At 38.6% G+C, this 288,358-nt stretch overlaps 8 protein-coding genes across 20 annotated transcripts; 5 read left to right on the top strand and 3 right to left on the bottom strand.

Annotated features, from left to right (window-relative positions):
• Window positions 1-32,914: 32,914 nt before the first annotated feature.
• Window positions 32,915-38,608, top strand: LOC306860602 (aldehyde dehydrogenase family 3 member B1-like; the record flags this gene model as incomplete). 2 transcript variants are annotated; one of them, XM_079402378.1, is made up of 10 exons in its annotated part: window positions 32,915-33,107; window positions 33,998-34,170; window positions 34,251-34,361; window positions 34,558-34,678; window positions 35,551-35,636; window positions 35,771-35,852; window positions 35,941-36,333; window positions 37,172-37,338; window positions 37,421-37,520; window positions 37,603-38,608. In XM_079402378.1, 9 exons carry the CDS (start codon window positions 34,009-34,011, stop codon window positions 37,800-37,802), a joined length of 1,422 nt encoding a protein of 473 aa, XP_079258504.1. In that variant the 3' UTR covers window positions 37,803-38,608. The 2 variants fall into 2 exon arrangements, with proteins under 2 accessions (XP_079258504.1, XP_079258503.1); XM_079402377.1 differs by lacking the exon at window positions 32,915-33,107 and having other exon boundaries at window positions 33,985-34,170.
• Window positions 38,609-38,809: 201 nt separating this feature from the next.
• LOC306860617 (ATP-dependent Clp protease proteolytic subunit, mitochondrial-like) lies at window positions 38,810-43,517 on the bottom strand. Its single transcript, XM_079402399.1, has 8 exons — window positions 43,468-43,517; window positions 41,719-41,801; window positions 41,284-41,385; window positions 41,058-41,129; window positions 40,861-40,957; window positions 40,248-40,435; window positions 40,066-40,171; window positions 38,810-39,966 (listed from the first exon to the last, which is right to left on the bottom strand). Exons 2-8 carry the CDS (start codon window positions 41,728-41,730, stop codon window positions 39,740-39,742), a joined length of 804 nt encoding a protein of 267 aa, XP_079258525.1. The 5' UTR covers window positions 41,731-41,801; window positions 43,468-43,517; the 3' UTR covers window positions 38,810-39,739.
• Window positions 43,518-49,213: 5,696 nt separating this feature from the next.
• Window positions 49,214-63,744, top strand: LOC306868778 (histone-arginine methyltransferase CARM1-like). Of its 2 annotated transcripts, none has more exons than XM_079415148.1 (16): window positions 49,214-49,449; window positions 51,650-51,775; window positions 52,191-52,297; window positions 52,509-52,613; window positions 53,001-53,111; window positions 53,913-54,090; window positions 54,188-54,278; window positions 54,468-54,549; window positions 55,570-55,655; window positions 55,770-55,859; window positions 58,695-58,832; window positions 58,923-59,012; window positions 59,092-59,204; window positions 59,319-59,417; window positions 60,364-60,432; window positions 62,055-63,744. In XM_079415148.1, exons 1-16 carry the CDS (start codon window positions 49,308-49,310, stop codon window positions 62,192-62,194), a joined length of 1,767 nt encoding a protein of 588 aa, XP_079271274.1. In that variant the 5' UTR covers window positions 49,214-49,307; the 3' UTR covers window positions 62,195-63,744. The 2 variants fall into 2 exon arrangements, with proteins under 2 accessions (XP_079271274.1, XP_079271275.1); XM_079415149.1 differs by having other exon boundaries at window positions 49,285-49,449; window positions 59,319-59,399; window positions 62,055-63,743.
• Window positions 63,745-67,290: 3,546 nt separating this feature from the next.
• Window positions 67,291-73,295, bottom strand: LOC306868797 (protein YIPF2-like). Its single transcript, XM_079415176.1, has 9 exons — window positions 73,011-73,295; window positions 72,866-72,923; window positions 72,641-72,783; window positions 72,449-72,529; window positions 71,557-71,644; window positions 69,869-69,985; window positions 69,377-69,543; window positions 69,115-69,297; window positions 67,291-68,083 (listed from the first exon to the last, which is right to left on the bottom strand). The coding sequence occupies exons 2-9, from the start codon at window positions 72,894-72,896 to the stop codon at window positions 67,979-67,981; spliced, it is 915 nt and encodes a 304-aa protein (XP_079271302.1). The 5' UTR covers window positions 72,897-72,923; window positions 73,011-73,295; the 3' UTR covers window positions 67,291-67,978.
• LOC306868800 (mitochondrial import inner membrane translocase subunit Tim29-like) lies at window positions 72,678-75,348 on the top strand. Its single transcript, XM_079415179.1, has 3 exons — window positions 72,678-73,314; window positions 73,695-74,019; window positions 74,350-75,348. The coding sequence occupies exons 2-3, from the start codon at window positions 73,923-73,925 to the stop codon at window positions 74,949-74,951; spliced, it is 699 nt and encodes a 232-aa protein (XP_079271305.1). The 5' UTR covers window positions 72,678-73,314; window positions 73,695-73,922; the 3' UTR covers window positions 74,952-75,348.
• Window positions 75,349-93,472: 18,124 nt separating this feature from the next.
• LOC306869130 (mitochondrial adenyl nucleotide antiporter SLC25A23-like) lies at window positions 93,473-103,769 on the top strand. 3 transcript variants are annotated; one of them, XM_079415747.1, is made up of 11 exons: window positions 93,473-94,092; window positions 94,217-94,493; window positions 96,658-96,781; window positions 97,719-97,806; window positions 98,011-98,122; window positions 98,208-98,366; window positions 98,534-98,680; window positions 98,788-98,901; window positions 99,716-99,883; window positions 101,588-101,738; window positions 101,891-103,739. In XM_079415747.1, the coding sequence occupies exons 2-11, from the start codon at window positions 94,293-94,295 to the stop codon at window positions 102,070-102,072; spliced, it is 1,446 nt and encodes a 481-aa protein (XP_079271873.1). In that variant the 5' UTR covers window positions 93,473-94,092; window positions 94,217-94,292; the 3' UTR covers window positions 102,073-103,739. The 3 variants fall into 3 exon arrangements, with proteins under 3 accessions (XP_079271873.1, XP_079271872.1, XP_079271874.1); XM_079415746.1 differs by having other exon boundaries at window positions 93,691-94,493; window positions 101,891-103,769; XM_079415748.1 differs by lacking the exon at window positions 94,217-94,493 and having other exon boundaries at window positions 93,734-94,092; window positions 101,891-103,688.
• Window positions 103,770-105,252: 1,483 nt separating this feature from the next.
• LOC306867481 (BUB3-interacting and GLEBS motif-containing protein ZNF207-like) lies at window positions 105,253-129,835 on the top strand. 6 transcript variants are annotated; one of them, XR_013784025.1, is made up of 15 exons: window positions 105,253-105,559; window positions 106,315-106,441; window positions 106,542-106,680; window positions 107,832-108,008; window positions 108,097-108,172; window positions 108,272-108,342; window positions 110,022-110,164; window positions 115,004-115,225; window positions 115,543-115,699; window positions 117,699-117,883; window positions 118,081-118,159; window positions 119,073-119,127; window positions 120,912-121,137; window positions 126,259-126,603; window positions 129,732-129,835. XR_013784025.1 is itself a non-coding variant. In XM_079413149.1 (11 exons), exons 1-11 carry the CDS (start codon window positions 105,519-105,521, stop codon window positions 117,857-117,859), a joined length of 1,401 nt encoding a protein of 466 aa, XP_079269275.1. In that variant the 5' UTR covers window positions 105,442-105,518; the 3' UTR covers window positions 117,860-118,460. The 6 variants fall into 6 exon arrangements, 2 of the variants coding, with proteins under 2 accessions (XP_079269276.1, XP_079269275.1); XR_013784024.1 differs by lacking the exon at window positions 120,912-121,137; XR_013784023.1 differs by lacking the exons at window positions 120,912-121,137; window positions 126,259-126,603.
• A 3,065-nt stretch (window positions 129,836-132,900) lies between these two features.
• Window positions 132,901-207,848, bottom strand: LOC306868772 (trinucleotide repeat-containing gene 6C protein-like). Of its 4 annotated transcripts, none has more exons than XM_079415120.1 (22): window positions 206,911-207,848; window positions 192,632-192,734; window positions 192,079-192,100; window positions 168,172-168,462; window positions 150,040-152,415; window positions 146,048-146,242; window positions 144,867-145,024; window positions 144,712-144,789; window positions 144,454-144,511; window positions 144,222-144,370; window positions 142,913-143,044; window positions 142,622-142,765; window positions 142,370-142,489; window positions 142,167-142,250; window positions 141,797-142,043; window positions 141,194-141,358; window positions 140,919-141,104; window positions 139,824-139,973; window positions 138,728-138,943; window positions 137,684-137,757; window positions 137,452-137,591; window positions 132,901-137,348 (listed from the first exon to the last, which is right to left on the bottom strand). In XM_079415120.1, exons 2-22 carry the CDS (start codon window positions 192,692-192,694, stop codon window positions 136,970-136,972), a joined length of 5,427 nt encoding a protein of 1,808 aa, XP_079271246.1. In that variant the 5' UTR covers window positions 192,695-192,734; window positions 206,911-207,848; the 3' UTR covers window positions 132,901-136,969. The 4 variants fall into 4 exon arrangements, with proteins under 4 accessions (XP_079271246.1, XP_079271248.1, XP_079271249.1 ...); XM_079415121.1 differs by having other exon boundaries at window positions 132,907-137,348; window positions 137,684-137,754; XM_079415122.1 differs by lacking the exon at window positions 168,172-168,462.
• Window positions 207,849-288,358: the final 80,510 nt, after the last annotated feature.

Raw genomic sequence — 288,358 nt, 5'->3', positions numbered from 1 at the left:
CCTTTCAGAAAGGCAAAGAATATCCACATAGCTTTAAAGTGAATCTAATATTTTAATCATATCAACATTAGTTATTGTTATTTTCAAAGTGTAATTGGTCATTTAAATGTGTTTTTAAAAAGTATCAGTATCAGTATCGGCAATACTGGCCCTGTATTTACTTGGTATCCGATTGTAAGGATCCCCCCGCCAGCCCAAAAAGCGGAATCCAGCGGCCTGGTTGAAGGTTTAAGTGAGCTGCGCCCGCATACTCATAACAAAAAGTGTATTTGTTTCCTATGACCACGAGAGCTACACCGTGTTAAGCCAGTGACAGTCAGAAATCAGAAGCCCCTAATGATGTTCCCCATGGTTCATCCGTCTGCGCTTCCGTATGATCTGTCCTGAATGCAAAATTTGCATAAATACCTTTACACATTAATCTACCTGAAAAATGATTTCAGAAGAGATCAGAATAAATTAAATATAACAATTTATTATTAGTCAGGTAAAAATGTGACATGCAAGCTACATAATTAAACAATAAGAAGCCAATTCAAAAATAAGAAAATACATAACATCAGTTGTTCAAAGATGAATCTAAGTGTAAAAATATATACCTGACTTCAGGAAGATACATAGTATGGAGCATATAAGATAAGATAAGATAAGATAAGATAAGATAAGATAAGATAAGATAAGATAAGATAAGATAAGATAAGATAAGATAAGATAAACTTTGTTGTCCCGAAGGAAATTTGGGTTGGACACATACAATGCAATATCTGCTGTTTTACACAAATAACATACTACGTACATTTAATACCTACAGCAACCCCTCTCTTCCCTCCCCATGATATATAGTGAACCACTAAACTGCACCCTACCTATTGTGCTGCACACCTATGTCTTTATATATTCGCACACACCAGATAAAGAAAAAAAAAATATATATATATATATATAATTGTTGACCTCTAGCTAACTTATCATTTAATGCTTTAATGGACAGTGGGACAAAGGAGTTCTTAAAACGATTAAGCCTACACTTAGGAACTCTGAAGCGCCTTCCCGAGGGAAGAAGTTGGTACTCAGAGTGAAGGACATGAGTGGGATCTGAAATAAGTTTTTGAGCCAGTATAGAAACTGTTTCTTCAAAAAGAGCCTGAAGTGTGGGATACTGCTTAACTCCCATAATTTTCATGGCTCTCTGTATTAGGCGCGTAATCTGGGCTTTCCAATGTACACTAAGGTTGCCAAACCAGGCTGAGATGCCGTATCGCAAAATGCTCTCGATTACAGCAGGATAAAAGAGAAGCAGCACTTTCTGGTTAACGCCAAAGACCCTCAACCTGCGAAGAAAATACAATCGCTGTTGGACCCTAATGCAGACATTTTCAACCTGGACACTCCATGCCAGTTTATTATCAATGTGAATGCCCAGATATCTGCAAGAGTCCACCTGGGCTATATTCTGACCATTAATGACCACTGGTAAGTGGTCACCAATGGATTTGGGGTCAAACATCATCTCCACTGTTTTTTTTTGTGTTAATACTAAGAAAATGTTTATCACACCACTGAACAAAGTTCTGAACCTCCTGTTTGTAAATAGTAACATCTGATGTTTCAGATATGAGACCTAAAATAACGCTGAAATACGAATAATAAAATAATAATATGAAATACGCTACGGGCTGATCTGGCTACAGAATCGCAATGACTGATTTGCAACTTTCCCTTAAATACTAGCAGAATAAAAGCAAAGAAATCTTTAAATCAGTTGTATAAACATAAAAAACCTTTTGGTTTAGGTTCCCGTGCTCCAGGGTCGCACCTGGCAGGAGATGAATAAACATTCTCACAGACCCCTAAAGGAAGACACACCCCTCAGCAACAGAACACAATTCTACAAAAGTTTTTGATCTTTCTCATAATATAAGTGACTACTGTGAAATTGAGACCAGTTTACCAATAGCACAGAGACCTTTAAAATGATACCAAACATGAAGGGGAAAAACAACAAGGCCCGTATTCATGAAGAATTTTAGTGCTAAGAGTTGCTCCTAGTAACAAAATTCTAAGAAATGTGGGTGTTTCCACTTAAAATTAAAGAAAAGATCCTAGTAAAGAAAAAAGTAATTCAGAAAGCATCTTAACCCTTAAAAGAGGTCTTAAGGTCCAAAATTGTTAGGAGTATGGACAAGGACTTTTAAGGGGCTTAAGAGTTCTTTAGCAGCGGAGAAAATGGACGAAACATGGCATGCATGACAGTGAGTTAATAAGACGCTACACATTAGATCGTGCAGGGATCATGTTAGTGATGATCTTATTAAAGACACGCTAACATCTCCGACACAGCGCTGAAATGCCATAGCGCCAGAAATGGATGTAATCACTACATTAACATATTTGGCAACTGGAAAAATGCAACTATGCAGCAGTGATGATTTGGGACTGTTACAGCACTTATTAGGCTTATATGTCTCTGTTCATTTCTTATAAAACACGGTAAGTATGACAGCATGGTAAATAAAAAGTAAAGAATATATATACATATATAATGTGTGTGTGTGTGTGTGTGTGTGTGTGTGTGTGTGTGTGTGCACCTGGTATTCATCACGTCCTGGGGACCAAATGTCCCCACAAGGATAGTAATAGCAGTAAATCTTAATCTTGTGGGGACATTTTTTGGTCCCCATGAGGAAACAAGCTTATAAATCATGCAGCATAAAGTTTTTTGAAAATCTAAAAATGCAGCATGTTTCCTGTGAGGGCTAAGTTTAGGTGTAGGGTTGGTGTAGGGCAATAGCACATACAGATTGTACAGTATAAAAACCATTACGCCTATGGGATGTCCCCATAAAACATGGAAACCCAACATGTGTGTGTGTGTGTGTGTGCATGTTTATGTGGTTTATGAGGACACAAATTTGTATAATGACATGGGTATGACAGAGCTATTACAATATGAAGGTGGTTTATGAGGACACTGCCTATGTCCCCGTAATTCAAATGGCTTAAAAAACATACTAAATGGTGTTTTTTTGAAAATCTAAAAAGTCTCCTGTGAGGGCTAAGTTTAGGTGTAGGGTTGGTGTAGGGCAATAGCACACACAGTTTGTTCAGTATAAAAACCATTACGCCTATGGAGAGTCCCCATAAACCATAAAAACCAATGTGTGTGTGTGTGTGTGTGTGTGTGTGTGTGTGTGTGTGCGCGTGCACCTGGTATTCATCACGTCCTGGGGACCAAATGTCCCCACAAGGATAGTAATACCAGTAAATCTTAATCTTGTGGGGACATTTTTTGGTCCCCATGAGGAAACAAGCTTATAAATCATACAGCATAAAGTTTTTTGAAAATCTAAAAATGCAGCATGTTTCCTGTGAGGGCTAAGTTTAGGTGTAGGGTTGGTGTAGGGCAATAGCACATACAGATTGTACAGTATAAAAACCATTACGCCTATGGGATGTCCCCATAAAACATGGAAACCCAACATGTGTGTGTGTGTGTGTGTGTGTGTGTGTGTGTGTGTGTGTGTGTGTGTGTGTGTGTGTGTGTGTGTGTGTGTGAGAAAGAGAGAAAGAGCGAGAGGAAAAATTCCGCCTGTAATTTCAAAGTGAAGGCTTATAATATACCCTACTCTTAAAAGCACTCTTTTATTTCCTTCTTGACAACCAACCAATCACAGTCTTCAAAAGACTGTGTCATTCCTAGCAACGAGGTCAGCCCCGCCTTCTCACTAAGATATAAGTTTTTGTCTTTTCCTCGCTCAGAGTTGCTCTCAGATTGGTCCTGAATCACTCTTAAGCTAAGACTCCTAGTTAGAATTTTTTAAGATAAAATAGGAGCTCTCTGAGAGGATTCTAAGAATCTTTATGAATACGGGCCCAGGTTCACAAGATACATGATATGTGGTATATACATATTCTTAATGAACTTTGAGTGAAACCTTTTGGAGGAAAAGAGGGAGAGGCAGAGATGGCAGGGGGGAGAAGAGTCTCGTAAATGAGCAAGGAGAGAGAGGTGTTGTTTGCTCTCTTTGGAGATCTCCTCTCCAGTTTTATTGCTTTATTGCCTGGTATCTGTGTTGTGTGAGTTCCTGACGTTTTGAATTCATGAGGAAATATTTTAGGGAATCGATATCAAAATTTGCAGTATCACCCACCCCTAACATGCAGTTAGGTAAGGAGCCTCTGCAGATTAAAGAATGGACGAGAATGGATCACAGCATTTCGTAGCGTGCATGCATAAATCAAACATAGCTCTGCAAACACATAAAGGTATGTATTGGAAACACTGCACATTTAACATTGCACATTTTTAATTACAACCTAACAAAGTTAGAATGTGCATTATAATTGAATATATATATGCAATGGAATGCAGCTGATCAGTCAATATTCATCATCTGTATATGTGAATGAGGAAGTAGTTTTTGTATACTCTTCACCCATGACTGTGTTCCTGTTTATGGCTCCAACACCATAATCAAATTTGCAGATGACACCACGGTGGTAGGTCTGATCAAGGATGACGATGAATCAGCCTACAGGGATGAGGTGCAGCACCTGGCTGTATGGTGTGCCACCAATAATCTACTGCTAAACACCCAGAAGACAAAGGAGATCATTGTGGACTTCAGGCGGACTAGGAGTCATGCACACACACCCATCTACATCAACGGAGCTGAAGTGGAGCGTGTGTCGAGTTTCAAGTTCCTTGGCATCCACATCTCTGATGACCTCACCTAGTCCCATAACACCTCTACTCTGGTCAAAAAGGCACAGCAGCGCCTTTACTTCTTAAGGAGCCTTAAGAAAGTTCACCTGAATCCCAGGATCCTTGTGGAATTCTACCGCTGTACCATTGAGAGCATACTCACGAACTGCATCTCAGTATGGTACAGCAATTGCTCCGCATCTGACCGCAAAGCACTCCAGCGGGTGGTGAAAACTGCTCAACGGATCACCGGCACCCAGTTAACTTCCATTGAGAACATTTATTATAAGCGCTGTCTGGGCAGGGCAAGAAACATCATCAAGGATGCCTCTCACCCTAACCATGGACTTTTCACCCTCCTTCCATCCGGCAGGCGTTACAGGTGCCTACGCTCTCGCACTAGTAGGCTCAGGAAGAGCTTCTTCCCCGAGGCTGTGACACTTCTGAACGCCACACCACCAATCTAACCTGCACCTGCTTATTACTGCACTGGTCACAGTACTTTACACACATGCATTTGCACTACTCATATTTTGCACAGACTGCACATTGTCAAAGTCATTACACTATAAACTGTCTAAAGTTGTTACTGTACAAGCACAGTAAACTATTTCTATAAAATATTGCACTACTGCTATTTTGCATAGAATACATTGTTCTATCAATATTTTGCACACTCATCCAGCTGTATTTATTTATTACCACTGTTCTCACGTTTCTGCTGTTCATAATCTATATAATCCTACATTGCTCTGTTCATAATGTACATACAATCCCTACATTGCATTCCTATTTATATTCTGTATATACTCTGCTCAATACTGTATATAGCAATTCCACTGTATATTCTGTAAATCATATCTTCACTTACTCTGCACTTATATGTATATAAAACACTATATTCTTGCACTTCTGGTTAGATGCTAACTGCATTTCATTAGCTCTGTACTTGTACTCTGCATAAATGACAATAAAGTTGAATCTAATCTAATCTAATCTAATCTATTGGTGTTTAAGCAGTCAGCTGACATCTCTTACAGACCTCCTGGACTGACATCACACAGACAGAATAAGCACTTCAGTTCACTGACTGACACAGATCTGATGACGAAACCCTCAATGCTGCTCAAACGATGCTGAAAACGACTGTATCATTTGAGACAACAGCAAAACAGGGTCAAAACAAGCTCTATCAAAATGCACCTTTATTGACCAACAGACTTTCTAACCTTATGGGAAGAGAGCAAACTGATGCAAAATATAATGGATTTTTTTTACTTTCTATTGAAACATAGTTTCTGATTATAATGCTTATTTTAGCTAATTAATATGTGTTTTTTATTAGGTAGTTTGATGTTTTTCAAACTGATTGGATGCATATTAAATTTAAATATAATCAAATTAAGTCCAGCCATGAATGATGAACATCAGTGAATATCAGTTGTAAAAACATGATAATACTGCAATGTGAATATAATATTTTTGTACAGGGAGGCTGTTGGTGTCTGTCACTGTGTGCGTTTGGCACAATAATACACAGCTGTGTCTTCAGCTTTCATATTCTTTCCTTGCAGTGTTATTGTGTTACTGGAAGTGTCTCTGGTGATACTGAACTTGCTTTTCAGTGAATCCTTGTAAGCTAAGCTTCCATCACTCCAGATCACTCCAATCCACTCCAGAGCTTTTCCTGCAGGCTGACGAATCCAGGCTGTAGCATAGCTTGTAACTGAATAGGAGACTTTACAGTTGATAGTGAGAGTGGCATCAGGACGGACAGTCAGAGACTCAGGCTGAGTGAGTTCATATGAATCAATACCTGTATCAAATCAAATAATACCAATTAAATAGAGAGCATGACGTTTAAAAACTGTTAACAAGCTTTTTAGCAACAAAATGATGTATCAGACAGAAAGTAGACTAAACTTACAGGATATCACTGCCAGAAGAAACACTAAAGATGAAGAGATCATGGTTTGTTTCACAGCACAGTTTAATGAACTGAAGCGATTCTTCACTTTCTCTAGTGATCAGATGAATGTATAAACTGACTCATGCCTGCTGTTTAAATATGCAACAGGAGATTTACATAATCATACAGAGCTACTAATCAAATCTACATGCAACAAAAATTATTAATGTTAGGGTTCATATCATTTATTGCTCTCATTAGAGACTTTAAGACATGTTTTGTTGAGATCGTTTACTCTAGTGGACATTAATTGATTTTACGTCATTCTTTCCATATTTTCTCATTCTTTTTGTGGGCTTGACATAACTGATATACTGTATTGATAAAGAATTTTTGACAGCAACCATAGCAGTAGTTAAATAAGCATGTTTCTGTTGTACCTGCATCATTAATATTGCAAACTTGTGCACTGAAAAAAAACAATCTCTTGAAGTATGATATAATTCATATGCACGTTTATATTCCTGAGGATTTCTTTGACATTTGCTCAAGATGTTTTAGATCAGAACTGCTTGTAGGTTATCACTGTGTTCATTTTTGTGCATCTTAAGACACTGTTGTGTCCTTCATTGTCATATTCTGTCCTAGTTATTTTGCTCTTGTAAGAGTCTCTGGTATTAAAAATCAGCTTTTTAGTTTGTCACTGTAACATGTATAACCACTACCACAAATCTACCCATCAAAAGACACAAGTTGTGTTAAAGGAATCAGACATGCCTTTGTGCTGTATAATGTTTGAGCTTTTATAGTGGACTTTACTGCATACTGCATAAACTTCACTGCATACCATCCAGCGATAGTATATAATCTCATTAGGCTGCATTTTATAGATTTTTTATATTATTATTCTCTGCTGCCACCTTGTTCTAGAAAAAAACAGCCAGTGTGGTTTTTGTTCAGTCATCAGGTCTGTTAGTTTCAGATACACCATACTCTTTGAATTATCTCTGGTGATTTCAATTCGACCTTTGAAGAATTCAGAGTAGTCATTGCCACTGTCGTCTTTATGAACACGTCCCATCCACACAAGAGGTTTTCCAGCTTGTTGTCTGATCCAGTGCATGCTACAGCAGCCAAAGCTGAACCCAGATCCGCTACAGGACAGAGTCAGAGTTTCTCCAGGCTTTTTCACAACTTTCAATGGACTCCATACTTTGACATTTTATACCTGAAAAGAAGATTGAAAAGACTGATTTCATTTGGAAAATCATGACTGAAGGGCCAAACTATACAAAAACCTTTTACTTGTTTATTGTTTTTAGACTGCTAACCAAACATTATAAATATATTAAATACACTTATTTTTATTATAATGTTGTTTATGTACATGGAGGCTGTTGGTGTCTGTCACTCCAATCCACTCCAGAGCTTTTCCTGCAGGCTGACGAATCCAGGCTGTAGCATAGTCAGTAACTGAATAGGAGACTTTACAGTTGATAGTGAGAGTGGCATCAGGACGGACAGTCAGAGACTCAGGCTGAGTGAGTTCATATGAATCAATACCTGTTGAAAACAATTATAAAAGAAATACAAAACGGCATTCAGATCACTGATTATTACCAAGGTTCATATAAATCTGCAAGAAAATTATGTTAAAAATGTATGTTCCCAAAAAAATACCTTACTGTTTACACTTACCAGAAGCAAGCCAAAGGATTTAAACTTTTTTTATGTGATGGCCATACAAAAACAATTCTCAAAGATTCTTATGACATGTCTTTTAGGACGCATAATTTGCTAATAGGTTTGTCTAGAATATTGTTCTTTGTTCTCTATCTCGGCGTACATACCCTTTGCTGTCCAGGAATGTCTCCACAATTCGACCTGAAGGCCAAGAATTCCGTAGTGAATATTGTCGATAATGAGAACAACGTCGCCAGTTTTACGGTTTTATTTGGTTTTGTTCCACTTCTGCATTTTCTGCAATAACGGGAGGTACTCTATAGTCCATCGTTTCCAGAAAAGATTGCAGATGTACTGTACTTGTTTCCATCTTCTTCTGGAATAGATGTCCCCTGAGCTCTCTGACCCTCCCATAGACAGCAAGGGTCCTTACACGATCAAGGTCCAGAAGCGTAGCAAGGAGATCTTTAAAATAACCCATGTGACCTCAGTGTATCAACCATAATTTTACGAAGCTACGGGAAAACTATTTTGTGCGCAAAAGAAAAAAAAAACGACTTTATTCAACTATTTATCTCCTCCGCAATCAAAGCAACCTGGGCTTCCATTACATCTGAGCAGTGCCACAGGCTGATTGCCTCCATGCCACGCCGCATTGATGCAGTAATTCATGCAAAAGGAGGCCCAACCAAGTATTGAGTGCATAGAAATGAACATACTTTTCAGAACATTTCTTGACATTTCTGTTTAAAATATCCTTTTTTATTGATCTTATGTAATATTCTCATTTTCTGAGACACTGAATTTTTGGTTTTCATTATCTGTAAGCCATAATCATCAAAATTTCAAGAAATAAAGGCTTGAAATATTTCACTCTATGTGTAATGAATTTATATAATATATGGGTTTCACTTTCTGAAATGAGTGACAAAAAATATTGACTTTTTTCATGATATTCAAATTTTTTTAGATGTACCTTTACATACACCACAGATGTGAGGTTATGTTTACATATGCTGCCTTTTTTGTCTTTATGTTGGACAAGTATAAAAACAAGCACACAATGTTTTACCACATTATAGGTGCATGACATACTTTCCCATAATGCTGATTTAAGGGTCTCATGAAGGGTTGACAGTGCTATATTTCAGTTTAGTAGCATAAATATATTGTATTGGGCTATGAAAAATTCAATATTACAAACTTACTGTCAGGTCTGGCTAAGTGTCTGTGTTTCTGGAAGAGACAATGGTCATTTTAAATCTGCTTTTCAGTATGTCACCTCTACCATTCAACCATCCAACACAGCATGATAGAGCAGCCTGTTATGTCCAGTGAACGCAACTCAGAAAAGGAGACTTTAATGGCCAGAAAATATTTTACACGTAATGATGGCAATAATAATTTTTATAAGTCATAACATTGTTGTATAACAAATGTCTGTATGAGCCCTTAAAGGGATAGTAAACTATAAACATCAAAATGATCTCATCATTTACATTTACATCCTTATAAAACTGTATGTACGGTATGTATGTATTTTTCAGCTGTTTTTATCCATATAATAAAATTTCTGTATATCCAAAACAACAATGGATATCACTGGCCTAATTAAACAAAAATATATTGAGACGTTTTTAACAATATATTATTTTGTTCACGTTTAATACCTGTATGACTTTATTATGATAAATCAGTATTAGTAAAGATGAATGTGTATAAGTAGAGATAGATTACATGTTATGTCTGAAAACTATGAAAATATACCCAAAACTTCCATTTTAAATCTACCTGTCACTAAACCTGAGGAATACTTCTGTTCGTTAAAGTCAGACAATGGAAGATTTTCAAATTGAAATTCCAGAAATTGAAGCTCCAGAAGGGGACTTTTGTGATGTTGTGGAGATGGATTATGAATTTGAGATGGAGGATGATAATGGGGAGGGCTTAGAAGATGAAGAAATTGTGACTAAAAAGACCATGTGTCCAAAAGCTGGAAATCCAAAACACCAAATCCAGTACAACTGTCAAATGCAGCAAAACTTCCAAGGTCCTCGCAAAGTCCAAGTAAAAGTGAAAGACTACTTACGCTGTTCTGTGTTCACCATCACCTTCTGCAACTGCTTGTTTCTGGGCATGGCTGCATTGATATGCTCCTTGGAGGTAAGGAATTTTGCTACAAATAGGCTACTAACACACTGTAAGCAATGGCTCAGGTCAAATCTGACACAGAAAATTACTTTTTGACTCAGAGAGCCATAATTTTGCCATATATTATGATCAAATTGCAATTAGGTTGTTGTGTAAAAAATGTGTTTTTTTTTATTCACAGGCAAAACATAGGAAGTATAGGAGAGACATCAAAGGAGCAAAGAAATTCAGCCGCCGTGCTCGGGCTGCCAATATTTGTGCCATCATTACAACAGTCATCACCATAATTGTTGTTTCTGTTGTCACTGCAATTGCTAAGAATGAACCTGGTTACTATTACCATAGAATATGTTATTTCATTTTAATTTTCAGATCTAGCCATTACAATGAAATATCAACAGCAAAACTTGTAGCTCTGGCTATATGAAAGGCTATATGATGCAATCTACATTCATCTTCATTAGTTTTGCATCAAAATGTATTCTTTTCTTGTTATTGTTTGCTGCTTGTTATTAAACATTGCGTTCAACTGTACATCTTTGTCTTTTCATTGAATGTTTGTTCATGAGAAGTATACTGACTTTTACACTTTCACACACAGATTATTATATAGTTACAGCTCTTTGAAGCTGCGAGCTACTGTATGAATTTACTTTTGTGCTGAACAAGCACTAGGCTTCAGATCAGCAGCACGTCCTGAAAAAGGGGCTTTTATTGTATGTACACACGTAAATAAAGCTCATATAGCTTTCATGAATTTAAAGGAGCAAAACTAGTACACTTTGAATTACAGTGTTTGTGAAGTGAAGAGGAATCTTGATTGTGAATAGACTGTCTCAAGTTTTGAGAAGTCTAAAATGAAGTATTCTGTGACTGTAGTCACTGTGTAGTTTCTGTGATTGTGTGAGTCACTATGTAGTGGACGACTTCTTGTGTTCCACTGCAACCTACTGACACAGATGAGAACTGCAGTTTTAAACTAAAAGTGTGTCTAGACCAGTTTTTGTATCATTTACACACACATTAGTGTCACTGTGATTCTCTTGCACAGAAATACACAGCCGAGTCCTCTTCTGTCAGTCCAGACAGTTTCAGATACATCATGCTTTTCGAATCATCTCTGCTGATTTCAAGTCTCCCTTTAAAAGGATTCTGCTTTATGTCCACTTCCAGAACTGTAGCCCAGACCCATCCACACAAGAGGTTTTCCAGCTTGTTGTCTGATCCAGTGCATGTTACAGCAGCCAAAGCTGAACCCGGATCCTCTACAGGACAGAGTCAGAGTTTCTCCAGGCTTTTTCACAGCTGCGCTTTCAATGGACTCCATTTTTTAACATTGTAGGCCTATAAAGAGAAAGCAGGAGATTTTTTTAGAAGAAAAATCTATCTGTCTATCTGTCTATCTATCTGTCTATCTATCTATCTATCTATCTATCTATCTATCTATCTATCTATCTATCTATCTATCTATCTATACACACATTTTATTAACTCACAGTTTAGGGTGAACAAAGTTAGCAATAAAGGTATATTCTTCATCTTGTGAGTGTTTATATGACTCTACAGCTTCACTCGGCTCAGATATAAATACTTGCAGCCTATCATAGATTATTTTGAATATGCATAATGAGGAAATGATGGAAGATCACTGAGATGATCTTTTACACTTACAAAGAGGATAACCAGAATCCAGTGTTTGAAGGGCTTATTAACATTCATTTCATTGATTACATATTTTAATGTTTGATCAGTATGAAATATTTATATCTACAGTATATATTTAGTTGTTTTTTATTCACATAAATGACCTTTATATTCTATAATATAAAGTAGAATGTTTGTGAAATTAACGTTATCTCGTGACATTTTTTTAAGAACCATAGAAAACTATAATGATGTTGATAGAATGTCTGATTAAATGTTGAGAAGGTGTTTAAAAGAAAATACTCTGTGATTGTGTGTGTTACTGTGTTGTGGACTTTACTTGTTGGATTCTACTGTAACCTACTGTCACAGATGAGAACTGCAGTTTTACGAATGTTTGTACAAACCTGTTTTTGTATCGTTTGCACACAGGTTTGTGAAACAGTGCTTGTCTTGCACAGAAACACACAGCTGAGTCCTCTTCTTTCAGTCCAGACATTTACACCATGTTGTTTTTTTAATTGTCTCAAGTAATTTCTATTTGTCCCTCAAAACTTTTGGCATAGTCTTGTCCTTATCCATTACCCCAAACACGGCCCATCCACACCAGTGTTTTTCCAGGTTTCTGTCTGACCCAGTGCATGTCGTGGTTTCCGAAAGTAAATCCAGATCCTCTACAGGACCTTCTCCAGGCTTTACCACTGATACAGAAGAAATGGGCTCCAAATTCTGACCTTTCACTCCTATTGAAAAATAAAATAGAAATAAGAACATAACATCAGGTAGAGTGAATGTTTACTGTTACAGTTTGAGATGGTGTAAGGTTGCACATTATGACACACTTGTAAAGGCCAGTAAAAGCAGAAGGTGAAGCAGGTTGTTGCACATCTTTGATTCAGTGAAGTGACCTCATATGAGATCCAGTGGAGAAGGACTGATCACATATATGTTTGACAAATGGAGGGTGGTGACGTCATACAGATTTAAGACAAAGAGGATGTTTCAGAATATTCAAACAGGCTAATTTGTTCAATTATCTCAATACTGGGCGTATGTACAGTTAAAATTAAAACATCGGTTTGAGTTGCTATTGACCTACATTTCTAAAATGCCATTTACATTTTAAATATACATTTATGAATAATAACAACATGATTTCACAGGTTATCATTTTATATACAGTAGCTGTTTAAAATGATATATGTTTGGCCACACCATTAGTGGATGACACTTATTTAAAGAGCAGCTTCTTGACCATCGTTCAACAGAAACAAAGGAGTTTTCCCTTTTTGTCAAAGTATTCATTATAACACAATTAATGACTATGAGTTTATTTATTTGTTTGTTTGTTTGTTTGTTTATTTATTTAAGATTAATAATGTAGACTTATTATTAGATTAGTAGACAAGTAGATACTTAATATATCATTTCAAAAGACTACATCTATCTGTCTTTAAATGTAATGCAGTAGATGTTTGGTACAAATTTAAACTTTAATCAGATTTGATTTAAATGATGTTTATTCATCAAATTATCTCATAACATTATAACTATTAAAGTAAAAATGCCAACATTTATAACTACTTAGTAAATGTTTTCTTAAGACTTTGTTGTGTTCTGAGCTGCTCCTTGGCAGGCATTAAAGTCACAGACTCTTTAATACAGACATCCGACTCTTTAATAGGAAATCTCTTTTTTCATAGTCACGAGCTTAAGAATAAATCAGTAAATAAACAATACAGTATCAGTAATAATATCTATACTGTCTGAAAGATTTTAAAACCATAAAAATAGACTTCACTATCATGAAATAATGATACATAATGATATTTTTTAACTGGAAAGCAATGTGGTAAGTTTTTTTTGAAGAAAGTACACTAATGTTTGAGTCATTTTTATGAATGTTGTATTTAATCTGCATCTGAAACTGAATCAGTAATTAGAAGTAGCTTAGTAAGGATTCTTAGCACAAAGCTGTTTATTTGTGTGCCGAGTGTTAGTGTGGTTTTTGAACAAGGCAGTAACTGCTCTGTGTCACTGTGACTCTCTGGCGCAGTAATACACAGCTGTATCCTCAGTCTGCATATTCTGTCCTTGAAGAGTCACTGTGCTGCTGGAAGACTCTCTGGTAACTTGAAATCTACTTTTCAGTTTATCACTGTAATATGTGCTACCATCACCACATATGCATCCAACCCATTCCAGAGCTTTTCCTGCAGGCTGCCGAATGAAGTGAGTGCAGTAGCTGCTGTCAGTCACTGAATATCCAGAGATTTTACAGGACAGTGTCAAAACCTGACCAGGACTTAAGACCATAGAATCAGTCTGTGTCAGTTCAACACAGTGGACACCTGAGGGGAAAAACATACTGTAACCATGTGCAAGAAAACATTTTTTTAAGAGTTTCTATAGAGACTTACAAGAAACAGCTGCCAGCAGCAGCAACAACCAGAGAGACGAGGAGATCATGGTTTGAGACGTGTGAGAACAAGCTGCAACTTTTCATCTTAATACTCAAATAAAGAGGAGGAGGAGGAATATTTGCATACAGTACTGCATATGCAGTAAATGAGTATCTACGTGTCATATTCTTATATATGATTTTGTATTATGGGCTTTTTTTTTTACATTTCTTTCAGAAGACAGCATTGACAGGGATGGATGGGTGTTGTGCTTAGGGAATATTGAAATATTATCTGTGACATTAAGAATAGAACTTGTGAGTGTTTATATGACTCTACAGCTTCACTCGGCTCAGATATAAATACTTGCATCCTATCATAGATTCAACTTGATATTTTTTTCTAATATATTCACTTAAGGTCATTAATGGCAAATTAATCAGCAATCATGGCATTTAAATAGCTTATATTCTAGGTACATATGGGCCAGTATATCATCCATTAGGATAAGATGTCTTTGGTTTTGTTGGATCAGAGTTGTACTGTGCTGCAGGGTAATATGTTAATAGAACTTTGCCTTCATATCCTGGGCTGCTTGCCGGCATATAGTTTGCATCATCAGTAAGATGTAAACTGAATTTGGCCTTTTAATATTTTTTTCTTTATAACTCTTTTCTATGGGAGGAAAATGTTTAACATGAAACTTTTTTAGCATTGCTTTCATATTCTGGCTTCTCTGCTTGCAGAGGAGTTCTCCTTTCAGAAAGGCAAAGAATATCCACATAGCTTTAAAGTGAATGTAATATTTTAGTCATATCAACATTAGTTATTGTTATTTTCAAAGTGTAATTGGTCATTTAAATGTGTTTTTAAAAAGTATCAGTATCAGTATCGGCAATACTGGCCCTGTATTTACTTGGTATCGGATTGTAAGGATCCCCCCGCCAGCCCAAAAAGCGGAATCCAGAGGCCTGGTTGAAGGTTTAATGCATGTTCGGTCTTTTACTTGCGCCTCTGAATTTATCTGGATTTAGTTTCAATTTTCAATCTGACTCCAATTTCAAGTGATCATTAAATTTAGGCAATATTCTTAATTAAAAACTGATCACAGATATCGATCGTATATTAATTTAGATATTTGATTATTCTGGAAATCCCATACTTTCAATTATTCGTTCATTAGGGACCAGGTATCGCACAGGAATTACACTTCGGCCGATAGTGAACCCACGGACACAAACTTCTCTTAGAACAGTTTTGAACTCAGAGGATGCAAAGTGGTTATAATACCTTTAAGTGAGCTGCGCCCGCATACTCATAACAAAAAGGTTATTTGTTTCCTATAACCACGAGAGCTACACCGTGTTAAGCCAGTGACAGTCAGAAATCAGAAGCCCCTAATGATGTTCCCCATGGTTCATCCGTCTGTGCTTCCGTATGATCTGTCCTGAATGCTAAATTTGCATAAATACCTTTACACATTAATCTACCTGAAAAATGATTTCAGAAGAGATCAGAATAAATTAAATATAACAATTTATTATTAGTCAGGTAAAAATGTGACATGCAAGCTACATAATTAAACAATAAGAAGCCAATTCAAAAATAAGAAAATACATAACATCAGTTGTTCAAAGATGAATCTAAGTGTAAAAATATATACCTGACTTCAGGAAGATACATAGTATGGAGCATATGAAATACGCTACGGGCTGATCTGGCTACAGAATCGCAATGACTGATTTGCAACTTTCCCTTAAATACTACCAGAATAAAAGCAAAGAACTCTTTAAATCAGTTGTATAAACATAAAAAACCTTTTGGTTTAGGTTCCCGTGCTCCAGGGTCGCACCTGGCAGGAGATGAATAAACATTCTCACAGACCCCTAAAGGAAGACACACCCCTCAGCAACAGAACACAATTCTACAAAAGTTTTTGATCTTTCTCATAATATAAGTGACTACTGTGAAATTGAGACCAGTTTACTAATAGCACAGAGACCTTTAAAATGATACCAAACATGAAGGGGAAAAACAACAAGGCCCGTATTCATGAAGAATTTTAGTGCTAAGAGTTGCTCCTAGTAACAAAATTCTAAGAAAATTCTTAGAAATGTGGGTGTTTCCACTTAAAATTAAAGAAAAGATCCTAGTAAAGAAAAAAGTAATTCAGAAAGCATCTTAACCCTTAAAAGAGGTCTTAAGGTCCAAAATTGTTAGGAGTACGGACGAGGACTTTTAAGGGGCTTAAGAGTTTCTTTAGCAGCGGAGAAAATGGACGAAACATGGCATGCATGACAGTGAGTTAATAAGACGCTACACATTAGATCGTGCAGGGATCATGTTAGTGATGATCTTATTAAAGACACGCTAACATCTCCGACACAGCGCTGAAATGCCATAGCGCCAGAAATGGATGTAATCACTACATTAACATATTTGGCAACTGGAAAAATGCAACTATGCAGCAGTGATGATTTGGGACTGTTACAGCACTTATTAGGCTTATATGTCTCTGTTCATTTCCTATAAAATACGGTAAGTATGACAGCATGGTAAATAAAAAGTAAAGAATATATATACATATAATGTGTGTGTGTGTGTGTGTGTGTGTGTGTGTGCATGTTTATGTGGTTTATGAGGACACAAATTTGTATAATGACATGGGTATGACAGAGGTATTACAATATGAAGGTGGTTTATGAGGACGCTGCCTATGTCCCCGTAATTCAAATGGCTTAAAAAACATACTAAATGGTGTTTTTTTGAAAATCTAAAAATGCACAAAGTCTCCTGTGAGGGCTACGTTTAGGTGTAGGGTTGGTGTAGGGCAATAGCACACACAGTTTGTTCAGTATAAAAACCATTACGCCTATGGAGAGTCCCCATAAACCACAAAAACCAACATGTGTGTGTGTGTGTGTGTGTGTGTGTGTGTGTGTGTGTGTGTGTGTGTGTGTGTGTGTGTGAGTGTGAGTGAGAAAGAGAGAAAGAGCGAGAGGAAAAATTCCGCCTGTAATTTCAAAGTGAAGGCTTATAATATACCCTACTCAAAGCACTCTTTTATTTCCTTCTTGACAACCAACCAATCACAGTCTTCAAAAGACTGTGTCATTCCTAGCAACGGGGTCAGCCCCGCCTCCTCACTAAGATATAAGTTTTTGTCTTTTCCTCGCTCAGAGTTGCTCTCAGATTGGTCCTGAATCGCTCTTAAGCTAAGACTCCTAGTTAGAATTTTTTAAGCTAAAATAGGAGCTCTCTGAGAGGATTCTAAGAATCTTTATGAATACGGGCCCAGGTTCACAAGATACATGATATGTGGTACATACACATATTCTTAATGAACTTTGAGTGAAACCTTTTGGAGGAAAAGAGGGAGAGGCAGAGATGGCAGGGGGGAGAAGAGTCTCGTAAATGAGCAAGGAGAGAGAGGTGTTGTTTGCTCTCTTTGGAGATCTCCTCTCCAGTTTTATTGCTTTATTGCCTGGCATCTGTGTTGTGTGAGTTCCTGACGTTTTGAATTCATGAGGAAATATTTTAGGGAATCGATATCAAAATTTGCAGTATCACCCACCCCTAACATGCAGTTAGGTAAGGAGCCTCTGCAGATTAAAGAATGGACGAGAATGGATCACAGCATTTCGTAGCGTGCATGCATAAATCAAACATAGCTCTGCAAACACATAAAGGTATGTATTGGAAACACTGCACATTTAACATTGCACATTTTTAATTACAACCTAACAAAGTTAGAATGTGCATTATAATTTAATATATCTATGCAATGGAATGCAGCTGATCAGTCATATTCAGCATCTGTATGTGAATGAGGAAGTAGTTTTTGTATTGCTTTGACACTGAACTCTTTCACTGTGACTCTCTAGCGCAGTAATACACAGCAGTGTCTTCAGTCTTGAGGCTGTTCATCTGTAGGTACAGTTGACTGCTGGAATCATCTCTGGACACTGTGAACCTGCCCTGGACTGACTGGGAATAGTAGATTGGAGAACTAGCTGTGTCGATGTATCCAAAACACTCCAGTCCTTTTCCAGGGCTCTGTCTGATCCAGCTTAAATAGAGACCGCTGAAAGTAACTCCAGTAATTGTACATGTAAGTTTGTGAGCTTCTCCTGGTTTTTTAACCACTTCTTCAGACTGAGTGAATGTCTGGCATTCAATACCTGTGGAAAAAGAAACAACATTACATGTAATGAAGTATATTGTTACAGTTTTGCACTATTGTTGTTCATATATTGACTTACATGGTAAAACTGTCAGAATTACAAATATAAACAACTTTTTTAACATGGTGTATGTTAAGTTTAAACCAACAAGAAGCCTTTGGTTCCAGAGTTCAGATGTCCATTCAGATCACAAAGATGCACCGTCACATTTAAAGAAGTAAGCTTATTTGCATATTCAAATCAGAGAACTGATGATATTCAAATCAGAGAACTGATGATATTCAAATCAGAGAACTGATGATATAAAATGCTGACACCTATTAGGTCCAGATTAATATTTTTGTGGTTAATGTTTGATCTATATAAACAGACCATTATTTTTGTAATATTAAAATATACATTTTTCTGTTGCTAGAGATAAATGCCATTTTGTGCATTGTATTACTTTTAATTTTATGTTCTTTAATGGATTTAATATAATTGCTTTTCATTTCAATATAAAATTAAAATATGAATATCATAAAATATGAAATTGCAGAAAATTATGTCTTCAGAGTACAAATGTGAATAGCATAACGTGGAAACTGTTTAAAATCAAAAATCTATTTAGAAAAAATCAGTATAGGCCTACGACAGGATAAATTCAAGTGATGGATTACTGCCATCTAATGGTGTTTAAGCAGTCAGCTGACATCTCTTACAGACCTCCTGGACTCACATCACACAGACAGAATAAGCACTTCAGTTCACTGACTGACACAGATCTGATGACGAAACCCTCAATGCTGCTCAAACGATGCTGAAAACTACTGTATCATTTGAGACAACAGCAAAACAGGGTCAAAACAAGCTCTATCAAAATGCACCTTTATTGACCAACAGACTTTCTAACCTTATGGGAAGAGAGCAAACTGATGCAAAATATAATGGATTTTTTTTACTTTCTATTGAAACATAGTTTCTTATTATATTGCTTATTTTAGCTAATTAATATGTGTTTTTTTATTAGGTAGTTTGCTGTTTTTCAAACTGATTGGATGCATATTAAATTTCAATATAATCAAATTAAGTCCAGCCATGAATGATGAACATTAGTGAATATCAGTTGTAAAAACATGATAATACTGCAATGTGAATATAATGTTTTTGTACAGGCAGCCTGTTGGTGTCTGTCACTGTGCATATTTGGCACAATAATACACAGCTGTGTCTTCAGCTCGCATATTCTTTCCTTGCAGTATTATTGTGTTACTGGAAGTGTCTCTGGTGATACTGAACTTGCTTTTCAGTGAATCCTTGTAAACTAAGCCTCCACTATTCCAGATCACTCCAATCCACTCCAGAGCTTTTCCTGCAGGCTGACGAATCCAGGCTGTATGCTCACTTGTAACTGAATAGGAGACTTTACAGATGATAGTGAGAGTGGCATCAGGACGGACAGTCAGAGACTCAGGCTGAGTGAGTTCATATGAATCAATACCTGTATCAAATCAAATAATACCAATTAAATAGAGAGCATGACGTTTAAAAACTGTTAACAAGCTTTTTAGCAACAAAATGATGTATCACACAGAAAGTAGACTAAACTTACAGGATATCACTGCCAGAAGCAACACTAAAGATGAAGAGATCATGGTTTGTTTCACAGAACAGTTTAATGAACTGAAGCGATTCTTCACTCTCTCTAGTGATCAGATGAATGTATAAACTGACTCATGCCTGCTGTTTAAATATGCAACAGGAGATTTACATAATCATACAGAGCTACTAATCAAATCTACATGCAACAAAAAATATTAATGTTAGGGTTCATATCATTTATTGCTCTCATTAGAGACTTTAAGACATGTTTTGTTGAGATCGTTTACTCTAGTGGACATTAATTGATTTTACGTCATTCTTTCCATATTTTCTCATTCTTTTTGTGGGCTTGACATAACTGATATACTGTATTGATAAAGAATTTTTGACAGCAACAATAGCAGTAGTTCAATAAGCATGTTTCTGTTGTACCTGCATCATTAATATTGCAAACTTGTGCACTGAAAAAAAAACAATCTCTTGAAGTATGATATAATTCATATGCACGTTTATATTCCTGAGGATTTCTTTGACATTTACTCAAGATGTTTTAGATCAGAACTGCTTGTAGGTTATCACTGTGTTCATTTTTGTGCATCTTAAGACACTGTTGTATCCTTCATTGTCATATTCTGTCCTTATAGAGTTATTTTGCTCTTGTAAGAATCTCTGGTATTAAAAATCAGCTTTTTAGTTTGTCACTGTAACATGTATAACCACTACCACAAATCTACCCATCAAAAGACACAAGTTGTGTTAAAGGAGTCAGACATGCCTTTGTGCTGTATAATGTTTGAGCTTTTATAGTGGACTTTACTGCATACTGCATAAACTTCACTGCATACCATCCAGCGATAGTATATAATCTCATTAGGCTGCATTTTATAGATTTTTTATATTATTATTCTCTGCTGCCACCTTGTTCTAGAAAAAAAACAGCCAGTGTGGTTTTTGTTCAGTCATCAGGTCTGTTAGTTTCAGATACACCATACTCTTTGAATTATCTCTGGTGATTTCAATTCGACCTTTGAAGAATTCAGAGTAGTCATTGCCACTGTCGTCTTTATAAACACGTCCCAAGCACACAAGAGGTTTTCCAGCTTGTTGTCTGATCCAGTGCATGCTACAGCAGCCAAAGCTGAACCCAGATCCTCTACAGGACAGAGTCAGAGTTTCTCCAGGCTTTTTCACAACTTTCAATGGACTCCATACTTTGACATTTTATACCTGAAAAGAAGATTGAAAAGACTGATTTCATTTGGAAAATCATGACTGAAGGGCCAAACTATACAAAAACCTTTTACTTGTTTATTTTTTTTAGACTGCTAACCAAACATTATAAATATATTAAATACACTTATTTTTATTATAATGTTGTTTTTGTACATGGAGGCTGTTGGTGTCTGTCACTGTGTGTGTTTGGCACAATAATACACAGCTGTGTCTTCAGCTCGCATATTCTTTCCTTGCAGTGTTATTGTGTTACTGGAAGTGTCTCTGGTGATACTGAACTTGTTTCTCAGGGAATCCTTGTAGTCTAAGCCTCCACTATTCCAGATCACTCCAATCCACTCCAGAGCTTTTCCTGCAGGCTGACGAATCCAGGCTGTAGCATAGTCAGTAACTGAATAGGAGACTTTACAGTTGATAGTGAGAGTGGCATCAGGACGGACAGTCAGAGACTCAGGCTGAGTGAGTTCATATGAATCAATACCTGTTGAAAAAAATAATAAAAGAAATACAAAACGGCATTCAGATCACTGATTATTACCAAGGTTCATATAAATCTGCAAGAAAATTATGTTAAAAATGTATGTTCCCAAAAAAATACCTTACTGTTTACACTTACCAGAAGCAAGCCTAAGGATTTAAACTTTTTTTATGTGATGGCCATACAAAAAAAATCTCAAAGATTCTTATGACATGTCTTTTAGGAAGCATAATTTGCTAATAGGTTTGTCTAGAATATTGTTCTTTGTTCTCTATCTCGGCGTACATACCCTTTGCTGTCCAGGAATGTCTCCACAATTCGACCTGAGGGCCAAGAATTCCGTAGTGAATATTGTCGATAATGAGAACAACGTCGCCAGTTTTACGGTTTTATTTGTTTTTTTTCCACTTCTGCCTTTTCTGCAATAACGGGAGGTACTCTATAGTCCATCGTTTCCAGAAAAGATTGCAGATGTACTGTACTTGTTTCCATCTTCTTCTGGAATAGATGTCCCGTGAGCTCTCTGACCCTCCCATAGACAGCAAGGGTCCTTACACGATCAAGGTCCAGAAGCGTAGCAAGGAGATCTTTAAAATAACCCATGTGACCTCAGTGTATCAACCATAATTTTACGAAGAACTTAAAAACTATTTTGTGCGCAAAAGAAAAAAAAACGACTTTATTCAACTATTTATCTCCTCCGCAATCAAAGCAACCTGGGCTTCCATTACATCTGAGCAGTGCCACAGGCTGATTGCCTCCATGCCACGCCGCATTGATGCAGTAATTCATGCAAAAGGAGGCCCAACCAAGTATTGAGTGCATAGAAATGAACATACTTTTCAGAACATTTCTTGACATTTCTGTTTAAAATATCCTTTTTTATTGATCTTATGTAATATTCTCATTTTCTGAGACACTGAATTTTTGGTTTTCATTATCTGTAAGCCATAATCATCAAAATTTCAAGAAATAAAGGCTTGAAATATTTCACTCTATGTGTAATGAATTTATATAATATATGGGTTTCACTTTCTGAAATGAGTGACAAAAAATATTGACTTTTTTCATGATATTCAATTTTTTTTTGATGTACCTTTACATACACCACAGATGTGAGGTTATGTTTACATATGTTGCCTTTTTTGTCTTTATGTTGGACAAGTATTAAAAAAAGCACACAATGTTTTACCACATTATAGGTGCATGACATACTTTCCAATAATGCTGATTTAAGGGTCTCATGAAGGGTTGACAGTGCTATATTTCAGTTTAGTAGCATAAATATATTGTATTGGGCTATGAAAAATTCAATATTACAAACTTACTGTCAGGTCTGGCTAAGTGTCTGTGTTTCTGGAAGAGACAAAGGTCATTTTAAATCTGCTTTTCAGTATGTCACCTCTACCATTCAACCATCCAACACAGCATGATAGAGCAGCCTGTTATGTCCAGTGAACGCAACTCAGAAAAGGAGATTTTAATGGCCAGAAAATATTTTACACGTAATGATGGCAGTAATAATTTTTATAAGTCATAACATTGTTGTATAACAAATGTCTGTATGAGCCCTTAAAGGGATAGTAAACTATAAACATCAAAATGATCTCATCATTTACATTTACATCCTTATAAAACTGTATGTACGGTATGTATGTATTTTTCAGATGTTTTTATCCATATAATAAAATTTCTGTATATCCAAAACAACAATGGATATCACTGGCCTAATTAAACAAAAATATTGAGACGTTTTTAACAATATATTATTTTGTTCACGTTTAATACATGCATGACTTTATTATGATAAATCAGTATTAGTAAAGATGAATGTGTATAAGTAGAGATAGATTACATGTTATGTCTGAAAACTATGAAAATATACCCAAAACTTCCATTTTAAATCTACCTGTCACTAAACCTGAGGAATACTTCTGTTCGTTAAAGTCAGACAATGGAAGATTTTCAAATTAAAATTCCGGAAATTGAAGCTCCAGAAGGGGACTTTTGTGATGTTGTGGAGATGGATTATGAATTTGAGATGGAGGATGATAATGGGGAGGGCTTAGAAGATGAAGAAATTGTGACTAAAAAGACCATGTGTCCAAAAGCTGGAAATCCAAAACACCAAATCCAGTACAACTGTCAAATGCAGCAAAACTTCCAAGGTCCTCGCAAAGTCCAAGTAAAAGTGAAAGACTACTTACGCTGTTCTGTGTTCACCATCACCTTCTGCAACTGCTTGTTTCTGGGCATGGCTGCATTGATATGCTCCTTGGAGGTAAGGGATTTTGCTACAAATAGGCTACTAACACACTGTAAGCAATGGCTCAGGTCAAACAAAAAAAAATTACTTTTTGACTCAGAGAGCCATAATTTTGCCATATATTATGATCAAATTGCAATTAGATTTTTGTGTAAAATTTTTTATTTTTTTTTATTCACAGGCAATACATAGGAAGTATAGGAGAGACATCAAAGGAGCAAAGAAATTCAGCCGCCGTGCTCGGGCTGCCAATATTTGTGCCATCATTACAACAGTCATCACCATAATTGTTGTTTCTGTTGTCACTGCAATTGCTAAGAATGAACCTGGTTACTATTACCATAGAATATGTTATTTCATTTTAATTTTCAGATCTAGCCATTACAATGAAATATCAACAGCAAAACTTGTAGCTCTGGCTATATGAAAGGCTATATGATGCAATCTACATTCGTCTTCATTAGTTTTGCATCAAAATGTATTATTTTCTTGTTATTGTTTGCTGCTTGTTATTAAACATTGCGTTCAACTGTACATCTTTGTCTTTTCATTGAATGTTTGTTCATGAGAAGTATACTGACTTTTACACTTTCACACACAGATTATTATATAGTTACAGCTCTTTGAAGCTGCGAGCTACTGTATGAATTTACTTTTGTGCTGAACAAGCACTAGGCTTCAGATCAGCAGCACGTCTTGAAAAAGGGACCTTATGTGTGTTATATTGTATGTACACACGTAAATAAAGCTCATATAGCTTTCATGAATTTAAAGGAGCAAAACTAGTACACTTTGAATTACAGTGTTTGTGAAGTGAAGAGGAATCTTGATTGTGAATAGACTGTCTCAAGTCTTAAGAAGTCTAAAATAAAGTATTCTGTGACTGTAGTCTCTGTGTAGTTTCTGTGATTGTGTGAGTCACTATGTAGTGGACGACTTCTTGTGTTCCACTGCAACCTACTGACACAGATGAGAACTGCAGTTTTAAACTAAAAGTGTGTCTAGACCAGTTTTGTATCATTTCCACACACGTTAGGGTCACTGTGATTCTCTTGCACAGAAATACACAGCCGAGTCCTCTTCTGTCAGTCCAGACAGTTTCAGATACATCATGCTTTTCGAATCATCTCTGCTGATTTCAAGTCTCCCTTTAAAAGGATTCTGCTTTATGTCCACTTCCAGAACTGTAGCCCAGACCCATCCACACAAGAGGTTTTCCAGCTTGTTGTCTGATCCAGTGCATGTTACAGCAGCCAAAGCTGAACCCAGATCCTCTACAGGACAGAGTCAGAGTTTCTCCAGGCTTTTATTAACTCACAGTTTAGGGTGAACAAAGTTAGCAATAAAGGTATATTCTTCATCTTGTGAGTGTTTATATGGCTCTACAGCTTCACTCGGCTCAGATATAAATACTTGCAGCCTATCATAGATTCTTTTGAATATGCATAAGGAGGAAATGACGGAAGATCACTGAGATGATCTTTTACACTTACAAAGAGGATAACCAGAATCCAGTGTTTGAAGGGCTTATTAACATTTATTTCATTGATTACATATTTTAATGTTTGATCAGTATGAAATATTTATATCTACAGTATATATTTAGTTGTTTTTTATTCACATAAATGACCTTTATATTCTATAATATAAAGTAGAATGTTTGTGAAATAAACTTTATCTCATGACATTTATTTAAGAACCATAGAAAACTATAATGATGTTGATAGAATGTCTGATTAAATGTTGAGAAGGTGTTTAAAAGAAAATACTCTGTGATTGTGTGTGTTACTGTGTTGTGGACTTTACTTGATGGATTCTACTGTAACCTACTGTCACAGATGAGAACTGCAGTTTTTCACTGCAAGTGTATGTACAAACCCATTTTTGTATCGTTTGCACACAGGTTTGTGAAACAGTGCTTGTCTTGCACAGAAACACACAGCTGAGTCCTCTTCTTTCAGTCCAGATAGTTTGTGATACACCATGTTTTTGTTTAATTGTCTCAAGTAATTTATATTCGTCCCTCAAAACTTTAGGCATAATCTTGTCCTTATCCATTACCCCAAACACGGTCCATCCACACCAGTGTTTTTCCAGGTTTCTGTCTGACCCAGTGCATGTCGTGGTTTCCGAAAGTAAATCCAGATCCTCTACAGGACCTTCTCCAGGCTTTACCACTGATACAGAAAAAATGGACTCTAAATTCTGACCTTTCACTCCTATTGAAAAATATAATAGAAATAAGAACATAACATCAAGTACAGTGAATGTTTACTGTTACAGTTTGAGATGGTGTAAGGTTGCACCTTATGACACACTTGTAAAGGCCAGTAAAAGCAGAAGGTGAAGCAGGTTGTTGCACATCTTTGATTCAGTGAAGTGACCTCATATGAGATCCAGTGGAGAAGGACTGATCACATATATGTTTGACAAATGGAGGGTGGTGACGTCATACAGATTTAAGACAAAGAGGATGTTTCAGAATATTCAAACAGGCTAATTTGTTCAATTATCTCAATACTGGGCGTATGTACAGTTAAAATCAAAACGTCTGTTGTAGTTCTCTTTCATCATCTCGTGTTTGAGATCCACCTATGGGAAAGGCATCCGCCCCTGACCTCTGCTGAAGCATCCAATTGCACCAAGTCTGGCTTGACAGACAGGAGCGTGTGCCCAATGCCAAGTAAGGAACGACCACCTTACCTAACGCATAAATGGACCTGTACGCGCTACCCTTCCTCAGTTGATATTCGCTTCTCGCGACCTCTCGTTATACAGCCTTATTGTTTTTTGTCTGACTTCACTAAACAGTCTACAGGAGGACATATGATGATCAGCCTCCGCAAGGTGTGATTTTCAGGCTATTATGGTTAGTCGCTGTTTGTTTCTTGGTTTGCAAGCCACCCACGCTCGTGACCTCTATTTTTCTCAGGCTGCCCGCCTGCTTCTATGCTTTTCACTCTCTTCAATGGATAAGGCTAAACCCCCCGCTCCGGCTAATCCTTCGGACTCGCAGTTGCGTGCATGCCCTGCCGCCTGTGGTTCTCTCATCGCCGCTAGGGATTCTCATCCTTTCTGCGTGGTGTGCATGAGTTTTAAGCACGCGGAAGAACCTCTTTCGCTTCCGGAAAACTGCAGCCATTGCTTCACTCTTCCGAAGAAGCTTCTTCGTCGCTGGCTTAAGGTTGCTTCTACCCAGAGCGCAGATGATCAATATCAATTCGGATGTCGTAGCGGGTGAAAGTGTTGCATCCCTGGGGGCCTCCCAGGGCATGCCTGTTCTCAGTTGGGCTGACCAGTCTGACGAGGGTTTACTCGAGGAAATCCTGCCCGGTATTTCCTGGAATATGAGCCACATGGCTCAGGCGAGGACGAGGATCTTGTTTTACTCGAGGGCTCGGACGACGAGGATACCACTCCCTCTGCCCAAGTTCCCCCGGTTAGCGGCTCTGCTGCGTTACCACACGCTATCCTTCTCGAGGTGTGTGAGCGAGTGGCTGCTCGTCTCAATGTCGAATGGCCGGCTCTCCAGAACACGGCCGATCAAGAGAGGGATGTATATGATGGTAAACTCCTAGGGCCCCCACCCGGCCCTAGGAAACAGCTCTTGCCTGTACTCACTGTGTGAAACACATGCGCCGCTACTGGAGGGACCCGATTGATCTTAAACATGGCTTAACGGGTCTAGAGGTTAAAGACATGGCATCGTGTGGTCTGGGCAACCCCCCCCCACCATCGAACCCTCGATTGCCAGACACCTTAAACCCTCTCAGGGAGGTCTACTGCCCCCCCACCCACCAAGCCAGTCCTCACTAATAAAATGGACCACTTCTCAGCCTCCTCTCGGCCTACAAAGCTGAGCTGTTAAAGGATATGAGCAAACATCTGGAGAAGGGCTCCCCATCGCCTACGCTTTGGAAGGAGATTGTGACAGTTAATGACTTGGTCCTTTGCAACACCCGTCAGGCCGTCCAAGCCAGCGAACGTTCTATGGCCCTCTCTGTCGTGGGAGAACATGCTCTGTGGCCGAATCTCTCTGGTCTGCCCGACAGTGAGAAACGGTGCATAGCAGGAGCACCAGTGGAACCAGGCCAGGCTCTCTTCGGTCCCGCCGTTGCCCTCATGCAACAGCGATGTGATAACAAGAAGAAAGAGGATGAGGCTTTTAAACTCTGCCTGCCTAGGAAGGCCACACCAGCCCCCCTCACGGCCCCCTCAGACCCCTGCGGGACGACTGTATCAGAACACAGCTAGGCCCAAGGCTCGCAACAGGCCACCAAGCCAGCAGCCTAGCCAGCAGCCCAACCAGCCGTCTAAACCCTTGGGTAAGATACCTTTCGATGCGGCCACAGCTAAAAAACCCCCCCAACTCTACCCCTCTCAGTCCTGGTTCTCAGGCTGCCAGCCCATTGGACCCAAGTTTGAGTTTTTTTCCCCCTCCACACAAGAAGAGGAAGTTCTCAACCCAAGGGCCCCCTTTCCCTCGTTCGGGTGCCCACCCTCAGTTCACTGTGAACAGGCCACAGGTTCAGGTGTGGCCAACAGAAAATTTCCCCCCTCAGTTTCCAGTTTCAAGGCTAGTAGGAAATTCACCGATATAAAGTGCTCAACCACTGTCACCTCACAGTTCGCACAAATCACCTTTCACACACTCAATAAAGGCTCTGTCCCCTTTGTGTGTTCCAAAACAAAAAATAATTCCAATATTGAGAGCGACCGTACAGTCGCTTCTCAGGAAACCTACATGTCGCGCCTTGTCCACTAGATGGCGCCATTGTACCACAAATGAGCGAACCGGCAGTATTAGCAGCCCAACGCAATCCTCCGGTTTGTGTGGGGACTCTAGCGAGTCACGTAACAGCATGGCAGTCTGCGTCGGACAATAACGAATCTGAGAACAGCGGGTCTCAAGATCCTGATTTACATAGAAGATTGGCTGATTATAGCCGATTCAAGAGAGAAAGTGATGCAAAACACTGCCTGTGTGCTCGCTCACATCACAGCGCTCGGCTTCAGAGTGAATGTGAGAATTTCATTCCGGCCCAGAATGTAAATTTTCTAGGTCTAGAGCTGAATTCCATCACAATGCGCGCACGCCTATCGCAAGAACGCATTCTCTCCTTTGTGAACTGCGGTTCAGGGAAGGTGCGAGAGTACAGTATCGCACATGTCTCAGATTACAGGGTCTCATGGCTGCGGCTATCCATGTCCTGCCTCTGGGCCTTCGGAGAATGAGGGCGTTCATGAAGTGGGTTTTATCTTTTCATCTCAGCCCATTATGCGATCTTTGCCGCTCAGTCACAGTGACGTGCTCGTGCAAAGCAGCGCTGCGGCACTGGAGGAATGCAGAGTTTGGGACCCCCCTGGGGGCCATCATGTTGCGGAAAGTGGTAACGACAGACGTATCCTTGACAGGATGGGGAACAACCCAGGAGAGCAGAATAGTGAACGGTGTGTGGCCAAGCACAATCCACTTATCCCGTATAAATTATTTGGAGCTCCTCACTGTTTGGAAGGCTTTGAATAATTTCCTACCCCGCTTGCACTCTCTGTGCATCCCTCGTGCACTAAATTCTCTTTTAGTGGAGACAGGGTTTTTCTAAGGCCTAACCCGGCCTTTATGCCTAAATGCTTTCCAGCATTCACCTGTGAGGTGATTGAGCTTTCTGCCTTTCATCCTCCCCCTTTCTCTTCTGAAGAGGATCAGAGGCTGAATGCTTTGTGTCCCGTTCATGCCCTGAGGGTTTACATCAATACATTAATGCCCTTTCAGAAAAAGTGACCAGCTCTTTATTTCTTAGGCCCCACCGAACACGGGGAATTCCATTTTTAAGCAGTGGCTCGTAGAAGCTATCTCGTTGAGTCTAGGGGGTCTCAGAGCACAGTCCACGAGAGGCATGGTCACCTCTTGGGCCCTGTTTAGTGGGGTTCCTTGCAGGACATTTGTGCCGCTGCAAGCTGGACCTCTCCACGTACGTTTGTCAGAAACTACCGGCTCTAAAGTTACCCAGTAGCTCATTCTGTCTTAGGTGTGGGTTCTTCTATTGTGCATTTACACCCGTCACACCTTTTAGCCTGGGTTATCCAGCCTGGGTTATTCATGTCTTTTAAGCATGCCTTCCATACCCCCAATAAAAAAATAAAAAAAAAGGGAATATGTATATACATTTCATATTCCTTCATGATGTGTATTGTCAGACTTTAGGTATGCATTTTACCACATGGCATTCCTTTATGGTCAATTGTGCACTTCGTGCGGGGTTGCTACTTTGTGACGTGTCATGCACCGCGTGTCAGGTGACCGTCCTCTGGCTGTCAGGGCCTCACTGTGAGTGTATTGGGCAACTGGGGAGCTGTCCATATCTCCCATAGGTGGATCTCGAACACGAGATGATGAAAGAGAACAATAGGTTACTGTTCGTAACCCCGGTTCTCTGAAATATTGAGTGAAGAGATCCACCAAGTTTGCCCCGCTTGCTGCATTAGAAGCAAATATGAGAGAGAACCAGAGAACCAGGGTTACGAACAGTAACCTATTGTTATTGGTTATTGACCTACATTTCTATAATTCTATTTAGATTCTAAACATGCATTTATGAGTAATAACAACATGATTTCACACAGTATAACTTTATATACCACAATAAATTACTATTTAAGGTTTATGTTTTTTATTTTATTTTATTTATTTATTTTTGTAAAAATAAGCTTAATAATGTAGACTTAAGTATATAATTTCAAAAGACTACATCTATCTGGTCTTTAAAGGTCCAAATGTTGTAGATGTTGTAGTAGAAATTTAAACTTTAATCAGATTTGATTTAAATGATTTACTCATTCATCATATTAACTTATAACATTCAACCTATTAAAGTATGAAAATATCAACATGTATAACTACTTAACATATATTAATATCATATCATTCGTAAAATTATTTTAATGTGAAAATGCACCTGCAGGAGAAGGCATATCGTTTCATGAACACAGAGACAGCTGTATGACAATGCAAAACGAAACAAATGTCAGCCCACTCGAAGGATGAAAATGAAATTCCCTCGAGCAGGTCCTGAAACCGTTTACTCCCAAGAGAATATATAGCCAAAGCTTATTACAGCTCACTGAAACACCCTTAAAACTAGTGAAACTTTCAAGCGTTAAACCGCCTTGTTTTGTTAGTCAAAACATTAACAGCTGCGCCATGCACCTGTGCATTAGCTTTTTTCCTGTCAACGTTGTATTTTGGGTTTATTTTAATACGTGCATATTTTCATAAAATAATATACATTAAAATTTGTAACAAAAACAAGAAAATCATAAGTTGTGTAAAACAAAAGATAAATAATTAACATAAAATTAATCAAACTTAACTTTTTAAAATGTATACCCAGGATACATGCTTTTTATTACAATGCAATGCGTAAGGACATTTCTTATAGCCACTAAATGGCAAACATTAAGCCATTTAGCTTGTACACCTCAAAACAAACAAACAATAAATAATTTAATATCTGAATAACCTTTGTGTTATTTACATGGTTTGAAAGAATACATGGATCAAAATTCACAGAAACCATGCAGTAGTAATATGAATCACTTCCTTTCAGGATTCGCAAGATCACATGCCTGCAGATAATAAATTAATGCACCTTTTGAAGTATTACATTTGACTTAAATTTACATCCATATATCAGGGGTCTTACATATATTAAAACGTTCCTTAAAAACATTAATTCACCTTCCATAATTTAAAGACTTAAAAAAGTCTTAATTCAGAGCACAAAGTCTTAAATTCATAAATTCAGGGCAATAAATGTTGCATGAATATCTTCTCCAGTATTTTTGTTTTCAAATACAACTATCTAGACATCATTAAATCAAGATACATTTACTTGAACTGCAAGTGTAAAATGAAATCTTGAAAAACTTATTAAAATTAAGTGAGTTTCTGCTCAAAACAAGAACAATGGGGTGCATAGAAACATCCCTCTTAATTAAGTTGGCATTTATGAACACAATGGCAAATGTTTGTTCTTGTTTTTTTGTTTTTGTTTTTTTATCATAAATTCACTTTTATTTTTATCAATTGATTTGTATCACTGATTAAATATCACGTTGATTGTATCTTGGTTTAAGACTTTTGCACTGATTTTTTTAAGTAAAGGAGATTGGTAACTTTTATTATATCTATATTTAAAGTTACATCGTATATTTATAGTATATTATATAAGTTTTTCTAATACAACTCAATTGTGTGCTCCCTAGACATCTGCATTTAGAGAACATGCTGGCATAGCCTATTATTGTGTTCCCTTCAATTTATTCCTTAAATTTTCTTTACTTGGTATTAAAAAGGTTTTAAAAACGTTTTCATAAATCTTCATAAATCCTGTAGAATCCAGTTATTGCAACAGTTTCTGTGTTTGAGCCTCATATCTTCATCAGTCTTGCTTTAACAAAATTAGTCTAATATAGAAGCTTCAGAGCCTGATAAGTGCATTATTATGTGCAAATTCAATATAATTTAGGAAAATATTTCTCTATATCAAAGTATTATTCAGAATTGCATAAATACTGTGTTAGATTAAATATCTCGTCTTCACATAAATATATATATATATATATATATATATATATATATATATATATATGTATATGTTTTTATCATTAGCAGTGTTTCCTTGTTTCTGTTGCAATAAACTAAACAACAGGTTTTTCGGGCTGCAGTATGACTAGAACAAGGCTAACCAAACTAGACAAACTTGAGTTTTCTGAATGAAACGCGAAAACCCGGAACTAGTCTTCACTCTTCACGTGTTACAGTGAAAAACACTGGGCTGTACCTGTAACTGGTGTTATTTTATAAGAAAGGTACGTTTATAAGATTATTCTCGTTATGTAAAGTTTGTAACACTTGGGTGATCTTGTAAAGGGCTTCTGATATATCATGCACGTTTTATAAATAAGCGTGTTTCGTTTGTTTAAGGCTGTTCTCTAGATTCCATTTTACAATGCATTGTTGTGGCTTGTAATAAGCATAAAGTAAATACAACAGCTTTGAGTAATTTATTAGGCAGAGCTGAGAGACGAGCAGTGGTCAAGTGACATGCGATACCAAAAACCTCTGCATCTCTCTTCCTGTGTTGATGTGCTCGTAAGAAAAAAAAGAAATGGGATTTTAATAGAACAAACAACTCCTGTTGTTATGTGAGGTATCTTGAAGCCAAAGAATCAATAGATAAAAACAGAAATGCGGGTGGAATTAGACTAAATGGGCGAGGCTTCGTGGTCTGGACGTTGTGAGGTGCGAACTGGCCTAAAATTAAAATGGTCCTTTTTTAACTATCCACTCTGTTTTCGCTTCGAAATCTGTTAAAGTACACCAGTGTCGTTTCATTCGTTCATTTATTTTCCCGACAGACAACCGCTGGATATCAACGGTGTTTGGTTTGTGTTACTTTTCTCAGCGCTGGTCAGGATGAACTAATAACAGTCGTTTGTGATTGCTGTGTAATCATGATGCAGATTTGCATTTGTGTGTGGGGGAAACACATTTAAATTATTGCACTTCAAGTACAATAAATACAAATATCACTGGAGGATTTGGTTTTCAGGGCCTCATACATTGTTCCGTGGAAAAACCAACTAAGCGCACACAGATTTCTGAGACGTCTGTTAAAAATAGTGTTTTATCTAAAAAGCTCATGCTCTAAATATTGTGTACACACATATTTTGAGTTCCTCTGCAATGTCCAGCACAGGTGTTCTCACTATGGAGGGCCAGAAACAGGTGCTGGAGAGGGTGCGGGGTGCTTTCCGCTCAGGTGTGACCCTTCCTGTCCACTTCCGGTTGACTCAGCTGGAGGCCATGATGTCACTGTTTGAAGACAATGAAACCCAGATTATAGAGGCAATGCATGAAGACCTTGCTAAGGTATGAATATGCACAGGTCGACACACATGTTCTTTTAAAATCAACGCACAAGTGATGCTTCAATCTCATCTGTCCTGCAGCCCAAGTTTGAGGCAGTGCTATCAGAGATTGAAATTGTGGTGAATGACCTTTGCTACACCATCAGCAACCTACAAACCTGGATGCAGCCCACTTATGTGGGCACAAACCTGGTGAGATGCACACTAATATATAATTATATAAACATTATTGCACAATTAACACATGCAGCAGCTATAATATGAACGAAATGCTCCAACGATATTATTCAACAGAAAACCTTCAAGGGTCTGGTCAATGCAGATGTGAGATTGATCTCCCTAAAAATGCTTTAATTTGTTTCCTCTCCCCTTTTCATTTGTATTCCAGGCAACAAAGTTGGATGACTGTTTTGTACGCAGGGAACCATTAGGTGTTGTTTTGATTATTGGAGCATGGAACTATCCTCTTCAGCTAATTCTGTTACCTTTGATTAGTGCAATTGCTGCAGGTACTATCTATATCTTATTCTGTTATATACCCCTTATATACAGGGGCGTCATGCACCTAGTTTTTATTTTGAAGGGAGCACCAGTGACAGTTCTGGCACTTCTTCCTAAGACTGTGTGTCATGATAGTCCAGTTGTGTCATTTTATATTAAACATAGTGGTTGGGTTCGAATCCTGGTATAATATTTTTTTTTTACTATAGACCAAGCAAAATTGCTACTGAGCTTGACTGCCAGTGAGCTTCATGCGATGTAATGTATGGAAAACAGAGGAATTGACTTTGCAATTAAAAACTCAACCCCAAATAAAATAACTATTTTTTGTTATAATAAAACATTACTTCAGGTTTTCACTGTAATAATTACTGCAATATCTTCACACCCAATTATATGGACTACTTTTGAATTCTGAACTGAGAACATACATTAATAATGTTTTACTTCGATTAGTCTGCTAGGGCAAACTGCACCTTATTTCGATGTTTGGAAACACATTTTGCAAAACACAGATTCCCTAGCATGCTTAATTTTAACAAAGGCTTATATTTAAATGGATATATAATACATATTATGTGCTAAAATCCTTTGGTTGTGTTGTTGATTTTGGACAGATTCCCCCAACCACCCGCACACAAAAACCTAGAGTTTCTACACAAATTTCAAAGGCTAAAGGACATATTTGGGCTTCAAAATGGCAAAATTCACCAAAAGGCATCTACTTTGGGAAACTACTAATTTTGTACCTGCAATCATCATAGAACTTAATTATCAAATATAAAGAAAAAAAATTTGTCCTTTGGAAATCCATTGGCTCAAAAATCTGAGGAGGCACCACTGCAATATGTTTAACTCAATCACGTATTTTTTTTATCAGGTAACTGTGCTATTCTGAAGCCATCAGAAATAAGTCGAGCTACCGAAAAGCTTCTTGCTGAACTCATTCCTAAGTACCTGTCCCAGGTAACCCTTGGGAAAAACCCATATGATCTAACTTAACATTTCTTAGTCCCATGGTGCTACTGTGTTCATGATAAGGTTTGTAATCCCTCTCCTGTAAATGGGTTTGTTTGTGCCATGCGTGTTTTGTCTTGTAGGACTGTTACGCAGTCATTTGTGGTGGAGCAGAAGAGACCAAGACATTGCTGGAGAATAGATTTGATCATATCTTCTACACAGGTTAGAGTTTGCATTATCAATGACAGATTAAAAAAAAGTTGTCACCTTTCTATATTTGCTTCAGCATCTCATGTCTTCTCTCCTCCAGGCTCGCAGTCAGTGGCTCGTTGCATCCTGCAGGCCGCAGCAGTGCATCTCACCCCAGTTACTCTGGAGCTGGGCGGAAAGTGCCCCTGTTTGATATACGGCCGGCTAGACATGAAAGCTGCTGCTAAGAGGCTGGTGTGGGCCAAGTTTTTCAATGCAGGGCAGAGTTGTGTGGCTCCAGACTATGTTTTATGCACTGCTGAGACGAGGGACATGCTGTTACCTTTTATAAAAGAGACTCTGGAGAGTTTCTATGGATCTGAGCCCCAGCAAAGCCAAGACATGGGCCGTATTGTGACAGACAGGCACTGGGACCGACTGGTTGAGCTGCTAAAAAAGTCTGAGGGAAAGATAGTGATAGGAGGAGAGAGTGACAAAAAGACCAAGTACATTGGTAAGTCAACAAGGTTACATATTCAGTATATACGTATATACTCAAAGTTTGGTGTCAGTAAGATTTTTTTTAAAGAAATATTTGTTCAGCAAGGACACATTAAATAGATAAAAACAGTAGAGACATGTACAGTATAATGTTACAAAAGATTTATATTTCAAATAAATGCTGTTATCTTAAGCTTTCTATTCATCAAATAATCCTGAAAAAAATGTATCAAGGTTTCCACAAATATATTAAGCAGCACAACCGTTTTCATGGATAATAATAAGAAATGTTTCTTGAGCACCAATTAAGCATATAAGAATGATTTCTGAAGGATCATGTGACACCGAAGACTGGAGTAATGGCTGCTGAAAATTAAGCTTCGCAAATCACCAGAATAAATTACATTTTAAATAGATTACAATAGAAAACAGTTATAATAAAATTGCAATAATATTTAACAGTATAATTGTTTTTTACTGTATATTTGATCAAATAAGTCTAAAAAGGTCTTTAAATTGCATTTTAAAAATATATTCAGATAGAAAACAGTTGTTTTAAATTGTACAATTTTAAATATTGTATTCTCACTATCCCTTTTTAACGATATCTCCGTATTTTTGATCAAATAAATGCAGCCTTGGTAAGAATAGGAGACTTTTTGCATTGTATCATACTAATATCTTACTCTTACTGTTGTTGCAGTATGCATTTTCAGAATGCATAGGTTTCTGCATGACCTACTGAATTTCCTAAAATGTGCAGTATATATTCATATAAAAAATGAGTAGGCAGCCAAACTGGTATTGCATTCTGAGCTTTTTCTCTTTTGCTTTTTCATGAACTATCTCAGCCCCGACTGTGCTCGTGGATGTCAAGGAGTCAGATGCTTTAATGCAGGAGGAGATTTTTGGCCCCATCCTCCCTATTCTAACCATCAAGTCTCTCGATGAAGGAATCAGTTTCATCAACGAGAGGGAAAAGCCTCTGGCACTCTATGCTTTCTCTGATGAGTCTCAGGTAAGGAAGGAAAAAACAAAAGTCCTTAACATGAGTAAAGTGCGAAGTAAGAGTAAAGCGATGCATATCTCTATTTGTTAAGGTTGTGACTACAGTTCTTGAGAGGACCAGCAGTGGAGGCTTCTGTTCCAATGATGGAATAGTTCACATGAGCCTCTGTGGATTACCTTTCGGAGGAGTTGGTAATGTAGCAACTGCAATGCTTTTATTTTTTAGGTGAGGGAAGGTGAAATCTGATTTTTCTTTTCTTTGTATTTGGCCCAGGTGCCAGTGGGATGGGCAACTACCACGGTCGCTGGGGCTTTGAGACGTTCAGTCACAAGCGTGGCTGCATGCAGAGGAGCTGGCTGCTGGAGCGCGTCAATGTGCTGCGCTACCCCCCCTATAATGAAAGCAATCTCAGCTGGCTGCGCTGGGCTACCACCGCCAAGAAGAAGGGGTGGGTAGGATGTTCTATTATGTGAGCGCTGAGTCTGACGCTCACATTGAGGATGGCCAATTTTTAAATTTTTTTCAATTAAGCAGATTGCAACCAAGGAACAAAAACAATATGGCTTGGCATTCACCAAGATTTTACAGCGAGTTTGCTCAGCAACAAACTACATGTTTGGATTTTCAATTGTGATATCATTCAAAACACCACCAGAGGTCAGCATTGAGAAGTTGCTTCTGTTTTGAGAGAAAAGAGGCCATTTACTAGCAAAGAATGACCATTGTTCAAATACACTACTCAACCTTTTATGTGCTTATTTGCATCTGAATAAAAAATCCAATCTTTCATAAGATAGATCATCCATACCTATCAAACACTAAGGTGAAAAGCATTATTTTACTTAGTAAGGTAACATAGCATCTTTACTGTTACATATTTTGCTATATACAGTAGCTCATATTTTAGGGTTTTCTATTTAGTGAAAATATCAAGTAGCATTTCTAGTTTATGAGTTGTATACTTGTCATTTTCATCTTCAAAGTTGAGTACAATAATATAAATAAAGTCATGTTTACCTGCAGAAAGCATAATGTGTATTTATTTATTTATATTATTGTAAATGCATTTCTTCTTTTTATTTAAGAAACAGCTAAAAAACACAGAAACTGGTTTCCATACCAACCATGAAGTCTTTAAAAAATAACAAGACGTGTAACATGATGTTGCATAAATTTTGGCATACAGTACAGTTTGTAAGATTTTTTTTTTCAAGAAGTATCCTATGCTCACAAAGTCTGGATGAATTTGGTCAAAATGCAGTAAAATAGTAAGATTCTTACCATTTTGTTTTTGTTTTCTATTTGAATATGTTAAAATGTTATGTATTCCATTACTGCGGTCTTCAGTGTCACATGATCCTTCAGAAAGCATTCTAGTATGCTGATTTGCTGCTCAAGAAACATTTATCTATGTTAACACTTGTGCTGATATATTATTGTAGAACTCATGGTACATTTTTTCATGATTCTGTGATGAATTGAAAGTTCAGAAGAACAGCATTTATTTGAAATAGATATATTTTGAAACAACATGTAAGTCTTTACGGTCACTTCTGATCAATTTAATGCATACTTGCAGAATAAATGTACATATTTCTTTTTAAAAACACAGACCCAAAAGTTTTGAACTTTAGTAAACTATTAAGATTTCATGAAAGTTACAAAGAGGTAAATGCGATTTCACCAAGTGCAAAATGTTCCTGGATCAACATCTTTGTTGATCCTGGAACAAAATTGCATGCAACCAATCAGAATTGGGGGGATAGGTTTACAGGAAATGTCCGTTTTAGCCTTTCAACCAGAGTTAGGTGCTTCTACACCCTTGTAATTATGGGTAGGGGAAGGGATAGGGTTAGGTCTATGTTTTGGACAATAATGTGGATCCAGGATCAACAAAAAATGTTAATCTAGGAACATATCTTACTTGGCAAAATCATGGTGACCTTACAAAGACAGGAAAACCATCCTTATTTTACCAATGATTTATTTGAATATTTATCTATAAAATCTCTTGATTTAAATCATTCTGACATGAATTATATTAAACGAGGGGCACATTTACAATTCAAAAGTAAATTGTGTGACATGGTAATACACTTCATCCAAATAATACAGACTTCAAACCATGTGCTATTGTGTTCCAATCTAGTTTGCTTGTTTACAATGAACCTAATTCTTGCTAAAGAAATATAAAGGACTACACGGAGTCTCTTTACACTTGCATCTGTAAAGTCCAGATTCCAGTACTGTCTTCAGGATTAGGTTTAGTGATACTCGATAAAAGGTACAAAAGGATGGTCACACGGTTCAGATATGATGTTTGAGCTGGTGACGGTCCCCTCAAACATCTGCCAAAACAGACACTGGACCAGTGACGCAGTAGTTCACTCGCTCCTGCTGGGAGTCTCTTTCAGGGCTCAGGCTTGTATGAGGAGGGAGGGTTGCTGCCGGACTGGCCCGGCTCTGAGGCTTGAGGTTGAGGGGAGGTGGAGGCGCTTGCAGGGCTGATGGGCTCTTTTTGAATAAGTTCTGGCTCATCCTGCCCAGCCTGTGGTGGATGAACCAGGACTTTGTCGATGATCCCGAAATCCTGCGCTTCCATTGGACTCATGTACCTGTCTCTGTCCATCACACTCTCTAAGCGAGGATAACAGAACACAGAAACTTGATGTTAGGAAGTCATGCAATATGAAGTTAATTACCTAATATTTTAAAGATTTGTAACAGAATAATTACCTATAGTCTCAAAAGGCTGCCCTGTGTGTTTGCTATAGATGTTGTTGATCTGTCTTTTAAGTTTGAGAATCTCCTCAGCCTGGATGGCAATATCTGTTGCTTGCCCCTGAAATTACAAATATTGGCATTAAAGTTGAAAAAGCAGTTCCCTATATTTGTCTTCTTTTGTCCCCCATTCTTACCCTTGCTCCTCCGGAGGGCTGGTGCACCATGATTCGGGCATTGGGCAGGGAATGCCTCATGCCTGCGGTTCCTGCGGCCAGAAGCAGACTGCCCATACTGGCGGCCTGACCCACACACCAAGTTGAGATGGGATTTAAGATGTACTGCATGGTGTCATAGATCGCAAGTCCAGCCGTAACCACACCACCTACAAGACAGAGAGACAAAGAGAGAGAGAGAAAAAAAAAACAAAGAGGATTGCTGGCTTCAAAACATTTCTGTCTGGAATATCAAACTCTGAAAAATAAGGTACTGATTCACTTTTTTTATACTATTTGGCCTATATGCTAAAGCTGTTAATTTGGAGCTCATACTTGAGGAGGAAAACAGTACAATTTCATTTAGAAGCCCAAATTGAGCAAAAATATGAAATTTGAAGGTATTTGTATGTTTATATGGCCAGCATGCAAAGTAATCTAATGGATTCCCATACACGCATCAAGCAATCTCATATTAGCAACAGAAAACTTCAAACTGGACAGATTTAGACCATGAATTGCCAGCTGAATAAACAACGATCACAATACAAAGTTGCGACAATCTTTTTTTTCTGTTGATGCAGTTGTTTCTCACCAGGACTGTTGATGTACATGTGAATAGGCTTGTTGTTGCTCTCAGACTGGAGAAAGAGCAGCTGAGCGATAACCAGAGAAGCTACAGAGTCATCGATCTAGATGAGAAGGACAGAAAAACAGATAGGAAACACCTGAAAAGGACTTTCTGGAAATCGTTTAAGATCATTTTGTGTCCTTCCTTGTGTTTTAACGTACTGGACCCATAACACAAATGATTCTCTCTCGAAGCAGCCTTGAGTAGATGTCATATGCACGCTCTCCTCGGCCCTGAAACAGAAAAGACTTTTAAAGTAGCTGTCAAGTTCCTGCAACACTAAGAAGCTGCATTAATTGAACTATTGAATTCACAATAGGCTCTAAAAGTAACTTCTTGATACTAGATGATCAGTTTAAAGTAAACCATCAAGAAAAGTGCTCTTACCGTCTGCTCCACAACTATTGGTATGAGTGGACTTCTCCATGGCGTAGTCTGATGAATGGACCGACTGACTCTGAGAGCAGAAACACCGCTTTGTAAGACCCTCTATAAAAACAACAGTCATGAGGATGATGAGCAGTGGTCGAAAACAGTCAGCATTATGTATCCAAGGTCGTTGGACATTTCAGTGGCGAGCTTGACATCAAACAGAGGACAAATCATTATAAGTGCCAGTTAAAAATCTAAGTTTTGTGAAAACGAGCAAAACTTAAAGATACCTCAATTTAACATAAAGCACTCCTGCTAGCAAAAGAATAGTTGTACAATAGCGTTTATCATAACTGCCATTGCTGCTGCACTGCTGAGTTGTTTCACACACAGAGACATATTTCTATTTAGAATTAATGTTTAATTTACAAAAGGTATTTTAATACTTACACGTAACAACATGTTTCTGTTGAGCAATCCTCACGCGACCCCTATTGACCCGGATGTGATATTCAAATAAAGCCAGAGATTCTCTAATGAAGAAAGAGATGGCGAATAGTTTGCTGATCCAATACAAGTGTCGTAAAATGAAGCACAAATGTCGCAAATTTGTCAGTAAAAAAATAAAAATCTTATTATTATCAATGTTGAAAACACCTGTGCTGTTTTATATTATTGTTTAAATCATGATACTTTTTTCCCATGATTCTTTGATTAACAGAAAGCTCAATAGAACAGCATTTATCTGAAATAGACTTATTTTAAAACAGTGTGAAAGTCTTTACTGCCAGTTATCTTAATCCTCGGTGAATGCACATTCTTTTTTTTCTTTTTTTTTAAATCACACAGACCCCAAAGTTTTGAACTGTAGTGTACCTTTAGTCAACTGTTCTGATTTAATGAGCTTGAAACATGCAGTTTGTAACCATTTGCAATTTGAAGTGTGTCCTTCAAGTTTAGTAATATTATTAATACATTTTAGTCATTTTAAAAAGACAGGAAAATTGCTTCATTCATTTTAAAATTAGGGGGGGGGGGGGGCTAATACTTTTATAGTTAATGGCAGGTTTTTTTTTTCATATCACGGTGTTAATGTTATTATTTAATCTAATTTTTCTCTCTGGTAAAAGAGATTTTCGATCTGACTGCTCGGTAAAATAAATAAACTGACACATCTCTTCCACTGACTTTCCTTCAAACAGAAAACAGAACAGAAAGGATCCCGACGCGTTTAGTTGATTTTGGAGTCTCCACTTGCGGAGGGGCTCTGGTGAAGCACATCCACTGTCATATATTAAAACAAGGCTAGATGGCGCAACTCACCGCATACTCAGCTAGAACATTTTATGAAAGTAATGTTGTGAAAAATACTGTAATTGTGTCTTATTAGCATGAATATTAAGTTACTAGCAATAAAAATGCATCTCACCCACTTAATCCACCACAACACACACACACACACACGTGTTCATTCATTTGTTAGTGAATCCTGAAATTACCAACATTGTGTGGAACAGCCAACGCACCCAACAAGGAAAAACACATCCTAATTATGTCTGAATAAAAATGTAGGTACGTTTACAGTGAGGGTTCTGGAAAATATGATAAGCTCGTTATATACGATTGAAAGGGATTTCTTCTGGAGATAGTTATTTGTATGTTTGTTTGCTTCCTTTTAAATCCCATTCATTCATTCATTCATTCACAGGTGAAGAAACACCTCCTGCGCCGTCGCAGTCTGAAACCAATCGTTGTTTTCGACTATAGGGGCGCATTTGAGCCAGTTACTGCCAAAGTCAGTCTCGTCTTGACATTGTTCAAACTTTCTCGGTCACTCAAGAGTCATGTCTAATAACAGCGCCGGCGGTTTGGTGAGTCTCCAGAAAAGCGTCAAGCAGCTGCGGTTTGAAGCAGGAGTCCGCAGAATTAAGGTGAGCATAAGAAAATAAAAACCAAAAAGATTGGAAATCTTTGCTAACAGGGTGTGACTACACAAACTTGTTGATCTTGTCCGAACGTCCTGCTACTTTGTGTAGTTTTTGTACTTTTTTTTTTTTTTTTTTTAGCATTTCTTGATTCCCGTGAGAGCTCTCACAACATGTCTCATGCAACTGAAGCGTAATAAACATTGTTATCTGTTTGCCAGCTTTTACCATGGCCTGTCTGTACCCAGGCTATATTATGGCAGGTTGCAATTACCTTCGTTTTCAGCAGGTGACAGCTTGCTTTTAATGAAATACTAACACACGTTGTCATCCAATATATCAATGCATTTGTGAGGTGTATAATAATCGCAGTTCGACATAAAAGGCTGAAATCTTGTCGTCGCGCGCAGCCGCATTTGAAGTGAAACTCTGCCGGCGGTGGCGCACACTCCGCACAGTGCAGCTCTTTGTTGATTGTGAGCTTGTCACACACTGTCACATTGTTGCCCGGAAAAATCCAAATCTATATTAGTTCCCACTGGCCCCAAACACGCTATTTTAAAAACAACTCGAGGCTTTGTGTGTTCATATTGAGTTTATCATGAATCAAATAAACTGTAAGACTATGTGAAAACCAATAGAGTCTGTATTGCTCCACAAACCCCTTTTATCTGTAGATGCAAAAGCCTCTTAGTGCCGTTTGAAATTGTCTTCTAAAATGAGTATTTTTCTCAGACTTGTATGTGTAGGTTTTAGTAATTTCACTAGGTTCTTTTCATAATTTATTATAATTATGTATAATTTATAGATTATTTATTTAATCTATCCTAGGTTTCTCAAGCTGCGGCAGAGCTGAAGACATTTTGCTTGCAAAATGCCCACAAGGACCCTCTCCTCATGGGGGTGCCATCAAGCGACAACCCCTTTCGACCACCCAAATCATGTGCACTCTTCTGAGGTACCAACAATCAGCTCCGTGTTACTTTTTTCTTTGAAATGGCCTGAAATGTGAACCTCTATCTCTCTCTTCCCTCTAAAGGAGTCATGAAGAATGTGGAGAAACCTCATTCCTCTTTTACTCGAATGTTTTCACTACACAACCCTCAGATCCCCTTTACATTACAGCAGAGCTGGATCATCACTACTATCACACCAAATTGTTTATTTTGTAAGCTGCATTGTGACTTGAAGTCTTTCACATTCAGTGATGAGAGTTATGAAGAAAACCTCTGAGAAGTGATCTAAAACTATTTAATTTGTATATTGTTAATAAGGACATGGTAGTGCAAAAGTTACACTAGTAGGAGGAAATTAAAGTGTTTAGTTGGTCAAACAGTCCACTGGAAATGTGATGACAAATATGCAAAAATAATTGATGCCTTTTTTTTTTTTTTCTTGTGTAGTTAAGTCCATTTGAATACCAGCCTTACACAGAAAAATTGCTAAATGCTTTCTTGTTGTAATGTTTAGTTTAGGATGAAACACTGAATTTATTTGTTATTGATACAATTTGGCTTATACACAGGGATTGTTGTTGCCATGAAACTCATGTATTTAATCTCATTTAATTGTATTAACCGTATAGCTCTATTGAAGGAGAGCCTTGAATCTCAGGTTCTTTTTGATAAAGATCGATGCTGTGTTTCTGATATAAATTCACTTTTCTGAATACTGAATGAGGTACTACTTTTTATTCAAATGTACTTTCTCTAATCTAGTGGGTAAAGGTTTCTGCATCATTTTGACATTTCTTAAATGTTATAGTGTTAACACAAGGCACGAGTGCAGAATTATATCTGTTTTTAGTGATATTTGCTGGTGAAAGGGTGCTGCCTGTCTGTTATGCTTTTACTCTAAGAATTTGAACACCAAATGACTATGAGCGTATCAGCTGGACTGTTTTTGCATGTACTCTCAGCCCTCACATGCTTACTAATCTCATATCTGTACTGTATTTTTATCAGTCAACCACTGGACATTCATGCAAATGTCATTTTTACTGCTGTCCTGCATTAACTTTTTCAGTCTGTTTACCTCATGTGTGTCTTGCGTTTTAAGTTTGATTGTGCCTACAAGAGCAACATCTGATTTATTTGCAGCAAGATATACCTTTCCTTACAAAACTGAATCAAGATGTTGTTTGTATAAGATGTCATTGATAAATAAATTAAAATGACTGCGCCTGAAAAGCTTCTTGCACTTTTTGAACAAGTTCACAATTTAATTTTCTGTGATTGAATATGCTGGAAACCTCTATAGTATTTGTAACAGGGTTATTATTAACTAATGCTAAATCTTAAAAAAAAAAAAAGTTAATTGAAATAAAGCTGAAAAACAGCATGAAAAACTTAAACTAAACAAAAATGAGAAATTTTGCACTCGAGTACAGCTCCGTACGTTTGGCCTCTTTTTGCTGATTTTTTCATTTTGTTTTAAGTTTTATTCATTGGTATCACATGTCAGTTGTTCAGTCGCTATGCTCTAAACTGGATCTTCTTACAAGGGAGATGAGAGAATAAAAGAAAGTTGTTGCAGATCCCGATTGGCGAGTAGCCGCGCTCGAGCAACAGGTTGTGGACTTACAGGATCACAATAGGCGCAGCAATCTGTGTCTGCTTGGATTGCCTGCTACCGACGTGGCTCCCGTCTCTGGCGGGCAAAGAGATTGAAGTGGAGCGAGCACATCGCGTGTACACAAGGCTCTCCTCAGATCGCGCTAAACCACAGGTTTTCATCTTTAAACTGCTGCGGTACACGAACAGGGAGCACATTCTGTGGGCCGCCAGACTTCATGCCCCGGTGAAAACTTCTGACGGAGCAACGCTGTCTTTCTTTCCAGATTTTTCTCTGGTCACCGCAAAAAGAAGTGCATTTGCGCCAATTAGGAAGGAGATGAGAGACGCTGGCATCTAGAATTTTCTTCTTTATCCTGCAACTCTGAAGGTCATTCTCAATCAAGGTGAACCTAAAATGTTACACTCTCCAGAAGAAGGAAGAGATTTTTTTCAGATCCCATTCATCCACCAACTCTCAGTGAACTTCAGCTGGAATATTAGCTGTCTAATCGGAGAAGAGATGCTCTAAATGGTGTAATAAGTTTTATGAAGTGGTATCTCACTCATCTTCGGATACTAAAACCAAGGGTATCCTAATATTGGTGAGGAGGACTTTAAATATTACTATTTTAGTGAAAGGTTGTGATACAATTGGTAGAATATTGTATTTCTCTCAGTTTATGCCCCTTGTACTCCTGACCCTACTTTTTTCTATGTTTTGTCAACCTCTCTCTTGAAGTTTTCAGATTTTGAAATTGTATTGGGTGCAGATACGAATTCTGTAATGTCGCATATCCTAGATAGATCTGGACCAAAGGAATCACACTCTCAAGCTTTGTTCTGACAAACTGTGGCAATGTGTAACCTCATCCTTATTGGTGGACAGTTGGCGTTCTTTCTTTTCTGCTACTCATAAATCCTATTCGCGAATTGACTATATTTTAATTTCTACTTCTTTATCCTCAGCTGTTCGTGATGCCCATATCTGTTCCTTATCTCTGTCAGCTCATGATGGAAATTTGTGCCATTATCTTTGATCCCTCGGCCATCTCGTGCCACTAGATGGCGATTTAACCCTAAATTGTTACAGGATGAAAACTTTTGCAGTCAATTCAGAAATAAATTTGCTGAGTTTATTGAAATTAACCAAGGTTCAGTGGATGATCCTCAAACACTTTGGAATGCATTAAAGGATTTATAAGGAATAACTCAATTTCATATGCCTCTTTCCTTCAGAACAACCGACACAAAAAGATAGTTGAACTGGAATCACAGCGTTGTTTCTCAGACAATACACTCAGTAAAATCATGGCGATTAGGTCCGAACTCAATTCATTCATCCAAGGTAGAATTCCTGATTCAAAGATCCAGGCAGAATTATTATTTTCAAGGAAGTAGACCAAGCCACCTTTTAACCCTAAGATTACGCAACTATGAAAAGTTTGCTAATATTTCAGCAGTGAAATCCCAATCTGGGCTCGTTATGACAGACCCAAAAGACATTAATATCAATGGTTCTTGAAGCACTGACTCCAGCTGCAGTCCACTCTTTGTGAATCTCCCCCACATTTTTGAATGGGTTTTGTTTCACAATCCTCTCCAGGGTGCGGTTATCCTTATTGCTTGTGCACTTTTTTTCTACCACATCTTGTCCTTCCCTTCACCTCTCTATTAATGTGCTTGGACACAGAGCTCTGTGAACAGCCAGCCTCTTTAGCAATGACCTTTTGTGTCTTGCCCTCCTTGTGCAAGGTGTCAATGGTCGTCTTTTGGACAACTGTCAAGTCAGCAGTCTTCCCCATGATTGTGTAGCCTACAGAACTAGACTGAGAGACCATTTAAAGGCTTTTGCAGGTGTTTTGAGTTAATTAGCTGATTAGAGTGTGGCACCAGGGGTCTTCAGTATTGAACATTTTCACAATATTCTAATTTTCTGAGATACTGAATGTGGGACTTTCATTAGTTGTCAGTTATAATCATCAAAATTAAAGGAAATAAACATTTGAAATATATCAGTCTGTGTGTAATGAATGAATCTAATATACAAGTTTCACTTTTTGAATGGTATTACTGAAATAAATCAACTTTCTCATGATATTCTAATTTTATGACCAGCACCTGTACATGGATCTAACGTAAAAACGGTTAATTCGTGGCATTCAGCTTTTAATGTTGTCTTCTTTTCTAAAATCTATGTAAAAAATTATTTTATTGTTATTTGCTTATCTATTAATATTAATTAATATATTTTTTATTATTATTATTATTTTATTTTTTTAAGTCTACCAAGGGGTGAGATGGGTTGGGGAGGGTTCTAAATGTGTACAGCTGCTTTTTGTTTTGTACTACTGTTCCACAGAATAAAATTAAATAAACAGTTCTTAACAACAACAAAAAATGCACATGCATATAATCAAACATACAAAGCTATTAATAAAAACTATAATACTTTATCTCCAGTAGCACCAACATACACCAAACTTTCAAGTTTTATTCCTATCTATATTAAGGTTTTTACATAGGTATTTATTTATAATTCGCCTGATTTATATAACATTTTGTTTCTTTTTTTGTGTCTGTTGAATGTATTTTCTGATTTATGGATTTATAAAAAAGGTAACCAAAATGCCCTCTGTAAAAATGTTTACCTTTTAATATGTAAACAAAATGACATATTAAAGGCTTTATCCGATATTCAGATTTCTGTTCTGGAAGTGTATGTAAATTAGCATGCATTTAATTAGATAACGCCTTGTCTGCATATTTAAACAACATTTCAGAAATCTTCCAATACAAAACAATTGTTTTATTGTTCTGTGACAATCATATGTGACTCTGGACCACAAAACCGGTCAGAAGTAGCACGGGTGTATTTGTAGCAATAGCCAACAATACATTGTATGGGTCAAAATGATCGATTTTTCTATTATGCCAAAAATCATTCGGATAATAAGTAAAGATCATGTTCATGTTAAGTAAAGATATTTAATACATTTTCTACCATAAATATATATACCGTAAAACTTCTTTTTTTATTAGTAATATGCATTACTAAATTTGGAATTATTATTATTATTTTTATTTTTTTGCACCCTCAGATTCCAGTTTTTGAAATATATCTCGGCCAAATGTTGTCCTATCCTAACAAACCATACATCAATGGAAAGCTTATTATTCAGCTTTCAGATCATGTGTAAATCTCAGTTTAAAAAAAAAAAAAAAAAAAAAGGTTTTGTGGTCCAGGGTCGCATGTATTGGTGAGGTCTATAAGACCAAGTTAATTTTTTTTACCCTGTTCACTTGTGTTGTCTCTTCTTCTTCACATTGCCTCCCGTACAATAAGGTTTCCAACCCACACATTTAATGAATGTTATTAGTGTACTCAAGATACACCTGCCTTTTCTTTGCAGCCCATAATCATGTCTTGAAATTGAACTACAGCTGGGGAAAAGCGAGATGTGGCCATATGGAGGCAGTAGTAAGTCAGGCCTAGCTTGACCGCTGACTCCAGGGGAGATCTGAGGCGCTGAGCTGCTGTCTGACTCTGCCCAGATCGAAGATGGCGGTGTCGGTGTTCCCAGGCGTGCGCCTCCTCTCCATCGGAGACGCCAACGGAGACATACAGCGACATTCAGAGCAGCAGCCTCTGCGGCTAGAAATCAAAATCAACCAGGACGTGGCTCTCATAAGCCTCTCGAACAGTGAGTAGATGCTGGCTTTTAAACGCTTTGCATCCGGCCTCAGTTGAGCGGTGTATCCTAGCTTAGCCGAATGAGAGGTCTGTGCGTGCGGCATGTGCGTGCGTCGCGCCGCCTGATCGCCGGGACACCGGCGGCTTTTGAGTTATCATCTCTAACGCGCCTCTTGCTCCTATGCATGCTTTCTAAAATATGTAAAATTGCCGGAGCGAGGGGTTTTGTTTCAACACGCATGCCAGCACAAACCACGTTGATCGTAGCATGTTAGCATCCGTAAACACTTCGTATTGTGTTAAGCTGCTTATAGTTGGCTAACCTTACTGTCCAGCTAAAACGCACGGCAGTCCAGCACTGAATGTGCTTCTACACATTGAAAAATGCATGCGTGTCTTTACATGCGTGAGGTTTCTTTTAAGGTTTTCATCCAGACTTTTAGCAGGACAGTAAGGAATGGCTTTGGATATAATGTGGATTGGCGCCTATAAAGTTAGCCGCAGTCTCTACCTTCAGTCATACTATTGAGCTTTAGAAAGTGTTATAGAAACGTGTTTATGTTTTGCATTGGATTTTATTTGCGTAAACATTTGATATGCTTGTTGAAATCGTTTTAACCTGGTTAGCTGTTGGTTTGAATGGATGCTGAGTTTACTTGATTGATTGATTGCGCACACCCAGGCGCGCAGTTCTGCGTCACCTCTCCACTCTTACTACACTGTAACTTACTACACCGGGTTATTTTTGTCAAAGTGCAGCAAGCATTGCTAAAGTAATGTGAAATTACGCAGAGGTTTCTTGTGGCAGCACCGTTTGGGCATTCATCTTTGTTCTGCGGGGAACAATAGCGGGTCCCCCGCCTCATTTTCTCCAGTGTCCCGCCTGTTCATTCAGCGCTCAGGGCTTTTGTTCGGAGTTCATGCTGCCGATGTCCCGTAGATGAGATGAATGTCTGACTGAAACAGATGCGCGACCCACATCGCATTTGAGAGGTTTTTATTGCTTGAGACCCAAATGCCACACAATTTGTTACTTTATTACTTACTCGAAAGCCTAAGTTTATTCATAGAAATTCATAATAGTGTCAGAGTGATCTTAAACATTTTATTGTTGTGTAAACATTAAGATCCAATAAAGGTGCTAAAAGTTACTTTTTCTTTTTACAAATAAATTGAGACTTAATGGAAGTATTAAAGTGATTTATACTTGTGTTGGATTATGATTTGGTGCCTGTCTGTTCGCCTCTTCTGCGTCCTGCAGTGTTGACGTCACATGGCCGACCTTGTGCAGTTGACAAGGTTGCTAATGATAGCAGTAATAATATTAATAGTAATAACCGTCTGTACTGCCTGTAGTGCTTCAAACCAGTGTTCTATGTGCTTTACAAAGTCAACAAAACATGTATCAGCATGTGTGAAATTCATTGTTCCAAATAAAAATGAGCGTGGGTTGGCCAAATAAGTGCTATTATACTGTATGTTAGCCAGTAAAAACATACTTAGTTTACCTGTCTTTTAAGATGTTTTAGGAGAGTTCAGTTATGAACAGTAGATGCCAAGTGTCACTCTAAAGCTCAGATTTCCGTGGCCTTATTCACCTGCCCTCTGTTTAAGAGGTACTTTCTTGAGCTGCTGTAGAGATTGTACTTGTTTTCAGCTCAATTATATAAATGAATACTAGCCCAATCTGCCTGTGGAAAGCTTGACTTAATCCTTCAACAGCTGGGCAGATAGATGACAAAATCATCCTCATCCTGGCTTCACCATTTACTGTTGCAGTGGTTAGAAGGCCAACTTAATGTTTATGAACAAGTCTAACTTAATTTGATTTGCTTGATTTATGTTTAGATGGTAGTAACCTTTAAGGACATAGCGTAAAGCTGAAATGCAGCTTTAAATTGGTAAATATAATTTATCCTGTCCCATCTTAAAGCAATAGTTTACCTAAAAATAAATGTTTCATTTCAAATCTGACTTTTTTTTTTTTTTTTCTGTGGTGCAGAAATGTTTGCGGAAAGTCTTGTTTTGTGCATATAAGGAAAGTCAAGGGGGTCCAGTGTTGCTTTGGACCCCATTGATTTCCACCGTATTCAAAAGAAAGAAATTGAGTTTTTGTTCATTGAAAATTGTAAACCGTGGGATAATACAAAAACATTGATCTGTTTTAGGATGAGGCTTATTAACACCCATGCATTTGCTTTCCTCCACAGATGAGGAGACGTGTGTCTTTAAGTGTTCAGTATCACGAGAGACAGAATGCAGTCGTGTTGGGAAGCAGTCCTTCATCATTACTCTGGGCTGTAACAGTGTCCTCCTGCAGTTTGCATCTCCAGCAGGTAAAACTCACCTTCTTTTACAGGCACATCAGCTTTTATGATAATTTAGCAGCTTGCTGAGAGACATTCAGACAAGTGAAGCATTTGATGGACTGTGATGTCCATTAGGTGTCTTTTCAGTTTCACTCTTTTACTTTTCAGTTGCCTCTAATGAAAATGAAGTGAAACAAGTTTTAGTTTTAGAATTTTAATAAAAGATAAGTCTATCTTTTTTCCCATTTTCTCACCATGAACACAGTCATGGTAGCTGGCATGCTGTTTAACTCTAAACAGACAAACATTCAGATAAGCACATCTGCAGTCACTCAATGTGTACAAACTTTTAATTTAAATGACTGTGGGCAAACCTGAATGAAGAGATGATGCTATGACGCTTGTAATCTCGTAATGTATTCACTGGTGTTGTGTTTGCCAGATTTCTCGTCGTTCTATAACCTCCTGAAGAATTGCCGTGGGCATGGGGGTGAACACTCAGTCTTCAGTGACAGGACGGAGGAGTCCTCAGCTGTACAGTATTTCCAGGTGTGTTTGGCTTCTAATTAACATACTTAAACAACACCCATTGTCATTTGAAAAACCAGTTTTATTCTTGTCTTACAAGATATTTTAAATGAGTTTTAAAGGTATCCAGACTACCCTTTATTTCTAATGGAGAAATTGGACTTTTTAAAATTTGATTTGCATGAACAGAAGTGGCATGATATGAGTGCCCTCTTTCTCTTTTTTTCTTCAGTTTTATGGCTACCTCTCTCAGCAACAAAACATGATGCAGGATTACGTGCGAACTGGAACATATCAACGGGCCATCCTCCAGAATCATACTGACTTCAAGGATAAAGTACTGTTATTTCTCTTGATGATGCATCTGTTACTGTATAGATTGTAGGTTGTGTATTTGTAGATGCCATGGAGTTGAGTAGTTTCAGAATTGCTTTCTCTGTGCTTATTGTAGCATTTCTTGTTCTCCATTTAAAAAAAAAAAAAACTCCTCAGTCAGGTATTTTGGCTACTATGACCTTGACTTTTAGCTTTGCTGTTGTATAGACCACTGAAACAGTTGGCTTTTTATAACTAAGGGAAAACAGACATTTGAGTCCGCTTCATGTAAAAAGGTTATTCCTTGCGAATGCTTCTCTGAACGAATTGCTATTAAATTAAACCTGCAGTTTGGACTTGGTTGTCACATCATGTGATTCTTGTTCTCCGTCTTCCCTGTCTGTTTCAGGTGGTGCTGGATGTAGGCTGTGGCTCTGGGATTCTGTCATTTTTCGCAGCTCAGGCTGGTGCTCGTAAAGTTTATGCTGTGGAGGCCAGTACCATGGCTCAGCATGCAGAGGTATGACAGATTCCTGAACACCACTGTTCAAAGATTTGGGTCAGTAAGATTTTTAAAATTATTTTAAAAGAAGTATCTTATGCTCACCAAGGCTGCATTTATTTGATCAAACAAAGTTAACTATTACAATTTAAAAATAACTGTTTTCTATTTGAATATGTACTAAAATGTAATTTATTTCTGTAATGCAAAGCTGAATTTTCAGCATCATTACTCCAGTCTTCAGTGTCACATGATCCTTCAGAAATTATTCTAATATACTGATTTATAGCTTTTCTTACTATCAATGTTGTAAATGGTTATGCTGCCTTTTATTTTGTGGAATTTTTTTTTTTTTTTTTTTTTTTTTTAGGATTCTTTGAATAGAAACATGTAACGTTGTCTTTACAGTGACTTTTAATTAAGTTTCATTTCTTTCCAAAAAATCTCACTGACCTCAAACTTTTGAATGGTTGTCTATTTCACAAGTATGTAGGGTATATTTCACATGTAAAATCACTTTTAATCATTTATAAATATGCAGATAATTGAGTGACGTGGGATATCTGTACCAAAAAAAACGATATATAAGTGATAGTAAACTTTTATATTCATAATTGTTGGATTTTTTTTATTTTTATTATTCTCCTTTAAAAGGACCTGAATACTTGACAAATAGATTTAGTATTGATACCAAGAAGCTAGTATTGTGTCAAATGCAGAATTTCCTAATAAGAGATGTAATAAGATGGCTTTTGGCATTGGCTAATTGAATGTCATGCGTAGTAGTAGTAGTAATAATGCTAATAATTGTGTCCACAGGTTCTTGTGAACAGTAACAGGTTGTCAGAGCGTGTTGTGGTGATTCCTGGGAAAGTGGAGGAAGTGTCTCTACCTGAGCAGGTGGATATAATCATCTCTGAACCCATGGGCTACATGCTGTTCAACGAAAGGATGCTGGAGAGCTACCTGCATGCCAAAAAGTTCCTCAAGCCCAACGGTACAAAGGTTTTTTCAGTAAAAGCAACCAAACAACAAAAGACTAATGGATACGCAGAGTATCAATATCTTTACATATCACACCTCTGTTCTCTCAGGCAAAATGTTTCCCACAATCGGAGACGTGCACCTCGCCCCTTTCACAGATGAGCAGCTTTACATGGAGCAGTTTACAAAGGCCAATTTCTGGTGAGTTTATTAAAAAGAGGATAAAGACATTGTGTGTAGAATGGGTGTGAGTAATTAAGCAGGCGGTCATTTAAGGGGTAGCAGATAATAGTATCAAAGTGTAAATAAACAGTCATTTAAGGCAATAGTAGAAGATGTAACTCTGGATCATTTCTTTTGTGCTTATGCTTACAAAACTGAATCTTTCAGGTACCAGCCGTCTTTCCATGGGGTGGATCTGTCTGCGCTGAGAGGAGCTGCAGTAGACGAATACTTCAGACAGCCGATTGTGGTGAGAAATGGGAGGGAATGAGTGGCGGATTGGGTGTGTGTGCAAGTTAATTCATAAGTGCACGCTCGCTTTTTAGAGTAAGCCACAGCTTGGAAAGTTGTCAAGTCAGAAAACCGTAAACACATTGGCTTGTGTTTGTGCCTTCAGAGGAAAGAGTACGCTGAAAAATTGTGTGTAAAGTATGAAGGTAACTGGAGATTGGTCTCCTCACTGGTTGTAGATGAGCGGTGAGGGCTTGGGGATAAATACGGACAGGATTGGGTTACGAACTTGAGCCCGAATGAGAACGGTGAGGATCTTTCTGGGAAATGGAGAACGGCAGCAAGGTTCATGGATTAGGAAAATGGATTCAGTGGCAGTTTCATATAGGAGATTCGAGTGTAGTATGTATGCTCGCCTTTGTGCCCGTGATGAAAGGCTTTACTTCGTGGTCCGGGTTTCTGTGCTCACTGTTTGTGTGTGGTCAGAGGGTATGCAATGAATTTAGATCTATCAAGGAAGGTTTATGAAGCACATCTTTATGTGCACAAGAACTCTATACATGGGTAATTTTGGTTGTTGATTTTTATTTAGGATCCACAGTGTTTTTGAAATCCGTCAGAGCTACATTTTCTACATTTGTTCACTCGAGAAGCCAATTAAGCTGTCAATTGTGTGCTTGATTTTCAGTCCATGGATTTCCAGACATCAAAATTGTAGTTTAGTGTCTGTGTGTGTGGTTTATGTCCAGCGGTAGTCAGCTGTTCAGGCATTCGCTGTGTCTGTAATGGTGTTACGCTGCTGGGACAGTGACCGGCTGTGGTCTGGCTCCAGGGGGCGCTGTTGTAGCACCCTTCAGAGTTCAGGTCGAGACGGGAGAGCCCTCTGAGCTAGGACTGAGTCTGATTTACTGTGGCTCAGCCCTTGACGAGAGGCCTCACAGCACATCAGTTTGTTTTATTCAGATTTCTTCATCCTCTTCTGCATGTAGGACTGAGCTTTGATATCCTACCTTTTCTAATTTTTTCTGATTTCGTTCAGGACACGTTTGATATCAGGATCCTGATGGCCAAATCAGTTAAATATACAGTGAACTTTTTAGAAGCTAAAGAAGAGGATCTTTACAAGTACGTTTCCACCAAATGCTTCATTTTATTGTATTTAAACAGCCTTTTGGTATTTGGGAAAAGTACAAAAAGAACATTGTCAAATTTTTATGTATCCTTTTCTTGCTTTTGCAGGATAGAAATCCCCTTCAAATTCCACATGATGCATTCAGGGCTTGTACATGGGCTGGCTTTTTGGTTTGATGTCGCATTCATTGGATCAGTGTAAGTTCCGACATATTCTCTTCAAAGTTTTTTCACACTTGAGTCCTCTCTCACAGAACCAAATTCAGACCATTTTAAATAGAATAAATATGAACTAAATGAAAGAACCTGGTTTTCTGTGCTTTCACTGTGTAAGTGGTGTGATCAGATCAGTTTTTTTTTGTTGCTGTTTTAATGTTGAACCAATTGTAGGGTTGCTCCGATTGCTCGGGTACTGATCTTTATTGGCCGATAATCGCGTTGGGATGTTTGATCGGCGGTCTCTAAAAAGGCCGCTCTCAAAAAAAACGATCTCTAGCTGATGACGCGTGTGCAGTGAGAGGTTTAGCACGACATGCAGCGGCACCGTCTCTGTCTGGCGCGGGTGAAATAATTATAATGCTGCAGGTGAGGTACAATTCATATTTATTCATTAAATAACATATAAAGTCATTTGAAACTTTCTGTGAGACATTTCATAAACGGCCTGTGTGAATCGCTGCACGCGCTTTCCCTCTCAAAATGCGCACATGGCTTCAAATCACATCGCGTCTGCATTATAAGCGAGTTGCACGCTGCATGGTTGACACAGGAATTGTCACTCGCACAATAGAGGCAGTGTCGCATCGTTACTAAAGTTTATAAATTGCTTTTCTTGTTAATTCTTTCCAGTGTTTAACCATTCAGTGCTCGTGCGCTCTCCTGGAGACCATGCGCTCTCGCAGCACACACACATAATACCAGGTTCACGTTACTCTGTAGTTTGCAGTGCGTATTTTTCCGCGCTCATCATGTTAATGGATCAGAGTGTTAACACTGCATGCGGTTGCAGTCCGGCAGTGCATTCCAGGAGCAGTGCAGCTATTGTTTCCACCGAGTCTATCTTTGCTGTACTGCACACACTGAATTAAAGTGACAGCACATTGTTTGCGGTAAATATGAACTTGGATTGACACGAAAATGTAGTAATTACACTATAAATGCATATAATTAAAGTCTACTGTGTTTCAGAGTCATCACATGTGGCTTTATGGCTAGGTTTAAAGGAAAAGCGCACTTTTAGATAAACAAGGCAATAATAGATGGCACTCATGGAGGTATGGAAAGCAAAGTTCTTTATAAACCGCACAGGATTGCTTGTGTTAAATATTTAAATGCAAAAGAAAATCAGTCGAGCTGACTGTTTCTGCCAGTCATAAGTTAATTTAGAATGTTTGTGATAACATAAGAAAAGTAGTTTAAATGCCACTTGCTTGAGCAACTTAATATATAACTTTAGAAGTTGCCTAAATGCAAAAGTAAAAAGCATTGAATAATGTGTTTCTTATATTTATTGCATTTAAACACGTCTATAAAGATTGTATAACTGTAAAAGAAAAAAGAATCCCAATGAAAAGGCATTTTCAGTAACAATGTTTGGATCTGAAATCAAAATACTGTATAAATGTTGTGTTTGTGGTAAACGGATGGATCAGTAGTGAACTCCATGTGTGAAATCAGGCTTGTGCTGTGTGTAAGCTTTTCTGCAACAATTGCACAATTGTAAAAACAAAAATTCACTGGATGATCAAACATTTAGGTGAGATAAATGTATATTTCTGAAAAATGTCTAAAAAATGCCCCCCTCCACCCCTCAAATTAAAAAATCATCTCTCACAAGAGTCACCTAAGAGGGGAATTCCCCCCATTTTCAAAAGTGTAATTTAGGCACTGAATAAATGTCTAAAAATACTGATTGGAGTATCACTATAAATAATTCTACATGATAAAAATTTGGCTTTAAAAAGATTGATGATCGGATCGGCAGATAATGCTTTCTGTGATCGGCGATCAGCCTCAAAATTCCTGATCAGAGCACCCCTAACCAGTTGAATAACCAATTGTATTATTGTTTATTATTATTATTATTATTATTATTATTATTGCTGTTATTTAAAATAAAAATGGAAAAATATTAGTGCTGTCAAATGATTACTCGCAATTAATTGCATCCAAAATAAGTTTTTCTTTACATAATGTATGTGTACTGTGTGTATATAAGTACAAACACATGCATGTATATATTTAAGAATTTTTTATATATTTATATATAATATGAAACATAAATGTATTTACATGTAAATATGTTCTAAATATATTGTATGTGTGAGTATTTACATATACATAAAATATGTGTGTACTTTGTATATTTATGTAAACGCAAACTTTTTTTTATTTAGGATGCGATTAATCATTTGACAGCACTAAAAAAATATATAATGTAGTAGTATTGTTGTTGTTGTTGTTGTTACCAAATTCAGACTACGTTAAATTAACCAAAACTTGAAACAAGTGATAGAAATCAGGTTCTCTTTGCATTCACACTGGCGTGCTTGGGTCTTGTTTTGGTCCATTTCAGTCTATTTTTTTTTTTTTTTTTTTTAATTTATTATTTTTTTTTGCAAGATATGCAAGTTATAAAATGACTGTGGGTTTGTTTTGAGGTGTTCAGTTCATTTTTAAAAGTTTTAGTTCATGTGTAATGCTGAATTTGTAGACCACTGAAATTAACCGTTACCATTTTTTTTTTTATTCATATTGTCTGATTTTAAAGACTTTTTTAGACCCCTGAAATGAAGTTACCGTTGTTTATTTAATACATATTTTATTGTCAGATTTTAAAAATACTTGTAAGTGATACTTGAGTGATGACTCCTATTCAAAAATTGTGCACTAAAAGCATACATCAATTCAGATTTTAATAATTCCACCAAATACATTTGAATGAACTTAAGTAGTCATGTGATCATTTATATTAATTTCCTCTTCATAAGTTTTTCAACGTATTGTGCTGTGTGTCTCTCTCTCTCTGAACAGGATGACGGTGTGGCTCTCCACGGCGCCCACAGAACCCCTCACTCACTGGTACCAGGTGCGCTGTCTGCTGCAGTCACCTCTCTTTGCCAAGGCAGGGGACACGATGTCAGGCACTGCAATTTTAATCGCCAACAAGAGGTTGGGACGCACAGTGCTTTGTGTTTTAACCTGCAGGCTGTTTCGCTTTTTACTTCTTGTGGTCTCATTTGTTTCTACTTCCTCTCACAGACAAAGCTATGACATTAGTATTGTTGCTCAAGTGGACCAGACAGGCTCCAAGTCCAGTAATCTACTTGACCTCAAGAACCCCTTTTTCCGGTGAGTGAACGCATTGCTTTGGAAGGCAATAAGAGGATGTCTGTGACATGCATTGCTGACGCTGTGCTGTATTCTGCAGGTACACGGGCACAAACCCGGCCCCTCCTCCAGGTTCACACTATTCCTCGCCCTCAGAGAACATGTGGAACACAGGGGGAACCTACAGCATGAGCCAAGGCATGGCTGTGTCGGGTACATCACCAGGAAGCCTCTGATGAAACCATTCCTGACCACTTTTTAGAGATAAAAGTGTGATGCATAACTGGAGTGATGCCACTAATGTTTGGCTCTGTCTGTGTTTGTCAGGGATGCCTGCAGCCTATGATCTCAGCACTGTCATTGGCGGCAGTGGGACTACAGTGTCCCACAACAACCTCATCCCCATTGGTACAGACACGCATGCACGTATGGATATTTACACACACGCTCACAAATACACACATATGAGGAGTGAAATTAGCTCTGTGGTGTTTTTAAAGTGATTTTGCATCCAAAAATCTAAAAAGTTTTATTGGTTCCTCGCCCTCATGTCTTTCCAAATCCACAAGAATTTAGTTCATCTTTGAAACGCAAATGAAGATTTTTTTTTTTATTATTATTTCTTTTTTTTTGTTCATTCATTGAAAGTTTACACAACAAAAAGGTATGAAAAGACATTAAGTAATCCAAAAGCTCAAATCTCATTGGCTTACACATGCCAAGCAAGCATGTTTATTTGAGCTTCCGTTTATACCATATTTTAGCTTTAAGTATGTGATGATCAGTGTTTCTGTACTTCTACACCACCAAAACCTTGATGCTTCATGGGATGGACAGAAATTATGTGAGAGTGTTAATATTTTAATGTTCTGATGAAGGGATTTTGGGATTTTTTTGGATTTGGGTGAACTATCCCTTTAAGAACCAAAGGCTGAGGTTAATTTTAAAATTAAAACGGTTATTATATTAAAAGGCCTCATCATGAAGGATCAAATGTTTAATTAGATTTGTTTGAGATGAGAGATTAATGTTATGAAAGCATCAGTCCCCAGTCCAAATAGTCAAAACAATGACCGCTTGGTGCAAAAAATGTCATTGATAATTGTACCTCAGGAAAAAAATAGTGTATGATATGACCCCTTTAATAAGCATTAAACATGCTTATTTTAATCTCTTCTAAAACCTTTTATAGTACAATTACTAATTGTTTTTGAGTTTAATATATACAACAGTACTACAGTTTAAGATGATCTATATCACAAGCCTTTCTCCTTTAGCTTCATTTCAAATATTCATGTGTTTCATGTAGATCACATTTTGTTCTTGTGTAAATTGAAAAGCGATGTCTTTTTTTTTTTTTTTTTCCCTCCAGTGAACACGGGGATTGTGAATCACACTCACTCCAGAATGGGTTCTATAATGAGCACCGGAATCGTCCAGGGTGAGTGTCTCTGCTCTTACAGTCTTCACAGAGTAAACAGATCTAGACTCCTACAGATAAATTGATAGTTCTCCCAAAAAATGTAAATTCTGTAATTATGTGCAGCTTATTAATAGTAAGGTAGTAGTTAAGTTTAGGTACTGGATAGGATTAGGGATGTAGAATATGTGACCCTGGACCACAAAACCAGTCATAAGGGTCAATTTTTCGAAACTGAGATTTATACATCATCTGAAAGCTGAATAAATAATCTTTCCATTGATGTATGGTTTGTTAGGACAATATTTGGCCGAGATGCAACTATTTGAAAATCTGGAATCTGAGGGTGCAAACAAAATCAAAATATTGAGAAAATCATCTTTAAAGTTGTTCGAATGAAGTTCTTAGCAATGCATATTACAAGCAAGTTAATGCAAGTTTTGATATATTTACGGTAGGAAATTTACAAAATAACTTCATTGAACATGATCTTTAATTATTATCCTAATGATTTTTGGCATAAAAGAAAAATTTATAATTTTGACTCATACAATGTATTTTTGGCTATTGCTACAAATATACCCATGCTACTTATGACTGGGTTTGTGCTCCAGGGTCACATATGGTCATGCAGAATATGTGCTTTATAAGTACCAATAAACAGCCAATGTTTTAATATTAGGCATGCTAATAAGCAACTAGTTAATAGTGAGAATTGATTCCTAAAATTACATAGACATAAATGAACTTTTTGTAAAAGCTTTTATTCATGTATAAATACTAATCAGCGCACATTAAATAGAAGCTCAGATGTGCTTGCTTATTTGGTTCTCATGTATCAAGCAAGTTTCTGTGATTGATGTGAGAATATAAAAAAAAAAAAAAAATTGTGTTCTGAAGATGAACGAGATCTATGGGTTGTGGAATAACTGGTGAAAATGACAGAATTACCTTTTTTTTTTTTTTTTTTTTTTTTTTTTTTGTCTGCCCATACTGAGTAGACCCAGGAAACTGATAATATATCAGTAAAATAACGTTTTTAAGTGTGAAGGTGTCCATTGTTTAATATTGCACTGAACATTTGTGCTCGCTGTGATATGAATAGGCCTTTACAGTACTGTTAGTGTGTGCTGAGTCCCTGCAGATTAATATCTTTATCCGCCACCGTGTGAATAGTCTCATTGTACTTATTCTCAAACCATGAGTGTTGTATTTTCGATATGGCGTGTTACGTAAAAAAAACAAAACTTTTTCGTTCTCTTCTAGTCTCTCAAGTTAGATTTTACAGTGTCTTGCGTAAAGCTGATCAGGTTCAAATGAACCTGAAACTACGATAATTATACATATTCTTTGACTACTGTGTTTTGAACATCCCAATGTTGATTGTATAATTCAGTGGTCACACAAACACACACAGTCTTTCAAAATATACTCCATTTGATTGTGTGTAAACACAGGCACTCAACACATGCACACTAGGAAGTTTCCACCTTGTAGACAAACTTATTGGTACCAAAAATTTGTGTCACACACTATAAGAGGAACACAGCTTACACATAAAAACCAAAGCATACTTTGAACCTCTTAGAAAACACACACTCATAAATACAAAGGATATAATTTTGCTTTTTCTGTCCTCTCAGGGTCCACAACTGCCCAGCAGGGTCCCAGCAGCAGCAGTCCGTATTACCCCGTCACCAACCAGTTCACCATGGGCGGCCCGGCTATCTCCATGGCATCTCCTATGGCCATCCCCAGCAACACCATGCACTATGGGAGCTAAGGCCAAGGGACGGCCTCTGCATGTCCAGTCACCCCCCCCCCCAACCCCTACAAACTGACCGCAGCCAAATTCAGAATAGCAAAACCAATGCACCAGTCTCTGACCATCACTTTATAGCCTCTCTCTCGCTCTCTATATATAGATATACATGTATACATATGTATATATTCTAAACTGTTTCTCTCACTGGTGTTTTATTCTATACATATCCGTCCTGCGGCCCTATAACGTTAACGTGCGCAGGCATTCACCTGGTTCAACACATCTGAGGTGTATCATTGTTACCCCCTCCCCCAACCCCACACAGCACCTGCTCCACAACCAGCCACTAGGAGGCAGCACTAGTCTGTAAGCATGCTGAAAAAGCACAAACCAGAGACTCAATGAAAAGGACTCATTTGGAAGAACGCTGACGACGGGACACTTTTTTTTTTTTTTTTTATATACATATAAATGCTTTACAAATGTGCACATGTTCCCCTTTACTTCATGAACTCCCACTTTTTAAAAAATAAATGCCATCATTGACTATTGATATGAATTCGAGATCTATTGCAGGATCTTGCCACTGTTTCTAACACCTCCAGCTCCATTGAACCTACACTTCACCTTCGGCACTTCACCACGTTTCCAGTGACATCATCTATCGCATCTCGTTTCTCTCAGCATGGGCTTCTGATGGCCATCTCGACTCGCCTAGATGTTTGCAACCTCTCATCACTCGCCAGAAGAAACGGACACGTGCTGTAGATGCTCACAAAGTTCATTACGACTACTAGCGCAGTACTGCTGGATCCTGCCTGTAGACAACCATAGTGTTGATAGAGATCGTCTTTCATTCCATTTCTGACTGTGTGTTTTAATGTAGTGCAGTCCCAGATTTATGTCGCCTGGTGTTCCCTGAGATGAATTCTGAGCATGGATTATCGAGACTGCTTCTGTCGACCTCCGACTCCATATAGACGCAAATCTGACATGGAAATTGGAGGATTCATTGTTAGTCAATTATAAGGACACAAAGGTTTTAGGAATAAGAATACCAGCACCAAAACCCTCCATTATCAGACAAGGAGGACGGTGGAGTGCTGGGACAGTCGGCACAGGGGGGAGGAAGACCGATGGATGAACGACATAAAGAGTGAGGTCTGTGGACACACACTGACCGCTGCAGCAGGAATTGCAGTATCCTAGTTTACATCCCCTGAACCCTTATCTAGTCAACTTATGTGTGTTGTGAGACCTGTTGAGGAAAGGAGGAGATCAAGTGATGCCTGACTAGCTATAATTTTCCTCCCTTCTCTCTCCTCCCTCTCCCACACCGGGGATATGATATGATAGCCCCATCCAAGACTTTGAAGTCGTATGCACCGCTTCCAGTCACTCTTTTTTTCTTTCTTTTTTTTTTTTGTTAATTCAGTTTGATTTAGCAACTATCATGAGATGAAAACAACCATGTCTGCTAGTTTGTAGAATTAAGTTTTTGTTTTCTTTCACAAAAAAAGCAACAGACAAAAAAAAGGAGCAAATTAAATGTTGATGGAGAAGTCCCTAAGTGTGGCTGCTTATAGTAGCATTTGTTTTGTTTTATGGATGATCTGGGAAATGCACCCCTGGATGGGTTATAGATGGCAAAACGGATGTCTTAAAGGGATAGTTTACCCCAAAAAATGTAAATTGTCATCATTTACTCACCCTCATGTCATTCCAAACCTGTATGAGTTTCTTTCTTATGTTGAATATAAAAGAAGATATTTTGAAGAATTCTGAAGAACCAAGCAGTTGTTAGTCCCCACTGACTTCCATAGTATTTATTTGCCTACTATGGAAGTCAGTGGGGACTAACAACTGCTTGGTTCTTCAGAATTCTTCAAAATATCATCTTTTTGTGTTCAACATAAGAAACTCATACAGGTTTGGAACGACATGAGGGTGAGTAAATGAGGATACAATTTTTGGGTGAACTATTCCTCTAAACTATTCCTCCCATTTTTGGTATCATTAAATTTATTTTTACAGCATTTATTATGGTTAATGTCAATTTATGAATATACTTTTGATTATTAATTGTTTAAAATATATTAATGTTAGTTTATACAACTTGAAATGGATGAGAAATTATGTAGAAACGAACCTTTAACCAAGATAAAAGCTGCAAAAATATTAACGTTATTGTAAAGTGTTATTGAAAATTCTGTAATATTTCATATTGTTGGACACCCATATGACTTTGGTCTTTCATGAAACAAAAAGGAGAAATTCTGCTGCCTAAGCTGCTCTTTTCCATATAATTAAAGTGGCCAGTGCACCATTTCAACAATTACTTGTTGAACAAATACTTTTTCCTAATACAAAAGTGTTGTATTGTTTCAGAATACTACTTTTAGTCATATGAACTCATTTTGAGGTCCTGTTATGTCCTTTCTGATTGTTAACCACTGGGCACTGTCCATTTTTTTTATTTATTTTTTTCATGAAAAAGTGCAGATTGAACTGGATTGGTGGAAGAATAAAAGTCATATAGGTGTAACATGAGGGTTGAAAAGGAGATAATTTTTGGGGGAGTATCTTTTTAAATGATACTTGAAAGATAGTTCTACCAAAAATAAATATCACATTTCAAAACCATATTAGTTTCTTTTGTGAAACACAAAAGATATTTTGAGAAAGTGTTTGTCCATACAGTGGAAGTCAATGGGCACCAAAATAGTTTGGCTACTAACACTTTTCAGAATAGCATATTTTATGTTCCACAGAGCAAAGTTACATAGATTTGGAATGACATGAGGATGAGTAAATGATAAAAGTTTCATTTTTGGTTGAACTATCCTTAAAAGATTGACTTACAGTCATGGCCAAAAATATCGGCACCCTTGGTAAATATGATCAAAGAAGGCTGAAAATGAATCTGCATTGTTAATCCTTTTGATCTTTTATTTAAAAAAATCACAAAAATCTAACCTTTTATTGGATAATAAGAATTTAAAATGGGGGGGGAAATATCTTTATGAAATAAATGTTTCTCTCTAATACACATTGGCCACAATTAACGCCCTTTTATTCAATATTTTCTGAAACCTCCATTTGCCAGTTTAACAGCTCTAAATTTTCTCCTATAATGCCTGATGAGTTTAGAGAACACCTGACAAGAGATCAGAGACCATTCCTTCATCCAGAATCTCTCCAGTTCCTTCAGATTCCCAGCTCCATGTTGGTGCTGCTTCTCTTCAGTTCATCTCACTCATTTTCTACAGGGTTCTGGTCAGAGGACTGGAATGGCCAGCAGAAGCTTGGTTTTGTGCTCAGTGACCCATTTTTGTGTTGTTTTTGAGGTTTGTGTTTGGATTATTGTACGGTTGGAAGATCCAAACATGGCCCATTATCAGATTTCTAACAGAGTCAGTCACTTACTGATTTTTTATCTTTTGGTATTTGATAGAATTCATGATGCCATGTGTCTAAACAAGATGTCCAGGACCTCCAGCAGAAATATAAGGGGAAGGGAAGTGGTGTGTGGCCAAGTTTGGTGACCCATACTCTGAATTTGTGCTCTGCATTTAACCCATCCAAGTGCACACACACAGTAGTGAACACCCACCCGGAGCAGTGGGCAGCCATTGCTGTCGCGCCCGGAGAGCAGTTGGGGGTTCGGTGCCTTGCTCAAGGGTCTCACCTAGGGCTGTGCAATTTGGGGAAAATATCTAATTGCAAATTTTTATTTTTTTTTTTACATATTGCGATTGCGATTTGATTTGCGATTTTAAATTTGTAAAGTCACGCTTCAGCTCAATATTGTCAATAATGTGCAGGACAGTATGAGTATCGTTGCCCTGCTGAAAAAAAACAATAGAAACCATCACAGAAATTCGTATAATTTCCATAAAAACCAATACAAAATTCCGTTTTGTTTTGGTCATTATTCCAATAGGAATTACTGTTGTTCTATTGCCATCTGCTAGATTACATCAAAGACTATATAAAGAGACTTAGATTACATCCCACCAATAGAATGCATCAAATACCAGCAGACACCATTATAGTTTACATTAAAACCAATACAATTCCCATTATAACCCTTAAATCCATTACATTTTCTATTGTGTTTTGGGAGGGGTTCTACTGTTTTTTGTTTGTTTTGTTTTTTCTGCAGGGAAGATTATAATGGTATTACTACTTTTACAGAATTACTGAATTTCACAGGAAAGATTTGTTTATTTTTTATAAATAAAGAACTGTATTTAGTCGATTATTAATGTATGTTACGTGGGCTGATTCATTCATTTTTAAGTATTTGGGATTTTAAGAACAAGTGAGAAATGTGCTGAATGTTTAATTTCATCCAAGTGAAATTGTCAAGTAGTTATTTCCATTCGTTTTAAACGCGGAGCCAGGCGCGAGTGGACACAGGTTGAACGAGAGCGTCAGGCCTCGTCCATATCGCCAGATGCGCTCGTGACAGACTTGCGGAGCAGAACCGGGCGCGAAACCGTGAGTATAAAAGAGCATTACGACACAGGCTGCGTGTAAACGACTCGTCCGTGAGACGCGGGCAGTCATGCATATGCTCTGGAACAAGAGTAATATCGCGTCCACATCCAGGCTTTGCGATTAGCAAAGCTGTGGTACTTGGAGAATCTTTGGCCACTCAAACTCTCCTTCTCACCGTGTATTAGGACGATATAGACACACATCCTCTTCCAGGCAGTTTCTTAACATTTTATGTTGATTGGAAATTCTTAATTATTGTCCTGATGGAGGAAATTATAATTTTTACTGCTCTCTCTCTTTTCTTAAAGCCACTTCACTAATTTGTGAAGCTCAATTATCTTTTGCTGCACATCAGAAATATATTCTTTGTTTTTTCTCATTGTGATGGATGATATATTTCTGTAAATATAAGCCATGGCTGGATAATTTCATGTTCATAATCACCCTGGAGTGCTCAAAATTGGGAATATGATCGGGAATATGCTTCAGAGATATTTTACTCATAAGAATTTCTAGGGGTGCCAATAATTGTGTCCGTGTATTTGAGAAAAACATTTCATAACGATACCCCCCCCCCCCCCCCCCCCATTTTAAATTCTTATTATCCAATGAAAGGTTAGATTTTTTATTATAAAAGGATTAACAATGCAATTTTCACAGCCGTCTTTGACCAAGGGTGCTGATATTTTTGGCCACGACTGTGTATATTAAATAAATGCAAAGCATACCTTCTTAAAAATTTGTGGCCTAAGTAGGAGTGGTGATGCGTCTGTCCACATTCATACCAAACAAGCTCAAAAAGACAAGTTTGACCCTGACAAGAGTGATTTTAATCCACAGTGTCGAGCAGAAAACTGAAAGCAACATTAAATACTTAATACAGGTACTTCCTCTCAACTTACAGAATAATGAGAGAAAGTAGGCAAAGCTCAAATCAGTTCACTGTAATACAAGATCACTCTTATAAATTACTCTATTTTGATTGAAAAAAAAAAACACAAGTGACCATAACAATTGAACAAAATATTATCAGGCAGGTCACTAAATATTAAAGAAAAATATTACAAACTAAAGTCATCATTATGTTAATCACCATTGTGATTTTACTTGTGATATGAGGGAGGTTATTTTATTTGCAGGGTTAGCTACAAACTGGAAACACTTTCAATGTGTTTGTTGGGAATGCTTGTGTGCACCAAGCATCAGTACACTAATCTGAACTCCTTCATTGGTCAGTTATCATAACTACGACATTCATGTCCTTTGAATATAAAGACTCCTAGGTTCCCATTCAGTTGGTCATTGATGCTTTCCCACAGCAAGTGTTGTGTGATATGTGGCTGAGCTAGTCTGTTGTCCAGAGTGCGATGATCCTGTGTCTGTTGGCTTTTTGAAGAAGTAGAGCTTAAAAAAGAGAGATGGAAATGTATTAAATACTAAAGCTGAGTGTTTGTTGTATGGATGGTGTCATTTTACCAGAAAGAAGAAACAAAAGCAGTTGGAAGGGGAGGTAAAGCTTATGCTATTTATTTCAGTCCTTTGTACAGGATACACTATCGTTCAAATGTTTGGGTTAGTAATATTTCTAAAAATACAGTAAGAACAGTAATATTGTGAAATATTACTACAATTTAAAATACCTGTTTTCTAGTATTAATTATTTTAAAATGTCATTTATTCCTGTGATGGAAAGCTGAATTTTCAGCATCATTACTCCAGTCTTCAGTGCCACATGATCCTTCAGAAATCATTCATATATGATTTGCTGCATTTCTTAGAGACACTTATTATAAGACATGTTGAAAACAGTTGTGCTTAATTATTTTGTGGAAACTGTAATACATTTCAAATAGAAATCTTTTGTAACATTGTAGATGTCTTTACCTTTACATTAGATCAACAGAATGCATTCTTGCGGATTAAACACATTAAAAGTGTGTTTATGTGTGTGTATATATGTGATATATATATATATATATATATATATACACACCCCAAACTTTTGAACGGTCGTGCATGTAACATAAATCATTTTAAGCCCTATCTGTTGTTGTCAATTACCACAAAATTTTATATGGACTCATCCTCTGGTTTGTAAAAATGAAATTTCTTGAAAAGTTTATTTGCTGTGATATCAAAATAATTGTTAAGTCATATCCAATCTCTCAAAATGCCATAACCAGCTATAAAAATAACGGAATACAAGGAGTACTTACGAATACAAGGCTACTTGTGCCTTGTATTCACAGAAAGATTACAGGAATTATGGTAACACATAACAAACAGTTGCTCCTAAAAATATTTTCTCCTTAAAAGGCTAATTTAAAGAGTTTTATCAAAGAGGAGTCAATTATTTTCTGTAGTTATTAACAGCATAGCTGGTAGTGTTTAAGGTGTATTTGATTTGGAATATTCCTTTGAAGACTTTCTCTCACCTTAAAGCCAACAGCCAGAAGGGTATGAAGTGACACTATTACTGCCATGGTAGCGAATGCTGTTAGTCTTGTGTCATCGCAAACAGCCGGCCAGAACGTCATTACCAACACTGAGCCCGAGATCACCATGGCAATAACAATCAATAGCCACTCGAGCCAGTCGACGGGAATGGTCCATAATATCTGAAAACAGAGATGGAGTTATCTTACCCGTCTAACTTCAACAAGTCTGACCGTGTCTTAAACATCATCTCAAACTTACCGAGGTAGGGATATAAATGAACAGAGAATAACCATAGACACACGCAGTCTCTAAAAACGTGTAACCGCTGATGTGTCTCTCAACACTTTGACGCCACGTTAGGAAGCCCCAAACTCCTAGAGGCACCAGCCATGCATAGAGGAACACAGTGATGGCTGCAATCGAGACTAAAACAGAACAACATCTTCATTTAGTATATTCATAAGGGACTGACATAAACAGCACTGTCTGCTACATCTTATAAAAATAAAAAAAAGACTCAAATCTTGAATCTGGGTTTAAATCAGTGGTTGACCTTTAAGATTCACTGAACCTCAAATCTGATTGGTTGTTCATATAATAATATTTATATGAAGCATATATAAGACTAAAACAAATACATAACCAAAAAGTTGTGTTCTTTTATATTTGTAAAGTATATTATTAGGTCAAATTACTCAAAGTACTAAAAGAATTGTTCTCCACGAATTTCCATGCCTACTGCCGCCTCACCTTTGTTGAATTGAGGTCTGTAGTGAAACCCCGGGTTTTTCATATTAATCAGAATTGTGTAGAGGTCTCCACTGATGGCCACTGAGAACACTAGAGTCACACAGATCCAGAAAGGACCTGACAAGAAGAACGATAACAAAAACTAAGATGTCTGACAGTTTTATGATAATCCAGATTCATTCAAATATATTGCAGGGGTTCTGCAGGATTTTTAAGATCAAATTAAATACTTTTTTAAGACCTGCACAAATGAACACCATATAAGCGGGGTAGGGTAATGTCTATAGAACCATATTAAACTGTAAAATGACTGTAAAAAGCATGATTTACAATTCAGATACAAGTTTCCACACAAACAAAGAGTTTTGTAAAATTATAAACTTTACATTTAAGCCTTTAAAAGTCAAAAGTATTAATAATATTGATTTTTAACAGTTATTATCAATAAATTATAAATTAAATAACATGAATTAGGGGTGTGCGATATTGACAAAAAATGATATCTTGATATTTTCTGGGATTTTATCGATTACGATAATTAGGCGATATTTTGCTGCGTTTGTTATTGTGCAGGTATCTTAAAGATTACAATGCACAGCTGACTTCTGATTTGTTTGATATTCTTCATATTCAGTGTGGTCAGTTCACAGCAGTAATAGAAATTAATCTTTTCCAATACGTTTTATGGGCATTTTTACCTTTAAGCCATTTTTTTCTAAAAGTGTGCATCATCTTTTGAGTCAAATTCTTGCATTTGGGCTATTACCAAGGAAATTAAATCAGAATCAACTAAATGTATCTTTGCAATGCGTCTGAAATGGCATTTAGATGTATTTACACACTCTTTAATGCAGCTCAGAGGGACATAGAATGCTAACCTACAGTTACAAATGCATAATAAATGTTTTGATATTTGAAACATAAAACGTTGAAAATTGATATTTGAAATTATTTAAAAAAATGAAGATACTTTAAATGTGAAATTAAACCCGCCAGTAGGTGGCAGTAAGTCAGCAGTGAATCGTTGCGATTGAATCGAATCATTTAAAAGGTTGATTCATTCAGGAACGAATCACCGTCATGTTGCTCAGAGAAGCAAAACAGTGCTGTGGCTGTGTTTGGAATTATTTTTGTTGGAGAAATAGAGCAAAAGCAGGAAATATGGGAACACTCGTCCTGTTATATTACCTATATGAAATGATATATATATATAAAGGCTATACATTTTCTGCCCCCATATCTTAAATTAAGTGATCATTCTAAATGCATTTTAATAGACTGAATCGTGCAGTGAAAGAAGGCACTAGTTTAACCTCGGTTAACTGATTTATTCTCTGCCAGCAAGTGTCACGTTTGGCAGAAATATAAAGGTTTTCCCGGTAAAGACAGAACACAAAGCAGCGCAGCACCCGACTGAACTTTCAGCGCTCACGTTATTTCATGAAATCATAGCCTTTTGAAGTTTAATCGTCACATTCAGCCATATCGCAATTCTGCTCTTTCCGTCTCCAAATTTAAGACCTCTTGAAATCATAAAGACTTTCTTGTACAATTTAAGACTTTTTAAGGCCTTAAATTTGATACAACTACATTTAAGACTTTATAAGACCCCGCGGAATCCCTGATATAGACATTGTTTGGCCGTGTTGAGAGGTGCTCTGCAAGATTCAAAATAAGATCTACATTACCATAGAAATCAGGGTTATTTCGAATGTGGTGTTTGATGAAATTCCGTCCAGGCAAAGGCATGACTGAGCCCTTTATCCTATCCAGCACCTACAATAATAAAGATAACAGTAAATACAATTACTGGGGCACCAGAGTTGTTGATGCTTTAATTTGAATGTGGTAGTTCCAAGTAGGTAAATGACCAAGCAACCAGGGTCTTCCTTTAAAATATTTGGAATTAGTTTAAATTTACCAAGATAAATTGAGAGTGAGATAAAGACTAAAAGTTTTCTATTACTATCAGTATTATGTAAATTTTGTCAAAAATACTGGTTAACCTGTTTTTGTTTTTTCTTGATATTTTGTGACTTAAAAAAAAAAAAAAAAAAGTTTCTACCATGTAGGTCAATCTGCACCTCGGCTACGCCTGAACGCTACTTACATTTGTGACCCTGGACCACAAAACAAGGGTCTTTTTTTTTTATTGAGATTTATAAAGTAAGCTTTATATTAAAATTAGCTTTCCGTTGATGTATGGTTTGTTAGGATAGTACAGTACTTGGCCGAGATACAACTATTTGAAAATCTGTAATCTGAGGGTGCAAAAAAAAAAAAAAAAATCAAAATATTGAGAAAATCGCCTTTAAAAGTTCTTATCAATGCATATTACTAATCAAAAATTAAGTTTTGATATATATACGGTAGGAAATTTACTAAATATCTTCATGGAACATGATCTTTTTCTTAATTTCCTAATGACTTGTTTTGTGGTCCAGTTGACGGCATACATTTTTGTCAGTTCATGCAGGTGACTTAGGCCTATACCAAATGCAATTATGTTATTTTTGACCCACACATAGTGATTGCACCAAGATTCATAACATAATACGATTAGCAAGAAAACAAATGTACCTGCATTGTATCTACATTGAAGAATGACTGATAGTACTCAAACGTCCAAAAACCACCACTTTGTTTTTCATCTCCAAGTAACTGTGGGAAAATTCAGAGAAAATGGCTTATACCAGTGATCTCTAAACAAAGATGCATGTGAAATAATCAGCTTTGTGTCGCCTCATTTGCCTGTTTGGTTTCGCAGCTCACCTCTGAACTCTCTTGCTGATTGTCTTCATCGTCTGACAGATCAACTCTGACATCTCCAGAGGAGGCTGCTGCGCCGGGGCTGGAGATGCTGAGGGTTGAAGCTCCAGGATTTGAAGACAGGAGATCTGCGGCCTCCTCAAACTCTAGAAACGTGCAGAATGAAGATTAAAGCAGAAAGACAGAGAGACACAACAAGAAAGAGCACACAAGACACATAAACCTTACCCTGAAACTTTAAATCATCTGGACTAGCCATGACTGGAGATCACAGGATACTCAGAGACTATCGGCGCGGAAACAAGACAACAGACATAATATAATCAAACGAAAGCCGTCACCACCAAAATCATGTTTAGACTGATTTGCTCACCTGGCTGCTCCAAGATGATAATCCTGCGCCAGTCCTGATCCTGGCAACTTCAACAGTCAAGCTTGTTTCGAGCTAGCAGGTACAAAAACAACTGCTTCGTCAGGCCGGATGGTATTTAATAGTATATTTTGACTAACCGAGATTTAAAAAACCATTAGTCTAATCGATTGTAGCTAGAATAGGTTTGATACCGTCTCGATACACAGGTATTTATCGTTATCGTCCACATATTCCACGTCACCTGCAGGGTACCGATGCGTCAAAACAGAATCACGTGACCGGAACAAAGCCGGAACTAAAACTGGTACGTTTTTACCTGTTTACCTCTTTTCCTACTATATTGATGGCTTAAAGTTAAGAATAAGCAAGGCAGGTTGTGTTATATCTAAGACAAAAGTGTTTTTCTCTCTTTTTAAAATAAAAGACCCTCTTTATTGTTTATTTTTAGTTACGCTACTTCGATAAAACAATTCCCTGACTGTTATCTAGTAATAGTTTCACATATTCGACAGTCGTATTTATTAATACATACGCATATGATATTGTCAAACGTGTTGTGAAAAAAAGCGCATAAGAATATTTGCTTGCGAAATTCCATATTTACAGATCCAAATAATTCTAGACCTCTCTTTTTCGTGTGAAATAGAAACTTTAAAAACATCTGTTTCTTGTGTCCTGTTTTAGTGACACGGCTCATAAGAATTCATGGTGGAACCGAAAAGGCAGTACTTTGTTTCCCCACCGGACCAATAACATTACACGTACCGTGCTCCTCGCCATTTTGGCTCAACAGTTTCACCAGCCTCCGTTGTTACGTTGAGCCAATTTTGGAAACTGTTGGCCGGTAGCTCTTCCGGTGCTGCATCCACTGTGAACTGTGAACTCTCACACTTCGTGAGTTCATTTGCTAACATGGCCGCCTCGTGGCTGCTGAAGAGGTGGTGCTCCACAGCAGTTACAGAGACAAACAAGGGCACAAGGTGGCAAAGACTGATAAACAGTCGCGCAGGTAAGACTAAGCCACGGTTATTCATTTTCCTTTAGCCATAAGTATGAAAACACTGTTCGTATAATGATTAGGAGGTCAGTCACGTGAATCAAGTGTACATTTAGTTATTTTCTGAATTGAGGGCAAGGCGTGTTCATTTCTTTATCAACGGAAATACAGCTGTATCAGTTTGCTAGTTAGTTTTTATAAAAATCTGTTATAGTGTAAAATATAATTTCGTATTGCTTTAGTTTTTTTCTTACTGCATCATCTCTCATACAATATGTGGCAATTGCAAAATTGTATTAGCTGAACATGAATCAAGATCTGCTATTTCTTCACTGTTTTCAGGTGTTTGGTGCCAGAGTCTTTTAAGCGATTATAAGGAGGCTTGTCGTGAGGCAGTGCTGGGGGCCCGGGAGCAACCCCTTAAAGCCTCGGTCTACTTGGGTCTTCTGGGAGGAATGTACGCCTGCTGTTACACCAACCCTGATGATGCCTCCTTTGAGACCAGCCTTCTAGAAACCTCCAACCGTCTGGCTCTGCTGTCACCATGGATACGCAGTGGCACCTCAGATGGACACGTCCAGACCCTTGTGAAACTGCGAAACGAGGGCAGGCTGCGCTATGCCAGTTTGGGCATCGCATCTTTGACTTATTACACAGACTATGACCCCGAGTCCAGCCTGTATGAGGCACGCTGCTCGGCGATCTCTGTGCCCTGGTTAGAACTGCCAAAGCGTGTGCTGGATGTGGGCTTTGCGGGACACTGGTGGGTGCTTGATCATAAAATGAAGGATTTTGATATAAATGAGGAAGAGTTCAAACATCTTCCCCCTGCTTTGGTGACAACAGTCCCACCGTCACCCCTGATAACAGAAAGAAACGAAAAGCTGCATCAGGAATCATGGAAAGCTGTGGTGATGGAAGATGAGATTTGTATATCTTTTTGATATACAAAAATACATGGACACCCCCGTTAAAGAAATCGAGAGCAACGCATTATACAAAGCACAGGCTTCTTAATCAACATGTTAACTTTAATGCTATAGCTCTCATAAAGATGACCCTAAAGAAACATGCTTGCAAGAGTCAGCTGTTGATAAGAAATGAAAAGTAAAAGATATGTACAGGAATCATTATTATATTGTGTTTATGGAAATAAGTAACATAATAATGTAGTCTATTATTTTTACTGCAAATAAGTGTAACTGGTTGACTGTAAATATATTAAAACAACTGCAGTGTGTGCTGACCTGGTTTTGTGTGACAGAAAAGCAATATATTATCACTACATAAACTGTTAAAAAAAATATAACTTTTTATACTTATTAAATTTAACAATATTACAATTTTTATAGAATAATTCTCCATTTTTTTTTGGTAAATTAAAATAATGGCGCAACACTAAAAAAAAAAAAAAAGGTTGAGCCAACTTAAAATTAAGGCAACCAGCTTCAGCAGATTTTTGAGTTTTCTCAACTTGATGTTTTAAGTTTATACAACAAAAAGTTGAGAATCTCCTACAAAAATAAGTTGAGAAAACTCAAAAATCTGCAAAAAGTTGGTTGCCTTAATCTTAAATTGGCTCAACTTTTTTTTCTTTTTTCTTTTTTTACAGTGAACGCATCACACAAATACGTTATAATAATATGAATAAAATATAAAATTAAATTAAAAATGTAATTGCTTCAAATAAATGTTGTTCTTCTGAACTCTATTCATAAAAGAATCCTTAAAAAAAAAAGTGTCCACAAAAATTTTGAATTGTAATAAAATGTCAGAATATTCCTGTTTTAACAGTATTTTATACAGAATTTATGATTAAATAAATGCCCTGGTAAGCATGGTTTCTTGGCAACTAACCAATGATATTTTTGCTGCCTTTAAAAAAAGAGTTAATTTTAAAAAGAGTTGAGTTAATTATGTCCATTAATCCCTTTACCTTTGACCTTCTATTCACTGGCTGACTTTGATTCATTTTCAGGGGAAATCCTCTTTTACATTAATCTCTTTACTCTTCCACTCTCTGGCTTGTCTTCCTCCATTAGTCTTTCGTTCGCTCCCCCATGCCGTCCTTTCTAAGATAGCTGATATTGATTCGCTGGCTCCTAGAGCTGCATTCTGCTTTTTTTTTCTGATTGGTATCTCAGCTCCTGGAGAGGACAGTTTATTCTGATTGTGCGGTTCCTCTGCAATAAGGCATGCGAACGCCGTGCTGACCCGTTCGTGTCAAGCTGGACGAGATCATGTTCTCAGTAAAAGGCCAAATAATGAAAGTAAAGGATAGTATGCACTTAATGATGAAAAGCACTTAAGATGCGCTAATGAAAGTAGGAGCCCATTCGAAGACGTCTGTAACAGTGGCAGACTGCAGGGGCTTATCTGTGTGTAACTTAACCCCGTTACAATCAATGTTGAAATAATGTCATTAGGGTGCATTTACAAACTGCCTAACAGAAATATTGCATGTCACTCGAGATGTGCATTAATGAGAGAAGACCTATGGCTTGCTTCAGGCGAAGGCTGAACCATCTGAAATCCTAATGATTAACTTCTCTGCTGTTATAAACGACTCTTACTGTTGTATTTTGAAATGGTCACTTAGCATTATCACACCGCTGTTATCCAATCACTAAAGATTTTCAGCCGGTTGGGAGGATGTAGCTTTAGCCTCGGGCAGCGGTATCTGATGTGCCTCGAACCTCATAATGTACTGAAGCACTCTGTCTGTCCATCAGGGTGTCCGCAGGGACTTGCTAAAATGGAGGAGCTTTTCTAACAGTGTACTGTCTCTGCAAGACACTCCTAGCTCAGACACGCCACCGCTGCGTCCCAGTGCTTTTAAAGTGCTGTCCCTGGCCTGTCGTATTGCCTTCAAGCTCACTGATCTGAGATAATTAGGCAGTGGGAAGCAATGGAGTGGAAACCTACCATGTTTTTCAGGTAGTGCCGCTGCTGTCTTGTTTGCTTTTTACTTGGCTAAATGATGAGGGAGGGGAAACTGGTACTCATTCATTTTTGGATTTGTTTTGCCTGTAGATTTCATAGATCCTTGGGTCTCCATTGTCAAAAACAACCTTTTTCCCACAACCCCAGGAAACTGAAATACAGTCTTTAAGGTATTGTTCAGGCAAAAATGAAACGTCTATCAGCATTTACTCATCTCATGTTGTTCTAAACCTGTATGACTTGCTTTGATTTTAAGAAACACAAAAGGAAATATTCTGAAGAATGTTTTTGGTCATAAAATGTCTAAAACAGCTCTGGACCCTATTGGAATAACATGAAAAAAAATATATATTTAAATTTATTTAGTTATTGCTGCTTGTTCAAGTTACTTTGTTAAAATGAACTGAAGCTGTTGTACAAATCTAAATTAATTGTGTGGAAAAATGTTCCTTAATGCAATTAAAGTTCATTCATTTAACTATTTTTGAGACATTTTTCAGAATATCTTCTTTTATGTTCCACAGAAGTAAGTAAGTCATACAATGCTCTAAACGGCATGAAGGTGCGTAAATGATGGCAGAATTGTCATTTTTAGATGAACTGCCCCCTGTATCGCTACAGTCTCCTTCCTTGTTCATCCTTCGGCCGACATGGATCCTCTCAACCCTCCACAACCTGTGCTGTATTGACTATTGACTGTCACTCTATCCATCCTCAGCTGCCAAACGGATTCGGTGGCTGAGGCCGATCGGTGGTCAGTCTGGAAAGGCTTGGGGTCAGCAGGGACATGTTGGGAGAGGGGTGGGGGTCATGCGTAGGGGTGGGGGAGTCTAGCCATGGTGCTGACCCCAATGACCACAACTCCTCTACCCCCTCCCATTATGTCTGATCAATATGTCACTATGAAGGGAGAGAATATGGAGAGCGTAAGGGGGAGGAAAAAAAACCATGTCGACTCAACCAGACACTGGATCCCTTAATGCAGCGTCTGAAATTAGTGTGTCTGTGGGGAAAATACTTTATACAATTCTTTCTCGATACCACACGTACATCACTCAGACGTCTATGTGATGGCAAAGTGTCATGCATGTGCCACTCTTAGATTTTTAAATCAAGTGAGATTTTAAAACTTTATGATTATTTTTGGTAGAAAATGTTTTGTATGGAACACTATAGCTGAAAACTCATTTGTTGGTATTTGTATAATGTGGCTCTAGCACATGTAAAAATTCATATGTTTGCATAGACATTGAAACAAACAATATAAACGTCTTGAAAGCAGCTAAATTGTAAGCACTTAACCCACAAACATTTATATAATGTGTTCACGGTGTGTGTGTGTTCACTGCTGTGTGTGTGTGCACTTTGGATAAATGCAGAGCACTAATTACCATACTTGGCCACATGTCACGTTACTTTCACTGTCACTTTTTTAAAATAAGATATTGTGTGCTTTTATCTGCCTGTTACATTTTTAGGGTAAGGCCCTTAATTTGAGATTAGAATGTAACTATACAAAATAATTATAATATCTGTGAATGTTATGTGAATGCCATGAAGTAAAGGTTCTACAGGCACTAAAGGTTCAAAAAAGCAACAAAAAAAAGTAGTTATCAAAATATCAAAGCTGTGTTTTTTCCCCAAAGTTCAGTTGCTTGGTTTATTTAAAAAGTAGATGAATGTTATACAAATATATTTGTGTGCGTGTTTTCAACCAGCAAATTCTTCAGATTTTTATTTTCTTTTTAGAAAAAAAAAGTATTACTGGTTTGTAACAGCATAAGTGTTAAAAAAAAATCATAACGGAATATAATTTGTTTAATATTCCCAAATTGAACTTACCTTAAACAGTTAAATGTAAATTTTAATAGGCATTTTTAAGGCCAGTTACTGAAGACCTAAACCTAAAATATGGATAATATGTGACAGTGATCAAAACACACACATGAAGACCAAAACACTGAATAAACACTGAGACTGTCCGACACCAAGATACATCAACTATATTCAGGGTAGTGGCTCACAGAACACGAAGGGTTAAGTGTCTGGCGCTCAGTGAGGAAAGCATAAATGTGTGTGCATGTGTTTAAATGTGGAGGAGAGAGAGAGTGAGTGATGAGAGAGAAAAAGAGGGGAAGGGGCTAAGTATAAAAATATAAATGTCTGTCTGGGGTGTGAAAATATTTGAAGATGGGAGGGAATACAGACAGAACAGGCACCCAAAAGAGGGTGAGAGGAAAAAAAGAGTGCGCAAGAGAGTAGGGTGGGGATGAAGGGGGAGGGAAGGAAACGAAGAGTGAGGGAGAGAGAGAATGAGAGGGGGAGGAGAAGGAAGCAGAGCGCATTCACAATTTTCATTCAAACTGACACAGCCTGTGTGTCCCGGTTTGCACTCCCTACTCCCTCTCTCTCTACACGCACACACACACACACACAGAGCCAGAAACACCAGACCGTCTGCAGTTAAGTTAACAGCGGCTAGAGGACAGCTTCAAGAAGAGTGAGAGACCGGGACGAGAAAACCCGAGGAGACCGGCGGAAAGGGTGAGAATAGAAAGAGGAGGTATGGAATTCACAAAGAGATGTCAGGGTGGAAGGTGAGTAGGGAGAGGATGAAGAGTTTTAAAATAGAAGAGAGAAAAAGGGAGGTGGAGGAATGCAGGGGTGGAACGGCCGAGCTCGACGTATGGAGGGGGCAGAGATCGACTGGAGCCAGACTGGGTGTATGCATCTGAGAGAGTCACTGTGGTAAGTGTGTTTTTATTCTCGAACCCCTGCCACCTCCCTAAATGAAGAGCCTGTGATCCACTGTGACTGTGTGAGCGCATACGAGAGGACTTTCCATTAGGATGCATTGTCATGCTATTAGAATGTGATACAAATTTGATTTGACAAATGTGACAAGTGTTGCTTATGCGGTCAGACATCACTGCAGGACATTTTAATGTGATGTTATCTACCAAGGCATGCATGAGTGTTGTGTTTGCATTTGTTTGTATGCTAGTTAAGGCTTTGGGACATCTTCGGGGCTTGTATTTTTACTTTTTGTTTTTTTAAGAAACAAATATCTTTTTTTATTCATTTTCAACTGCTAACTTTGACTAATTGTTGGTTGTAAACACTACTATGGAGAGTGTGTCACTATGTGTTGGACATAATGGTCTCCTAATGGTGTGTGTGCGTATGTTTATGTATGCATGCGAAGTGATATCAATCCCTATGGAAGTGAATGGCAATTGGATTAAACTATTGATTTAGTCTGGAGCAGGTAGACATACACCCAGTCGGCCAGACGAGGGGGAAGGGCCATCCACATTACTGCAGACATCTTCATCAATAATCCTCTCGCACCCAAAACTAAACCAACAGCAGTGACCGGCACAATTATGGCATGTCAATGCATGGACGTGCTAGAAAGGACCAGCTTTTGCACATACAGACTAGCATGTGAACTTCACAATGTGCTACTTCTGCTAACTTTGTTCTTCAAAAGAAATGTGAGGTCAGTGTTTTTGTGTTACGACTTTTTTTGTATGCCTTGATGTCAGTTTTTATTTTAAAAGGACTTTTATACTCTTGGAAAAGACTGGATTCTCGTAAAAACGCTTTAACGAGTTCGTCAGCTATGCTAGAGTTTCCCAATTACGTGTTTCACACCCCAAAATCCAGTTTGAAAAGTTTCCCAGCGAACTTGCTGGATCCTCAAAACAGGCTGTGACGCCTATGAACTCATTCACCAGGGGGTCATGAGTTCAAGTCCCAAGTGGGGGTTGGGGGGGGGGGGCTGTCATGGTAGCCTTATTTTTCTTTGCAGACCCTTCCCCCACTTCTTTTTCGCATCTCACACAGCCGTCATTTCGACGGCTGGACAAGCGCACACATGAGGCCATGATACTATTGCCTGCTTATATAAAAGTTCGACCTTCATCTCATAGGCCAATAGCTGGTCTTGCTTTGTACAGATGTGGGCCTTGAGAAAAGTTTTGATGCCAAATAGTTGTTATATAAAGCATAACTCACTCCAATAGTCCTTTCAAACTTGCTTTCACGTTTGAAATTGCGTACACGCCACACCGTCTGTTTGCACGTGAATACGTGAGCGCGTTCCAAACACATCAAGTGGACAAACGGACGAGGCGCGTTTCAGACAGCCCCTCTTTCATAGGAAATGAGACCCTTTGACCTTTGCCATTCAGTCTGTCTGGAAATGCCGAGCCTGGAATCGATCAACACCCCCTTGCCCAGACATGCACTCACCACCTCCACTCTTCTGCCCGCTCCCTCGATTCCTCCTTCCCCCTTCCATTTTTCTCTTTCTTTCCAATCGGCAGCCCCCTGTTCCCGCTCACTCTCAGCTCGTGCTCCCTTCCCCCCACCATCAGATAATAGACCCCACAGAGCTCATGCTATACTGTGCCCGCTTCCCTGTGCGTATGACCAGATCTCCACTGGCCCCAGTGCTCACACAAAACTTCCCCACAGAGACTGAGTGCACAGTCCCGTATGGCCAAAAACATTTAAAATTAGCTATATATGGGCTGGAAACTGCATGGATGTTTTTTAAGAAGCCTTCAAATGACATATATTTTACAACACGTACTACGAGAGGCAATATTGTTGATTTATATATATGTGCATTGATATCGTTAACACACACTAAAAAACACACACACTATATTTATATACTTGTGTGTGTGTGTGTGTGTGTGTGTGTGTATACTATATCTACAATACAAGTGTTTATACAGTGTGTGTGTGTATGTATGTATATATACATATATACAAACATACAGTTGTGTACATATATTTTAGACATATTTTTCTTTTGTGTATCTGCATATCGTATATATTTTTGCTGTATGGGATGGATCGTTGATTTGTTGATGTGCATTAATGAGGTTAACGTAACAAAAATGTTGTCTAAAATATATAAAAAAAATATACACATTTACCATTTAGATTAAAAATATGTACAAATGGCAAAAAACATGGGAGAAAATGTAATGAACTAAAATGAATTGAATACATTTGTATCAATACAGTTGTTTAAATATTTTTCTTCTTTTATATATGAGTCTGCAATACTATTTTTGCTGTATGGTATGGGTCATTGATTTATTGATCATAATGTGGCTAACATAATGAAAACTAGTTGGGGCGGGAATGTTAACAATAACACTTGAGGTACATAAATGTGTTGATGTCAGTTTTTGGTGCGCATGTCCAAAACCACACAATTCCAGCAGTATCTGAAGTGCCCAGGCGAGTCACAGTGAACATTCAACGCTGTCGGTGAGTTTACAAGTGAGAGAAACCATCGAGTGTTGAGTGTACCCTGCCTCTCGAACGTACTCCGGCCACACGGACCTTCAGAGTGCCAGCGACTACATGTGTGAGTCCATTTTGTTGCTGAGCTGGCCAAGATGGCTGCTGTAGCGTCTCTGAAGCTGTCCCAGCTGATCAGTCAAGCAAGAGACTGTATTCTGCATCAACTGTCACAGCTCTGGGTCCTGATTCACATTCATTGCTGTCGGTGGGTTTTATCTCTTCGACTCGCCGGACAATGAATGAGAACTATGGCCCCTCCTGCACTAAAACGAAACTATGAGTTGTGAAAATAAGGACTGTTAATCTTGTTCATTATTAGACATGTCACTCAACACATGTACACCATAGAAGGTCAATAAACAGGATGTGAAATGATACTTGGGAATCTGTTGTTGTTTTTTAAATGCATGTTTTATGAGTTAATTAACTAAACATCCACTCATCCTCACGTTGTTGTATGGAACACAAAAGAAGATATTATTCCGTATTATTCAAATTATCTTCTCTCAAAGAAAGTCATACAGGTTTGGAATAACAAGAGAGTGGAAAACATGACAGAATTGTTATTTTTGGGTCTTTGAATACTACAGAGCATGTCTTTTTTTCAAAAATGACTTGTTTGTTCATGGTGCCAGTGGTTTGGAATGAAGTTTCACAGTGTCAAAGGGAAACCCTAGAGCCAGCAAACCGGCTCACTGACCAATGTGACCCGCGCAGACAAAGACAGAGTCAACATTACTCACAGCACAGTGTTTCTCCTCAGGCACAGTGTGCATGTTGCTAAAAATGGTCTGGTGAATCTGGATCACCAGGGAAACTGTCATGACTCTACAGAGGATATACAAGTGTATTGAACTCCTCAAAAGACAAAGCTTTGAATTTTGAGACTAAATAAAGGAGCTCTTGAGGAACCGTGTGCTTTTATTAGGTTCCTTGTGTGCAAAGAGAGCACAGGCGTTAATGAATGAACCCATATGTTTTGGGGTTCTGTGCAGAGCTGTTCCTACACTGTGAACAAGAGCATCACTTTACCTCCCAGCAGCAAGCCATTAGAGAACTACAGCTAATAGCAAGAGGGAATCACAATCTTCAACCAATTACCACCACAATGGCCCAACCCAAACAATAATACGTTTATGCCGCATGCTGTGTTACATCAGAACATAACAACATATAGCTGTGAGTCTTTGACCCAGTGCATTGTGCCGGCCAGTGGGGTCGGCAGCCAATTAGAGTGTGACTCCAGTAATTGGATTGGTCTAAAGGCAGGGCGAGGGAAACTGATTGGAGCAGTCAGCTGTCTGATCTGATTGAAGACTCCACTGTAATCAGCAGCGCAGGACTCTCCACTGCACTCTCAAGAGACTGTTCTCTGCCAGTCAGGAATATATGAAACTTACACTACTTAGTTTACTATACAGAAGCATTGTTGTTCCCTCTGAAATGCATTCATCTCTTTGTTACAAATAGTGTTTGTCTAGCTTACAAACAGCTCCATCAAAAAAGAATGCAGTTGCAGCTATATATATATATATATATATATATATATATATATGCATTTCTTTCTTTTTATTTCTGTATCCTCCATTGTTAATTCTTATGTCAATTTTATTCTCTTGTATTCCCTAAATTAATCTTTGTAGTTAGTACACAAGCAAGATAGTCAGCCATTTTTAGAGTCAGCATGAAATTACATCCATTTTACTCATTTTTGACTGCTAGCTCACATTCATTTTCTGGCGCTATGCCCAAATCTCAAAATCCAATCAACAACCATGTCACAGAACCAAGTCTTGTCTTACATTTCTTTTATTTTTTCATAAACCTTTACACTTGATTTACGTCACACTATAGACCAAAAGATCTGTTGCTACTTTTGTTTCATCACATCTTTAAGGCTGTTCCAAAATCACAGCAGAAATGTTTGCTCAGTAGAAATTCCCAGAATGCACTGGTAAAAAACAGATACCTCTAAAAAATCCTTTAAAATATATTGTTTGTACTAAAAAAAAACATGGCTAATGTCCGTGAAAGATATTAAAATGGTTTTAAAAAGTTAAATAAGTTTTTTTTTTAATTATTATTATTTGCTTTTTAATCTATATTATGCAATTTATTACTTGCCAATGCCATAATGTGCAATATCCTTTTTGCTTAATTAAAATAATGCACCACAAGGACGTTTCATGACTGTAAATTTTAACTGCTACAGTAAGCATGCATGTGTGTTGTAGCAATGTTTTCAATAAATGCCAGCTACGCTTTAATATAAAACCTCATCAACAATGTTTAGTAGATCTGAGCCTTTGCTAGTGCCTAAATTCATGTTAACTGTATTCTCATTCATAATAGAGGGAAAAGAATTAAACACAGTCATACATTTAAAATAAACCTATTTTCTCTTCCAAACACACAGTACTCATTATCTTCTTTCATATCTTCATATTTTGTACACTCTCCACTAGTTATTATATCATTTCTGTTCTCTCTGGCAATCTCCAGGTCCTTTGTTACCTCTGCTTGCACCCACATTTCCCTGGTCAATGTCGCTATCATCCTGTGAGCATTAGACGCTGAATGCAGGTCGGAAACACTTAGTCTTGTCATCACATGCATTCATATCTCAGACAGCGTCGAAAAACACTCCTGTCAGTAGACACTTTTCTGGTGTGCCACTTGTAAGTAGCAGCTGAACACAGACAATATAGAAAGAACATAAATACCATCAGAGTTTACTGTCTTTAAAAAATGTAGAGGAAACATCACAAAGTCTTAAAACTTTGCTGCACAGAGATCTAATCTGAGTTCTACAGTCTCAACACAATGAGAGCACACAGTCTATGGGTTTCAACTGCAGTGAAGGTACAGGGCTCGAGGAATTTGAGCCTCCTGTGAATTCTAGACGCAAATCCTCTCGGACCCCATATAGAAGCATATGTCAACAACAAGGGACTGTCTAAAATTGGAGCCATCATTTCAACTTAGCACGGGGTGAGAGTAAAGCCAGAAAACAATAAACATTCATAAGATGGTTTCATAGTGACTGAGCACCACATGAAAGCCTAAGTGAGAGCGAGAGAGAGGACAAAAAAGCGGGTCACTCTTTAACTGTGCAAACACAAAAACAATTTTTGAAAAGGCGATTGGAAACATTTCAAGAGACTGTGCTGCTCTGACACAAAGCTTCTGCAATTTTGAGCAATACACTGAGGCTCAATCGCACAAAGTCGGATAATAGATTTGTATTCATTATCATGGCAACAGAGTCCTGGCGAAGAGAGAGAGAAATTGAGACCGCGATCTGGGCAGGCCTGCAGGGCTGTTACTTCTGTCTGCACTGATGATGAACAGTCACTCGGTCATCCCCAGTCTGCACACGCACCAGAGACCTGCATCACAACACGGTGCGGGCATCCGTCACAGGCACGCAGTCATAATTCATCCCGCTGGCAGCTTGCAGGGGTCATCGCAACATAAAACGCTGCACATGAGCGCTGTACAAAGGAAACATTTTGTGATGGCTGGAAGATGTGCATTAGAAACTTATTCCTTCAGAAGGGCTGCTCTCTCTTCACTCCTGAGGGAACACCAATTTGTCTTGCGGTCAAAAGATAAGAACTGCTCACTGCTTTAAAATACAGGTGTATGGGCAGAGCAGGTAGAAATATAGCAGGTATTTAATCACAGAGATAAGATAGGGACCTTCACGCGAATAAACAAAGGGTTTTAATGCAAATCGTGATCATTAGAAAGCCTCTAAATTGGTCTGAAGTAGATCTAATATTTCTGCAAATACAGTGGCACTTCATTTAGTGAAGTGGTGCAGTAAAATATAAAAGATATAGCCTGTATATAACATAACACCAATCTTTTTGACTGGTGTTTTGTCAAATTTTACTTTCTAAACTATCTAGTTTTTAACTTTAAAAGGTGTGCTGCTAAACAATTAACAAAAAAACCCAACCCAATAAAATAAGAAAATGCAACAATTTTACCTACTTTTCAATTTGTATGAAAAAATTGTAAAAAGTATGCCTGAAGGTCCACCCCTAAACCTATTCGCCAGTGGGACATAAACAGATTGTACAAAACATACAAATGAGATTATAATTTCATATGAATTCAGCACCAATTCACCACAATATAAAATAGTTACTAATTTTCATGAGTGTGTTGAAAGTATAGCCTAAATATGAGTAACACTTAAATTAAGCATTGTATATCTTCCACTACAACATATGTAAATTAATATTAATTATAATAATTTAGTCAGGGTAGGCACTATATGTAATTTTACAGCAATGAAAAACTCAGTATTTATTATAAATGATTTACATTTATATTTAATATTTTCTGTAAGATAAGGGATTTGCCTTTTAAAAACTACATATACTCCAACAACAACAATATCAGAAGCTCAAGCTATGATTTGTCTCATTATAGGTTACATTACCTCAGTCCTTATCTCAGTTTCAGAAGCGTTTAGTATGATTAACCAGTCTTGAAGAGTTGCTGCAGGTGTTTACCTATAGACAATTAGTCTCAAACTGAATGTCTTCGCAAACGCTTCTGTCAGGAACTTCACTGTTTGTGCGTCACCTTTCCCTATCATTACAGGGGAAATGAAAGCCTCTGTGGCATGTATACTGGGGGAGAGGGGCCCTGAATGCTGAAAAGCAAGCATTTATCTCCTTGAGAGAAAATTACATGTTTGCTGCTTCTCTCTTGTTGGAAAAAAGCCTGAGTATTTATTTAGGGTTTAGATCTCAATACATTTTATTTCCAGTCTCTATCGTACTTAAGGTGCAGTGTGATCATGATAATAATGTGTTAGATTTCCAGATGAAGATGCTCAAAGGGGTGCAAAAATGAGAGAAATAAAAGACTTGGGGCTTGAACAGAATACTGATTTTATGGTAATATTAGAAACCTCCAATAAAAACCTTAAAAAAAGGTCTGAATTTCTCATAAAGTGCATATTGAACCATGCCATTCCAGCTCATTATAATAAATGTTCCTAAGCATTGCAGTCTAATTATGTATTTATGTCCACAGGCAGGATTCAATAAAAAGAGAGAGGGCAAGACGTCGTGCACTAAACAGATGTAAACCCGCTATCTCATCTCACCCACATCTAAAGCTTACAGGGCTGCAGTTTGATAGCTTCACAGTAAGCTCTCTTATTACACTGTAAAAAAAAAAGAAAAGTTGAGCCAGTTCAAAATTTTAAGGCAACCAGCTTCTGCAGATTTTTTAGTTTTCTCAACTTATTTTTGTAGGAGATTCTCAACTTTTTGTTGTATAAACTTAAAACATCAAGTTGAGACAACTCAAAAATCTGCTGAAGTCCAACCCTGAGAATCATCTTTACAATTATATATGTAAGGGATAATGTGCAAATCAGTTGGTCAGTTTTGCAAAATAAACCCCAACAATGTTACACTACAAAAAAGTAGTTTGTGACAATATAATAAATAAATAAATAAAAATCCTCTGAGGTCATTTTCACTACAGTCGATAACTAAGACGCAATATGCCAGTTGGATTTGTATGAAACAGAAAGCGAGTCTGCAGTGTGATACTAGAAACAAGAAAGTATCAGTGGTTACTATATGAGCTATACGAGTCTGAATGTGCAGACACATTTATTGTTGTTCAGAAGAGTAAAAAAGAGTAAAAGTAAGAGAAAAAAAAATTCCAATGCAGATTTCTGCAATGACCACAAGGTCACTTGGTTTAAAAAGTTACTTTAAGTGATCTGTGCTTCATAAATCACTACATGCACTATTGTCAATAGACAATGAACCTTTTTGTCTAATTTCACACTAATGTGGCCACACCATGCATCCACGATTGTTTCTGACATTGCGCACTGTGATATAGCTACAGCATCATCATGGGGTGGATATACTGAATATTTGATATAAATTTGCCATGTTTTGTGATTTAGGACAAATGAAGCTGCTAAAAACTCAATTGAAACACTCAAGCCATCAATCAATTTGTAGCTGATTATACCTGATGAAAAACAACGTTGAAGATTCACCCCACGAGAAAGCTTTGGAAATTGCTTACTTGGCACAGGAACATAGAGGAAATATAATTGCCACTGTGGTGCTGTTATAAATCTGGGTTTCTACAGTGTCTTTTTCTTACCCATTCTGAAAAAAAACAGGATATTCATCAACAGACTATGAATAAGCCATAGCAGCATTAAGCAGCACATCTACCAGGCACAAGCCAATCTGATTGTGAGCTTAGTCAACCCTGACAACACCCTGCCAACCACAGTCTGTTTGTGTCGGTTATGCTTTCACGAAGACTCCATTTCTAACCCCAAGAAATGTCACAAACATACTGAGTTGATGACACCACTCATTCACATCATAGCTAAATATGATCTATTACATTAACACAATGCCATTCATGATGAAAAGCCACTTTATAAATGTGATGTCTCTCGGTCATCTTTGATTTATAGTTGGCTATAGATTAAACATTTCCAAAGACTGGAAGTGAATTAGCTATTGATCCCTCACTGGGCTGGGTCACATATAGTGCAAGTTGTGATTTGTGAAGTGTGAAGTTTTCGCTGGTTAAAGAAATGGAATTACTGTATCCTATTAAGGTTAATAAGGGAATGATGTAGTTGAGTTTGCTCAGATTTCGACTGACATGTGCTCTTGCTGGCTTTCATGATATGAAATCCTGTTTTTATGTACCTCATATTTGGACGCCTCGCTAAAGGAGAATTTAAACTGGCGGCTGTCCAAACTAAACAGACTGGAGACACGGCACTTCTACCTGACAGCCAAGGTACCACCTGTTTGTCACGGCCAGCACACATACTCCCACCCGTTTCATCCTCTCGTTCTCTCTCTTTTCCTCTCTATCTCTCCCCAAGCTTTTGGCGTGCGTTCTGGATGGGCATCTTGGAGCATCTGTGCCTGCCTGAGGCACTGGACTGTGGTAGATGTGGGTCAGAGCTGTAAATCCTGTGTGGTCTTGTACCAAACAGCCATTGTAACTTCAGGAGATGCAGCAAAGCCAGATGCCAAGCGTTGCTGATGGATCGCAGAAGCAGCATGCAAAATAATAAAGTCAATAATGAAGGTCATAAGTCAACTTAATGGTTTGTCTCGTGCTTGGCCCTCCCTTTCATAAATGAAATCCACAGCGGACGCATCCAAGTGAGGAAATTCCAGCTCATTACCGCCACCTCCTGGGCATTTTTAGACACTTTACTGATTTTATAATATAGGCTACGTGTCTCAGAGGCGCACTTTTACCCCATGAAAAACATAAGATCAAGTGGCTTCCTCAATCGCCAAAACTTGTAATCCATAAGCACTGGATCTCTATTTGAGCTTTTATGGGTGCACTTGGCATAATAAAAAGTGAGGGCTGTGAGAACAGAGAGCGTGGAGAGCCTGCAGTTGAAACAGTATCTCACCCACTCACGCTGAGGAGCTTCGAGGGCCGAGGGCTGTTAAATGAGGAGGGAGATAATGAGAGAGAGGCAGCAGCATGGTAATCAGCAGGCCTCAATTTCCTCACTGATACTCCAGATTAGCCCAGCCTCACAGGCTCCCTTAGGCATGTTTCATCTTCCCTCTCCCCTCAGAGAACATTTTGGATGAAAGGCAGAACTTCTCCATCCAGTCTGCTGACGAACCCCATGCTGAGGCCACTGCGCAACACGCTGTTGATAATCAAGAGGGGTTTTTTCTCTCTTCTCAATTCATTATCTTTTCCATTGCTCTCTGGTCCATTTGCCACACTTTATGCTCTAAAATAATTGTTTATGTAGCGTGTTCCCTGTGTTTTATGTCTGCAAATACACACCATTGATTTTAACTTCTACAGTTTCCACAGTCTTACTAAAAGCAGATGAAAATCAAGTTTTATTACAGTTTGTGTCCTTGAAGGATCTGTGTTGAATATGATCAACCACAAGTTGGCAGGCATCTTCAATCAAAATACTGGCAATTAACAATAAACGTATTATATTATACTGTTTAAAGCTTTGAGGTCAGTAAAAAAAAGTAATGCTTTTGAAGAAGTCCCTTATGCTTGCCAAGGTTGCATTTATCTGATCAAAAAACCTACATTAAAAACAGAAATATTTAGTAATATTGTTGAATTGCTTGTCTATTTTAATATATTTTCAATCATATTTTATTCCTGTGATGTTAAAGCTGTATTTTCAGCATCATTACTCCAGTCTTCAGTGTCACATGATGCTTCAGAAATCACTATAATATATGATTTGTTGCTCAAGAAAGACTTCTTATTATCATCAATGTTGAAAATTCTACTGTTTAATATTTTGTGGAAACGGTGATATATTTTCAGGATTTTTTGATGAATAGAAAGTTTAAAGTACAACAATTACTTGAAATAGAAATCTTTTGTATCATTATGAATGTCTTTATTGTCACTTTAAAAAAATGTAATGTATTAGTATTAGTAAAGTATTAATTTCTTCTTCAAAAAACTGACTTCAAACTTTTAATAATAAATAATAAATCAAATATTTTAATATTGTGTTAAGCTGTGACATTATACTTGATGTTTGTTGATGGAAATTGCTTAAGCTTTTTTTCTCTATATTTTGTCTGTCTATCTTCTGAGCTTTTACTTTGATCGAGGAAATTGAATATTTGGATCCCCCTTGTGGCCTTTTGTGTAATAACTATTACTATCCTAGAAAAAATGAAACACATTCTCAATTGCAGAAATCGACTGGTTGTTGATAACCACTTTTAGGTTTTAAACAAATGATGTTTTATTAACAAAGTTCGGGAGGAGCACGTCAGATACTTAGCCTAATTAAACACAAGTGGTAGGCAATCAAGTCAATCAACTCACGGACATAAATACAGCTGACATACCTCCACTCATTTGACGGTCTATCAGCATCCCTCCACCACCCCTCCTCCACCAATATCACCAAGTTCTCTCCATACCACGGGGGATACTCTGGGTTCGGGCCATTCCCGAGCTCAGAGCCCTTCCCCAGGACAGCACGCCAACTACGTATTACCATACTCGCCAAATACGCATTACGTAACTCGTGCTAAATATATGTAAGTGTGAACTCGTGAATGTCTAATTTAGAGGCATTATGAAGCAGCATGAAACTGATCCATGTGCCCTGAGAGGTGGATGTGAGGCATGCAAAGCAGCCATTATTTTCATTTCATCCTGTTTTGAATGTGGCCAGGGATGTGCGGCAGTGACATCATTTTGACCACAGTAAACAGCAGTAATTTGTCTCTTCCATAAAGCTATTGTTAAGTAATAATTTTAAACACAACTCTGTTACAACTGTTACATATGAACAATATTTAAGAAATATAAATTATGTAAATGAGTTACTTGTACCAGGAAATCTGTACCATATTAGCCCTGGACCATATTAGTAAACATTAACTTAACATTTGTTTGCTAAAAAGGGATTGAACTGGAAGCAAATTAATTTTATAACTATCATGATAAGATACATAAATTGACTGTGAATGATTAACACATTTATGAATACTGATATGCTCTGTGTTTGTTCAGTCTCTGGTGATATTCAGTGCCAGAGGAGGTTGTCCTGGATACAAAGGAACAGACAAAATAATCTCTGCATGCTTGCCTGCAAAGCACTATGGGACACTTCATGTTCCTTGTCTCTCTGTCTATTAATGTGACCTGAAGTGTGGAGAGTCTTAGATCTGTCTTAGATGACAACCATGACAAGTCAGAAAATACTGGACAGGAGAATAAAGTCCCTTAGATGGTTTTATGAGGGAGTTGAGAGTGTAATTGAGTGAAATCATTGTTCATAGCCAGAAAACTTCTGTGTGGGCTGTGCCAAGAATTACCGTCTGGGATTGGCTACCTTTGTACTTTCTCCTTTCAACACCAATCTAATAAACATTTGTAAACGAGAGCTTGGCTCAGAAATACACAGCACAAAAACACCCCCTACTTTTGTTTCGCATCACAGCACTGCTGCTGGTGACAGGTTCCTGCCAAAGATTTGAAGTTTAGTTCTCTGATGTGTTTTTTTTAAACCATGAGTAGGCTGTTGTTTGGAGTTGTCTTGTAGTCTAGTGGCCTGAGCTATACTGTAAATGAATAGAGCTGCAATACAAGCAGAGCTATTAACTTGACTTGACACTGCACTGTTAATTATGACAGAAATTTAAGAGGACCGGGTAAAGACCCTTTTTTCTATGTTGCACATATGATAAGTAATTGAATGCATACAACTATCATGCATAAATGTTTATCTGTAAATATATTTACCATTAATAAAAAAACAAATAGTATATTAACACAAATTCCATTACATTGATAATTAAATTCCTTTTATATGAATCCGTTTCTTTGTTTGAGGTTGACCTTAAATTCAACGCAACCCATGAGGCATCTTTATCGTCATAACAAAATCCTTGAATGGGTTCCCTCTAATCTTGCATATCCTACAAGTGTTGACTCGGTAGTTTCCACTCATCCCACAGCATCACACTACAAAGGGTGCACGTCACCTGCACCCGAAACCCACCCTATTCAGCAAAGTGTTGTGCATTTCAATTGTCTGATAAAAGACAATAAATAAGGAACTGTAGGCCTAATTGTTCTGAAAATGCAATTGGTTGCAGTTTTTTTGAGATTGAACTTGAAATACCTGGATGATGCGCTCAGTTCCCTTACGAAAACTAACCATGGTTTTATTATAGTAAATGTGTTGTAACCAGGTTTTTTGGCGTATTGATTACCATTTGTATAACCACAGTTTTCCCTTATAAAAAATTAACCATGCTTTTACTACAGTAACCATGGTTTAACTGTTTTTTATAGTAAAATCATAGTAACCACAAAATTAACCATGGTTTTACTATAGTAAAATTATAACCATAAATTTACAGCTTAACTGTGTTTTCTAGTAAAGTAATACACAAAATTAAATAGGAGGTTGTACTATAATAAGTGAGCTGACACTTTTAAAATGGGAGATTTTTGTCAATCAACCAAGGGATGGATGTGAAGGGGGGCTTTTTTTTTTTGCATATACGCTACTCCATACAGGTATAATATTTTAGCGTTGTAGCTGTTTACAATACAAGGTTTTAGAAAATCATAAGAGTAGCCTAATAAAGATTGAAAGTTAATAATTTCGGCGCGTTCACCTGAGGAGGTTACTATAGCAACACGCTGCTCAAGCACTTTTCGTTAGGAAAAACCTAAAACAAGATAGCCTAATGTAATGATTTATGACTTTATTATAGCTTTAAATATCAGAAACATCTAAACTGACCGTTCGCGAAATGTGCGAGGGGTACAAGAAGAACCCATAAAAACAGACCGACGTAAAAGCCAGTGAATAATTAGCACACTGCTAATCCATGACACGCTATCGCTCCTCAGGGCGCTTTAATAGAGTTGGGACACCCAGCCCTTCCCTTCAGATCTGAGCAGCGGCGACGGCACTCATCCCGCACAGCACGATCAAATGAGCAACAGACGCGACTCGTGAACCTAGAGCGGGGCTGGATGCGGAGATCTCCGTCGCGCTGCGATGCGGTAACCGGTGCAGGCGACGCTTGCTCTTCATGTGATCTGAGCCCAGAACTGGACAGTTTTATAGGCATGAGCTGATGGAGCTGGCTTTGAGAGAACCGGTGGAACAGACACGGGGATTATTATTCTAGCCAGAGGGGCAGAGGTTTAATACTTCCTGGATTAACTCTGCAGTAATCGGCCCGGGCTACAGTGGAGCAACACCCGTTTAAACGCGTTTTTGTGGCGGGACTCTGACAGGTGAACGAGGCTATATATCAAGATTAAGCAGTTGTTGTTGTTGTTTTTTTTTATTTACCTCAATCCACAAATCCTTAAAGTGGTCTTTCCTGAGGAAGTAATTTACCTGTATTTTGGGAGGTAGGATGCAGTTCTTCTACCTAATACAGCTCTGAGTCTGGAGAACAAATCTGCCCCGTATTCACCGAGAGCTGTTTCATATGGGCGAAGCGAGGAGTCGGTTCCCTTCGTGTTGGACATGGGCTCGCTGTCAAGATAACGGGGTGTCCGATCCAGAGCGGGAGAAACGATGGGCCGAGCTATTCGACCAGCTGGATCTAAATAAAGATGGGAGGGTCGATGTGAATGAGCTGCGCACCGGATTGACCGCCTGGGGGGTCGTTCGCGGTGAGGTGGACGAGGTGGGTCGCTTGGGAAGTTAATAGCTGTTCATCACAAACATGTTCATTTCTGGGTGATGAGCTGTAAAGTGCGGTGAACTGCAAACATATGAAACCCCAACATATCAGGTCTGTGTGGATTTTGTCATGCTTACTCTTAGCAAGAGTGAAACTTACCCAGTAGAATACTGCCGTGTCTGCGGCCAAGGACAAATGATACCGTGTCATTTATTTAAGAGTTAAGGTCACTGCACACCGACTCCGAAATTGTCGCATGCGTTTTTCCGTTTTTTCGTATTCCCCATCCTTTCTTATCAAAATGCATGCTACGGATGCAAATCGAACCTGATCCGAATTTTTTTTTTTTTTGACGGACGAAAGTTTCGACCTTTCAGTGACCTCTAGACTTCTCTTTCCACGCTGCAAAATTGACCTCCAGACTAGTTTCGTTGCTTGGGTCGGGAGACTGGAAAGTGTTGTAGCTCAGGGTGAGATGTGAGGTCAGTGGTTTGTACTGAAAACTGGATATAACTTCTGACATCAATATATCAGCGTATATACCAGCAATATATTAAATTAATTAAACAAATTATTGCAATATATTAACAAAAAACAAGCTGCTTTGTCATAATTATCCTAAGGGAAATTCTTCGGAAATTGAGTTGGCCTTCGGGTCAAAAAGTTTGAGAACCACTGGTTTATCCAATTTTTACCACTGGTGGAACCATATGAACTCCATCCTTCACTACATGTGTAATACTTACCTGAATATGTTCATTAAAGTTAAACTATCAGCAGGATCTTTTGTTAATGTGATTAAATAATGCGGTCACACACTTTATTTTAAGGTCCAGTTCTGCCTATTAACAAACCATTAACTACGACTTTTTCCTCAATAAATTCCTAATTTGCTGCTTATTAATAGTTAGTAAAATAGTGGTTAGGATTAGGTATTGGGTAGGATTAGGGATGTAGAATATGGTCATGCAGAATATGTGCTTTATAAATGCTATAAACAGCCAATATGTTAATAATAGGCATGCTAATAAGCAACTAGTTAATAGTGAGAATTGGTCTCTATACTAAAGTGTTACCAATAATGTTTTTATACATGTTCAAGTTCAATTATTAGGCTATAGCATGCACACTGTCTGTTATGTTTTTAGAGAGTATTTGCATATATAAGAACAATTATTTGTGGTATGTATATTTGTGGTAATATTTCAAAATACTTTAATATGTAGCATATAACTATGGATGTTGGATTGTTATATCAAAAATTGAGGCATATAGCGCAAAATAACACTGAGATACAAATGTTGGAACAAAATGTGTTACACAACTCCCCATTCTCCCCTACTATTTTAGAAAGTGATGTCAAGGGTGCTGCAATCAAACTGCAGAAATAAATCTGCACCACTGGTTTAAGCTGCTTGAGTGGAGGATTGTAAGTGCTACTGACGGACAGCAAGTGTACATGATCTGCAGTTTATTTAGCCTACTGATAATCTTTTGTATAGTCTGTATAGCTGTATTGGTTCCACTGAAACCATCTTTGTAAGTTCTCATACAGAATGAAGATTGAGACCTTATCTTATTCTATGCATTATTCTATAGTGCAATTTAACGGACATTTTTTTCTTTAACTTGCAGCACTTTAGGACACGGAAAAACTGTTTTACAACATTTAGATTTTCAGTTTTGTAAACAGACTCCTACTTGCCAAAGTGACTTACAAGCCAGTGCAAATGTTGTGTTGTGACGATTACTTCAGCAAGTAGCTAAGGATGCTAAGATGAAACCATGAAAGTGCCATTATGAACGTAACTTGGAGACTCCAAGTTTCCTTGGGGAGAGCGACACTATGTGCCAGTGGTATGTCTGTGCTGTTGGGTTGTGAGACTGTTAGTCATGTAATGCGATGCAAGAGGAGAGATTAGCTCTAGTTCACAATGTGTTTGCGATTGGAGTCACCAGACTGCTGGCAGGGCTTTGCACACAAACAGAAACCTTGCATCTGTAAGTTTAGAGCAATGCCTCCTCTCTTCTTTTTGTTTTCTTTGAGTTTCTCTTTGTTCCTCATTCTACATAGGCATGGCTACAGTAAAAAAAAGTTCACTATAACTCCTACAAGCCTCACATTCGTGCTCTTAAACATGCACTTTTCACTTCCTCCACCCCTTAGATTGTACGTGTGAGTGACACCAATCATGACGGCCAGCTGGACATTGAGGAGTTCACACAGTATCTGCGCACGCACGAGAAAGAGCTCAGACTCATGTTCCGCAGCCTGGACCACAACAACGATGGTCTGGATAATCTTTTCACATATTATAATCTTACCACACAACATCACTGTAACTGTAACCTCACAATAGTTCCCTGAAAATGGCATATTTCAACTTTGCACGATTGCTTTTAATCGTCTTGTAGTATATGTTATAAGTTTGCAGTCAGGAAGTTTACTTTTGTTAGAGAAATTAATATCTTTATTTAATAAGGATGCATAGAAGTGATCAAAAAGGACAGTAGAGACATTTATAATTTTATAATGTTACAAAAGACTTTATTTGAAAATAACTGCTGTTCTTTTGAACTTTTTATTCATCATTGAAACCCCCCCCCCAAAAAAGTATAATGGTTCCCACAAAAATAGTAAGCAGCACAAATGTTTTCAACATTGGAATGTCTTTTCATCAGCAAATCAGCATATTAGAATGATTTCTGGAGGATAAAGTGACATGAATGAGGACTGGAGTAATGCTGCTGAAAATTCAGTCCCACTTTATATTGTGTGCCTAATACCTGTGTACTTACATAGTAACTAGATGTGTATGTAGTATGTAACCACAGTGTAAGTACATGGTACATAGTATCTACAGCTCTAATTTTTGTGTAACTACACACATGTAACAACCCTCAGAATGGCATGTGTAAGTACAAATGTGTAACAGGATATTGGTAACAACACTTTTTGGTAATGCAAGTACAAATGTGTAACAGGACTAACAGCACTTTTTGGTAAAGAAAGTGTTACACTTGGATATTAAGTAGACAATTCCTATGGATTTACCATGTAATTACTCTGATGTTACACATCAGCGGACAGTAAGTTAGGCTTTACATATAAATTGTGGTTGGTGTCCAGGAGGTCACACTTTATATTAAATGGACAGTTCCTGAGAAGTTACCATGGAACTACACTGGTATTTACGGAATAAACATAGGATAATTTTATGATTTTAGGTCACATAGATGTTGGAGAAATTCAGCTCTCCTTGCACAGGCTTGGAGTGAATGTATCCACAGAACAGGCCTCCAGAATCCTGCAGAGGTTAGAGCACTTCAACTTTTCACAAAACACTGTGTTTTTTTAGTACTTAATCAATGTCATGTACACGCTTACCTCCCACTCTGACTGTGCTTTCAAAAGAGTTTGAGTTGTTGCTGTGAAGCACCCACATGCTGAGTCAAACATAGTTTCAATGGGCATAGAAAAAGCTTGTTTTAACTGTTTTATATTCCTTTTATGTGTCAGCATAGACAGAGATGGCACTATGACCATTGACTGGAAGGAGTGGCGGGACCACTTCCTGTTTAACCCCTTGCACAACATGGAGGACATCGCCCACTACTGGAAACACTCTCTGGTCTACTTCCAGCTCTTTTCAGAAATTAGATTGTAGGCCTTATATTCATAGATATTTAGGAATGTAAACTTTAACTGTGTTTCAGATGTTGGACATTGGAGAGCAGCTGACTGTGCCGGATGAGTTCTCAGAGAAAGAGCGGTGTTCAGGTGTGGTGTGGAGACAGCTCGTGGCCGGGGCAATGGCAGGAGCCGTATCGCGAACGGGAACTGCTCCTCTCGACCGTCTTAAAGTTTTCCTTCAGGTTCGGTCAACTCTTAAAAGTATTTGATTGAAGCTATATTGTTTCTATCAATTATTGTTATATCAAATAAACTCAACAGAAATAAATAAATCTTGTGTTTGCAGTTCTGTTGTGAAAAGTACAATACTCATAATGAAAGGATTGTGATCTGAGTGGATTTTCAACAGGTCCATGGCTCCAGTGGTGTGAGTTTGTTTGGTGGCTTGTGGGGAATGGTGCAGGAAGGAGGATTGAGGTCCCTTTGGAGAGGCAACGGCATCAATGTCCTCAAAATTGCGCCGGAGTCAGCTATCAAATTCATGGCTTATGAGCAGGTAAACAAACCAGAATCCAGTAGCTACAGAATAGCCACTCTGTTTTGAGCTAGGCCTGAGTGGCGGACTGTCTAATGCAAGTTAACTATAATAAATGTCTTGTGTAGATCAAATGGCTGATCAGAGGCAGTAGGGAGGGCGGCTCTCTAAGAGTTCAGGAACGCTTCGTTGCTGGATCACTGGCAGGAGCTACAGCTCAGACTATCATCTACCCCATGGAGGTGAGAGAGGAGGAGGAAGTGAGAGACATGAAGAGACTTTCGCTTTTCAGCTCTATAAGTAATGTAACCACAGAGCTTATGCCATTCATACTGTAAATCGAAAACTGGCTTTCTAAAAGCCCATTAGAAATTCCTGAGGGAATCCTTGGCAAATTAGCCTTCCAGGTTGGCCTACAAAATGACGTCATTACTAAATAGCTTGATAAAGATAAGACCTGAAGAATTCAGTTGCCTGAGTTCTGTACTTATCACCTTTTTTATCATAAGCACTTCTACAGATATTGTATAAAGTAGATGGATATAAACAGAAAGATCTGTCCCAGTGTAAGAAAATGGATATGGAAACTTCCGAATAAGCTGACAAGTGGATGTATATAAATTATCATTTGAATTACAATTATATATAGACATTAGTACATTAAACTAGATCATTATAATGTTACAAAGGTTTCTATTTAAAATAAATGCTGTTCTTCTGAAGTTTCGAAAAAAAAATCATGGCGTTGACAAAAATATTAAGCAACACTACTGTTTTCAACATTAATAATTAAAAAAAAAAAGTTTTTGAAGGATCATGTGACACTGAAAACTGGAGTAATTACTGCTGAAAATTCAGCTTTGCTATCAAAGGAATAAATTACATTTTAAAACATAGAAAATAGTTCTTTCAAATTGTAATATTATACTCTTTATTTATGCTGGAAGGAGCTGCTGCAGCTTGACGTTACCAGTGACCTCCAAATGTATATACTGCTCTATACTCTCAATTTTTTGAAATCTCTATATTGTTACTCTATTCCTCTTTGCTTCCCAGGTGTTGAAGACGCGTCTGACCCTGCGGAAGACAGGACAATATTCTGGCATGGCAGACTGTGCCAAACAGATACTGCGTAAAGAAGGAGTGCGCGCGTTCTACAAAGGCTATGTGCCCAACACACTTGGCATCATCCCTTATGCTGGCATTGATCTGGCTGTGTATGAGGTAGGCTGTGTGTGTATTTAAACACATTTAAATGTTTGTGAATCCCTGCTGTCACTGTCAAACTCTGGGAATTCATCATTCTCAATTGCTATGTTTGGTTAAATAATAAGTTATGTATTTACGTTGTTGTGTTCTATGGTCTCCTCCTACAACTCACAGATCTTTTCAGGTGATGGTCTTGACAAATCTGTTAACCCCATTTCATTCTTTCCCATGTGGCAAAAAAAGCAATCATTTTATTGGGCCAAGGATGCAGTTATAATGTTACAAAATATTCATATTTTAAATAAATGCTGTTATTTACACTCTATTAATTAACAAATCCTGAAAATAGTACCAAGGTTTCCACAAAAATATTAAGCAGCACAAGGCAGAAAATTAGAATGAATTTTTGAAGGATCATGTGACACTGAATTCAATGCAATGAAATAAAGTATACAAAAGTAATATACTAAAGTATATTACTGTAAAATATACAAAAAATAAAGTAATAATATACATTTTTAATGCAGTTTTTTCAGCTGCTTACACACATTTTCAAAACTTTGCCTCTTTTTTTCAAACCTTTACACAAAATCCAAGAATTGGATTGCAAAATGCCTCACATCTCTTGCAAAATGAAGCACTGCATTCAAAATATCACAAACACATCTCAAATGCAAACACCTTTGCCACCATATTCATTCCTGTTAGATTTATGTGAGTTACATGGAGAATTGTGTGTTGTGTTTTGCAAAAAGTATTTTATGATGAGTCAAAGGCTGAGAATTAGTGTCTGGTTTTGCAGATTTGGTGTGTGCTTCTGCTGTTTGAGTGTCAGGTTTCAGAAATTGTATGACCAGTAAAGATTTTGTGTGTAAGAAGTTGAAAAAACTGTAATAGTTCACAATATTGTTTATTTTTATTTATTTAGTTTTTTATTATTTTTAAAATCAAATTACTGTAATACAGCCTTGGAGAGCATAATAAACTTATTTTGAAAACACTGAAAAATATTACTGACCCCTTTTGAAAGTTAGTATATATACAATAATCCAAACACAAACCTCAAAAACAACACAAAAATGGGCTATGGCCATTCCAGTCCTCTGACCTGAACCCTGTAGAAAATGAGTGGGTGAACTGAAGAGAAGAAGCACAAACATGGAGCTGTGAATCTGAAGGATCTGGAGTGATTCTGGATGAAGGAATGGTCTCTGATCTCTTGTCAGGTGTTCTCTAACCTCATCAGGCATTATAGGAGAACATTTAGAGCTGTTAAACTGGCAAATGGAGGTTTCAAAAAGTATTGAATAAAAGGGTGCCGTTAATTGTGGCCAATGTGTATTAGAGAAAAACATTTATTTCATAATGATATTTCCCCCCATTTTAAATTCTTATTCTCCAATGAAAAGTTAGATTTTTGTGATTTTTTAAAATAAAAGATCAAAAGGATTAACAATGCAGATTTATATTTACCAAGGGTGCTGATATTTTTTGGCCATGACTGTATGTGCGTGTGTGTTTTGGACAATTTCAATATTTTTAGATTGAAAATATTTTCTTAAAAAATGTCAAAAATATGAGGAAATATAATTAACTAAAATGTATCAAAAATAAATGTATGCAAATATGGTCTAACATATATTAACAATATATTAATTGTATATTTTGAAAAAAATATTTACAAATCTATGTCAAATCTATTTTCTATGTTTTTAACAGACTCTAAAGAACGCTTGGCTACAGCGGTACTGCATGGGCTCGGCTGATCCTGGCATCCTGGTGCTTCTTGGATGTGGCACTGTGTCCAGCACATGTGGGCAGTTGGCTAGTTACCCGCTGGCTTTAATCCGCACACGCATGCAGGCTCAGGGTGAGCGAGACGAAACAGAATCACAGAATTCTTATGACGTATCATTCTGCTTATTTTGTGATTCTTTAAGAAGCACAATATGTTCACAGCAAAGAAAACACACACAAAAAAATAAATTATAACCTCACTTTTCCTTCCTTTCTTCCTAAAAGCCTCAGCAGATGGCACTCCTCAGCTGTCAATGGTTGGCCAGTTCAAGCACATTGTGTCCCATGAAGGCGTTCCTGGACTTTACCGTGGCATTGCCCCCAATTTCCTCAAAGTCATTCCTGCTGTTAGCATCTCTTATGTGGTTTATGAGCATATGAAGAAAGCACTGGGAGTGGGATCTTAAACTAAGACCGAATCAGAGTGAAAAAGAAAGAGAACCTGTATTGAAAAGAGGACGATGAAACTTCTGAACCTCGTAAAAAGAGCCTTAGGGAGGCACAGAGGACCCCTAGAGAACAGAATAAGGAAGACATAGTCAATGAATGACCTAAAAACCTCTACATTGTACGCAATCACATTCCCATGGCAATTTATACTTTAATAGGATGGAAAGATATTTTTGGGCTAAGGTTGTGTTCAGAGTGTTTCTCTGTGATTGGCAGCTTGGAGATCTCAGGTTTATTGTATTACATCTATTTGCATCTGCAGTTACACATAAAAAACTTCTTTTTTTTTTTCTTCAAAGGTGAACACCATTGAATAGTACTTCCTTTTACAAGGTGATAAATGTGGGGTAATTGTGTAAAGAAAAATACCTGAAGACAGGGAGCCCGGAGAGGTGGTGATATATTAGGCCTATTACAGTGTTTGTAGGAGGATTAACAAAGTTTTTTTTATTTAATTTTTTTTTATTTAAATGACAACCAAAGTTTCCCTCGTAAAATTGACCAAAATGTTGAAAAAGCTGTTTCAATGTACACACAGGAATTGGATATTTTAATTAGCCTCTTCTGACGGATGTTTCATAACATTTCTGAATGATTTATACGGCATGTTTTCAGCAGGGATTTACACTGTTGTACAGCTCATATATTTTTGTAAAGGTCAGTGAGAGGTAAGCATGTTATTTGCTACGCTTTAATGATCAAAGGATTTGCACTCTTCAAATGATTGTTGAATTTATATCTTAAACTGACTTGTGATGTTCTTTTATGACATCTCTGCTGCTTTGCTACCTTTTTACAGTTTTAGCCTTTTCTGATATTTCAGTCTTCATTGTTAAAGTGTAGAGTCAAATACAGGATTTAGTGTTAAAATGAAGTAAATGGTATAAATAACTGCCTTGAATAGCTTGCAAATGGGACAACAACAAGGGTATTAGATCAAAAGGGGAGTTTATTATATTAAATTTGGAAACTTTGTGTTTATTAAGGAATGTGCTGTGGTGAATGCTAAAACATGTGTCTGAAAGTAATTTATGAATCTATACACAAAGGGCTTTTGAGCCACAGGTAGTGCATGATGTCAGTGATTTAAGTGGTTTTGCAATTTGCATGTTTTATGTGTTTGGAAAGCTCTAATCCATATAAGAAATATGCAAAGCACGGTTAAAGCTGACAAGAAATATGTGTTTAGCATAAATCATGACTGCTGTTACCCGACTCTGTTTATCAGAAACACATTATACATATTCTATTTATTCTTTTTTTTTCCCTACAATTAATTAAACTGGTTAGTTGCATGTAATGCAGATTTAGTTGTTGGAATATAAAAATGCCTGCCTTTAAATTTGAATATGAAATATGGTTTTAGGTTTTGCTTGAATGCATTGAGAGTAGTGTGCCTTGACATGCTGTATTCACTTTATAAGATGTGCATACTGTTTTATTGAGCCAGTCTGGCAATGATTCCCTGCTTTCTTGAAGTATAACAGACAGTAAATAAATGTAAGCTTATTAATGATAAAAATCTGTGAATCTTGGGTTACAAATAAATAAAAAAATCTTATCTTTTTTTCTCAAATCAGGCTTGTTTTTAATAAAACGTCAAACATGCTGAGCTTTAAAGTCTAACAAAATAAAATAATAAAATGTTTTACTCATATTTGGCTTTATCTGAACCAATATTTGTTTTCAGATGATGTCATCACAATCAAAAGGCTATTAAAAAAAGATAACACTGACTAAATAATACCATAAAACAATGGTGAGGTCAACTCAGAACTATGTATTTAAGTTCTATATTCTTCCTATTTTGTTAAAGGGTGACTAAGTGATGAAGAAGGAAAGTGAAATAAGGATTAATGTGCAGTTATGCAGAATTATGAATGACGTAAATTATAAAAAAAAAGTTAATTATTATTTATTTTTTTAACTGTTGCTTTCATTTACAGTTTTTTTCAGTTGCTAACATCCTTTTGTCCAATCTGTAGTCACATTTTCAAAACTCTAAACGCAATTAGCACAACATCCGTCTGTTGTCACAGCAAACCCGATTCAAAATCGAGTCATTCGGTCAAAACATTAGCACTAGTTTCTATCTAACAGAAGCATATAGTCAATCATAGCACAGTGACTATCGAAATACTAACAGTTGATGGCTTTACAAAAACTGCATTGCTTGTCATGTTTCAGTTCTACCTGCATCTAATAGACAATATAATTTTTTTTTTTTGTAAATTAGCCTTCAGTTTACCTTCAACTGAAACCCATTGTACAAGTATGGAATGTGTTTGTTATTGGCAACATACTATCTAAAACTGAATGAGTCATTACTTTATAGAATGTTCAACAGAAAAAATAGGGTCCCCGATGCAGAAATGGAACCTTGACTGAGATTGCTTTCCAGTGGGTGGGGGTTGGATGTGGATGGTACTGTAAATTCACAATTGCAAGAAAAAAGTCAGAATTCTGAGATAAAGTCACAATTACCCTTTACTCTTTATATTCCACGGCAGAAATAAGCTTTCATAGGTTCCACATGTGGGGAAAAACAAACAAACATAAAAATGCACAGTCCAACACACATTCTCTACCTCTTCTCCCTTTTTCTGATCCAACTATTCCTCTCCCTCTCCCAAGCATTATTTCTCTCTCTCTCTCTGATTCTGTGTTGTTCTGCATCCCCAAAACAATTCAAAGAGGTCTGTTTTACTCTATGTTGTTGATACTCTATGTCTATTCCTCCAAATGAGACTGGAATCAGCTATTTCTAAATATTTCAGTGATCTTAAAAATGCTCATCAGTTGCTACAATATTTTATATAGAGAGATTTCTTCAATACCTTTGAGCTGCTGTTGCAGAAGTAGAAGCTGTATCCTATATTTAAGGTTTGCAACATTAGGTCGATCATTTCTGACATGCTGTGTTTAAGCATTTGTAAATAAGACTAAAATGATCCATGATTTTGGTTTTGGGTAAGCTTGTATGAAAATAAAATGTAAGCATTTTAGAAACATGGAAATTGACGGCATATTGTGTGAAAACAACATGAATTGTGTTAATGGTCACATATGGTTGTTAATTGTGTGGTATGGTCACAACAGACGGATGTTGTGCTAATTGCGTTTAGAGTTTTGTAAATGTGACTACAGATTGGACAAAAGGATGTTAGCAACTGAAAAAAAACTGTAAGGGTTGGTAAATGCTAGAAAGTAATATTAATAATAAAAAACTGTAAACATCAACCAGACTTGTGCGCCTCCTGTCCAGTTGGTGGCGGTATTTCCTGTGATGTGTTGTCAGTGCGTGGAAAAAGCCGTCGTCATGTCCTATTTACTCCATTTTAGTTGTGCTAATGTTTTGTTAGGCGTCCGTGTGCTGTTCGCGGAATAGACTGGTAAATAAATCATGGGGAGAAAAAAGAAGAAGCAGATGAAGCCCTGGTGTTGGTATCCTTCTTTAAAAGCGACCTTACCGTTGTTTAATATTTTTCGAATTGTTTATTAGTAGGGGTAGACCCACTTCCTGTTTAGGAATGGTTCCTCTGATATCAAGGCCGTGTCTCTAAACACACTGAGCCGCCTCTGCTTTTCGAGTCGAAGACGCACTTAATGAATCAGAATGAAGTGAAAATAGTTGTTTTTGTCTCTCTATACATGTGGATTAGTTTCACGCTTCCACTTACAAAACAGACCACTATATTGATAGCATTTTTCAAGGAAATATCCAGTAACGTTAGTTAAAAAAATTAAACAAAGAAATTTCCCACTCAGTAACTCACCTCGTTAACAACTGTTTTTTTTTCTTTGCAGAACCAGGATTCCCAATGTCGATTTTTAATACATAATTTTTAAATAAATTCACGTAAAGTAATAACGTTTTGTAATTTTGTGAGATTGAAAAACGTAATGACCTTTTTTTGAATATACAAATTTTGCTCTAAAAATTTTCTCAGGTAGAAGTTGAGATTGTGGAAAAAAGAAAAAGAAAAAAGTCCTTAATCATTAAAAACTGGAACTGTCATGGAGCCTCTGAATATTTTTGGGGGGGCCACAGTTTGAGAACCACTTTACTAGGGTAACGTTATGATAGTGAAAGTGTGCAAAACGATTTAAGCTTCCTTTTGCTGACAGTGTTGTAATTTGTGTCACTTCTGCTGTTCTTGGTGTTTTTCTTGTTTATATGGCTTTAACTGTAAACTCAGGTACTGTAACAGGGATTTTGATGATGAAAAGATTCTCATTCAGCATCAGAAGGCCAAGCACTTTAAGTGTCACATATGTCACAAGAAGTTATATACTGGTCCTGGTCTGGCCATCCACTGTATGCAGGTAAGTAGGCTACTTATTTTATATACTGTGTGTGTGTTTGTGTTTTATATATGTTTTATTTGCCGTATGTTCAAAACTGTTTTTGTTTGATTTATTTAAGGTTCACAAAGAAACCATTGATGGTGTCCCTAATGCAATACCGGGAAGGATTGACATAGAACTGGAGATCTATGGAATGGAGGGTATTCCAGATAAAGACATGGAGGAGAGGAGACGTGTGCTTGAACAAAAAACACAGGGTAGAACATTTAAATTCCTATTTATTAGGGGTGTAACGGTACACAAATATGATGGTTCGGTACGTACCTTGGTTTTAATGTCACGGTTCGGTATGGTTTCGGTGCAGCAGGGGGAAAATCTAAACTTTTATTTATTTATTTGTTTTCTAAACTGGTTTACTGAACAAGTTGCTCTTTCTTACATTCAGCTATAGTTTAAATTTTCTTAGTGATAAAAATCTACCTCAGCTTATGCTTAAAACTATAGGGAGCCCTTTTACAATATGAGATTACAATTAGGCCTAACAATTTAACCCAAACTTAAATTTAATTACTATTTATTTTTAAATGGATGATCAACACTCAACTTTAAAAATAAATTGCATGCAAACATGTAAGTTGTGCATAATACAGTTTTTAAATTAAGTAACATTTCTAGGCTATTTGTTAGAATATATTCAAATACACGCTGGCTGTCATAGCATGTTTCACAACAGATTAATTTAAACATGCATTAAATAATTAAGACTAACAGGTTTAGTAAAATATAATGTGTATGGTGTAATATTTCGCAAAATGTTCCTCTCTAGACTTAATTTCTCTAGTGAACTAACGAGCTGTGGACACGGATGACTTGATGAGGTAAATGAAGTGCTATGTGGCGGTTTATTTCCACGCTGTTTTGTTGATGTCTTTCTGCGGTTGAAACACTGATATAGCAATTACATGAGGCATGAGAGGTTAAGTCATGTTTTTTCGCGTTAAACTAGTAGTACAGAGGAAGGAAAGATCGTGTTCACACGTGCTCCGCTCTGCACAGGTCTGCAGTGCGTCACGGCTCAGACACAGGACCCGGAGCTAATCGCGGCCGCTTGAGTCAATGCTTGTGTTGGGTTTATACCAGCACGCTTCTGAACCGTCCCAGAAGCGGCTCTCCAAGGCATTTATACAGCGATCTGTCATGCCACATCAAAGAGTGTCAAAACACCATTTATTATTTGAATTTCCTGGGGAAAAAAAAGAGATACTGTATTCGTTTGGTACACATGCGTACCGAACCGAAAGACCTGTACCGAATGCGTGTACCGTTACACCTCTACTATTTACTCATCTGTTCTTTTTGTTGCCCGAGTAAACCCATAGTAACTATATTCTCCCTTTTATGGGAACAGAAAATCAGAAGAAAAAACAGCAAGATGACTCAGATGAAGATGACGAAGATGAAGAGGCTGGTCCCTCCTTCCAGCCGCCAGCAACAACTGTACAGCCTCAGGCAGCCTATGCCCCTATGACCCAGCCAGGAATGGCCCCTGTCCCAGTGCCAGGGATGCCACCTGGAAGATACTCAGGTGTGTTTTGTAATGATACAAAACACCCCGTTTAAAATGTTATGAATAATACATTTATTATGTGTCTCTTAAATGGTTTCTCTCAAAGGAATGCCCCCAATGATGCCTGGTGTCCCCCCTATGATGCCAGGGATGCCTCCTATCATGCCCGGGATGCCTCCAGGGTAAGAGTTAATAGAATTGGAATAGTTTTATTTGTTAATGTTTTGTGATTAATCCATAATTATTGCGTTAATTTCCTTCCTGTTATTTTTAACTAATAGCATGATGCCAATGAGTGGGATGATGCCACCTACACACGGAATGCCCCCAATGATGCCAGGCATGCCCCCAGGTAAAGGAACCTTTCATCTCATTACATACAGTGGGGATTTTTCAAGTTTTCCCACTTACAAAGAATGGAGAGATCTGTCATTTTCATCGTAGGTACATCTCAACTGTGAGAGACAGAATATTTAAAAAAAATAAATAAATAAATCACATTGTATGATTTTTGAATAATTCATTTGATTGCATTAAATAAGTATTTGATACAATATAAAAATAGAACTTAATATTTGGTACAGAAAACTTTGTTTACAATTACAGAGCTCAGACGTTCCCTGTAGTTCTTGACCAGGTTTGCACACGCTGCAGCAGGGATTTTGGCCCACTCCTCCATACAGGTCTTCTCCAGATCTTTCAGGTTTTGGGGCTGTCGCAGGGCAACACGGAGTTTCAGCTCCCTCCATAGATTTTCTGTTGGGTTCAGGTCTGGAGACTGGCTAGGCCACTCCAGGACCTTGAAATGCTTCTTACGGAGCCACTCCTTAGTTGCCCTTGCTGTGTGTTTGGGGTCATTGTCATGCTGGAAGACCCAGCCACGACCCATCTTCAATGCTCTTACTGAGGGAAGGAGGTTGTTGCCCAAAATCTTGTGATACATGGCCCCATCCATCCTCCCCTCAATATAATCCCCGGTGCAGTTATCCTGTCCCCTTTGCAGAAAAGCACCCCCAAAGCATGATGTTTCCACCCCCATGCTTCACGGTTGGGATGGTGTTCTTGGAATTGGACTCATCCTTCTTCCTCCAAACACGGCGAGTGGAGTTTACACCAAAAACTTCTCTTTTGGTCTCATCTGACCACATGACCTTCTCCCATGCCTCCTCTGGATCATCCAGATGGTCTTTGGCAAACTTCAGACGGGCCTGGACATGTGCTGTCTTGAGCAGGGGGACCTTGCGCGCGCTGCAGGATTTTAATCCATGACGGTGTAGTGTGTTACTAATGGTAACCGTTGAGACTGTGGTCCCAGCTCTCTTCAGGTCATTGACCAGGTCCTCCCGTGTAGTTCAAGGCTGATCCCTCACCTTTCTCAGGATCATTGATACTCCACGAGGCGAGATCTTGCATGGAGCCCCAGTCCGAGGGAGATTGACAGTCATCTTGAATTTCTTCCATTTTCTAATAATTGCACCAACAGTTGTTGTCTTCTCACCAAGCTGTTTGCCTATTGTTCTGTAGCCCATCCCAGCCTTGTGCAGGTCTACAATTTTGTCCCCAGTGTCCTTAGACAGCTCTTTGGTCTTGCCCATAGTGGAGAGGTTGGAGTCTGATTGATTGAGTGTGTGAACAGGTGTCTTTTATACAGGTAACAAGTTCAAATAGGTGCAATTAATACAGGTAATGAGTGGAGGATAGGAGGGCTTCTTAAAGACAAACTAACAGGTGAAACTAACAGAGCCAGAATTCTTGCTGGTTGGTAGGTGATCAAATACTTAATAAAATGGAAGCTAGTTATTTAAAAATCATACAATGTGATTTTCTGGATTTTTTTTTTTAGATTCTGTCTCTCACAGTTGAGGTGTACCTATGATGAAAATTACAGATCTTTCCATTCTTTGTAAGTGGGAAAACTTGAAAAAATCGGCAGTGTATCAAATACTTATTTGCCCCACTGTATACGAGACCAATATTATTGATTTATTTTTCTTTAATATTTGTATATATTTATGTCATTGTTTTGCTCAGGAATACCACCTCCCATGGGTCATCACCCTGGCATACCCCACATGGCTCAGGCCCCTCCTACCACCCGGCCGGCTGTGCCTGTCACAACAGTGCCCACGCCACAGCCAAGTGTCTCCAAGCCACTGTTTCCCAGTGCAGGACAGGTATGATGCCTTTTCTCCCTACATTAAACAACTTGGTTTATGAACTTTTTTCCACTATGAAATTGCTAGTAAATATCACAAATAATAAAGAAATGGCAAATAACACATTGAATTAAATGTTACATTTTGAGATAAAAAGAGTGAAAAAGTATTATCTTGTATAATGTTATATTTGTTAGCTTATCATTTTGAAAGGCATCAGAAGTAAATTTAAATGGTTTAGGGGCCTAAATTTCTTATTACATCACATTCCAGGACTGATTAGACTCTGGCTATGCAGTATTTTTTTCTTTGCTATGCAAGTTTTGTTCACCAAACATCAATTATTTGGATAGGAAGAGAGAGTAGAGAAGTGAAGTGCAGTGAAGACTTGAATTAATCAACAAAAAAAAAATGTAAAAAACTGAGTGTGTTAATCGTCAATGCAGGAGAATATTTACTAAATATTTGGTAAAGCTAAGCTCTACTGACGTATTTGTCATCTTTCCTTTTACTTATGTCATTAAAGCAGAATCAACGATTATACTCACAGTAGCTCTGGTGACATTTATAGCATAGCAAGTTTTGTTTTAATACATAAATGTAAGTTGATTTAAAAAGAACATTTCAGAATCAGAAATTGGATTGATGATGATTAATGCATGTAAAGAAGCCTATTGTTGTGTCACTTCACGCCACCGACAGTGATGCTTTCAGGTTTGCAGATGTGCTCCTCCTAATACAGAGGTTTTAAATTTTAAATTGTCTAAGACAGTGGTTTTCAATCCTGTTCCTGGGGACCCACCGCTCTGCACACTTTGCATATCTCCCTTATTTAACACATCTGATTCAATTCATCAGCTCGTTAGGAGAGAGCTCAATAAACTCAGAGAAGGGAGACATACAAAATATGCAGAACGGTGCGTCCCCAGGAACAGGATTGAAAGCCATTGATCTAAGAGCTGCTAGTGAAGTGCTGTGTTCTCATCAGAGATTAGCCATTGGTTTCCCATAAGTGTATTAAGTATTATATTGTTAAAAATCGTTGAATTTCTGATGCATATATAAAATGTTGCTTTATATAAAAAAATATATATATTTTTAGTTGGACCAATGAAAATGTTGGCAGACAAAAAAATTAACTACTATCCTGACTGGACCAGCTGTTAAAAAACTGTTAAACCCTATGAGACCAATGAAACCAGGTTCTGAAAAATGAATTGACCTATCGGTAAGCCCCTCCCCTTTAACGCAGATGAGCCAATGGCAGTCGAGTATCAGTTGCACGGGGAGCAGAACTTTAAACACATCTTTAGACATCTTTAGTTTTCAGCACCATAGAGAAACACTGGAGGGTCCGAAGCTCGCATCGGTTTGATGGTGTTTATGCTACAAAAATGGAAAAACAATGTGCCCGGGGTACTTGTGACACTGATTCCAGGTATCCTGAGAGGATAGGCAATAGGATTTATTTTATTCTATTTCCTAAACCCAAACAAAACCGCAAAATGTCTCTAAGCATTCAACCCCAATCTCAGTGAAGACAAAAACGTTCAATTTCTTGTTGTCATACTCATTGTTACAATTTTCATCTGCTCAAGCAGAACGGTAATGTTATCTTGTGCTTCAGCAAGGTATCTCTGGCTAAAACTAATGTTAAAGTTAGTGAGTCCATACTAACGTACAAACCTAAATAGAGGACTGTTCTCACGTCATGTACAGTGTAGGTCAAAAACGCACAAACGAAGGTCTACATTTCAGTGCCTCTCCAAAACTGGTTAAATGTACATTAAAGGTGCAATAGGTGATTGTCTTCAGAAACATTGTTTGTTATTCTGGTTGAAAGTCTCTTCACATCCCGATAGCAATCATTAAGTTAAGTGGTCTAAATGTATTTATATATTCTGTGGAAGGTATAGGACCAAGAAATGTTCGTCCAATCAAAAAAGCTCGGTCCGAGCGTTTTAATTGTCTTTCCTACCTGCCTGTCAACGTATGTATTTGCATACCTCTGCGCACCCTGTTCACGCAGACACCATACATCATCAGCGCGTTCACGTACGCTATGCAGTCAGAGCGAGAATGACAGGCAAACATCAACAACCCAATCTTCCTTCCTGGTATTGTACTTTTACTAACTGTGCTATAAAGTTTTCTCACTGGTGAATGACACATGATGTAGCCCAGCGGTTCCCAATTCCAGTCCTCGCGCCCCCCGCTCTGCATATTTTGCATGTTTCGCTTAGTTAACACACCTGATTTACATAACCAGCTCGTTAGAAGAGAGCTACCGTATTCCTTTTAACATGCTCCCTACACAGTGTTCATTGCTCCCTACTCCCTGAGCAGGGAAATCCGTTGAAGTTTATTTCACTTCGGCACATTAATTTCATGGACTTACGCTGCGCAGCGTCTTCAAACACAGATGAAACTTACTAGAGAAGTGTGACATAATATACCTCTGTAAATAAATACAATTTAAATTCACGTCTCGCACACTTTAATGCCCTTTGTATGGAACATATACGCTCACTTTGACCTGGAATCATGGTGGAATATCTGGTGATGTCCACTTCGCAGGGCACTTATGACTTACGGTCGAACAGAACAAATGTCAGACGTGAAAAGATATACATATGAAATGTGCAGAGCGGGGAGGGTGCGAGGACTGTTAATGGGAACCGTTGATGTAGCCTTTTGTAGTAATTTAATGTTGTCTCTGGTATGGCTTACCGATAGGTCAATTGTGGGCTGTATTAATACATGAACTTTTAACACCTGAGGATCCATTTAAAAAAAAAACCTTAGAGCTGGTAGTTTTAGAGCATCGTTTTAAACCAACTGAGGTCCAGTGTTAAGTGTGTTGATGATAGTTTGGTGAGCAGCAGTCATGTCCAAAATCAAACAGCTGAGGGTCTTTATTGTGTGCTCTTTCTCCATGCTGCAGATGGGGACTCGAGCTCCAAGCACAAGCTCAGGCTCAGGCTCCTCCAGTCTGGACAGTTTGTCAGCATCCTCTAAACCGCTGTCCCAAGTATGCAGTAGCTTGCTTACTCTGTGAAAGAGCTGCTTCATAAAACTTTTGATGGCATGTAACAGCAGACAGACCTCAGACTGCCTCTTAGAATAATTGACTTTGTTCTAGAGCAAGGGTCGGCAAGTAAGTTTGGCATCGGGCCAAACTAAAAATTTTTGGGCCAGAACATAGTTAAAGGATAATTTAAGATATTAATTGATGAAAAATGCAACCAGAATTGCCTGTGACTGACTGTTACAGTGTATTTTGTAACTGGTAGTGAGTGACCTTTTACTCTGTGTAAAATCCTGCAACAGTCATTAACAAAAAGCCACATTTGTGTGGCGGTGTCCGATCAGAGTATGTGAGTGGAGTGGAGTGTCAACAATTTCCACTCCGCACTCCGAGCATTTAATAATTACTCCGCTCCCGCTCCACTCCGCGCTCACTGTTATCAGAAACACCGCTTCGCATCTAGTATTTCAGTATGTTTGAAATATCACAGTTCTATGGAAGCCCGTTTCCGCCACTGAATTAAAAAAGAAAAAAAAAAAAGGTTATTGCGACTTTCTCACAATTCTGACTTTTTTGTCACGGAATTGTGAGATATAAACTCGCAATTGCGAGTTAAAGTCCGGGGGGGGGGGGGGGGGGGGTCAGATATCAGAATTGCGAGTTTATATCTCAGAATTATGACTTTTTAACTCGTGAGTTTATATCACGCAATTCTGAGAAAAAAGTCAGCTGAAAATATTCAGAAGGAACAAATAAATTCCTTGAAATAAAACTTCCCGCTCATGTCCACTGCAGTCATCATAGCCTTCACACTCTTTCTGATTTGAGGGATCCTTTTCGATCTAGCTAGCTAAATATGTTTAATGTGAATTTTTGCTAAATATGCAGTTATATTACAGGTCGTTGGCATGAATTGTACTTGTGATGGAGTGGTGATGGAGCGAGTGAAAACCACGATGCTCTGACTTTTAAAAAATCCTTTCCTAGCTCCATTCAAAATCACACCGCTACACTTGCACTCCGCTCACTTACCCTGTGAGTAACTGTTGCTGTCATGACAGATCTATTTCAGAACCAGCCGCTATCAAAATAATCTGGCTACGGGCGCGGGCCAGATATTATTGCCAGTTTTGGCCCGCGGGCCGCCTGTTGCCGACCACTGTTCTAGAGGACGTCTGTAGTGCTTCGAAAGAGATTGATTTTAATTAAGGCTGAGAAATGACAGACTGCTTAATTATCTTATTTAAACTCAGTCTGTTTCTCTCTCCTCTGGTTTTTAGTTGTGTAAAATCCACCTTCAGAATCACGTTGTCACTGTATGTAGGCCCCAAAAAAGTATTTGGACACCTGATCATGATCTACCTAAAGCCTAACTAACCTAGCTTTGTTGGGGCAGACTGATGTTAAAATTATAATTCTGATCAGACTGAATGTTATGGCTGATAGTAATTCCAAGCTGTTTTTTAATTGAAAAATAAGCTAATAACGGAAATCAATAGTTTTTAATGCTACATGTGAATTTACATCACACCATTACAATGTACTGTATGAAATGTATAGTCTTATGAAATTAGTAATGTTTTTAAATGTTGACTGAGTATTGGACTGCACTGGTAATATTTAGTATGCACGATTCAATATTTAATATTGGCCAGTACCTGATTCATATCATGTATATCATGCATTTCAATGTAGGGTTAATAAAGGGTTGCCCGATATTTCTAGATAAAGTAAATAAAACATCAAATCAAGTGGTATATTGGCCAAGATGCACCTAAATGCAGAATTAGTTGAATCACTGAATGCATCTAATTGGTCTCTCTCTGCAGGTCCAGCAGGCTAGTTCTGGTGTAGCGGTGAACTCCTCTGCACCACCTTCTACTGCCCCCAAAGCAACATTCCCAGCTTACACCCAGTCCTCCGCCACTGCTGCGGCCAACACGAGCAGCACTGTGGCCAAACCGGGCACCCCAGTCACAAGTAAGCCTGCCACCCTCACCACCACCAGTGCAACCAGTAAGTTGATCCACCCCGATGAAGATATATCACTGGTAAGTGAACGTGTTTCTGTGCTTTGATCTTTAACCTTTGCAGAAATAGCTGGTCAGCTTTGGAACGGTGCATGCTTTCAATTGATAAAACACCTGTTTCATTATTCCAGACTGTCTTGTTCCAAACCTGAGACTTTTCTTCTGCGGAACATAAATTTGAATAATGCTTTTTTCCATACATTGAAAGGCAATGCCACTAAAACAACACTAGATCACACTGAGGCCACAAAATCTTTTGTTCCACAGAAGAAATAAAGCAAAAAAGCCCATATTTATTATGTCTTACCAGCTTGTGCGTTTTGCATCGTGTTTTACAGGAGGAGTTGCGAGCACAGCTGCCTCGCTACCAGTGTAAAGTCCCTAGTGCAGGACAGGCTCGCGTGACTTCCCCACCAGTTGCACCGATGGGGGGTGTGTTGCCCCCTCAGCAGGGCATTCCTGCACAGCAGCTGGGTGTTAGGCATCCCATGCAAGGTAGGGTGCATTTGAGGGCTTTCAGACTTTTGGAATGCCCCCTGGATTTCCAAAATAAGAGAGGAAACGTCGTGTTACACTACTGTTTAAAAATTTTGGGGCAGTGAGATTTTTAACACTTTCATTCAGCAAGGATGCAATTAAATTGATCAAAAGTGAGAGTAAATACATTGATGTTAGAAAGGATTTTTATCTCAAATAAATGCTGTTCGATTGAACTTTCTATTCATCAAAGAATCCTGAAAAAAGGCAGTTTCCATTAAAATATTAAACAGCACGACTGTTTTCAACATAAGAAATGTTTCTTGAGCAGCAAATCAGCATATTAGAATGATTTCTGAACCGTGTTAATTTCATTGATAAATTATTTTCGTCATAATTTTTCAAGCAGTGCTTCAGACTGCTTCAGTGCGGGCAACAATCAATGAATAGCGCACATTTATGCCTAGTGTTTGCTTATGAACTAATGTTAATGAATTATGACCATGTTTACTATACAATGTTCATATGGTAATGTTTTAGACGGTTGTAAGAATGCATATTTTATTTCCCTAATCTGAATTTGAATGAGACATTTCAAAATAAGAGTCATGTTGTATTTCAAGATTTTTTCCTGGTCATTATTGATATTTTGCGTACATAAACTGTATTTAATTTAATTTCCATTTAATTAACATCTATTGTAGCTTCTGTCTGGGATTTCCCATCACAGGATGGACAGACTAAGAACATTATTCAAAATTGTATTCAATAAATTTAGTAGTATCAGGTTTTTATAATAAACTAAAACCATAAAAATATTCTCTCTCTCTCTCTCTCTCTCATATACATCCAAGTATAGCTGAAATCACAGCATAGCTATTGTCTTTATCTTATGTGTATTTGATTTCATCAGACAATGGCTCGATTATAAGGTTTTTTGTGCAGATTAACATCTTGTAAGGGAAAGCTTTTTATGTAGTCTTAATGCGTCGCGTTTCAATCACTGTTTCATATTATACAGAAACGGTAGAAAAATATATCAATGAAAACAGTTTTGATAATTTAGCTGCATCAAAATACAGTATGTGGGCACAGAGAGGCAGACAAATGTAGTAATAAATAATAAATGTACATTTTGCATGCTCAGAAGAAGAGCTGCCCTGTCCAGGAAAAATGTTAACGGTTAGTGTAAGTAAATTGCTCCGTGCAAAGAAAGAGAAGTAATGGGAACCTGATATTTCTTTTTTCATGTGTCTAATAGACATGAACAAGTTCTTTGAAAAATATCTGTGACCTTTTGAAACATGTCTAATCTTCATGCTCTGTGTTGACTGGTTTCAATAATAAACATACATTTGCATACAAAGCACATTTAGAACAAATAAAAATGTGCGATTTAAGTTGTGATTAATCATGAGTTAACTCATGACAATCGTGATTAATCACGATTAAATATTTTAATCGATCGACAGCCCTAAAATAAATATATAAATTACATATATTAACTTATTTAATTTAGTTTGAGCTTTAGCTTAACCTGACGTACTAAAATAACCGAAACAGAAAAAAATAATGCATTACAATTGAACTAAACCCTTTGGATTTTAGTCGACTAAATCTACTTTAGATTCAAAAGAATGACTAAAACTAAATCAAAATTTGCTGTCAAAATTAACACTGTTTCTGAGGGATCATGTGACACCGAAGACTGGAGTAATGATGCTAAAAAACTCAGCTTTCCATCACTGGAATAAATAGCATTTTAAAATATACTCAAATCGAAAACATTTTTTAAATAGTAATAATTCACAATATTACTGTTTTTGCTATATTTTTTTATCAAATAAATGCAGCCTTGATAAGCATAAGAGACTCCCGTCTTGCAAAAATAATGAAACAGTCTTACCAACCAACCAACTTTTAAACAGTAGTGAATATTAGTGAAGAACAGCGTAAGATAAAACCAGATTTTTGAATCCCTGTTGCAAATGCAGCTAATCAATTTCCTCTCATGTAGGGCCGTTTGGTGCTCCGCCGCAGGGAGTGCCCGGGTACGTCCCAGGAGGAATGCCTCCTTATGGACAAGCCCCACCCATGGTCCCTCCCTACCAGGCTGCTCCCCCTCGGCCTGCCATTGGCATGAGACCTCCTGTAATGTCTCCTGGAGGCCGATATTGAAGCGTCACCACTGGTCTTCATTAGGTTTGGTGATTCAACAATTTTACCATCTAGTGGCGTGCTTAACAATCCAGATCAGTAACCATAACCCTTCTTGCAATGAGGAGATGGAGTAATCAAACTGTGTAGCGCATGGGACATTTGATTTTACCAAGTCTATTATTTGGACCTACCCTTTGTTGCAGATCATACAGTCTGGCTTTTTTCCATGTTTTGTTTAGGTTTTTAGAAGTGAAGTGTAGTAAATATGGTTCGTAATAATTTGAAGCGGCTGGAGTATCGTACAGCACCTTTAACAAGGCAAGTCACTGTAAATATACTACTGTACTAAAAGTGTGAAGCCTTCGCAGCACCCATAGGTGCTGTTGGACGTCCCGTCCCCAGCGTTGCTTGGTGAGGGCTTCAGATAGCTGTCACTGTTGGATTTATTTTTCTATGTCTGCTTGTCTACATTTACAGTGTTCTCTCTGTAGGGCCAATAACATAAGACTCCTGTGAATGCTATCTGTACTGTTCCACTGTTAATTGTAATAAACTATTGAAATCTAACGACTGTTTTTTCATTAGCAAGTAAAGGACAACCTCACAAGGTTTGTACTACAAATGCTCAACGTGATGGCTGTTGTATATTTGTACGAAAGATGTGTGATTGCAGTGTTTGTGGGTGAGAGGGAAACTGAAGCATCTACCGGTCCTTTCATATTAAAGTTTGAATTTAAAGGGGTCAAATCACAAGGAATCAAGTTTTCCTTGATCTTTTGCGTTAAATGAGGTTAGTACCATGTCAACTTGATGTAACGGTTACAACTCAAAACACCCTCCTCAGTCCAAAAAGACCATTATCATAACATCATTATCAACAACTTCTGACGTCAGTGAAGAAAAGACAAACTAACAATATAAGAGTTTGTGCTGCAACAAAGTGACAAGGTGATAAATGATCATGGAATGGACATGTATAAGACCCCTTTAAGTTTTCAGCTTCTTATGCAAGGACATATGGCTGCTAGACAAAAACTAAAACAACCATTCAGAGAGCAGTTTCCTGAAAATCACAGTCTTGAGAGACTGAAATAACCCTTGTGAACCTGAGAATCATTTATGTCCAGGCTAAGGCTCATTACTTGTGATTTTCAGGAAGAGGCAGGTAAGAAGGTGACTGTAGTTCACTGTGGTTGTTGTCCTAAACTGAGGATTTCTCTTCTCCTTGTAGCAATGCCATGGGACTGGCTGAGGCAGAGTCTCAGTGTTGCCCTGCACAGGCTTAGGCAAGTCTCACATTTTCTCTCTTTCTTCTCTGTATTCAGGGGGCCTCACAGCCGTTTGGCTGTTGGATACAAATGTCCCCAAACTTAGAGCAAGTTTGGCGATGGCCCCCGGGTTTATTAATACTGTATCAGGAGAGTTTTCTTAACTAACTCCTAGTTTTAACTAACGTGTTAAAAATAGATACACATGCTTCAAATTGTTGAGGCCAGTAAGGTTTGTAATGTTGCAAAGATGCATTGAATTGATCAAAAGTGACCGTAAATACAGTTGTTACAGGATTTCTATATCAAATTACTGCTGTTTTTTAACCTTCTGTTCAAGGAATCCTGAAAAAAAGTGTTACCGTTTTCACAAAATTATTAAGCAGCATAACTGTTTTCAGTGTTAATAGTAACTGAGCATCAAATCAGCATATTAGAATGATTTCTGAAGGATTGTGAGACAATGAAGACTGGAGTAATGATGCTGAAAATTCAGCTTTGCATCACAGGAATAAATTCTATTTTAATCTGTGTTCACATAGAAAAGTTCCTTTAAATTGTAATAATATTTCACAGTATTGCTGTATTTTGAAATAAATAGTGTTGGCGAGTATGAGACTTTTTCCAGAATGATTAAAAAATCTTACCAGCCTCAATCGTTTGAACGGAAGTGTTTATTAAAGTAATCTGTTGAGTTTTCAACCACATATGGCATGCTGTTGATTACCACAGACTATGATTTTGACTCGTCTCTCAGTTTGTAAGAAACCAATGGGAAATGGATATGCAGTAATTACGATGAAAGTTTAGCAGTTATGCAAACTAGAAATAGCACCTTGCTAATAAACATGTTAGCATTATACTTGGTGTGCTAACCAACTGTATTTGTGCAGTTACATGGAGCTGAGGGTTTAAACTTCACAATTGCATTCATAAAACACGAGTTCTTCCACCTTAATCATATTGACATTTTATTGTTTGTTACTTTACTCTTTTTACAAACTGAAAGATGAGGTGAAATTATTCAGTGTACCTCAGATTCTTTCCATGAGCATTGTTGAAAATCCAGAGTATTATATGTGGTAAGATATTTGTGTGTGTATATAGTTTGCTTTTGATGCATCATAGAAATTTCATAAGAAAAGATGCAGTTGAGCAGTAGCACTGGGGAGTAATGTGTGATTTTCTTTAACAAGCTCTTCTACTGGTTTTGGAAAAGGTTGGCATGTTTCTTGGCACTAATGGTGTATTTGATGGATTTCTGTCCACAGTTTGGCTTTGATATCAATCCATAGAACTACTTCAAGGTTTCATTTAGTATCTAGCTGACCATATAAATCGGATGGTTTGTGTTTTGTAAAGTACTTTCTTTGAGTAGTTTGTGGTTATGTTTCTTTTATCTGCCCAGTTGCTACTATTCATTCACTCTTGGTTTTAATGAAAATGTAATCCAGGACCCCCTTTACAGGCTAGACTGAGCAAGTATATAATTATTCCTCGTTTGTAAATCTCCGTTTACCTTCTGTTGATGGGTAGAGATAAACAGGAGTCATTGCTTTCCTGTTCGCTGTCAGCTAGTTCTTTGCCTGGTCGCCTGGTAAGTTTAGAGCTTGTATGTGAATCAGTAGTCCTTGTTCTTGAGTTATTTCAGAGTTTGAAATGGCCTGTGATCTGTCTGTGCAGAGTGCAGCACTGAGTTTCCTTTTCTTTTTGTCCTGTTTTAATATAATAAAAGCTGAGATAAAAACAAATGACCTGTGTATTCTTTGGTCATGCCAAATGCTTTTCTTCTCTGAAAATAGTGTATGTGGACTTTTATTACGAAGCGCCAAACACATACAGACATATGTCTGCTGAACTTCCTGTGCATTGGGTGGAGCTCTGTGGAGATGAAAAGGGCGATTATAGCAAGTGCAGCACAAGCAACGATTTGAGGAGAGATGACACTTGTCTTGGAGATTTAAAAACGTTAAATGTGCACCATGAGAGCCTGCTTATTCCTCTGGATTTTATGGGAGCAGACTTTAGGTAAGTCACATTGAACTGGACACTGTAGGAATGTTTTGTGTTTATGCTGTATTAGTACCAGTTCAATTTACTAGAAAAAAGTCAAAACATTTATAATTATTTATATATATAAACATCGTCATCTTTATTTATAGGTTAGTGCTTTATAAAATACAAGTTGTCAAAAATGCTTTTACAGTGTTAAATAGGAAAAATGTAGACCTAATATTTTACATAAACACAGATGGGCAGAATTGTTGTTACCCTTGGTAAATATGACCCCCCCAAAAAAAGATGTGAAAATAAACCTGCATTATTAATCCTATTGATCCTTAAAAAAAAAAAATCTAACCTTTCATTGAACTAAAACAATTGAAAATGGGGGGGGGGGGGGATCTCATTATGAAATGTTTTTAAAATATCTGTGAAGTATATTCCCATTCATATTTACAATTTTGAGCACACCAGGGTGATTATGAACATAAAATAATCCAGCCATGGCTTGCTGTTTCACAGAAATATAAATAGGAGGGAAAACAAAGCCCAAATTCCAAATTAATCATCCATCACAATGAGAAAAACCAAAGAATATATTTCTGATGAGCAGCAAAATATAATTGAGCTTCACAAATTAGTGAAGTGGCTTTAAGTAAAGAGAGCTGTAAAAATTCCCATTTCTACCATCAGGGCAATAATTAAGAATTTCCAATCAACAGAAAATGTTACAAACTGCCTGGAAGAGGACGTGTGTCTATATCGTCCTAATACACGGTGAGGAGTAGAGTTTGTGTGGCTAAAGACTCTCCAAGGACCACAGCTGGAGCATTGTAGAGAAAGGTTGAGTTTCGGGGTCAGAAAACCTTTAAATATATATATATATATATATATATATATATATATATATATACACACCACATGTTTTTTGGGAGGGTTTCAAGAAAAAAAAAAAATCAAAAAAAGAAAATTCTCATGCAAAAACAATCTCCAGCATATTCAGTTGTCAGACACGACTGGAACTTCAAATGGGACTGGCTTCTATGGTCAGATTAAACTAAAAAATTTGTTTTTTAGCAGCAAACACTCAAGATGTGTTTGGTGAACACAAGGATAAAAAAGTACCCCATGTGTACAATTAACTATACTGTTGTATTTTTAATGTTCAATTTTAATGTTCAATGTCCATCTTGTTTAGACACATGGCATCATGGATTCTATCAAATACCAAAAGATAAAAAATCAGTAAGTGATTTTAGAAATCTTATAATGGGCCATGTTTGGATCTTCCAACCGGACATTAATCCAAACACAAACCTCAAAAACAACACAAAAATGGGTCACTGAGCACAAAACCAAGCTTCTGCTATGGCCATTCCAGTCCTCTGACCAGAACCCTGTAGAAAATGAGTGAGGTGAACTGAAGAGAAGCAGCACCAACATGGAGCTGGGAATCTGGAGTTATTCTGGATGGGGTCTTAAAAAGTCTTAAATTGTACAAGAAAGTCTTTAATCATGATTTCAAGAGGTCTTAAATTTGGAGACGGAAAGAGCAGAATTGCGATATGGCTGAATGTGACGATTAAACTTCAAAAGGCTATGATTTTATGAAATAAACGTGAGCTCTGAAAGTTCAGTCGGGTGCTGCGCTGCTTTGTGTTCTGTCTTTACCGGGAAAACCTTTATATTTCTGCCAAACGTGACACTTGCTGGCAGAGAATAAATCAGTTAACCGAGGTTAAACTAGTGCCTTCTTTCACTGCACGATTCAGTCTATTAAAATGCATTTAGAATGATCACTTAATTTAAGATATGGGGGCAGAAAATGTATAGCCTATATATCATTTCATATAGGTAAAGGGTAACTAAACCCCTGGTGAGAGCATAACTCCACCCACTGGCAATATTTGAGAAATGTTGGAAAAGTGGGCAGAGCCCAGCGGAGACAGAGGAGACGAACCGAGGGCGGGGCTGAGCGGGGGGCGTGCACTTGAGACCCGCAGTGACGGAATGATTGAGCTTGTGCAGGGGCGTGCTTAGTAAGTGCCATCATACGTCACAGGGGTATGCAGTAGCCACCGTTTAACCTGCAGAGGGCAGCACTCAGACGTTTTTACACCATATATTGTAGAATTAAAACACTATAACCAAATGTCAAAACATTTACTCGAATCAATGCACAGCACTAATAAAGACACAGTCTTACAGATCATTAACTCAAAAAAGTTGTTTTAGGGTTTAGTTACCCTTTAATATCACACGAAGAGTGCCATTTTTTTCTCTCCAAAAGTCAGCATGATTACAAATGTGATATTGATTTTATGCAACAGTTCAATAAACAAGAAGTTAATATTAAGAGACTTTGCTTCTCTGAGCAACATGACGGTGATTCGTTCCTGAATGAATCAACCTTTTAAATGATTCGATTCAATCGCAATGATTCACTGCTGACTTACTGCCACCTACTGGCGGGTTTAATTTCACATTTAAAGTATCTTAATTTTTTTAAATAATTTCAAATATCAATTTTCATCGTTTTATGTTTCAAATATCAAAACATTTATTATGCATTTGTAACTGTAGGTTAGCATTCTATGTCCCTCTGAGCTGCATTAAAGAGTGTGTAAATACATCTAAATGCCATTTCAGACGCATTGCAAAGATACATTTAGTTGATTCTGATTTAATTTCCTTGGTAATAGCCCAAAATGCAAGAATTTGACTCAAAAGATGATGCACACTTTTAGAAAAAAATGGCTTAAAGGTAAAAATGCCCATAAAACGTATTGGAAAAGATTAATTTCTATTACTGCTGTGAACTGACCACACTGAATATGAAGAATATCAAACAAATCAGAAGTCAGCTGTCCATTGTAATCTTTAAGATACCTGCACAATAACAAACGCAGCAAAATATCGCCTAATTATCGTAATCGATAAAATCCCAGAAAATATCAAGATATCATTTTTTGTCAATATCGCACACCCCTAATTCATGTTATTTAATTTATAATTTATTGATAATAATTGTTAAAAATCAATATTATTAATACTTTTGACTTATCCATTTTCTTAAAAATGGTTTAAAGGCTTAAATGTAAAGTTTATCATTTTACAAAACTATTTGTTTGTGTGGAAACTTGTATCTGAATTGTAAATCATGCTTTTTACAGTCATTTTACAGTTTAATATGGTTCTATAGACATTACCCTACCCCGCTCATAAGTAAGTAAGTAAAGTTTATTTATAGAGCGTTTTCACAGATACAATCACAAAGTGCAATCATACAAAATAAAACTTAGGTTTATACAATTTAAATTAAAAGGCAATAAAGCCCAGTCAACTAAAAGCTTGTTGAAATAACAATGTCTTTAGTTGCTTTTTAAAAGAATCGACAGAGTCGGCCACACGGAGGGACAGGGGCAGAGCATTCCACAGTCTGGGGGCTACAACCTGAAAGGACCGGTCACCCCGGGTTTTATAGCGAGTCTTTGGGACCAATAAAAGACTCTGGCCTACGGATCGAAGGGCACAGCCTGGGGAGTAGGGAAGCAACAAATCAGCAATGTATTGTGGGGACTGACCATTTAAAGCTCTAAAAGTTAAGACTAATATTTTAAAATCAATTCGAAATTTGATGGGTAGCCAGTATAGGGAAGATAAAATGGGTGTGATGTGTGTCCTTCTGCTAGATCCTGTTAAAAGCCTTGCCACGGCATTTTGAACCATTTGAAGACGGTTTAAAGCAGATTTGTTGAAATTAGTAAAAAGAGAGTTACAATAATCTAGACGTGACGAAATAAAAGCATGGATAACCATCTCAAGATCAGAGTTCGATAAAATTGACCTCAATTTAGCAATATTTCTTAAATGATAAAAACAATTTCTGACCAGAAGTCTAGAATGGTAGTCCAAAGACATTGACTGGTCAAACCAAACGCCAAGATTTCTGAGACTCGACTGGACAGTTGAGCTCAGAGAACCAAGGTGTTGGAGGATTGATGGGATTTTGTTATCTGGGGCAACAATTAGAGTTTCAGTCTTTTCTGAATTTAATTGGAGACAGTTACTAGCAAGCCACGATTTAACACAAGAAATACTATCCAACAAATCTGTTAGTTTGTGGAACTCAGTGTCATTAAACGAGCAATACAACTGTAAGTCATCAGCATAAAAATTATATGACACATTCTTAAAATGGCTCAAAATTTTTCCCAAAGGGCTAATGTACATTACAAACAAAAGTGGACCTAAGACAGAGCCCTGGGGTACACCATGCAAGAGTGGAGTGGCATCAGACAGTATACCATTTACATAAAGAGAAAATGTTCTGTCACTCAAGTAAGAGGAAAACCACTTTAAAACAGACCCAACAATACCAAACTCTTGTTTCAATCTATTCAACAGTATTTTGTGGTCCACTGTATCAAAAGCTGATGATAAATCCAATAAAACCAATACAGTGTACCTTCCAGAGTCATGGTATTCATTGTATTTGTGCAGGTCTTAAAAAGTTTTTAATTTGAGTTTAAAAATCCTGAAGCAACCCTGGAATGGTCTCTGATCTCTTGTCAGGTGTTCTCTAACCTCATCAGGCATTATAGGAGAAAATTTAGAGCTGTTAAACTGGCAAATGGAGATTTCAAAAAGTATTGAATAAAAGGGTGCCGTTAATTGTGTCCAATGTGTATTAGAGAAAAACATTTATTTCATAATGATATTTCCCCCCATTTTAAATTCTTATTATCCAATGAAAAGTTAGATTTTTGTGAATTTTTAAAATAAAAGATCAAAATAATTAAAGCAGATTTATTTTCACAGCCTTCTTTGATCATATTTACCAAGGGTGCCAACAATTCTGACCACGTGTGTATATTACACATTTGAAGTATTTTATAATATCTGACCATTTCAAGTTATTCTTATGACACGTTAACAAAAGAATAAAAATAATGCTGTCTCAGTAACAGCGGCCTACATCAGTGAACCTATGTATTTTACCTGCACTGAGCTGAATAAAAAAAATTGCTTAATATTAGGCTATAAGGCCAGCAATGCACAAATGAACCAAAACCAGTTTCTAAATATTTCATGCGACGATAACGTTACGTGATTTAATTTTAATTTTATTTTACCAATACTTTTCAGCATCTGAAGATTTTCATTACATCCAAAGGCTGGAGGGTGAATTGGTGGACATAGATTGTGTTGCAGAAGCCAATGAACCCCGGCCATCGCTTCTGCACCTGAGACGAAGGTTTGCTCATTCAGAAAGTGTGCTGAACATCTCTGAAGATGAAGAAGTGCTGAGAGCAGATCCAGAGACTGAGGAACGAATCAATATTTCCGGACAGCTGAATTTACGCACAGTTACTCTGACTCTTTCTCATTTACGAGCCACAGACACGGGGCTTTATGTCTGCGATTTCTCAGGAGATCCATCATTTCCGCTCTCGGCGAACACAACTCTCTTTCTGCTGGTAAAAGCGGCAGGTTGGTGAATACTTTGATAAGATAATTAGATAATTACGTCGTCATTGCCAATTAACTTCAGAAATGGCAAATAAGGGACAATTGTGATTCTTTAGCTTTTATTGTTTAAGAAAATGAGGGACAGAACAAGGGATGCTCCAAATATTTGTACTGTACCATAATACCCATGCGCCACCACTAGCCTATCTTTTTAATCTTTCTTTATCTACAAATGAAATTCCTTCTCTCTGGAAAACTGCTTATGTTCGGCCATTATTTAAAGGGGGTGATCCAACTGTTTTGAATAATTATAGGCCTATTTGGGAATTGTCTATTTTATAAAAGGTTTTGGAATCCCTTGTGAACGATCAATTAAAAGAGTTTCTATCTTCTAAAAATGCCTTCGAGTTCCCATCTGGTTTTAGGAAAAAACACAGTACATCCAGAGCAACTATAAAAGTATTAAATGATTTAATGGTTTCATTGGATAATAAAAACCACAGTGCTGCTCTTTTTATCGATTTATCAAAGGCTTTTGATTTCGTAGATGATGAAATTTTGAAGCAGAGGCTACTTGGTGTAGGTTCATCAGTAAATACTGTTGGATGGTTTGTTAATTACTTATCGGATAGATCTCAATGTATAAATATTGAGGGACTCACTTCTAGTACTCGGAATGTAAAGATTGATGTACCACAGGGATCAGTCCTTGGGCCATTATTATTTATTTTATGTATTAATAATATTGGGAATAACCTTGCACATTCAAGTTTTCACTGATATGGTGATTTACTCCTCTGCATCAACACTGGATCAGGCTGAGAGTCATCTTCAATCTGATGATGATACAGTTCATCATACACTGACTGAGCGATTTAAAACTTGTTCTAAATGCGGAGAAATCTAAACTTATGTTTACAAAAAGAAAGTCTGCACATTCAAACTCATATCAATTACTACTCTTCAGGGTTTGGAGATTGAAGTAGTATCTAAGTATAAATACCTGGGGTTTTTAATTGATGATTCTCTTTCTTTTGGGCCTCATATTCAGTACCTTGTGAGAAAATTAAAGTTGAAACTGGGCCTTTTTTAGAGTCAAGTATTGTCTTTCTCTTGCAGCAAGGAAGAGATTGGTACCAGCTACATTTTTGTCAGTGTTGGATTACTGTGATATCATATATATGCAGGCACCTAAGCATTGTTTACAGGCGTTGGATTCAGTTAATCATGGAGCATTAAGGTTCATCACAAATTCAAAAGCCCTTACTCATCATTGTTTATTGTACTCTCGGGTTGGATGGCTGGCGTTGTCATCCCGTAGACTTAAGCATTGGTACTTATTTAAAGTCATTTTAGGTTTACTTCCCTCATATTTACAGCAGAATATCTTTCAAAAAGGTATAAAGAATTATGGGCTTCGCACACAGGACTATTATCTCTTAAGCATCCCTAAAGTTCGTACTAATATGGGTAAACAGGCATTCAGTTATGCTGCTCCATTACAAGATAAGTTATGCTTAAAAGAGTTGGTATCACTAAATGATTTTAGATATATTTTAAAGGATCTAGTTGTAGAGTCACCTGATTGTAAATGTTTTGAGTGAATTATGTTTCTGTGTATGTGAACTAATGTATTTTGTTTTATGTGTAACTAAATGTGCTGCCTATCTTGGCCAGGACCCTCTTGTAAATGAGATTTTAAAATCTCAAGAGTTTTTAATTCCTGGTTAAATAAAGGTTTAATAATAATAATAATGTAGCCTGCAGTTAAAAAGTTCTCAGAAATAATCACAATGGTTTTGTATAACCTATTTATGTACAATTATTCTGAAAATAATTTTAAATGTCATACAAAAATGTCATTGGCCTGAGTAAATTGTACCATTATAGAATTGTGACTTCACAAGTGTAGTAATTTAGTGAAAATACTGTGAAATGACAAATAGCATGAAAGTTGAAAGCGTAACAACTGAAGGTCTATGAAACAATCAAGCATTTTTCTTAAACAATGGCACTTAAAGTTTTGAACTAAAATATTATATAGCCTTTGAATGAATGAAAATAAAAAAATAAAAATGACATTAAGGAAAACTTAGTGAGTGTGCGAGTGCCGCAGAGGATTCCGCTTGGTCTTAAAGCCTTGCTCAAACCCTTACGTTCACAATAAAACAATGACTTGTGCAAAAAGAATGATTATCAATTGAGAATGTGTTATTGATATGGTCTGGTTAAAATAATAATATGGACTGCAAGAAAATAATAAATAAAAAGAGTGGGGCTGCTATGCAGGCAGTCTAGGGACAACATCCATATTTCAACCCAGTGGCATGACAACACCGGCCCTCTCGGCCAAAAAAACAGACCGGCCCACCGGGAATCCTCCAGGTGCTCCCGATTATCCAATCCGGGCCTGTTTAGTAACAGAAGCACACGTTCAGTGATATTATCGATATCACACTGACCCCATCAGGAGCCTAAGTTTAAAGCCAGGCTTTTCGGTTAGTCTAACTTATTTTGAACCAAACCTACTGACAATATGTCAGACTAACTCAAATAACCTGGCTTATTTGGTAAACGTGTTTTATGAAACAGGCCCCAGGTGAGAGAAAAAAATAAATAAAAACTGAAACAACATTAAAAGGAATAGTTCACCCAAAAATGACAATGGTCATCATTTAAACCTTTGAGTTTCTCTCTTATGTTAAACACAACAGAAGATATTTGGAAGAACCAAACAGTTGTTGGTCCCCATTGACTTTCATAGTAGGGAAAGAAATACTATGGAAGTCAATGGGGACCATCAACTGTTTGATTACCAGCATTCTTCAAAATATCTTCCGTTATATTCAACATAAGAAAGAAAATCATACAGGTTTGGAACGACATGAGGGTAAGTAAATAATGACAACATTTAAAATTTTGGGTGAACTATCCTTCAAACTAACTCAAGCCCAATAACCACATTGCTGGCTTCTGGAGGTCTGCTTACAGGCCTACCTGAATTCAACTGGTTTCAAAATACACTGTTCTTGAACTAAATAATGACACTATTGCCTTTTTGAGCTGCCTTGTTATGACCCCTTATATATGTTTGGCAGTAGCAATGGAACAATAAGCCCACATCTGAACACATAATCTGTTTGTTTCAGGCGAGTCGTGCTCCTGTAGGAGGTATTCTCTGCTCATCTATACCATCTCAGTAGGAGTGAGTCTGCTCCTACTCTCGGCCATCGCTTTCTTTGTGACACATTATGTAAGGTTCCCCAACAACACAGCTGAATACTTCATTTAACATAAAGCAAGCAATACAGTGTCATTCCTAATGTGAAAATACTCGTCCTCAGAAAAAGCCATATGCTCAGCCAGAGCGTCAAACCACAGCTCCGATTTATGAAGACATGTCAAGTGTGAAAGGAAAAGGAAGTCATTGGATCCATCCACCAGCCCCAGAAACATCTGCTATGCTGGAGAAACTCTACGGATCCCCCAAACGGACAAATGTGGAACAGCATCAGGAAAAATAATCATAAAAATCAGCTTAGTTGTGAAATACGTTATGTTATTGAAATACCCATTTCCAGGGACATGCTAAAATCTATAATGTATACATGCATATATTTATATATATAAAACCATTTGGGCTGTCTGTTTTTGTCCCTTTTTTTGGAAAAATGACAAATGTGACAAATATATTTTAAAAAGAACATTATGTCGCCTCAGTTAATAAACGCATAATTACTAGCATAATTGCTGTAATCGTAACTAACAATAAATAGTTGTAGTTCTTCCTTAAAACGGCATTTTCCAATTATTCTTTAACCCATTTATTTTAAATGCGTAATTTTAGATAAAGCAGGGTGAATACAGGCTGGTTACTTTCTGATCATTTGTCAGGGGCCTTTTTTTGTGTGATCCAAATAGCTGTTTGTCATCTTGCACTACTAAAAACATGTTTTATTCCGTCAGAAACAAACAAACAAAAAAACAGGTTATTAAGACTCCCACTTTACCTGTATTCATCCTGTAGCCCATAACTGCAGATTACTGATGTCTACTACTAATAAATGACCAAACCATATTCATTACAGCCAAGAACAAAAATGCAATTTATTAATTGTTTGAAAGAAGCTCCATAGTTCAAAACATTTGTTTTTTTTTTCGGTGCATGTCAACAATCACATTCTATGAGGAGAGAAAAAGAGAGAAAGAGAGAGAAAACAAAAACATTAAAAGCCACTGACTTCTTAATCTCAGTACAGACATATTCCTTAACATTTAAAATCAAAAGGCAAAAGCAACCCAGTATCTCCATCCACATATCCCAGAAACACACTCGGTCGCTCACACACACACACACACACACACGCAGAACACAGACAACCTTGAAAGACATGGGCTACAAAAAACCCCCACAGTGCTTCAGAATGAGACGTTCATTGGTTTAGAAATACACAGCATGGCGATGTACTGTAAGAAACATGGTAAATGGGAAATAAGATGGGGTCGGTGGGGGAGGGAGACAACAGAGCAAATGAGCACAATAAAAAGACACAGAAAGAATCCCTCTAATCCCAATGAGAGATGGGTCACAGAGGCTTTAAGAAGCCCACCCCCTTGTGCATAGATCATGATCCGTATAAACCAGCTTTTTTTTTTTTTCTCTTGAAATCGTTCAATTTGATACAGAAGCCCTGCCCCCCAACCCCTCTTTTTAATTTCTCATTATGTAATACCCGCCACAAGAGACAGAATGACAAAGAGGAAAGAAATATAGTAATGCACAATGGTCCTGATTTCAACAGGAAGGGACCTCATGTTAAGAAAATACAATAAAGATTCAAACATACAGCATTTGTATGTTCTTTCACCGTCTTTTGAACAATCAAAATCATTGATCATTTTGTTTAAAATGTAAAGCAATTTCAATATATAGATTTATATATAAAGCACTCCATTTTTTAAAGTTCATTAAGAGTTCATTATTTGGTAAATAAGTAACTGCTACGGATTTAGAAACAAAGGTATTTTCTTCTTCTGAAATCCATAACCTTCAGTGCTTATTGTTTTTTTTCTGTTATCCTCCTCCTCTAAAAATGAACATTAAATGGCGTGGAGTTGGTACTCTGGAACCCTTGCCTTCCTGAGACATGATCCACTTTTTGTGTGTGCAAGATAGTGAACATTTATGTCTTCTTCTTTTCTCTTTTTTTCAACAAAGGAAATGTTTTTTTTGCTTTGAGAAAAAAAAACAGGCAAAAAAACAGGCTTTGATAATATATGAAAGTAACAGCCAACATAAATAAAAAAACAAAAACAACACTGATCAATCCCAGAGTTCTGCAAGTAGCACAATAATCTTCATTCTGTAAAGTGTTTTTGTTATTCATTTGATGGAAGTATATGTCCTTTAGGATTTTTCTCTTCTCATGACAATGCCATCGCAAAATTTAATTTCCTTGAACTTCAGAAAAACATGAAATGCTTGTAAACTGTTGGTGGCCTTGCACAAAGAAGATAGTGAACAAAAACTAGAACAGGTATGAACATTAACGACCAAAAAAAAACAAACAAACCAGAAAGGTAGGCACCTCTGAAATGAGTCTTGTAAGAAACTCTTCTCCAGATGTCTATCCAGCTCATCATGGTGTAACATGGGGAGTTACAAGTTCCTCTACATCGATCTATGGCCACAGTTCTTCAAAAAAAAATCCCCACATTTTATATTTATATACTTTTTTTGTTAGCATTTTGCATTTTTTCTGTTTATAATCTGAAAAACAAAATGGTGCAATACTCAAAATAATTTCTTTATCACGGATTATTCCACAATAAAAGCCACTATAAGGTAGATAATCGTATTACAGAAAAAAAAAAAAAAAAAAAAAAAACACTTGTTATTTTTCTCAATAAATCCTTGAGTAAACATTAACACATGAATTGTCACCTTGTCCTCTTAGTACTTTAATATCATGTACGATTCGCTGAATGAGGGGAAGCAGACACTCAGTGCAACTCTAATAACAAAGCTAATAACAAATACGATAACAATACACATACGAATATATTTTTGACTAGCCAACAAAAGACAAAAACAAAACTAAGATGCTTAAAATGAAACAAAGGCGCAAACAAATCCACTGTAATCACTAGCATACATTGGTTTGAACCCACTCACACAGGCAAATGAACGCATTCATCCGTCATACAGTACACGCAATCTTGTGCAAACACTCACATACAACCGATGTCACTTTGCGTTGTTTTTTTTTGTTTTTGTTTTTTTGTTTGTTTTTTTTAATTAAGTTTTTTTTTTTTTTTCGTTCAGTTTGAACTGATGTTATCAAAAAGCTTCGAAGTGTATGAATGACAAAATTACAAAAAAAATTCACATTACATTATTGGCGCTTCTTATGATTCAAGTATTTGTGTTTTTTAATTTGTATAATTTTTGATATGTATATGCTATATCATCTAGGTAAATTTATGGAGAGAAGGAAACAGGGGGTTACTCGGGCCTGAAAACCAAAGTAAATGTAAATAAAGAAAAAAGATAACCAGTTATATACATACACAGGATTTCAGATGTACATGTATATCAACCAGCATGTGCATATTCTAGCCAGGACCCTAAGAAAGAGGATTTGTGTTTCTTAGAGCTCATCTTCACCCAGGCCCTGTTATTTTGTACGATCGAAGCAGCCTTTTTATCTAAACAAAGTTGCATCTGAGCCAGGGTGCATTAGTCCTATCGATAAGACCCAGTATATGCCCACAAAGGAGGACACAGTGGGCACTTGTTGGCTAGCTAGCTAGTCTGCCAGGCAATCCTCTGGATTTTAAACATGTTTTTGGACAATTGTTTTTTTGTGGTCTCAAGTACAGCTTAGAGAAAGGCAGTTAAAAATATATATATCTTCAAAAACAGGCAATAGTGATTGTTGCTAGTGTCACTCGAGTGTGAAAAAAAATCATCTTCCAGAAAGGGATTTTCCCCTTTTAAGACTTGGTATCAACTGGCATGTGCCTCAGGCCTCCTGATACAATAGGTCCACATGGACCTGGACCTGTTTAAAAAAAAGAAAAAAAGAAAAGAAAAAATAATCTGCACCGTTCCCCTACTATCGGGTCAGGGCAGAATTTAATACCATCAATACAGCAACCCCAGAGTCATCTGTCCGCCACTTCAGGGCGTCAAAGGCTTGCAGAAAGAAGCACTTCAGTCAAGAGTGTACAGAATTAAAGTTTCCTTTTTCAACAATATTAATAATAATAATCAGACATAAACCTTTTTTTGGTTTAAAAAAACAGAAAAAGAAAAGATGTACCCAAATGTGAACCATCTACAGTGCACCTAAACATTCTGGATTCCCTGTTTAATTCTCAGCAGTCCTCCCAGACGTATATATTCGATACCCGGGACAAGGTGCAACCTGTCTTTCTTGGTGCCAACCTGCATTCTACCTCTCCATCTCCATGTGCTCTTTACAAAACCAAACATCAAAACAAATTTCAAGAAAGTTGTTCCACTCTGATAGATTCATGTCTAGGTTAGGTCTAAGATCGAGAATAGATACATTAGGATCTAGAAGAAAAAAAACAGAGGGACTTCCTTCTTGGAGTCCACTCGCCTACCCATTTAGCATCTTTAAAGCCACATTGGATAATGCGATAGCGCCCTCCTCGTAACGATAAAACAGTTTGGGGTTCTCTGAGGCTGCCCTGAGACTGCATGTACGTAATGTAAGAGATCATTCAGAGAGTGAACAGTGAGGGCCTGGTCATCGGGCCGGTTTCTTACTTTAGGCCACACCGTAAGGAAGCTGCCTTCTCACAATCACCTGGTGAGCTGAAGAGTGGGCTTGGAGAGAACTACAGATTGAAGGCCGTGAACTGCACCTCTCGTCGGTCTTTGCATAGAAGTGGAGAACCAAGTCTCCGTTATCATTTGCTTTTATTACTGTGAGAGGAGGCGACCAGGTAAAGTAGTGTACTCTGCCTGCCCTTTGTCGTAAGCACCAGTGTGAGTGTGTGTCCTGGCAGGGTTGTGACACCGGAGCGGAGGAAAGTGCAGAGGAGAGGCAGAAGACAAACTGAGCACCATTGACCTACTCTTCGTTTCGCCACTACGTGCGCTCTGTCCTCAAAACAACCCATTTCGTCACTACGAGTGATTCCGGATCAATCGTCGCTGCCATTTACGCTGAGGTGTGCCTCTTAATCAGAGTGTTTCTGCATATGCGCAGCAAGAGGGGCTGGTGAGAGCAGCTACCATAGAGACCACTGCATTGACACACACATAAACCCAAAAAGCGCAAAATAACGATATAACATCAACAACAGCAATGACGATAACAACAGCAATGTTGACCAAAAAACAAAAACAACACTGGCAATTCCAGAAGGGAAAAACCCAATCAATCGTAAAAAGTACATAAAACGAACCTGTCCACTTCCAGCTAAAGTGATCTTTGCATGAAAGGAAGAAAGAGAGTCTATGAGAGTGAAGATGAGACGAGGTCGAGTGCTGGCGCAGTAGTAGTACGTACTGATTGGCCAGGTCTGAAGGAGCCACTGCTCCGGCCCCAGGCGGGTCCGTTCTGGCATCTGGTGCGCCGGCCTGGCACAGCGGGTCAAAAGTCAGAGTGTGGGCACCTGAGGCGCCACAGCAGATAGGCACTCAATGGCCACACTTATCATACAGGTAGGCGGGGCCGCCAGGGCAAGGGGCCCCTCAGAATCCATTAGAAACATTACAACACGTCTAGCATCTCCAGACAAAAAGGCTAATGATTTTGGAGTACTGTAACAGTGATATTTACTTTGATACATATCATCTTAAAGAAAAAACAAAGAAAAAAACACCTAAAAACACGTGAACGCTTCAGTCTTGTTGTGGTGGTGGTTTTTTTTTCTCATCAGACATCCCTTCATTTTGCTACCATTTTCGAAATGTCGGACTTCAAAGTCAAAAGACCGTGGAAAGACAAGGACGAAGAAGAAAAGAAACGGCAAAATCCGTTTAGAGTATGGAGGAGAAGTTCGGTAGATTGCTTTTCATCGTTGCTTTTTGTCAGTGTAATTTGTTGGCATTGAATCGGAGCTTGACGCTCTTGCTAAGTGCTATGAAGAAACCACGCCTTCTTTGTTCCATACTTTTGTACCAAATACAACAACGAAAAAAAAAAAAAGCACTTTGTCTACTGGGTTACAAGAAACACCTCTTATTTGGTTTGAAGCCCCTGTTGCCCCTGTAGTCACACTTGTCCTTGAGTGTGTAGAGGAAGTGCTTGTGAGTGTTTCATCACCATGGGCTTGCACACTGAGAGAGTCCTCTTCTGTTCAGTCCCACGCTTGGTGGACACGGCAGGAGACGAGTCTTTGATTTCCCCCCCGTCCCCAGGCGAGCTCCTACCGTTTCACCGGCAAAAAAGCACTGCGTAAAGATGGACGGAAGAGTCTGTGGCATATATTGCACTTCAGATGAACGACAATGAGGGCTTATGTTTTGTTTGTTTTTTAGAGAGCGAGAAAAGAAAAGTAGTCCATCTGAAAAAGTGTTTCCTGTACAGTTTTTCGTGAGCAGTGGTTAATATATTCCTCAGCTGTCCACGTGTCCTCTCAGCTTAAGAATAAATGCCTCAAATGTGCAGAGGGGTCAGATACCTGTCCGTCCTTTCGAGAGTTACGAGGACAGGTGACCGAGGGAAACAGGAAGGACGAATACGCGTACATTGCGGCTGAGATCGAAACCATGACAGTCCTGGCTCAGAAATGAGAAAATGTGCAATTCTCAAGATGAGTTTCTTCAGAGTACAAATGGAGTGGGACTGATCAGCAGTTAAGGCTAAAGTTTAGTGCTGTTAATTAATCCAAACGATCCCAAGGACAACTGAAAAAAGCCATGGATCCAGTCTAAAGGACAGGGAGTAGGGGAAGCCGGTTTGGAATGACGCACGTTTCGTCGGGGAGAGGGCAATATGCTGTGATTGGGCTGACAGAATGTGCTCGTGCCAGAGGAATAAAAAAAAAAAAATGGCAGCTTGTCTCGTCAGTTTGTAGTAAAATACACTTTCACACTGGTATCAGTTATTAGAGAAAAGTCTCGGTAAAGGTTCACTTCTCTTTTAGTTACGGTTCTTCGTAAGAAGTCCATAGAATACTGTAACCCAAGCCTAATGATCAAAATAACACAGATGAAGAGACGCAAAACAAAACAAAAAAGTAGAGGAAGAAGGTCAGCAGCCTCTTTGCAAGTGTGGCCTCAGCCTCCTGTCTCTTGGTTTTTCACAGTTCCACTGACGTTGATTATCGCCAAATGATTTGCTTGGTTTTTGCTTGTTAAGTTTCATATTTCGCTACGGTTTAGGGGTTCGAGCGCTTGGTGCTCTCACATGGACTCTCCACTCAGCAGGTCTCCAGGAAGCAGCGTATTGATTTGGGTGGGGCTGCCCACCACTCGGCCGTCCTCGGCGCTGGGCGGCCCCCACAGGCTGGAGTACTGCGGTACACCCCCCCACAGCAGCTCGTTGCTCGCCTTACTGCCGGACCCCATCCCGCCTGCTCCTCCTCCTCCCAGACTGCTGCTGTTCCAGTGGCCAATGGGGTGTGTGGCCGCCGCCCCCCCACCCCCCATCCGTGTTTGATTGGTGCCGGGGTTGGCCTGCCAGCTGGTGGTGGGCGTGAGGGACTGACCCTGTGCAAAGAAGCGGTTCACCTCCTCTTCTCCAGCAAACTCTGCCAGTATAGTGGTGTTTCCCAGAACACACCTGGAAAGCAGGTATTCAGAGACAAAGAACGGATGACAGTGATGATATAGCTGAGGTTGTTTTGTTTTTTTTTAAAGAAGACATCAGTGAAACATTTACGTACATGTGTAGGGACTTTTGGGCTTTGGCAGCCTCCTCTCTAGAACTGTAGCGCACCACGGCATTGCCCTGTGTCAGGTTGAGATGGAATGTGATGAGCGGGCCGTGTTGCATGCACAGTGTCCGCAGTGTTGAACCATCAATCTAAACAACACAGAAAACAAAGGGTCATATAACACTGCACATGATTAACCAAGAAATTAAGTCAATGAACATAACAGTAGCCACAAGGATACCTGTGGAGTGAGGTTTCTCAGAACCAACCAGCTAGTGCTCCTGCTGGAGCTGTCTGTACTCCATGTGGTACCTACTTAGAGAGAGAAAGAACCATTACAACATAGTCTAAGCATTAAAGTACCATGTACACTAATATTCAAGAAAAAAATTAAGAAATTAATACTTTTATTTAGCAAGATTGTATGAAACTGATTAAAAGTGACAGTAAAGACATTTGTAATGTTGCTAAAGAACTATTCCCCAAATCATGTGACACCGGAGTAATGGCTGCTGAAAATTCAACTTTGCCATTACAGGATTCTAAAATTACATTTGAAAATATATTGAAATAAAAAGAGTTATTTTAAACTGTAATAACATTTCACAATACTACTGTCTTTACTGTATTTTTGATAAAAATGCAGCCTTAATGAGCATAAGAGACTCTTTCAAAAACATTGTTTCTTATGTAGAAGGTCACCTCTTTAAACATTTGTTTTTATTAAAATTGTATCTCTATTTATTTAGACTAAATAGCATTGCATTCAATATCAACCTAAACCTGAACAGCTTATCAGTATTGACCAGAACTTTACTTCTGGTTCATTCGTTTTTGGATGAACGATGCTCTCCCTTCACTATGATTGTATTAAAAAATAATTTATATATTTCAACATCACATTTTTATTCAAATTAGTCAAGTAAACAACTGTGCTACAGTTAAATGTCATGAAAGTGTTATCAAACAACTGTGGGAATGTTGACTAACACACGACACATGTGAGACCACAAAACAGCACGCTCGCTACACTGCCAGAGCCCATGCTCGCGAATGCTCCAACCGTTCCAATCCTCACCTCACCCCCACATTTTGACTAGCGTTTACACCCACATAAAAGAGTCAACTGACATTTCAACTGCCATTTCGAAACACCCACACCTTTGCCTACGAATAGCTGCACAAACACACATATCCGCCTGGACTTAAACTGCACCTTTTACACACACACACACACACACACACACACACACACACACACACACACACACACACACACACCTACCTGAAGAGTAGGAGCTGCTCCAGCCAGCCACCAGACCCAGGGTGTTTCCGCCCCATGTGGACGAGGGCTTGGTGTTGGTCAGGCCTGGAGGCGGCCGTGCGGGAGCCGTTGTGTTTCGGGGTCCTTGTGGGACTTTCCAAAGCTCGTGAGAGAGAGAAGCCTGGGTGTGCGAGATGGGCCCCGAAGACCAAGTGGACTTCATGTCAGACAGCTTTCCTGTAGATCAGATATGTAAATGTGTGAAAAAGAGTAGAGGAGGAAACACTAAAAGAGTATGCTAACTGACATCTTATCTCCTGTTTCTAATTCTGTGTGCCCCAGAATTAGATATACAAGTGGTGAAAGGTGTTCTCAAAGCAGTCACAGTCACTGAGGTGCCACCGCAAACAGGAAAGAGTTTATGTCTCACAAATAAAAGAGTGCCTTCTCACCACTTCCACCTCACAAAAATCACAGATAGCCAGTGACCATGCTGCACAAAGGGACAGTGTATGACTAACACCACTGAGGGAGATATACAGATGAATGTAGGCGGGACAGAGCCCTCTACAGGGGACAGGGCTACATTTGAGTTGGATGCACTAGATATACAGGAATGCGACCACCGTTTGGGGCCCCATACTAGGTTGAACAGTAAGTATTAAGAAAAGAGTGTGATGAGCAGGACTGAGGGCAGGAAGGGGTTTCTGGGAGTTGTACCTGTGCTGTCTGCCTCAGGGGAGGACAGACTGAAAGAGCTAGAGACTGCCCAATCGCTGGAGGGAGGCAGAGCCTCGCCCTGTGAGGAAGTTGGGGTGGAACCTACGATGTGTCCCGAACAAAGCAGGCAACAATTCAAAGTGGAAATCAGAAAAATAACGTACGTAGAAAATACAAAGAAAGAAAAAATAACTACCACATTATTAGTGGTTGTATTATGTGAAAAACATTAAGACATTCTAAATAAAAACAGTACTGCAATATGCAATACCTTTTATTCAGAATATATAAAACTATTTAGCTAGACACGGTGTTATGGGATTTATCCAGGCTTTGTGCTTTCAGTGTCATCTGACAGATATTTTCTTCGAGGGGAAAAAGAGATTTGTCCTCTTACCTCCACTCCTGTCTCTCAGCAGGTAGCGGTTCACATCCTGAATGTTGGTATTGATGGTGGGCCCACTGGGAACGCTCCCTGGGGTCACATTGGGGTCAGTCTCAGGGTCAATATTCTGCAGTCCTTTCCAGGGCACTCCTGGACAAAACTCTAAGGGATTTCATACAAATCAGATCATTTTGAGACCTTGTCTAATAGACACATTAAAAATGGGGGTGGAACCGAACGGCTCGGCTCACGAGGCAAATTCCAAATGGAAGTGATCATCCCTATCCCCTTGGAGTGGGGACTTTTGAGTGAGCAGGGCACATGTGTGCCATTATGTAGTCGTTCGGAATGCACTTGGCAAAGGGAGAGATGCAATTTCCTCATTATCTGCAGCTGGGATGTTCCCGTGACAACGCAGCACATAAAAAAAAAAAAAACTGCTTACCGTTCCACCGCTACATTAAAAATGTGAGATTGTCTTTGCGTTATATAACATTTCTTCAATCTAGGAACTCCAAAACTGTTTCATCAGCTGAAACGGTTTGACCTAAAATATTTACTTGAAGCCCCATTGAGATTTCAAGTTAATATTTTAATAATTTAACAACATATTTGTATGTTCACAGTTCTCTGATGTCAGCTAAAGATAACATGACATGCAGGTAAACTAATTAACTTTTTTCTTTTTGATTGTTTTCATATTAAAATTTAGAAATTCATTGCAATTTTGATGTTTTTATTATTTGAAAATGTTTTTGAATGCTGCAAAACCACAGTTTTGGAAACCCTGAACCAATCAAAGGCATTTATTAAAAATAAATATATAAAATAACAGAAAAACTAAATATTGGATTATTTTCACACCATTACATTCAAAAAAGAAAATATCATTTTGTCACGCAGTCCACATTTAATCTGGTGAACTACACCTCATTTTGAAAATTATTTTTTTTTTTGCAGATGCTACTTGGTTTGATGTTGTTTTAATCTAGTGCAATGACATGCAGTTGTTTTATTAGTGTAAAAATGTCCAAACAACTTTAAATCCGCTTAAAGCTTTCATAAGCCTACTAGTACAAAGAGATCTTAGAGATGCCAGTTAGTCACCTGGAGGCCAGTTGACATTGGTCCCATTGGAGATCTTGTCATTGTTCTTCCCCTGACCCCAGCTATCATGAGGTGCCAAGGGGCTGGCAGGAGACTCGGAGCTGGGAATCAGATTGTAGGGACTGAAGGAGTCATCCAGCAGGGGCTTACTTGGGGGACCCAGACTGGGGCCTGCAGAGATGGCACCTGTATAATATTGGTGATATGGAAAATCATCAGTATCAGGCCTGATATTAACTACTATGTCACATGTTCACAATAAAATTTATGTGTACCATGCTTGTTGAAGTTGGCCTCCATTGGAGAGGAATTGCCAGAGAGGTTATCCATGGAGTTTGGGTGTGTCCACTGTGACAGGCGTGACTGAGGCTGAGGAGAGTCCTTAATGGACAGGCCACCCACCTCCATGCAGTTTACATTCATGTTAGGGTTCAATCCAGCTACAGAGAAGCACATATGCAAGAATCAGCGGGGTTGAGAAGATAACTTTTTGAATCATTTGTTATTGAATGGGGTTTTTAAAAAAACATTGTGATTCAGACCTATTTTCCAGTAAATCATTTGGTTGGATTTGTGAACCAGTTTGACTGGCTCGTTGGAAAGAAAAGATTAAGCAAAAAAAGATTTGCTCACAAACCAATTTATCTATATCAGTATCTAGCTAATGATACATTTTAGAGCTAACTTGGAAAAAATATATTCACTATAGATATGCGCATGACGTTTATCAAGACTTTAACAATTCTGTGGCAATTTCAGGTTCAGGCAGTTCCAGGCAATTCCCAGACAATGTATTGGGAACAATGTATAGAAGAATATTTGGATCTTCACTAGTCTGAGCAGAAAGAATGCAATAACAGACAGTGCTGGTAACTCACAAATAGGGTAGGGTGAGAAGGAGTTTGGAGAAGACTGCGGCTCTTTGGTCTGAAGGTCGGAAACAGAGAGGCTGGAGGCCTGGTGATGGGCTGGATATGTGTCCAGAGCTGATTTGCCTGCGCTGGGATGCAGGCCCGGGTGTGAGGCGGGTGGCTGCTGCTGTTGTTGTTTCAATAGCAGAGCCTGAGCCAGCTGCCGCTGGTGCTGCTGGATCTGTTGCTGCATGTTATTGATTGTACGTGCAACCTGTGAACACATGAATACCTTTATAGAAGTGTGATATTAGAACACACAAACAAATCAGTATTGAGAATTGTGAGATTTCAATTGCATCAGGGTGACCCTAAGCTGTGGGAAGGAACTGCTCACTTGCTGCTCTTGCTGTCGGATGGGGCCAGAAACACTGCGCTGTGCCTGCAACATCTGCTGCTGAATTTGTAAACGCTGGTACGCCTGCAAGATCAAAGTTTTCATTACAACAAGAAATAAGGAGTGAAATTTAAGCTTTCTGACAAATAAAAAACATATTCTTTAATTACAGATCAATAAGATGTCAAAAGACTGGAACTTACCAGTTGCAGCTGATAAAGTTGGTTCAACAGGGTCATATGCTGAGGGTTTATTGGTGAGGTTAAAAGTGCAGGGTTGAGACCAATGTTTTTTGCTGCGAACTGTAAAAGCTGTGCTTGAACCTGTCAGTAAACAAAATGGTCAGATTTCATCACTCCCACATATCCTCAAGTGGTGAAAAACTATGCGTCACCAAATGAAGTCAGTGTCACAATAAGGTGCTAAACTACATGCGTCTGTGTATCTCTGCACACCTGAGGGCTGAAAAACTGAGGCACTTGAGCGCGTAGACTAGGCTGGGACGAGTTGAGAGGTGGCACTGACGGCTGGGGAGGAGGCTGCTGCTGCAGGGCCCGGGCTTGTGCTGCTCCGCTACTACCAAAAACTCCACTCTGCATCTACACAAACACACACAAAACAACTAATTTGGAATCTGACTTTGAGGACAGCTGTCATCCCCACATACTGCCAGTTTAACAGGCAAGATGGTCGATGATTAACACAATACTGAAATACAAAATACACATAGATCCTCATAGACCCACCTGTCTGTTGTTCAAGTTCTGCATCGCAACTCCAAGGCTCTGGCCAGGGAGTACAGCACTACCCAATGGGAGCTTCAGACTCGGAGAAGGCATAAACGGTGAGGTTTGGGCATCATCTGCTAGCCCAGCATCCTAAGGAGCAGATAACAAAATAAATGAATAAATAAGACAAACAAAATTCAGCACAATGTGAAGTCTTCTAGATACAATAACTAAAAGGTGCAGTAGGAGATCTCGGAAAATGCTAACTTTAGCCTGATAGCACTGAAAGCGAACGTCCCACCCTCCCTGCAATCGCCATGCAAAGCCACGCCCCCTGAACGCACATACGCTCAAAGAGCAGAATACCAGAGACAACATTAAATTTAATTAGTGCAAAAGGCTACATCAACGGTTCCCAATTACAGTCCTCGCGCCCTCCCCGCTCTGCACATTTCCTATGTATATCTTTTCACGTCTGACATTTGTTCTGTTCGACCATAAGTCATAAGTGCCCTGCGAAGTGGACATCACCAGATATTCCGGCTTGATTCCAGGTCAAAGCGAACGTATATGTTCCATACAAAGGGCATTAAAGTGTGCGAGATGTGAATTTAAATAGTATTTATTTACAGTGGTATATTATGTCACACTTCTCTAGTAAGTTTCATCTGTGTTTGAAGACGCTAAGCAGCGTAAATCCGTGAATTAATGTTCCGAAGTGAAATCAACTTCAACGGATTTCCCTGCTCAGGGAGAAGGGAGCAATGAACACTGTGTAGGGAGCATGTTAAACGGAATACAGTTCATGCACGTAGCTCTCTTCTAACGAGCTGGTTATGTAAATCAGGTGTGTTAACTAAGCGAGACATGCAAAATATGCAGAGCGGGGGGCGCGAGGACTGGAATTGGGAACTGCTGGGCTACATCATGTGTCATTCACCGGTGAGAAAACTTTATAGCAGTTAGTAAAAGTACAATACCAGGAAGGAAGATTGGGTTGTTGATGTTTGCCTGCCATTCTCGCTCTGACTGCATAGCGTACGTGAACGCGCTGATGATGTATGGTGTCTGCGCGAACAGGGTGCGCAGAGGTATGCAAATACATATGTTGACAGGCAGGTAGGAAAGACAATTAAAACGCTCGGACCGAGCTTTTTGATTGGACGAACATTTCTTGGTCCTATACCTTCCACAGAATATATAAATAGATTTAGACCACTTAACTTAATGATTGCTATCGGGATGTGAAGAGACTTTCAACCAGAATAACAAACAATGTTTCTGAAGACAATCACCTATTGCACCTTTAATTGTGAGAAGCTCATACCTTGTCCATGAAGGGGGGACGATCTGAGGAGGATTCTTTGGAGATGACTGAAGGCCTGCAGCCCATTGGTTTATTGACTAAGCCATTGTTGTAGTCAGAGATTCCCATCCCCCGTTTATCTAGTTCGGTCTTTTTCTCCAACAGGGCACCTACCATACAAATAATATTTGAATATTATATTCTAGCAAAGATGCTCGGAAGGAACCGAAGATTTTGCAGGTATAACACCTACTCATGGCCTGATCCAAGTTCATGTTGTTGCTCTTGAGAGCCTCTTCTGCAGGGTCTCTCTGCAAAGGCAAACAAAAACATACAGTAAACACCATTTGTATTAATCCTTATTACAAAGACTTGATTTTAATAATTTAATTCATTTGTGCAACTGGATAATGTACAATTAGCCAGTCAGTACCGTAAAACTAACCCCAGGGACAACAGTCAAATATACAGAGGGAGAAATGCTCCTATATGAAAGATAAGCAGTACTCACAGGGAAGCCCATGTCAGTCAGCTGCTTGATGAGACGATTCATTATCCAAGTATCATCCTGTTTGTTTGGGACTTTTCCCTTTAAAGAAAAACACAGACAGATGAGCTGCAGAATGACACCTACATTAAACTTAAGTATTTTTTATTTTTTTTTACCTTTGGTGGGCCCTTTTTGGGTGGGTTACCCCAGGAGCTGCAGGAGGAGTTGCTCTCTTGAGATGCAGTGCTGTTCCACATGTCACCCTCATCCTGCTCCCATTGCCCTGCAGCCATGTCCTCTCCACCACCCCAGCCATCTTGCATAGATTTGGGGGCTGTAGGAACAAAACACACATTATTAGATACCAAAACATGTATAATCGTGTAGTGGATTATTTACAACAATAGGGGGCCCTGTTGTTACACATTTCAAAGCTCTGATATACTAGCCTGGTAATACCAAACTCTGCTACTTCGATTTGCTTCGTAGACAGAGTTTGGAAGGGCATAATTGACAAGCGTTTACTTTCTCGTGTGGGGGGGCTTGTCTGAAGTTTAAAATCATTGGTGTACCCGTAGGCCTATCAAATAACTGTGATTGGCTCAGCCGCCTCAAACTTCCACTGTAAACACATGTATGAGGCAAAAACAAAACCATCGAGCAAAATACCGGAGTGAAGATGGCTGTGAACGACTTTTGCAGATTACGTGAAGTAAATGTACGCATCCACGGTACAATTAGTGCATCTAAATTCATATTTGACAGTAGAGACAAACAAGAAAATATTTGCAGCCAACTGTCAAAGTTAGGATTAGTTCTGTTAAACACAGCTCTTTGTTCATTTCGAGTCTGTCGGAAATGCTGCAATTTAATTGCAAGATTACAGCATGACATGGCAATATTCAAGGACTGGAAAAGAAAGGAGACACTGACCTGGCAAATGCCGGGAATATTCTCCACAACAGAGCGAATAGCATCCTGTCTCTCCATGTCCGCTGTCGTTTTAGATCTACCTAACTTAAACTACAATCTTAAATTCGGCGCTTAGCGTCTACGTCACGGCTCTCAGCCCGCCCTCTGTTCGTTGGTTGGACGGCTGGTGCGGAGCCAGAGATAATCTGGGAGCTGGTTTGCTATATCAGACTGAGTACAGAAGCGAACTGAAATTGAGCGGAAGTACGAAGTCTGACGGAGTCAGGCTACTGATATACCACCTGGTCAACATTGATTTCCAACATAATTCTAATGCAACTGAATAACTGCATGTGATTATTTTTAAAAATCACATGAAATCATTTAGAGCAACTAAAAATTTTTTATTTAAATGAATAAATAAAAGTGCATTCATAAAACTAACCAGGTTTGCAGGGGGCAGATCCAGGAGGTGCGTTGCCTCGACCATAGACCTCAGGGCCATTATCACCCCAGCTGCCACAGCCACCTGGGGGTTTACCCCATGCTGAAGTGCCATTGTCCACACTTGCTGCAGGGGTGGCTGGCTCTCCCCATGAGGGCTCAGGTTTTGAGTGGACATTTGTCATCTCACCCCATCCTGCAAAGTAATACAGCAAAACTTAGGACAAGTGCACCTTTAGTTTTCACTGCATCATAAGTCATATACGAAATGCCCTTGAGGCTGGCAACACGCAGTGCAGGGATACTCAAATCTGGCTCGCGAGATCCACTTTCCTGCAGCGTTTAGCTCTAACCCTAATCAAACACACCTGAGCATGCTAATCAATGTCTTCAGGATCATTAGAAAATCACAGGTAGGGGAGTTTGATCAGGGTTGGAGCTAAACTCTGCAGGAAAGTGGATCTCGCGAGCCAGATTTGACTATCACTGATGTAGTGTATACAGTCTGGTCCAAAAGTTTTTTTTTCAATTTTGCATTTTCCTGCAACAAATAATATTATTAGAATAACAATTGGAGTACAAAGTTGAATAAAAAAATATATTTTTAAGAATTTATTCATTTTGAGACTTTCCAAAAACAAAAGTCTCTTTGTAGGCTCCTCTGTCTTAAAATGGAATAATAAGCAGTAACATTAAATGTCTGTTTAGTTATTGGCACCAGGGAGATCTGATGATGCCATGTTAAATACAGCTTTGGCAGAGGGAGCGCAAAGTTACACACAAACAGCAGAGGGCGTCAGATTTGTTCCAAGTATCCTGCTAAGGCCTAGTGATACTCCCACAGATGGCGACCCAACTCTAATTACACACTTTCTCCTGGCTCAAACACTATGCTGAACTACACTTGCAGACAAAATGTAAACAATATTCTGTTGACTGATTTACGTGAACATTTCTATTTGTTCTTGTGTTCTCTTAGCATGATCTGTCCATTTTTTTTCTTCACTTGTATGCCGAAATTATCAAACAAAAGTAGAGTGATACATTTTAACCAGGTAAAGGTCATTGTAGTGTTAATTTTGGCAGGCGTTTTTGATTTAGTCAGTCTTTATCTTGAGACGAAAATGCTTCAAAGTCATTGCATTTTTGTCAACTTAACATGCATTTATTTAACATCTTTTGTTGGTTAACATTGATGACATAGGTATTTAATTAGGAATGCTGTCCATTTAAGACGGAAGGTATGCATCTAATACTGACACACATTCAGTTTTGCAACATCTCAAGTAAATACGTTTTCACCCACCTGTTTACGTTCACTTAAGCCATAACTAGGGTTGCCACCCGTCCCTTAAAATATGGAATCGTCCCGTATTTAAAGGTAAAACAATGCATCCCATATCAAATCAATACGGGAAGCGATTTGTCCCATATTTTACAAATGCCAACATATAGTTGAATCAACAAATAAGTATTTTGCCCTGTTTACAATACTAATAGCAATTATAATGAAATCAATTTCATAAGAGGTATTAGAGAAGCTCATTTGCGTGTGATTGCATTTTGGCGTCTTTGTTTTCATAGCGTTGTTTTCATAGGCTGCGTTTATGCACAGATCCGATCTTCTGACAATATCCGATTTTTTGACCCGTCTGTTTACATTAATTTTAGACACGACTGGTCTTCGATATCTGTGTTTACATTAATTCCCGCCCAAAAGGATTGTCTGCAGTGATCGCTTTACTATGCACATGGTAAACCCTTGGGTTTTAAATGGCCGTGCTATTAAAATTATTTTAATAATTCACGTCAAATGGCCATTATTATTTGCCAGCAACGGCTGTCGTTGATGTTTTGCAGCACAAAATCAGATAAAGACCGGAAAATAACGGTAATTTTAATTTGTTAGACTATTTTATCTACAGCTGAGGTAGAATTCTTTAGAGAAATACACATGATATTTATTTTAATGAATTCGAATTAAATAATGAGAGAGAGAGAGAGAGAGAGAGAGAGAGAGAACGAACGCATGCATGCACCCACGTGCGAGCGGAGTAATTGTGAAGCAATGCGAACAAGCTTTTCGGTTTAATTACAAAAACTGCCAAGTTATCACCTCTGCGGAGAAATATAATGTTGCTTTTAGCTGTTGTATTTTCAAAATTCTCGGGGCAGGGGTTGAAAACCAGCTCCTGAATGTGCGATTTCTTACCTATATAAAGTTTCCATCTCAATAAAATGCGAGCTGATACAGAATGTCGGCATTAAAGCACCATTAAAAATTGAACAAACGTGTGGCCCTCGCATTGGGAGTTTTGTGGAGAATCGGATATGTGTGCTAAGACGTAGGTTGGATGTCCAGATATCGGATATGCATCCGATTTAAAACCACATTTGGAAACGGTTCAGATATGAAAAAAAACGGATCTCAAGCGGATTTGTGTGTTTATACTCGTGCATCAAATTCCGATCTGTGTCAGATATGGGCAAAAGATCAGATTTTTTTCTACCAGTGTAAATGCAGCCATAAAGTCTCCAGAACGCACGCCGTTAAAGCCCTTTCACGTGAGCACAGCATGTGCTAAACAAACTTGCCGGTCCGCCCTTTGAACACAAGGCTCTCCAGATGTAGGGCTGAATGGGAATTATCAATAGGTCTGTCCAGTAACTAATGATGAACGCGCAGTTTGCAGAGAAGCATTAAAGGGATAGTTCACCCAACAATGGAAATTTTGTCATCGTTTACAAACTAACAAGTTGTTCCAAACCTTAATAATTTCTTTCTTCTGATGAACATAAAAGATGATACTTTGAAGAATGTGGGTAACTAAAGAGTTTCTGGTCCCCATTGAGTTTTTTTTTTTTTTTAAGTTACGGACCAGAAGCTGCTTGGTTACCCACATTCTTCAAAGTATCTTCTTTTGTGTTCAACAGAAGAAAGACCTTTATGCAGGTTTAGAAAAACCTGGGTAAATTATGACAGAATTTTCATTCTTCATTTCATAAAGTGACAGACACATCTGTGCTATACCCTATAGGCCTATTGTTTTATTAAAATTTGGATCTGTTAATATAATATTCCATACATTATCAGAGCTTGGTAGACAATTATTATATTTTTAGACATCATTTGACAGATGAATTAATGGATTATAATTAATGTTAGACCTAATTTATTAATAATAATATATATTAATATTATATTATATAATAATATAATTTATATTAATCACAAATATATACATAATCAAAAATGTCATATACAATTTGGCATTTTAATAAAAAAATAAAATAAAAAAAAGCTAAATTTACATGAAAATGGGACAAATAAATGTAGCCCTAATTTGAGCAAATAAATAAAAATAAACAATAAACTGTCAAAAAGACTAATAATAATTAATAGTTATAAATAATAAAATTTAAAACAATATTAATATGTTCTGTTGGAAGTTTACATACTTGAGCATGTTTTTTTTTGGGGGGGGGGGTGTGAATGGGTGTCCCTTATTTTGCCTCGCTGAAGGTGGCAACCCTAGCTATAACTGATGTATTTGCGTGAGATACTCTACACAATAGACATTTGTATTTTGGACTGCTATGTGTGTACTTGAGCATTGAGCACTAATCGCGTGCTGAACGAGACTGAAGAAGTGGAGCGTGCACAAGAGAGAGCACTTCTATATCAGCGTGATTCTGCCTATCGCTCCTTCGCTAACTTTAAGGTAATCGACAAACGAATTGTGACTCCCGGGAAAAACAGGACGTCTGGTCACCCAATCCCTAACCCTACGGGTGCTGAGGCCATTGTTTCAGATCGCTAGTTTGCGTTTTGGTAGCCTATCTGTCTGCTGCGGCTGCCATACTGAGACTAGATATGCGAACACCCCTCATCTGATTGTAATCCAATGACAGGGACGCACATGTTTCTTCGTTGACAAAATTAACACTGAGTCATTGACAGTGTATGTTAAAGTAAAAAGCCTTATTTCTTACCTGGATTGACAAGGGTTGTTCTATTGTGAGGTGGCCCTGTTTGATGTGGGCCAGCGTTATCAGGGGAAATGTGATTATTGTTTGAATTTGGCCCTCCATGGCTGTGGATCTGCATGGGAGGCTGGTTATGGTGGGGATGATGATGATGGTTGTTGGGTACATTGTTGGCATTGCCAGGTCCTGGTTTGCCTTGCATCCCAGGGTTATTCCTGTCCCAGAGATTGACTGTCTTCTTGTAACTGCTTGGGTCACCCCAAGCTGAGGTACCGTCATCGATCTCTATCTTACGTCGGATGGAGTGTGGAGAGGGCTCCTCCCATCCAGTGGGCTCTCCAGTGTGGTCAGGTTTAGCACCTCCACCATTTCCTCCTCCCCATCCAGAGCCACTCTGCTTTACAGAGTTAGAAGCTCCCCAAGAACCCATGCTTCCACTGCCACTATTGCCATTGGTGCCCTCCTGGGGCTTGTTATTCCATCCTTGTGATGGCACACTGGAGTGTTGTGCATCTCCCCAGTTTCCTCTTACTCCCGGAGCAGGCTTTCCCCATCCTCTGGAGCTCTCGTTCCAGCCGGTACCCTCTCCCTCCCAGGTAGAGCTGGAGGGACCATTTTTCTTTCCATCTCCAGGTTCACCCCATTCTCCTCCAGACCCACTTTCTCCACCAGGTCCATTGCCCCATCCGTGAGAAGTTTTGGGCACCTCAGTCCAGCTCTGTGGTTTGGCTTTAGCGTGACTGTCTTCCCACGTAGGAGACTTCTCCTCTGAACCCCAAGTCTGACCACTTTTCTGCAGGTTGCCACCTTGCCCTCCAGCTGGGGTACTGCCCCAACTTCCAGGACCACTGGAAGGTTTCTTGTTGCTGGTAGGATCTGCCCAACCAGAGCTACCTTGCGGTGATGGTATGGCTGTGCCCCATCCAGGTGCAGCTCCAGTACTGGGGCAGGGGCCCTCATTCTTGCCCCCAGAGTCAGGTCTGGATGTAGTGCCAGAGTTTGGGTTGGCACTGCCAGAAGTTGGTGTTGGTCCTACATTGGCTGCATTTGAGGACGAGCCCCAGGCTTCAGTTCCAATGTCATTCTTATAGTTGGAGCGTGCAGCTTCTTCGGTCTCCCAGGCGGTGTGCTGACGCACCGGTGTTTGACCCCAGCCTGTGTTACACAGAACCCGAGGGTCCATTTCCTGGTCAGGCAGAATAGGGGGAGCCTCATCTCTTGATGAGCGGACTCTCCTGTGAGGATGACATTCCATGCTATCACCGCTTCCCTCGCTGGCTGGGGCATTGGCCCCACGGACCCAAGAGTTGGGCTGCTGCTCTTGGGTGGGAGAGCCTGAGGAATCCCATCCTTTGGCCTCACTGTTGGAATGCTTACCCCAGTCTCCAGTTGAGGCAGCTTGTCCCCATCCAGAAGTGCCCGAGGCCCCTCCTTGTCCCCAGCTGCTCCCTGAGTCCCAACCAGAGTCTTTTGAGCCACCACCAGACTTGGCATCTCCATTACCCCAAACAGGTTCTTCATCCCCATTGACCTGCGAGGCTCCTCCTTGGTTTTTAACAAACGAGCCCATGCCTGCAGGTCCAACCCCCCAGTTAGGCAGGCTGTGGCCAGGGCTTCTAGGCTCTTGCTTAGTGTGATTTGGTCCATCAGTGTTAATGTTCTGAGGTTCGGAGCTGAAAGACACATTCGTGGATGGGGTGGAGTGTGGCTCTGAGGAGTCACTGGGCACAATGCTACCCCATGTGGTGCTGCCATTGCCACTTGCACCATTACCTGCAGAATTTCCATTGGCACCACCTATACTGCCACTGCTGCTAGAGCCCTGACTGGGCAGAGTGCCCGGTGGGCTACAGCGATTAAGAGGAGGAGGGTTGCTTCCTCCAGAGCTGCCACCACCCATGCCGGTCCCTTCATGTCCCAGAACTGGCCAGGCAGAGGGGTTGGCGTTGGGGTTTAAGTTCAAGTTAAAGTTAGAGGAGCCCCAACCCCTGGCTCCCACTGATGTGCTGGAGACTTCATTCTTCCCTTCTCCTCCAGATGGGCCAGTGCCCCAGCCTCTGCTGGCCCCACCCTGACTAGAGAGTAGACCTCCTGAGTGGCTGGCATTGGCTTTGCTGGGGTGATTGGTGGAGAAATGGCCTTGCTGGCCAGCTCCTGTGGCCATGCTCATGCTGCTGATGTCACTGATACTTTCAGTGTCCAAAGGGCATCCTGCAGGGGCGTGGCTTTCTTTGCATGAAATGGAAGGCCACGCCTCCGTATCGTGTTCGTCAATAATCAGTGAATCCCAGCCGCTGCAGCTGTTGGTAGAGGCTGTAGTGGCACTGCGATTGGGGGATATATTCTCATACCGGGCTGCCAGGCCACTCTGTGGGGGCAGCTCTACAGAAAGAAAGAGAAAAAGAAAGAGAAACTATTGAAATAATGTGCATATGACCTATATTAATTTCATGCACTCATATGACCTCTCAAAGCATTTTAGCTTTTATACATGTTATGATAAAATACATTATATGTATAAATGCAATTAACAACATTGCAAGAAATTTTAGATTACAAAAAATGTTGATATTTAAGAAATTAATTAAATCTATACAAATACAGACAAATGCAAAGTTCTCAGATGATTTACATTACACTTGAAAAAAAAAATATTCATCTAAAATGACCATTTACTGAAAGATCTGGCTAGATCGATCAAAATATCTTTTTCTTAGCTTGCTTTAAGAAAAATTATGCTTTACATCAGCACGGTAACTAGTCAAAACAAAAAATATAATATAATAAAAAATCAACAATAACAGCATGTGTTGGGTTATATGCTATCCTGGAGTCATTATTTTTCACTGCTGTCACCGCAAAGCCTTGCTTCTCCCAACCACAACCATCTCCCTCTGCTGGACTGACAGATTACAACCACAGACTTTGCTTTCAAAGAAATATGTTCATTCTAAATATGACACATTGATAACAACATTGAAAGCAGCGCAAATGCCCACATATGGCTACCAGGATCCTGTTGTGTTAATTAGTTGGCAATGCTGCCCAGCCTCTTGGCACTCGCTTAACTCTGTTGTTGTTGTTTTTGTGTGGCTTTACATGCGCAGGCACAGCTCAGTCTGTGTCAGATCTGCGCAAAGCAGCAGTGCCTGTGCACACCAGGCTTTCTGTCACCAACCACAGAAAAAAGCACTTTCAACTAAAGACAAGAAAAAAGGAGTCCATGAAAGAGATGATAGTGTGTTTCCAACACAAACGCTGTCCTTCTGTAGAGTCACTGCGTAGTAAAGGACGCCATTTTATCAAATCTGAACTGAAGCCAAAAAAGCTTAGGGCTGCCGTCAACATCTTACAGTATCTCGCTGAAGAAAGCTTATCAGATGAGCGCAGCAAACCTCTGCCCTGCATTAATCTCTAACATGCAATTCAATAGCTTTAGGGATTTGCGTTTTATTTGCAGTTATATGAATGCTATGCTTCTATATAAAACAGCAGCATTACAGCAGAGAGCAAAGCAAGGGAAAAGCCTGTTATCAGCGCGTGGAGGATCATACTATGAGGTTGGAGGGGGTGGGGTCGCAGAGAAGTGGAAAATTACCTGAAGAGAGATGTCGCCCGACCATCCTGAGAGAAGCGCTAAGCTGCGTGCAGAGCGCTGGCCATCCCTGTTACAATATGTCTGCTGCTCGCGAGGCTTCTGAAGTTCATATTTGAAATGCTGCCAAGGAACTGCAGAGCTCAGAATGCGAGCGACCGCCCCGTTCGTCCCACACGGCTTCGGCAGGATCTGATCTCTCTTCCCTCACCCGGGCTTTATTTATATCTACCGCTATTCCTGATTCGGAGAGGAGACTCTCTAGTGAGGGAGGGGAAACGGGGTTGCATGGGAGCTGAAGGTTAAAGCCAAGAGCATTCCTTTGTGCCATTAGGAGGGAGGAAAAACAACAACAACAAAAAAAGAGGGATTCCTTTTCTTGTGTGTCCCTCTTCCCTTTCATGCTTTCAAACTGTCACAAAACATTTAGCCGAGACCATTCAGGCTGCAATTAGCACCGCTGCTCACAATAGGGCGAGCTGAATAGATGCACAAAAGCAAGCCAGCCTCAGAGCATAGGCTGCACTGCAAGGACTGTGTACACACAGAAACACACAAACACACAGCTCCCTGTCATACTGGATGATTTTACGGATACAGTTTTCTTGTAATATTAAAAGAACAGTGGGTGTGTGAAGTTGAAGCTCTGCATACCAGAGGTGTGGTCCCAAGTTTAGAGGAAAACAACACTTCAATGGCTGAATGGGAAACAGGATAAACACACCAAATGGGGCTCACATGGAGGCGGGCACGTGGCCAAGGGCTAAATATCTGTGCACAGTGTGCCCGTGCTTTAATGATGCAGAGGAGAGAGAGAAAGACGACCGGAAAGCAAGCATGCTGGGAGGAAAGAAGGGATGGCTCCAGTACTGGAGAGATAGAAACACCGAAAACGAGATGAACACTTACAAAATCACACTAGCTCTTGGCATCAAGGAAGGCATTGTTTACAAATGATCCCAGCGCCTCCCATACACACAATACACCAAAGTCCAAAGAGAACAGACTCTTATTATACTCCAACTCAAAGCCAGCTTTTTCCTGCCAAATATGCAATGATGTAATCAAAGCCTCATTATTGATTATTCCCTTGCTTGCAAATGACCCTTTTATGAAAACTTCAAACAAGTAAATCTAAATGCTGGCTTTGGGTTTCACTACCTAAACAGTTATTGGTTGGTTTCTTTTGTGTCTTTCTATAGTAACTCTTACTAAGGCAGCAGATACACTGGGCAACTTTTTTTGAGGAATGATTCTTGGAAACTTTCCCACTGAGAATGAGTAACAAATTTCTATTTAAATTTCGGATACTTTAGATCGGCTGTGGGCCCTGTGCCTCACATGGTTGCCCATCGACGGCAACATAAACAAAAGTTGCCCAGTGTATCATCAACCTAAGAGTCAGAGTGCCAGAGTACTGTACAGGCAGCACGAAGGAGTTTACCATCCCTTGTTGGAGACAAATTAATCCAGACAAATGCTGGACCAATTTATGCCCAGTGAACATTGAGCACTACAAACATCCAAGGACACAGCAACACCAACTATACTCAGATTTATCTAAAACAGCAGAATGTGCTTGGAAACACTGAAGAACATCCTTTGCAACATTGTTATTTTAAATCTTGTGAGAAATATACAATTAAAAGTTGAGCCTAAAGTTAGTTGTGCTAATCTCAAATTCAACTTCCAATTAAATTTTTTTCATATATATATTTATATAGTATATATTATTATTTATTTGATTCCTCAGTGTTTGCTAAACATTCTGTAATTCATTAGTCGGTATATAATACAGCATGTGTTGTGTCCTATGCCATGCCTCGTCTTACTCGTTTTTGTTAATAAATGTTATGTAAGACAGTTTGTCATTGCAGCCTACTGTTTTCTTGTAGTTGTGCTTTTTAATTAAGAATAACAATGAATCCATCTTTTGTTTTAGTCTTAAAAAGTGAACGGTGTATAGATAAGCAAAACAGACAATTATCTTTTCTTGTAAAACATGACACCAAGATCGCAAATTTGAAAGTGAAAGCGCACAAAAAAAAGGAATTCCTGTTCACAATTTAAATCACAAATAATATTGATGAAAAAGAACGGGTTGAATGTGTATTCTGGTATTCATTCTGGTATCGTAAAGAAGCCAAAATTATGGTATCGAGTCATCCCTAGAGGTAAGTACTGCTGCTCCATAGTATTCACAGAGTAGGGGTGATCGCAAACTCAAAAGTTAAAGTAAAGCAAGCACGTATTCAAAAGCGATTTCATTGCCCTGCATATTAATAATGGCTCCCTGATGCCCGCAATTTATATACAGTAACAATATAATTGCGAGAGAAAGTATTGAAATAGGCTATATTTTTTCCCTTTAGGGGTTCCATTTTTTTTTTTAAATGGAAATGTCCTAGCCTTATGAGCAGTTGATTTATAATAATCAACGGACTTATATAAACAAGTTCTGTCATTCGATTATGTTTATTATAGGCTATTGATCTGTTTCAGCATTTTACAATCATTAAATGGCTTGAGTTAAAATAGCCTATCCCCTAATGAATTAAATAGCTTGTTATCATACAGATTAAAAGTGTGAATGGTCTCACTCCCTCTCTCTCTGTTATGGGTGTATAGCCCAGTGTTTCCCAACACTTTTTCTGTCACGGAAGTTTAGATATGTAAAAAAAAAAAAAAAAAAATCCCACAGTACACCACTGGGTATTATAAAAAAAAAAAGGAAAAGTTTTTTTTCTTCTATAATTAAACATTGCATCATCAGCGTTGGTATTTTGGCTTTATATATGATCAGACACTTCATCAAATCATACTGAAATGGAGTTAACAAGGTTTTTGATGACCGAATGACGGAGATCTGCGTTTTGTCAATCATTAAAACGGCCGCATCTGAGGCAGTTAATCGCATTACGTTTGCAGGTTATAAAGTTTATCGTAGCTATATGGGCACTCAGTTTCTCTTGTTGTTTAATACATTTGGCCAAAATCTCATGATATAAAAGACGAACCGCTATGCACAGGATATTTAAAACGTATAAAAGTGCATTGGCTACAACTAGACAGCAAATGCTAAGACCCTTCTCTGCTCTTTAAACACACAAAAACATTAGGCTTTATAGACAACGTTTCTTGAGTAAAGGAAATGCTGTACTTATTCAAACATCAGTTCTTTATTTACCCTTGTATTGTGAAGAAAGTAGACGTCTGTCTTTAAACTGCGTGTCGTGGCACTTATTCTGAATGGAGGTGGGGTTATGAGGTTTGACTGACAATTTGAGAATCCAATGGCGTTACGAGGTTTAAACACAAGCTCTTTTGAGTGCTTTTCATTGGTGAAATATTTGTAAAACCCAAAAACAGACAGAATGATGACCAATAGCACTGATTTAAAATAATAATAACGAAATATAGAGATGCATGTGGGGGAGGGGTGCGATTTTCGAATAATCGAATAATTCCCAGCTACCTTCAAATTTTATTTTTGCTTGAAATGCCCATCCCTAGTTTGAATCAGTGTTGTTTTAGTATTATTTATATATGCTTTTAGTTTTTATATTAAATAGCTTGTATTTTTATATTTTTGTTTTATTTTAATAAACCTTTGAAACATTTTTCCATTTACCTTAGTTTTGGTTTTAAAATTTTTCTTTTAAGAGTCTTATTTTTATATCAGTTAGTAATTTCAGAACTTATTACTTCAGTCCTTTAGAAGCGTTTAGTTAGTTGCCAAGGCAACATTTTTAATTATTTCATTTACGTTTATAGAGTATAATATTTATTTTATTTCAGCTGAATTTCAATTAACAAAAGCTTTTTATTTTAAATTTTTTAGACACTCTTAAAGGGTTAGTTCACCCCAAAATGAAAATTCTTTCATGAATTACTCACCCTCATGTCGTTCCAAACCCGTAAGACCTTCGTTCATCTTTGCAACACAAATTAAGATATTTTTTATGAAATCGGAGAGCTATCTGACCCTCCATAGACAGCAACGCAACTGAAATGTTCCCAGGTCCAGAAATGTAGTAAATAACTTGCATAGATAAAACAGTCCATGTGACGACAGTGGCTCAACTTCAGTTTTGCGATGCTACGAGAATACTTTTTTTTGCGGAAAGAAAACAAAAACAACAATTTACTCAACCATTCTTCTCCCCCGAGTTACGTCGTCCGCCATTTTAGAGAGTATCACAATGCATATGCACACTTTCGTCTACGCGTAAACAACGCTTATTACGCAGCTTTCCTACATGCGCGCGCTCCCCCCCCCCCCCCGAGCGTAAACAACGCTAATTACGTCAAATACGTTCTTGGGTACTCTCCAAAATGGCGGAAGACGTAACTCGGGGGAGAAGAATGGTTGAGTACATTGTCATTTTTGCTTTATTTGCGCAAAAAAAAAAAGCATTATCGTAGCGTCGCAAATCTGAAGTTGAGCCACTGATGTCACATGGACTGTTTTACCGATGCATTTACTACGTTTCTGGACCTGGGAACATTTCAGTTGCGTTGCTGTCTATGGAGGGTCAGATAGCTCTCCAATTTCATCAAAAATAACTTAATTTGTGTTCCGAAGATGAACGAAGGTCTTACAGGTTTAGAACGACATGTAGGTGAGTAATTAATGACAATTTTCTTTTTGGGGAGAACTAACCCTTTAAAATTAGCACAGCTAATACATTCTGCACCTCTCTCTCTTTTGGCTCAACTTTTAATTATATATTTCTCAGATTTAAAAGTAACAATAGGAGACATTTAGTTATGATAACAATGTTAAATATTAAATACATAGTTAAATATTGCAATGCATTTTACTAGTTTTTTAGAGATAAATCTCATGTTTCTCAAACCCTGCTTTCTATTTCTTACCACTGCAATCCGTCTCACTGTTTCAAAAAAAAAAAAAAAAAAAAAAAAAAGTATCCTTTTTGAATAGAAGCATAAACTATATCCAAGAGAACAACACCATATGCTGTCTATGTTTGTATATGCGTTCATGTACAAATAAACAGCAGTGTTACCATTGGGCAAAGAACAGGGGGCTTTGCTGACGTTACTGTTTGTCAGTTGGAAAGATGCTTTGTGGGATAATGAGGGGAGGAGCTAGCATACATGAGGGTCTTGTGCAACAACCATCATTCTTGATGTACTACGCCACGCTCTCACTCATTCAGGGCAGGATGTGACATCAGGAACAGACAGACACTGGGCGACCATCTGCACTGAACAGCAGGGGGTGACTTCAACAGATGATAGCAGAACTAAAACAGGCATAAGAACCCAACAACTAATCAAGACGAGGCCAAAAATAGCATAAATAGAGCATGTTATTGTTATAGTTTGCTGACAAATCCTATGTTCTGGATCTCAATGCCTGTATCTGCAAACCAAAGAAAATGAAAGTTAGCCATTTTGGCTTGAAGCAAACTAATCTGCCAGAATCTTTTTTCTTACTTTGGGAAAAGAGAGAGGCCTCACGCCATTGTACTTGGGGAAGTCCTCATTATTATTCCCTGAACTGGGCCCTCTCAGCCCGGTCAACTTTACTTCCTGGTCATAACAGTGTTGGCGTTGATAGGATGCATGTAAGTGTGTGTGGGTGTGACAGGAAAAGAGAAAGAGCAAAAGTTTTTGTGGCTGGGATCAGTGCCAGCACTGAGGTCTGTTTGATGGCTTGGGGGAAGAGAATACAGGACTCACTGAGGCAAACAGGGCCATAATGAGCTGATAATTCCCTTGCAACAGCATGCCTGGAAGCTGTAATGCACTCCAAAGAGCAGCTGACCATACTGAGCAATGTAAACCTCAAAACAACATGCAGAAACAAATACACTAGACCTTAGGTGAAGTGTGTAATGCATGTGGCTCTAGCATCAACAAACGCTACTGCAAAATAACAACTGTATTCAGATATGCACAGACTAGCTGTTTGAAAGGATGCCCCCTAAAACCTCTAATACTCCAATCCGGCATACCGAGCGCTATCCCGGACTGAAAGACACTGAATACTGCTGACGCAAACCGCTGTCTGATGAATCACACCACAAGGACAGAAATTATGTGATAAGAGACTTTATAATGTTGAGATGCTCCACCGCTACATTTATGAATGAAAGAAATAACAACACTCAACATGACAATGTTTCTGCCTTACAGTTTGTTTAGATTTAGAACGCACATGCACTTGCATGGCCAAGCTTACGTGTTTGTGCTTATAAATATGGCCACTGAGAAAACTGACTGGCCTTAAAGTGACTTGACTTTAATTGTAACTAGAGATCGACCGATATATCGATTTACCGATATTTTCCCCGATATTTAAGCATTTTTCCATAATCGAATATCGGTTTTGTAATATCGGATTCCCCGATAAACACCGCCATCTTGTGGACGTTTTCAGAATTGCGCGCAGGATCGCAATTGCAGCGCATCTGAGGGGAGACGAGACAGCAATGGCATGCAGGTACTTGATTTGCTGTAGTTAGTAAACTATTTAATATTACAGGCATTAATGCACAAATTAGATGTATTACATAAATGCCTGATATATAGTTTAAATGCAACTTGGCTCTAAGAAATATGATAAATAAGATACTCTGTCAAGCCCTGTCCCTATAAAGATAGGCTATAACTTTGCCTGAAATAACACAGCCATGAATTAGCACATGGTGGAAATAAAAGCGCTGAATTGAATTCTCTCTCTGTGGTCTATTAGTCTCGTGAAGTCGGAGTCACATAGATAATCCGTCAAGTCCTGTCCCAATAAAGACGTAACTTTGCATGAATTAAATAATACAGCCATGAATGATTGCATGTTGGAAAGAAAAGCATTGAATGTAATTCTCTCTCTGTTGTCTATATGCTCATCATTAGTCTCGTGAAGCCGCTTTCATATTGCTGTTCACTCAGCGGGTTGATGCTCAAGAAATGCTCCAGCTCGGACACCGCATGTAACTTTTAACAAGATTCACTTTTTTGAAGCACCCTAAATTGTATTAACACTTACTATATAACCATTATTTCGTTTATAAACATCTAAATTAATACAACTCTATGGAAATTATTTATTATCTCCGCGATTGATCGCAGTTTGAGTAGCCTATAGTTCTGTGTAAAAGCATAGATAAACCGCGCTGTCAGCAGCATAATTTAGAGCATGCCAGTTGAGAAATGCAATAAAATACAATGCTTGTTATATTCCAATATTCCAGAGAATATTATTCCGTGAATTAACATTATCCAGTGAATTATTCTTCACTCTTTATCCTATTAAACAGCTTATAAACCTACTAAAACTGTAGTTAAAAATGAAGTTGATATGACTCCTTTCCTTTATTTTCTCCATTTGAAAACATTAGACTTTCTATGTTCATTTTGCTTACTGCTAATATTAGTGTTGCTGCTAAAGCTTTTTATAAATAAAATGTTTTTTATTGTTGTAATACGAAGATTAAATTTAACATGACAGGGCTCTAGACTGCGACCAAAATGGTAATTGTTTGCGAGTTAAAATTTGACGTGGTCGCATTTGTACGAGTGCCAGGTCTGCGCTACTCCAAAGCGTCTGCTTCATACAGCGCGCACTGCCAGCCGCAGCACATTATAGCAGGAGTCAGATTTCACTGATTACGTGAAGAGAGGTGCTTTCAGCACGAGCGCTTAGTGGGTAGAGCCTGGTTTATACTTGCCGCGTCAGCACGAGCGTGAAGGTGCGCGTCGCGGATGGAGCGCAACGGATGGATTTGTTTTCAAACTAAAGTAAAAGACCGCTTCTTAAACCAGAGAAGGTGAACATGGTGGTGTTCTTGTAGAAAAAACATGCAAGTCCTGTCAGCTACAGCCAGTTTAGTTTTACTTTTCTTTTTGTTTTCGTTTTGAGAAGCTTGTTATCTTTGCTGTTTACCTCAGGTTATGCTATGGAGGCTTTCCTTAATTAAAAAAATATATATATTAATATTTATTTGCTTCCTCAGAGTTTGCTAAACATTCTGTAATATACTCTGTATATAGTACAGCATGTGGTGTGTCCTGTGCCATGCCTCGTCTTATTCGTTTTTGTTGATAAATGTTATGTAAGAGTTTGTCATTGTCAACGTACTGTTTTATTGTTGTTGCGCTTTTTAATTAAGAATAACAATGAATCCATCTTTTGTTTTAGTCTTAAAAAGTTAAAGGTGTATAGATATAAGAAAAACAGACAATGATCTTTTCTTGTAAAATGTGACACCAAGATCGCAAATTTGAAAGTAAAAAGCGCACGAAAAAAGGAATTCCTGTTCACAAAATTTAAATCACAAATAATACAGATGAAAAAGAACGAGTTGAATGTTGAAAACTTTCGTTACCATATAACTATAAACTATGATAAAAGTTCATCAGCATGCATTGATTAATCAAATGTTGTTGCAAAAGTGAGATCAGTGGGAAGAATGAGTCTAGAGCCCTGCATGAAAGACTGCTAATTCTCAAAACATTTTTTGTTAAGATGACTGAAAGGAGGAAAAACCAAAGTGAAGTATGGACTTACTTCACGCAGTAATTTATTTACTCTATAACAGTAAATAAATATCGGTTCTGCATATCGGTTATCGGGCACATAGACATGCAAATAATTGGTATCGGTTATAAAAAATCAATATCGGTCGATCACTAATTGTAACCAATCGCCAAAAAATGTTGTGTTGACAACACTAATAATAATCATCTATTATTAGAACTACTCTAAAATGCTGATTTGGTGCTCAAGAAACATTTCTTATTATTAATGTTGAAAACAGTTGTGCTTTTAGGGCTGTATACCTTGGAGAACCTGGCGATACGATGCATACCTCGATACACAGGTCACGATTCGATACGTACCTCGATACAGAGCTGTCTCGATACGATTTGATACAATGTGACACGATTCGATTCAATAAAAATACATGGGCCAGAGCCAATTAGTTAATGCTGAACACATTTACTCAACAAACAGAACTCTGCATTTTTCTTCAATTTAATGAAGACAAAAGTGCATTATAACAAAGTGCATTTTGCTTAAATATTTGCAACTTTAAGTGCTCTGATTAATTGTACACAAATTGTATTAATCTGGAAATTACCACAAGTCAACATTTAACTTTCCAAGGGTACAGTCTGAGCTCACACAAGCACAAAATCTTCTTCTTATTATTCTTAACTTCTTATTAAGTCTTCTTATAATTCTTTTTTGTGACACCATGTACTGCCATAACATATTTCACTATGAAATCACTTAAAGGTGCCATAGAATGCATTGATAAAGTATTTTAAATTGTTCTCTGATATCTACACAAAAGGTATGTGGCTTAGGTAAGGGCAAAAAATCTCCAGAAACGATTTTACAAGTGCATTTACAACCCTAGGATTTCTCCCTAGAATGAAACGGTCTGTTATTGGCTTATTTGGCAGGGTCATGAATAATAATGAGCTCTGCTCTGATTGGCTGTTTCACAGTACGGCTCATCAGCAAGAAGGAAGCACAGGGAGGAAAATATATATTTAAATACTTTCTCTCGCAGTTATATCGTCGGGTAATTATACTGTATATAAAACGCGGGCATCAGGGAGCCGTTATTAATATGCGAGGCATTGAAACTGCTTTTGAACGATCCATCGATCGCTTTATAGTTCACTTTCAAGAGACGCGATCACACAAACTATGTTTACATTATGGAGCAACAATACTTACCACACATTTCACAAGATCAGATGCTTGTCAGTGGTGCTCAGGATCTGTAAGTCATTCGCCATCATCCTCATCTCTCCTTACTGAGAGTGAAATCGTATGTACTGTAACAGGCTACCGCTAGCAAGGAGCTAACCATGTCCCTTTAGTGGCTCGCGTTATTTGCTTTCTGTGCCTTTCTGAATACAGACACCAACCCATCCCTGCACTTCACACCCCCTGCACGGCCTGGAACATAACATTTATTTTGTTATTTTCGCTGTTGTCCGCGCTTGTTTATTTACAATACCTGCAGAGCTTCTGATGGTTCGGCCGGCTTAGAACAAGGACAGGTTTATGCAAATGTTGGGGGCGTAGTGATCCCGACTGTTGCGTCACAGTCGGCGTTATGTTCTGATTCGCCTGTTTTTCAGTGGTCTTTTTTAATCACGAGATTTACATATGAAGGAGGAAACTATGGTGTTTGAGGCTCACTGCATGTCATCTCCATGTACAGAACTGTTATTATTTAAATATGCCAGGGTAAAGACAGTTTTTCATTCTATGGCACCTTTAAATGCTACATCTTGCTTTAACATTTTCCATGAGTTTTTTTGAAACTCGCGGGCGCCGCTGCGCCCCCTAATGGCTGGGCGGAGTATCGATACTAAGGGCTAGAATATCGAGACTGTATCTTTTTTTATTATATCGGTATGTATCTAAGAATCGATATTTTGAGCACACCCCTATGTGCTTTCTAAAGTTTTTGTGGAAAACAATTTTTTTTTCAGGATACTGAAAAAGAAAAAGAACAACGTATTATAAAAAAACAAAAAAAAAAAACATCAGTAACATTTTTAAATATAAATGTTTTTTTACTATCACATTTGATCAATTTAATGTATCCTTGCTATAAACATAATACTTTCCATAAATATTCTTACTGACCCCAAACTTTTGAACTGTATAGTATGTACAGGTACATCTCACAAAATGTGAATATTGTGAAAGTAAATTTTTTCTTGAAACTTATTTCAAAAAGGGAAAATGTCATATATTTTAGATTCATTACATGTAAAGTAAAACATTTCAAAAATTTTCTGTTTTAATTTTGATGATTAGAGCTTACAGTCGTGGCCTAATGGTTAGAGAGTTGGACTCGTGATCCAAAGGTTGCGGGTTCGAGTCTCGGGCCGGCAGGGATTGTAGGTCGGGGGAGTGAATGTCCAGCGCTCTCTCCACCCTCAATACCACGACTGAGGTGCCCTTGAGCAAGGCACCGAACCCCCAACTGCTCCCCGGGCGCTGCAGCATAAAATGGCTGCCCACTGCTCCAGGTGTGTGTTCACGGTGTGTGTGTGTTCACTGCTGTGTGTATGCACGTTGGATGGGTTAAATGCAGAGCACGAATTCCGAGTATGGGTCACCATACTTGGCTGAATGTCACTTCACCTTGCGGTCTTACATATCATGCAGATTTGACACGCTACATGTAAATGATATCCTTTGTTGTATTTTCTTGTCAAAATAATGGAGTTCCTTTGAAATTCTTCAGCTTATAAGAACTGCCGGGTGGGTGGGACTAATGCACAAACGGCAATCTCATTGGCTGGGCCTCACCTATTATCCTCCCGGTTTTGATTTCAGTGAATCGGTTCAAGCGAACGCAGACAACGTGATTAATATTCATGAACCTGGCAGCGCAATAATCCTTAGTGTGTTTTATATTGTTCTTCTTAGTAGTAGAATTCGTAGTAGTTTTATCTTATCAGTATTATTTGTAGTCCCCCCCCCCCTTTTTTATAGAAACACTAAATGACAAACAATATCTTAAGCACCACCAGCAGACCTAAGTTCAGTCAACATGACAAATATGCATTCATACATGGTTATTCTAATTACTAAAGTTCTATTATCATTTAATGCTAAATTATCATAATATAATATAATGTTTGACTGAGACTGATGCTAAGTGAGATATAAAAAAAACAAGCATATATACACATATATATATATATATATATTAATTTAACATTGGGGTATTGATAGGAGGCAAAGTGTTTCTTTCCCTTGGGCTGTTTTACATTAGATATCCATGTGACGACTGTAGGAAAGACAGGGGGAGCAAAAGAGACAAACTAAATGAATACAGCCTCTGTTCTGTTGCTGCTGATGGCTTAAAGCAGAGCTGTGGGCCATTCGGCTGCATTCCAGCGGCTTCCTGTAAAAACACACACTCACACAGAAAGCTGGGAGCTCTTATTACTCGTTGGGCTTCCAATGCATGTTAAGTAACATCCAGTGGAACCACAGCTCAGTGCACGTGCCGGCTCAAAACATACCCAAAAGCAAACTCAACCGGGGGGGGGGAGAGATAGAGAGAGAGAGAGAGAGAGAGAGAGAGAGAGAGAGAGGAAAATAAATTCAAGTGTATGTAGATTTTTAAAAACCACCAAAATGCATTTTGGGAATGCTATACATGTAATGCCGTTTTAACATAAGCCATCTTCAATAATAATGCTATTATTGCTCCCTATCCCTTAGGGGTGCTAATCACAAGGATTTGAAAGATTTCTGTTCCAGTTACCATTATGCTCAACATTTCTACTTCCTTAACGGCTCCAATATCAGCTAGTAGTTCTTTGAGGAACAATTATTAGGGAAAAAGAAACGTCACTGTATTACTAAATAATGAAATTACAAAAATAAATGCCATCTTCAAAAGGTGTCTTTATTTACAGACTTCTTGATGACTTTAGTTTTTCATTAGGTTATGGATTAAGAACACTACACAAAAAATTAGTAACTTTATTCAATTATTTTCATAAACATTACTGACAAAACTGTGTCTCTTTAATTACACACAGCGCTATGTGAACAACCAGACAGTAACTATACTGATTTAAGTCTCACAATATGATAAAAGTTGTAAGTGGTTGATTCTATAAAAAGAACTGACTCAAAAGATTCACTCATTTAGGAATTGGACTACACTAGTCACAGTGTATTGTTATTGTTTTGATTCACTATAAAAGGAGCCCATACAAGTTATTTGTTTGGAATCAGACTACACTGATTGCGATTGTGTGGTTTTGCATCACTACATTCTTCATCGTCTTCATTGAGTGCCTAAGATTCCTAAAAACATGATCTAGGAAGACCGATTGCTAGAAATAGAAACAGGGCTCTGGTCTTGCTCTTAACTAGGACTCCAGAGCTGAGAACAACACATGATTCATTCAGACCACAAATAAGAGCCAATCAATACTCTGGGAGGAGAGAAGAACAGTCCATGAGCCAGCCCATTTTTGCGCCATGCCAATCAAAGGAGACTCCTTCTGAATCACGCACATTTACTGTAAGCTGTGAATCACCCCTGCCCACAGAGCTGATCGTCTGCCATCTCTCCCTTTTCCTTTCTAACTCGTTCTTTCGCTCTGCCACTGCAATCAAGAAGCCACAGACAAACAGCAGAAGATTGCCAAGTCCACGTACAAACTATAACACTCTTGGCACACCCACACGCCTCCAAACACAGGAAGTGGCAAAGCACAACTCAGCAAGAACATTTCTCTCCATCTAGCTTTCTTCACCTGCAAAACAGAGACAGCTAAAAAAAACAAAAAAACAGCATCCACAACTACCTACTGCACATGCACACATGAATAAACTCAATCAACACTACATAACAAAATGACCCTGATTAAATGTCAACAGGGGATATCAACAAGACCCTGTTGGTGATGAACTAATTCATCACTTTTTTCCCCTTATACATAAAAAAAACGCAGCTTTAAATGCAGCTTGATGCAGGGTGGTGAAATGCTTCAAGACAATTTATAAAAACTTTCTAATAAATTCTTATAACTTCCAAGTTTCATTTATTAAAATCTCTTTATTAGGGCTAAATTAAAATACAAATTTCCCAATACAATTCAAATTTAAATTTCAATACCATTTTGATTTGGTTGTTGGATATATTTTTGGCTACATGAAGAATTTTAATTTAAAATTTTTTGAACTTAAATTTTTTTATTTTTTTCCAAAAAAAGTGGAGTGTTCCTTTAAGTTCCTTAAGCCCAGAACACACCAAGCAGTTTGTGTTCGTTGGCCAACTAAGTTTTCTCAGTGTGTTCTGCACCGTCGGCTGAAGTTGGTCCTCGTCTGCTTTTTTTTTGGCCGATTCGACGTCGGAGCTGGTCAGTCATTCAGGCCATCTGATCATTCAGATTGGCTGTTCAGCTGACGAACCAGTGCACGAGAAAGGCACAGAATGGACGTGCTACTTGGCCGTCGGGTTTGTTGTGTCAGGGCAACTTTGGACCCAGACGCTGCTGACATGAGCCGACCCCGCAGTCTGCTTTCATCCCCACTAGTTCGTCGGCGTCCGGACTTTATGGGTTTGGAACGACATGAAGGTGAGTAATTAATGACAGAATTTAAATTTTTGGGTGAACTATCCCTTTAAACAAGGGAAAAAAAGTGGGACTGAGCAAGGGCAAACAAACAAAAAAGATGTGCATAGATAAATCAATAATAAATACTGCAACATTTAATAGTCACTTGAATATTAATTTCTCTTGCTCTTATCAACCGTGCTGATGGTTGCCAACCCCAGCAAACAAAAGATGTACAAAAGAAAGAAGCTTTACATTGTACCACATGAGAACGGGATGATAGTCTGTATAAACAATCCAAACACCCCCTGCCACAACCAGCTCTTCTACCTTCCTGCAGTATTACATAACAAAACCACAAAACAGACCACCAACTATGGGCGTTAAGTGTTTTCTGGGCTGCACCCTGACTCAGCAGGCCGCCCTGTGTACATCATGGAGGCGAGGCTGACCTGGGTGGGTCTGGCAGGAGAAGGGCTGAGACGTAGGGTTGGCAGACACTGGCTGCGCGAGAGCTGTACTTCCAGCGGGCAGAGGTTGGCCCCGCTTCAGTAGCTGCTTGTGTTCGTGTTGACGGAAACGAGGGGGCACCTCTCGGGGCGGGTAGCGAGGGGCTGCCGACTGCTGCTGTTGGTTGCCGGAGGGTGTGCGCTTGCCATTGCCACCAATGCTGCTGCTGGCTGAGGGCACAGACGGGTTGGTGGGGGGAGGAGGGGTAGGGCTGGGCTTGGCAGAGTCTGGCACTGTGGACACAGAGATGAAAGAATGACAGAAAGAGAGAGAGAGAGAGAGAAAGAGACAGAGAGAGAAGGGGAGAGGGAAGGATAAAGTTAATTTTAGCACATGCCATAATGAAAGCAAACAGGAAGTGCTGTTAGAGGGATGACTATGAGAGGATTCGGGAAGGATGAGTTGGTGGTGAGACCATTGCGGATGTCGTTCGCCTGTCTCTACCTATCACAGCCGGTCTAGATGCACAGGGGCTCTCGGGGAGGGAGACGAAAGGAAACAAAAGTAGCGTTTATCTTAACGCATCCGTGTTGTGCAGGAGGCAGAAACAGTTACACAATTAGCCATCAGAGAGCCTGATCCAGGCAGATCTCTGCCTGAGGCAGAGGCAAAGATGAAGCAAAGGGAGCGCAAACATCTGCGTGAATGAGTGCCGGACTTACGTAACACAGACAGGGGAGATGATTATTCTGCTGGGGGAAAAAACCACCGTCTGGTGGTGGAGAAGGAGCTTGGAGGAGAAAAAAAACACTTGGTTTTCTAGGCTTTTATTGAGTTTAGTAGCTTCAGAAGTTTTAGACAGTGACAGAGGGTGCAATATCAAAATGCATACAAAGATAGGTCTACACTGATGCACTGAAATTATTCACAGGAGATCCTCATCTAACAGACCACAAAACTTCAAAAAACAGCTCTGAAACTGGTTAATACAAATTGCTGGTTTGTAATAAAACACATTGTGACTGCTCACCCTGCTTTTATTTTCTGTGTAGAAAATGTCATTAAAAATGTCTAAGCCATGAATCAAACCAACCCACTTCAAGTTACAACATTAAATTAATACAACATTGAAATATTTGCTTTGAAGTACATAAAAATAAGGAAAACAGACAAAGGTAATGAAATAAAGGAGGGAATGATCTACACATCAGATAAAGCTTAGCGAATGACATAAATCAAATGATGATTTATACAAAGGGTTGTGCCGATAGACAATATCAAGACGATGATTATCATTACTATTATTATTATTATTATTATGCTAGTATTTAGGGATGTAACGGTATGAAAATTTCTCATCACGATTAAAAATTATTCAAAAAGTACGATACATAAATCACTTCAAGTTTTATACTTAAAAATCAACAAACAGCAAATAAAATGACTTTTTGTTTGCATAATCACTAAAACAATAACATTACCAATGAGGTCTGGATTTTAAATGACAACTTGACTGACACCAGTTTAATAGCATGTTCAAATAAATAATGTAAATGTTCAAATAAAGCTTTGAAAAAGTTTCACATAAAGGTAAACCTCACATTTCAGCCTTTAAAGAAAAGAGTTAAGTCAAAAGGATAATTAATTAATAAGGGAAGGGGAGGGGGGAAGTGGTGTGTGGCCAAGTTTGGTGACCCATACTCGGAATTTGTGCTCTGCATTTAACCCATACAAGTGCACACACAGTAGTGAACATACACCCGGAGCAGTGGGCAGCCAATGCTGCGGCGCCCGGGGAGCAGTTGGGGGTTCGGTGCCTTGCTCAAGGGTCTCACCTCAGTCGTCGTATTGAGGGTGGAGAGAGTGTTGGTTATTCACTCCCCCACCTACAATCCCTGCCGGACCGGAGACTCGAACCCACAACCTTCAGGAATTGTAGGTGGGGGGAGTGAATGTCCAGCGCTCTCTCCACCCTCAATACCATGACTGAGGTGCCCTTGAGCAAGGCACCGAACCCCCAACTGCTCCCCGGGCGCTGCAGCATAAAATGGCTGCCCACTGCTCCGGGTGTATGTTAACAGTGTGTGTGTGTTCACTGCTGTGTGTGTGCACGTTGGATGGGTTAAATGCAGAGCACGAATTCCGAGTATGGGTCACCATACTTGGCTGAATGTCACTTCACTTCACTTCACTTCAGATTACAAGTCCAACTCTCTATCCACTTATCTGCTCCATAAATAATTCTATATAGCTTATCTGAATTGTTTAAATGTGTAGAATCCACATAAGCTTGTTTTTCCATCAACCGGTTAAAATTTACAGCAGGTCATGCAAATTTGGTCCGTTTTTTTGGCCAGACAGAAACTGCACACAGGCTGAATGTAAATAAGTGTCTGTAAATCCACTCTCTGGCAGCAGGTGTCGCTTTATATGGAAAAGCTGAATTACAGCTGATTCCCGTGAACTCCGCAAACAAAGCAGTATTGCGTTTAAGAACACTTCCTTTAGGTATTACATGGAGCTGAGATGAAAACAAAATGCCATCGAATCGTTTCTGAAGACAGTTTATCCTTCAGAGGTACATTAATATAATTAATTCATTGACATATTCATTTGTATAATTCCCTCAGCACTCTTTTAAAACCTCCCAGCTTTTCATCTTCACCGATTGTGACGGGAGTGTTTTTTAGAAGTGCATAGACTCGCGCTAGACAGAAGTTCTTTGATAATGTAAATGTTCTTTGCTCATTTTCTGTAGCTGCTGTTTGAATAGCTGAGGAAATGTAATCATTAAAATTAGTAACTTACAACGTTTTTATTAAATTCTGACCATGGTAAAACACAAATTCCGTCATATAAAAAAAAATGACATGACATCCATATGCTAACAAGGCCAAAATGATATAATGTGTAGTTAATATATTACACTAACATTAGGCTGGTTTTAGACATACCCTGGCTGGAGTCTGTTCACTCTCAGTCTATGAAACTAAGTAAGGAACGATCTCACAGACTGACAACAGGACGATGCGATGGAGCATATCACCCAACACTAATACAAACAGCTACTGACAAACAGTCATTATTTATACATTTGTTACACATAAAATTGCAAAATGACTTTAAAATATTCATGTATATTCAAATTAACAAGTCGTTTGAGAGGATGATTCGACGATGTATTCATCACTTGGTCCAGTCGGTTTAATATGTTACACTTGTCTGCTTTTGGTGAATAAAAAAAAAAAAAAAAAAAAAATTCTTCAAGATTTTCTCTTTTCTTTTTTATCATGTTCAACCAATTTACTTTTTACCAAACATGAATTTGGGATTACAATATATGAATGATTTTAGTTGTGTTAATGTAGCATTGTATGAACCAGGAACAGGATATCCACATTCATGCTTTGCATGGGACTGGATAGGGAGAGTACATTTTGAAATAGTGTTTTAGCAAGATGAAAAAAGGGGAGATTAAAAAGCAGTAACTACGGGAATGCAACAAATACAACCAGTTCAAGCTTCTGGCTGCCAACATCGAACGTCATATGTGTAAAGTTATATTTAGCTTGCTAGTATGTGTAATTGTTACCCCAGACATCTTTTAAATCACTCAGGTGAACTACACCTTCCGGAATGTACTGCTTCATTCCTATTGGCTGAAAAAGAGGCTCACATACACTATAGATTATGTACTGGCGAGGCCCCAATGTAACACAGCCTTAACGCTACATGAAAACAAGAATCCCGAACTAGCGTTAACATGTCCTTTCAATTTCTCCCTTTCTCTCTCCCTCACCCGCATGTCCCTCCCCCAGTCACGGCCCCTTGCTCTCTTTCATGCCATGTTCGCAGCACAGATGCTCTCCAGTGGCGCAGTCGCAGTGCTAAGCTGGAATCAGTGACACCAATCCCTGATTAAGTCCAGCTCAGCCTGCCTATCACGAGCTGGGCTGACCAATCGCTACGGTTTCCCCGTCCTCCTCCGCTTTTCTCGCATGAGAGTTGGCCCATTGTAATAGCGATTATGAACGTGTTACAGGAAGCATATGGACTCCTAAATGCATGGCTAATTTCTCTTGATTACCCTGGAAGTACCTGCATATTAAGTCTCTCACACGTTTGCCCCGGGGCCGTGAAAAATGACTGCAGTCAGGGACTTATGATGAAAGGTATTCTAGAAGCTTCTGTGGAAACTGTCAGCGCCCGTCCAATCACAACACAGCACTGGCGAGGGGAGGTTTGAGTGTGGAAGGGGGAGGGAGATGCAATGATCTCTCGAATGGGAGACGAGGAAAAAAAAAAAGAAAAAAATCCAGCTCTCTGAGCACTGGACACAGATACACAATGCAAATCCTCAACCAATTATGCAGTTATGAGATGCATGTGAATGGAAACGCTTTAATTGCTAACCAGTTTACAAAGGCTTATTTTAAAGCTTTGTTGCTCTGATACACACTCTTACGTGTAAATGCATTAAAGTCACTCGCCAGAGGTCTGATAGAGAGACACTACACAGGATCTGTTAAAGCAAAAATATGGGTTCAATACAAGGTAAACTCTAGCAAACAGTACTTGTGGCATAATGCTGATTACCACAAAATGTAATTTAATAATAAGAAAAAAGTATATACTAAATAAATGAATAATAATAACAATAATATACTACAAATAAATAATAAAAAATAATGCTTTGTGTTTTTATAATTTTTTAAATTTTTAGGTTTTTGCAAAAAACAGGTAAATTTCAAAAAACAGTTAGGGCCCTATCATACACCCGGTGCAATGTGGTGCCAGGCGCGACGCAAGTGTTTTTTGCTAGTTTCAGCCCGACGCAGTAATCAACATCGTGATGTCCATCAGCCATCGGCGATGGATGATTGCATCGTCTATCGGCCCAACCCTATAATATGCACATATATAGGCGGGCCCACCACGTGCACACACTGCTTATTAAACACACAGTGATGCGCAGCAGCACACAAACATGTCAAATATAAAACATTTATAGGGCCCCTAGAAATAGCTATTTATATAATGTATGTAAAATTCTGGCACTTAAAAGGCAAGCACACATGTACACAAACCGCAAAACATTTTTCACATGATATGGATAAGACAACTTTTTACATGAATTGCAGTGATGAATAACTAATTCACCGGCCCTACAAGAGTAATGATTAGACCATTTTCAACTAAAAAAATAAATGTATTTTTATGACTGCATAATTAATGTGTTCCGTATTTCTGCTTTGAAACCCCCCACTGTGCAAGTGCATGACCCCATGTAAGTGCCTTACTGTTACTAAAAAAAAGAAAAATTATTGTCTGTGGTAATGGACATTATTCCTTTAATACTGTCGATATAAATTAACTTATTGATCCTGGAAAATTCTTTTAATCACCATTCTTCTACCGTATACAACTGCAACAGTGAGCCAATGCAACTTGATCAGACATGCAAAAGCTCATCCACTACAATTGGTTTATCAAACAAACAGACACTTAGATAAATCATACCAAAAAAAACTAACAAAAAAAAACTGTCTGGGACATTCATGGGATGCTGTCTCAACAAAAACCCAGGCACTGTTGTTTGCAGGAAGAAAAGACTGACACAGGAAAAAAGCAAACATCCGCTTTTTATGGAGGCCGCATTAGATATTAAACTCGCCTGCTTGTGAAACAGCTCAAACACACACTGCATTCCCAGTGAATTAAGCAGCACTTCATTACAAATAGAAAAAGAAAAAAAGCATATTATACATCAGCCCGAGGGAGTATTTTCCATCTCACGGTGTGCCACAGATCTTTCTCAGTTTCACAAAGACGTCTTCATTTACTGACTGATGGGAAATTAAATCCTGCATTAAACTTTCAATTCTTTGACTACACAGGACAGATGAAAGCACTAAAAGGTACGAGAATGGTGTACACGTGATGGTAGGCTGAAATTACAGGACCTGAGCCCAGTCCAAGTACAGAGAAGACACCTTAAATGTAATTACAGCACACTGACTGCGCCTCCTACTAGAGACACGCACTCCGCACATGCTGCTAAAGCGTAATGACAGGCTTTCCAAGATGAGCCGTGACTTCAAATGGAGGCCAGAAAACGCTGAGTGGGTTTATTTTGATCAAAAGCACTTTCTGGCCCTGTTTTTAGACTGTGAGTGAGACAAGACAAAGGCATTGTGATATGGAGATGTGAATCAAACCTCAAAGAGAGAACAGGTTTTTGAGGTCAATATAATTGAATGTCACTTGCTCTCAATGGCATGTTAGTGGCCATCTGTGGAGGACAGCACAGGCAGAGTTTGTACTACCAAATCATTATCTGTCACTTTGACGGACTCGGTTGTAAATGTTTTGCCATGATTATTTTAAACCGTCCTTGTTTTCCAGAAAATTATATAGTGTTTATAAAACATAGGCTACACTGAAAGCTAAGGAACTAAAATCATGTACGACTGGTAAGTGCGAGTTTGGAGAAAACAGTTTCCACGATAATATCACCGGTCATATGTACTTAATAAAAATACCCTGCAATTGTGCTTTCAGTATACTAAACTGATATACTTAAAGTCTTCTAAATTGGAACAACTAATTTCGTACTTAGTGCAGTTTAATTGTGTGGAAGTAGTGCTTAAGTCCAACCAAAGTATATATGATTGTGCTAAAGTGGAACTATTGCAAGTATATTTCAGGTACACTTTAAATATCTTGGTTTTAAAGATATTATTCAAAGATCATACAATCCTCATCAATAGTGACATTAAAACACATTTTAGGCTTAATATTAAGAAATGTGCATTGTGCACAAGTAGAACTCCAAATAAAGTTTAATTATATATATTTTTTATATCAGCAAGTATAGAGCAATATGTCAGTAAATATGTTAATAGAATATAATTTTTTTTTAAATATACTACTTTAGGCTCCCTAATATTCTGTGGCAGGATAGGGTTTATATAAAAGATTTCACAAACAGCAATTTCTAGCCGAGAAAATACTTAAAAACTGGGTGTACCTTAAAATAATAATAATAATAATAATAATAATTACTATTAAAAGTGGTTCTCAAATATTGACTCCTAGGCTCCCCACTTTTTTAGTAATACTTTTACATACACTTTCAACCTGATAAAATATTTTAGAGCTTGGCATAAATATAAAAATGTATGTTCATAAAGTATTAAAAAAATATGAGATTATGTTAAAGATTTTAATTTACATAATTTTGCAGGTCTAGAATTAACACTTAGAAAATTAGTGTAGGTTAAGGGGTATATATATAAAAAAAAAAGAAATAACAATTTAAGTATTTTAGCTTACTTTAATCCTTATTTTGCTTTGAAATCATTTTAAGTAATCTTGAGGCCCCCTAAAAAAAACACTCACCTAATCTTACTCCCAAGATACTTACTTTTTCCACAATTCTGTTTCAGAATTACTAACCTCTATTTAAATTCTTTCCTCCTCTAGAAGGGAAACATATCAGATATCAATTTTTTTTATGTCAAAATGACAGAAATGTTTTTTTAAGTTCAGTAAATGAGGGAGCATTTTCTTCAGTGTACAGAGGGTATCTGTGCATGTCCTCTGGAGCCAGACACACGAGCGACTCTCCTTAGGGTGGCACTGATTACACAGACACCTTGTGATGCCGTGTGCATCCCCAGGTCCCAGACTATGCTTGTTGCTATGGAGATACACACCTTGCAGTTGTTTTTTCTCTCCGCTTCTCCCCGATCTCATCACAGCAGAGCATCTGTCACTTCCTCACAACACAAACAGACCTCACTTAGGCTGCTACAGGACTCACAAAATGTAATAAACTGACAGGTCAAAATACAGGCATGAGTGAGCAGATCAGATGTTAGGAGACAATATAGTTTTAAGGGAGGCAGCTTTATGTGCAGTTAACCAGGAGGTTGACCAAGGAATGCTTTTCATGATAACTGCTATGTAAGGAGCTATGTCATTTGAAAGGCTATGGGGACATCACATTTTGTGCTTTGTCAGCGAGAGAAGATGAAATAACCAAACACATCCTTCTATATGATTATATACTGCAATGATAAAAAAATAAAAGAGATAAATTGGATACAACAAAGGCCAGTGATCGGCTTACAATATAACATTATTTTAAATGATATATTTAAAGCAATATTAACCACATAACATAGCCTTTTTATAAGCTAATTAAATACTACAAATTATGTACAAATTCTTTTTTTTTTAAAGAAATTAATATTTTTTATTTATTATACTACAGATGTACTAATGAACTTATAATAACTTAACAAATCATAAACTTATATAAAGTTATAGTTTTTTGAGCAGCAAATCAGCAATTAGAATGATTTTTGAGGGATCATGTGACACTGAAGACTGGAGTAATGACTTCTGAAAATTCAGCTTTACATCACAAGAATAAATTACATTTGAAAATATATTTAAATCAAAATTATTTTTAATATGAAATTATATTTTACAATATTACTGTCGCTACTATATTTGATCATCAAATAAATAAAACTTTAGTGAGCATGAAACATCTTTCAAAAACATTCAAAAATCTTAACCAAACCTAAACTTTTGAACAGTAGTGTACTGATGGAAACAAATTAAGCATAAGTGTTGGTGCAAAAACAGCCTCATATTATCACGAGTTGAAATCAAAAGACTCAAAACATTAATGAATTGTTAGCATGACTAGTCACAACTTAAGTTACTGTAAAATAGCCTATATGAGGAAATCGCTCGGGTGTCAGATATACCACGATATAACAGAATATCAACAAGCGGGCCACATAAAAATAGCTTGAGGTCTGCGTGTCGACTAGCACTGCGTTAGCACAAGTGAATAATCTTTAGTTTTTACAGTATCAAACCCTAGATGTCAAACAAAATAGGCAGTGTGTGGTCAGTGAGTTCAATACCCTGCAGCAGTGAGATTAGCTCTAATACAATCTACACAACCGAGAGTGACCCTGCCAATAGACATGTTTCAAAGGCTTCACACATAAGATCATGAATCAGTGGAAGCCGTTGCAGGGAAATCACCATAACGCTCGCCCATCATGCTAATCTCATCGTTTTCCATGTTTAACCTTGCAGGAACGAGAAGAGTCTGGAGATCTTAATTAGCGGCGTTTAAATATCCAGCTGTATTTAAGTCCTGCGGTTTCTCGCGGAGAGATAAAAAGACCCACATGAGAGAAAGACTGGGAGCTGCTCTACATGAAAACTGGAGCGACTGGGGACGTGCCTCATGGGACGAGCACAGAGCAGAGAAATTCTTACTATAGTCACCCTCAATTAACCGCACTTCATATGAACGTCACCCCCTCCCCCGGCACACGCAATAAAACAGAGTAATAGCGAACATGAGGGGATTGTCGTATCACTGACACTGTACAAATGCATTATTATTGTCAGAATCAACTGAATCGTTCCAAAAATCATTCTTTCCAATAACAATAAGATTCAATTTATGTTATGCAACTTTCTTTACTATGACAACAGCTCATCTTATTTCAAAATGTTGTCGCTGTTCCAGTGAAAAGCAGCAGTACATTGTGACAAATATTATTGTATTGCACACAATTCTCAAGGTACTTTACAATGCCCCTCATCTCTTTAAAGAAACACTGGAAAATTCTTTTTTTTTTGTGAAATGTGAAGTGACATACTGCCAAGTATGGTGACCCATACTCGGAATTCGTGCTCTGCATTTAACCCATCCATCGTGCACACACACAGCAGTGAACACACACACACACCGTGAACACACACCCGGAGCAGTGGGCAGCCATTTATGCTGCGGCGCCCGGGGAGCAGTTGGGGGTTCGGTGCCTTGCTCAAGGGTCTCACCTCAGTCGTGGTATTGAGGGTGGAGAGAGCGCTGTACACTTACTCCCCCCACCTACAATCCCTGAGACTCGAAGCAGCAAGCTTATTCAGACTGATTAGTTAGTTTTATTAAATTGGTTAACAAAAAGATTTGAGTCAACACACCACATAGAGACTTCTGGCATCAGAATCGTAATATTTGTTCAGTTTTGAAAGAAATTAATATTTTTGTTCAGTAAGCACACATTTTAATGATCAAAAGTGGCAGTAAGGATTCTAAAGTATCATGTGGCACTGAAGACTGGAGTAATGACTGCTGAAAATTATCAGTGGTAATGGCATATTTAACCAGAATTGTTTTGATCAAATAAACAAAACATCAAAAACAAAACCAAATATAATAATAATAATAAAAAAAAACATTATTCAAAAAATAAAATAAAATAAAAAAACCCCAAACTTTTAACTAGTGGTGTATCTGCAAATCTGCATTTAAATTAAACTATGTTAAATAAATCTGTAAAAATCGATTAATCGTGATTAATTGCATCTGAAATTTGTGTTTACATATTAATATATGTGTACTGTATATATATATATATATATATATATATATATATATATATATATATATATATATATATATATATATATATATATACACAGTATATATACACACACACACACACACACACACACACACACACATGTATACATATACATATATATATACATATACATATATATATACATATACATACATATATATATATATATATATACACACGTGTGTGTGTGTGTGTGTGTATATATTTGTACATACATATTGAAACATGCATCGATTCATATATTTAAGAAATATATGTCAAATATATTTATAAATATAAATCGCATAAACATGATTTATATTATATACAAATATGCATGCTCTACTTAATTTCATTTATTTAATTAGTTGTATTTAAGTTCCATATGGCTTTCATGACAGATAAATACTGCTCTGATTTTGTAAGTGTAGCTAGTTACTTGGGGCAGTCGTGGCCTAATAGATAGAGAGTCGGACTTGAAACCCGAAGGTCATGGGTTCGAGTCTCGGGTTCTCAGGGATTGTAGGTGGGGGCGTGAATAGCCAACACTCTCTCCACCCTCAATACCACGACTGAGGTGAGACCCTTGAGCACCGAACCCCCAACTACTCCCCGGGCGCTGCAGAATTAATTAATCCGGGTGTGTGTTCACTACTGTGTGTACACTTGGATGGGTTAAATGCAGAGCACAAATTCCGAGTATGGGTCACCATACTTGGCCACACACCACTTCCCTTTCCCCTTTCCCTACTTCAAGTGGCTCATGAAGACTGTAGTTTAAATACTTAAAATTATGATTAGCCTCATCACAAAGTAACTTTCCCAACATTGCATCATAACAATGAGGCCACAAATTTCACTAGGGAATCTGCTATCTCTGGACTGAGGCCACTTCTTAAACCAATGCAATTTGTACAAACCTCTAATCTGAGATGAAGCACCACTAATTGCTAAACACTGAGGAACCACACAGCAACCTGCCGCGTCTGACACCCTAGGCTGGAACTAGTCCAGGCCGAGTCTTATGAGTCAGAGCTTCACGATCAAAGGAAGATGCGTGAAGACGAGCAGGTACAGGCTGTGGAGCAGACACCAGAGCTCTGCTCAATGAACCTGCACTATCAGTACGTAAGTGTCTGCGTTCCTTCACTCCACATTCCACCAAACTGTTTGATATTCAGACAGGAACGTTATGAAGACAGACAGCTCTATTATAAGCCATTCTGTGCTTTTCCCACCATCCCTTTGTTCTACTATTACTGCTATAGTGGGACTTTTACACAGAAAGTGATCAGCCACATTTCAAAACACACTCAAGAACAGTACGCTTATAGAAGAGGAGTAATTTTAAAGGGAGATTGAGCTTGTGGGAACACACAAACACACACACACGGCAGACAAAAAGACAAGATGGCGGTAGGCTGCACTGCCTGAGGCAGGCTATAAATACTGACCCAGTCAGAGAATCTCTCTTTCTCTCCACACACACACACCACCTCCAGCGGTTCAAACACATACACACACACACACATACACACCGAATCAGAAAACCACCAAAGCCTCTTTTGACCATGTGAGAAATTGAGTAACGGCAACATGTCTCACACTGTGTCCTGACCAGTCACAATATGATAAAATAACGTGATAAAATGTTCTCTTCTGTGCTAACCTATGCACAACAAGCAGCGTGGCATTTTGTCGATTGCTTGGTTTCCATTTCTGTCCGGTCACACTTGATAGCCTGCCCACAGTCAAATCTCACTGACCTAAAATCCAGTCGTACAAGGCTGTCTATTAAACAAAAAATCTTGCAAGTCTTTTTGCACAGAGCTAAGTTAAACAAACATTTGACAAAAAAAGATATGCACCTGAAAAAAACATCTTTTAGGAGCCTGATGCTTCTCAGAGAAACACTGACGCTGACGCTCTCCCAAGACGCTGCTGACTTACATGTGAACGTAGAGCGTCAGCAAAGTTTCTTTTTCAAAATCAAACTGTCTGTTGTTAGATAGAAGAGACTTTGAGGACAAGTTGAACGATATTTTACAGGACATTAACATGCTCAGCACATAGACGTGTTTCAATGATTTGTACAAGACAACAAACACACAATCAAAAACTCTTGCTATGGGAAGCTAAACGTGAAGAGGGTGTCAAAGCAAACCACAGAAAACTACATGTCATGCAGGTGATGTTCAAATTTTCCAGAATTAAAAAGTATAGTAGTTTTATAACTGAGGAAAATACATAGAGCAATATGCCACATATTCCTATATGTGTAATTCTTGGTAAAGGTCTCATTATATTTGGGGATCTTTGCCTTACAGGTTCAACTCAAAAGAGCGACATTTTAAAGGGGTCATCGGATGCCCATTTTACACAAGTTGATATGATTCTTTAGGGTCTTAATGAAAAATCTATAACTTGCTTTGGTTAAAATTTCTCAATGGTAGTGTAAAAAACACCTCCTTTACCCTGTCAAAAGCTCTGTTTTCAGCACGCCGTTTTTTAGTCCATGTTGCTTTAAATGCCAGTGAGCTCTGCTGACTCTGCCCCTCTCTTCCATGGAGTGACGAGCAGACCATAGATATGTGTAGATTCCCTATTCAACCGCTCCAGATACGTTGACGTGTCAGCCATCTCGCATTCACCATAATAATCAATGACTATTCAAAGATATACAAGCGTATAACTTGCTGTTGCAGACGCACGCAGTCAATGCGCTCAAAGATTTGCAGAACATTTCAAAATGGCGGATGGCTCACGTATCGCGGCCCATAGAAACAGTCAATAATGAGGCTTCTAGGTATATATCTATGGAGTAGGGGTCGACCGATATGTGTTTTTCAGGGCCGATGCCGATACCGATTATTAAAGACCAAGTAGACCGATAACCGATATATTGAACCGATATATATGTCTGGTGTAAAAATTAAAATGAATGTCAAAATTAAGAATAACAAGGGCTCTGACAAAAACGGCCTTCCCTAGTGTTGGTTGCACTTCTTACTCTTGTCTTCCCCCATGCATCCATCTACAATAAGGGTAATATATTAAGAGAGAGTTAAAAGTGGGGCCACTGCATGCTTCATGATTAAGCCTATGAATACTAAATACTACAGCTAAACAGCTTGGGGAAATGTAAGTATTTGGCTTCAATAATTTACATGTTAGAAATGTATGTGTAATAGCATAACCTCTCATAATTCTTCATTATTTTCTTCATTTAATTCTTCATTATTTTCGGTTGACTAAATCATAACCTACAAGAGGTGACTATTCAATTCATCATCTAATGCACATCAGTTGATTAATTTAAAAAGCGCAATGTATATAATAAGTGTAAATAATTTAATTGTCTTCATAGCTCCATTGTAGAAGTTGCGAAGAAGACCGCCACTATTTTAATGAAACTATAACACTAATAGCCTGTTATAGGCTCACTTGGTTCAATAGCCTATTGAAATGTCCCAATTTCCGTCATCCTAATCTTGGCCTATGTGACAGTAACTTAATCTTGGCCTATGTGACAGTATCTTAGTCTTGGCCTGTGTGACAGTAATTTCCATTAGTTTTAATTTACAGAGAAGTGCAAATGAAGGCATAAAACATTAATTTAACTTATCTTTTAATCAAATGAGAGTTAAACTATTTTTTGGCAAACAAATGTGTTTACTATAAATTAAAACATGTAAGAAATAGCGTATTGTGTGATTGTTCTTTTAAACAAAAGTTGTAATAATTGTAGTAGCATTAGTAAATAAACCAAACTTTTATTTTGACGGGTTGCCATGAGGACCTCTTAAGTTTCTGTAGCCTATTTATGATATGACGATCGTTTTACTCAAACGAAACAGTCAAATGCTCATGAAGTTGCTCATGAAGTAACTCTCAGAGCAGTTCTGGGGATGATGTTCATATATTTATGTCCTCATTTAGTGACATGGCAGATGCGGAAAACACCGCGAGCGTCGCACACTTCAGTGTGTGTGTGTGTGTGTGTGTGTGTGTGTGTGTGTGTCAAAACCGCGCGTCTGTGGCATTCACATATACAGAGACACGCCGAACATGCAGAATTCATATTTAAATAAGTCTTTTTGCAGCTTAATGTTTACAGATAGTCCATATCATGAGTCGATTTAAGTGTATTGACCTACTTTTGATTAATTCATCCAAACTTTGACAAATTTCGTGACTCCGCGTTATACAGTAAATTCCATTTATATGACTGGATTCCGCGATTCCCCCTGCGTTTCCCCCATCTCGGAAACCATAAATAGATAATATTGAGGTTTTTACAACTTCAGTGTAGTGGATTGTAATTTATTGCAACTTGTGCAAGGTCTGCTGCTGCCTTTGAGAGAGAACTGATGCGTGATGAAGCAGCACTAGTTAGCAAGCGCTTTCGGTGTGAGCGCCTTTAGTCTTCCACGTTGATTGGTCGGACTCCTGACTCTCAACAAATCAGATGCGCGGTGGGCGGAGACTGCTCTAGGCCACAGAGTGGTGAGTTCCGACAGGCTGCATCAGAGCCAAATAGCGCGTTTCAAAATTAAATAATTTTATCGGCACATCGGTTTTGAAAATGACCGATACCGATTATCTTAACAATGCTTAATATCGGTGCCGATAATCGCCCATGCCGATAATCGGTCGACCCCTACTATGGAGCATACTAAACTTCAGCCGCGAAACTGGCTAACTAGCCCATTATTAGGAAGGGCGATTTGCAAAGATTCAGAAAAACCCTTATATTCACTTCTTCTGTAGATAAAGCTGGATCACAAATGATTTGCGCGAACATAGATGCATTTATGTAGATCGGGGATCAGTCTGTACAGAACTACGTCATTCTGACAAGGAATTTCAGAACAGCCTGATTTGAGAACTGATTGAGGATTTTAAAATAGGGATTAAAAAAAAAAAAAAAAACACTGGGTGGATTTTTATCATTATAGGATGGACGTGTACACACACTTCCAACACACATTTATGTTCAAACTACTTGTAAAGTGAATTTTGCATCCGATGACCCCTTTAAGAAACAAACCCCATTTCAACCCACTGACTCCATGAGGGTATCTCAGTAAAATAAAGCCCCATTATTATGCTATAATTTACCACAAAGCAAAGTGTTGGTTTAATTAACTAAATGAGAAAAGGCTAAATAAAATTTGATTAAAATGACTCACACGGAGCAATGAAAATGAATCCTATCTTTAACAACTCATGTAAATGGACTGCTCTAAGAGGACGTTAAAATACACCTAAGCTACATGCCGATAAACAAGATTGTTACAACATATACAACAAATAAACATTTCATCAAGGTCTTTGTTTTCATATCAAGTTTTGAGAATATTCCACAATCCTAAGTCATTTGATTCAGCTAGTTGAATCAACTAGTTACAATTAAAGAAAGTATATAACAAATAAAATAAATCACAATGCTTTTTCAATAACAGAAAAGCACAAAACTGAAATGGGATGCCAGCTATGGCACCAGGCCCCTGCTGAGGGAAAAGTGGCACTTTATTTTGTGCCTGTGTTACTTCCAAGATACATTTTAGTAACAAAAAGGTGAATTTCTAAAAAGCAAGTTCAGAGCTTGAAAAAAAGAAGAAAAAAAATCATCCAAAAAGCATGCTTCACTAGGCTATGAGTCATCCCTCTGCTCGCTGCCCTGCATGCACACAGTGGGTAGTGGCTGCTCTCTCAGATGGGCTGTCTGGCTATAGGCTCAAGGAGCAGCAGCCTGTACTCTGCTCTTACAGTGGATGCCAAGGTCTCAGGGGATCAAACTCCACCTTACGAAAGGAGGAACTCAAGGACAAACAGCCAGACTGAGTCATTAGCAGTAATTAACGATGCCCTAACACGGCAAATATGGCATAGGAAAGTGCTGTAATGAGCAGGTCCTTAAAGCAGAGCAGGTGTTAACTGACAAACAACCTGTGTGAGCGGTTCAGCCTGACGTAGGCCTGCTAGGTAATGGACCCCACTAGAACAGCCCCTGACTGCCATATTAAACAGACTAAAGGATGTTTACACAAAGAACGATAACTACTGCAATATCAGAATCCACACCAACGGACAACAAAGTTCCGTTTACTATAAAGCCACGCTGCAGGCCTGTCATTTGCCACTGATTGGCTGTCAATGTTTTTATCATTCATTAGCTGGAGAAAAAATTATTCTGAAGTGATCCCAACTATAGTGTTCCTCTGTGTCATTATCATTAAGACAACTTTACAGTTATCATAACAGTTACCGATGTGAATGGGCCGCAATACACACACGGCTGTTTGAACAATAAAAAACAGCTTCTGTTCATGCTTTCCTGATGTTTAAGAGTAAGTCAATCTAGAAATCAATAAAATGTCATTAAAAGTGGCACAAAACACTCAGCAAAACAATTACTGATAAAAATGAATATATTTCGCAACTCTCAGTAACTAACTACAAGATATTGTTTATCACTATGTGAGTTTCCTGAGAAGTACCTATATGATCCAAGTGTTGCTACCACCATGCAATACTAGTTGAGATACAATTAGAGATGCATACACATCTTACGGTCAACACTAAAAGAAAATAGTAAAATGTTGATGGATATGGCTCTACTGAAAAGCATAATATAGACTTGTGATTGAGACTGAGCTGTTTTCTTGCTACTGTGTGATTCCAACAAAAGTCTTTTTAGAAGCTTTCAAAATTTGATGACATGAAGAGTGCAAACCATCACATAATACATTTGTAAACATTCAATACATTCCAATGTATCAAATTATCATAAATGAATTCAAACCAAAACTGACCCGTCAAGCACCTTTTTTATTACTGAAAAGCAGGGCTTGTTAAAGACAACCAAAAGTATATAATGCAAGACAGAAAGTACCTGTGGCTGAAGTGGTGCATGAACCAAGAAAAAAAAAAAAAAAAAAAAAAAAAAAGAGCAGAAACAACTGGAAAATCATTAAAAATCAGACGCAAACCCGATTAGTCCATGAGGTTTGTGTGCATGAGATTGAGTTAAGACGATGAGTTAGAAAGTGAAAGAGAAAGAAATGGCTTGGGAGAAAAAGGAGAGGTGAAAGGGGGATGGTTGTTTTTTTTCAGTTGCCTGAATATCTGCCGTGGCCTTTGAGTTTCTCTGCGGCCAAAACCAAGAGACTTGAGCTGACAGGAAACTTAAGCAGGTTCTCACTCTTTCTTTCACACGGTTCCATCACTCTCTTCCTCCACTGACACAGACACCTACAGCAGCTTTCCAAACTTTTTTTCTTCCGTTATTTCACTTTTTTTTTTCTCCCTCTCTCTCTTCATTCCACAAAAATACTCCGTCGGTTTGGCAAGAGCACGTCCCTGTGAATTTCTCCAGGTTGTGTGTGAGAATGTGCCCCTGTGTGGGGCCTCCTGGGTCTCTCTTGAAAAGAAAAAGATGGTTCGGCAGTCATCTACTGCTTATACCAAAGCCCAGCGTTGCTTCCTCCAGGAGTCTCCCCAGAGCTTCACACCTCAGAGCTCACCTTCACCTTTCTCTAATGACACAAACGCGCTTTAGGTGACACCATGCTGAATATAAAATGTCCATCTAACACTCAGAGAACATCACATATATACTTGTTACTAGAAGGAAGCACGGTCAGAATGGTCAACTAGTAGGCGACAAGTGGTCAATTTTTTTTTTTCTTTTTATGTGGCTTTAAATTTCAGCGGCAATGCTTTAAAGGGAACAAAACTTCAGACTGTGTTTGAAAAGACGTTGTGTCAAGCCTTCAAACTTTAACACATTTCACGACAATAATTGTCAGTCTTCAAATCACTTGCTGTTATTAACGCGTAGGTCTCTGTATTTATAATGACTGATGATTTTGTTTGCTAAAAGGTTGTGTAATTAAGTCATTTTGTTTGTTGAATACCTGTCAGTTACCCCACTGAACAACTGAGATTAGCATCTATACATCTTTGAATACACATCTGGCATCTGATAGACATGCCCTCAACCAGTCTAGATATACTGAGCTTCCTTAAAGGAATAGTTAACCCAAAAATTCAAATTCTGTCATTATTTTGAAGAATGTTGGAAACCAAACTATTTATTTCCATTGTATGTAGACATAAAAGATTGTTTTTTCTATCCAAAAGAAAAAAAAAACCCGCTTTGAAATAACTCAAGTGAGTAAATGAAGACAGAATATTAATCTTTGTGGACACTATGCCTTTAAGACCAACTAACTGTTCAAACAGCCCACTAACTTTAAAACTTTAATCAGCAAAACCCACATTAACAAGGAAAACCATTTGGCACAGTTCTAACATCACTTTATCTATTTGTTTGTATCACATTTGTCAGATTATAAGAGAGCTGTCACACAGACGGTATCTTGGGTAAAGGATTTAGAAGGCTTAGACATATAAAGGTCAACATTGATCCAGGAGGGTTATGGTATACTATCACCTTCAACAAATCCTTTTCAACAAACAAGTACTTTGGTCTATATTACTTTCCTTTACGCACAAGAAATCTAGTACACATCGAGTCACCCAGCAACCAGTCAGCCAAATTCAAGATCTAACAGGCGGAAGGAAGAGACATATCCTTATCAGCTGAAGATAATGTGTGTCCTTAGGAACTGTGGCCCAAGAGGGGATAAAGAAAGATGTGAAAAATCAAAACCAGATTAGATCTAATTAGCAGAACTCTGTGAATGCCCCTTGTGCACCCTGATTAAAGAAATGAGAGACTCTCAGCGTTGACTCATGAGATTCTCAGCGGTGATACAGAGATTCGGAGGATGAAAGTGTGAAAGAAGGACAAAGACAACTCAGTTCTCCAAAGGATTTTACAATAGAAGGTCCCTGTGAGCATTAAACCAGCACTTCTTCCTGCATCAAGTCTGATGTTTGAGAGTTCCAGCATTAGCAGATGCTCTAATGAGATTTATGACTGTCTATCCCTCACATGACATAAGCCCCTCTCCCATCTGCCCCACGACAGCCCTCAACAAGCCCTTTCTGTGGTCTAAAATTTACTGCCTCATACCTCACCCCTCTCAATGAAGGGGGTGTAACCTGCCCTATGGGGTGAGGTGTCCTGAACCAAACACGTCAGCAAATACTTTCCTCTCTTGCTCTCGCTGTCTCTCTTTCAGTGCTGTCACTCTCCCTTCTCTTTTAATTTGGATAATGTCTTGGTAAAATCATTGTTAAGCAGCAGATCTACTAGCAACCAGACTAACGCAGGACAGATAACTCTGAATGAATTGGGAGTTTCTTCAACTACAAGAACTTTCATGGCCTAGTGGTTGATTTTTTTTCAGCTTTTTTCTTTTTGTAACACTAAACTTTTCTCCATCATTTAATTACAAATGCTTTCAATGTATAGATTTTACACACAAAAATTCATCATTTTATTACCAGTTTAAAACAATGATAATCTACAAAAGGAGCAAAACAAATATTAGAAAATTAACTGTGTGAAAACTGAATGTTAAATTAAATGTTAAGTCCATTTAAAAATAAATAAATAATAATAATATAATAATAATAATTAAAAGTAAGTAAAGTAAAAAGTTCAAAGACCTGCAAAAAAGTATAAAAATATTATTTGTGTGCATTCATGATTAATAAAACGCAAGCTGTGAAATCAGTCTTTGCAAGACAAAGTAGCTTGCTCGGGGAAGGTTTACTCAAAACTGAAATTTCGTCATTAATTACTCACCCTCATGTCGTTCCAAATCCGTTTCTCTTCTGAACACAAATTAAGATATTTTTGATGAAATCCGATGTCTTTCTGACCCTTCATAGACAGCAACACAACTCACACGTTCAAGACCCAGAAAGGCAGTAAGGACTAGGGGTGGGAGAAATAAAAATCGATTCTCCGATGCATTGCGATTCTCTCTTCAGCGATTCTGAGCTTGTCTTTTTTTTGTTTTGTTTTTTGCATATTACACGTGTGCGCTCTAGAGACGCGGCAGGCTTCATTGCACAGAATTTGCGCTGTGAGACACGTGCACATTGCTTAACAGTGTGTGCTTCCACCCGCCGTGTTTTACTTTAAATATGCTTTCATTTATGCAGTTTGGAATGCAGTACTATTAGACGCACGAAACTCGCGCACTGACAGACTTTCACGCGCGCTTTGTGTTTGTTGGTCCTGAAGCTTGATGCACTTGAATTTTCGAATACTTTCATACGAAATTGATGAACACACAGTCAGTTATGTTTTTAGAGCAGGACAAAACATCTGATATATCGAAATAGATCGGTGAATTAGTGCTGTTAAAGCTGCCACTGTCTATGATCTCATCAGTAATAATCAAACGGCAATAATTATGAGGAAAAAAAGAAAATCCCATAACTATTGTCTGTAAACTTTCGGATACTTATTTTAAATAAGTAATTGTATTACAAATTAGCCTGCTTATATAACATAAAAAATAAAGTACATTTTGCACAAAATAAATTTGATTTAAAATGTATATGAAAATGTAGGCATGTGCTGTAATATTGAAAACTGAGAATGTGACGCATCAAGACATTGAGTTGATGGTAATAGTAATTGAATTGAATCGTGAAACCAAGATTCACACCCCTACTTTTAAGATGGCAGTACTGACACACAGAGATCCCAACTATAAACAACAAGCATAGAAACTCCAATTTTGGTTAAAATGTAAAGTTGTAAAGATGTATTTGCATAGCAGAAGAATTAATTGGGGGGGGGGGGGGGGGTTGTGTTGCTCTCTATGGAGGATCAGAAAGCTCTTGGATTTCATCAAAAAATATTAATTTTTGTTCAGAAGATGAACAAAGGTCTTATGAGACCTTCAACAACTTCATGGTGAGTAATTAATGACAGAATTATACATTTTGGGTGAACTAACCCTTTAAGGAACACAATCCTTATTTACTGCATGACCAGTTACAACTAAGGGTGTGCGATATATATCGTCTTTGATAATATCGTAATTGTTGTTTTAAAAATGTCCAATTTGACATTATCGAGTATTTAGCAAAAACCAAACAGAACACCTACGGAGTGCACATTTACATTACGTGATGAAGTCTAGACTATGGTGCGTGTGCATTTAGAGTGTGTTCTTTCACTGCATGACTCAGTCTAATAAAATGCATTAAGAATGATCACAAATTCAAGATATGGGGGCAGAAAATGCATGCATGCATGCATATATATATATATGCATGCATTTTCTGCCTCCATATCTTGAATTTGTGATCATTCTTAATGTATAATTTATATATAATGTATAATATATCTATAATTTCATATATAAAAAAACAACAAAAAAAAAACACATGAAGAGTGCCGTTTTTTTCTTCAAAAATAAGCACGATTACAAATGTGATATTGTTTATTGAACTGTTGTATAAAATCAATAAGTTAATATTTAAATAACTACTTATTAATTTAAAAAAATACTTATTAATTTTAGACACCATATTGCCTGTTTTTGCTCCATTTCTCCAACAAAAAATAATTCCAAACAGCTACAGCAACATGACGATGTTGTTTCGTTCCTGAATGAATCAACCATTTAAATGATTCGGTTCAGTCGCAATGACTCGTCAATGACTTGTTAACAGTGACTTGCTGCCACCTACTGGAGATTTTAATTTCACATTCAAAGTATCTTTTCATTTTATAATAATTTCAAATATCAGTATTCAGTGTTTTGTTTAAAATATCAAAACATTATGCATTTGTAACTGTAGGTTAAATTACTCCATGTTTCTCTGAGCTGCATTAAACAGTGTGTAAATAAATCTAAATGCCACTTCAGATGCAAACATTCATTTTGTTGATACTGGTTTCATTTGTTTGGTAATGTCTTATTATTCTAATTGACTGATTAAATGTAACAATTTGATTCAAAAGATGCACACTTTAAAAAAAAAAAAAAAAGGCTTTATTAAAAGGTAAAATTGCCCATAAAAGGTAAAAATGAATTTAAACTTGTATGAAAAGATTAATTTCTATCACTGATGTGAACTGACCACAAAGAATATGAAGATATCAAAATATCAAAAACTGCAGCTGTCCACAGTAGTCAGATATCAGCACAACACACTCGGCAAAATATCGTCTAATTATCGTTGTCGAAAAAAATCCCCCAAAATATCAAGATATTTTCTTTCAATATCGCACACCCCTAGTTACAACTGCTCAATACAACTGTTTTTAAATGTTTAAAAATGCACAAATTCCTTCAGCAGTTGCCAAACATGGCCGATTTGTCTCTACCAACTGTTGCGCTGTCTTGTGCCAGTCATTCAGTTCGCCCACATACAGTAAGTAACTGCACAGAACCTACTCTTCACATCTTCTCTTCTCTCAAGTGATAAAAGACACACTAGCCAGTTAGCATTTAAAAATTCTGCGGCACATGCAACTTTTTTCTTTTGCCACTCCAGTAGCGTTTGAGATGCATGTGGTACAAACATAGTCATGGCCAAAAATATCGGCACCCTTCGTAAATATGATCAAAGAAGGCTGTGAAAATGTATCTGCATTGTTAATCCTTTTTATCTTTTATTTAAAAAATTCACAAAAATCTAACCTTTCATAGGATAATAAGAATTTAAAATGGGGGAAAATATCATTATGAAATAAATGTTTCTCTCTAATACACATTGGCCACAATTAACGGCACCCTTATATTCAATACTTTTTGAATTCTCCATTTGCCAGTTTAATAGCTGTAAATTTTCTCCTATAATGCCTGATGAGGTTAGAGAACACCTGACAAGAGAGCAGAGGCCATTCCTTCATCCAGAATCTCTCCAGATCCTTCAGATTCACAGCTCCATGTTGGTGCTTCTTCTCTTCAGTTCACCTCACTCATTTTCTACACGGTTCAGGTCAGAGGACTGGAATGGCCATAGCAGAAGCTTGGTTTTGTGCTTAGTGACCCATTTTTGAGGTTTGTGTTTGGATTATTGTATGGTTGGAAGATCCAAACATGGCCCATTATAAGATTTCTCTTTTTGATTTTTTATCTGTTAGTATTTCATAGAATCCATGATGCCATGTGTCTAAAGATCTCCTGGACCTCCAGCAGAAATATAGGCCCACAACATCAAAAATACAGCAGTATATTTCATTATACACATGGGGTACTTTTTATCCCTGTGTTCACCAAACCCATCTCGAGTGTTTGCTGCTAAAAAGCTAACAATAATTGTGTCCAACGTGTATTTGAGAAAAACATTTCATAGTGATATTTCCCCCCATTTTAAATTCTTATTATCCAATGAAAGGTTCGATTTTTGTGATTTTTTTAAATAAAAGATCAAAAGGATTAACAATACAGATCATATTTACCAAGGGTGCCAATATTTTTGGCGATGACTATGTATATGGAGAAGATCCTTAAAAAATTAAAAAAATTTAACTGCATGCTTTAGAGCAGCATTGCAAAGAGAATCATAACTGACCTTTGGTTTTCTGTTCAGCAGCCTGTAAAGGAAGAACAAAGGTAGACAGAGATGAACACTTTCACAGGTCCAAAGTACAAAAGATTTTCAACAAAGAAAGCATCTCTTCTGGAAGAACAAAACGGAGTAAAAGTGACAAGTGGAACATAACTCTTGGAAAACATTAGATTGATTTTCTATTTAAGTATTATGCTAAAAAGAGATCTAGATGAATATTTGGTGGTTAATCAATCCAAAGAGCAGCAGGATGTAGCTTGTGTAACCACGGTGAATGTTGCATTAGTAAAACCAAGATGAGATTTGTAACTCCACGACGATGTCTAAGAAGTGAGCACCATAATAACTATGTGTTTGAACAGAGCTTCAAAGGCAAACACAAAACAGATTGTTGTGAGCTCTAGGTGTCCAGTTTGGTATTTGTGGTTTACATTGGTAAAGATGTCTCAGAAGCTTATGACAGACTCCGTAAGGTGTCCGTTAAGCAGCTTTTATAAGAAGGATGCAAGCAAAAGATTCTATGTGAAAGCTTGTGGGTCACGCGAAATAAACTGACCTTTTTCTGAGCAGCTTCCTTCTTTTTCTTTTCCTCTTGCTTTTTCTTTTTCTTTTCTTCCATCAAATGGTTCTCCTCTTGTGTGACGTGTTTTGTGCCAAGGCTGTGGAAAATAGATCAGCTGTGAGTTTAGTCCCAGTCTTTAAAATAAATACAGACAACTGACAAAGTAACTCTAAAACACATAATAAACACATATAATGCTCTATTGTTGATAAATGATTTCAGGACAAAAATGTTTAGCAAAAATGATTTGTTCTAATGGCTGATTCACATCACGTTACCACCCAAGGACAGTCCAATATAACAGGGAACCAAATTCTCATGAATATACCAAAACTTAAACAGAGAAATAATTAATTATAACAAAAACCATAAACCTGATAACATGTCAGATCCCCCAAACGAAACGTCTTCAGTGCCACATGATCATTCTAATAACGTCTTGTTACAACCATGTTAAAAACAAATGTGCTCCTAAACATCCTTTGATGAATATAGAGCTTTAAAATATTGAGTATAGCTGTTTATTTCAAATATAAATATTTTGTAACATTATAAATATTACTTTTGACCAGTTTAATGCCTCCTTGCCAATTCAAAAAGAGTATTAAATAAAATAAAATGACAAAAAAAAAAAACATACTGAAGAAATAGAAACTTACTGAACCCCAATTTTTAAACAGTAGTGCAAGTGTACATATTTGCTTAATACAGTAGCTGAAATAAAACAATAAAAATGGATTCACAAACAATATATTCTCTGTTTGCTCATGTAGAAAGGCAACGTAGAAATGTAATCAACTTACTGTGGCTTTTCAGACTAAAGCAAAGTCTGGTTTACTACCAAGAAATCTAAACCACAAAAAGCTAAAATATTTTAACAAGAGACAAACTATTCTCTAGTATTGAGGAAAAACACCAAACAGCTCAAAATAGAAAAGTTTCTCTCCCCATTATCATTTGATAATACAAACCAATCTGCTTTAAAGAAGAAAAAAAAAGCAGAATTCAATCACTTGACTTGCAAAATAAATGAAAACCGCATTGAGTTAAAAGTTCTAGTTAAAAAATATCCTCTTGTGAACAGAGATGAATTGTATAAGAGCTGGTCTGAATCTGTGTTAACAATAGTCAGAAAAGAATGTTAACAAAAAATTAACAGGAAAAAATGATGCGCTTGGGACACTTCTTTTAGGAATAAAAACACTGACTTTGAACTTTGTTCATTGCATGCCACCTGTTTTCGGTAAACTCTGTCTGAGTGGAATGAATCAGAGATAAACAAATGTGACATGAACCAGATGCATCAAGGCAAGACTGATGAAAACCTATGCACGCAGAGACCACCTCTTCTTCCAAGATAATCATTAATAAACATTTTAAACTAGTGATGCACAATATGTTGGCGCAACACCAGTGGTCAGGCTGATAAACTACCGCTCAAACATTCAGGGACATAAAAACGTTTTCATGTTTTTGAAAGAAGTCTCTTACACTCACAAAAGCAGCATTTATTTGATCAGAATTCAGTAAAAATAGTAATATTATTAGTTTTAGGAACATTACTCCAGTCTTCAATGTCACATGATCCTTGAGAAATCATTCTAATATGTTAATTTAGTGCTCAAGAAACATTTATTATTATTATCATCAATGTTTAAAACTATTGTGCTTAATATTTGTGTGTTGACACTTTTTTCAGATTCCTTGATGTTTGATGCGACAAGCTTTGCTCATCAACATTTGGCAATTATCTGCCATTTGTCTCCTCACCTCTTCACCTCTCGAGCTCTTTCATGTTGGATGGGGCCAGATGCACATTTTCAGGTTTCTCCAGAAATATTTGATTGGGTTCAAGTCAAGGCTGTGGCTGGGCCACTCAAAGACATTCACAGCGTTGTGTATAAACCACTCTTGTGTGCTTAGGGTCAATGTCCTGTTGGAAGGTAAACCCTCTGCCCAGTCTGAGGTTCTGAATGCTCTGGACTGGGTTTTCATTTAGGCTATCTCAATATTTTGGTGCATTGAGCTTTTCTTCTATTCTGATGAGTCCCTCAGGCCCTGCTGCTGAAAAACAGCCCCACAGCATGAGGCTGCTACCAGCACACTTTACTATTGGGATGGTACTCTGCAGGTGATGAGCAGAGCTGGTTCACTTCAAACATGATGCTTAGAATTGAGGTTCATCAGACCAGAGAATCTTGTTTCTCACAGTCTGAGGGTCCTTTATGTGCTTTTTTGTAAATTCCAAGCGTGTTTTCTTTTGTCTTCACTGAGGAGAGGATTGAGTTTGGGCACACCGCCATAAAGCCCAGATCGGTGGAGTGAATTTTGATCTGAAAATTTTTACTGAATTCGAAAATATCATGTGGTGTGACCAAATATCATGTGGTGCGACCTCTGCTGAGTGTTTTCCATTACAGATATATGTCCCAGATTTGCAGTTTTTGTGCTTTTATTTAATTGTTTATATACACAAAATAGATTTTGGAATTTTGAATAGATTTTTGTGCAGTTTGGGTCATTTCGAGCAGTTTGTGTGTAATCTTTGTACAATATGAGACAAAATGCAAAAAATAGGAATTTTGAGCATCTAATTTAAGTTTGGTAATTATGCATTTATTAGTAATTTATTATATATTTATTAATAACTATTTTAATCTATTTTACCAGATTCCACTGCCAAGCAAAGTAAAATAAACTCTCACCATAGGCAGCATGTTAATTCTGACCCTGCAGTCAAGCACAAACACCAGATGTAATTTTCTGCTGTAAGAAAGATGTTCATGATTTCATCTCAGAACCTGAGCCAGCAACTCTAAATTGACCCTTAGCAAAGACTCACCCTTAGTTACTGTTGCTACATCAGACAAACCATCCAACAAACCATGGCACTTTTATGCCACACAATGTTCTCATGAAGTGAAAAATACATCACGGAGCAAAGAAGACACTGACAACACGCCGACATACAAGACAGAGCAGGTTACTTTCGGTATTAAACAAGTCTCAGTTCAAATTTTGTAATTTTTTTAAGAAATTCAAACAGCAAATTCTGTTTTGTGGCTCTTTAATGTGTCGTGACAGATCGCTGAAGCACCTCAGTTCAAGCGGCAAGTGATCGATCATCTCTTACTAGTTATAGCACAAAATAAACATGAATGAACATCAGAAGGTATCTTGTTTCAACTGTGAAAAGATTTCAATAAACACCATTTTAAGTTCAAGCCCACCGATGCTAATCTACTCTCCTGTCTGGTTTGTTTGTCAGACAAAATGGCAGATTTGGCATTATGATTACTCAGATTGCCTGTTAATCAAACTCCCGACGAAGGGTCAATTGAGCAGCCAAGGTTGGGCAAAGTTTAGAAATAACGGTCTAAAAAAATGACTGCAGTTAATGCCATATGCTGAACTTTTCACACGTTTCTTTAAATAGATTTTTAATGATGTAAGGTCTGTGTGTCATTTGGAGTGACCACTCACGTGGTGCGACCAATAACAGCAATTAAATTATCTAATTTCTGTGGCAGAAATATGAATCATTGCTATAGTATGCTTAAGTGAATGGTATTTAAAAAAAAAAAAAATTCAGTTTTATGCAATTTACAGAAAAAATAAGTCTGCTAACTACAATTAAGGCGGCAACTCTGAAATTATAGAACAAAAATATGAGTGTTTTTTTCATCTAGATGAATCAGCTGTAGCCTTAAAAAAATGTAATGCAAAACCATGATTTATATTAAAATTAATTTCCTTAACATGCTTAACATTTTTGTCAGATGTTCTTAAGTTTAAGTTTATTTGTATAATGCTTTTTACGATACAATTACAATTACTCAGTAATTGAAGTGTTTAGAAACAAAGTATTTGCATTTCTTTTGAGTTTGTGTAAATGTATGAATTGGTGTACACAACCTTCTTAATGTTTGAACAACTACGAAAGATATAATTTTTTGTATTTTAAAATTTGCCTCAACATATGACAGATAGAACAGAACAAAAAAAAGACTATTAATTAGGGATGTGTGGGTCTAGTCGACTAAACGGTACAGCTCCTGCTAGTCGACACTGAAAACAATAGTCGATTACACGAGAGAAAAAAGTTATGATTTTTTTTATCATTCAAATTACCATAATTACGTTACATTTAAAACAAGTTCAAATAAAACTTTTGAAAAATAATACATAAGTTATAAAAATATTTGAATATATACATATTTTTAAAAGCGTATCTGGGCGGAAACTACATTTTTACCTCAGACCTCGCATGCGTTTTCTTCATGTCAGTTGTGGCAAGCTCAAAAATGACCACGCAAAAGACCAGTAAGGTGTGGGATTCTTTTGAATTACCGCTAGAAAAAAACTGAAAAGTTGTGTGTAAACGGTGTAATGTCAGATTGGCTTACAATAACTTTACTGGAGCGATGCGTAATCATATTCAATACAGGCACTTATGCATTAACTTGGAGGCTAGCCAAAGCCAGCAAATGTCAATCATGTCATACACTACAACCTGCCGCTGCGGTTTGCGATCCCATCCATGCCGCCCATTCCTATAAACAAAGACCCACTTCGGTGGTGGTGTAGGATTTCCAGGCTCTTTTCGAAACTGTCTGCTTGCTTGTAGTTATTTCTCTGTGTGCCTGTGACTTCAGTTCCTGCCGAGCGCTTTTATTTTCAAGTGCAGGATCGCCTCTAGTCCAGTCTTTCGCCAGACCACGTTAACATGTAAAATTCACTGAACAAATGCGCATGTCAGAGTAAAACGAGGATTGTTTTGTTTTTAGACAATATAGCCAACAAGAAGTAGGCCTACATTTTTAAAAGCCGTTTTAATGCTATTCCTTGATAGACTTTCCTATTGTTTTTGACTTGTTTTAATGTGTTGGCTAACGTTATATGAAGAATTCTGTCAGTCTATTGATTGATTTTCCATTTGTGCATTGCTCCAGCCGATCTGAATAAATAAGCTATGCAGTGGTTTGTTGAGTGTATGCTCTTCCTTTTTTCTGTTTAACGGCCGCCTAAAATTAAATGATGATAACACGAGGCAAGCATACGGCATAATTGTGACCTATTTTTAGCAGAATTCATTGAGGGATTTGACAGTGTGACTCAAAGATTAAGTATTTCAAGTGTAGGCTGTTATATAGACACACAGTTTTCTTCTTTTTCCACTTTTTGGGGGTTTCTAGCTTTTAGACTAGTCGGATACAAAACTTAGCGCAAGTCGTAGCGCATATCCCTACTATTAATAATCTTTTATTTCACAAAAGTATAATACGAAAGGTTATGGCTCCAATACAGAGTGGCAAAAAGCGCTTTTGTGCATTCCGTGCGCAGAATGATGCGCTTGAAGCAACACTGAGTCACAGCGTGCAGCATTTCTCTTAAAAAAGGGAAGAGATATTGATGGGTAGTGCATTATATCTGTGCAATATTTTATTGAGCCTTTTCTTTTAACAGTTTTAAATCTCAGTTACTGTGCGCTCTTGAAGAGAGTTTCATCATTTTGACTGTAGTAACCGAACGTGACACGCAGTTTGAATGCTGAATGGAGGATGACAGGCAGCCGCAGCGGGGAGAAAAGTTTACGTGAACTTGACTTAAATATTCATCTACTATATACTTCACATTAAATATGGAACGGCTTCAGAACACTTCAAATATAGTGCACGAAACCATTATGGTGCTTTATAATGCTTTTGTGCCTTTCGTGGGGCTTAACAATAACACAATAGTTTACGCGCAATATCGGATTTGGATCGGTCTCTTCTGACCGATACTCGATCCGGCAGAAAATGGCAATACCGGATTCGGAGCCGATACCGATACTGAGTATTGGATCAATGCATCCCTATAATCAGTGAAGCTGGTTACAGTGCATGATCAATAAATCATTTATACTTACGTCGCACGTACATCTACACTTTTTTTGTTTATGATGAGAGAATTCGCGAGAGAGCAGAATTCAGTCAGCGAGCGCGCACTCAACATCAAAACTCAGGTGTTTCTGCAATGACCCCTCTGAACGCCTCTGATTGGCCACTGCATTCATAAACTCAACGGAATTGCGTGCGATTGGTTATAACGCGCAACACTGTAAAAACACGGAAAAATAAATATGATGGAACAAATAAGCCCTTATATTAATTAGATAGTATTACTAGCCTGATAATAATAATAATAATCGTCTTGTTATCGTCAAAGGCATCAGCCACAGGTTGATCAGCTATCGTTGATGCACTATACTATAGTCTATAGCAGGGGCACTCAACAGGCAGCCCACGGGCCGCATCTGGCCCGTCTGCATTAATTTTGTGGCCTGCGTCATGCTGAAGATTAATGAATTTTTATTACAGTTTGCGCTCCAAAATATTAGGCAGCTTGATTTTTTTTTATTAACTGTAGCCTATACAAATCGCAGTAGTAAAAGCTGCTCGATCTCTGCAAGCACTGTAACTAACCACGCGGCACGCCCCAAACAAATTAAAAGAGAAGCGCTGTCCAACAAAAGAGGACAACATGATTTTACGCCACAACATCAGTCGAGTGTTTGAAATAACTTTGTTTTGTGAGCTGATGTGCGGTTTTTGTCACAGAACGAGGCAGATAATATATTCTATACGGTAAAGGCAATGTTGATTATCATTGGATTATAAACATACTTTATTATGAAAACACCAGAGATGGCTTGAAGAACACAGCTAAACCATATTGTCACATCGTATGTTTACGGTCTTATACTGTTGGATATTTAAAGGTGCCATAGAATGCATTGATACAGTATTTTAAATTGTTCTCTGATATCTACACAGAAGGTATGTGGCTTAGGTAAGGGCAAAAAATCTCCAGAAACGATTTTACATGTCCATTTACAACCCTAGGATTTCTCCCTAGAATGAAACGGTCTGTTATTGGCTTATTTGGCAGGGTCATGAATAATAATGAGCTCTGCTCTGATTGGCTGTTTCACAGTGCTGCTCAATGTTGAGCTCTGCTCTGATTGGCTGTTTCACAGTACGGCTCATCAGCAACAAGGAAGCACAGGGAGGAAAATATATATTTAAATACTTTCTCTCGCAGTTATATCGTCGGGTAATTATACTGTATATAAAACGCGGGCATCAGGGAGCCGTTATTAATATGCGAGGCATTGAAACTGCTTTTGAAGGATCCATCGATCGCGTTATAGTTTCACTTTCAAGAGACGCGATCACACAAACTATGTTTACATTATGGAGCAACAGTACTTACCACACATTTCACAAGATCAGATGCTTGTCAGTGGTGCTCAGGATCTGTAAGTCATTCGCCATCATCCTCATCTCTCCTTACTGAGAGTGAAATCTTATGTACTGTAACAGGCTACCGCTAGCAAGGAGCTAACCATGTCCCTTTAGTGACTCGCGTTATTTGCTTTCTGTGCCTTTCTGAATACAGACACCAACCCATCCCTGCACTTCACACCCCCTGCACGGCCTGGAACATAACATTTATTTTGTTATTTTCGCTGTTGTCCGCGCTTGTTTATTTACAATACCTGCAGAGCTTCTGATGGTTCGGCCGGCTTAGAACAAGGGCGGGTTTATGCAAATGTTGGGGGCGTAGTGATCCCGACTGTTGCGTCACAGTCGGTGTTATGTTCTGATTCGCCTGTTTTTCAGTGGTCTTTTTTAATCACGAGATTTACATATGAAGGAGGAAACTATGGTGTTTGAGGCTCACTGCATGTCATTTCCATGTACAGAACTGTTATTATTTAAATATGCCAGGGTAAAGACAGTTTTTCATTCTATGGCACCTTTAAATAAATAGCCAGATTGCGAACAGATTCAATCACCCACGCAATCTTGTTCATAAATGACAGGATTCATGTCGATTAAAGCCTATTCAAATCTGCGTTTGCGCTGCCACTGATCCAGAGAGAGCAGTTTGCGTATATGAAACATCTTTACAAAGTCTTTTGTATCGTTATTTCTGTTACAAACATGCAAATAATCACAGAAGTACTGGAATAAAAGTTTATAGTTCAGATATAACCACTGCTGTCTACAGAAGCGATCAAAATAGAATAAATCACCTTTTTAAAAGTGACCATGCTTCAAATAAACATTGTATCAATTACAACATAATGCCAGCAGGTGGATACAAGTGACATAACATGAGCTTCATTCAAAAAACATTGATTCATTCAGGAATGAAACAAGTGAAGTCTTTATGAGTCATGAAGTTATGAGTTATGAATCGTTTGTTTATCAATTTGTTGAATATTGTATTCTATACATAGACTGCAGCATTTTTATTTTTTATAGACTCTAGTAAATTACCTAATGTGAACTATATTTGCTCAAGAATGTTTTTAGTTTTAGCAATCCAATTTTTTGTTCCAGATTTTTACTCTTTAAAAAAATACATATATTTTCATGCTCAATCTTATTTTAAATAGGACAAGGACAAGAAAGTCTTAGATAAGTAATAAACTGAATTTCTAAATCAGTAAATCTGCAAATATTGTCTTAAAGTCTGATGATGCAAATTGTAATTAGTGGCCCTTTGCATCGTATGCAGTTAAAATGCGGCCTCGCTTGGCCTCTGAACTTGAGTACCCCAGGTCTATCGGCACAACCCTATGCTGTACATACTTTTTTTTTACTGATTTTGTGACGCATAAATTCACTTGTTCCATTTAAAACGATTAATTTAAGTGACAATTTTTTAAATGTTTATTCAAACACAATAGTACAAAATTTATTACTGGCCATTTTTTGAACATGTATATAAAATTATTCTCATTATCAGTACATAACTACCATGTCTCTGTCTATACTGACCTTTGCTTTACCTGTGTGTGAATAACCTTTGATGAACAGGGGAAGAATAAATGCGTTAAGTACACATCCCACAACATAACTGCCTTCATTGTTAGCCTAATATGCATTTATAAGTGATGAGGTCCAAGTCACAGTCAGTGTGACTTACTGTAGGAAATAGCGGTAGGTGGAGGAAGGGAGGGGGATGAGCGAGTTGAAGATACGGTGGAGATGCGGTGGTAGGGGGTGGGCAGAGACGCTCTCTGGGCACAGAGCCAAAAAATGTCAACGCTGCAAGACAAACAAGAGAGCCGAGAGCCCTCGGGAACCCGCTGACTAGCAACAGCAGCCTAAAGAGGAAGAAATCTGCAGCCCCTACATCCGACACAATCGTGCATTAGAAACCCATAACTTCCGAGCCATTTGAGAAGACCAGACCTGACATGCCAGTAAACCCCTGGATAACAAGAAAATCTCCTTTAGTAACCCAGCCACACTCAACAAATAACAGACAAAAGATGGGGTGAAAGAACCTTTAGAGTCTGATTATATTTCAGCAGGCGACTAAACAGCAGTGAAAGTGCGGCGTGAAATCCTGTTTTATGAAATCCAGACCATGTGCCGGCACCTTTTTAATTCAGGAGAAGAAAATATCCTACCAGCAAAAGGTTATTTTTCATATGTTCAGTTCCTGGCACGCAAACAGCTCTAAAAAAAGCTTTTCACTGGACTGACTCGCCATCATAACCGTCCGATGACTTTCATCTTCCTGCAAAGTCACAAATGAAAGCACTTTCACAAGCTCTGCTGACAATTTATTACCCTAATAGATCACACAAATGCCTGCCATAAAGACCCCTGTCATTATACTCAAATCACGTAGGTCTTTCAGCGATTGCACATTTGTCTCAATAAAATGCAAAACAGCCAACAGTTGAGCACACTAATGGACTTAGCATAAGAGGAAACTCATGTAACTGAGGCTAAATTGAGAGTGATCAGTTCTGAGGTTATTAGTGATGCATCAAGGGAGAAAAAAAAGAGTTGTCAAGTGAATTTTAAGGGGAAAAAAGTTGTCAAGTCAAATTTAGTGAGATTAGAACAAACCCTGTAATCGGCCAGGGCTTTTCATCCTTCATTCTTTCAGTCTCCAGAGAGCTTTACGTTGGACCTATGAAACATTACAGCTCACCCAAAAATACTCACCCTCATGTCCTTCTATAGCTGTGTGACTTTCAGTGGAACACAAGATATTTGGAAGATCGGATATTTTTTGAATATTCAATGAAAGTCAATGGGGTCCAATGTTGTTTGAACCCTGATTTTCTTCAAAATATCTAAACAAAATGTGAACTATCCCTTTAAACAGGCCAAAGCCAATGTTTAGTTAGTCTCAGCCTCAGACCGTGCCCACTGACCACCCACAATACATTCACTGACAATCTGATGCATACTGCACACAAAAAGTCGGAAATTCACAAGCTCCAATCAGACTGGAGACTGCTATACAGCTTCTTTTATTCTTTTTTAAATACATTAATACTTTCATTCATCAAAATGAAAAGTAAATATCCTAAAATGTATTTATTTCATGCTACATTACAAATACATCTATGTACTTAATAAAAACACTTTGCAACTGTACTTTGAATACTAAACTGGTGTACTTAGTCTGCTACATTGGAACAACTAATTTTGTGCTTAATGCACTTTATTTGAGCTGAAGTCCAACTAAAGATATAGTTACTGAAGTATATATGATTGTGAAAGTGGAACTATTACAAGTATACTTCAGGTACACTTTAAATCTTGTATTTAAAGACTGATATCATTCAAAGATCATACAATCTTCAATAGTGACATTACACACATTTCAGGCTTAATAATAAGAAATTAGTAGAACTCCAAATAAAGTTTAATTATAACTTTTATATCTTAAGTCTCAAGCAATACATCAGTAAATGTTAACAGATTTGACCTATAAATGTATTTTAAATGTTTTTTTTTACTATGGCAGTAAAGGCTTTTGCATTATTTTTACAAATAAATGTTTTTATTTTACTTTATATTCACCAAACAATCCTGAAAACAATGCCTCACAGTTTGCTCAAATATATTAAGCAGCACGACCTTGTTTCAACCTTGATAATAAGAACTATTTCTTGAGCACCAAATCTGCTTAGAATGAAAGGACACAAACTGGAGTAATGGCTACTAAAAATTAGGCCTAATCAAGAATAAATTACAATTTTAAATATATGAACATTAGGGGTGGGAATCTTCAGGCACGTCACGATCCGATCCCGATTCTGGGAGTCACGATCCGATTCCAAAACGACTCTTGATCTACATTTTTTCCCCAATTAATTCTTCTGTTGTGCAAACACATCTTTACAACTTTACATCTCAAGCAAAATTGGAGTTTCTATGCTTGTTGTTTATAGTTGGGATCTCTGTGTGTCAGTACTGCCATCTTAAAAGTAGGGGTGTGAATCTTGGTTTCACGATTCAATTCAATTACTATTATCATCAACTCAATATCATGATGCGTCACATTCTCAGTTTTCAATATTACAGCACATGCTTACATTTTCATATAAATTTTAAATCAAATACATTTGTGCAAAACTTTCATTTTTATTATTATTATTATTATTATATGCAGGCTACATTTTTTTTAATTACTTATTTTAAAAAAAGTGTTCTTTAATTATCAGAAAGTTTACAGACAATAGTTAAGGGTTTTTCTTTTTTTCCCTCATAATTATTGCCGTTTGATTATTACTGATGAGATCATAGACAGTGGCAGCTTTAACAGGCTGCATTCACACTAATGCACAGATCTATTTTGATATATCAGATGTTTTGTCCTGCTCTGAAAACATAACTGACTGTGTGTTCATCAATTTCGTATGAAAGTATTCGAAAATGCCAGTGCATTTAACCGCAGCCGCAATCGAGCTTCAAGACAAACAAGCACAAAGCGCGCGTGAAAGTCTGTCAGTGTGCGAGTTTCGTGCATCTAATAGTACTGCATTCCAAACTGCATAAATGAAAGCATATCTAAAGTAAAACACGGCGGGTGGAAGCACAACACCGTCAAGCAAAGTGCACGTGTCTCACAGAGCAAATTCTGTGCAATGAAGCTTGAAGGTCAGTGGGACACAGATCCAGTCACAATCTTCAGAGGTCAGCATTTATCTAACTTTGGGACTCATAACTGCTAGTGTCTGCTGTCCAAAAAAAAAAAAAAAAGATTGATGCTATTGATAAGCCAGACTGATTTGAGGCATTAATGTCAAAGCTTGACAAAATACCAAGATGACTACATAGTTAAAGATAGTAAAAACCAAAAAGGATTTTGTACTTAGCATAACAGACAAAAGACCTCCGATTCAATAACTCAAAAATAGTTTCAAGGTGGCTCAGAAGGGATAATAGGACATAGGCTAATCAATCAGCTATAAACTGCAGAGTGATTCCTTAAGCATTACTAGTTTCACACCAATGACTGTGAGAAGCTCAGATGGGCGTCACTAGTTTGGATTTGAATACAAATGCTAAACTGATGCATGTGCCAACAGAGCAATGTGGCATATCACCACCAAGTGTAGATAATAGCAATAGCAACAAACTTGGAAATGTAAAATGTGCACACTGGAAAATGAAGTACACACAATGAAGAAGAAGAAAATGACAGCTGCTCGCAGAATTTAGGCCAAGAGATAAACACCTGCAAGCTAATGCTGCCTTGAGATTATTTGTTTGAAGAAATTGCCATACATTTACTTTAACAAAACACTATAATGTGGTATTTGTACAGGAAATGTGTTTATTACAATTATGACAGTACGTTGATTCTATTTTTGTAACAAATAAAAGTGTTTGGTTTGTACAGAAACCAGTTAACTAACCACTAAAATGAGAAGCGATCCATGGTTTTATCTGTGGTTACTGTGGTCTTGCTCAAAATGCCACAGTTACTATACAGGTTAGGGTTAGGGTTTCATAAGGGAATCAAGCACCATACTCAGCAAAACAATGATTCAACTTCAATAACCAACAGCTACAAACGACTAAACATGAAGCCACAGTAAAGCTGGTAAGGCTTCAGAAGAACAAGCTGAGAGGGGCAATGTGACCTAAGCTTTATGGTAATCTGAGCATTAAGTGGCCTCTTTTTGTCTGACCCTTTTTCACTCCTGGAGAACATACAGCCCTTTTCAAAGGTCTATCTCTGACAGGGGGCCCCTGACCCTGTGTGAGGGGAGCCGAAACTCTCCCTGCCAAATTAGCAACTGCACCACATGGACAGCCAAGGGGACGTTTGACATTAGTGCTGTCCTCAGACGCTAAGCACGTTCGCATTATCTTACACTACCAAGAAGAGCTAACCACGGTAACCATAGTGTCCGTCTAAATATCAGATACCGTTACTACAACAACACGGTAGTAATTTGGCATTACCAAACACTCTCCATAAGAAAATAAACACTGACAGAAACATTCTGACAGCTTACATGTTTGAATCATACTTCTTATGAAATTACTACAATTTAACAATAATATCAACGTAATAACTGACATCTTGCTGAAAACTATTACCAATTTTAGTCAACATATAGTTACTCTCAATTGCTATAAACACCATTTCACCAATAAAACCTCTAACGTTAGTATCCTTCCTCGGAAAACACAAGCTTAGAATATATATAAGAAACCTGAACAGTATTTTATTATAACTAAAGTAAAATTGTTTTGAGGGATCTGAATGTTTTATTCAAGGGCAAATGACAGAGCATCGAGCAGACAGTGAAAGAAAGAGCTTTAACCAGAAATAAATGCGCGATCTCTCGCATTCAAACCCCATGGAAATATAAACACCACAGCGGTTGTTTGTTTACCGTTCATCGCCCAGGGTTAGAGTCAAAGATGCAGCATAACAATATAATTTCAAAACCGAGAGGTGCCTTAATGTGAGACAACACTTTTGAGCATCAAAACGAGGCGATGGGACTCCCAGCAAATACTGGACACATGTATTATTTAAGCAACACACCATTCGAGGGCCAAACTAAACGCAACGGGCAAATCACAACATTGCTCACATTGGCATACTTATGAATCTTAAATACGACTGGAATACGATAAGAAAGCTTATCTCTCGCCTGTTTAGAAAAAGGGCCAATGTTGATGTTTGGGGGAGTAAACATTTGCACACGCAAGCTATTCCTAGCATCAAAACAGAAGAGAGAGCGCATGTTAATAAATAAACCTGCGAGCGTTTAAACGCCGTATGCCAAGTGATTTCAATAATCCTGCACCCCTTCGCTGTCACTGGCTGTCAGAAACAAAATAGCACAAAAGAAAATGCTAAAATGACGCATTGTCACTCTATTCCAAAATTATCACACCCCGCCCACTGAAATAGTGTGAGTTTTTAAAAATGCATCATCTTACCTTTATTTCGCAGACGGAGCAACTGCGGTCTGCTGTTCAAATGCGATGCATGAGCTGCATTTTGAAGGAGGATGTTGTCGATACCCGTCCTGACTCAGATCAGATATTATTCAGTCGCAGTCAGACACTGAGCTGCAATGGCGAGCCCGACTTTCCAGTTGAGGAATTCACCTCTCAATCTGCAGCGGAATTTATCCACAGGGGGGAACAAACTCTAAAACACCAGTGCAAACAGTGAAAAGGACATCAAACGACAGTTTTGCACGTCAGCAAGAAAGCTTAAGGTTGATCAGCTGTAACATTTCGGCGATCCTGAGGAGCAGCTACACGCGCGCACACCCACACAGACGCGCGCACTGGCAGTTTGAGCTTTTGGATGCTTTTGGATGAATATAAAGTGCGTAAAGGGAATATTTCAGCATGCCTTTAACTTAGTTCACTAATACGTATGTAAACTAGTCCACACGAGTAAATGTCCCGACGCTCGGAAGGTAAGGAAATTCCAATGCATCCATTTAAAGTGATACTGCACTGATGTGAAGCGTTCACTGGGTTTTCGTTTGTGGCGCTCCAGCAGCCATTTTGTTGAAACTAGCCTCAGTAGAGTTCAACAGGAAGTGCCCCCATTCCCCAGCGGCACGTCACGTGACTTCAACTAACAAACAATCCAACCCCTCTGTTAAAATATCGCTCCACCTTTGTTGTTGCTATGACAACGAGGGTCGAGGAGCCACCTCCCTCCCCCAACAACGCACAGCCAGCCATCCCTTGTGTGGCTCTTATTGTATTAATCATTAATCAGGCTTTCTCCGCGATATTTTAAAAGAGGTAAAACGCAGTTGTTCTAGAGACAGCTTACATCCTTTTTAGATACTAGGTTAGGTTTAACATCCCGCCTCAAAGATGTTTTCGTCCACCTTTCCACCGACAAGGGGCGCAATTTCAACAACCCACTAGACATCTGTTGAAAATCATCTCTTAATTATGACTTAACTTATTGACTGAAAATTAAGAACAAATGAATAGACAATCATTTATAGTGCGTACCCAATTTATTTCTCCCTCGCTGACATGGGAAGTGGCATAGACTTGCAGCTTTGTTCTGTCATTCCTGGTTTATTGGGCTGCTAGACAGATCTTGACACAAGTTATCTTCTACATTGGCTCTCCGGCTCCATGATAAATGCACAGCTAGAAGCAAACATGTTTTTATTTGCATTGCAAGCACATTTTTCTCTGTTGATGTTGATGTTAATGTTTTAACCAAACGCACCATAGTTATTTGCAGAGTTTGATCATTGTTACGTATTATACACAAAATATTGTGGAAATATTGTGTATCACATAGAAGAGACAACATTTCATATTCTGGCACTCACACAGATTTTAGTATTTAAAAAGCCTATATTTTTAACTTATTTATTATTTTTTTTTACTATTTTACAGTATCTCACAGAAGAGAGTACACCCCTCACATTTTTGTAAATATTTTATTATATCTTTTCATGAGACAACACTGAAGAAATGACACTTTGCTACAATGTAAAGTAGTGAGCGTACAGCTTGTATAACAGTGTAAATTTGCTGTCCCCTCAAAATAACTCAACACACAGCCATTAATGTCTAAACCGCTGACCACAAAAGTGAGTACACCCCTAAGTGAAAATGTCCAAATTGGGCCCAAAATGTCAATATTCTGTGTGACCACCATTATTTTCCAGCACTGCCTTAACCCTCTTGGGCATGGAGTTCACCAGAGCTTCACAGGTTGCCACTGGAGTCCTCTTCCACTCCTCCATGACGACATCACGGAGCTTGTGGATGTTAGAGACCTTGTGCTCCTCCACCTTTTGTTTGAGAATGCCACACAGATGTTTCTTCAGTGTTGTCACATGAAATGATATAATAAAATATTTACAATAATGTGAGGGGTGTACTCTCTTCTGTGAGATACTGTATATGCAATTCTCTGAATGAGACTGTGTATTTATGCACCACTTTATATATATATATATATATATATCATAAGTAGGTAAGAACATGGACTATTTTAACATTTTATCTGCAACCCATTTGTCTTTACATCTCAGAAAGACTGATATATTTTCTGCTGAAAATTAATGGTTTAGAATTTATTTATTTTTTTCCCAAAAACTGTTGTAAGCATACCCATGTTTTACACACAATATGTAATTGTTTTTTTCTCCCATGACTCCTTATATTTTTACACAAATCTGTTATCTTACCCCAACACTGGTCTCCACCCAAATTTCTGAGTGCATTTTTAACAATGCAATGCTGATGCCCCTCTGTCCCGCTCCTTCTTACAGCTTTATCACAGCATGGACTGAGGAAGACAAATATGATCAGAGAGCTGGCCAAACATTTCGCTGAGCAATGAGCCAAAATCCGACCTCACTAAAGACTCATCTCTCTCGCTCTCATTAGCATTCATCCACCCAGTGACAGCCAGAGCACTTCTGTTGGCCAGATGAATATGAGGGGATGGCTGGGTCGCTTTAGGTAGTTAAAAGACAAGGGCTTGCCGATTAAAGACGTGCTGACAGACCTTCAAGGGGCCAATTAAATAACAATCCGCCCTAATGTCATCTGCATATGGATTACGGCTGAGATATGTGATGCAGTGGCAGTGGAGAAACGTGATTACTGAGTGCATTTAATGATGAAGTACGTATAGAGGCATAAAAGCTCAGCTTGGCAGGGAGGGCTAATCACAGCTCATGTCAATTAATCTTGCTTGTCGTGAAAATTCAAGTCCATTATTCTCCACATCACCTCTTCAGCGTATAGTGTTGCAAAACGGACAACCCAGACTGACCCAGACAATGAAAAGTGTATCAAGTCTCGTCTTTGGGAGCAAGTTAAGGCAATAATATAATAACCTTTAGTGTGTGCATGTATTGGGAATGTGTGTTGAATTACAATCCGATGACATGGGTATCACAATTATGGGCAGGCCAGACCTTTGTAATGGATAAGGCCAGGAGATGGAGCCGGACCAGGAATCGTAGGCAGCATTACAAAATGTAGAAAGTAATGTAGAAAGAATGTAGTGAAATGTAGAAATTAGCACGTTCTCTGATATAACTGTCACATTCAAAGAGGAATATTGGTAAATCATGTCTAAAGAAGCCAGATAAATGATACAAAACAAACAAACAAAATGGTATTTTAAAATAATTTAAAAACGCTATAATAAACGTTTAGTACTTTCAGCTCTGTTTAGCATATTTTACCATATTTACATTAATTCTGTGTAATCACACAGATAAAATACAAATTATTATACATAAAAGTATAGACTGTCCTCCTAAATCACCACAGAAAGAGTAAAACAAACATCCACAATTTCCGTTTGGACCTTTCTTTAACTGTTCAGCTAACAAATTATCCATCTCAGTTCTTCAGCTCTTTTGTTAATGTTTATGTTAGGTCCACAGCACTGGTTGGCTTTACTTGTGTTATAATCACACACGCTTGTTGAACAAGCATTAGACCTTTGTGGTCTTCATGGCATTAGGGGAGCAGTGTAGAGAGGTTAATAAGATTTACAGCACGCATAACCATAATTGGCTGCCTTGATAGATTCAAATGAACAATTAACTAAAAGCAGTCTGTGTTGCACTTTCATTGGAAACCTGTGAATGTGCTGCTATAATAGTCTTGAGAAGAAGACCACAGAGGCAATCAGAGCTTCCTCTAAAACCTCTAAACAGGTTTACCCACTGCAGCTCTTTGGAATACTTAATTCTGATTGGTCCATTGTCGCATTCAGCAATCTCATATTTCTTTAAATTCACCAAGGATTCACCATGATAATAGCAGTGCCATGTTAGACCAGTCACTGGTGCTACTTTCATGTCTCTTGTACAAAACCACAATCTGGTCTCATTTTATACATCACTTTAGTTACCAGCTGTAATAGCAACGACCTCAGAGGTCTTCAGTATTAATATTACTGTAATATTGAAGCAGTGTTTGTTTTTTGGCTGATTATTTTGAATAATGTAATGTACATTTTTAAGATAATTTTATTTTGCATTAATGGCTGACTGACAATACACTTCACTTACGGGACAATTCACTTACGGGAAGTCGTGGCCTAATGGTTAGAGAGTTGGACTTGTAATCCGAAGGTTGCGGGTTTGAGTCTCCGGCCGGCAGGAATTGTAGGTGGGGGGAGTGAATGTCCAGCGCTCTCTCTACCCTCAATACCACGACTGAGGTGCCCTTGAGCAAGGCACCGAACCCACAACTGCTCCCCGGGCGCCGCAGCATAAATGGCTGCCCACTGCTCCGGGTGTGTGTTCACGGTGTGTGTGTGTTCACTGCTGTGTGTGTGTGCACGTTGGATGGGTTAAATGCAGAGCACGAATTCCGAGTATGGGTCACCATACTTGGCTGAATGTCACTTCACTTTTTCACTTTACTCACTTTACTATTCCTTAAAACTGTATTCAAAGAATATGCTATTAGACAATTTATACTAAATTTTCAGACAATTTTTAATCTATCTCTGCAGACTGCAATGAAGGAGCAAAGCAGATCAATAAGATTCTAAGATGCATTTAGTTTTTTAAAAAGTAGAACCATCAGCACTCAAAACCAATCTATTCATATTAACCAAATCAAATTTGGTCCTAGTTCATAGACGACAGAAGCAAACCCTCTAGTCAGATTCATCAATATAATGATGAAGAGCCCTACCAACAGCACATGATAGAAAAAAAAAAAAACAGCACATTGACATGAGCTGCAGTGACAGCTGTCATGCTGTGTTTATGATACATACATGTGTCAAGGGAAGCTTCATTTAGATGTAGCTCGGATGCAGTGTTTCCATGAGGCTGGAGTCTGAAGTTGTCTGAAATCAGCACAAGCTTTCAGGCTTTCAGCAGGGAAACCGCGTACAAAGAGAGCAAAGATTAATCACAACAGCTTTTCAAACATACAGAGAACCAGAGTGAAAATGAAATCTTTGAATTCAGTTTGCACTATACTTGAAATATCGATGGAGCCTTTGTTCAGCAATGGGAACAATTGGTTATTTTGACCGCATAATTCCTTGGCCTTTCTTCACCATTATCTCTGTCATTATTCAGTAGTTTTTATGTTCAACAGAAGATGAGTTATTTGAGCTCTAAAGGTAGACGATACACAGAGAAAGAGCATGACCGTAGCTCTCTCTGATCAATACTCTCACATAGTAAATAGGGAGGGGGCATCCTTTTCACCATTTCGTATTCATTACACTTTATTGATGGAGATGGATGGAGGATAGTGTGTATATTGTAACGTGATGCAGAGACAGAAACATGCTGGTATATACAGTGGGGTCCCAATTTTTTATTATAATGAAACATGTAATTACAAATGATACAATATTTAGCATAACAATTAGGGTAAGAAGTTTAACTGAAATGTTTTTCATGAATTTCGTAATGCCTTAGTATTTGGTTTGTCCCTCTTTTGATTTACTGACTGATGATTATCTTGTTTTCAATCAAGATTTGAGAATGACCCAGAAAACATTTTGTGCTTCAATGGGAGGAAAAACATCTGATCATTTCAATGTCACAATAATCTAGAGCCACATAATCAATGTAAAAAAAAATCTGATTTGTGACCTAGTTATATTGCAGCATCTTAAAATGCACTGATTATTTTAAGGTCTATTATTATTATTATTTAATTAGTTTCATGTTTAGATAATTTAAAAAAGATTTTCAACTTTTGGACCATATATGTTCATAATAGTTACATTTCAATTTAGAAAAGCAAATTTTGTGTTCTTGATAAAGAACAGTGTGTTTTCAGTTATATGAGAAGGAAAATAAATAAAATTTAGAGGAGACCCACAGGGTTTTGTTTTAGTACCTTCGCTGTTTTCATGTTACCTTTATTAAGCATATGATACATTTTCATAAGTTTCTTGTGGCTTAGAAGTAGAGCAGAATCCTACATATTTGTCTTCATTTTTAATTTCACTTCACTTCATTTCAGTTTCTTTGTTGATTTTTTTCTTTTTTATCTTAAAACTTTCAAATTTTTTTCCAGATTTTGAATCCGTAAATTTGTCAACCCCACTTTATCTGATCGAAAGTGACCTAAAAATATTCTAAATTGATCTGGTTTGTGGGGGCAAAGGAAACTTGGTCACACTTTATATTAGGTGGCCTTAACTACTATGTACTTACATCAAAAATAAGTACAATGTACTTACTGTGGTAATATTGGATTGCAAAACACTTTTACTGCTATTGAGGTGGGATATGGGTAAGGTTAGGGACAGGTTTGGTGGGACAGGTAGGTTTAAGGGTGGGTTAAGGTGTAAGGGATGGGTCAACAGTGTAATTATACATGTAATTTCAGAAATTAATTACAGATGTAACAACATAGGTATTTTTAAAAAATATAAGTACAATGTAAAAACATGGATTCTTAGGATTCTTAGGATTCTTAGGAACTTTTATTGTCATACCAACTCACATTTCCATGTTATGGTACGAAATTAGAACTCAGGTCCCGGTTTAAAAGCAAGAAGAAATTGTCCAAAAGAGATAATCGATAGTATTTCGCCTATAATAAATATTACATTTAAGGTGGATAAAGTGTTTGTAATGCAGATCAGTGTGTGTATGTATGTATGTGTGTATATGTATGTGCGCATGCATGCATGCGCATGTTCAAAAGGAGAGATGGAATGCCTACAGAGCATGGCTAGAGTTCAACAGTCTAACAGCTTCAGGAAAGAAGCTATTTCTGAGCCTGGTGGTCCTACTCCGGATGCTCCTCAGCCGTCTGCCTGAGGGGAGGCGTTCGAAGAGTCCGTGTGCAGGGTGAGTAGAGTCCTTCATGATGCGGAGGGCCCTCCCCCTACATCGTGCTGTGTAGAGGTCTGTGATGGTGGGAAGCCTGCTCCCCATAGTCCTCTGTGCAGCCCTTACAACCCTCTGCAGAGCCCTCCTCTCAGCAGCAGTACAGCTGCCATGCCACACCGTAATACAGGTGCAGAGGACACTCTCCACCGCACAGTGATAGAAACTCCTCAGGACTGAGCTCCCAAGTCCAGCTCGCCGCAACTTCCTGAGGAAATAGAGACGCTGGTGGGCCTTCCTGACCAGCCGGATGGTATTGGTGCTCCAGGTAAGGTCCTCGGTTATATACACACCCAGGTACCTGAAGCTAGAGACCACTTCCACAGCTACTCCTCCAATGTACAAAGGAGGAGGATGGCGCCTGTCTCTTCTAAAATCCACCACCATCTCCTTGGTCTTCTTCACGTTAATGCAGAGGTTGTTTCCTCTGCACCACTGCATCAGGTGTTCCACCTCCTCTCTGTATTCCGACTCATCATTGTCAATGATGCGTCCCACTACTGCTGTGTCGTCCGCAAACTTCACTATATGGCAGCTAGGATGTCTTGCCGAGCAGTCATACGTCAGCAGAGTGAACAGGAGGGGGCTCAGCACACAGCCCTGTGGCGAGCCAGTGCTGAGAGTGATGGAGGAGGAGATGGTGTTGTGGATCCTGACAGTCTGAGGTCTATTGGTCAGGAAGTCCAGAACCCAGTTCCCCAGTGTAGGACTCAGACCAAGGGAGGAGAGCTTCTGTACCAGGGTCTGTGGGATGATGGTATTAAAAGCTGAGGAGAAGTCCAGGAAGAGCAGACGAACATAGGAGTTTCTACTCTCCAGGTGGGTGAGGGCTGTATGAACCACTGATGAAATGGCGTCATCCGTGGAGCGGTTTTCCTTATAGGCATACTGGTGGGAGTCCACAGTGACGTCGATGGAATCTTTAATGTGGGCCATAACCAACCTCTCAAAGCACTTCATGACTACCGGGGTTAAGGCTATAGGTCGATAGTCATTCAGGCCTGTCACTGGGGAACACTTTGGGACAGGGACAATAGTGGCAGTCTTTAAGCAGGTGGGGACAGATGCCAGTGACAGTGAAGTGTTAAAGATGTCTGTAAACACCTCAGACAGCTGGTATGCACAGTCCTTCAATACCCGCCCCGGGATGTTATCGGGGCCTGCAGCTTTGCGGGGGTTGATTCCTTTAAAGGTCCTCCTCACATCAGCTATGGACACACTGAGGGGCGTGTCGCTAAAAGATGGTATGAGTCTAATGCAGGGGGGGGGGGTGTCAGGATCCTCAAAGCGAGCATAGAACCTGTTGAGTGCATCTGGTAGAGAGGGATCCCTTGGGCATTGTGCATCCCTGGTGTTATAATCCATGATGCACTTAATGCCCTTCCACATGGTCCGGGGGTCGTTGGAAGTAAAATGCCCCTGAATCTTCCGAGCATATGTGGCTTTAGCCCTCGCAATGCCTGCCATCAGTTCTTTCCTCGCCACTTTCAGCGCTGATGCCTCACCTGCCCTGAACGCAGCATCCCTAGCTTTCAGCAGAGCTCTCACCTCAGCATTCAGCCAGGGTTTCTGGTTCAGAAAGCATGTTACTATCCTGGTGATGGCGACATCATCAACACACTTAGAAATGAAACCGAGGACAGAGGAAGTATATTCCTCCAGATCCACCTCTCCCTCACACATAGACGCGTCTCTAAAGACCTGCCAGTCTGTGCACTGAAAGCAATCCTGGAGCACAGAGGCTGCATCCCTAGGCCACACAGTGACAGTCTTTTTTGTTGGCCTGATCCGTCTCAGCAGAGGGCGGTAAGCTGGTGCTAACAGGATGGAGATATGGTCGGAGAGGCCAAGATGGGGGCGAGGAAGAGCCCTGTATGCACCGCGGATGTTAGTGTACACACAGTCCAGAATGTTATCTCCCCTTGTGGGAATGGTAACATGCTGGTAAAAACTGGACAGAGTGTCCGTCAGTTTCACGTGATTAAAGTCTCCCGCAACCACGTAAAACGCCTCCGGGTGCCTAGTCTGCAACGAGCTGATGGTTTCATGTAACTCCTGTAACACTTCGTTAGCATTAGCATTTGCACCCGGCGCGATGTAAACAATGGTGATAAACACAGCAGTAAACTCCCGTGGCAAATAGTACGGCCGACATTTCACTGTCATAAATTCTATCACCTCAGAGCAATAACTTTTTACCAGTCCACAGTTTGTACACCAACCTTCATTCACGTACACACAGAGTCCTCCTCCCCGCATTTTCCCCGACCGGTGATCACGGTCCGCCCGGAAAAGCTGTAGTCCGTCAATCTGGAAGGTTGAGTCCGGCATGTTGTGATTTAGCCAAGTCTCCGTTAGACAGAGAACAGCACAGTTCCTCATCTCTATGGAAACACTCAGCCTCAGACGTAACAGGTCCACTTTGTTGTCCAAAGAGCGGACATTGGCCAAAAAGAGAGTTGGAATCGGCGGCTTGTGAGCCTTTAACTGTGCCAGCGCGCCCGCCCGCTTTCCCCTCTTTTGTCTCCGGGCACATCGTTTCCTCTTGCCCGCTGCTCCCCGTACTCTACTACACCACTCCGTTGTCCTCAGAAGCCGCTGTCTTCCAAGTGCGGATTTCAGCTTTGGTGAGATTGTGATAACCGAACTATCCATGATGACCATAAGTTCGGTTGGACTATACTTTATAGGCAAATTTAGTGCTAAACTAGTGCTGAAAACAGCCTCAAAACTGTTATTATAAGGCTTAATCCCGGGAGCTTGAGTAGCCGCTGCACCACTGCGCGCCGCCATTTTCTTATTTATGTACACAATAAGTACACTGTATCAAATTATTAATTTAAATGTAAGTACATTGTAGTTAAGGCCACCTAATATAAAGTGGGACCGGAAACTTGAGTAATTGTTGTTGTAAATAAATAAATTAATCCATTAAAACATAGAACCAGTAACAAAGGGTACACTCAAACAACTCACCCTATTCACATATGAACACACATTACATAGCTGCTCACAAAGAGAAGCAGAGTGCTGGGTTAAGGTTAGTAATGAGCATGCCACAGTTGCATGCCTACAGCTCCCCTTTTCCCCTTCCCCAGCATCACAGTGATGAATGCATCCCTCCACTCAATGACCCCCAAGGTCACAGGAACAGAGTAGTAGAGTACAGCCTCTGCACCATGCGACACGCTCCCAACCCACTCAGGTAACAACAGCATAACTCACTCTTACAGCTAGACATCAGGCTCACACCACCTCCCACTTTGCTCTAATCTCAAATGCAATCAAACTGGCTTTAATGCAGTGTTCTCAAGCTGGAGTGTGTTTTGAAGACTGAAGGGCATTTACAGTTCACTTATAAAGTAGACTGAAATATCTGAGATTACATTGAATATCTGGGACGTTTTCATTTCAAACTTGAAATGAACAAAAAGTTTAGAAGTTTATACATCTTAATGCCTGTCACAGTTCACAAGGAGTCTTTAATAATCCAAATGGGGAACATGAGCACATGGAAGACATTCAAGAACCGACCAAGACTAACTGAAAGGACTGGGGCTTATAAACACAGGACAATCAGGGAAGAAGACGAGACACACCTGTAAACAAATCAACGGGAGACAGAAACTGGGTCACAGGGAGCAAAACACACACAGACAGGTCCATAATGCTGACAATACCATTATTATTATGTAAAATGTGTTATGTAAAATGTATTCGTAAAAAGTGTTTCCATCACAGTTTAAGTGCATGTTTTCTTATCGGATAAGAATTTTAACCTACTTTTTTTTATGTGATATACCAAAATAGGTGGATGGAAACACTGAGTTATTAGCTTCCTGTTAATTTACCGTTGTAGAGGTTGTGGTCTTTTGAGCTAAATTATTTGTTTGGCAATATTTATTGCTAGATCAGGGCTACAATGAATGTTTTTCATTCTCAATTGTAAGTTCACTCGTGATCATGTGCAGGGGGCCCGTCGAGTCATGCCAAACCCCCACACACGCACACCCCACCCCCTTGGCGACGGGCCTGCCACAACTGCGCTGTCCATTACAGATTTCAATAACTTAAAACACACTCAAAGGCACATGAACACATTAGTATGTAAGCATGCAAAAAAGACAACAAATTTGATCATAAATGTGAGCAGTGGAATCAATATCTCACTAATGCAATCTGACAGCAGTTTGAATGAAAACAAGCTTTTCGGGCAACGTCATTAGCGGTTTCCATATGCCATGCTGTATTGTTCTCAGACCCTCTGCAGCCTTATTACAGAGGTCTGCCATTCAAAGGCATTCCCATGTGTCTCAGATTGCAGGCCAAGCAATCTCACATGCCACACTGCAGAGTGACACCACATTTATTAAACTTCTCCACTAGGCACGCAAGATGACACACGCGCGCACACACACTCAGTGCCAATGGCTGGGGAAATGGAATCGGGGGGAAGGGTGATATGAATCTGTTTTCGCATTTGAAAAACCAAAGGTAAAATTTTCTGACCTTGACTTATGGAAGTGGAGGAGGGAGGGAGGGATGGGAGGAGAAAGGGGAAGGCTGCCAGGAGAACAGGAGCGTACATTAATGAGCTGACAACAGAAGCACAATAGCATGACTGACCATGATGGGAAGAAAATGGGCCAGGCAGGAAACAATGGTTGATGCTACTCTAGTCCTATGCTCCCACAACCGTGTTCGGAAGGATTCACATTCATTCCCAGCAGTGTCAACTATAACATTGCAGTTTGAATGGATCTGCTCTGGAGGATTGTAGATGCTTGTCATAAACCTGACGACGCGTGATTGTCACAAACAACAATCCTGTCGGTAGCAGCTCAATCAAAGTCAGTTTTCTTTGTCCTGCTGTATCCTTTTCCTAAATCCTGCTGACTGATGTTGCATCCTGTTCATTATCAGCTCCATAATTAGCTGTCTGATACGAAAGCACGGTTGTGGGAGCCTAGTATTTCTGAGTGCATGGACTTAACAACTTTATAAAACACAAAGAAGAGGTTTCCAGCAGTTGCAGCACTTTATTGTGCAGTATCTCAGAGTAAAAATCTGTTTTTATTCATTATCAGGCCTGAAATTCTGTTTAACAGGCACTAAATGTGCTGAAATACTGTTGTATTTACACTTTTTTTCAATTTTGAGGTCAGTAAGATTTAAAATATATATAATTTTATTAAGGACATATTAAATTGATTGAAGTGACAGCAAACGTAAAAAAAAAAAGATTCACGTAAATGCTGCTATTTTTAACTTTCTATTAAAGTATCAAAGACAAAATGTATCGAGGTTTCAACAAAAATATGAAACAGCACAACTGTTTTCAACATGGATAATAATAAGAAGTGTTTCTTGAGCACCAAATCAGCATATTATAGTGATTTCTGAAGGATCATGTGACACTGAAGACTGGAGTAATGATGCTGAAAATTCAGCTTTGCCATGACAATTAATTGCATTTTATAATATATTAAAAAGTAAGCAATTTAAAATATATCATAATATTACTGTATCTACTGTATTTTTGATCAGCTTTCTGGGTATTAAAGAACTAAATCAGTTGTCTGAATTGCAGTAGAAGAGCGATGCTGTACAGACCAAGTGAAGTCTGCCAGACTGTGGTAGTCTGCTGCATCAGCCACAATGCTATCAGCAAATGCAATTTATTCCTAGTGAATTTCCTGCAATATATCCAGAGAATAATAACCATGTATCTTTGGTCAGCTGCCTAGAGTCAGAGACAAAAGGCTGAACTTTGATGGACACTGATTCAGCAAGAATATACGATTTCAGATTAACATTCAGAAAAGATTCAGACTCACATGAGAAATATAATTTGCTCAGTTCAGTTGGGGTTAATCATGTCATCAATTAAGTCTTCAGGCCATTTTAAACGGTTTTAAAATGTAGACAGTTATAAGAAGGTGAACATGAGACTGCAGAACTGTGGAGGAAAAGGAGCTCGAGTCATGAAGAGCAGATGGAACTGTTTGTAGATAGGTTTACATCCGTAAGAGATGAAGGAAAGTTAAACTTTGCAGTGAATTTTGTGAGAAAGTTGTATCTATAATGAGCCTAATTAGGATATAAAGTAGGGATGTTTGCAATGACAAGCGTGAAAGTGACTTAATTTAAATGTGCCTGGTGCAGTGCTAAACCAGTGCCTGCTTAAATAGGATCGTGGGTGCTAAAGGTTTTTGCCCTAAACTTCCACACCAAAGTGACAGAATTGTTTAGTGAGTTCACCTCTACAGAGTACACAATGTATTTCTAGTGTACAGGTCTTTATTTTTCACTTGCTCTCACTGATTCTTTCCCTTTTCCCCTTTTCTAGTCAGGATATATATTCTACAGAGAGCAATGAATAATTTAAAGGGGGTCCAGATAATCCCCAGATGTGCTTTCTAATGATCCACATGCACCTCTGCCACCTTAAACTAGAGAGAGAGAGAGAGAGAGAGAGAGAGAGAGAGAGAGAGAACCAACATTCCAATGGTTTTAGGCTGCACAAAGACAGAGAATAAAAAAGTAAGGGTGATTGAATATGGAAAAAATAAATTGTAGATAAAAAGACCACCAGCAGACAAAATAAAATAAATACAACACTGAAAGCATTTTGGCAATATTGCGCATGTTTTGAGATCCAAAGAGCTTCAATGGAAATAAGAATATCTACCTGTCACATGATTAATGTCACAAATTCACCTAAACCTTAAAATATAAGATATTATTTCACCTCATAAAATCTATTTTAGTTTAGTTTTTCCCCCAAATCCTACTTTTTTCCTATCTTAACTTAAAGACACAGATCGGATTTTTAATTAGATATTCCCAATGTGGTCTCAGACTTTTGGACTTTGCAGTAATGGTATAAAGCAAGAGATTAAATGTTATATTTATTTATACATATGTATCCTGTGACACATTTTGATCATTAGAATGTGTTCAGTCAAACTGTGTTCTTCCTCCAAAACAATCCCCAATTGCCTTATCTAGTCTCATTGGTCATCAGCTTCTGAACTTGTGAGAATTACGGCTATATTCACAATTCACACTAGGGTTAAAAAATAAAAGTGGATTTTTATTACATTCTCTGAAGAAATTTCCAGTGCAGAACTCACTGCCGCTATGCTAGGGTGTTCTAGGTAGTTTCCAAGGCATTTCTATGTTAGCTTGCTGGCCAAAATTAAAGGTCCTACCTGGTTTGTCTATAAATGAGTCTATGGGATTTTCACTCCTTGTATTGTCTGCCAGGAAACAACAACAAAACATGTAAAGTCTAATAATTTACTAAAGTAATAGCACACCTCTCCTTAAGAAACCCAGTGATTTGAGGTATCAAGTGACCTAATGAACCGATTAGCATTGTCAGTGGCTGTTTAGCACTGCCATTATCACCTAGCAAACACCGCTAATGACAAAGGTTGCTAGTTGCCAGTTACCAAATCTTGAAAAGAGATTTTCAATGAATTACATGAGCTGAACTAATCAATTTCCTGTGTCTTTGCATGTGTGTTTGTGCTGCATGTGTGTGTTTGGCCTGCTGTGTTGACCTGCAGAGTTCTGCCAAATCAGCACAGCACGCCTCTGACAAATACTCTATTTTTCAGCCTCCTCCTAATGAGCCGTTACACGGAGTTAGTCAAACATGAGGCAGAACAGCTCACGGCTGCAGTCTTCCTCACAAAACTGACTACCAACCACCAGAAGCACATACACATGCAGACACACCACTGCAGTAACTCTTCTACTAACCATTACTGATACAGACTCATTCTCACACCAGCCTGCATCATTTCCTTGCTTCTAATTAACGAATATCAGTTTGAGGACTGTCATTTTGTAGATCAGTTTCAAATCATAGCACAGCCTGCAATTGAAAGGATGTTCTCGACAGAACAAAAACAAATGACTTACATGAGGTGATGTGTGGTTTTGGCATGCAACATGGACTTCCAGTGAATCTATATCAGTTCTGCTTAATAAAGATTCATCCAAAAATCATATATCTGTCATCATTCACTCACCCTCATCTCATTTTCAAACCTGTATGACTGTATTTTTTCCTGTGGAACACAAAGGAAGATATTTAGAAAAATGCCTCGCATTGTGTCTGAATGCCTACTTCCTTAGTAGGCAAAAGTACAGAGAACAACCTACTACTTTTGCCAAGATTCTGAAGTGTGCATTTGATGGACTCTTAACTATTCCATAAGGCCATAGGAGGGGATTTATAAATGGCAGTGAAGTGACAGCTACACTGTTTAAATTTTTAGTGTGAAATTACTGTATATTCCAGGTTAATACTAATTGTTTGGTTGATGTTTTAAGTGTTGTTTTAACTTGTTGAGTGTTACCATTGTTGTGTTTTGTATGTCGAGTATTGATGCAAGACGCTTATCAGAAATTGCTTCACTATTGTGAAAGATCCATCTACAAAAAGTTATGAATATGAAATAAGTTACTGGTTAGTGGTTAATTTTCTTGTTTAAATAATGCAAAAATAAAATCTTCATGTTCAGAATATTTAGACTAAATTAGAGTCAGGCAATTATCTTATTTCATACACTAGCTTGACAAAGGTTTGTCACTGAATCAGACATTTTAATAGGAATATGCAAGGCCAAAGTGCCCAAACAAACACTAATCATTAATTACCATTATAGTGACTTCAAAACACTTACAATAATAAACAACTAAATTTCTCACAGTGGCACAGTTAACGACAACTTTAGAATGTGAATTCACAGTAAAACAAGATGTTGTTAGCATCATTCTGCTGTTTATTCACTGTCATTTGTAAGAAAATGACCCAGCAATGCAGTTCAGCATGTTGTCAGTCAGACATTTACTGAAAAATCTATTTCACAGTAAATTTCTGACTACAGTAATATATTGTAAAACAATACTCTTTAATCATGTGAATTCCTGGCAATTTTTTACAGTGTAGGTTACATGACAATAACAACATGGCGGATATAGTACATACTACCCATATTCATAATAGTACATACTTTTTTAATAGTCATGAAGTAAGTCTCAAACCAAATTTAATACCTACTAGACAGTAAGTGATTTTGGACATTTTTTTAATATAAAAATCAGTGGGATCTCATTTTTTATGACTTTTATTGTACGCACATAAACAGTTCTTTAAAATGTGTTCCACGCAAGAAGAAAGTCAGATAGATCTGGAACAACATGAGGGTGAGTAAAAATGTTATTTTTTTGCTGAACTATTTCTTTAAGAAGCTTTGCATCCTGATTTAGCAACAGAGCCAATATCTACGTAAGCAGTCTAAGGTATAATGAGAGTTTTCGGTAAATTCTGCAGCATTGTCCAGTTCTTTGTTGTCTTTGCGCAATGAAATACACCCTTTGTGAGTCCGGTGCTTTCCACTTCATTCCCTGCGGCTGAACTGTTACATGTCATTAGTGTCTTGATATAATAAACCACACATTTGTTATGTTTCACTGAGTCCAAACATCTCCAATAGATCTAAACTTCGTGATTTCTTCTTTGGTGGGAGAGGAATTATGTGACAAAATGCCAGGTCACGACTCTTTTTGTATATGTGCTATTCAACCATTAAAAGGGACACTTTAAGTCTAACAATTAGCAAACGCGATTACATCTTCTCTTATATTAATTTTTCCATATTAAATTCAGTTCAGCTGAAAATGTCAAGCGTGGGGCTGTGCATTTCCTCTAACGAGTATTCAGTGACAGCATAATTCAAATTGCATTGCAGGAACAGGAAAGAATGTTAATGTCTGATAGCTTTTGGACTGTGGCGTTTGCAGTCTTGAGGTTGTTTTTCCTGAAGATTACAGAATAAATGAGCTGATTTAATACAGCACATAAATTAGTTAGAGATTACAAAATACTAAAACTAAGCAAAAAAAAAAAAAAAGATATAAAGCCAATCTACAATTCATACTGCTTATAATAAATTTAATAATATATTAAATAATATTATTAAATTAATTTTTTTTGTACAGAAATGCATTCAATAAATAAAAAGTATTTTTATTATTTAGTCCCTACTGTATATCTAATAAGTAAAAAAAAATACAAATGTTCTGTTATATGTAATAAACAAGAGGAGACAAAATTTATAGTAAATTCATGTTTGATGTGTGTTTGTAAGGTTTAAAGAAAGCCAGTTTCAGTAATAGTAGCTGCTCCTGCTTTTACTAAAGCTTCTGAGACTCTGAGAGGGGAACTGAGGAGCGTCTGGTTTTCTAGCAACGAGGTGATGGAGGTGAAGGTAGGGAAGAAGGACACTGAAACTGTGAAGTGACATAGTTCAGAGATCAGTGGCTGATGAATCTTAATCTCTGAGCTCCCCGTTGGCCTTTAGCTGAACTAATAATACATTGCAAGTGGAAGTATTAGTCATTTTATCAGACTTTACTTCCCCTTCCCCTTTATATTCCCCCCTCTCTCTCACTCACTTTAATGCTTTCCTGTATTTGGACTGCAGTCTGATAGCCATTCATTTTAATGCCTGCTGTCTTCCCTCACTTAATTCCTCTCCCTTTCCCTTTCTAACATTAAATTCAAATAAAATTGATATCGTCAGGTAACCAATTCCTCCACTGTACTCTATATAAACAAAAGTTATAATCATGCTTACCTAAATGAGCATATTTCAGTATGTTCTCCACTCCCTATATGAGAAAAAACATGCATAAAGTGAGAACAGTATAGCTGCAGTCAGTGTATGAGCATATGTAAGTAAGAAAGTGTGTGTGTGTCTGTGTGTTGGTAGTGTGAAAAAAGCGTATGTCAGAGAGAGAGCAGGAAAAAGTGCACAGTCCTCACAATTACTGAGCTGGAGTGTTGGTCATTGCTCTTGTCCTCTACCTTCACAGTGCCTGTAGATATGAATCACTATCAGCAGAGGAACTGCACTCACGCACCCTCTCCTCCTGCACATCCACCTCTCCACATCCAGCAAAAACACAGGTTTGTTAAAGTACCACTCAATGTCATATATTCACCTGCAATTATCACACATTCACATCTGTTATGCTCAGAGGTGAAGTGAGAAATTTCTTACCACTAACAGTCCCAAACACAACTGCAAAAGAGTAATAATTTATTCATTTCAATTATTAAAGAATATATATATACACAATGTAATCTCAATAATGAATCGGATTATTTCAGAATAGTTTATGAAAATATGATTACATTTTAAACACTTTCTCTGTCAGCTGGTTGAACAATCAGGTAATCACACCTCAAACTCACATCACTGGTTGAGTCAATCTTGTTATGTTTTGTCAGACATTAAATGTTAATAGATGTGCCTTCATATAGACATGAGTTAGAGCCACAAAATATGAATTTCAATTTCATGGGTTTGTAATGAAAAACACAACATGAATATCAGTTCTTTGACTAAGCAATTATACTTTAATGAAGGCATCTATGAGTTTGATTACAGTAGCATGGCGACACAATCTCCCCCCAACCCCTGTTCGGTTAATAACGCTCTTGAAGTACAGTAGGATTCTGGTCTGGCTCTGTGATACTGGGGTCTGTGCACTGCTCACTGACACAAGGGAGGTTTATCCACTTAAAAACAACAATGTAATTACAGAGGCACTGGATAAAAATCAATTAACTTCAGTGGCATGCTGCTTTGATTTAATGTGCGTCTAATTAGCATGACAGTTTACAGGGGCGGAGGTCCAGAAGTGTGCATTCTCCTACTGTCAGCACTGTGGAGCCATTGTCTTCCTCTGTGCTCTTTGATACGGGGGAAAATATGCGAAAATCACTATGACAATTGAAGGGCAAAATAAGCTATGATGCATAGGGCTGCATGAGCAATCAGAATAAAATATATGTGCTGCTTGTTTTTGAGTGAAGCGGGGCACTGTGTTCATTTACATGCCAGCAGCTCGTGTTGCAATGTTTTTAGTGTCTCAGAGCAGTTCGATTCACAGTACCCATATTTGAAATGAATTTCCTTCTTCTGCAAAGCACCAAAAAATATATTTTAAGGAATATTTCAACTGTTTTTGGTGATTTATCTAATCAAAGTTGAGAATTTTAGGGTGAACTATGTCTTTAAGTACTCACAGAAACCCTCTCCCTGAAGCTACTACTCAGGCCAAAAAATTCATGTCAACTCGGCGGATGTGAAAATTTCAGCCAATTTCATCCTCTTCTCATAAAAGGTTGTCCTCCTTCCACCCAGGAAACTCTGCATATTTCTCTATTTGTTCATCCTTCCATCTTTGATGTCTCTATTTGAATGGGGAGCGCTGCATAAAGAAAAGTGTCCTTAAAATGGGCAGCAGACAGGCAGAGCGCATGAGCGTCTATGCGCTTTGTGTGTGTGATGAGTGCTCATAATTGCACATCAGCACAGAGGAGGATGAGGGACGTTGCCGGTCTCCTTTGCCTCCCTCTGAGTGTTTTCTACACAGAGACAGAGAAAAAAAGGAGAGCTCAAACTCCAAGAAAGATCTGGGCTAATGAGGAGTCTCTTTCGCCACTAGTCCCCTGTAAAGCATTTCAGTTTGCTTGTCTTCTTCTCTCTTTCTCCTCTTCCCATCATGCTGCAACTGTTACTCGCTATGCTAACCAATTACTGTAACCAAACTAGTCGGCGAAAGATGCGGAACAGCGAGGGTAACCACAGGACACATTATAGGCAAGAGCACTACGTAGCAAAGCATGAATACATGAATAATTCAAACCTCAATACACCAACTACAGTGGTTTAAAATGCTCCTTTTCAGGCTCTAACGTCTGTGGCCATGAAATCATTTGGACTGGTTTTGGTTTATCTGAAGGACATCACTGGACCCTTACTGGACCCCCTGCAGTTTGCCTACAGAGCAAACAGGTCTGTGGATGATGCAGTCAACACGGGACTGCACTACATCCTGTAACATCTAGACAGACCAGGGACTTATGTGAGGATCCTTTTTGTAGACTTCAGCTCCGCTTTTAACACCATTATCCCATCACTCCTTAAGCACAAATTAACTCAGCTATCTGTCCCCACCTCTGTCTGTCAGTGGATCAACAGCTTCCTGACAGACAGGCAGCAGCTAGTAAAGCTTGGAAAATTCTCTTCCAGCACCCTTACGATCAGCACTGGCGCCCTCCAGGGTTGTGTCCTCTCCCCACTGCTCTTCTCCCTCTACACGAACGACTGCACATCTAAAGACCCTTCTGTCAAGCTCCTGAAGTTTGCAGATGACACCACAGTCATCTGCATCATTCAGGACGGTGACAAGTCTACAGGCAAGAGGTTAAGGAGCTGGCTGTCTGGTACAGTCTTAACAACCTGGAGCTTAACACGCTCAAAACTGTGGAGATGATCGTGGACTTCAGGAGAAACCCCCCTGCACTCCCCCCACTCACCATCATGAACAGCTCTGTGACTGCAGTGGAGTCATTCAGATTCCTGGGCACTCCAATTTCTCAGGACCTGAAGTGGGACAATCACATTGAGTCCTTTGTGGAAAAGGCCCAGCAGAGGTTATTCTTCCTTCGCCAGCTGAGGAAGTTCAACCTGCCACAGGAGCTGCTGAAACAGTTCTACTCCGCCATCACTGAATCGGTCCTCTGTACTTCAATAACTGTCTGGTTCAGCTCAGCTACCAAATCTGACCTCAGAAGACTACAGAGGGTAGTCCGGACTGCAGAGCGAATAATTGGGACAACCCTCCCTACTCTTCAAGAACTGTACTTGTCCAGAGTGAGCAAAAAGGCTGGCAAAATCACTCTGGACCCCTCACATCCAGCACACTCCCTCTTTGAACTGTTACCGTCTGGTCGACGCTACAAAGCTCTGAGCACCAGAACGGCCAGGCACAGGAATGTTTTTTTCCCTCAGGCAATTCATCTCATGAACACTTGACAATAAACGTGGAGCACACAACACTATTATACATTATTTATTTAACACACATACTTATTTACATTTCAAATGCACATATACCTGTACATACATATTTGTCTATATTTTATATTGTGTTTTTGCTTTTTTGCATATTTGTATATTATTCTTTTTATTATCTGTGTCCTGTCCTGTCGCTGTCATTCTGTTGCATTGTGGAGCTTCTGTCCCTATAACAAATTCCTTGTATATGTAAACATACCTGGCAATAAAACTCATTCTCATTCTCTCTCATTCAAAAGCACATAAGATATCTTAAATATATATTTAGAAATGTTGCTTTGGCAACTAACTGAAAAAAATAAGTTGAAGTTAGTTAATTTTGTTAGTATTTTGTCATTCTTCAATTTAAATTTTTATTTTATTTTTTAATTAAGAAGAATGACAAGACTATAGCAAAATTACTAAAACTTAAACTCAAATTAAACCTAAAACTGAAAATAAAAGAATAAAATCTAATTCAAAACATTAATAAATAGTCTAACACTATAGTAACAAATACAAAGCCCATTTTTGTAAACTATATCACATTTATAGTTTTCAAATAGTAAATATGCATTTTTAATTCATAAGTATTTATTTTTTAGTAGAACTGATAGAACAAAAAAAAAATCTTAAATCAGAAACATAATTTTTTTTTTTAAAAGACATCCATAGCAACCGTTTTGAAGGGGAAAAAGTGAAATACACAAAAAAGTATATATCTTAGCAAATACCACTTCTAGAAATGTCTATGTACATGATGACAAGGTTCTACATTATCATTCGGTTACAGATCTCCTGTATTGGGTGCAGAGAGACTGTGGTAATTATTGCATTAGCAGTCAGGAGGCTGGAGGTTTGAGTCTGAGTGTTCTAATCCGAGGTCAGTTCAGGTCAAAGGAGCGTTTAGCCGGCCATATGCTGGGAGAGACGAGGCTGCCTCTGCCCCTCCCACGCCTCAGGCTCTCTCTGTGTGGGACCCTGCTTGAACAGCTCTCCCTACTGGAAAATCAGATGGCAAATGAGGCTTATGGCTTATGTGAGTGTGTGTGTGTGGGGGGTGAGGGTGTGGGGGATGGGGCACTTCTAACGGTCTAAACGTTGAAAAACCTGAACTTTTAAGCAAACTTCACAGCCAGAAAATTTTATATTTGTATATACTAAACAAACTGTATGCTATAGTATTTTCAGTTAATATTATGATCCATTCAAAACTGATACATGACAGCTGCATAGAGTCACAGAAATCTTTTTATAGCATGATACGAAAAAGTAAAATTCCTGAAGTATGCGACTTCATCTCTCATAAATGAAAAATTATTTGACCTTCACATATCACATTTTCACAACCTCTTCACAAAAACACCTATTACCTGAATATGGTATTAATGGCTTTCACCCTGTGCGATTGCACCCTGAACTCATCAGCTAAGGAGACAGTACATTAGTCTCTAATTGAGAGAGAGAGAAAGAGAGAGAGAGCAGAGGGAGAAGTAGCTGCTTAACAGAGAGGAAAGCATGGCGAGGTATTGTGATAGCAACCAGTACTGTGTTGTTCCCCTGTCAAAGAGAGCAACCTGGAAGCCCTCATTGCTTAAATAAATAAATAAATAAAGACTTTATGAAGACAAGACTTCAACATGCCTCAAAATAAAATAAAAAATAAAATAAAATAAGAGAATGCCTAAAATGCTTCAATTTAAATTAAATAAAAACGAATTATTAAAAATAATAACATAAAACAAAATTAAATTAAATATTTAAAAATATATATTAATTATATAAAATCATTCATTTTGAATAATGCCCAAAATGCCCAATTAAAATAATTAATGTTGGAAAATGACCAAAATAAAAAATAAAACAATACATTTATGAATTTTAGGGAATGATTAGTCATTTTTAAATGTTTATTAATGGAATTAAGAATATTTCTGTAATACAAGTGGGATTTCTATTTGCCTTATTAAATAGCTCTTAAAAGGCCTGCTGAGGCGGCTGTCGAGTTTTGGAGAAACGAGCGCAGAGACATACAGCCTATGGGGCAGCACTAACTCGCCAGCTGAGCCCTGTGACTGCTGCCATGGCAACGGCAGGTAGGAGCTCCAGAACCTGGCAAACAGCAAACGTCAATTAACACAGACATGTAGATAAAGTGTAGTGGCTGTGAGCAGAGACATATTGAAGTAGATTCTGTTAATGTCCTGGCAGTAGACGAGAGCAAACGAGTGAATATAGCGTTCAGCAGTGACAGACAGAGCGAAGGACTGTTTGCCTTGTCTCACAGCGAGACATCAGTATGCGTTCCGATCTCTCCTCTGCAGCTTGTGACTGGATTGGCGTTTTGGCGATAAAGCTGAAGCCAAGAAGAGACAGACAAAGATACACCTGCCTCCACTAATCCAGATATTGATCGTCCTCTTTGTGCAGTCCGTAGATCATTGCAGACAATGAGATGCAGGCTTTAACCTCTCGGGAGACTTGAGAGGTATAAACCTACAAACCATCTAGGGACTTGACTGGGACTCTGAAGGAGGCAGCACAGTGTTTACTGCCTGGATATGATCTCAAAGGAGACATTACACAAATATAGAGCAGCACTAAAAACCACACAATCACAGACACACACGTTTAATTGCCCAAGGGGGGATACAGAGCTGAGGGCTTCACTGCACATCCCCACATTTTTCACATCAATGGCTGTCTGTAAAACTTAACATTCATCACCAAAACCAGACGATTAGGCCTCTCTGTCTCACTGGCAACAATCTGTGGTGAACCACATGGTGAAGATCTCCATCAAAGGCTCATTTTATCAAGTCAAGTCAAGTCGAGCTTTATTGTCATTCCGCTACATGTGGGGACATACAGTGGAACGAAATGCCGTGCATCGTAGGACTACGGTGCTACATAAATACAGACATACAACAATGAGGAAAAAAAAAACACTATAAACCTATACACAACTAACCTACTGACAGATTTAACTATAAGTATACTATATATAAGTATTTACCCTATACAAACTAAAAGAATAAAGGATAAAAAATACAAACTATACGAATGCTTCACATAATGCTTCCATGTTTTAGGAGGTAGGGGTTTGCATGGGGTTTCAGAGGGGGGCGGGGTGATTTGAGATCAGGGCTCTCACAGCCTGGGGGAAAAAGCTGTTGACTGGCGGAGTGGGCTCTGATGCTCCGGTACCGTCTTCCTGATGGTAGGAGCTGGAAGAGACTGTGGGAGGGATGGGTGGAGTCCTTCACGATGCTGTTGGTTTTTCTGGAGCATCGTGTAAGGAAAATGTCCAGGATGGAGGGGAGAGGGGCACCGATGATCTTTGCAGCTGTGTTCACTGTCCGCTGGAGGGTCTTGCGGTCAGCAGCACTGCAGTTCCCGTACCAGACAGTGATGCAGCTGGTCAGCACACTCTCAATGTTGCCTCTGTAGAATGTGGTGAGGATGGGTGGAGGGAGACTTGCTCTTTTCAGCCGACGGAGAAAGTGTAGGCACTGTTGTGCCTTTTTGGAGAGTGACATGGTGTTGGTGATCCAGGTGAGATCCTCTGTGATGTGCACCCCCAGGAATTTAGTGCTGCTGACTTTCTCCACAGTCGAGCTGTCGATGGTCAGTGGGGGGTGGTCAACGGAGTTTCTTCTGAAGTCAATCACAACCTCCTTTGTCTTCTCCACATTGAGGGACAGATTGTTGGTGCCACACCATTCAGCCAGCTGTGCCACTTCCTCTCTGTAGTGCGTTTCATCGTTGTTGCTGATGAGACCTACCACTGTTGTGTCATCAGCAAACTTGATGATGTGGTTGGAGCTGAACTTGGCAGTGCAGTCGTGGGTCAGCAGCGTGAAGAGCAGCGGGCTGAGCACACAGCCTTGTGGGGAACCTGTGCTCAGTGTGGTAGAGCTCGAGGTGTTGTGGCCGACACGGACTGACTGAGGTCTTCCGGTTAGAAAGTCCAGGATCCAGTTACACAGGGAATTGTTAAGGCCCAGCAGGTTTAGTTTATTTATGAGCTGTTGTGGGATTATTGTGTTGAATGATGAGCTGAAGTCAATGAATAGCATTCTAACATAGGAGTCTTTATTTTCTGTGGGTAAGAGCCAGGTGGAGGGTGGAGGAAATTGCATCGTCCGTAGAGCAGTTTGGACGGTATGCAAACTGTAGCGGGTCGAGTGTGTTGGGGAGGCTGGTTTCAATGTTATGCATGACTAGACTCTCAAAGCACTTCATCATGATTGGAGTCAGTGCTATGGGACGGTAGTCATTGAGACAGGACACAGGTGATTTCTTTGGTAACAACAGCTATATAACAGCTATATAACATATAACATATAATAGCTATATAACAACAGTAGGTTCCTCTCAGCTGTTTCCCCAAACTGAAAGAAGTCATTGGTCAACTTTCAAGTACTTGTTAGTAGCATCTGACGAACAGTGAAGACTAATGTGTCCATTGCAACCGGCTGGTGAAAGTCTCTAGAAAGCAGAAAGGGATAGTTCACCCAAAAATGAAAATTCTGATGGACTATTTTAACAATGTCCTCAATACCTTTCTGGGTCTTGAACGTGTCAGTTCCCTTGCCGTCTATGAAGGGTCAGAAAGCTCTCAGATTTCATCAAAAATATCTTAATATGTGTTCTGAAGATGAACGAAGGTGAGGTGAGGGTGAGTAATTAATGACAGAATTTTCATTTTTGGGTGAGCCATCCCTTTAAACCTTAAAATGCTGTACATTTAGTATGCGGCATATGTTTGAATTAAAGTCATTGCGATACTGCTGGGCTTGTTGATGAGTGAACGTCTCCAATTCATTTTTGTGTGATTTCACGCTATTTTTTTATTTGCAATAATTATTGCATACACATGTAATTCTATTAAATGATACACAGTATTCAATACACGACAGTGCATGCACCACCTGTATCAAAATTGTATAGGCTACTATAACAAAAAAAAAAAAAAAGCCTTTCAAAAGGTACTAATATGTACACTTTAGGCACTAACATGCACCATTTAGGGGTAAATAAGGTATACAGATGTTCCTTTTAGCTTTTTTACTTTAGGCTACCGCTCCAATGTACCTTTTTTTCCGAGAGTGCATAAATTTAAAGTAATTGAATAAATAATTCTGCATCTTGCATGTTGATAACAGTTTTGAATTAAAATGATACTAAAACACTCAGAAGGACATATACTGTTAAAGATGTAGGTACATACAGTATGTACCCAGGTTTGAGTCCAATGCAGTCAGGGTCATCTTTCCTGTCCTATTAAAAAAAGGCCCAAAATTAAAAATAAATAAATAAATAAAAAACAAATAAAATGCAATAAAATACAATAACAAAATAATAGTTTAATTACATAATTGACTACATTTTGTTTACAATTTGTTGTAGGAATTTCAGAATTAGATACTTTAAAAACCCAGGAATCAAAAGAGAGGCCAAATCATTTAAAATCAAAGTCAATTATAATCTGTAATAAGATCAAATGTTAAAAGTAGGTGCATTTACATGGAGCATTGTATTCTGATTGCAATCGGTTTAAAGGTCCAATCTAAATGAAAAACAAAAATGCCCAAACCGATTAAAATTTTAATCTGATTGAGAGAGGTGGGATAAAGCTTTTCTAATCCATTCGACAGAATAAACTGGAAATTTTTGCACATATTCAATGAAGTAAAACTGGGGATATGACGCATGACGCACAGAACGAGCCGATGTTGTTGTTGAATATAATAAATTATCATGTAGATCTAAAAGTCTCTTTCCAGTCATCATCTGTGAAGTGGTGCAGGATTACATTACTAGGATAACATTACTACTAAGTACTAGCGTTGAACTCTCATCTGCAGGGCACAGGAATGGTTATTTTTACTGCTTGATTAATATAAGCATCATTGCACAAAATTTCACGTGCTTGTTGTCTCCTACCCTTAATAAAAAGAAGTTTATTCAAGTGTACTATTAGTAAACTTCTTTTAAACTAAAAATAAGAAAGTATACTTTTAGTCTACTTTTTATGTACTTCTCAGAAATGGGCTTCATGTACTTCTCAGAAATATACTTAAAATGACATTTAAGTATACTTGACTTATTTATTTGAGTATATTTAACTATACTTAGAAAAAGTCTAAATATATTTGAGCTATACTTGTGCTCCGAGAATCCATGTTTTCATTGTTATATGGTAGGGGGCGTATTATATGGTGTATATGATGTGTATTATATGGTAGTACACATCTTCTGCACAGAATTTCCAAAAACAAAACAAGTGAAGAAGAAACCAAAACAACAGAGGCTTCCACGTGTTAAAACAGCATCAAAACTGTGTAACGTTATGGAATAAAATGTCAACCAATGAAGAGGTAATAATGAGTGCCAAGCTTTGGGGTGTTGATCGACTCCATCTACATTTTGATTATCATTCTGAATCCAATTCATAGTCTTTTTTGTTCAAAATGTTGTTTATTTCTTTATTTTTTATTTATGAAACTTACCCACATCCAAGTGTTTAAAAAAAGAATGCATGAAGCTAGAATAAAATGTTTTTGTTTACAAGCAGATACCCTGTTCTTTCTTTTGATGTTTTGTATGTTCAGATATTTATACAACAAAATATATACAAATTAATACCTAAATAGGGACAAATAGTGGTATACTTAAAGCATGATGTAAAGTTCACTTAAAGAAAACTTTAGAGTATACCTGCAGTATAAAACTACTAAACTAGTAGTTTACCGAGACTATACTTCAAAGTGTACTAAAAATGCTACTACATGTATTTAATTAGTAAACTATCAGTAAACCTATAAGTTCATTTTTAGTATAGTTGCAATACAAGCTAAAAACTTTGATGTAACCTAGTTGTGTACTCAAAGTTTACTACTGTTATACTTGGAAGTATACTTAAAAGTCTATATTTTCATACTAGAAAGTAGGCCAATTTAGTCCCAAATAGTATTGAAATAGTACACTTACAAGTATACTACTTGTACACTGATATTTCTATACTTACTACATAAAGTATACTGAAAAAAATACTTGAACTTTACTTAAGTATACTTTATAAAATAAACTTGAAGTATACTACTTTTTGGTAAGGGTAATTATGACCCAACATAGATAAATATTAAGCCTGCTTTTTAAAACAAAGAAAAGTTGGATTGTTAGTATGCAAAAACAGCAGGAAACTGTGTATATTTATGCAGTGTGCGCATTTCAAAAGATTAAATCTAATTTGAAGCAATCAATGAGCAACAAAATCAGTATTAGAATTCAAACATTTTGCGGTAACACTTTAGAATACTGATCCTTTGTTAATGAATAACTACACAGGAACAAGTCACTAATGCACTATTAACATTGTAGTAACTTCTATTACCTTACAAGAAACTATGATTATTAATCTGGTAGTTCACTATTAGCTAATCAATAACTACTATTTTTTTTTTTATATGTCCTGGAGAACTACTGTATACAGTTTAATAATTAATGTGAATTATGCATAATGTATAATTAATTCTAAAATGAATATCATGGTAACCCACTAGTAATGACTCAAGAATTATCAAATTCTTCTAAAGGAACTACTAACTACTTGGATCAGTATTCTAAAGTGAAAACGGTAACACTTTATTTCGATAGTCCACTTTAGACATTCTACTAACAGTAAGTAACTTTGCAACTACATGCCAACTAGCAGTCAGTAGAGTGTTAGTAGACAGTCTGATTAATATCTTCTAACACTTTATTCTGATGGGTCCACAGCATACAACATACTGAGATGGAGAAACTTTGCAAGTATATGTCAACTTACTCTACTAACCCTAAACCTACCCTACTGAGAGTTAGTAGACATGTAGCTGCAAATGAATGAGAATTAGTTTACATGTAGTTGACACGTAGTTACAAAGTTACTTATAGTTAGTAGAATGTCTAAAGTGGACTATCGAAATAAAGTGTAACCGTGAAAAGCATCATAACTCCCTAATATTGACTCATTTTAAGCTTTTGAGATATATGTAAGGTTTTGTATAGTAATGACTCAAGTGTTACTACATCCTTCTGAAGAAACTACTAATTATTTGGATCAGTATTCTAAAGTGAAGATCACGGTAACCCACTAGTAATGATTTAAGTGTTACCAAATCTAGCAAAATGAATTAGTGAAAAGTCGTGACGTATTGTCAAGTATGGTGACCCATACTCGAAATTGGTGCTCTGCGTTTAACCCATCCAAGTGCACACACACAGCAGTGAGTAGTGAACAAATGCACACACACACACACCGTGAACACACACCCGGAGCAGTGGGCAGCCATTTATGCTGCGGCGCCCGGGGAGCAGTTGGGGGTTCGGTGCCTTGCTCAAGGGTCTCACCTCAGTCGTGGTATTGAGGGTGGAGAGAGCGCTGGACATTCACTCTCCCCACCTACAATTCCTGCCGGCCCGAGACTCGAACCCGCAACCTTTCGATTACGAGTCCAATTCTCTAACCATTAGGCCACGACTTCCCCTTTTTTAGAATACAATTACTAACCAAAGTCTTACAAAAACCTTAAAAGTTTACAATGACTTTAGTAATTACTAGGGAGTTATCACGATCTTCACTTTAGAATACTGATCCAAAAAATTTATTCATTTAGAATAATGTAGTAATACCTGAATAATTACTATCCAATGCTTTACAACACTCTCAAAAGCTTACAATGATTTCAGTCGTTACTAGGGAGTTATCATGATCTTCACTTTAGAATACTGATCCAAATAATTAGTAATTCCTTCTGAAGAATTTGGTAATACTGGAGTCATTACTAGTTGGTTACCATGACCTTTACTTAGAATTAATTATACATTATGTATTATTCATATTAATTATGAACCAGTATACAGTAGTTCTTAGGGAGGTATAAAAATAATAGTTACTGATTAGCTAATAGTGAGTTACCACATTCTACTATTACTTACTAATTCATTAATCAGAGTTCCTTGTTAGTTACTAGTAGTTACTAGAGTGCTAATATTGCATTACTCATGTGTTCTTGTGTAGTTATTCATTAATGATGGAACAGTATTCTAAAGTGTTACCCATTTAGCATTTACAAAGTGCCTGTGAGTGTCACAGCTCCTTAATTTAGAGATGTGATTTCACATACGTTACAGCATTTTTGAAGGAATCACCCAAGTATTTCTTGAACAAATCAATCATCGGCTCAGTCTATCATAACTCCAATCAGAGGAGTCAACTCGACCTGACTGATATTCTAAAAAGGAATAATAGGGGGAGCAGGGAGGTGTAATTTGTGTTTAAATGCAAACATCCCACTTCTCAGGCTTTCATCAGGCTTTTTTCTGTAGCCTGCAGTGACAGAGATAGGTGTCTCTGTTCATTACTGTCATATATCTGAACACACTGAGCTCTGGCAAACATCAGTCTCAGTGGCAGACGTTCAATTGGCTGGGTGTTTCCTGTAAGACACTGAAGTCTCAGAGTGTTTGCGCTTGTGGAAGAGACTGTTTATATGTTGCGGTCCTACTCCACCCGCTCCGAGTGGGATTCGAACAGCGGTCTCCAGCGTGGGAGGCGGGCGCTCTAACGAGGAGGCTAAAGGCCACGGCCTCTAGCGTCAGTCGCTAGAGCGCCACTTGAGGTCGGGGAGTGAGGTTTAACCTGCACAGCACTTACCCGCTGGCCTCTGCTACATATAGACGTGTAAAATATTTACAGAATCCTTCCTTTCTGCAAAATAGTGCCTTCAAAGAAGACAACTGTTTAGCAGGCTCTCATTTTTTTACATAATTAGTGGTGCTTGCTAATTCTAATGGATCTAAACAAACATAACACGAATACAGTATGGTCACATTTACTATTATTTGGAAAATTTTCGCAGGTGAAATGCAGTCAATATGAATCCATGCAATTGGGAATTCTGTATCAGGGTAAAGATTTTCCACAACAATCAAAGCATCTTTGCCGGTGACATTTCACCTAAATGTCACTCATGGAACTGCATCAATGTGCCACACCTTAACCTGTACTAGGCTATATTTGTAAGACTGCATGCTTTACAGGCATGAATGATAATACTGTAGGGATGTTCTAATACTTTTTTAAACGATAAAACATTTAGCGTTTTTAGAACTTATCACCTAGATGGTGAAAAGTGATGGATAAATGGGTAAAACACCACCAATTATCACTAAATGAAGGACCTGAGACCGTAATGTCACAGGGTGGGACAATTTCAACTAGGGTCAATGAGCAATCACCTAGAAACCACCCTAGCAATTATTTAGCAATGTGCTAAAAGAACACTCAGAATACCTTAAAGCAGTGGTCTCAAACTCAATTCCTGGAGGGCCACAGCTCTGCAGAGTTTAGCCAACCAGCTCCAAATCACACCTGCTTGGAAGTTTCTAGTGATCCCAAAATCCTTGATTAGCTTGGTCAGGTGTTTTATTAGGGTTGGGGCTAAACTGTGCAGAGCTATGGCCCTCCAGGAATTGAGTTTGAGACCAATGCCTTAAAGGATTAGTTCACTTCCAGAATAAAAATTTCCTGACAATTTACTCACCCCCATATCATTCATAATGTTCATGTCTTTTTATTCAGTCGAAAAGTTATCAAAGTTTTTGAGGAAAACATTCCAGGATTATTCTCCATATAGTGGACTTCAATGGGAGCCAATGGGTTAAAGGTCCAAATTGTAGTTTCAGTGCTGCTTCAAAGGGCTCTGAAAAAAAAAAAAAAAAAATTTATATACTTTTAACCACAAATGACAAATGCTCATCTTGCACTAGCTCTGCGATGCATATCCACAACTTCACGCATTACGTAATCATATTGGAAAGGTCACTTGTGACTGTCATGATACGTGCAGTGCAAATGAAGCGAGAACTCAAGTGCAGGGGAATGGTGGTTTTAATTATAAAAACAAACAAAACAGAAAGAAACTACCCCGAGGGGGAAAACAGAGCATGGCAAAAACAGGAATCAGGAACACACACGACTGACCGTACACAACATGTAACAACGTGGCCGAACAGAACTGCAAACACCAGGAACATAAATAGGGACACAAACGAGCAGGAACAGGTGAATTCACTAAACCAATAACGAGATAACAAGAGGGCGGAGTTAGACAATCAACCGGGGAACACATGGAACAATCACAACACAAACCCATGTGCTCAGACAAGACAGTGACATCTGGTGGCCAACCAGGGCACACCCACAGAATACGTGACACTACCCCCCAACAAAGGAGCAGCTCCCAGATGCTCCATCTGCAACACTAAGAACACAAAAACATGAAAAATGAAAATACAAAATGTCAAGAAGGGAGGTGGGCAAGAGACAGATCAGGGGGAGGGATGGTGGGCCAGGCCCGTGCAGAGGCAGGGGGCCCGCAGACCAAGGCCGAGCAGGAGACCAGGACGGATCCGGAGGGACGGACCAGGGGGTTTCCGGCCCAACAGGAACCCCAGCGCACGGCCAGGGTGGGGCCGGAGGGACAAGCCAGGCAGTGACTTTAAGAACGGCCTCTGTGGCCGTGACAGGGCAGACAGTCAGTTCAGAAACGGCCTCTGTGGCCGTGACAGGGCAGACAGTCAGTTCAGAAACGGCCTCTGTGGCCGTGACAGGGCAGGCAGTGAACTCAGGGACGGTCTCTGGCAGGGTAAGGAGCTCGAGTGGAGCCTGCAGGGCGAGAAGTTCGGGTAGAGCCGGCAAGGCGAGGAGCTCGGGTGGCGCCGGCAGGGCAAGGCGCTCGGGTGGCGCCGGCAGGGCAAGGAGTCTGGGTGGCGCCGGCAGGGCGAGGCGCTCGGGTGGCGCCGGCAGGGCGAGGAGCACGGGTGGCGCCGGCAGGGCGAGGAGCACGGGTGGCGCCGGCAGGGCGAGGAGCACGGGTGGCGCCGGCAGGGCGAGGAGCACTGGTGGCTCTGGCACGACCTCCTGGCCAGCAGTGAGCTCCTGGGTAGCCTCCTGGCCTTGTGGGACGGAGAAGGCCTTCCTCCGCCTCTTCCTCCGTCTCCGGGAGCGGGGCGCCGCTGCGGCATCCTCGGCCACCACTAGGGGATTGAGAGCGGGCACCGCCGCCTCGGGAGCGCTGTGAGCGGGCACCGCCGCCTCGGGAGCGCTGTGAGCGGGCACGGCCGCCTCGGGAGCGCTGTGAGCGGGCACGGCCGCCTCGGGAGCGCTGTGAACGGGCACGGCCGCCTCGGGAGCGCTGTGAGCGGGCACGGCCGCCTCGGGAGCGCTGTGAGCGGGCACGGCCGCCTCGGGAGCGCTGTGAGCGGGCACGGCCGCCTCGGGAGCGCTGTGAGCGGGCACGGCCGCTTCGGGAGCGCTGTGAGCGGGCACGGCCGCCTCGGGAGCGCTGTGAGCGGGCACGGCCGCCTCGGGAGCGCTGTGAGCGGGCACCGCCGCCTCGGGAGCGCTGTGAGCGGGCACCGCCGCCTCGGGAGCGCTGTGAGCGGGCACGGCCGCCTCGGGAGCGCTGTGAGCGGGCACCGCCGCCTCGGGAGCGCTGTGAGCGGGCACCGCCGCCTCGGGAGCGCTGTGAGCGGGCACCGCCGCCTCGGGAGCGCTGTGAGCGGGCACCGCCGCCTCGGGAGCGCTGTGAGCGGGCACGGCCGCCTCGGGAGCGCTGTGAGCGGGCACCGCGGCCTCGGGAGCGCTGTGAGCGGGCACGGCCGCCTCGGGAGCGCTGTGAGCGGGCACCGCCGCCTCGGGAGCGCTGTGAGCGGGCACCGCCGCTTCGGGAGCGCTGTGAGCGGGCACCGCCGCTTGGAGAAGCGACAAAAACTCCACCAATTCCCCAAAAGTCAAGTGGTGTAACTCCCTCATCCACTCCTCATCGATGGGCTCATCAAGGGCAAGGTTGAAGAAGTCCTTGAGAGCCACCTCGTTGTATCCCAAACCCTCTGCTGCCTCACAAAACATCCAGGCAAACATCCTGACGTCAGTGCCCCTCTGACGGAGAGAGTGCAGCGTCCTGACCTGGAGGATCCGTAAAAAAGTGGGGTTCCTCACGTTAGGGGCTGGAGGATGGGAAGAATCCATTCCCCGCTGAGTTCTCTGATGTCGGCCACGTTCTGTCATGATACGTGCAGTGCAAATGAAGCGAGAACTCAAGTGCAGGGGAATGGTGGTTTTAATTATAAAAACAAACAAAACAGAAAGAAACTACCCCGAGGGGGAAAACAGAGCATGGCAAAAACAGGAATCAGGAACACACACGACTGACCGTACACAACATGTAACAACGTGGCCGAACAGAACTGCAAACACCAGGAACATAAATAGGGACACAAACGAGCAGGAACAGGTGAATTCACTAAACCAATAACGAGATAACAAGAGGGCGGAGTTAGACAATCAACCGGGGAACACATGGAACAATCACAACACAAACCCATGTGCTCAGACAAGACAGTGACATCTGGTGGCCAACCAGGGCACACCCACAGAATACGTGACAGTGACATTGGCAGAAGTAGTAATCGTCCAACATTATTGTTCTACCTTTTTTTTGTAAAGGGTGTTCTAAAAAAAAAAAAAAGATTTTTTTAAAGAAAATGACCAATGGTTTTGTTAGATAAGACCCTTATTCCTCAGCTGGGATCGTGTAGAGCACTTTGACGCTGCACTGAAACTGCAATTTGGACCTTCAACCCACTGATCCCCATTGAAGCCCACTATTTCTTTTTGACTAAGGAAAGAAAGACATGAACATCTTGGATGACATGGGGGTGAGTAAATGATTAGGAACTTTTTATTCTGGAAATGAACTAATCCTTTGAATGGAAAATTTATTCAAAAATGTTGCTGGTGGTTATTTTTTATACTATGGAAGTCATTGGCTACCAAAAAATGTTTGGTTACCAACATTCTTCAAAATATCTTCTTTTGTGTTCAACAGAATAAAGAAACTCATACAAGTTTGGAACAACTTGAGGGTGAGTAAATGACAATTTTCATTTTTGGGTGAATTGTCCATTTAACAACTACATAGCAACATCTTGGTGAACAATAACAACACCTTGACACTGGCGACTGCTTACATTTTCTTTAGAAATCTAGTTCTATTGTTGGTCTTGTAGTTGCTAACATGATTTTTAAGACACCACTGACAAATTTATAGACATTATAGACATTAGGCAAACAGAGAAGAAGTTGAAAAACAGCATGGTGCCTCTCTGAACATCAAGAAGATGAGTGTAGACTACAGGAAACATCACAAACTACATCAGTGGGACTTAAACTGAGGAGGTCAGGCAGTTAACATGACACCAGAACTGCGATCAAAATGGATAGCCGCAGACTATCCTGACTGGCATGCAATCACACAACCTGGCCAACTTCCACAAGAACGCTGTCACAGACCGGTAAAGGAGCCGCTCCGCCTCGGAGCGCAATGTGATGAGATGATTCACCACAGAGGCTGGTGAATTTAGAGAAGCTCATTATTAGCTGTGAGCTAAAAATTTCCAGCTAGGCCATCTACTCAGCTACATGTCTTCATAAGACCAGATCTAACCTCGAGCACCTCAATCATCTCAACCGTTTTCAGGAGCATCCACTCAAAAAACAACAAGCTGCAAAAAAACATTTACTGTATCTTCAGCGCATGAGGCTGTTAAAGCCATGCTACACTCATCTGTCACTGTCTAATGGTCATGTTATATGGACATACCATTAATATAAAAACAAGTCAGTGAAATTCTTGGGTGATTGATTTAAATGACCTGATGAGGAGAGGATTAGCACAACGGACAGACTAAAATCACACAATCATCACTCATCTTAAGGTCTCTAATGTGCCCTTTAATGACCTCTGTGGAGGTTATAAAGCACACAGTGATGTTACAAAAGAGGTACTGCCATCTACAGTTCAATTAAGGATGTTAACAAGATATTACAATACAAAAAAATGTTCCTCAGGTGACTCTTACAACCCAAATCAATGTTTGACCATAAGCAAATACATTTCTCAGAAGCATTACAGTAACATCCTGCTGGCTCACTGCCTTCTGTCTTATTCAATAAGACTCATGGTTATTCATTATGGCTTGGGGTTGTGTGCTTGGGTCACACAGTTGATAGCTGTGATGTCATAGAGAAACCAAAGCTTCATGGGAGCTGACAGAATTGTTTGGGCCCAGAAACTGGCAAACTCCTACAACCAGATGCTTGATGTAAATATAACAAAGGTGTTTTTCTTACCCCAGTAAAAAAGTAGTATAATTAAAATAGACTTATTTCAATTTTCACATGCGTTTTTCCGTTTTTTCGTATTCCTCATCCTTTCCAATTGAATGCATGCTACGGATGCGAAAACGCAGAAAATCGAACTTGATCCGAATTTTTTATGACGGACGAAAGTTTTGGAGGAAGTGTGTAAACGTGATTGACACAACGTGAGGTCGTATTTATTTTTTAACGTGCGAAAATTTCGGACTCAGTGTGCAATGACCTTTACTCATATAAAATTACAACTGAACTTTATTTTAAAGTACTACTTGTGCACATTGCACATTTCTTCTTAAGCCTAAAATGTGTTTAATGTCACTATTGATGAGGAATGTATGAGCTTTGAATAACATCAGTCTTCAAATGCAAGATATTTAAAGTGTACCTGAAGTATACTTGCAGTAATTCCACTTTAGCACAATCAAATATACTTTAGTATCATTAGCTGGACTTCAGCACTACTTTCGCACAATTAAAGTGCACTCGATGCAAAATTTGTTATTCCAATTTAGCAGACTTTCAGTATACCAGTTTAGTATACTGAAAGCACAACTGCATGGTATTTGTATTAAGTACATAAATATGTAAATGCATTTGGGGTTTAGCATTAAATAAATGTATTTCAAATGCATTTTAGCACGTTGTGGTTATGTTTCACTAGGGTAGGGATGGTTCAAACTGAATTTTAAAATCTTTTTATTTTAAATTTTTTGTTCATTTTTCTCATTTCCTGGCTTTTTTTCCATTTTATTGCCCTGCTTATCACATTTTTAAAAGCAAAAACATGTTCTATGAATTTTTCCTGTGCATTTTTTCTTGTTTTCCAGTACAAATCTCTAAACATTCTTAAATTAATATATATGTACTTTAGAAGCAAAATTATATATGAAGTCTTGAAAAACGTCAAGGAAAAATTATGTTTTTGCTTTATGCTTAGATCTATTCATTTTTAGTAATATTTTTAAATTCTTATGTCATTTGCAGATCCCCCCCCCCCCCTGTTTTAAGTATAAATTCACTAAATTTTTATCTTTTTTTTTTCAGAAAACAAAACCAAATGACACAATCCCAGCAGGCACCAGACGTCTATGTAACGTCAGGTTGACATTGGACATGACGTCGGACAGATGTTGAATTTTGGTTGAAAATGAAAATCGGGTTGACGTCAATATTTGACGTCAATTTGATGTTGACTTAACCTTGGATTTTGGTTACACAACCTAAAAACAACAAAATCTCAATGTCAGCTGACGTCAGTATTGAACATCAATTTAACATTGTCATTAGACGTTGAATTTACATAGAATTTTGGTTACCCGATGTCGCAACCGAAATTTAACCAAATATCAATGTCTTATGACGTTGTGTGCCTGCTGGGATTCCTTTAAATTGACAGTTTTTAAGATATTTTTAAAAAGATCCTGCTGACTTTCATTGTATCAGAACATCTTTAGTGTTTCGAAAGAAATTCATGAAGTCAATCGAGACAAACACAGTAACATGAATCAGATTATGTTTGCTTTGAATGTTAAATTGTGTGTCCTCGCATATGCATGTTTACTCTTGGTGGTTTGCGTAGACTGAACCTGTGTGTTTATGATTGCATATGGTGTATGTGGCGCTTGCTCCCTGGCAGAGCTAATGAAATGCAAACAACCCAAGCCGAGAGCAGCAGTGACATGATCTATGCTCTGCTGCTGAGAGAGGAGGATGGGAGAGATGTTGCGCGGTGTTTGTCCATTTGCGTTTGTGTGTACGCGAAGCCCTTGGGGACAGCATGCACTGTAGAGTGTGTGTGAGGTGGGGGCTGTGCAGACAGAGGTAGGCTGGCGAATAAATCATGGAACGATAGCAAGAGCCGTGGCGCCCAGTCCGACTACAGCTCTGCCAAAGGCAAAAAGAAAAGGTCAAGGAGAAAGGAGAGGGATGTGTGGAAGAAACATTCATCAGTGTGGTGTAGAACGTAAAATAGAAGAGAACCCTAGCTTATGTGATTGTGAATACATGTGCGAAAGGTTTCGGTTTGTGTGTTTTTATGCTCGTGACACCTGCCTCTTCAGGCATTAGCCATGTGTGCATTTACCAGGAGTGGCATCCACCCCCTCAGACAGTGCGAGTGTGTAATTAAAGCTCTATCACACCACACACAGAGCAGTGGGGGGGATTTAACGTATCTGCAGCAAGGCATTTCTGCAACTGATGACCTACTGCTGACTGCTATTATGCAAAATGCCCTCCTGGCATAAAGAAAGTGCTACACGCAGCTAGCGTTTCATACCTCTAATGCACACAGTTGGCCACAGAATTACTGCCAAGGCCTCAGGGTGACTAAAACCAGCATCAAAAGTCAGGATGCTCAAGATGTTTTGTTGAGTAACAGTTAAAGTGCTGTAGCAAACATGCATCAAGAGTATTGTGATTGGCTGATCTGACAATAACATCACAATTCATATTTCTCACTTTATTTTCATTTTCAGACTATTTTCGGGGGTAAAATGTCAGCACTAAGCTACAAATTGTGCCTCCTGCTACATTTTTTAACTACAAGCTACAAACATTTGAAAAATATATTTACACTATATTAAAAGATACTATATCTATATGATATATACTATATGATATAATTTAATGAGAGCCATATTTTTTGGCACAAAAGTTGCTGAATAAATATCAATTAGGGTGAAATTATTAAAAATAAACAAATACATTAGTAAATGTATAATTTAGTCCTATATAAATAAGTAAAAACAAAACAGTATAAACTACTTTGAAAGGTTAGAGGTCAGTAAGATAAAAAAACAAAACAAAACAACTGAATACCTTTATTTGGCAAAGAATGAAGTAAACTGATCAATGGTGACAGTAAAACTATTATAATATTTCAAATTGATGCTACTCTTCCGAATCTTTATCAAAGAGAATGTAGCAAATATTATCCTATATATGATAACAATACAAAAACATTTCTTGAGCAGCAAATCAGCTTCTTAAAATGATTTCTGAAGCATCATGTGACATTGAAGACTCAAGTAATGATGCTCAAAATTCAATTTTGACATCATGGAGATAAATTTCATCTGAAAATGTATTACAATAGAAGACAGTTATTTAAAATGGTCAAAAACACAAAAAGTTAGTGACCCCAAACATTTGCATGGTGGTGTAAATAATAATAATAATAATAATAATAATAATAATAATAATAATAATAATAATAACAGTGGGTGGCATCACTATGAAAAAAGCTCTTATATAAACAGTGTCATGCCACTTATCTGTCAGAAAAGTCATTTGTTTATGGAAAAGCTACAGAATTTTAAACAACTGAACTACTGTCTGCTACTGAAAATGTAGATAAGTAGCAACATTTCTTTTAGCTGGGTACTCCCCAATACTGGTTAAAACCCATATATTTCGGTATTTGGCATGGAAAAAACTGGGGTTTTTTCTCACATACATGCTGAAGAGTGGAGCAGCTGACATAACTGATCTGAGGCATAGAGAAGACCTTAGCGCTCGTGGGCCAGTGCTTACTTCATTAAGACATAATATCATTTAATCTTCCCTTGCAAATGATATGCCTAATTCCTGCACACAATTTGATTAGCTGGTCCATGTAAACCCTGGTACAGTGCTCCTGTCTCAGATAATCCAATTAACACAATGCAGCGACAGGCCTCCAGGAGATACACTGAACCAAAAGCAGTTTGCTACAGAGTCAAGATCACTGAGGAGCTTCGAGCATACCTCAGACTAAATTTATGGACTGAATGAAATATATGACATGAAATTGAGTATTTCATCACAAAAATGCAGTTAAAGGCCTACTTTTATAAACAGAAAGCATGTGCATTTCATCAGCAGAAATGTAAAATCCCTTCATTTTATGCAGTTGATATCCTAAAACAAAAGTTTTGATTTAAAAAAATTATGATGCAGGATTTTGGATGAAAATGGGCAGAGTTACCTATGAATAGTTCTTTTACTTATTTGGCCATTTTTGCCCCACAAAAGCCTTCAGTGTAGCTGTGACATTAGAATATTTGTGCTGCGCCATTATAGCGGTTAGGGAACCACAACAAACTAAAACACTGATGATAAATGATTCCTCTGAAAGCTATGTAAATCTGAATAATGAGCCAAGACTTGCAAAAATGTTAGGTGCAAATGCAGAAAAATGCAGAGCAATTTACAAGCAGGCTAACATTTGCATGGCCAACTAACTGTTCGTTTTAAGACTAAATTGCACTTTTACGGACCCCTTTAACTAAGAACGCTTGCCAGGGTTCATTAGCTGGAGCTTGAACAATAACACATTTGTGAATTGGTTGTCGTCCACATCTGAAGTGACTATCCATCATCATCACATAGCTTTAAGGAGCTTCTAAAGTAGGGAGAGGCAAAGGGGAGCACTTGCAATTTCTCTCTCTATATGTCTCGAGTGTGACCCCTGAGGGTAAGGAGCACAACCCTATGGTTGCAGCATATCAAGCATCAAAGCCCTGATTGGCAATAGATGCCTGAACAAACCTGCAGCCATCAAATCAATCCAATGAAGCAATATTTTCAAAGATGCCAATCAAAGAGCCTTATTCCAGCCTGGCAGGGAGTCTTCTTTAAAGCTGAAGAGACTGCCGGCAGCGGCACAGGCAGACGTGCCAATCTCTCATTCGATTTCAATCCCCATACTGCTGAAAATGACCAAATTAAGGTTTCTATTTAATATCAGTTAACACTTACTACAGTAATCATCCCCGTAGCTTTCTTTTTTTTTTTTTTTTTTTTCGTGACGTATTGTCAAGTATGGTGACCCATACTCGAAATTGGTGCTCTGCGTTTAACCCATCCAAGTGCACACACACAGCAGTGAGTAGTGAACAAATGCACACACACACACACACACACACACCATGAACACACACCCGGAGCAGTGGGCAGCCATGCTGCGGCGCCCGGGGAGCAATTGGGGGTTCGGTGCCTTGCTCAAGGGCACCTCAGTCGTGGTATTGAGGGTGGAGAGAGCGCTGGACATTCCCTCCCCCCACCTACAATTCCTGCCGGCCGGGGGCTCGAACTCGCAACCTTTTGATTACGAGTCCGACTCTCTAACCATTAGGCCACGACTTTCATTTATAACATATGCGCAGAGCCGATTAGAAATCTCCATATCAAAAAATATCAGTTTTTATGAGGTTTGGACTGATTGCAATACTAAATCTGATTGTTCATTGGCCTCTCACTAAACAAATTAATTCTCCAACACAGGCTTGTGCTGAGGAACATTTTCACTTTGTGTTAACCATTGTAAGAAAAAGTAATGAGGATGTTGAAGATCTTGATGAAGATGTAGTGCAGCATAGCAGTGACAAAGTACATGTAGTACCTTGGGTTCAACGGAGTGATTGAACCCCGAACATCCTAAGCTCAAACCTTTTATACACTTACAGTTTACTACCCTTAATGTCAGAGGCGGACAAAGTACACAACTCCATTACTTGAGTGAAAGTACAGATACTGCTGGTCAAATATTACTCCATTACAAGTAAAAGTTGTAAAGACACATTTTACTTAAGTAAAAGTACAGAAGTACTTGCTTTTAAAAGTACTTAAGTCCCAAAAGTAAATTTCCTTTTTTATGTCAATGCGCTGTTTTATTATTGTTGTATGTAATACTTGCAATACCTCTGAAGCAACTTACAATACATTACACCTACTGAAAGCAGCTTGTAGTATCTTTGGAATAAAGAACTTTTAGAATGCTAAAAACCTGTGGGGAAAAACAAAACAACATATATTATGATTTAACACCCCTTACCCACCCCCACAAAAGCAGGATGGTAGTGATCTCACACAGCTCTGACAGCGTGTGCACACATCCATGTGTAGCCATTCATCCACATTTGAACAGAGTGGACAGTGAAATCCTGTAAATACAGTGATAAGAAAAAAAAAAAAGAAAAAAAATCAAACCTGCTTTAAAACCCACCAACACAACTGTAGCTGTATAACTTTACATCAGCAACACTGCTTTAACAAAAAAAAAAAAAGCAAAACAGCAAGACTTATTTGACATCAAAACAAAAATGTCAAAAATGCTGTCTAATCACTCTTGCTGTTGATGTCACACACAGAATGGTCTGTGCAGTGCTGCTTCAAGTCCAACACCTATTGTGCTTTATTAGGAGACACATAACAGTTCTTCTGTGGCTTTATAGGTAATATTTTCACATACACAATTTAGCAAAATCAGACAATATTGTGTCTAATATATACCACATTATTAACTTTTTATTATAGAATTTTTGTAAATAAATATCACATTTGCAACTGGTTAGTGTTCAAAAAATGCTGGGAAATCACTTCATGTAGCCCTACAAGAGTGATTACTGATAAACTGTCGGAAAAAATAAAGTCACGTTTTGGAGAAGAAGAAAAAAAAAATCACCCACTGACTTTCACAGCTGCTACATAGTAACGACTTTCTACTTCGAGGACCTTGATAGAAATGTAGTGGAGTGAAAAGTACAATGTTTGTCTTTCAAATGTAGTGAAGTTAAAGTCATACGTTTCCAGAAAAAATAATACTCAAGTAAAGTCCAGATACTCAAAAGGTATACTTAAGTACAATACTCAAGTAAATGTACTTAGTTACTGTCCGCCTCTGCTTAATGTAAATGAAGTTGCTCCTGTTGTAACAGCTGTGGTCTGTATGTTAATTAAGATCTGACACCCCTTTTGTCTGAGATAGTTCAAGGTGTCCCACACCCGCTTCCATTCTACAATTGGTGACCATTTGCTCAGGATGTAGCACTAGCCCCATCGTTCAGATAGGTGATTAGTTTAGCTAATTGTATTTGCAGGTGAACATAAAACATCTTATATGCCACTACTGGTGAACGAGCCAGTGTAATGCAAATATGTCTGAAAGGTCTGACATAACAATAAGATGCAACTTGAACGATACTCAATTAAACGTTGTTTGTTTACATCACGTTGTGGGCCTTGCATTATGAAAACAATGTTGTAGACAGTTTGATGTTGGATATTCATCCAAATTACGGTGAAAACCAAAAATATTTGTGTGTTAAAATAACATTTATGTGTTCAATAAGCAAAAAAATGCTTATACTACTTTCCTTGCCAACCCCGTGATGTCACACACTGTATTGCAAGGTGGCGATGCCCTTGCTCCAAAAGCTATAACAAGACATCCTTTTTTCTTTAAAATCGTTACATTAATCGTGTTTGTTATATTTTTTAATCAAAGTGGAAATTTGTTTACAAAATAGTGTAAACTTGACTGACTGCTTTAATTCCATTTTAATACTGCATTAAACTGATTGAAAGTGACAGACAAACACTTCTGTTACAAATACATTTCTGTTTCAAATAAATGCTGAAATCCTGAAAAATATCAGGGTTTCCACAAAAATATTAAGCAACACAAGTCTTTTCAACATTGATAATGATAAAGAATGTTTATTGAGCAGCAAATCAGCATATTAGAATGATTTCTGCAGGATCATGTAACACTGAAGACTGGAGTAATAATGCTGAAAATACAGCTTCAGCTGTCACAGGAGTAAATTGCATTTTAAAAATGTTAAAATATAATTTTTTTATTGTAATATTTCACAGTATTACTGTTTTTTACTGTATTTTTGATCAAATAAATGCAGCTTTGGTGAGCATCAGAGACTTCTTTTTCAAAAATCTTACCAACCAAAATGTTTTCAACAGTACTGTACAGGATTATCAAAGTATGTTTATTTATATTATTATAATATATAAGTAAACATGCTCTGATAATGTTAATACAATATCATAAGGTAAATATTCCAAATTAAATATTAATTTTTTCCTCCTCACCTATTAGTCAATGATTTCAATATATCTGAGAAAGACAGCATCATAAAAGCCTGTATGAAGTAGTGACGGCAGTGAATGGACATACTCCTTACCTTGAAAGGGACAATTAACTTCTCCCCTGACTGTCTGCTTCTTTCTCCTCACCTTGGGATTACATCACAGCTTCCCTTTAGTTCACTGACCTTTACCTGGATGTGGCTAAACATGAATCATACATCACAAAATCTCTTCTAATCTCTCAATAATGACCATTCGGTCCATAGAGCTGCATGTCATCTGTGTGTCCTGATGGGACAGAACAGGTCAAAGCATCCTGACCTACTACTTCGCTGGCTAGACACACTGATGTGTGGGATTTTTGCTCAGCTGGTACTCCAGACTCCTCAGGGATCTCCTATAAACCGGAGGTCAAAGGTCAATGCTTCTGGCTGACCAAGCTGACTCAACGCAGCCCTCTTACCCGGTTAACGGCTCTCCGTTTGTTATCTGATCAAAGCGCCCTTCAAAGCTCTCACAGGAATAACGCACGCAGACAAAACAATTCATGACTCATCTCGCTTCTAAAAATCATTAGCGGCTGTACGCTCGGCTGATTGAATGGAAAAATGAGGAAATCTGAATCCCCCATTCAAACTGAAGCTCCTATTGTGAATACCAGATGGAGACCTTTAGAAACCTACAAGACTTTTATGAAACTGCTCCACCTTTGTTCAGAAAAAAATATCTATTTATACCTCTATCTCTGCCAGCATTTTCTCTCTTTTCGAAGATTGTTGTTAAAACTCTGCATATAATGGTCGATACAATGGTAGACGAGATAAAAAACAAAGAAACAAAACAAAACAGTCACTCAAACTGACATCAAACCTGGAGATGGGAAAGGAAACAATACAACTGTTATTTGAGCTGACAGCAGAGATTTCTGCTTTTGCTGTTCTTTTTCTCCAAAACATCTACGGTAAAGCAACACTTGTCTGGAAGCCACACAAACACTTGCATGTGGGAGAAAGGCAAAATAAGGCTGCCATAGGATGATAGCAGTGGGTTTATTAGAAGGTATCTGATCGATATCCATTAGAGTTTTAATTTGCTGTGAGCTTCTGCAGGCAGTCGTGGGAGGATGATTGCTCTGAGACTGTTTGGATGAGTGCCTCGATCAGTCTGCCTTACTCTCTCCGTTAATGAGATCTCACTGCTCTAGCACACAGACACACAAACCTATTTCAGCCTTTCAAATGAGAAGAGGCTTTTTCTCACATACAAGCGTGAACAGGATGTGCAGGGTGCAAAGACACAGCCCCATATCCGTAAGAAAACTTAGGCAGAAAAAGAACCTTCTTTAGACTGCATTGCAGTTACCAATATACAGGTGCAGTAGGCAAAGGAATTTGCTATGGTATCTTAAACATTATAGGCTCACTATAAAACTGCTTAATACTAATGCACTACAATCCAAGGCTTCTGAAGACATATGATAGATTTGTGTGAGGACCAGAACAAGATTTAAGCTGTTATTCACTGAAAATTCCCTGAAAGAGTCTGAAAACAGACATTAATATTTCTCAATTGAGAAACAGCCATGTTGAACTACAGATAAGCCCTTACAAGAATGTGTGTCACTACAGAATCCATGCCACTAGCCCAGCAGTCACTGCTTATCTAACTTTCTTAGACATGTTCAGGACTGGGTGAACATAAACTTGCCTACAACTTCAATATAAACTGCTCAATGTGACCTGGGTAACATTAATATATTAATATATTATTATTATTATTATATTGTACTATAATACTATTAATATATTATTATAGTATCCATTCTTATTTTATTTGTTTGTTTTTGATTTTTCTTTATAGTTTTAATTTTAATTTAAGTCTATTTAGTGTTGTTTGTATTTCAGTTTTAGTAATTTTATTGCTTCAACTTTATTTTAGTTCAGTCAGCTGACAAGGCAAATTTTCATTTTTAAGTACAGGTTTTTCATCTAATATTAATATTTTATTTCAATTAACAACACTGTTTTGGTAATGATCCAGAATACTGGTATGCCATTATTCTAATTTACATATATCAGCACTACTGGCTAAAAATGAATCACTCATAAGTATAAAAAAATGCTGTTAAAATTATATTTTGTTTTCGATATGAAATCACAGAAATCACTTGAAAAATCACAGAATTTTATAAGAGCTGTTTATAATCAAAATTAGACCCTAATAATATCATTCAAATGTCCTCCATGAAAATGACATTTTACATTACTTATCTTTGCGGTCTCAGAAACCCCACAAAACCTGGAGCAACAACTGATTACTTCACAGTTGTCAGACTTTTGGTCCGGTTTTGCCACGTTATTCTTCCTGGTTATTCCTTATTTGGACATTTTTCCTGACCTTGTTTAGTTTGATTTATCATTCTGATCACCCTTTCTTTGTTAATTTACTCATTAGTCCCTCGTTTGGTTCAGTATTTATAGCCCTGCCTTTCCCCCATTTCTTTGTCCTGTCTCATGTCGTTTTAAGAGGCTGTGTTTGCTTATTTTCCTCCGTGGATTTATTTAAAATCTCTGTTCGTTTGACTATCTGTCTCCTTCGTGCTCCTTTGAGTTTCTTGCCCCAGCAACCCGTGACAACAGTATGGTCTGAAAAACGTAAGGCAATAATTTAAAAAAAGAAATGCTGTGTATTGCAAACATTTAAAGGTGTATTATGGGAAGAACTCAGACTGTTTCCGTCCTTGTGAGGCAGTTTTGTAGCATATGTGAGTTGGCAGACGCGTCTTCAGTAGTAACAGGATTGTCTGTGAGCTCTTTATAATCAGGACTCCAGAGATTTCTTACAGGACTCTTTTTCTGGGTTTGTTTTCTCTTTGCCTTCACCACTCCACCTCCTTCACAGAGAAAAAACGCATGGAAAAAGATAACTGAGAAAAAAATTACAACAGTGCAATCTTGCTGAGATGGCAATTCCACGCAGGATGAATCCCTCCGTATGTTTACTGCTGCTTTTGAAACCTGTATGATTAAATACTACACCATCACACTTGGGTTTACTGTACTTTCACTCCTTAATACATGCTAGAAACACCAGTCAAATATCCTCTATGAATATGCAATAATATATAAACACATCACTACTGAACCACTATGCTATATGATCCTCAATTCCACTAGCCAATGTTACTGTCAAAATCTTGTTTAAAGTGGGGAAAAAACAATGAATGCAATACAGCCAAACAAATGTGTCAACGTACATAAAGTTGCAAGTAACAGAAAACTGAAAGGGATGGGATGTGGAAAAGGACACATTAAAGAGAAAGGAAGAGAGGACAAGATAATTGCAAACATACTGAAAAGTGCCAGGACTAAAGAATGCAAGTGAATTTTGCTTTCTGAAGTCATTATTTAAAAAGGTAAGTCCCAAATGATTCTTTGCGGAATATTCTGGCTCATACCGCGTAATTAAAGCCATCTCTTCCTCGCCGCGTGTGTTCGGAGGGAACTACACAAAGAGGCACCCCCCCTGCAACAAGGAGATTAGGAACAAGCAAGCTGTCAGATACCCATGATCCTCTTTGCTCCTTCAAATCACCTCTGGGTTTTAATTGTGCTTCGGCTCAGGCCACTGGTGAGCTAATTGCACTTTTGTCGAGTGCCAAGTAGAGTAATTTACCTAAAAATGAGTCCGTTTCCTTGGCAACCCACATCATTCACAGAGGCAAGTCTCTGCTTACTGTGACAAACTCAACAACTGTACACTAGCTTACATATACTTGACTTATACATGACAACAAAGCACTACATCAACATACAGCATTACAGATAGATAGATAGATAGATAGATAGATAGATAGATAGATAGATAGATAGATAGATAGATAGATAGATAGATAGATAGATAGATAGATAGATAGATAGATAGATAGATAGATAGATAGATAGATAGATAGATAGATAGATAGATAGATGTTCCTTCTTCCATGACACACAAATGCTACGTACGTGCATGTCTGCATGTGAGGTTATAGCCTCTTTGGAGCTGATTAGTGGGGCTAGACAATTATCCCTGCTTACCAGTCCCATGTTAGCTGTTTGAAGCAGTAATCTATAACCAATGTTCACAGGATGACACAGAACTCTGCGATTCAACCAAGAGCACGACACTCAGCCAAATACTGTAGATTAACAGAACGCATAAGTATGGAGGACTAGTAATTCTGAGCAAGGGTGTTGTTGTGAGTAACAATACACCGTTCTTCTGTAGTCATAAGACCGCAGGTCATCACAGAACAACAACACAATTGCAATTAAGATATTTTTCAATATACAGTACGTTTATAGTAACTTACATTTTAGGCATGGTGTTAACAGTTATTTTGCACTTTGTGCATCTTCCAGAAAATGGTTAATTAATTTGTGTCTGTCATGTGACAAATGAACAAAAGACTCGTAAATAGCCTAAACAATGTTCTTCATACACAGAGGCGTCATGCCCATTCAAAGTGAGGGGACATCTGCCCCCTCAGATTTTTTGAGACAATTAAGTAAATTTGAATACAGTTTCCAAAAGACAAATGTAACCCAGGCTCAAAGACGTTCATAGTCAGTTATGAATACAGATAAGCTAAACAGATAAGCCATTATTGCGTCATCCGATGGAAACCTGAAAACGAGAAATATCATTAACCCTCTGGGGCCGGCAGCCGGCGATACCAGCTCGGTTTTTTTAAGATCAGTGCAAAAGACACTAAAAATACTCTGTTGATTTTGGTCACACAAATAAGTGTTATACATCAATCGAAACTGTTAAGTGTCTATTTTTTTTGTGTACACTCACGATTACAACAAAACTTTGTGGTTTTGGGGAAAAAAGAAAACAAACAGGGTGCGCTCTCTGTCTTCTCCGTCTCCGCGATCTGTTTATAGTAACGCGTCACTAAAATGAAGTGTAACTCGGCAAATACTCAACACAGAAAAATGAGAGTTATCTCTATAGAAAGCCTGAAGTGTCTACTTTAAAATGAAGTCATATCGAAAACAAACATTCTGTGATAAAGTAATCCGTATGAAACCGACACGATGTTCAGTCTGTCTAGTCTAACTCAGGTGCGTTCGACTTGAAGCACGGCTACAGACGGTGGTCAACGAGAGTAGCCGCTTGCAGTCAGGGGCGGAGTTGAAAACGGAGTCGTCAAGTCGGACACTTCGGGGCTCTCGTAGTTTGCTGCATCTACCTCAGTCATGGCAGATCACGTGGCGTTTGCTTGCTTTATTGCAGACGAACTGGAAGCTATAGAAATGCCTTTATTGTTGTACGAAATTGAGCACAATGAGCAACGAAAGTGAGTAAAGCACCCAACACCCGCTCTGATCTGCACTTCACACATTCACCTTCCCCCCCTGCAACCCCCCTTACTCCCTCCCCCACCATTCTACCTGCGTTTAAAGTCTGTGTAGAGGATGTGAACCGGGTCTTCAGAAAACAGAAATCTAGGAAAGCTTCAGGACCAGACGGTATTTCACCTGCCTGTCTAAAAGTCTGTGCTGACCAATTGGCCCCCATCTTTACACAAATCTTCAACAGATCTCTGGAGCTGTGTGAAGTTCCCCGCTGCTTCAAACGCTCCACCATCATTCCCGTCCCCAAAAAGCCCAAAATCACTGGACTTAATGACTACAGACCTGTCGCACTCACGTCTGTGGTCATGAAGTCACTTGAGAGACTGGTCCTGGCCTACCTGAAGGACATCACTAGACCCTTGCTGGATCCTCTTCAGTTTGCCTACAGAGCAAACAGGTCTGTGGATGACGCTGTCAATATGGGACTGCATTACATCCTGCAACACCTCGACAAACCTGGGAATTATGCAAGGATCTTATTTGTGGACTTCAGCTCGGCCTTCAATACCATCATACCTGACCTTCTCTCAGACAAACTGAGACAGCTCTCTGTGCCCTCCTCCATCTGTCAGTGGATCACCAGCTTCCTGACAGACAGGCAGCAGCTAGTGAGGCTGGGCAAACTCACATCCAGGACTCTCACCATCAGCACTGGCGCCCCTCAGGGTTGCGTTCTCTCCCCACTGCTCTTCTCGCTCTACACGAATGACTGCACATCAAAGGACCCCTCTGTCAAGCTCCTGAAGTTTGCGGACGACACTACAGTCATAGGCCTCATCAAGGACGGTGACGAGTCTGCTTACAGACAGGAGGTTGAGCAGCTGGCTGTCTGGTGCAGCCTTAACAACCTGGAGCTGAACACGCTCAAAACTGTGGAGATGATAGTGGACTTCAGGAGAAACCCCCCTGCTCTCCCCCCACTCACCATCATGAACAGCACTGTGACTTCAGTAGAGTCATTCAGATTCCTGGGCACCACCATCTCCCAGGACCTGAAGTGGGACAATCACATTGACTCTATTGCGAAAAAGGCCCAGCAGAGGCTGTATTTCCTCCGCCAGCTAAGGAAGTTCAACCTGCCTCAGGAGCTGCTGAAACAGTTCTACTCTGCAATCATCGAGTCTGTCCTATGTTCTTCTATAACTGTTTGGTTTGGTTCAGCTACCAAAACAGACATCAGAAGACTACAACGGACAGTTAGGACTGCTGAGAGGATTATCGGTGCCCCTCTGCCCAGCCTCCAAGAACTTTACACCTCCAGAGTGAGGAAAAGGGCTAAGAAAGTCACTCTGGACCCCTCACACCCAGCTCACTCTCTCTTTGTACTGTTGCCCTCTGGCCGGCGCTACAGATCACTGAGCACCAGAACAGCCAGACACAAGAACAGTTTTTTCCCCCAGGCCGTATCCCACCTGAACAACACATAACACACCCCGGTACTGTACATCTGTAAATAACCCATCAAACCGTCATCTGTACATAGGACACATGCACATTCACAGTTCTGTCTATGGTCATGTCTCTTTTCTGTATATTTTTATTTTTATTACTATTGTTATCCTTAATTATTGTATATTCTCTTCATTAGTGTTCTTTATCACCTTAATGATATGTTGTCTGCACTATGTTTGTACTTTCTGTACTGGAAGCTCATAACACCAAGACAAATTCCTTGTGTGTGCTAACACACTTGGCAATAAAGCTCTTTCTGATTCTGATTCTGATTCTGATTCTAAAGGTTCAATGTAATAAGTATTGTTTTTATGAACAGTTTATGAAAGTGATCTGAATGTTGTATTAAGTTGACATCCAGCCAGAGTTGTTGGCAGTAATCACATGCAAGTGAAGATGGATGAACCCAGCAACTACAATTAGTATCAATCAGAATCCATGATGACCACATTATATTAACAGTCTGTAAGATTGACATTTGATTTATTCCATAAAAAAATGATTATCTAAATAGTTTATGCAGCTTAATACTGTAAAGGGTCTGTATGGAAAAGGTCCAAAATAAACCTATGCACAAAACCTATATAAACGAATTAACAAAAAAGTGATTGCAGTAAAAATAATTGTAATCTTTTAATAAACATGATTTACGAGATGAAGATGACATGAAAAGTTAATTTTTTTTTTTTTTTTTGAAAGTCCGTATATGAGCATTAGTGGGACTGAAGTTGTCAGAATAAACCCGAAATACACGTCGTTGTTGTCATGTGGTGAATTTGGCCAATCGTGAAACAGCTGTGTCGTCATCAGCGCTCCCGCAGTCGCTCTGGAGAAATTGCGCCGGCTGAGTCAGCCGGCTGCTCTCGAAACGCTATCGCGGTACTTTGATGCCACACGTGACAGTGACGTGTGGCCGGCGCTGGTTCAAGTCGGACTAAATTTCTAACCGGCATGCACTGCTTCAAGTCAGCCGCCGATCGGTCTGCTAAGTGCTGCATGAAGTCGAACGCACCTATTATTTCTAATGAGATCCCGATTAGGGCTGCTGCGGTCTCTTCCTAAAGTCCACGATCAGCTCTTTAGTTTTGCTCACATTCAGAGAGAGACAGTTGTCCTGGCACCATGATGTGAGTCTCTCTACCTCATCCAAGTATGCGGCCTCATCATTGTTGGAAAGGAGGCCCAGAACCACAGTATCATCAACGAATTTGATAATAGATGTGGAGCTGTGAGAGGACACACAGTCATGCGTGTAGAGAGAGTAGAGCAGGGGACTCAGGCCACAGCCCTGTGGGGCTCCTACGTTCAGAGTGATGGAGTTTGAGGTGAACTGGCCAACTTTCACCACTTGAGGTCTGCCGGTGAGGAAGTCTTGAATCCAGTCACAGAGTGAGGGGTTTAGGCCGAGGTCTGTGAGTTTAGAAGCCAGCTTCATGGGGACTATAGTGTTGAAAGCTGAGCTATAATCAATGAATAGTAGCCTTACATAATTCCCATTGTTTCTGTCCAAGTGTGTGAGGGAAGAGTGGAGGACGTGAGAGATGGCATCGTCCGTAGATCTGTTTGGGCGATAGGCAAACTGAAGAGGGTCCAAAGTATCAGGGATGGAGGAGCAGATGTGGCTCTTTACAAGTCTCTCAAAAACCTTCATGACTATGGATGTGAGGGCAACAGGGCGATAGTCATTCAGGCAAGAGGGTTTATTGTTCTTTGGCACAGGGATAATTACAGATTTTTTAAATGCGTTGGAAACCACGGAGGTAGCAAGGGACTCATTAAAGATGGAAGTGAACAAACCAGCGAGCTGATCGGCGCAGGACCTCAGAACACTGCTGGTTATCCCATCAGGTCCGGCTGCTTTCCTGACGTTCACTTTCTTTAGCGCCCTCCGAACCTCATCCTCCGACACGGTGATTACAGGATCGTCGCTGCTCTGCCTGCTGCTTCCTGACGCGCTGGGCGGCAGAGACGCGCCGCCGCCGTTGCCATCGAAGCGGCCGAAGAAGGTGTTTAACAACGGATCTGCTCTCACCTCCGCGGAGGATTTGTTTCCAAAGGCACAGATGGTCCTCAGTCCCTGCCATATCCGTCGAGAGTCATTGAGCTGGAAATGAGACTCAATTCTCTCTCTGTATCTGTGTTTAGCGGCTCTTATTGCACGTCGGAGAGCATAGCACGATGCTTTTTACTCGCTCGTATTCCCGGTCAGAAGAGCCTCATTGTAAGCGGCAGTGCGTGTGTTAACCGCAGCACGGATTGATCTGTCCACCCACGGTTTCTGGTTGGAGAATGTCCTTATCGTTATTGTTTCTGTAGCTTGCTCGGTTAGCGTGTTTACAAAGCTCAATGCTACATCCGTGAACTTGCTGACGTCAGAAGAACTCGCCCAGAACATGTCCCAGTCGACGTCATCAAGAGCCGCCTGCAGCATAGCCTCTGAGTGGGAGGACCTGCACGTCACTACTCTCTGCACCGGAGGTTCCTGAACGAGCCTTTGTTTGTATCCCGGTGTTAGAAAAATGGCGGCATGGTCCGATTTGCCAAAAGCCGGTAGTGAGTGGGCTTTGTAGGCATTCTTGAACTGAGTGTAGCAATGATCCAGTGTGTTTGGTCCTCTAGTTGGACAGGATACATGTTGATGAAAGTTCGGCATGACCTGCTTGAGGTTGGCTTTGTTAAAGTCCCCCGCGATGATGAAGGCAGCGTCAGGATGTTTGTTGATGTAGCCGCTGAGCACATCATGAAGTTTAGACAAAGCCAGGCCGGTGTCTGCCTGTGGTGGAATGTACACAGCAGTAACTATGATCGATGTAAACTCCCGGGGCAGATAAAATGGGCGGCAAGTAATGGAAAGATGTTCCAGATGAGGCGAGCAGGAACGCGACATAATGGAGATATTCCTGGGATCACACCATTTCTTGTTAATCATGAAACACACTCCTCCACCCCTGGATTTACCGGCCTCTGCTGTTCTGTCCGTCCGAAAAACAGAGAAGTTCTCACTGGGCATTACAGCAGTGTCCGGGACCATGGACGAAAGCCACGTTTCTGACAAACAAAGGCTGTTGCAGTCCCTTATGTCCCGTTGGAAACTAATCCTGGCTCTAAGATCGTCCATCTTATTCTCCAAGGATTGGACATTTGCGAGTAGAATGCTCGGGAGAGGAGGACAGTGAGCCCTTTTCCTGAGTCTGTCTCGAATTCCAGCGTGTTTCCCGCGGTGTTTCTTGATCCGGCGCCTCGGGGGGTTATTGTTCGTCTCCGCGTTCCAAAGAATCTCCAGAGGCCATGAAGGATTCCTGGATAAAGTGTCCTGAAACAGTTTGGTGTAGCGGTTTCCAATGTCCAAAAGCGTTTCTGTGTTGTAGGTGATCAGTGCTGACGTAAAATGTGTAAAAAGAGAAAGTAAAAATAAGTAAAAAAGTAAGTTAAAGCAAAATCTCAGTGGAGCGGCCCGAACGGCGTCCGAACACAGCGGTGCCATTTTGAAGTTTAAAATGCCAGTGTTTTCTTCACTCGCTCGATTACTGAATACCTGGCGAATTCTCTCAGTAGAAACAACATGCAAATGTGTGTATGAATCTGTAAATAAAATATTTATTTCATAGTGTAAATAGCTTCAGTGAGAGTGGGAGTTTTTGAGAGTGCTTGAACTCTAGACTGTCAGTAAAAATGTTCTTTGATAATGTAGCTAAATGATCTTTGCTCTCTTTCTGTACAATAAAAGTGTTATGATAGCTTGCAATATTTTTATTCACATTAACTTTCAATGTTAAATTCATATTAAATATAAAGTCAGTCGTATTAAAATGTAATGGCATTACACCCATATCTGTTTATTAAGTAAACAGACAGGTTTTAATAGATTACATTATTAGGTTACTTTGACCATTGCCCACTAGATCAACTAACATAATCTATAAAGCTGAGAATCAAGATATTTCATGATATAGTTAATGTCTTTGGGAATGTTTCTAATAAAAAGGAAAAAATAAATAAAACAGTGCTGTTGTGGCTGCTGTGTGTCACAGGATTTATCTTAAACCTAGATAAATGCTCGCTGCATCCAGTAGTTTGTACGGAGAGTGGAAGTTAAAGCGCAGGACATGGAGGCACCAATGCAATCAATTGCATTTTTTTCAATGGAAACAACTTACGCCACAATTTTTGCTCATAAAAGTAAGAGTAATACATCATTCGGAACTGTAAAGGGTCTACTTTTATTTGTGTGCACTCAAAATATCAACTAAACTTTTTATAAAATATATAAAATCATTTTATAAAATAAAGAAAACAATGATGCGCCGTCTTGAACAGGTCAGTGAATAAATGCCTCACAGACATGATAAATATATCTATAGAAAGCTTTAAATTACTACTTAACGAAATAAATCAAATAGAAAAAAAAAACTATTTAATTCGTGAAGATGCACTTCTCCCTAAAGGCGCGTCTAATGAGATGGCGAGTCGACACAGACACTAGTTTATTAGTAAACAATTCAAATATCTCCTTACTATCCCCCCCGACACATTCATGGTAATTACTTTTGCTGGGGCTTTGCAGCAAACTTCAGCCTATTGCATGTATTTGAACGCAGAACTCTTCAGCTGTGCTGACGGCACTCTGCTGCTGCGGGACACTAAACACCGTCGAGTCGCTCTTGACAGTCGCGGCACGGTCTCGTGTTATTTTCACCAGTGCGGCAATTTTTTTCATTACTAATTGATGGATGTCTATAATATAAAAATAAGGAGAAGCCTAAAACACGCTCGAGGCCCAGCCCCCGTCTGAACTATGGCGTGAAAATTGGCCTGAAGCCCGGCCCTAGAGGTGTAAAAAAGTCGGGGCCCGGGCCGAAATGCAGGGCTCTAGCATTCCCCTCGGTAGAAATCATGCACCATCCAACCCCCCACCCACCCACCATCGTCGGGCCCTTAGATTCGTCCTAACCACCCCCCCCGCTCATACATTATCTTTGGATGCATTACAAGGTAACTATTTTCTAATTGTGAATATGAATAAGATTGCATAGGTAGGTGGACGTGGTTGGGGAACTTAGCTGTTGAAAATATAACATTTAACACCGCTCTGACTGAAATGATTGAATCAGTATTTTGAACGAAACAATTGCATAAATGATTCAATGACTCGTTCATTGATACATTCACTCTGGAAAGATTCAGTATGTTTGAACGAATCGATTGAGTCAATGTTTCAACTGACTTATTAATAAAGACAGTAATTTTTCGCCACCTACTGGCGCACCGATATAACCTGCAGAAAGAGTTACATAACCTCTCACAGACTATAAATAAGGAAAAGGGTTCTTATTCTTTTTCGCCAATTAAATTGACTTAAATGACTCTAGCTTCAAAAAATACAAAAACTCAACCCATCAAGCACAGGCTTTGTTATTAGGCTATTTCCTTCTTTCGCGTCTCAGTTTCTCTCTCTCCAGTAACTGACAAACATAAATCCTAACATAAGCCCTCGAGCCGCTCCTGCATGAACCGCTGTTATAACACATGCACGCTGCTCATCAGTGCTGATCTCAGGCTCACCACAGGGCACCGCTTCATCAGACACACCGCATCTGATCCACTCCTCCACAGGGGACATTAAAGTCACAGCAGATGCTGGCGAGCAGCTGACCACTGCAGCACAGTGATGGGTCACTTAATGAAGTGAAATCTATTGGATGTGTGTGTGGTGCAGGTGAGTGTCACAGTCCTGCAGCTCCTGGGGTTTGGCAGAGCACCTGGATGAAAAATTGAGCTTACAGTCTTGTAAACAGATGCTGCCCGGCGTGATCCTCAACACTGACCTGGTCAGTCTAGCTTCTCCAACACCAAATGATGCTCAACAAGTGTAATATTTTAGAGCCTGGATAAACATCACAATTATCCACAAGCAATCCACACAACTCCAGTCCATCAATTAACATCCTGTGAAGTGAAAAGATGCGTGATTATAATTAACAGATTCATTATTAAGACATTTTTCCTCCGGCCAAAATAGTCCCCACTTCCTCCAGTGAAAAAGTCCATCCCCTGTCATCCTCTCACATCAAAATCAACTGACATATTTGTTTAGAACTATTTTCACTTGTAAACATTGCTTAATCTGAGCATATTTCTCTCTTGATTTTAGCCAGAAGCAACTGTTTTATGTAAAAAATAAATAAATAAAATAATGATGGATTTACACAGCTTTTCACTTCACTAGACATTAATTGATAGACTGGAGTCTTGTGGATTATTGTGATGTTTATATCAGCTTTTTAAACACTCATTCTGACGGCACCCATTCACTGCAGAGGATTCATTCAAGTGAAGTAATGCTAGATTTCTCCAAATCTGTCCCAAAACAGAAAAGGTAAGAAGCATTATTTGACAAAAGGACACACTGATATAATAGGCGCAGACCTGTAACGGAACTGATTTTACCCTGCGCTGACGTAGTTTCCGATTCTTGTGAAAAAGGCTAATTGCGCAAATATTTCCACATTGTGATGTAGACGTGGGGGCGTGTTTGAATGAGCTATTTTAGGGGGGAGTGGACAAGTCTTAACTTTGATAAAGAATATCTCTTTGGTTTTGAAACTTTAGTCTTTGCAACGTCAGGGATCTTATCTTTGCACAATCAGCTTGTAACACTCCAAAGAGAAAGGAAAACTTAATCGCATCATATGACCCCTTTAAAATAATATAAAATAAACATTAAATAATTTATATAAAAAAAAAGTAATAAGGAAATATTTTATTTCATTTAAATAAAATTAAATATAAAATAATCAGTTGCAGAACCAGATTAAATGAATGGATCTAAGAAAACAGAGCAGTTTGGTAGTTGCTATTCATCCTAGGAAGCACATGCAGGAAGGTTCCTGCAGCAGCCAAGCAACTACCATTGAGATGAATAGAAATGCTAATAGTTAGCTTTTTTATGGACCTCCTTGGAGAAATACAAAAAATTACCAAAATGATATGTTTATCCTCCAGATTGTCCATGTCCCTGTGATGTCAAAGCAGCTGCTAAAACAGACGTGTAGATCTCACTTGTGTTCAGTCCCGGCGCCACAATTCATGTTTATTCAGCATAATTAGCTCCCTATCTCTCCCTCTCACTCTCTTTCTTGCTTTATAATAAGTGGGTCATTGGCAAGGGCTCAGAAAAGCCTGATGCAGATTATTTTTAGAACTAAACAAGAGGCACATTTAGTGTTATGACTGGTCTGTATTGTTAATTTACTAAAGAAAATAATAATAAATGAACGAAAAATGTCTTTAGGAGATGAAGCACAATGCACAGCCTCAACATGTTTGCAAAAAGAATTAATTGAAAATAAAAAAAATGTTTTGGTTCATTTTAAAAACTATATAAAATAGTGTTATTTTAGTGTCATTTATATGCTATACTATTGTAGTATTTATTCATATTTAGAATTTTATTATTTATTATTTTATTGTTTAGTGTAGATTTTAGGAATTTAGTTATGTGCATTTGTCATTTTCATTATTTGCTTCATAAAATAAAACATATATATATATATATATATATATATATACATATATATATATATATATATATATATATATATATATATATATATATAGTTGCATTTATACTGTTAATATGTGATGGATTACAGAAAAAATATTCATAAATAATAAAGTTGACTATAAAATTAGATTCTTGGATGGACAGATGCAGGTCAGCTACACTGGTGAATGTGGTGATGAAGCTAATAGGATATATGTGTGTGTGTGTGTGTGTGTGTGGATTCAACTGCAACAAGCAGCTTCATTACAGAAGCAGCAGGGGGTTTCTGTGGATTTAACTGTGCAAATAGTATTCATTTAAGAGAGAATTATGCTCTCCTAACCTTATCCTCTATGGCCTAATGGCCCAATTCTGCTGGGAAGAGGTCTGCATCATACAGGCTCCAGGGCACAGTTATTTTCTAATTGACCAGCCCTGCACTGTTCAGACAAAATAAACACAATCTTCAGCTGGAGTTTAAGATGTTAGCTTCATCATACTAATTTGTGCTGGGTGAAAAAAGGCCACTCTTTAAGAGTTGCTGCAAATTGAACTACTATTGATATTTTTATACTGTTTTTTTCAGCAGCCTAATTTGACCTCTCTTTCCTTTTGCTCTACTCATCTTGTAATCGGCTTGCTCAGGGACAGTTAAATAAGTTAATGCATGCAAAACTCACTCAGCTCTAAACAAAACACAGTAAAGTCTGTGGGAGGCTGTGCTTTTTAATCACTAATTATGCCAATGAGGTTTTGCTAATTAAGTCACTGAGTTCTCTGCTGATGAACGTGTGTGTGTGTAAAGAGCGCTACCAAACTGTAATCTTGCATACATTCATGGTTTCACATGAAAATCTATTAGTATTAAAAATCTTAAACTGTGTATTTTTCATTTGAGTAATTTCCAAAATGAAGATAACCTGTAAGAAATGTAGTAATTAAAGCATCAAACCATGTAAAAATTTAAACAGTTTAAACATTCAACAGTTTCGTTCCACCGCAGATTGTGCAAGAGGTTTTTACTGAAAAAAAAACACAAATATAAAATATTTTAAAATACTAGTTTATCAGTTATGATAAAGATTTGTATTTTTATTTTCAATTTAATCATGAAATTTTGAGAGTTTAAAAAACTAAAAAAGTATCTATCGTCTTAAGAGGACTCTTCTTTAAATATGATTAATAGGGAAAAAAATATTTGTGCAGATGCAAATTACATGTTAAATTAGTTTTAATAGTATAAAACTGCCAGCCACGGGTCTTTCATGCCAAGAACTCTGCACATATTTTCTGCATAATGATGCATTTAAAAGGTAACGACCAAACGGTTGTTTATAAAAGTTCATATAGCTGTTGCGGATGAAATACAACACAGATAACATGAAATAAATATTTTTGACCAGGTTAAATGTTAAATAGTAACTTAAACCCCTTTACCCAAACCTCTCTCGGTCGTCATGTTTGTAGTTTTTTAACGCGTTTTATTTGTGTTTGTAGTTTTGGACCAAATCCTTTGCCAAAGCGCAGTGGGCAATATTAGCCATTAGAGTGCACACGGACACAAGTCGTCTTACTACAGGGAGATGAGAGGGTCTGTATTACTTATTATTGGAGAAAGCATAACGACTAACTTGGATCACATGTCCCTTAATAACCAATCGCATTACAACCTTGACATCATTGAATTTCAGTCAGAGTTGTACGACACTCAGTCGCCGATTATGGATCCCACAGGAATGAATGAGAAGTACCGTAAGCTTAATCCCACCTGTTACAAAACATCAGTGACTTCTCTTATAAAACTCTTTTTTTTTTTTTTAGGTGTAAACTTTAAAAATAGTTCAATCCAAAAGTATTGTTTAGTAAAAAAACATGTTGAAGATTAGCAGATAGGCTGTCGATTCATTAAATGATGAGCTGTATCCTCTAAAAAGCTGTTTATTCAGCGTAGTGAAGCCTCTCCTACATTGACATCCATTCAAAAAACGGGCTCTGGTCTCCTTTCTGTTAGCATTAGCCGTTAAAGGAATAGTTCACCCAAAAATGTCTTTAATTACTCACCCTCGTGTAGTTTCAAATCCATGTGACATCAGGGGTTCAACCATAATTTTACAAAGCCACGAGAATACGTTTTGTATGCAAAGAAAACAAAAATAACGACTTTATTCAACAGTTCGTCTCCTCTATGTCAGCGTAGCGCCATTTTGGAGAATATCCACTGGATGTTAACTGTGCACACTCTTCTGTGTCAGCTGGACCACGCGGATACGTCTTCTACGTTTATTTACACTTTGATTTGAACGACAACAGCGTATCCGGAATGCGGCTAAACACAGAAGAGCGTACGCAGTTTCCATCCAGCGGATATTCTCCAAAATGGCACTAGGGTGACGTAGAGGAGACGAATTTGAATACTTTTTGTGCGCAAAAGAAAAAAAAAATTCTCGTAGCCGCGTAAAATAACAGTTGAACCCCTGATGTCACATGGATTATTCTCCTTGCTACGTTTTTGGACCTTGATCATGTAAGGACCCTTGCTGTCTTGTCTATAGGAGCTTTTGCACTGCGTAGTTCTAGGAACGTAGTTCTGGAACTAGCCAGCAGGGTAGTTCCTAGAGAACCAATTTCTCCCTCGGGCCGTTTTCGTTGTTGCATTCGCACCGGCAGCAGGAACTCTGAAGCGGCCGACAGCGATGTCTTTTTGCGTGGCATTAACAAACGTCAACACCCGGTGAATGGAGGATGCGGTGATCAGAGTTGTTTTAGTGGTGTTGTGGGTTTCGTGATAACGAAGATGGAATGTAAACGCACAATTTACGCGATTACAAGAGAAAAAAGTTGGGCTAAGAGACTAAATTTCGATGACAACTTGCAGTGTTACATATCATCGAAGCTGAGAAAAGAACACAACACTGCAGACAAAATTATCACTGTTTTCCATGTCCATGGAGTAAATAAGTTTACATGGCTTTTTAAAAATGCCGGGTAGCCAGTGTTTCGCGTGCGTTTGGCCAATCAGCGTACACTTACGTCACTGATAGTTCCTAGAACTATTTTAGACCCTACTCTGGAGTAGGAGCTAATTTAGTTCCTCCAAACGGAGTTCCTAGAACTAAAACCGTTCCTAGTTCCTGCGGTGCGAACACGCCAAAAAGTGGGTAGTTCCACAATTAGTTTGGGTACTATGAAAAGGTTCCCGCGGTACGAAAGGCCCTTATGGAGGCCCTTAAATATCTTAATCTTACAGGTTTGGAACTACATGAGAGTGAGTAATTAATGACAGAATTTTCATTTTTGGGTGAACTATCCCTTTAACGCTTTTTGGCTAAAGGTGGCAGGCTTGCCTTTTAGTGGCTTTGGCACGATCCATACTTCAAAAATCGACCTGAAATAGTAAACCATCCAGGGACTTTTGGCATACTCTTTTCAACATGCTATGCTTTGGGACACACTTATTCTAATCTCACATACTATTTAGAATGGATTGTATGAACATTGGGACGCAGGGCAGTGTTCATAAGCGCAGAGCTGCTTTGTTTACAGCAATAACCAAGGATATACTATATTGTTGCTGTTCAGAGAGTGAATTTGCGTCTCATTCAGCCCGTCGCTGTTTTTGTTTCGTACAGATGTTCAGTGTTGGGGAGTAACTAGTTACATGTAACGGAATTACGTAATTTAATTACAAAATAAAAGTAATTGTAGTTAGTTACAGTTACTAAGAAAAAATTATAATTAAATTAGTTACTTATGAAAATCTTAAGGATTACAAAGGGGGTTACATCTGATTTTTTCACACACACTCCCACATACAAATTTAATTGATTTCTTTCATAAATTGCAGTGACTGCTCTAAAATATGAAACACCAATGTTTCAGAAGTTTATAACATGCTTTATCCGATAACTCTTATAGTTCCTATATGGGTTTATGCATATGCTTTTTATATTTTTTTAAGATTAAATCTTTTTTCTAAGGCATTGTTAGATTCCAGTGTTTCCTGTCATAACTATGCAAAGATTTCATTAAAAAAATAGTATCGTAGCATTTAAACAATTTCTTGTTATGATTTTAAATCTGTATTTAACCTCAGAATGATCTAAAAGTAAGTTTGATTTTGTGGTGGCTGTGCTTCAAAGGGGACATTGGATGCCATTTTCCACAAGTTGGTATGATTCTTTAGGATCTTCTCAATGTTCTCAGTGGTCGTGAAAAACAACGCCGTTTTTACCTTGTCAAAAACAGCTCTCTTCACAGCAACTCATTTCGGTGCATATCTCTTTACATGCTAATGAGCTCTACTCACCCCGCCCCTCTCTTCTGTGGAAGAGCAAATGCGATTCGCAAACAATCATAAAAAATTTTAAGTGTGAGACTTACTACTTCTGGAGGAGCAGCTGGATCATGAACAATGGGTGCTAATACATCCTTGAGTTCGAACTTTTTAACAAAACCTGCCTTGAATGGTCCCTCATTCAGAAAGCAGTCTGGAGTAAAATGATCTGCGCAGCCAGACATAAATGAATTTAGTGAAAGTGAAGTGAAGAGAAGTGTTGTGAAAGATCAGACTGGGTTGGATCCATTTGCAGCTTTATTAGAATGGTCAAACAGGCAGAGTCAAATACCAGCAAACTGTGCAATGGACGCAAGGCAGAGACAGAGTCTAAAATCATGTCACTGTCCATTTGTCAGCTCCCCAGACAAAAATGTATGATTTCATTGGTTTTCTTTGCATCGCTCCTCTTGTCTCTTTGTCTGTGTCTTGATAGGAGTACAATTTAAACATAAGACAGAAGAAGTAGTAAATAATCTCCCATAACATCCAATCCAGACTCATTCTCTCTCAGCCAGTCTATTTATCAGTGCGCCTCATCTGGGCTGAGCACCTGCTCTGTGTGTCCAGAATGAGAGAGAGTTCAGTGTGTCCTGACAGAGGACTGATCTCATTCGAAGCCAGGTTATATTGGCCTGTCATTCCAGGGCCATTTGAGCGAGTAAGGGCAGAGAGATGGGGGGGGGGGATAATTGGAGCTGCAGGGCTTCAGGTGTAATAACAGATCTGCCGCTCCCCGGAGCCTTGTTCTGCCTAACAACAGACCCGCTTTAGCATCTCCTGCTGTTCCTGCATGTATATTCAAAGATAGACTAACACAACCTGATTATGACACAAAATCTCAAGCAGTCTCTTACTACAGGCACAATGCTTCTGAATTGCAAGATATTTGGAAAAAAGGCAACTAGACTGACTAGCATCTGATGATTTTGAAGCTTATAACACTGAAATAAGTGTCTGTGGTTGTGATCACACCGTACCTGGAGTCATAATGGTTATTGTAGTTGTCGATTAACACAAAGATACAAATTGTGATGAAGAATAGTGAAATACAAGTAAATGCTTGATATGTTCACTGTGACTGGTTGATTAGTGTGTCAATGCAAATCCACAATCTGCAAATCCATGTGAATGAGTCAAGCTGGTGCAGTCACGTCCAAACCAAAATCAACTTGAAATGAATATGAAATGATATGTGAGGGAGGTTTAGTGCAAACTCAGTTTGGTTCAATTAAAGGTTAACCAAATTGTTAGGGTAAGGGTTAGATATCAACTATCGAAAAGAAGCGTACTATATCAATATATTGTTGCGGTTTTATTAAAATAATATAAAATAATAAAACCAAAAACAACAACAAAAAAACCCACAAAAAATCTTACTAATCCCAAACTTTTGACCAGCAGTGTACATTTAAGAGTATATAACATTTTATTTTGCTTGTTTGTTGTTTATTTTGAACCAGATCAAGCATTTCAAAGTATTTGGAATTCAAAAGTGCTAGTGAGAATATTAATTATGAGATTCAACAGCAGCTCTCTGTCCCTGACCATACAATGCTTTCTGCCTCTGATGGCCTTTATGCAGTGAATATTGACTGCTAGATGAGTGTCTGAACAGGATCTTGAATCCCCTCCACACCAGACAGACTCACTGGCCTGGCTCTGGAATTAAATCAGGCACTTTTACAGATGGCCCAAGTGAATTATTTATGGCCGTAATAAAGTTATGGCTGCCACTAATTTGGAGTTTGATGGGGTTATCCTTTAACTGAGGATCCTGGGCAAACATGAAGTATATATTGTTTTCACAGATTTGATTAGTCCTTCATGGTCTCGTCTCAGACTCAGTCGTGTATCTCTTACGCACAGCACTGAGGCTGCGTAGCCTATCTGTGGATGTCAGATGTCAAACTCAAATGCTGCATGTATTTATTTTAGACCATAATATTATTAGATTTATTTTAACATGCACAATTTATATTAAAATGCATCTGTTTAACAACATGTTTCTTTGGCTGTTGATTTTCATATACTATTACTAGTTTCCACTCCACACTCTAAAAAATGTTGGGTTAAATACAACCCAGTGCTGGGTAAATATTGGACAGAACACATGCTTGGTAGTTTTCAACCAACAATTGGGTTAAATGTTTAACCCAACCTTCTGGGCAGTAACCCAACCGCTGGGTCTAAACAACCCAATCTCTGGGTTCATCCATATTTTACCCAGCGCTGGGTTGTATTTAACCCAGCATTTTTTAGAGTGCATGAAAGCAGCACAATTATTTCATATCAACAGGTACTCACACTGCGCATATAAGCATCGAGTGCTTTTAGCTTAACGCAGTGTGACAACATGTATTTTTTTCACAAAGCATAGATGTGTTAAATGAACCGTCTCTTTTTTTCTGGGCAATAACATAAACTATACAGAAATTGTCTATAGAAAAAACTGGATCCAAGGCACTTCTTCTGGTTCAAAAATATAAAAGGCCTTTATTCAGACATGGCTCACTCTAAAAACATAAAAACTGCACACTGATGCATTTCGGCCACCCAGCCTTCCTCAGAGTGTGTCAGGAATTGTTTGAAAAAAACACCTATCATAAAACAGTTACTGCATTCCCTCCATAAAATTATAATTTTGATAAGGAGTGCATGCATTTAGATGCATTTGAGGAAAAATAATCTTAAAAATAATAAGCTTCTCTGTATATCATCAAATTGCCCAAATTAATAAATGCATAATACTTAGCGGAGTGTTACGGAAGCATATGAAAACTTCTGTTCCTCCAAGACTGTCATTGCTTACCCCCCTGCACTGAATTCACAGCACATTCAGCATGCAGAATTTTAATTAGCATCAGCGGGGTACATATTTCCTGTCTTGTCAACAGTCCTGTTTGGCCCGAATAAACGCATGGCCCATTTGTGAGTAAACTGGGTGTTAGGCAAGCATTAATATTCATCCTTTTCCATCCAGCTTGCTCTGTCTGAGCTCCCTGAGGTATTCACGTCTGATCAGGACAAGCACTCACCCATATAAGGAGCCTGATGAGTGTAGGAGGCTTAATTAATCAAAGCCGTCTCTCTTGCTCTCTGTGATTCATCTCTTTTCCTTCAACTTTCTCTTTCCTCTCCATGTTCAGCTTCCTCCGCCCATCATCAAAGTCCTGGTGCTGACGGGAAATGGAGGCAATCTCTTTGCTGCGATTAGCATCCTGTTGTTTCTGTGTGAACTCAAGCCGTTTAATCAAACACACAGCAGGCCCGGGTCGTAATGACCCCGAAGCGTAACCAGCGAATCTGCGCTTAAAGAACACGTTGAGCTCCATTAGCTTTGCTTATACAAAGTGAAAAAAGAAGTATCTGTCTATAACTTCTTATAGCTAGTCCTCTTGTCAAAACAAGCAGTGAAAGAGCTGATTTAATATAATAAAATCTGATATTGATCTGATATTAATGTCGCTATTATTTCTGAATTATTCATTTTAGAAGTGACTATAAGGTGTTTTTAGTATTTTATTAAATTAATATTTTATTAGTATTTTAGTAAATTATTTAATATTAATAAATACTAATAGTTTAGTTATTATGTACAATAAAGACAGGCCAGAGACAGGCCGAGCTGAAGATCGAGACCATACAGGGAAAACCGCTCGGGCGTGGGCACATCAAGTTCCGGTCTCCGCCGATTCACTCTGCAAGTAGGCTGTCTTCATCAGGAGAGGATTTCCTTTCTGGTACTGGAGGGACCCACCGTCGATATCATCCTGGGACGCCCCTGGCTATCTCAACATTCCCCGAAGTCAGATGGGATACCAGCGAGATCCTCCGATGGAGTAAAACCTGCATCCAAAACTGTCTCTCCAACGTCCCTGTGCCCCTGGTTAGTAACCTCAAGCTCCAAGTTCATTCCACCCTAGTGGAGAGCCCCGAACCTCGTGAGGTTCCGACGATCCTATCCGACTACCTGGCGTTCCAGGATGTGTTCAGCAAACAGGCAGCCACGAAGTTACGACCGCACCGGCCATGGGATTGTTCCATGGACCTGCTGCCTGGAGCTATACTCCCCAAGGGTCGAGTATACCCCCTGTCCATCCCGGAGTGCAAGGTGATGGAGGATTACATCAAGGAGGCTCTCCAACAACAGTTCATTCGCCCTTCCACCTCTCCGGCGTCCTCGAGCTTCTTCTTCGTGGGCAAGAAGGATGGAGGCTTGCGGCCCTGCATCGACTACCGGACCCTCATTGATCACACTGTCAAGCTGCCTTATCCTCTTCCCCTGGTCCCGGCCGCCCTCGAGGAACTCCATGGGGCCTGCATCTTCTCGAAGCTGGAGCTGAGGAGCGCCTATAACCTCGTTTGTATCCGGGAAGACGACGAGTGGAAGACGGCTTTCATTACCCCCTCAGGCCCCAATGAATATCGGGTCATGCCGTATGGCCTTTCCAACTCTCCATCCGTCTTCCAGGTGTTTATGAACGAGGTGTTCCGGGAGTTCCTCCACCGGTTTGTCATCGTGTACATAGACGATATCCTGATCTACTCCTGGAACCTGGCCGAACATCGCCATCACATGAAGCAGGTCCTACGCCAACTCAGGAAACACCACCTCTACCTGAAGCTCGAGAAGTGTGAGTTCCACCGCCCCACGGTCCAGTTCCTCGGCTACATCCTGAGTGCGGATGGGATCCAGATGGACAAGGGGAAGGTCCAAGCCATCCGGGACTGTCCCCAGCCTCAATCAGTAAAGGAACTTCAACGATTCCTCGGCTTCGCAAATTTCTACAGGAGGTTCATTCTGAACTTCAGTCTCCTCTCAGCCCCCCTCACTTCCATGCTCCGTCAGAAACCCAAGTCTCTGTTCTGGAACGCCGAAGCTCGAGCCGCCTACAAGAAGCTCCAGGAGGCCTTCTGCACTGCTCCCATCCCGAACCCCAACTCCCATTCATAGTGGAAGTGGATGCCTCCACCACCGGCGTGGGAGCAGTGCTGTCTCAATACCACGGAGAGCCTCCCCGATTCCACCCTTGCGCTTACTTCTCCAGGAAGCTTCCGGAGCGGAACTATGATATTGGAAATTGGGAGCTGCTCGCCATTAAACTGGTGCTGGAGGAATGGAGACACTGGCTGGAGGGAGCTCAACACCCCTTTACGGTCATCACTGACCACAAAAACCTGGAATATCTCCAGGTTATATAAGTGCTAAGAGGTTGAACCCCCGTCAGGCTCGCTGGGCCCTCTTCTTCACCCGGTTCCAGTTTTCCATCCTGTATCGACCCAGAGATAAGAATGTCAAGGCAGATTCCCTCTCACGTATTCATGCCACTGACGAACCCTCCACACCTGAACCCATACTCCCTCCAGCCGTCCTTGTGAGCCCCATCCGGTGGGCCCTGGATGAACAGATCTGCATCGCCTCCATCACCGAACCCGCTCCTTTGGGAGGTCCAGAGGGCAAAACCTACATGCCCACCTCCTTGAGGACTTCCCTTCTGGGCTCCCTGCATGCTTCCCCGGGCTCTGGACACCCAGGCAGCCAGCGTACTCTCTCGCTCCTCCAAGCTCGGAACTGGTGGCCCAGTATGGCCCGGGATGTCTCCCAGTACGTTCATGGATGCTCAGTCTACTCCATCTCCAAGACTCCACATCACTTACCCGCCGGAAAATTAGTCTGGAACCGCTTCCTCCCATTGGCTGAGTATGCACAAATTTCCTCAAGCAAACCACCACCGGCCTCACCCCTTTCCAGTGCATACTCGGCTACCAACCCCATCTGTTTCCCTGGACAGAAGAGCCCTCCGACGTTCCAGCTGTCGACCACTGGTTCCTCGCTATATCGGTCCCTTTACCATCGAGAGGCAGATAAATGAGGTCACCTTCCATCTCCAATTCCCTGCACGGTATCGTATCCATCCAGCATTCCATGTCTCACTCCTCTAGCCTGTCTCTCCCTCTGTCACAGAACCCGACAAGCCTACAGTACCTCCTCCTCCCGAGATCATCGAGGAGCCCCTAGTCTACAGGGTGCAAGACATCTTGGACTCTTGGCGACGGGGTGGTCGCCTGGAATATCTTATTGACTGGGAGGGATATGGGCCGGTGGAAAGATCCTAGGTGGCCCGGGACGATGTGCCGGATCCCTCTCTCTTGGCCGAGTTTCACCAGAACCACCCTGACCTGTTATGTGCTGTTTTCCATTAGATGCTTCAATCAATGTTAACAAACCAGTATATTCAGGTCTAGACAGGTATGAATTTTGAACTTACAAAGGTAAGAGTCACTACCAAGATCAGTAATGCACGCAAATAACCAGAGCATTTTCTGCCTCTGCTGTTGTACACAAGTATAGCTGTGGACTGTGCTGAAAATCCTATTACACAGAGAGAAAAATGTCATTACAGTAAGAGAGCTGTTTCTGATTCTATTTTCTGTTGCGAAGAGGGAAACCCTTGTCAGGGCCGAGTGAAGGGTGTCATCCATCAGATGCTATTGCCTGTCTGGATGATAAGTCTTAATCCACTTGTTTCAGCAGTAGATAGATTAGCTACAGACTAATGCACTGTGAATGAAGCACTGCCACTTGTAGTCAAACACACAGGTGTCAGGAACCATCTCGTGGGGCAGGCCAGGAAGCGGTCACTCTCTGAGCCCACAGCCAAAGTTCATAACACCTAAGACCATAAAAGCTCATAGAGCATTATAAAAAGTGTTCTGTGCAAAACAAAGAGAAAAAAAGAGATTAACTAAAGCATCTGTGATAGAATTTGCTAAATAATATATGTAATATAATTTATATAAACTCAGGAAAAAAGGTGCAAAAGCTGTCACTGAGGAAGTACCTTTTTGAAAGGTACAAATGTGTTCACTTTAATATGTACCTTCAAAATAGCTACAAATGTGTGCCTTTTAAAATGTTACTGCCAAAGTGACAGCTTTTGTACCTTTGTTTGAAAGTGTAGCATATATAATGTATATATAATATGTAATACATATAGCAGCCGCAAATAGTAGGACACTTACTCCACGTTTAAAATATCTCTGCATTATTTAACAAAATATCTAACCAAGTGGCATTTCTTTTAAAGAAAAATAGCACACACTGTACTTTTTTAAAGGCATCCCTGTAGTTCAAACAGTCGATTCATGAAATATATACTGAATACATTGTTTGTGGCTTTGGATAAAAGCTCCTGCCAAATGCATAAATGTAAATATAAAAGCTTTAACAAAAGTTGATTAGGTTTCAAATAAGAAAAAAATTGATATTCAAAATTAAGAAAAAATTCTGAAACATATTTGAACATTCTGGTTGCCAAATATAAGTAAAATATGTTCAAGTCTTGATCACTTTGCTAGGACATCAATATTGAGTTGGACATTAGTTAAAATCACCTTGGAACCAGTTAGTTAAGGATCATTTAAAAAAGTTTGGGTCACTTTATTTTAAGGTCCAATTCTCACCATTTAAAAACCATTAATGAATGAATGAATGAATGATGCATTTATATAGTGCTTTATTGTGTATTGCTGTACACCCAATTAACCCATTAACTATGACTTTTGCCTCAAACTGCTTGTTAGTAAGGTAGTTGTTAAGTTTAGTATTGGGTAGGATTAGGGATGTAGAATATGGCCATGCAGAATATGTGCTGCTTAAGTACTTATAAACAGCCAATATGTTAATAATATGCATGCTAATAAGCAACTAATAAACAGTGAGAATTGGTCCCTATACTAAAGTGTTACCAAAGTTTGTTTACAGATGTCATTTTGTTTGATATTTTGCATCCCATGCAATTAAATAAAAAATAAATAAATAAGTGTGATTTTTACAGCAAGTGTACAAAACCACCCTTACACATTATGGGACACTGTATGTAAAATAGAAAATATCAGGAAATGCATCATTTTCATTATTTCATACATCATACATTTGATACATTTTATCATTTCATTGTAAAGCGCTTTGAGTGTCTAGAAAAGCGCTATATAAATGCAATAAATGAATTATAGTTTTCAGTCTGTTAAAACGTAGGCCAGTAGTGCAAGAATTATTTATTTTCTAGAATTATCCCATGGTTGATCTGGCATTGTAACTGCATCTTCTACAAAACCACTCCAATATAGAAAAAAACCCACTCAAAATATCCAAGAGGGCATTATTAAAAGGTACAATGGGGGGTTGGGCCGAGTGCTGGGCTGCCACGCGTCTTAAATGAAAAATGGCTTTCTGTGTCCCAGGAGCCTATGAGCGATGATGCCTTTACATGCCCAAGCAGGCGAGCATATAAAACCAGGCACATGCAAAACAAGGGGGGAAAAATGAATATGCGAACAAAGGCGGAGCTCCTATCCCCTGGGGTGTGAGGGCGAGGACGGGTGCGGGGAGAACTGAAATCACCTCATCCAGCGAGCTACTTCATTTGCATGGTGCATAATCTCCAAGGCTCTGCCATGCAAATGCCTCATAATGTTGATACAGGAGACTTTCGAGTGACTGTCAGGGGTGAATTTATATATGTACTGCCAGCCAATGCAGGGCCCTAAATCACTTTCATCTAGGTGACACTTTCAATATACAGACTCACTGCTTTGAGGCCTAAATCAAGCCAGCATTGCCTAATATCGGATTTAATTCAGAAGTTTTGGCCCTCAGCCTCCTCTGCCATGTTTATTCCCATTTTCTCTGAGGTAGGCCTAAATTCATTTAGCTAACTCTTTCTGTTTTAGTTGAAGAAAGACACATTTAGTATGTTTATAATAGGCTATACCGTGATTTAATAAAAATGAGAAAGAAAGAAAGAAAGACATCATTTTTCTGACTGCTACCTGCTATCAAATGTAGCCATTTTGTGCATTTGAGTTAAGCACATTCGATTTTTTGGACATTTCTTCAAACAGGAGGAATCAAACTATATTAAATAAAACAATAACAGGTTAAGTATAAATATAACAAATGTATAATAGTTTGCATATATTTAACAATATATTCACCATTTTAGCATTATGGACACTGAATGACTTTTCTGAGGTAATTGTAATGTTAGCTAGCCTATGTGAAAGCATTCACAAGCTGTTTTATTTACTATTTTTCGTGAATAAAACAACGATTGGGAGATTACACTAGAGATGATGCAGGTCAGTAAACTGTACTAAATCTTTCAACACATCTGATATTCATTTTTGTTTTATTTTTTTATTTTGTTCTAACTAGTACAGAGGAACAAATGGACTGTTTACTCGTGCACGCTCTCTCTGTGCCGCCTGAACGGAGCAATATGTAACGCCACATTAACAACGTTTAGCTATCGCTTTAATTAAGAGATACTGAATTATAAGACTTGATTAAAAGTAACATATGCTCACAAACAATCAAACTTCTGGGTTTAAGTAATTCTGAGTTTCAGAGTATCTTATTGCTTATAACGTCCTCCGCAAACGACTCGTCCCACTAGAGCTCGTCATATACATCTGAGACAGACAGACAGACAGACAGACAGACAGACAGACAGACAGACAGACAGACAGACAGACAGACAGACAGACAGACAGACAGACAGACAGACAGACAGACAGACAGACAGACAGACAGACAGACAGACAGACAGACAGATAGATAGATAGATAGATAGATAGATAGATAGATAGATAGATAGATAGATAGATAGATAGGATTTATGCTAACGTGTATTGGAGAAAGCACTCTCCATCATACACGCACACAGCGGGAAGCTTATTAATAGCTCTAATTTGATAATCAGGCATAGGGATCTGGGGCGATTTGTAGAGGAAGTAATTGTGCCTGTAATTGTTGCTCAGTCCAGCTAAGGGCTTTCATTTCCTCTAATGGAGTGAGTGAGGCACAAGACAGTGGAACACGGGCTGTCAGAGCAGTCAAAGGACAGAGCAAAGATTTTACACTTATCCATTTATCATCCCTCCTTCATTTACATTTCCGCTCCTGACACTGATGAGGCCTATCAGATAAAGACGGAGATCATATCATACCTCAAGATAATAATCTTATCTGACACTATGGATTCACTATGTGCACCGGTCTCAGTATAGTCAAGTCAAAATCTGATTAAAACCCTATCTGCTGAGTCCACATCACAGCTCATTTACGACATCATTGGGAGTTAAAAGTTTTCATTTTAAGGAGAATACAATTTATTTCATATCCTGAACGATTTTACCTCCTAAGATTTTTTTCAGACAGAGAGACAGTGTCAGGAAGGTTGAATTGAGCTTAATTGAGACATCAACTGCAGTTAAAAGAGACATATCCTAATTTAAGGAGGTTCTAGGTGCCATATTTTACCTCCCAATTACACATTTTACACATAACAAATATTACTTTTGATACATTTTTAAAGTAACACACACACCAGGACTAGTTTTATCAGTAATTTTCAGTCCGTTTTTGGTCAGTATTTCTTTAAGAAATGTATTCCATTATTCAGAAAGGATGGATTAAACTAATAGTAAAATGATTACAAGACTGTAAAGACTTGCACATTAAAAAACTGCACAAAACATTAAGCTTTCAACATGTATAATAATGAGAAATGTTTAAATCAGCGCATTAAAATGATTTCTATATCATGTGACACTGAAGACTGGAGTAATGACTGCTAAAAATGTAGCTTTATCATCACAGGAATAAATTACATTTTAAAACATATTTATATATAGCAGAAGAGACTTTCAGAATTAAGACCTCAATTTGAGTGTGTGTGTGTGTGTGTGTGTGTGTGTGTGTGTATATATATATACATATATATATATATATATATATATATATATATATATATATATATATATATATATACTGTATATAGGGATCAAGTGTAATACACATTTACATGAGCAGTGCTGGATGGTTGGAAAAAGCATAACAAAAAAACTACATACATAAATACATGTCAGAAATGAAAGATAGGTCGTTCAAGGAAAATAAACCCAATTACAGCCCTGTGTTAGATTGATGTGCTTGGTCAAGCATCATCCCTGCTATCATGATCACAATACAGTCATCACGAGACAAACAGGAAAGAGAACAAGATCAGGAAGAGGACAATGAAGATAGAAGAGAATGAAAAACTGATGAATGAAGTCTCTTTGTATCTTCCAGTATTTTATAGACTGCCATTTGTGACAATTCAGATATATTCAGTACATTGCAGACATCTAAAATTGTACTGTGGAAATGACAAACCGAGAGGGAAAAAGAAATACGAAATACATAATTATTTAAATGTCAAAGCTTTGGAAGAGCAAACCTCCCACAGTTTCTAAGATCACCTGTTTCCTCTCTGCTCGCAATACACTTTCCCTCCTATGTCTGCCAGCTTGTATCTTTCCTGTGGTCAACAGATATAAATATTCAGTTAATGAATAGATTTCAGTCATGCAGCACATATCAGCCGCTAATTAAAGAATGATGTTTCAGGAAGAGAAAATGTCTCTACCTTAACATGTCAACAGAAATCCAACATAAATCAGTGCACTATAAATGGAACGAAGGTAAACCAACAAATAAATGGAGGGGGTAAATACAGAAATAAAGCAACATATTCACAGTTCAGATGTCCATATGCCTTCATTCCCCTTTAATAAACACTGCACTTCTACAGGAAATCATGTTTCCCTTTATTGTTTAATATCAAGAGGCAAGCAGATTGAAGTATAGCAATCTCCCCTTTCCCGCAGGAAAACTCCAGCTGAGAAAAAGAGCTGAGCTGTTCAGAGCCAATTGGAATTTGTATTTAAGGTTCGATTAAGCTGTAAGGAAAAGGAAAATCAAATATTGAGAGCTAATCAAAAAAATCTTTTGATTTGAAGAGCAGGGTCACATTGGTTAAAGTGGCTGTTCTCAAAGATATTAACTTTAACGCCACAAGAGCACATGAATACGGACAATGAATATAAAAAATTAAATGCTTTAGATTGTATGAAAATGTAAATATAACTAAATAAGAAGTGATGAAAGCTAAAGGCTCCTACATACAGTAAAAGTAAGGAAATATTGAATTGCTCAAAGAGTAATAAGTGAAACTAAATGAAAGCTCTCTGCAATAGAGAAGAATTATTCTAAATATAATTTTCGCCTTGAGCTGCTTTTCAGTGGCTGTAATTGCACATTTCTCTAAATAGGTGCAAATAATAAGATACATTGATATTATTTTGGAGATATTATTACACTGGACCTGACATTTAATAGCTTAAGGTTGTAGTATTTAGTTTCAATAGTGGAATTTAAACCATAATTTTTATATTTTTAAATCAAAAAGCTTGTTGAATATGAACTGTGCCAGGAGAACGTAGCTAAAAAAAATACACATGAAAGGAAATTTCAAGAATATCTGGAGGCGAAATCCTTATCTCTTAATGTTGAAGAAATGGACTTCTTGACATTTCTCATTTTAATTTATCTCTCCTCCTCATTCACTACCTTCCACAACTTTACTTGACTAGATTTTTCAATGACATATTCGTGGTCCACTGTGTTTCCGCAGATGCCTGATGGCACTTTCCATATCCTGCTAGTTAACGAAACAAGATTACACATGGAGACTGGATTTTTTATATTACATTCAAAAGCTGAGCAGGTTAAACCCACAAATGGCTGCAACAGAATTCACCTCATACTGTAAGTCCATATAGCAGTTTTCCAAAATTGGATATTAATACTGAAAAATTTAAGTAGCTACATGTGAATATGGACACTATTTAAAATATGCAATATAACAGCATCGCTTTATGTCTCACAGTAAAGTTATATTTGTTGCTGTGTTTCTTCTTCTATTTCCATAGAAACACATATAAAGTACTGAGAGCCAGCACGTCTGCCAGGGCCACTGATGAAAACTAAATATGGCTTGAAGTAGAATTGGCCCCTGGGACCCTTCCTACTCTCGCTCCTTCCACGTCTCTTTCTTTGCATGCTCTCCTCTCCTATCTAATTTTCAGCAGAATGTGAGAGCTAAGCGCGCTACACTGATTTCCATCACCGCCCAGGAATATAACCTCCTTGTTGCCTGGGCAACCTGCATTTGCCTTAGCTGCTTTTTTGCATATTGCTGCAAATTCTTTCCATTAGTGAGCCAGTGGTAAACAGGAGAGGAAGATGAGGCTGGAGGGGGAGGGAGAAGGTTGGCAGCACATACATAAGTGGCTCTGGGAGGTGCAGGGGCCTGTGCTGGCAGAATAAGCTGGTTTAGGATCAGTCTGTGGGGTCGCACCCAGGCACAACACCCAAAAGCAATATTCCATTAATTAACCAATGAGAACATCTCACAAAACATGTCATTATTCAAAAGTAAATAAATAAAATAAAAAATAAAATTGACAGTAATAATAATAATACAAAGATAGAAAGAAAACAAAAAGTATCATATTTTAGGACCATACATTTTTTTATATTTTGATATTATTTATATGACAAATAAGCACACACATACAGTATACACATGCATACATAATATGCATTACAAAAGCATGAACTTATTGAAATAATGCTTAATTGTCAAGAAAATATGCATACACTAAGCAAAAAATAGGTTTAGTTTTCTTTATAAAAAAATATATTTCTTTTAAAGAAAAAAAGTTATAAAAATGCAAATAATAGTACAGTAGTAGTGATATGAAATATTATATATACATCTATATATTAAATATATATAAATACAAATAATTGTGTGTGTGTGTGTGTGTGTGTGTGTGTGTAAAATGCACGTATTAAGCCATAAATAGGCTTTGTTTAAAATAAAAATAAAAATTTTTATGCAAAAGTGAGACAAAGTTTCTATGACATTCTGCAGAATGAAAACTTGACTTTAAATATCACATTATGCACGACACACTCAGCATCTGTGTATAAACAGGATGGCATTCAAGGATCTTTTCCTGGATTGTTTGTTACATCAAATAATATATGTCTTGTGGTGCTATGTACAGTAAAAAAGCTTCCTAATCTCTATGAGTGGCATGAACACCTTTGACCTTTTGCAGAGGGCTGTGGGAGTTCTAGAGGTTATAGTTTATTGCTGAGTGGGGGAGTTACTAACGGGGCACAGGTTAACCCGCACATCTCTCTCGACTCCGCACACAGAGTGCAGCCGAGGAGAAAATGAATTCCTTAGTACCTGATTATACTATTAGCCTTAGCTCCGACGTGTCCATGCAATGTCCCTTATCAGCACTTTCACCATACGGGACGACACAGAGAGAGTAATGGCTGCAGACGTGACTCCCCGTCCACATGAAATAAAGACTGGCTTCTGCAATATGCTAGTAAAGGGCAATTTACCTGGGTGGAAGCCCCTTCAACCTCTTCTTTACAACCATAAGACCACTCATCATCTCCCCCGTTACGCCCCCAACACTCTTTTTTTAATCTGAAACTCATTCTCCAGCTATCCTGCGGCCACGCATCATCTGTCCCACATCGAATGCATCTGATTGAATACATCAAACAATCTCTGCAAACCCTCCATGTTTTACACAGGAGCAGATTGAAGGAAAAACGAGGGATATAAAGATCCACAGAGACGGTGTGGAGGTTAAAGAGGTGCCCTGATTGTGTTAACGCCCCAAACGTCCACTTGCCACCCAGATTGAATATACACTCGCTCCCCAGCGAGAAGATGAATCACTGGTTTTATGGTTCCTGATGTTGAGTAGCTCTTGTGAGGCTAGGATTGGCCAGTTGCCTCTTAAATATACAGTTATATAGCCACTGGCAGACCGGACAGCAGATGATATATGAGAAATGTGATTCAACCAAGAGTCAAAGAGGCCTTCACCTCGCCCTGGACGGATGAAAATAACACGTTCAAAATAAATAAAACCTGTGGTGCATGGAGACTGAATACATAAAAGTGTGCATGGACAGATGTATATTTTACATTTAAATTTATTCTGAATACGAATGTTGAATGGAGAATCATATGGAAATCAACACTGCATGAGTGCAATGCACAACAAAATCTTTCAGAGGCATCACACACACACACACACACACACACACACACACACACACACACACACAGTGCAGCTCTAGTCAGGCACTTGAAGAGTGAATGAGACAATGATAAATGAGTGAGCTGCTCTCATTAATGCAGATAATTAACTCCAGCGGAGCAACAGCAGGCTCGCACACAGCACAGCACAACATCCTGTCTGAGAAGGAAACAGGCCACTGACTCGACTGATACAAGATGGAAATATTCTCCTGTGATACCGAATTGATTTTCAGACAAAACACCACAAAACAGAATTGCATCATCCTGAAGTTTGTTTGGGGTCTGAGAGAGCTCTGTTAATAGCTCAACAACACACTTATCATTGAGCATTTTTGGTTAAATATATACAGATAGATTTTAAAATTTTAGAAAAACACAATTAACAATTTATAATAAAATACAATCAAGCCCACTCTGACACATAAGAACCATTGTGTAAAATATCGAAGCGCATACATGACTATCTGACATCAAACTTGCATTTTGTTGTAGTTTTTTCTTCTCAATCAACAAAACTACTGAAGCGCAAATAAATCTGCTGTGCAGCAAGTGCTATGTACACCTGAGTGCAAACAGTCACTCTGATTGTAGAGAGAACTGCTCACACTACATCACACTGAGCTTCACTGGGTCTTGTCCATAGATGGAGATCTGAGGGCCATCTAGAGGACAAAGCTGAAAACGTGGAATGCAGTCAGTTGCAAAAGCCCCGATAAGGCAGGGATTTCCAAACATGTACATTTGTGGATTATTGCCTATCCTGATGTGGTTTGTAATTGTGATTTAACTCAAAAACAGAAAAGAATTTGAGGTATTGCTTATAAGAAATTACGTGAAATTCATATTCTGAACACTGGCTGTCGCTATCACGTACAGACGAATCTCGCAATGTATCATGACCGTTTTTAGGCCCAAAGGGCTAACTGAAGTTTCTATGGGGTTTTAGAAGGACACTTTTTGAATTATAAGCACATTTAGATGTGGTTAACATTACTTCAAAAGACTTTCATATTTTGTGTCATACTTCAAACTTGTTTTTGAAGCTGCTTTTTAGGTACAAATTTGATCAAGTAGCACTGGGTGGTTTAGGGAAGAAAAAAGTAATTTGAACTTTGATTAAATTTGAATACATAGGTTCAGACAGGATAAAATCAGCTATTGGGTAAAATATCAATTTTTAAAAAAATTAATTAACCCCAAGTATTAAATAAAATATATAGCTCTATATTTGTGTCTATAGTAAACATTTTGTTTTGTATTATGTCGCTTACTGTGATAGTATTACATTTTCAAATTAGCTGTTATTATATTTGTTTATATTTTGATTTTTGTTTTAGAGATTGTTGTGATTTTGTCGTTTTTAATAGTTTTTGTTTTAAATATATATAGAGCTGTCATTTATATTTATTTCAGTTTTAGTAATTTTAGTACTTCAGCTTATTTCAGTTAATCAGTTAACAGTGACAACACTGCACTGAACTGTTTTAGTATTTTATCAATACTTCTTTGACTAGTATTGAATGAAACATAAACATGTCTGTGTATTTACATACAGGCCATAAAGATCTTTACTGAGCTCACCGCACTGAATTCTGGAATTGCCTTCTTTGTGAAGGACAAATGTGACGTTCCCTTAGAATTTTGCAAAAATTTGATATGTTAAGGCAGCATAGTATAGTAGCAGTTGGCAACAAATATGATGCCTCTATAGGCAGCTCACTACATTTTGGAACAAAGCCCATGTGCGCTTTATTAAAGAGAAATGCCCATCATTAGGCTCTGCCCACACCACCAATCATCATCAGACATCTGTTAATTTGGCCAAGAGTGTAAAATGAGGTTGGGTAACTCAGGCACTCTGCCAGAAAGAGAGAGAATCAGACACCAACAGCCTTTCAATGCGTCACATGCACTCAGTCACCTGTCCCTTTTTCTTTCTGTTGACTTTTCAGTCTTTACCAAAAGACAATGTCATGATGCAGCGCACCAGACCCCCGAGCGGTCCTGAAAGAATGAAATGTCAAAGTCCAAACAACAGCTAAGATAGACGAACAAGGATGCTGTCAGGTTGGTACATTGCAAGCGTATTTGATCTTTCGTAACTGCATAAACCCTCTTCCTGAATGCCTCTCTTTACCGACAAATTCATGTGCACAATTAGTATAGATGTATGACACCCCAACATTGTCTCACTCAATACTACGACAGCAAGAACACTGGAAAATGATTGGCGTAATTTCTCACAGCCATTAGCTTCAGGAAAAATCATCACATCAAAAGGAAATGAGGGAAGAACCTTCTCTCTCTCTGTTTCTCAATCTCTTGCTCTGCTGTTTTACGTCTATAATAAACCATTGCACGTGCAATGGAAATGTACCACATCTAATTGACTTCAAATCTTGACACCCAGTATTACAAAATTTTGCTTATGTAAAATAAAAATAAAACATAATAATAAACAAATATAATATTGATGATAAATACAAATAATAATGGTGATAAAAACAAAACATTGTGTGCAATCGATTCTTTATTTACAAAAAAGTAATAACTATTTTTTAAATAAATAAATAATAAATGGATAATATAATGTAAAATGAAAATAAAATGCACAGCAATTGTTTACAAATTCTGATACCCTATTATTACAGAATTGTGCTTAAAATATAAATATAATAAAGAATTAATAGTAATAAATATACTTAAAAAAGTTCTATTAAATAATGTGAAAATAAGAAAACAAGGAAAAAAATTAAAACAATGTAAAGTAATATATAAAATAACACTGTGCATGCAATGGAAATGCAACACAATTGATTTCAAATCCTGACACCTGATATCACAAAGTTTAGCTTTTTTTATATAAAAATCCAAATATATTTTATAAATCTCAAAACGATAAATGTTCCAATAAATAATTCAAATAAAATGCAAAAAATAATAGCATTACTGGTATTATTACCAGTATTATTATTATTACCCCCCTCAAATCTGTTTCTTTAACATTTTGTGTCAAAAGGATTGTACTTGACTTGACAGACCACCTCTCCCACCCAGCACACCAAATTTAATTGAATTTGCTGCTGCCTCCTAATCAAGGCTAGTATGATTTGCATATGGCTGCATGCACCCCTCCCTTGCATGTCTGAGAGCCTGGCATTGAGCCAGCAGACAGAAAGGAACCAAGAACATCTGACGTGAAGCACAAGGAGAGCAATACAGACAGGGGCGGCAAGGCAGAGGCAAAAGGAAAACCGCAAAATGAAGTGATGCAGAAAGGACGAGAACAACAAATTTGAAACAAATCACACAGATGCCTGCAGAGGTAATCAAGGGGCAAGGTGGAGCCTGACGGCAGCTGGCCACGACCATGCCCGCGCTGAGCACTGATATAAAACAAAATGGCAGGTAATGCGTCTAATTAAAGTGGAGTCCTACAAAAAGCTCTTTTGAAATAAGCAGTTTTAATTAACATGGTCTTATAGCAGCTAACATATGCAGATTAGAGAGGAGGAGTCAGAATTGGAGCTGTCGACTTTCTTCTAATTACTACGAAGGAGACCTCAAGGACGGCTCGAGCATATGCTGATTATTGTGGGGAAAACATAAAAGAGGAGAGTTGAACAAAGGTTATGCCGGCATATGATTGTAGCTACTCATAATGACTATTAACTGCACCCCTTCTATAGGCTACATTCTGTACATTTGGCATTTACATTAAT

The sequence above is a fragment of the Barbus barbus genome, assembly GCF_936440315.1.
Source record: "Barbus barbus genome assembly, chromosome: 4".
NCBI classification, from domain to species: Eukaryota; Metazoa; Chordata; class Actinopteri; order Cypriniformes; family Cyprinidae; genus Barbus; species Barbus barbus.
This window is presented reverse-complemented; position numbering and strand designations above follow the sequence as displayed.

Bases quoted from the DNA above. Each gene is read 5' to 3' on its own strand.
- LOC306868778 (XM_079415148.1), top strand. From the start codon at position 49,308: ATGGCGGTGTCGGTGTTCCCAGGCGTGCGCCTCCTCTCCATCGGAGAC. The intron at 55,860-58,694 runs GTAAGTTCCGAC...CTCTCTGAACAG, and splicing joins GTCGCATTCATTGGATCAGT to GATGACGGTGTGGCTCTCCA. The intron at 59,205-59,318 runs GTACATCACCAG...TGTGTTTGTCAG, and splicing joins CCAAGGCATGGCTGTGTCGG to GGATGCCTGCAGCCTATGAT.
- LOC306860617 (XM_079402399.1), bottom strand. The intron at 40,172-40,247 runs GTAAGAATGGGG...TTGTAATTTCAG, and splicing joins AGCCCTCCGGAGGAGCAAGG to GGGCAAGCAACAGATATTGC. The intron at 39,967-40,065 runs GTAATTATTCTG...ATCCTCGCTTAG, and splicing joins GCAGCCTTTTGAGACTATAG to AGAGTGTGATGGACAGAGAC.
- LOC306868797 (XM_079415176.1), bottom strand. From the start codon at position 72,896: ATGGCTAGTCCAGATGATTTAAAGTTTCAGG. The intron at 71,645-72,448 runs GTACATTTGTTT...TTATTATTGTAG, and splicing joins TCAATGTAGATACAATGCAG to GTGCTGGATAGGATAAAGGG. The intron at 68,084-69,114 runs GTGAGAGAAAGT...CTCTTTTTTAAG, and splicing joins TTCTGGCTGTTGGCTTTAAG to CTCTACTTCTTCAAAAAGCC.
- LOC306869130 (XM_079415746.1), top strand. From the start codon at position 94,293: ATGGGCGAAGCGAGGAGTCGGTTCCCTTCGTGTTGGACATGGGCTCGC. The intron at 94,494-96,657 runs GTGGGTCGCTTG...TCCACCCCTTAG, and splicing joins TTCGCGGTGAGGTGGACGAG to ATTGTACGTGTGAGTGACAC. The intron at 99,884-101,587 runs GTAGGCTGTGTG...TGTTTTTAACAG, and splicing joins TTGATCTGGCTGTGTATGAG to ACTCTAAAGAACGCTTGGCT.
- LOC306868772 (XM_079415120.1), bottom strand. From the start codon at position 192,694: ATGGAAGAAAAGAAAAAGAAAAAGCAAGAGGAAAAGAAAAAGAAGGAA. The intron at 142,044-142,166 runs GTGAGCAGTTCC...ATGTGTTCACAG, and splicing joins TCCGACAGCAAGAGCAGCAA to GTTGCACGTACAATCAATAA. The intron at 137,592-137,683 runs GTATCCTTGTGG...TGTGTTGTTTAG, and splicing joins TGAGAAACCTCACTCCACAG to ATTGATGGTTCAACACTGCG.
- LOC306867481 (XM_079413149.1), top strand. From the start codon at position 105,519: ATGGGGAGAAAAAAGAAGAAGCAGATGAAGCCCTGGTGTTG. The intron at 106,681-107,831 runs GTAGAACATTTA...TTATGGGAACAG, and splicing joins GCTTGAACAAAAAACACAGG to AAAATCAGAAGAAAAAACAG. The intron at 108,343-110,021 runs GTAAAGGAACCT...TGTTTTGCTCAG, and splicing joins GATGCCAGGCATGCCCCCAG to GAATACCACCTCCCATGGGT.
- LOC306868800 (XM_079415179.1), top strand. From the start codon at position 73,923: ATGGCCGCCTCGTGGCTGCTGAAGAGGTGGTGCTCCACAGCAGTTACA. The intron at 74,020-74,349 runs GTAAGACTAAGC...CACTGTTTTCAG, and splicing joins ACTGATAAACAGTCGCGCAG to GTGTTTGGTGCCAGAGTCTT.